The sequence below is a fragment of the Camelus dromedarius genome, chromosome 18 (genome assembly GCF_036321535.1).
Source record: "Camelus dromedarius isolate mCamDro1 chromosome 18, mCamDro1.pat, whole genome shotgun sequence".
Taxonomy (NCBI): Eukaryota; Metazoa; Chordata; class Mammalia; order Artiodactyla; family Camelidae; genus Camelus; species Camelus dromedarius.
The window spans coordinates 42,858,483-43,089,687 of NC_087453.1; the positions used below are offsets into that span (position 1 = coordinate 42,858,483).

General features: G+C 43.0%; 1 protein-coding gene across 1 annotated transcript; it reads left to right on the forward strand.

The window, feature by feature from the left end:
* Positions 1 to 8,359: 8,359 nt before the first annotated feature.
* On the forward strand, positions 8,360 to 226,636 carry PCSK2 (proprotein convertase subtilisin/kexin type 2). Its single transcript, XM_010986068.3, has 12 exons — positions 8,360 to 8,848; positions 36,799 to 36,903; positions 116,270 to 116,383; positions 118,314 to 118,422; positions 123,782 to 123,819; positions 163,432 to 163,508; positions 184,734 to 184,822; positions 191,664 to 191,839; positions 204,239 to 204,454; positions 206,503 to 206,603; positions 214,619 to 214,846; positions 225,933 to 226,636. The coding sequence occupies exons 1-12, from the start codon at positions 8,672 to 8,674 to the stop codon at positions 226,417 to 226,419; spliced, it is 1,917 nt and encodes a 638-aa protein (XP_010984370.1). The 5' UTR covers positions 8,360 to 8,671; the 3' UTR covers positions 226,420 to 226,636.
* Positions 226,637 to 231,205: the final 4,569 nt, after the last annotated feature.

Below are 231,205 nucleotides of genomic sequence, written 5' to 3' on the forward strand. Positions count from 1 at the left end.
TTCTATTAAAAAATCACTGGAGAAAAAGCTCCCTTTCCTCTGAGGTTAAGCCAACAAAGGATAACAGACCCTAACATGAAAATGGAGGAAGTTCCGGATTAAGCCATACCTGAATCTGCATCTACCTGTGGATTCTTCAAGGATGCAAAACAAGAAATTTCCTTCATTGTTTAAATGATCTAGTGTTGTAGTTTTATCACCTGTAACCAGAGGAAGAAGGAGGAACAGGAGAAAAAGGGAGAAGAAGAGAAATTATTCTGATTAATACAATCTGGAATGTGTTCAAAAGTCTAAGGTCACATAACTAGATTCCATTAACTTTTCTCAACTCTGGGCTTCATATATTGTATCATGGTTCAGTCTGAACTGATCTATTTTGAGGCAAGATCAAACTTACTTCTATTATCCTCAAACTGAACATGGAATTTTAAGGCAGATTTGGACCCTAGCAATGCCTCGCTTGGCTATTCTGAAGAAATGTCCAAAAGGACACCCACTCTGATTCTTGAGGCCTCTAAGAGGAGAGAGATTCATTCTTCTACACAGAAATTAAATTGTTAAAATGTTATTTCCCAACACTTTAGAACAATATATCCCAAATGTATAATAGATATTAATTCAAAAATCAACCCTTAAGGGGGAAGGTATAGCTCAAGTGGTAGAGCACATGCTTAGCATACACAAGGTCCTGGGTTCAATCCTCAGCACCTCCTCCAAAAATAAATAAATAAGTAAACCTAATTACCTCCCCCTCAAAAAAAATTAAAAATTTTTAAAAATAAAAATTAACCCTTTAAAATGACCCCTGAGTTAATCACGTAAATTCTCTTTTAAATTGGCTTGAGAGAATATGTTTTTCAATTAAAATGTCTATGGATTCTGGTCCTTACTTGGTGTTATAGTTTGGATTACTGTTCAGTAAATATCTTCTCCTCTCACTCTCCCACTAAGAACAGAGTTAAGCTTGGCCATATGACCTGCTTTGGCCAATTGAATATTTGTTGGCATGATACAATGACGGTCATGAGTATTATTCCATGGCATGGCTTAGGCTTTGACCTCCAGTGATAAGTCATAAGGTAATCATTGCCATTTCATCCTGGGCTTCAGGAAAAAATATATGTGGAGAAGATCTAAGCTAAACTCACAGGCTGGAGCCAGGCTGAGCCAACCTGCAGCTTTAAGTAAAACCACTCAGCCAAGCATAGCCTAGATCAGCCAAACCACAAGCAACTGAGCATAAGAATAAAACACCTGCTGTAAGTTACTGAGTTTAGAGTGGTTTGTTACATAGCATTATTGTGGACTGCTATAATTTGCATAACTTCACTGCCATGTTTCAGGTACCATAGCAAAGCTCATGCAGCCAGTAGACCTTAACAGATATGAGATACATGAGAGAAATAAGTGCTATAATATTTCTATAATATTATTGAAAATTAAACCTAAACAGAATCTTGACAAATCAATGTAAGCAAATACTACCCCCAATTTTTCATCGAAGCTCAGACGATGAAGCGAGCTACCTCAGGTCACGTGACTAAAATGACACAGAACCAGCATTGAACAAAGGAATTTTCACTTATAGCCTCACAATCCTGCCACAAAACCTCTCTACCCTCTTTCCAGTATTTATAGGCTAGTAATTTAGACTTAACTTCAACATCTCACTCTTCTCATATTGGCGACTCTGATTCTGTCTTCCCCTGGCATTTGGCTAAGGACTATCCTATAGCCGAATGTAGAATATTTAAAAAACTAAACATATTAGACATCTGCAAAGGTTTTCAGTATCTGAGAAGGGAGGAAATGCCAATTTGTCTGCTCTGTTTTATCCACTGTGGATAAAGAGTGCCTTTGGCCAAGACTGCTTCCATTTCCCTGAAAGTCTGTATTCTGGAAATCTGAGTCTAGTTTGTTAGGTTTTCTTTCATCCAAGATGCTAATTGTTTTAGTGGATACACTCATATTTCCATGTTATTTGAATATGTCCTATTAAAGACATTATAAATATCCCTCTAGCAAAAGTAATTGAGATCTCATAGGTTGTTTAAACCAGAAGTCACAAACTCAGATGGCTTTATGAGCCAGGTCAGGGATATAAAATATATGAGTCAGGTGGCTGGGTGAGGACTCCAGCAAACTGGACATCTCAGTCCCTATTATGTTTGGGAGAGGGGGAAATGGTAGCTACTAACTCTAGCTAATTGTGATCACATTGCGAAATCTTTGATTATTCTAAAAGAAGCCACTTTTTGGAATTTTTTATGTGGGAAATGATCCATTTTTTAAATAGAAATATAGTCACTTTACAATGTGTTAATTTCTGGTTTCAGTTGTACATATACATACATATATTCATTTTCAGATTCTTTTTTATTATAGGTTACTACAAGACATTAAATATAGTTCCTTGTGCTATACAGAAGAAATGTGTTGTTTATCTATTTCATATATACTGGTTAATATTTGCAAATCTCGAATTCGCAATCTATCCTTCCCACCCCTTTCCCCCTGGGTAACCATAAGATTGTTTATTATATCTATGAGTCTGTTTCTGTCTTGTAGATAAGTTCATTAGTGTCTTCTTTTTTCTTTTTTTAGAGTCCACATATGAATGATATTATATGGTATTTTTCTTTCTCTTTCTGGCTTATTTAACTTAGAATGACAATCTCCAGGTCCATCCATGTTGCTGCAAATGGCATTATTTTATTATTTTTTATGGCTGAGTAGTATTCTATTGTGTAAGTATACCACAGCTTCTTTATCCAGTCATCTGTTGATGGACATTTAAGTTGTTTCCATGTCTTGGCTATTGTAAATAGTGCTGCTATGAACATTGAGGTTCATGTGTCTTTTTGAATTAGAGTTCCCTCCAGATATATGCCCAGGAGTGGGATTGCTGGATCATATGGTAAGTCTATTTTTAGTTTTTTGAGGATTCTCCATACTGTTTTCCATAATGGCTACACCAAACTGCATTCCCATCAACAGTGTAGGAGGGTTCCATTTATCCACACCCTCTTTAGAAATTAGGAAATGATCCATTTTTAAAGGATGATGACTATTTTTAACACTGTAATCCACACAAAGCATGGTTATGACCTGGGTGCCACTAGTATAAGTTAATACATCATGGGCTATATTACTAGAAATTAAGGATACTGTGATTATGTCTTATGTGAATTATAATATCCTGATTGTAGAATTTTAAAAGAGAAAATAATTCTATAAAAGCCACTAAGTATTGTTTTCAGTAGCTAGTTCCAGAAATTGGTTTCTAAGATGTACTTTTTGGTTCACTCTCTTTAGTATCATAAGAAGAAAAAATGGATATTGTATGATGAAGTTTTCTAAAAATAAACCATGTGCCATGTTTCTAAAACCATGAAATGATAAAGTATTTTCAGAAGAAATAGAAAATAGGCTAACTGAAATCACAGTCATAAATTTATAACTGTTCTTCCAGCATGTTAAATAACATTATATATCAATTTCCCTACTTGGGTGAGGTCATCCAAACCGATACAAAAGAGTATGTAATTACCAAAAGAATTTAGGTCTAAGTAAAGACTTTCCTAGAATCATGTTTCTTGCAATGGCAGAATTAGCCTTAAAAAAAAAACTTGTACATGTATTTTAATGTTTTAACTTTGTTTTACACATAAAATTTTTATCTTTTTAAATTCTAGTTTATATTTGCTAACAAGCCATGCACTTTGTTCTCTCTGAATTATTTCTATGTTATAGGTAGTTTGAGGAGATCAAAAAAAATCTCCCTGTTAAAGATAATTTCCATAATCATTCAAAAAATGAATTGAGGAAGATTTGCTGTGTTTTTTTAAGACTGTGAAACAGAAAAGGAAATAACACAAGGTAGAGAATTCATGAATAGTTAATCACTTTCTACAGACAATAAGCAATGTTCCAATAAGACCTGAGAAATAACTAATTAATTTTCCAAGTGAGCACACACTATTCTGTAGTCCTGTAGACCTAAAGAGGGATCTAAAGATAGTGAATAGCAATGTGTTCTCAATTTTCAAAAGAAGATGAAAAGGGCCCTGGGTCCTCTTGTGTAGCTTCTTCAAATCCTAGCAAAATAATAGAACCTAAATTAGCATAAAAATTAATGTTGACTGTCCTGAAAAATAAAAAAGCAATGAGTAGCTTCTGTTTATGAAGAGTCGATTAGTTCGAATAAATCTGATGGCTTGTTGATGAAGTTAAAAAATGAATACAACTCAAAGTACTCTAGATTTAATGCCTTGATGATAATAAAACACTTGATAAAGCTTCATGAGTTCTCCCCACGGTATTAATTTAAGACAGCTTAGATAACAAAAGTCAGCTGAGATTTTGTAACTGAAGGAAAAGCAGAGATAGGTCATTTAAGAAAAAGGAATAAGTCGGTAAAAGTTACAGGAATGAGAGGTAAGACATTTGAATCCCACTGAATTAAAGGGAGTGAGTATACACCAAGGCACTAATTAAAATTTCCTGAATTTTAAATTACAGCAAATATAAGAAAGTAAATAAACACCACAGGAAAATGAAGTGAGATCTTGGAAAATAAGAATTGTCTGGAGAAAACTATAAAAACTTGGTCAATGTTGATTTCAAAATCTGACAGAAAGCTGTAAGATGATACAGTACTTTAGAAAGGCTGAACATGGAGCAGTGTCATTAAAGGAATCTACTTGAAAAGTTTAGTAATATACTATGATAGTAGAGAGTTGTGTACCCAGTGAAATTATTACTGCATTTAAAGTGCTCAAAATGAATGCAACAGAAATGGAAAAGCCCAACCTGATTTCTAACAAGGTTGTACTTTAAACTGTACCTTCTGTTGTTCCTATCTTATTCCCCTTCATCCCACCCAAGTTGATTACACCCCCATCCAACTGAACAGAAATGAATGGAAACGTAAGATCTTTTCCCCAATGGCCCAAAGAATATTCAAAGATCCAACAACCTCTTCTGGGGCTGCTTCTAGCTTTCTCTCTCCTCTGCAATGATGGGTTTCCCTTGACCAAAAGATCCCAAAATTCTCCCCAGAAATACATCTGCATAGGAAGACTCCCAATCATACCTTGGGTGGTTTGGGTTCTCTTAGTCTGTGTACATTTAGGTCTGTTGGTTTATAGTTATGAAGCCATAAAATGAGAATATTCTGGTCTCTTCAGGACCATGTCTTCAAAGAGCCTGTGGGGAGTATGTGTCATACCTGAACCAGAACCAAATACCCAAGTTTTCTCTGCATATACATATAACAGTACCTTAAATAGTAAGAATCTCGATACTGATGGTTTTCATGTTTGATACTGTCAGCCAGTTTGTACCAGTTGTTCTTTCTTCAAATCCATAAAATTAGTAAACACAAGACTCTTTGAGAGAGGTTACATAAAAATAAATCGGTCTATTGACCACCATACTGTTATTTTAAAAAAGCATGACTGTACTCAGCATTCCTTAAGCTACAGACGATGCTTTGTACATCATAGTCTGTACTTCAGCATCTCTTTGAAATTGTGGACTTTTGGACATGGAAAGTATGTAATTCAACTGTCTCCTTTTACAGATAAGGAGACAGAGAGGCTTTGAGAAATGCATTGGTTTGGTCCAAGTGGCACAGCCAGTGACAGCAGAGCCTACAAAAGAGTTCTTTTCAACTGGATTGCATTTCAGTCCTTGAAATATCTGTCTGCCTTTCTCTCTTCCGTTCACCTTCTTACACCAAAGTTGCTAACGGTAATCCAAAAATGAGCTAGAAATAGTTCTCTAAAACTCATAGGTGCACTTGGATGTGTATTTGTATTTCAAAAAATGTCAATACATTTCCTCCACTTGCTTACTGCATTGTTAAGCGTTAGAATTTAGCATTTGCATCACAAAAAAAATCTATTTTCATTTGCTATGCTGTTCTGACAATATTATGATGAGCTGTATTCTATGTAAACCACTAAAAATGGCTTATTTTAATCAGCCATCCAGGCTTTATTTAGCTTGTACCTAATTTTACATGGTTTTAATTATTTAAAATGCAGATACATAAGATTCAACATTTACTAGCATTTCATCTTTGGAATTTATTTAGGAAATGAAGTATTGCTCTGTGGTTTCAGAAAAAATTAATAAATACCTCTGAATAGATGGTAATTTCATGTTCATTTTCAGAAAGAGTTAGCTACATTAGCAGCACTATTTCCCAACACCCATAATCATCTAAATTGACTTATTTGATGCTCTTCAGATCTATTTTTCTAAAGACTTAGATTTTTATCTCTGTTGCTGCTTTTGAAATGTTTTGCATGATTGTGAATCCATCTAATGTAATTTTCACATTTGGTGCCATTTTTCTCAAGTGACAATACATGGCAGGAAGAACGACTTGGTATTTCTTCATGCCAGCCTAGTACTTTGACTCAAAATATAGACAAAATATAAGGAAGAGAGAGAAAGGAAGAGCTGAAGATCCCTGAGTAAGAGAACTTTATGTTAAAAATCAAACAGATAGACGATGAGAGGTAAGCTGTGGAGTAAGATAAGGTGATTTTTTTTTTTTTTAATCTTGGCAAAAATGAGCCTCTGACCAGTAAAGAACTGAGGAACTAGAGTAGCTCTCTTCCTTTTTATTAATATTTTCCTAGAAACCTTGTCTCTACTCTGGTCCTTTTCATCTTTATCTTGTGTCCTATCACCTCGTTAGCACCTCACTTAAATTTTCTTACAGGAATTCAAGCACACTACTGCAAATAATAATAATAACTGCACACAGATGTCTTATGCTTTAATCAAAGTCTTCAATAATACCTACATTTTTATTTGGCAATACTTGAATGTGTTTGGGGAGAGCCAATTTTGTCAACAATGAGATCTGTTTCAAGGACAGTGTGTCCCATGGCATTGTGCATATTTATTTCTACCATTAGTGTTTTTCTTGTGTAGAACCTAACTTAATGCTAAAATGAAAAGGGGGGACTATGAAATATATATGTGTGTATGTGTAATGTGTCAATATTATAGTCTCTCTCTCTCTTTCTCTCCCTACCTCCTTCTCAGACTTGGGTACGTTCAGTTGCATACACTTAAGACTCTAGGGGGAAAAAAATCTCCTACTTCTTATCCAAGTAAGGCAGGATTTGAACTTTGGAGCCACACAATCTAGATCAGTGTACATATTCTTTTAACTCAACGCTATTTGCGTTCCTTTAAAACAACCGCTCTCATTTTCTTGCAGACATCACTTCCCTGCTTCCTCTCACTAAGGCATGAAGAAGTCATGTAGATAAGTTGTTTGTAGAACGTGAGTGCACTTTTCTTAACTGGATAATTTAGTTGACCCCCTGCCACTTGGCCTGAATTCGCCCTAGTCAAGGACGCTCAACTGGAGTCTTGGCCCAGCGCCTGGGATCTCTGGCTGCGCCTTCCCAAAAGGCAGCACCCTCCCTCGCTGTCCTTGTGCAACCAAACGAAAGTACTCAAGTCTGAGAATGCACCTCCAGGCATGTCAACCCCAGCCGCGGCTTTCTTGAAGGCAGTCTCCGCAGAGCAGCCCAGACTCCTTGAGGAGTCCCATCTAGTCACACTTACTGGTGGGGGCGAGCCTTATCTCCTGCCAGGCTTCCCAGCTGTTTAGTTCCAGACCTGCCTGGAGCCTACATAAAAAAATCTAAAAACAGCTCGTTCCTGCACTCTCGCCCCCACGAGTCACCCCAGGAAGGCTACTTTTCCCACCCACCCCAGCCCCGCGCCAGGAAGGGAAGCAACCCTCCCCTGGGATTTGCCCAAAGTGGCGGGAGGAGGATTAATATTTGCTTTTTTATTGAGAGAAGGAGAAGCAAGTATGCCTTGAGCGCTTGATTCGTGTGTGTGTGTGTCTGTGTGTGTGTGAGAGAGAGAGAGAGAGAGAGAGAAAAAGAGAGAGAGTTGTTTTGCTGTAGAAAATAAGCAGGGAAGAGGAATAGGAAGAGGCCCGTGCCCCAGCTCCCCTCGGGGCCTCAGAGAGCGGCACACATCGTAATTCCCTTTCCAGAGCCCTACAGATTTCCACAATGACATCACTCCGGCGCCGCCACCAGATTACAGCTGGGGGTATTTTCCTGGGAGCGTGCGGGCCCGGGAGGAGAGATGGAGGAGCTCTCCGGGGTGCTGAAAGGGGCGGGGGCGGGGGCTCTCCGCGCGGCGCCCCCAGCCGGCGGAGGCGGACCGGCCATGCCGGGGGCGGGCAGGGGCGGGCCCGGGGCGGCCCAGGGCGGGGCCCGCCGCTTCCCCGGCCCTCATTGGCTGCTGGAGGGCGCACGTCACCCAGGCTTGTGCTTTCCTCCGGCCCCAGTGGAATTGGAGCTGAGGAGGAGCTGAAGATGCAGATTTAGCATCCAGCACAGATACACTCGCTCTTTCTCTGAGATACACACAGCTCCCCACATTAGCACCTCTGCGAGCTAGACGGGCTGCCTGACTACACGGCTTCCCTGCCAGCCAAATGCTAGAGAACACACACTGATTTGCTGCTTTCCAACCCATAACCAGTGTCTTTCTCTACACAAAGATTTTTTAAACAAGCAATTTAAAAACTATATATATATATTTTTTGCACCTTTCCTGCGGGACCACTGCTCCGCCAGCCTGCGCGCCTCCTAACACCACTTTTCACTCTCAAAGAAAGATGAAAGGTGGCTGTGTCTACCAGTGGAAGGCGGCCGCCGGGCTCCTCTTCTGTGTCATGGTTTTTGCATCTGCCGAGAGAAGGGTCTTCACGAATCATTTTCTTGTGGAGTTGCATAAAGGGGGAGAGGAAGAAGCTCGCCAAGTTGCAGCAGAGCACGGCTTTGGAGTCCGAAAGGTAAGATCTCCCTTGCATTTCGCATGTTGTTTCAAAACGGGGGCAGCCCTGCGCAATATCATTGCAGATTTGCAAGTTTTCTCTCTTTCTCGTGCGATGCAGATATTCTGCCAAGGGCTCTTTAACACGACATTGCCTCCGGTGATCTTTCACGGGTTATGTAATTAAAATGCCCTTCAAATTGTACTCATAAGGTCATAAAAACAATTTATTGCTCTTTGACTTGGCGAAAACAGAATAACACCTTTCAAACAATGCTGTGCGCCCGGGCTGCTGTCCGAGCTACCAAGTTCTCAAGGCTGCCTGGGGGTGGAGGTATGAAGTGCCGAACATCTGGGCTTGGCGTTGGCAGGCTCGTCTGGGATGCATCCCCCTCCCCCATCTCCCAGAGGAAGAGTAGTTTCCGACGGACAGAGCTGGGAGCTTGGACACTGCGATCCCACCCCCGTGCTTTTGGAGCCCCGCGCCTGGAGGACTTCCCTCCCTGACTTCGATCCCTGCTCTTCTCCAGAGACAACAGCTGCCTGGTTTCAGGAGAGTTGGAGACAGAACTGGTTTTTCTTTCAAAAATTTGGGCTGAATTTCCCGCCCTCGCCCCCACCCACGACTGCCCACCCCGAAGCGTATTCAGTTAGCTCTCCAGTTCTCAACTCGCAGCTGTAGACGCCGAAGAGGTAGATTTGGAGGGGAGTTTCCCACGGAGAAGTCGGGTGTCTCTCCTGGTATGTGGGCGGCCGGCTTGGCTTTCCCACAAGAAGGCGGGGATCCCCATAGAAGTTGTCAGAGTTCAACCGTTTGGGCAGCTGGATGAGGTTCCCAGCCTAGGATGCCTCGCGACTCCTTCGGAGACTCCAGGGTACCCAGTCTGGGAGGGCAAGGGAGCGGACAGCTCCAGGTGGGGGCCGTGGCTGCCCTACTTGCTCTTGCAGCGAAATATCTTGCCAAGGATCTCAAGTGTCCTTAGGGGACCTAGCGAGGGGTGGGGTGGAGTGAGGGTGCAAGGAAAAACCGGGGCGATTGGAACCTGGAGGATTTAGGGAGGTCTGTGGGATTCCGGGCCCCATTTCTACCCCCCTGGTCCCAGGAGAGAAGCTTGAGTTGTGCAGTTGGTGCTTTCGGTTGCTGCTTTTTCCTCTCAAGGGCAGCGCGAACTGGGAATCAGTCCCTTCTGTCCCGACTTCCCACGCCTCCCGCCTTCCCCCTAGCCGCCACGAAGCCTCCTTCACATGCTGGTGTTCTCCCGCCTCCGTAGGGCGTTGGTAACCGCGATTTCGACCCCAAAGTTTGACGACGGGTTTGACAGAGGTCTGGGAAGAGGCGCCGGGTCTGCCAGTGGCGCGCGGGCGGGTCTTGCAGAAGGAACTTGTTGCTCCGGGTAAGCGTGGGTGGAGCAGGGGAGAGGAGACGCCAGCTGAGGGAGCAGCCCGCTGCCGCTCTGGCCCAGGGCCTGGGGACTGTTTCCTGAGTGCCTCCAACGCAAAACAACAAGCAGACCCTCCTTTCCTCCCACCCACCTCCACCCCAAACTTGGTAATATCCAGGATCCAGGCGCCGTAAATATAGTAGTGATTGTTACTAACATTATAGGGCACCTTTATGTGATGGAGTCTACATGTACTCTTATTTAATACTCTCAACAATTCTGAGAAAGCTACTATTATTGTTGAGCTTATGGTTCTGATAAGGAAATTGGCTCAGATAAAGGCCCAAGATGAAAACAGCCAAGAATTTAAACCCAAATCTTTCAGAGATAAACTTATGGTCTTTACCCCCATAGTACATACCACCCCAAGCTAAGGGCTCTGCAGGGTATGTTGGCCTTTGGGGTATGCTGAAAGGGGACATGACATCGGGTTCTTTAAAAGAGCTCCTTAAAAAACAAATCAACTCTGTAAAAGGGCTGCAGTTGATGCAGAATTACCTGTTACTCTCTTTCCCTACCTTGTACCTTTCCATAGTGTAGACAGACATTGCTAACTCCTCCTTAATTCTCCTTTTGAAACTGTGCCCTTAGGATTTGACCTTAGAAACATAACCAGATCTAGGTATAGCTGAGACTGATAATAGCATAATGTATTAATTCTCCAAGAAGCTTACTTATTTTTTCCTTTTGGATAGAGGTGAACACTTAAGAAAGGATTTACAGTTTTGGTGATGGAATTTGAGCAAGAAGGTATAGAGACAATCTCATTGTAAATAAACTGAAATCTCAATATACTTACCTTAAAATCTCAAGGAACTCATACTTACTATGTTATCTCATCTAACTTCACAAATCTGTGAGGCAGAAATTACTGGCATCAGCTCTAATTCTCAGATGAAAACTTAAAGCTCCAGGAGGTTGAAAGTTACTACTCATATCTGGAAAGTGAGGGGTAAAAAAAACTCAGATTTAAATTTACTTTATGGAAAATAATTTTGTTTTTCTAGCATGCTGCCTCCAGGAAGTCTTCCCTGACTGCCAAAACTCTGCCTTTTGGGAACCATTTTGAAATTTGGATATTTTTCCCTTTCTTTCTTACTTTTTACTTTTTTAAAGAATGTCTGACACATTGATATTGACATATGAACCTATGTCATTAACTAATGCATATGAATATGTATGTCTTCAGATAGATTGTAAATCTTCCAAGAGGATATATATACTGTATATACTTTTTATAGCCTCTATATTTAACACAGTGGCCTAAATAAAAGGTACTCAATAAATATTTGTGGGTTGCTTTGCTTAACTCTTACTAGACCATGAGCAAACAATTGTATGTCTGCTCTAAAATACAATAAAAATACTTAAAACTTTACCCTCAGAAAGGTGTATTGAGACTAAAGTTTTCTGTTTTATCATGACCTGGCCCAAAGAGAAGATGCATATTTCCAGAAGAATGAGTAAGTTTACAATAATGACAAAGGCATTATTCTAAAGATTGCCTTAAAATTCTAATACACTACTAATTTTAAATCCTTTGAAAAAGAAAATGAAATTTTTTTTGTTAGTGTAATGTGTTAAGGATTGGCCAAAAATCAAGGGAGAGTTAAGATAAAAATCCAAACAGCTGACAATTAAAAGTTTTTGTTTTACTATGATATGTTTTATTTTTTATCCATGTAGGACTGAGGTTAGTATGATTATACAAGTAAAATCATGTGACCACTTTTATACATGTAATTTTTTTAATTTTAATCTAATAATAATTGTGTTGTTATGTAATGAAAGAATAAACTTCCATTTAATTTTATGGAAGTATAACATAATTTAAGAAAGAGCACAGCTTGATAAATTTTCATGACCTGGGCACACATATGGAACCAGCACTAAATCAAGAGATAAAACATTATCACAGTTTCCTAAGTCCCCCTTTTGCTCACTTGGGTTGTTTTTAGTTTTAGGATTTTGTAAATGTTGCTTCTGCAGGTGCTATTGTCTATGTATTCTGATGAACACGTTTATTCCTTTCTGTTGGAAATATGCCTACGAGTATCAGTTTTCCATTGCTGTGTAAAAAACCACTACAAACTTAGTGATCTAAAACCACACAAATTTGTTATTTCTTAGTTTTCATGAATAAGGAGTCTGGTCCACTTTAGTTGGGTATTCTGCTTTAGGCCTCACAAACTGACAAAGAGTTTTCCAAAGTAGTTATGCCAGTTTGCATTCCAGCCAGCAGTGTGTGAAGGAAGATTCTGATTGCTCCACATTCTCACCAACATTTGATATTTTATACCATTTTCCTGTTAGCTATTTTGATGGATATGTAGTGGTGTCTCATTGTGATTTTTACTTTACATTTCCCTGACGATCAGTTGAAGCCAAATGCCTCTTTATATGCTTATTGGTGATTTGGATATCTTTTTATACAGTGTTTGTTCAGATCTTTAGCCATGAAATTTTTTTTTCTTTTGAGTTATCTGTCTTAATTTTTGGTTTGTAGGAGTTCTTTACCTATTATTGATGGGAATCTTTTGTCAGATATATACATTTTGAAAATTTACTCTCACCCTTTTAATGATGTCTAAATGTCCCAACTATATTGAATCTAGATTATATAATTTTAGTCTCATTTCTGCACACAATCAATTGTCAGTCAGAAGAATTCTCTAGCTTTGTTCCCCTGTCCTCTTAGCATTGTTTGGCAGGGGGGCACCGGGGACAGAAATAACAGGAAATAGACTTGATGCTAAGTATTTCCAAAAGGATTGCAATCTGAGAAGCCCTCCTCCTGCTAACAGAGAAGAGCCCAGAACCTTATTTCCCCAGCATAGCTGCCATGAATTCCATTTGGACCCCAAATTAATACATTATGCCTTAGGTTAAGTCGAAGCTCGCCCTAAAAGCCTCCTCTAGTGGACCTAGACCAGAATATTCTCTATCTCTTTGAAACTTCCATTGCATAAAATCTGTTCCTTTCCCTTGGCATCTGTCACATCTGTCACAGCCCTCATCATGCCTAATGTCCCTCTTGTGGCTGAAAGAAACCAGAAACAGTAATGTTGAAAGGTAGAGATGATGAGATTTTATTTAAAATGGTTGATGAAATGTGAATGTTGAAAAAAATCAATAATATAGTGCATATAAGGTTCTGGACAAAGTCCTGACTGCACAAGATAAAAATCTTTAATCAGTAGTAGTAATAATAATAGGTGATTACCTAGCCACATTTATTTAACTCAAGAAAACGATTATAGGCTGTACTTTCTCAGGAATGACAGCTGACAGAGTGAGGAATAGACACTCGACCCAATGGCAACACATCCATGAATTAGCCATGGTCCATGAGACAGCTTGGCCCAAATAATTCAGCAAATTCAATTTATTATAGACCGGTAACTATCTCAACCAATCATAACAGCTGCCTTAGGAAATTTGACTCACTAGTTGCTATAAAATGGAGAATGGAGTCTAGTTGCCATGAGAGAACCCCTCCAGGCCACTAAGAGAGGCAAACATTTCATCTGAGTTTCTAATAACTTCCAGCTCAACTTCCCAGCAAAAGAACTCTGTGATAGAGGCTTAAAGCTGATTACCAAACTAATAACCTCTTCTACAGGAGCCACAGAAAGACCATGTTTCCCAGCCCATCTTGCAGGCAGGTGTGATCATGACAATTCCTGCCAACATACTGTGAGCAGAAGTGATGTATACTTCTTTCATGCTTGATACATAAAAACTCCCAATACGTTGATTTTCCACACTCTTTTCTCTTCTGAGGCTTAATGTGATTGAGAACAGTAGCTTAGGGAACAAATGCCAAAGATGGCAGAGTCACGAGATGAAAGAAGCTCAGGTCCCTGATTCCTCATTTAAAAGAACTTACATGAATCAGAAACTGAATTGCTATTATATTAAGGCACTGAGATTAGGGAGTTTATATTTAGAACAACCAGCATTACCCAAGCCAATATACTCTCAATAAATATTCCTCTTCTTAAGTTGTGGAAGTGACTCTCCAAACCTTATAACCAAACCAAGCCAAATCACAACAATAATCTCTTAAAGACTTATTGGAGTTCTTAGATTTTTATCTCATAATGTCAACCAACTTCAGGTCTTTGTTGTTTGTCTTCTCCAGCAAGAATATACTATCCATTCAACATCTCGTCCCTTCCACTGGCAACCAATATGCCCTACTCATAGTAGGTACTCATTATGTGCTTCTTAACTGATAAAGACACTTGAGTCTCAAGATGATAATTTAGCCATCAGCTCAGAGAGAAGGTAATTGAAGAATTAGCCTTTAAGAAACTACACCTATTGTATCCATTTATTTATAGATAGCAGCTTAGGAAAGAAATAGAAGTAGTTAACAACCAGCAAATCACTGACTGGCAGACTCTTGTGTTTCCCTAAAATTCCCAACTTAGGAACTATCAGAGTAGAATAGGTAAGTTCTTTGAGCAGGGAAAATGAAGCCTGCAGTTAAAACTTGATCAAAATACAAAAGAAGGGGAAAAACTACATCTCTTTTTCTTAAACGGATGAACATCTAAAAATCAATTTCTATTTCAAAAGTTCTGATTAGCTGTAGATAATAATGTTTCAGCACATCAGAGAGTTATGCTGATAATTAAGTTTGCAATAATCGTATATTCAGCTGTAACTGCTCAAAGAAGCCAAGCTTTAAAAATAAAACATGAAACCTAAAGTTCAAATGTTTTCCCTCCACTACAGCAGTGGTTTTATTTTACATTTGAGCTTAGATTACCAAAAAGAAACTTTGTACTAAATTTCTGGAATATATTATTTGAGATTCAAATAATCGCAGGGCAGTTGAAAAACGGGAGTTAGAGCTTGACATCCTCTACTAAGATGTGTTTGTTATAGCTAAAGACAATTAAGTGGCTAAAATTCACTAATGGTTAGGGAATCACAAAATTACATCTAAGTTAACACTTGTATCCTAAATGTAACTGTTGCATATTAATAAATGGCTTATATGTGAGGTATAAAGGAAAAGCAATAAACTCTCTCAACAAATTGGTTTTGCCCCTAAAGCTCATTTGACCATGACTTTTTGGATAATGTTGTGATATACTGAGATTCTCTGATAAAAATAATTGAAAATAATAAACTCTTAGGTTGAAAGTGAAACATTGACACAAATTCCTAATTTTCTGACATGGAGTGAAATATATTTAAAGCACATTGATATATTACAGCATGTTGATAGTTTCCCTGTTAAAAAGTTGTCAAGAACAGGAAGAAAACTAGAATCCTAGGGTGGCCCTTCAATTGTAACTTTAAATTTGGCAATGATTCCCCTAAACAACTAATTCTTCTCATAGTTCTTTCTAAGTAGATTCACTTAATGCTCACTTTGTGTCAAGCTAGAAAGATTTCAAAGAAATGTGAGACAAATAGGAAACTATTTGGGGATACTGAGAACATGAAGACAATGACTTCAGTTTAATATATTTGCAAAGTATTGTAACAGCTTTAGAGAAAATAGTTTTGACCTGGTATACTTCAGTTTCACTGTTTCAAAGTTTCAATATAAACAGAAGTTAACAACATTGTCAGTCTTGCTTTCTATGTAAACAGAATACCTGACTGAACTAAGCATTGTTGAATGAATGATCTGATTTATGTTTAGATTAGACAGTTTCTTAGACAGTTGAACATCTTTCTTCTTGGTATTTAAATGAATAAATAAACAAAATATGTAAATTATTTGATTTGGGGAATGGCAAACATCTCAATGTGAGGACAATATTCTTAAATACTGCAGCACTTGTGAATGCCTTGAATGGGAATAATCAAGTTAAATTACTTGAGATAAGTTAAGAATCCCTAATCACATGAAAAAAAATTAATAACTTTATTGTTTGGTCAATATTACATATTCTTATTTTTTTAAATACCCAGGAGTACAAAAAAAATACTCTTTTGTACTATTATTTTTTATTACCTCAAATCACATAATTCAAAACTAAACATTACCAGCATTAGGTCTAAATTTTATTGTAGATCTTTCTGCAAGACTACATAGAGAGAGAAAGGAGATAAGTTGATTTGTAGAACTGGGATCATATTAAACACACTTCAAAATTTTAATTATTTAATTTAATTATTATAGATTGAACAGAAAGAAAGGAAATTGTAAGAAAATAGAGGAAATTGTTAAACTCCAGATAAGTTGCTCACACAAAAGAGACATTATTTCCTAGGAGATCGCCTTAAAATTAAGAAAAAAATTATTTGTACAAAATTTAGGAGTTTGTGATTATTTTATATATAAACGGTAGATAGATAATATATGTTTAATTATTTAATTACAAATTTAAATAATAATTAATTTTTAAAAGCTTTAGTGAATCGCAGACTCTGTGCTCTGCAAATTGAGGAAATAAGCAATCTAACACAGCCTCTTACCTCCCCTATTTCCACATTCCAATATTTGTTCGGTACATACTTATTTTTGCATCATGTTGCATATAAATATTTAACCTTCTGCTTATAACCATAATTCACAGTATTGCTTCTATTAGTTCTATATTTAAATTGCTTCTGATTTCATCACAAGACTTTTTATCAGAATTTCTTCAATCCCAAATTGTTCATTTTCCTTCAACTCTTGGTTAGCTGGGTGTTATTGAAAAGTGAAGGGATTAGCCTGCACATGAAAAAGGAACTCTCCTCTCTCTGAGATAAAAGAGAGAAGAATGGGCAGACGAAGTTCAGTTTTTAGGTCACAGAGGAGGATATCGGGAGAATATCTACTTAGGAGTCACAGTTACTTCAAAGGTGTAGGAGGCAAGGTCAGCGTTTAGAGTGAGGGAACTGGTGCTGGGGTGGGGCTTCAAAAGAGATAAGACTTTGTACTCTGCTCATGGGAGTGGGAGAGGATGCCAACAAAGGACAAATAAGGACTTCTGGACAGTCCTGAGGGGCCAAGTGGGAAGGAATGGATTTATAGTAGCAGCAACTGAGTCATTTTCTTAAATAGCACTCAAATGGAGGTGGTGGAAATGAGGAGAGAGAGAAATGGAGTTTTTTAAAAATAGAATGGTCAAAAAGGAGAAGAGCAGGTAAATTGGAATTAGCAGTGAGAGAGCTGAAAGGGGGAAAGCTGTAGTTAGTGAGCGGGGTGTTGAAGCTCAGCACTCCGAGCACTTCCAGACAATGGTAAGGTCCATGGAGGTGAGTTACCAAAGACAAAAAGAGGTGAAGGAGGTCCAGGAGCTGAAAGTCAAATGCACAAGCATCCATCCACATGCTAAACAGCATTGCCAAGTAAGAGTTTTGAGAGAAAGTGAAGAGAAGAGGTTCTAGCTTAAAATCTTGGAGAACTTTGGGCAAGGAGGGAGAAAGGAGACAGAATTGGACTGTTCGAGGTATAGAAGGATAACCGAAAGAATGAAGAGCTGTGAAAGGAATGGAGAAGAGGATTAAGGAAGAAGGAATGGGGTGACAATGGCCACTGGTTTTAGAGGCGAGGTCACTGTTAACATTGGAGGAGCCACCTTAGTGCATGTGAAGAGGAGAAGTAAACCATTTTGGGTCCCCAGGAGCAGTCCCTGGAACAAGGATTAAATGCAAATTGTTTATTCAAGGAGTGATTCTAGGAAATACTGGTAAGGGGAATTGAGACAGGGAAGGGAAGGCAAGAATTAAGGATGCATGATAGAACAAGTTGTAACTATGAGTAACTGGGGCTCAATCCCAGTAGGAAACTCTGGGAGCTGGTTTAGAACACATGTCTCAGAGTTATCCCGCCTAAGGGGTGACGGAGCTTGGGTATTTATATGCCAATTGCAATAAACATTAATTCATGATTGATCATTACTCCTGGGTAGCATGGACTCTCCAGCATTTTGACCTGGCACAATGTTCAACCAGAGCAGAATTGGGCTGCCACAGAAAACTCTCAGACCAATAGATCCAGAGGCTTGCATGCACTAAATGCTAAGACCCAAAGGGATTTGAGCAGCAAAGTGAGAGTGTCTGCTGCAGGAAGGAAGCCAAATTGTGAAGGGTGCAGTCAGCATGATGAAGTAGAGGTATCAAGTGTAGACAATTCCTTCAAGAAGTGGAGTGGTGAAGGGAGGACAGAAGAAATGTATTATTATGGTAACTTAAATTTGTGTGGCTTTAATGATTTTTATGAATAATGGTTTCTAAACACTTGTCTGACCACTTGGAGACTGGTACCCTACCAAAATATTGTGACATACCTGGCTGATCACGCTACCTGGTTTATCCACAGTAATTTAAATTTTGACTAATAACAGCTGCAATTATGGAATTATAGCCTGTCAGACCAAAAAGGGATCTTGGAAAGGCACTAGTTTTAACCCTTAATTTTATGCATGAAGAAAAGGAGATCAAACATGATGTTTATGTTCCTAACTATTTGTAACAAGCATTTGAACCCTGCTGCTCCCTGGCTGTGGCTCAGACAATGTATCATCAGAACCATTGCACCAGCCTTTCACACTGGATGAGAGACAGAACCAGATTAAGTGAGATTTCTATGTGTGATTAGCCACAAAAACCAACTTGGCCTGACCACACCAGTTTATTTCAGGTCCTCCTGGTCTGCTTTTCACAATTTTAACCCCCTGCCCAAATTTTTATGAATTCCATTTTCCCAAACAAAACTGTTCATAGATTCAGAAATTCCACACCAACAACAACCAAGTGGATTTACACTTGGTAAAAAACAGAATATAAATTTTATTTTTCTTTGACTTCGCCTCTTAGTGACTAACACAGTGCTGTACATTTAGCAAGCATCCACTAAATATCAAAATAAAAGTTCAGAAAAATTTTAAAGGCTTAGCATTATCATCAGATGCTCAGTAAATGACAGGCAGATGTGTCATGAGATGCTGCAATCAGGAAAAACCAAGCATGTCAGGAAAGATTATAAGAATATACTAATTTGTACCTGTATTTAATGACTTCAATTAATTAATTACCATTAATAGCCTAAAATTTTGTGACTTAATGAGAATTTAAGAAGCCAGTGACAGAGGAGAATAAGGAGATCCACAAATTCTACTTTCCTTGCTGTTAGCTTATTCTCTACTTTGGTGAATGGGGAGAAATATCCCTTTCATCTGGAGGCTATCAATTCTCTTCAAAATGATGGACATTCAAACACAGGAAAGTAGTTCAGATACAAGGATCAATTCTAGTCAGTTCCTGTTGACTGCGTTTCTAGGGAGTGTCAACCAAGAATGGGAGACGAAGAAAGACCTTACAGAGCCTAAGATGTGGGGGAACGGTTGGGAAACAAGTCATTGTTGATCTCTCGAAGTCCAGGAGCAGCATCATGGGGTGAGGTTGCAGAATTAGGCTGAAGGGAGCCTTGGAGAATTGTGTCTTCAATGAGGCTTAGCATGAACCCAAATTTGGACCCAGCAACTGAAGCCTGAAACAAACCATCCTGGCCATTAACTTAGAAAAGAGGAAAATACCAAAGAAAAGTTATGGGAGTTTTTTTTTTAAATGGGCAAAGAAAGTAATAGGAGCCACAGTTACACAAGGGAAAGTATAGAAGCAGAGGAATATTCAGTTCATTTAACAAATGTGCTTAATACGTTCAGTAAGCAAGTATGATATCAGACACTGAGACATGGACTAGGGAACAAATAAGAAACAGGTATTCAATCCCTTTGGTCTAAGAAAGATTTCAAATATTGAGGAGAGCTCAAGCCCCAATGTGCAAACACTTTTTAAGTCTTTGATTTTATCACATTTACTAAATCCCATTGACCAAAACAAGCCATGTGGCCAAAATCAGAGTCAGTGTAGGAGGGAACTAATGAAAGGAAATGATGCAGAGAGACATAAACAAAATAAGGACCATTACTGCAACATTCTACTATTGGATCCTGTGGGAGTTACATCTCTGAGTTATCCCATCAAAGAATGAGGGACCCAAGAAACTTAGCCACCAGCTCTCATTCTTCCTTTGTTGAGGGTTACACCTCAGGGGCATCAAATCTCTTGGACTTCTACCTGCCCTAAGCCAATCAAGCATGCTTCCACAATCAGAACACCTCAGGAAGAGGGAAACATGAAGGCTTTGGCCCCTATAGGTACTGTCTACAGGTGACCTCCAGGGTAGGTAAAGGGAATCCAGGAAGGGCATCAAAACATCATCAGCCACATAGAAGGCATAAGTAGATAAAAACAGAGAAATCACAGACAAATAGGAGTGCTCTTTTTAAGCAACTGGAGTGCTGGCAATATGCTTCACTATAGATTTATGATACAGGGCGTGTGAGGCAATGACTGTCAACAGCAGGGAAGTCTTCACAAGGCAGACAATGTCAAGTTGAGGTGAATCTGCATTGAGGCTCATAATTCAACAAGTTGAAGTAAAAGGGTTTATAGAGGATGGCAGAACATACGCAACAAAGTGCACTGGGGTTTTAGAAGGATTACAATTAGTTTTACCCGACTAGATGCTAAGAGAGACAGGGAGATGGAGCCAGAAAAGTAGACTGAGGTCAGTTCATGAGGGGCCACCCACACTATGTTTGGATTTTGTGGGCAGGTATAAGGGGGCATGGAAGGATACTTGGAAAGTATGATAGAGTTGCTATATACAGGAAACCCTAGGATAACAAGCTGAGCTAAGAGTGAAGTGGAGGGGCCTTGATCCCCCAGCCTGTTCCTTTGTCCTAGGGAACTATCCATGTCCTGGAAGCAGATAGCACCATCCTTTTTAACTGATGATCCTAGGAGAGAATCAGGTTACATGTCTTGGATCCCATGGCCACTGTCTGATGATATCAGGGATGCTGATAGCTTAATTGTTGTCTTTGAAGCCACAATGGATGGCTGGTAGAAGCAGCCACTTTTATCCATCAAATTTATTCCAGCTAAGAATACAATGATTAAATGCATCCTACTTCATCCCCTGGCACACAAATACATAAATCTGAAACAAGCCCCCTAACTTAGAAGCCAAAAAGAAAAGCCAGGACAGTAGTGTTATCCCAGCTCTCCTGATAAGTAGCTTATTCGCTGATATTGCAAAAGAATAATGCATGTTCTTAAATTTTCACTTCTAAGATAATACGTGGAAATTTTGCCTTAGGCTAGGAAAGAACTATTTGTGAATAAGGCTGAGATTCACCTACTCTTCATCTGTCTTATTGCCTGGTTGTCATTTTAGACTTGATATGAATCAGTTGTGTAGTTCTTGGGAGTAAATTACAGTTTGAATCCACTGTCGATTAGTGGCTCATTTCTACAATAGGGGTCCACATCCATGGGTTGCGGACAACCCAAGCTGTTTCACATTTTCGTGTTCCTGGTCACAGGGAAGAGTGGCTCCTAGAGTCACAGAGGAGAGCTGAGTGTTGTCCATGGAGAACAAATGCTTAGGAGAAACTCAGAAAGGGGCAAGGTGGGCCTAGAGCCAAGTGTCCTGAGTGCCAAGTCAATGACTTCCCACTCTCCCCTCTAACTTCCCTTCACATAGGTAATTCCCTGCTTACAAATAACTAGTTCCAAAGGAACATCCACCCACACAGTCATATTTTATTGACAAGTCTTTATTGAGCCCTGCAGAGATAAAGCACATTGAAAGGGATTGGTTCTACAGGCAGAAAGGTGACATGTTCAGATTTACATGCAAAGAAAAGCATATTATAGTTGGCTAGCCCAGTTTATAAGACTTCACCTGATCTGCTCTCTCCACCTAGCTCTTACAAGTACCTGTTGTATGAGCTGGGATGTGGAAAACTCTGTTGAGCAACTGGTTTCTGGTTCTGTACACAAAGGACCTTCTCAGACCAGGCTAACCTTATAATATGCCCCGGTAAATTCAGGCTGAATAATATTCTCTGTCACATCTGGTTACTCTAAGAAATGATGTCCTCACTGCACAGGACTCCTCCTGTTGCAGAGGAGCTGAAGGCACATAGAAACAATTAGGCTTCTCTGCTGCATGAGTGGCATCTGTTCAAAGGAGCTGTCAAGACTTCCACTCCTCTAGTGAAATCATATTTACTTTATTCATCTAAATAATGTGGCTTGTTTGCCTTCTGTATGAAATTGTCTTGGTCTGTTTCTCGTTGATTGATTTTTATGAGATAGCATATCATTTTCTGTGCATCCATATGACACTCTGCTAAGAATGGAATGACTTCTTATTGAATAGTTCCAATTATCATATCTTTTTATAGTTTTAGAATCATTGGATTTATTCAAAATGCCCAGCTTCTCATCCCCATTTTATTCACTGCCCAACTATACTCCCTCCAAATTAAAAGAAGAATGATCAAAATAAATAAAAGTAATAAGTGAAAATTTAAAAATAAAAACCACATACTTTATATTCCATTCCCCACATGTTGCTCTCTGTTTGGGTAATTAAAGCCATTGGAACCCATTGAAATGTGCTATATATGTTTTTAATACTATTTTTAAAGCAATTTTAAGTTTACAACAAAATTGAGAGGACGGTATAAATATTTCTCATATAACCCCCAGCCCCAACACACATACTCCCCTTTTATCAACATCACTGACCGGAATGGTACACTTTTACCAAGGATGAACTTACACTGATGTATCGTAATCACCCCAAAATTCATAGTTTACCTTAGGGTTCACTCTTGGTATCAATTTTGTAGATTTGGACATAAGTATAATGACATATATCCATCATTATAAAATCATACAAAATATTTTGACTTCCTCCCAAATCCTCTGTGCTCTGCCTATTCCTCTCTCCCTCCGTCCTCCTTCCTTCCCTGGCAAATGCTGATATTTATTTATTTATTTATTTATTTATTTATTTATTTATTTATTTATTTATTTATTTTTGTCTGCACAGTTTTGCCTTTTTAAGGATATCAGGTAGCTGGAATCATACAGCATGAGCATGTAGACTTTTCAGACTGACTTCCTTCACTTTAACAGTATGTTTTTTCATGGTTTGATAGTTTATTTCTATTTTTTTAATTCTTATTTTTTACTGAAATGTAGCTGATTTACAATTTTAGTTTCAGGTGTACAGCAGCAAAGCAATTCAGTTATGCATGTACATATACATATATATATATTCAGATTCTTTTCCTTTACAGCTCATTGCAAGAAACTGAATACTGTGCTATACAGTAGGTCCTTGTTGTTTATCTATTCTGTATATACTAATGTGCATCTATTAATCCCAAAATTCTAATCTATCCTTCCCTCTACTCTCCCCCTGGGTAACCACAGTTTGTTTTCTATGTCTGTGAGTCTATTTCTGGTTTGTAAATAAAATGTGTTCCTTTCTTTTTTAGATTCCACATATAAGTGATATCATTTGATATTTGACTTTTTCTTTGTGACTTATTTCACTAAATATAATAATCTTTATGTCCATCCATGTTGCTGCAAATGACATTATTTCAATCTTTTTTTGGCTGAGTAATAGTCTATTGTGGGGTGTGTGTGTGTGTGTGTGTGTGTGTGTGTTTATACCACATTTTCTTTATCCATTCATCTGTCAATGGACATTTAGGTCATTTCTTTTTAGCACTGAATAATATTCCATTATCTAGCTGTACCACAGTTTATTTACCCATGCACCTACTGGAAGACATCTTGGTTGCTTTCAGTTATTACTAACACTGCTACAAGTATTTACATGCAGTATTTTGTGTGGACATGCATTTTCAACCCATCTGGGTAAATACTAAGAAGCGCAATTGCTGGATTATATGGTAAAAGTATTTTTAGCTTTCTAAGAAACTGCCAAACTGTCTTCCAGAGTGGCTGTACAATTTTGCAGTCTCACCAGCAATGTATGAGAGTTCCTGTAGCTCCACCTTCTCACCAGCATTCAGCGTTAACAGTGTTCCAGATTTTGGTCATTCTAATAGATGTGTAGTGATATGTTACTGTTGTTTTAAATTGCAATGCCTCATGGCATGTGATGTGAAGTATCTGTGCTCATTTGCCACTTGTATGTCTTCATTGGCAAGGCCTCTGTTATGGTCTTTGGTCCATTTGTAACTGGGTTCTTTGTTTTCTGATTGCTGAATTTAAGAGTTCTTTGTATATGTTGAATAGCAGTCCTTTATGTGTCTTTTGCAAATATTTTTTCCAAGTCTGTCACTTGTTTTCTGAATTCCCATGGTATTGTCTTTCATAGAATAGAAGTTTTTAATTTTAATGGAGTACAGCTTATCAATTACTTATTCCATGGATTAAGACAATTGGCAAAATATAGATAACATCTATAAAGTTTTAAATAACATTGTATCAACATTAGTTTTCTGATTGTGATGCTTGTATGAGCATTTAGGTGAATATTAGCTGAACATCCTTCTAAGTGGGAACCTTACTTGCACAGGCTGGTTTTTTTTGTTTTGTTTTGTTTTGTTTTTCAAAAACAATGTGTTGTAAAGATCTTTCTGTGGCCACAAGGAAAAATACAGCATCATTTTTACAACCATTCACTGTTGAAAATGCAATAAGCTTTCTTTCTTCTAAACCCCCCATCTTCCTTCACAACATTTATTGTGCTTTTGTGACTTTGTCCCAATGAGATTGACGTCAATGGTTCAATATTTAACTCATCCTTGGTAGCACTATTGTCAGATATACGAAGTTGGATATAATAAATACATATGCAAATAAATAAAGGTCAAAACATGAATCCTTTCCTCCAACCTTGTTACCTATGTGAAATTTAACATGATACCAATAACGTCCCATTAACAAATCACATTTGATATTGACTTAACTAAGTACAGCCTTCTTCTGGGTTATTCCAGGTTTTGAAGAACAATTTTCTTGTGAAGAACCAGCACATAATTTCACAATTTGGGCATTCACTTTTCACCTATTCCTCTCTTTTATCATTTAGAGATAACCTCAACCCCAGAGCTGATGTCAGATAGCGCTTAATCTCTCTTGTCTTCCACAGCTGCTCCAAAGAGCTTGGACCTAACTACAGACAAAAATAACAGATAGTCTAGCCATGTCTGCAATCAACTGGGTTTTTTCCCCTCTAATATCTGAGGGTATTTCTTCTACTCCCAGTTTACAGCTCCCAGTTGTGAGTTTCTTTGAGTTCAAACCTTCTTAAGATATGGCTTCTGCCAAGCACTTATTAGAGTCCTAGGCTGTTCAGAACTAGAAGATACAACCACTTGCATCACTTATTGGCTCACAAATTTTTTATTCAGCTAGCACTGTGCTTTCCATCTGTTTGTCCTAAGGAAAGGGAGAGATCCACCAGTTTACCACAAGCCCCCACCACTCCCTATTGCCTGATACCTGATTCACATACTTACAGTGCCTGCTTGACCACAAAGCATTAAACGTTTTATGAATACCCAAATATGCCATACCCAGAGAGATTTAGTTATCCACACGGAAGCACACAGCTACTTAGCAACTCCTGCCAGAATCTAGACCCACCTGGTTTTTTTTATTCATTCAACAATATTTATGAAGTATTTACTTCATACCAGATACTTGTGAGCAAAACAAACATTGTCCTCATGGAGCTTGCTGTTTACTTGTTCCCAGGTCTGTCTCCAGAGAAAGCATTCTTTTTAGCATACCAGGATTATTTTGAAGATGATGATTTAGGCAACGTGTCAGTAGCTCATATTTTTTTTGTTTAAGATTATTCTATTACTATGTACAAAGCCAGCCTTGTGTATGAATCTTCCCATAAAAAGGGAGTATTTCCTTACTACAAAGTGTGCATTGCTTCACTTGGCTATGGGTCGGAGTGACTCTGCTAGGAATATTCAGTTGGCTGGCTGACAATGAGAATAAGGCAAGACAGATGATCAGAGCCCATAGAGTAATTACTCACTACCAGCCTTTGATAGTAAATTAATAGCATAAAAATGAAAACTTAAAGGTCTCATCTGAGAAGTATAGACCAAGAGAGGTTCAGGGTCCCAGGTTTAAGAGTGGGCTAGTGATGCAGGACATTCTACAGAAAATGCCTGGATAAATGGCACATCCTGGCCACACTGTGGAAGCCGATTGGTTCCCACCCATGCAACGGAGGAGGTGTCATCCAAAGTGGACCTGAGTGTCCCCTCACCATGCTGGGCTGTCAATCAGACTATCCTCATCCATGCCCTGGAATGACAGCTGTGGCTTCATAGCTGATACACAGGTCTGCTCAGAAAAAAACGTTTTCTACTTCGTGATGGGAATATTTAATCTAAGTATCAGGTTAAACACTTTGTTGTTGGTAATTAAGAAATAAAATCATGCTAAAGATGTGCTTCTCCCTTCCTTTGCTCTAAAGTTGACATTCAGACCTGTCTGTATGTAAGCTTCAGAATTTTTGCTGAGATCAGCTTGCTTTGCACATAATCCAGGGAAACCAATGATAGTCCCTGGGTAAATGTCAGTAACGTACAGGGTTCATTGCTTGATTGACCTGGAAGGAGACAAATTCCATGTGGAAAAGAAATTTTAGAGAGAGTGAAAAATAGGAGAAAGATATGGGCTTCAAAGCCAGCTGGGTCTATATTGAAATGAACTTCTCTGAACCTCTGTGCTTAAAACGGAGATAGTAGAACCCACATCTGTAGAACGGCTATGATCAATACATGGTCTGATTTTTTGAAGAGCCTGGCATATTGTGGCAATGTTAATTTACAAATGGATCTCTCCTTTGAGCTGTTTTCTGCTAGGAACTGGCAATACCCTGGTTTGCAGCCTTACACAAAAGATGGCACGTCAGTTACACCATCTAGCATGTCTGAAAATGCTGGCATTGATGTCCTGCCTGCTGGTGGGGAAATGACAATTGAAAAGTTCCAAAGCAGCAGCCAGCACCTTTACACATGCTTATAGCTCATCTGTGGTGTATCTTCAGGGCGGGCCTCCTGGTATGCTCTGACTGCGTGTGGTAGTTTGATTTTATTGACGGCCCAATTACTGACCCTCTTGTTTTTTTCCTGGAACTTTGCCATCCTTCCTACTCTGACTCCGGGCTAGCCTCTGACATGCTTCGGCCAAAAGACTATAGCAGAAGAGCTGTCAGGCCAGTGCCACACTGGGGACTCAAGAGTCCTTGCACATTTCCACTTAGTCTCTTGTACTGTTGGCTGTACTTCTGGAATCCTGCCACATCCATGAAAACAAGCCTGAGTGAGGCTGCCGGAGGACAAGAGGCCATCTGGAGGAGAGCTGAGGTGCCCCAGCTAAAGGCCACTGCACTCTCAGAAGTGGAGCCAACGAGACAAACTGCAGCTGACTACAAATGCGTGAGGTAGCCCCATCAAAACCTGAACAACCACTCAGCAAGTTTAAATCGTTGACCCAGGAAATTGTGAGCTAAATAAACAGTTGCTGCTTGAAGCTACCAAGATTTTTGGTGGTTTGTAACTCACATTATCATGATGATACATGATTGAAACTCAAGTGACTTGAGAGGCTTTCTCCAATGCTAGAGATCACTAATGAGGACCCCTGCAGGGGGCCCTCTGCCATCAGAGCAGACTCCCTCCATGGGTTTGCCTGTCTCTCCAATGTTCAGCTGCTAATCATGTCCTCTGAGTGTCTTTATGAATCACCTGAGAGCCTGACAACAGGGGCAATTAATATTGGTCCTGTGGAGGCAGAAGACAAAGGAAGAGTCTCATGCAGGAGAGGAGGTGGTCTTTATCTGTTATTCTCCAGATCCACTTTTTGCCCATCTCTTTTTCCAAAGCAAGACAGGAAGAAGTGAGACTATTCAAATAGCTAAGATGTGTGATCCTAGGTCCAGGATTTAAGAAGGAAGAACTCTAGTTGGAGGAAAGATGCAAGTCAGTACAGGTGAGCACTGATAACCTGTAAACAAGAGATTGTTCAGGCTGAAGCATGGTTGGAATACAGGCAGGACTATACCTTTGGTACCCCCTCTCCTGCTTCTCTTAATTCTCCTCTCTTCCTTTCTGGCCCTAGAAGCCTCCATCCTATCCCATCAGCAAATCTCAGGGAGGCATTTAGTTAGCCATGGCTTAAGATGTTACCCCTTCCAGAGGTAACTGGACTCTCATGTAAGTATTCAATACACACACACACACACACACACACACACACACACACACACAAAATTTATGATGGGGCTGAGCAGGAAACTTTTGAGGCAAGGAGAGGCCTTTTAATGCTATCTAAGTCATACCAACTGACCCTGCCTCTCCCCAGAAAGTCCTCAGGCTACCCTTCCTCTGTCCTTCTCTCCTTTCCCTACCTTCCTCTGTCTAATTCATGATCTCCCTATTTGTATCCTTCTTTGTTTCTGTTATATTATATGTTCTGTAATTGCACAATGTGGTTTTCCTGTTTCCTCATTGGCCTGTAAGTATCAATCAGTAGGACAGACCACCCCATTTCCCTTTCTGTCTCATCCTTATTGCAAAGTGCAGTCCCCTACCCATAAGAGATTGCATGCATTCTGGGGAAATTAAGAATGGTCTGCGGAATGTCAGTAAAGTGAAGAGCCTAGCTCCCACTATAAAATTCAGAACACCCAAATAAAATTGACAAGCAGGCATCAGCTGAACCAGTTTTCAATCCTTGATGTATTGTTTTGTGTCCCAGTTTTTATTCCTTAAACCTCCTGACAGCAGCTCCTCTTGAAAATAAAACTATAAAAATTCTTTATACGTAGGATGAAGTCCAATGTTCTCCCAAATGAGTCTGACTGAGCATCATGAAAGTCAGCACAATGGACAGAGCTGCCAAAGGAAAAGTGATGGGTCTAAACCAGAGAGTCCTAACAATTTGGGGGTTCTGGACCCATCTGAGAATCTGTAAGAAGCAGTGGGAATTCCTGAAACAAGTAAATGCATAGGAGCACAAAATTTCATGTGGAAGCCACATCCACAGACCTTCTGGAGCACCCAGGGGTCACCTAAGGGGAAAGAACTCTGGCCCAGAGGGAAGCAGGCAGTGGGCTCCAAGAGGATTTAACACACCTTTTTATCTGTTCACCATCAGCTGCCAATTCCCTGGGGCTCCCTGTTGTTGAGGAAAGTGAATGTGTAGATTCAGAGAGGACTTTAGCTTGGAGCCATGCTTATCAGTGGGAAAAGGAGGCAAGAGAGAAGGAAGAGAGGCAATGAGAAGCGTTGCTGGGATCCATTAAATTTTGCGGCATAATGAGAATTTCTAAAAACTGCAAGTCTGAGTTAGCAACGTTATTATACTGTCACCCAGCCTGAACCTTCAAGCTGACAATTTGCTGTGAATTCTTCTCTCAGGCCTTTTTTCTCCTTCCTTCTGGAACCATGCATAGTTTGCCTTAAGAGACAAAGGTGATGGTGTGAAAGAAGGATGTGTGTGTGTTTAAATGAAGAAAACACGATAATACACTAAGTGCTGAAATACATGAGAGGTTTCTTACTGGGACACAGGTGAGGGATTGAGGACCTAAGATTGCTTTCAATAAGTCTCTTCTATGTGGAAGGTCAGTATTCTACTTAAGAAGTGGAGGGACGCACATGCATTACCACACTGATGTCTGTGTAGGCAGCAAATACCGTGCACTGCTGTAAGTTACACAGCATCTATCTTTCCCTGCCCGTGGTGGTCTCATGCTTTCACTATGATCTCCTCAGATAGCCCTTCTCAGAGGCTCAGAGGGCAGCGGATTTGGGGTCTACACTCCAAAGACAAGAGTCAAAAAGGGCAGAAAAGCAACCAATGCCTTCAGGTTAATCTTCTGTTAAGTTTGTGATCAGTCCATTTACCTGTTAGTATTGCCAGAGTTTCCAATTTCAGCTCCGTGAGACCGATTAACTTCATTTGCTTCAGAGCCAAGATGGTGCCCCCTCGTCGAAGAATCCCAGGTCCTGGGTCCCAAGGACACAGCAGCGGGGATGTCACTCACCAGCCTGGCTGTCCTTGAGCCAGACTCATCTTTGAATTCCAGCCTGCAGTCTCTTGGACTCATAGCTGTGGTTACCAAGGGGCATGGGACCTTGAGCGAGACTGCTGTGGAGCAGGATGGTGGGAAGGGCGCTAGACTCACAGTCAGGGGGTCGGGGGTTTCCGTTGAGAGGTCCCTCTCAACTGGGCAAGTCCTACCCCTCCCTGGGCTTGTTTCTTTCTATAACAAGCAATTAGACCAAGCCAGGGGTGTAATATAACCACGGGAAGTGACCTCAGTATATGACAATAGGAAGTGGTGGGACCTCTGTTTTGAAATTTGTAAACATATGATCCTCTAAAGGATATTCAAATTTAATTTTTAAAATATCTTCACACTTTTTTAAACTCTCAATTTGGGAATAATTTTAGACTTAAAAATGTGTTGAAAAATAGCACACAGGCACACCCATGTTCATAGAAACATTACTCACAATAGCCAAAAGGTGAAAGCAACCCAGTGTCCATCAACAGGTGAACAGATAAACAAAATATGATACATGCATACAATGGAATATTATTATTCAGCCTGAAGAGAGAAGGGAATTCTGACTGTGCTACACATGGGAGAATCTTGAAGATATTCAGCTGAGTAAAATGAGCCAGTCACAAAAAGACAAGTATTGTATGACTCCACTGTATGAGATTCGTAGAGTAGTAAAATCCATAGAGGCAGAAAGCAGAAGGGTGGCAGCCAGGGGCTAGGAGGAGGTGAGAATAGGAAGTTATCATTTAATGCACGTAAGTTTTAGTTTTGCAAGACAGAAAGAGTGCTAGATATGGTGACGGTTGCACAACAATGTGAATGTACTTAATGTCCCTAAACTGTGTACTTAAACCTGTTTAAAATGAAGAGTTTATATTAAATATATATATATATATTTCACTACAATAAAAAAGATGACTTTTTAAAAAATGACAGCAAAGTTCCCATATACTTTTTATCCAGCCTCCCCAAAGTTAACATCTGACAGAAACCATGCACAATCACCAAAGCCAGGGGAGACGCTGATACAACACAGTGAATCTACAGACGTTGTTCGCATTCTTCCAGTTGTCCCACTAATGTCCCTTTTTCTCATTCAGGAGCCAATCCAAGATTTAACTTACATTTCGTTGTCTTGCATCCTTAGTTTCCCCTAGTTTGGAAAATGTCTGTAATCCTTCTTTGTCTTTTATGAGCTGGATGATTTTAAAGAGTACTAGCCAGTTGTGGGTTTGTCCAATGTTTCCTCCAGATTGAATACAGATTTTTGGCAAGAAAATTATGTAAGTCTCCTTCTCAGGGCTTTGTATCTTGAGGCACTTGATTTTGATATGTTTCGTCCCTGGGGAGGTTAACTTAGATCACTTGGTTGAGGAGGTCTCTACCAGGCTCGTCCACTGTAAAGATATCACTTCTCTTTGTTTATCATTACATTTCACCCACGAACTTTCGCATCCTTTGATGATGCTTGCCAGTCACAATTATTTATGGTGTTTCCTGAATGGTGATATTCAATTTCCATTCATCACTTCTACTTCTGTTAATTGGAATTCCACTGTAAGAAAGAATTTTCCATTTGCCTCTATTCAAATTTAATTTAAAAAAAAATCAGTAAAACAGAGCCAGAATAATGTCCTTCCAAAGCTCACTGGTGCTTGATAACCCCAAATTTCCTTTCTTGTGTTAAAAATTCTCAGATTCTTCATGCCCTCCAGAATAGGAAGTAAACCTCTAAGTTCATACCACCGACAGCAGTCAGAGGCACAAGTCTTTGGAGAGCAAAGATCAGCACACTTACATTTTTTTCCTTCTCATCCCCACTTTTTGGATCAAATCTTAACATTACCCTGAGTACATCAGCAGGGTTAAGTAGAGAAAACTTGAGAAACACTAGAAAATGCACATGAAATATTTATGTTTAACTTGCCCTAAAGAATGTGGTTTTTAATGAACAGGCACTAAATCACAAAAGCTGCAGAGTTTTAAGAGATTTTCATTCGTACACCAGACCCCTAGCCAAACTTGTTGTGCCCTTGAAATTCATCCAGTATTTGCTTCTCTGGCCCCAGGCCCCCCCCCCTTCTGTGCCAGAAACGTCCCTTGAGGGCCCTTATCTGAGCTGCTCCAGGCCAGTGTCACCAACTGACAGAGCTAATATTATTGTAGTTTCAAGTTTGCACAGCCCTGAAAAAATGAAGGAATAAAACATTTTTTTCCAGCTAGCTCTTTGTTCCTGTTATCCATTGCTGAGTAATAAACTGACCTAAAATTTGTGAGTATAAAGCAGAAACCCTTTTATTAGGCTCATGGACTTGGGATCGGAGATCAGACCGGGCACAGAGGGGATGGCTTGCTACGGTCCACATGGGAACTCAGTTGGGAAGGCTCTGTGTCTGAAGGATGACTAGAATGACTGGAGTCTGGAATCATCTGAAGTTTCTTCATTTATACATTTAGCACCTGAAATGGGATGACTTGAAGCCTGGACTCAGCCAGGATTGTCAACCAGAGCACTGCACATACCCCTCAATGTGGCCTGGGCTTCCTCATTGCATGGCAGCCTGGGAGTAGTTGAACTTCCTAAATGGTAGGTCAGAACTTTAAGAGCAAGTGTTCTGGTGAACAAGGCAGAAGCTGCAGGCCCAGCAGAAGTCACACTGCATCACTGCCACCATGTTCTTCTCATCAAGGCAGTCATGTTCTCCAGATTCAAGAGTCGGGATCATAGACATTACTTCTCAATCGGTGGGAAAACGTGTCAAGAAACCAGTGCCTATGTTTTAAAAATAACCACATCCTTCAAAATTAAAACATTAGAAATATATGCATTTTAATTAAGATTTAAAATATTACCTTTGTCTGAATATTCTTTCCTTCCTCCAGAAATTTCATGAAACCTTCCCGAGGTATTACTCTGACTGAAATAGTCTCTCCTTTGGATCCCAATGGCCCCTTGTCCATAACTCATAACACATTACATCCTAACAACAAAACCATTTGTTCATGTTTACTGAGTGCAGGCAGTATTCCAAGCACTTCCCATGGACTACCTCATTTAATTCCCATGACAACAATGTGAAAAGGGGACATTTCCATTTTATAAGTGAATTAACAGAGGCCTAGAAGGGTTAAATAACTTTCTAAATATCACACAGCAATTAAGGAAAAGGTTCAAAATTTAAACCAAGGTGATATGAGTCCAGAACTCAGGCTCTTAAACCACTCCACCACTGAGTACCCTTAATATGCTGCTGTGTTCAAATCTGCCTTCCCTGGTGGATTCTCAGCTATCTGCAGGCTGAGATGCTGTTGTATTTATCTTTGTTTTTCTAGCATCAAATACAGTGCCTGGCTTATAACAAGGATTAGAAAAATTCATAAAAGACACAAACGGGCAGTTCAAAGTGAAAAAATTAAAATGTTCAATAAACACAGGAAAAGAAGCTCAAACTTTCAAAGTATTTAAAGAAATCCAAATAAGATGGCCTACTTTATCAAATAGGCAAAAATTGAAACATCAATCAATAAATGTCAATCCAGAGATGTTGAAAGTACAGGAAAATGGGTATTTTTGTTCAACTTACTTTTTGGTAGTTCTTATACAATTTTATAGGAAACCTTTTTGGTACTATTTATCAAAAAGCTAATGTTCATTATCTGTAACTGAGTGATCCAATTCCTAAGGTATATCCTACAGGAAAATTCTTATCTATGCATATCTTATCTATGCATATAGTGACATTTACAAGACTGTCCATCACAGCATCTTTAAAATAATAGCTTTGTTGAGCTATAATTCACAAACCATACAATGTACCTTTTCAAAATGTACAATACAATAATTATTAATATACTTTAAAAGTTGTGCAATCATTACCGTAATCTAATTTTAGAACATTTCCATCACCCCAAAAAAACCTTGAACCGTTACCAAGTACCCTCCACTTCTGCCTCCTCCCAGCCCCAGGCAACCACTAATCTACTTTCTGTTTCTATAGATTTTGCTGTTCTGGACATTTTATATAAAGGAAGTGACAACAATATGTAGGCTTTTTTGGTCTGTTTTTTTCACTTCGCACTAAGTTTTCAAGGTTCATTCATGTTGCAGCATGTATCAGTCCTTCACTCCTTTTCATTTCCAAGTAATAGTCCACTGTGTGTATATGTACCACATTTTTCATTTTGTTTTTCCATTCATCAGTTGATGGGAGTTTGGGTTGTTTTGGGGTGTCATGAATAACGCTGCTATAAAATTTGAGTACAAGTTTTTATGTAGACATATGTTTTTCATTTCTCTTGATCATATACCTATGAGTGGAATAGCTGGATCATATGGAAAGTCTGTATTTATCATTTTAAGTAACTGCCAAAGTGTTTCCCAGACTGGTTATCTGTCCCACAAGCAATGTGCAAATGTTCAGATTCCTCTGCACATCCTCACCAATGCTTGCTGATTTGTTTTTGTTTTTGTTGTTATCACTGGGTATGCAGGGATAGCCCGTTGTGGTCTTGATTTGTATTTTCCTAATGACGAAGGTGCTGAACATCTTTTCATGTGCTATTTGCTATACATATATCTTCTTTGGACAAATAACTGTTCATATTTCTGCCCATTTTTAATTGAGTTATTTGATTTTATTATTGAATTGTCCTTTGTACATTCTGGTATAAGTCCCATAACAAAGATATGGTTTGAAAATATTTTATCCCATGCTGTGGGTTGTCTTTTCATTTTCTTGATGATTTCTTTTGTAACACAAACATCCCTAAATTGAATAATGTCTAATTTGTGTATTTTTTTCTTTTGTCCTTTGTGCTTTTGGTGTCGTACCTAAGAAATCACTGCCTATCCTAAAGTCATTTTATTAACAGCTGTGTTTTATTCTAAGAGTTGTACAATTTTACCTCTTACATTTAGGGCTATAAATCATTTTGAGTTAAATTTTGCGCATGGTATGAGATACAGACCCAGATTTGTTCTCTTTCATATGGATATCAGTTGTTCATGCACAATTTATTGAAAAGGCTTTTCTTTCTTACTGAATTTTCTTGCACTCATGTTAAAATCAATTAACTATAAATTGACTACTATAAATTATTTCCAGACTCTTCATTTTATTTTATTGAACTCTATGTTGATCCTTATGCTAGTGCCACACTGTCTTGATTATTGCACCTTCGTAGTAAGTTTTGAAATGGGAAAATGTGAGTTCTCCAACTTTGTTCTTCTTTTTAAAAAAATTTCTGGCTATTCTGGGTCCTTTGCATTTTGTTGGGAATTTTAGGATCAGCAAAAAAATGGGGAGTGTTGCCGTCTTAAAAATCCACAAGCATAGATTTCTTTTCATCTTTCAGATTTTGTTTAATTTCTTTCAGTGATGTCTTATGCTTTTCAGCATACAAGTCATATACTTCTTTTTTTTACCATTTTTTATTGAGTTATAGTCATTTTACAGTGAAAAATATTTGTGATTATATGTATGTTCATGTATAATTGAAAAATTGTGCTCTACACTGGAATTTGACACAGCATTGTAAACTGACTATAACTCATATGCTGCTTTCATTCAATTTATTCTCAAGTGTTTTGTTTCTATGATGTTATCATAAATGGAATTATTTTCCTAAATCTATTCTTGGATTAATCATTGCTAACATATAGAAATATAATTAACTTTTATATGTTAATCTGTAATCATATTGAACTCATTTGTTAATTCTAATAGTTCATGGATTTCTCAGGAATTTCTACATACAAGATAACATTTTCTGCAAAGGAAGATAGTTTTTTCCTTTCTTTTCAATCTAGATGCCTTCAATTCTTTTTCTGGCCCAGCTGTCCTGGCTAAAGCCTCCAGTCCACCCTTGATTGTATGTGACAAGAGCAGACATCTTACTCTTGCTGTGATCTTAAGGGGAAACCATTCAGCCTCTCACCATTATATATGACATTAGCTATGGGTTTTCAGATACATTTATCAGATTGAATAAATTCCCTTTCAATCTAAGTTTTTTGGCGTTTTTTAATCATAAAAGAGTGTTGGATTTTCTCAAATGCTTTTTCTGCATTTATTGAGATATTGTATATTCTTTATTGATATAGACAGGTATCATATTAATTGATTTTCAGCTGTTAATAACAATCTGCATTATTGGGATAAATCTCACTTGGCCACAGGGCATAATCCTTTTTAGATGTAGCTGGATTCAGTATACTAGGAATTTGAAGAGTATTTTAGGGTTTATAATGTGTAGTGGCCTGTAGTTTTCTTGTGATATCTAAGAGAAGAAAATGGAGAACTTAGTGTGGGTATGAATATAAAGGGAAGGTTCCATGGAGAAGAGAAGATCAAAAAATGGGCAGAAACTAAAGTAATGGAAGAAAGCATAGATGGTCTGGGGGGAGGGGAGGTGAACAGGCAATACCTTGAAAAAGCAGGGAAATGGGAAGGAGTACAGTGAAGAGGAAAACAGAGGTCCAGGCCTGACAGGAGGCTGCCAGTGGTTTTCTCACACACCTCCCCACCCCAGGGAGCCCCAGCATGCACCCCAGCTCTGGTGTCCCTGTTCTGGGGCAACCCCAGATGCTAACCATGCCTGTGTCTGTTTGACTCTCCACAGCTCCCCTTCGCAGAAGGCCTCTACCATTTTTATCACAATGGGTTGGCAAAGGCCAAGAGAAGACGCAGCCTACCCCACAAGCAGCAGCTGGAGAGAGACCCCAGGGTGAGTTTTCCTGGAAGCCTGCCTTCTAACCTCTGCTGCCACAACAGAGCCTATTGAGGGAGGGCACAAGGGAACAGGCAGGGAATTTTGAAGTAAAGGAACTCGATGGTAATGCAGTAGGCCAAATGGATCCTTTGCAGGTGGTACTGGGGACCCTGCTCCTCTGTCTTAGGCATAATAATTAAACCCTTTCGAGGCTGGAGTCGGGGAAGTAAACAGGGACACCCCCCTTTTCTGACTGTCTTCTCCTGCATTATTGTGTGAGGACCTCTGTTTGCCTGGGAATATGTTTTAGCCTGTGATGGATGGGAAGACATCAAGCAGTTTAATGAGTCATTTTATGGAAGGTTTCAACTGGTGAATCCCCATGCTCCAAGGAGACTGCCATGCCCCATACTGAGAATGGGAAGGTGAGTGGGCCAGCAAGTGCTCAGCTCGCCACAGGCGGCAGGCTGCTCTGTGCATGACTGGAGCCCCAGGACCTTCTCAGCCCCTCTCCTCACCTGTACCTTCTCACGCTGATCTAATTTACACCACCATACCCACGTCTTCTTGGTGCTCGTGACCCCCACTTTTGCCTCCAATCTTTACCCTGCCCTTGGACTCCAGCTCTTATTTCCAACTCTCTCTCCCTCCAGGAGCCTAAATTCAACTTTTCTGCAACCAAATTTACCATCTTGGCCATGAAGCAGCTCCTTTTCTAATGTCCCCTCTCCCTGTTTTTTCAGAATAGGAATTTTGGTCCTCAATGAATCCTCTCTCCCCCAACCTCTTCTGCCCTCCCTGTACTCATTCAGTTGGGAGATTCTGATTTCTCTCATGCAGTTCACCAGGAGGGAAATTAATAGTCCAGGCAGTTTGCTCTCTGTACACTGGAGGCTTCATAACCTCTTCCCCAGGACTTGGGGGGAAGCAGATGTAAAGAGGGTCAGATGTTTGGAATTTACACACGAGACTCCTTTTGAGCTGAAGGAATCTAGAATCATTCTTGTGGGGCTTTTCACATGAACATGTGACTGGGTTTAATGTGGGCTTTAATTAGGAATGCTGATGAAACAGACTCCCCAGCAGATCACCGAGAGACTATAGGCAATTTTCCCTTAACTCCTCAACCCAGGGGATCCCACATTCCCTAGAGCAGAAATACAGCCCTGAGAAGTTGCTTGATCTTTGCTTTTGCAGTAAGATCTAAGCTGCCTGCCAGCCCATGCCAAGCATTCTTAAAGGGTCTGTTGCAGAAGCTGGCACTGTTATCTAAGGGAGATGCTCTCTTTTCTGTTGTAACAGCCTTGGCCCTGGCCCAGCACCGCACCCTTTACCCACCTCCCAACAGTTGTACTGATATCATCTGAACCATGTGACTCCTTCAGTGACGTCGACCTTTCCTATTGTGTTAATAGCTCAATTTTCTATCATAAAAAATGGAACCATAATGCCCACCCTGAAGGGGCAAGTAACTCCAAAAGGAGTGTGCAGCAAAGTTAAGCAGATTCCATGTCCTCCTCCTTTCCTCTGGCTTTCCCTCCCTGCCCTTCTCCACCTTACTTCCGCTCCTCAAAAATCCAGGAGCTGCAAACACACACTTTTAGAATGTGTGTCTCAGCTTCAAGGGGAATGTTGCTTTACAAAAATATGAACAATGCAAGCGAACACCTGTGCAGCAAAATCCACTAGGAAAGCATTGGGGCTTTTACCTCTCTATGCCCAGCCAGCCAGCTAATGACCTCCGCACATTAGTGAGGAGAAAGCAAAAGACACAGCCATTCAAGATCATGTTCCTGACATTTCTGCAGGAGCCAGACCACTGAGTCAGAAGAGACTAGAGGGAATAGCTCCAGGGCTTCCTCCGGGTTTAATTTGATAACGATTATAAAAAATAGTGTGTGTGTTGAATGCTGCTATCTTAGTTTGGCCTCCTGCAAAAGGCAAACCCTGAGACAGGGACTTGGAAGAGGGTCATTTATTTGGGATACTGATGCTCAGATGCACAAGAGAAAGAGTAAAATGAGTGAGGGAGGTGCGAAAAGCAAATAGAGGGTGAGACTTTTAGCAGGTTCGCGTTGTAGACACCTGCGGCTCAGTCCACTGGGGACGCTCTGAGAGCGTTTCTGTAGAATGCGATTCAGAGCTCTCCTATGAGGAAGGTGGTTGCTCTGTCTCTCATTTCTGAGCTGACCCAGGGTGTTAAATCCCCGGTACTTCTGGACTGCCTCGTGCACAGGCTGAAGAAGCCTTGGGTTTCTGGAGAAAGTCTTTAAGCAGAGAGGCAGAAATTGAGATGCTTGATGCAAGAAGCTGTCAGCAGTGGCAGGTGAACTCAGAGGAAGGCTGCGAGGATATGGGGCTGAGATCAACAACCACTGCTGCGAATCCTACCGTCCAACCCCTGCTAAACCATGTCACTGAACCTGAGACGTCTCCTGCAAGCTAAGTGCTGTACGACTCCCCGTTTACAGGCGCGGAAATAGCAGTTCAGGGCGGCTTGTGACTTCTGAACATCCCATAGTTTGTAAGGGGTCCTCACGCTGCACTGACTTAGATTTCATAAATTAATTTTCCCTGCTCCTTGCGCAAAGTGAATGGTAGAACAAAGGAAGCACTGATTCAGCTCTTTTCCTTGAAGCTTTAAAATATAATTTAACCATTGAGAGAAAAATAGACTCAGAGAGGGTAAGTGACTTCTCTGGGGTCACACAACCATCACTAATGGGGAAAAAAATAATGAAACTCAGGTCTCCTCTCAATACCAGTTCTGATTTAAATAAAAAGCTAAATGAGGGTTGATACTGCTTATAAATTTGTGATTCTTTAAAAAAAAATTCTCACTCATTAATAATTGGATTTCCTAAATCAAAAATAGAGTAGTGGGGAAAAATGAAGTTACATCATTAGTTTATGTAACTTACACGAATTCAACAAACTCAGCTATAAATGGAAATGTAAAAAAGGAGGAGGAAGTAATAAAAGGGTGGGCCTTTCTGCCCACCATTCGGCTCAGCCAGAGTGCCCTGCAGTGGTCGTGAATACATGGGAATGCAGCTGGCCTCTTTCCCTCCTGACTCACAGTGGGAGACTTTCGCCTCCCTGGGTGAGAGACTCTAGCATTTAAAGGTAATACTTTTGATGCAAAATATTTCCTAAGCACAAGCCAACTTGTTCGTCTGCTGTGTGAACAATGAGACGGGACCAGATTCCTTGCGGAAGGAAATTCCACATTCTTGTGGTGTATTGAGACATAGTATTTATCGATTTCTAACTTTCCTAAGAAATATTCAAAGTTAATTTTGATCATGCATAGTTTACACTTTACACACTTCAGAACTCTATCCTTAAGGGTGATTTCTCTAAAAAAAAGTAAACAAAGATGGTATCTTAGCTTGGATTTCCTGGAAACAGACTCTGAGACGGGGAGTTGCATGTATAAAAGATGCTTCTAGGAATGTGGTGTTAGTATCATCTCATGTGGCTCCCTCTGTCTCCAAGCCAACAACACACATCAAATCCTTCTCCTGCTTCACATCCCTCTGCTTCCTCCTCTGCGTAAGGGCTCCTGTGACTCTATTGGGCTCACCCAGATAGCCAGCATATTCTCCCTCTCTTGATCTTAATGGATTAGTTCCTTGATTACATCAACAAAGTCCCTTTCACCGTGTGATATATAACATAACCACGTAAGTAACACCAGGGTCTGTACACCATGGGAGTCAAAACGCTGCCCTGAGCCTGGACCTTTCTGGAGGAGTTGGCATGCCTCCTGGGACAGCAGCTTTCTCTAGGCAGCCCAGGTTCCCCTCACTGCCTCCTGCTGGGATTGCATTTGGCTCAGAAGGAAACGTGAATCCATAGGCTCACAGCCCAAAGCTGAGAAACCCACATGGAGCTGATTCTGACTTGGCTTCCCAGCTGGTGACCAAATTCATTTTCTAGATACCTCATTAAAAGGTGGGCTCAGCAGGTGTAAGTCTTCATGGGGCATACGTTTTTGAGAGTGACTTGACAGCATCTGGAGAAGGAGAAATGTGTCAGGGGAAGAAGCAGGGGAGAGATGTCTTCAGTGATGCTCCAACCTGTGAGAAAAGCTGATCTGCTCTAATCTGCTGGTTTTATTATGTAGCAGGGAGGACTTTCTGTATCTCCTCTGTGTGCTGCAGATGTGCCTGGCTTCCTACTTCAAAGAGCTACCACTAGTCCTATAATTAACTATTTGTGAGGAACAGGCGGGAAGTGTTTACTATGGATTCAGAAAAGTACAGAGAAAGCTGCTAAGGAGTAAGCCAGGTTTTTTTTCCTAGATGTTGTGAGCCCATTTTAAATGATTGCTTCTGATCACACTGCCAATGCATACCAGGAAAGATAAGGAGGTACTCTCTGGAAGACAGCATTCCAGCAAGCCCAGAGATCTCTAAGGAGTTTCAACTTCCTTTAATAGAATTCTAACAAGCCTCAGTGCAGAGAAAAGCAACACAGATAGAAGAAAGTGCTTCTGTGTCATCTTTATAGTTCAGATGGTGAGCTGGCAAACTTTAAGGACTTTCTGGCAAAATCCTCAGTGATTTTAAGGCAAATTTCTCCTGACTTGCCTTACCTCACTTCTTCCCCAGCCTTCCCAAGATACAAAAAGAAATGTCTTTATATATATAAAATGTCTCTATTATACCTTCTAAAAATGAGCATTTTGTGTTTGCTTATTAAACTCACAATACAACTCCATTATTTAGTTGCTTGCTAGCGAACCATTTATTCATCCAGCAAGTATTTACTGAGCTCACCTACATGCTGAGCACCGTTCTAAGCACTGGGACACAACAGGGAACAAAGCAAAGTACTCCTCCCATGAAGTTTATATAGTGGTGGGGAGGAAGGAGCGGACAAAATCCAGATGAATAAAGCAATTACATGACTGATTGTGAATGTGTTATGAAGATGAACAGAGCAAATTGTGAGGAAAAGGGAATGCCAGGGGAGATGTGCTACTATTTTATAAAAAGCATCCAGGGTTGGCTACCCTGGTAAGGTGACATTTAAATATACACCTGAAAGAGGTAAGGAAGGTATCCATGTGGCTATCTGGAGAAAGGCCATTCTCCTCAGCAAAGGAGCCGGCAAAGGTGAAGGCCTTGTGTCCAGGGCACACTTGATGTGTTCTATGAACAGCAAGAATGCCAGTAAGGCTAGGAAGATGTCAGCAGAAGAGAACAGGGAAAGAAAAGAAATGTGATCAGCAAGGAAGCAAGACCACAGAGGACATTATAGGTCAGGGTAAGGGCTTTGGATTGACTCTGAACAGGATGAGATTTCTCTGCTTTAGGGTAAGTTATAGACTATGGACAGGGCAGGGGGGCTGCACACTGGAAATCAGGAAGATCAGTGGAAGGTAACTGCAACATTTCAGAAGAGAAAGGGTGGTGGCTTAGACCAGGGTGGAAGTTGGTGGAGGTGATGAGAAACAAGTCTGATTTAGGGATATTTTGTGAAGATAGAGTCTTCAAATTTATTGATTCATTTGCTGATGGATTAGATAAGGAATGAGAGAGAAGGAGAGAAGGCAAAGTTAACTCCAAAGTTGTTGACCTGAGTCACTAGTGCGTGGAGGTAACATTTATGTAGATGCGCAGATGGGAGGGAAAGCAGGTAGATTGGAAGTGGGTAGGGAATAAAGAAATTAGTTTGAGCATGTTAACATTTGAGGGTTGCATTGAGTATACAAGTGGAGAAGTAAAATAAGCAAGTAGATTTTAAAGTTTAGGATAGAGGTTGGAGTTGAAGACAAATTGTGGGTCACTCACTTATTGGTAGCATTCAGTGCCATGAGACTAGTCGAAATTATCTAAGAAATGAGTCCAGATAGAGAAGACAAACTGTGTGGGACTAAACCCTAGGGCATTCTAAAATTTAGAAGTCTGTAAAATGATGAGGAACCAGCAAAGGAGACAGAGAAGTGACAAATATTATAGGAAGAGGATCAGAAGTCAGGCAAAGACTAATCTAGTCAATGTGTCCTATCTCACTCACATTTTACCAGAGTAACTTGACCATCCCTGTGATTATTTCTTACAAGAATCACTTAGAGATATCAATAGAATATCATTTTTCAGTTTTTCCCTCTCTAACCTGTTTTTTCTAAAGTAGTATTGAAATTCATGGTGCACACATGAGCTTATGAAATAAAAATGGTGGCATGAATTTTATCTTAACCAGGAACTGCTGGATCTGGGCTGGGTGGTGTGTTTTAGAGCATGGAGTCATATTTGATTCAGAATGGATTAAGAACCAAGCTCCTAAAACCTCAGGCCCAACTAGACAATATCTCAGAGTCAAGACCCAGTTCTGTGAGCTGCTAGGCAAAGTCACCAGGAAACAGCCTCTGTTCTTCATGGCAAGAGGAGAATCTGAGTTGGGCACTTCTTTTTAATTTTAAGGAACTATGAAAGCTGTGAGAAGGATCAAGTTTGACTGTAAACCCAAAGGAAAGAACCTTAATCTCCAATTAAGAAATATAAAAATCCAAGCTGTATTGATTCAGCCTTGATCACATTTTCTTGGATTTCAGAAAGATAGAATTCCTCAAATAATTTCCTGTTAAGCTTTAAAATATATCTAGAAAGTAATTTCTCACTCCTTAAACCACTGCTCCAAAATGAATCTCATTAAATGCTTAGCTGAAGGAGGCTATCAATGTTCCTTAACGAGCACATAAACAAATGGTTAAAATAGATATGTCTCTCCGGCTACTGATTTCCTACTGTTTTATGAGACAAAGTTATGTTTGGGTTGGATAAGCCTCAGAAAGATTAAAAAAAAAAAAATACTCCAGAATTCTCTTCGGGTATTTTTAAATTGGCTTAGTCATTTTCCTTTTATGATGTCCATTGACATGTTTGTGATCACATCTTCATCTATAAACAAGCTTTGTGCTCTTAAATCCAAGCCAAGGGAATTTTGAAAATGAGTGGAATTGAATTCTTACCATTTCCAGTAGTTTCAAACCCTTGTGGGTTGAGGAGAGGATACAACGGAAGCCAGGTCTAGAAAGGAGTAAAAGGCATCTGGACAAAAAAGATTCATGTCTGAATAACAGTCCAGTTGCTGGAGTTTATTTAATTGGTTTCCCATTATCTGTACTGAAAATGCTGTGTTTTCCATCTTCTCTGTGGCAAGCATGTCCCATTTAGCAATAAAGAACTAACTGCCTGAGAGAAAACAGGGAAGACAAAGCAACTTTCCATTTTCCATTCCCCTTGAGAAGGCAGAGCAGCCCACCCTATGTAAAGAATTGCTTGATTGATGTTAGTTTGTAAGGACACCTTTGAGAAATGACAGGCGAAAGCCCTCCCAGAGAACAGGAGAAGAAAACCAGAGTGATTCAGATCTATTGTGTGGAACACACTCAAGTTATTGCCTACTGGGGAGAACAGGAGCACAAAGGAGGGAGTGTGGCTTGAGGTCATTCTTGGGTCCTAACACCAGTTATGACACCAATTAGCCATGTTTCCCTGAACAAACCAATTTATCTCCCAGTCTTCAGTTTCCTTATCTATACAGTGAGGAGTGTAGACAAGTTAGTCTCCAAAATGTCCCTTAGGAGGCCTTGATATCTGAGATTCCAGAAGCAAGCCTGAAGTCCCTCCAACTGGCTAACGTGAAAACCAGAACTAAAATCCACATTTTCCACTATTTTGTGATCCTTCCTTTAAATATCTCTATTTTCATCTGAGCAATGGGGATTTTCTTTAAATCAATAAAGTGGAAGAACTACCATTTATGCTAGCATCTCCATCTTTTACAATAGAATTTCACATTGTGTCTTGTTTGAGTCAGTTCATCAGAGCCGTAAAATTCCACTTCTTGCCTCAAGGGAAACGCCAGGTGATAAGGTAGAGGGTTTTCATCCACTTCAGAGATAATAGGTTCTCTATACCGTTTTATAAGTTGGGATTTCATTTGGCAAGGTGGGTGTGAAAAAGAGGAGTTATTTCAACTAATAAAAAAAATTCGGAAAAACAGTGATTTCTAATTAAGTCCTGTTCTCCACCCAATCAGTGTGTCAGACCAGGATCACAAACAGAACTCTCAGAGACGCCAGGCAAATAAGTTACCAGCTGAGGTGGGTCGGGTGTAAGCAACACTGTAATTCAAGCAAGAGGACAAATGACAACATTTTCTTCTGCCTCGAGGTGGGGAATGCAAGAGGGAGTGGTAGGGACTCTGGAGAACCAGAGAAGACAACCTTGTCAAAAGGAGGAAGCAGAAATTCCTCCTCAAGTGACATGGTTGCCAGGTATCACAATTTTCCAAGAAAATACCAACCTTTGGACAAAATCTTTGTGCTCCTTAAAAATATTAGTGACTAAATCAAACAAAAATTCTTAACACCTTAGAAAACTGAAGAAAATACGTCTACAGAACAAATTTGTCCATGGGACGCCATTTTGCAATCCGTCCTCTTCAACTGCCCAAAACAGGACGACTCAGCACCTGGCAAGACACCTCTATGACTAGCCCCTGGCTTCACAGTTTGCAAAGGTGGTCCATATAAAAGGGCTACCTTAAGGCAACCCCAAAGCTACCGCCTTAAAATCTTGGAACACTATCCAGTTTCTGCTTTCCAGGGCCAAATGATTCTATCTGCCATGTGAGAACCCTTCACACATTTGAAGATAGTTATCATGCCACCTAGACCTTCTTCAGAGTAAACTTTCCTGGTTCTTTCAGGTATTTTAGTTGAATGTGGTGCTTATTTTAACTGCCGTCCTCATCACACCTCTCTGAACACTGTCTGAGAACCAAACGCATGATCCAGCTACATTCTGGTGATTTGAGTAGCACCAGAGTCTCACTTTTCAGGTCTTGAAAGTCATTCTTCTATGAACACACCATAGGGTCACTCTAGCTTGCTCTGGAGGTCATAGATCTTATTGTTGATTAATGATGACCCTAAAACTAGTCAAAAATTCTAGTTTCTTCCTAAATATGCTGCAAAACAATCCATCCTTGGAAGATTGGGAGATTGGTCCTAAAGCAAGGACTTGGGTTTAATTTTTGAACTTACTATCTTGCTAGAGTTTATTATGACCTGTCAAGATTTTGTTGGATCCTGATTCCATCTCCTTCTTAACTTCCTGTCATCACTGATTTTGATCAATATCAATATCCTGTACCAGTTCTTAATAAAAATGTTGAATAGAGAAAAAAAAAATGACAAAGCTCCAAACCCTTTGTCAAGGATGATATAAATCTATTAATATAGATTCTAAGGAGTATCTCACACTGACCCCAAATTGACAGGAAATTATAAAGTACCCAAAACCCCAAAAACATCATTCAGGTTAAATGAAGAACAGTGTCTCGCCAGGGAGGCTATTTGAAGACTGGGTTTATATAGCTTAACTCCGTCACTCTGAATCTAGTTGATTTGTTTGTGTACACTGCTGTCTGAGCAATCAGGTTTTTCTGCCATGGAGCAGTCTAATTCAGCCATTCACATGACCAAAATCACCAGACCAACCAGTTTTCAGTCTGGTCTTTAGAGGTAATTTGAATTCAGTTGATAATTTGTCCACACATCTGCAACTGGTTGATGTTTAATCATGAAAAATTTTAATCAAAGAACCAAAATCAATGAGTAATCATCAACACTAATCATGAGAGTACCAGGTGGCACTTAAGTGTGAACCAAATCAAGTTTTTCTGAAACTTAATAAGGTGATTCCTTTTTAATGAGTAAGTCATCTCAGAAATAGACTAATTCAGGTAAGGAATCCTCCATTCATATTCTCCATGGCTAAAATATATTATTTGGCTTCTCTCAGAGCACTCAAGAAAATTTCTCTACCATTTATTCACGTGACATGGGCAAGTCACTTAACCTTCACTAATTACCTCTATCTTACCATCAGTATCATTAAATAGCAATGGCAGTCCAAATGTCTGAAATAAATTACCTTAATTTTCATCTCTGTCATGGAATCACAATTTCTACAAATAATGCCTAAGATTTCAAGGTTGTAAGAGTGACTTCATTTTTGAAAGTACACATTAGTTTCACAAATACATTATAACTTTTGCCAGAGCAGAAAAGGTGACAGTATCATCTACTTCTTTTGCATTATCTCCCACTTAATTTTCTGCTTAATCTCTGTGCCTGCCTCTACTCCATGAAAACCCTTCTTGTGAATTAAAACAGTATTCTTCACACAGTATTACACTGAGGGTCCTTACATTTTCTACAAGAATTTTGTGAATAATAAAAATATCAATTAAGATAAGCTAGATTATGTTGCAATAATAAATTAACTCCCAAGTCCCATTGGTTTGATATACAAATGTGTACTGTTCACTCATGCTACATGACCAGCATGGGTCTGTGGGGGCTTTATTAACACAATCTTTCAGTAATCTTTCAACTGCTGTTGAATATTCCACCATCTTGAGATGCCACCATCCTGACATGGCTTCCAAGGCACTAGAAGAAAAGGGGAAAAGGAAACATGATAAGCTCAACTCACTCTTAAATGCCTTATTTTGAAAATAACACACATCACTTCTTCTCATCCATTGGCCAGAAAGATACAATGCATGACTCAATGTGAAGAAGCTGAGAAGTCTCGCACTCCCGTGTGCTCGGGAAGGAGAGACAAACTGGCTATGAGGAATAGCAGAAGGCCCTTATACAGTGTGTTTTTTATTCAATAATAAAAATATGAATAAAAGCACATTCTAATCTTATGGGTGATTCCTTGGGACTGAGAATTTTCTATAAGCTCAGCACTCATGTCTATAAGTGTATTGTTAGTAGTTACTGCTATGCAGTCTCTGCCTAATGAGAAAGGATGGGGCATTTGTGTCAAACTGGGGAACTTGAATTTTGCTAAGATGTCTGGAACAACATCTCCCGTGTCATGTGTGCTCTTCTGCAATGTGACCCGGCCCCTCCTCTATCGATAAGTAGAGTCTATTTCTCCGTCCCTTGAATCTGACCAGGCTTGTGACTTTTTGTGCAGTAGAATGTGGTGGGAGTGATGCTGTGCCAATTCTTGGTATATCCCTTAGCTGACCAGTAGCTTCCACTCTTAACTCTTGGAACCCAATGTAGAAAATGTGACTACCCTGAGAACACCTTGCTATTAGAAGGTCAGGCCTGTTGGAGAGGCCAATATGCCACGACGAGAGAGAGAAATGCCAAAGTGCACCCAGATACCAAACACGTGAATGAAGACGCCACCTTAGAAGTAGATCTTTCAGCCCCAGTAGCCACTCCACCGGCTGCTTCCTGGAGACAAACCACCCAGCCATGTCTCTTCTGAATTTCTGACCCACGAAATCTTGAGCCAAATAAAAATAGTTGATTCAAGGCACTAACTTTTAGAGTAGTTTATTGTGCAGCAATGGATTATCAATTTTCCCACCATTGAGATGGGGATGAGAGGTGGAGAACTGAGTCAGGAGAGGAGCATGCTGTAATGGACAGACAGGCTGATCAGTGAGACCCTACACCCTGGTCGCCTATAGCATATCTGCAAGGCCTTTTAGTCAGGGTTATTGCTTCAGATATTATTATATTTGTGATGCTGTCTATATTTAACTTGCAAACTTGTGTTAGTTTCATGTGTGTATTGGAGGTATAAGCATTAGGGGTTGCTACCAAATTTTATCTTGTGTGTATTTTAAGTACCATATCAAGATTGGGAAGCCAAAGGAAAATGATTTTCCTCATAAAAGAGTCCAGTCCTTGTTCAGGTTTATTCAAGTGTAAGAAATTAATGAATTTGAATAAGATCTGAAAGAGGTGGGTTTCTCCAAAGCATGAACTTTGGTGTGAGACAAAAGCAAAATGGCCCTTTCAGGGCAGAGATGTCAGTAGGTACCACATGAGAGGCCACACGAGAAGCTACACGCATGGTGGGAAGAGTGTTGAAGGAAGAATCAGGAGCAGTGAATTCTAATCACAGCTCCTGTCTTTCATGGTCGGTGTGGGTTACAGAAAACCACTTCACTTTTATGGTCCTCAGTCCCCCATCTGTGACATGATGAGTGACATTGACTCTGCTCATTTCATGGTGTTACTGTGGCAATCATATAAGATGATTGACAAAAGGTTTCTGAGAACTGTGAGGTGTTGTTATTGTTCACAGAGATTCAGGGCAGCATTTTAAGTTTCATGCCAAAAAATCTAAAAATAACCTGATAAAAAACGTGTAGGAAGTGAATTTAAAAGAACCTCAAAATTATTTTTTAAAATGCAAACCGTGCCTTATCAAGTAGCAAATTACATTGGATTTCAATTTTCTCTGAAGTACGAGGGAACTTGCCGTCTGCTAGGATGCTTGGTCTGGAAAAAGAGGATGAATCCTGAGCTCTCGCTACTCTCTGAGTTCCTGTAAACCTCCTAGTTTGGAGTGTAAACTTGTTTATGAGCTTTGATACATTCAGATTTTAATCTCATGTCCACCATTTAATTTTCCAAGTGCATAAATTTACATAAGTTATTTATCTTCTCGTAACCTCATCTATGAAATGTGATTAATATTAATAGCACCTATCCCAAGGGTTGATGGGAGCATTAAATGAGATAATGCTAAGGTCGGTGATCAAAAGAGGATAGCCGTGATTAGTAATATTTTATTCTGTAGTGTATAATTACAAAGTGACTGATACCGATTTCTGAAAATTACAGTGAAATTTTATTCACTGTTGTCCTTTAACAATGTTACACATACATCATGAACACATCACGTTTAGTTGAGTAGGTGATTTTATTTTCACTGCAATCTTGCCAAAATAATACCACTTTTAAAATTAAATTCAAGGTTTAACATTAAAAATGGCAATCTTTTGCCCCACCTCTTCCAAGTCCTAGCCTCTCAGAGGCATTATCCATCAATACTTTAACTGCTCCTCGGGTGAACTGCACATTTTAAAATAATATATGTATGCTGAAATGTGCTGGCTTTTTCATTTCAAATGTAGTCTACTGGCTTTTGTCTTTTAAATATATATATATATATAACTTTGTTGACATAAAATCAGTTTACAATGTTGTGTCAATTTCTCATGTACAGCACAATGCTTCGGTTGTACATGAACATACATATACTTGTTTTCATATTCTTTTTCACCACAAGTTACTACAAGATATTGAATATAGTTTCCTGTGCTATACAGTATAAACTTGTTGTTTATCTATTTTATATATAGTAGTGAGTATCTGCAAATCTCGAACTCCCAATTTATCCCTTCCTTCCTCCTTCCCCCCGCCCCGGTAACCGTAAGTTTGTTTTCTATGTCTGTGAGTCTGTTTCTGTTTTGTAAATGAGTTCTTTTGGCTTTTTTTTTTTTTTTTTTTTTAGATTCCACATATGAGTGATATCATACAGTATTTTTCTTTCTCTTTCTGACTTACTTCACTTAGAATGACAATCTCCAGGTCCATCCATATTGCTGCAAATGGCATTTTTCTTTTTTATGACTGAGTAGTATTCTGTTGTATAAATATACCATGGTTTCTTTATCCAGTCATCTGCTGATGGACATTAAAGTTGCCTCCACGTCTTGGCTATTGTATATAGTGCTGCTATGAACATTGGGGTGCATGTATCTTTTCAAATTAAGTTCCCTCTCGACATATACCCAGAAGTGGGATTGCTGGATCATATGATAAGTCTATTTTTAGACTTTTGAAGAATATCCATATTGTTTTCCATAATGGCTGCACCAAACTGCCTTCCCACTAGCAGCGCAGGAGGACTTCCTTTTCTCCACAGCCTCTCCAGCATTTATCATTTATGGACTTTTTAATGATGGCCATTCTGACTGGTGTGAGGTGTTGATACCTCATTGTAGTTTTGATTTGCATTTCTCTGATAATTAGTGATATTGAGCATTTTTTCATGTACCTATTGGCCATTTGCACCTCTTTATTGGAGAATTGCTTGTTTAGGTCTTCTGCCCATTTTTAGATTGGGTTGCTTGTTTTATTGTTATTAAGTTGTATGAGCTGTTTATATATTCTGGAAATTAAGCCTTTGTCAGTCACATCATTTGCAAATATTTTCTCCCATTCCATAGGTTGTCTTTTTGTTTTGCTTATGGTTTCCTTTGCTATGCAAAAGCTTGTAAGTTTTATCAGGTCCCATTTGTTTATTTTTGCTCTTTTTTCTATTGTCTATGTAGACTGCCTTGGAGAATATTCCTAAGATTTACTTCAGAGAGTGTTTTGCCTATGTTTTCTTCCAGGAGATTTATCATGTCTTCTCTTATATTTAAGTCTTTGATCCATTTTGAGTTTATTTTTGTGTATGGTCTGAGGGAGTGTTCTAGCTTCATTGATTTACATGCTGCTGTCCAGTTTTCCCAACACCACTTGCTGGAGAGACTATATTTTCTCCATTGTATATTCTTGCCTCCTTTGTCAAAGATTAATTGATCATAGGTCTCTGGGTTTATTTCTGGGCTCTCTATTCTCTTCCATTAAACCATATGTCTGTTTTTATGCTGATACCACATTGTTTTGATGACTGCTGCTCTGTAGTATTGTCTGAAGTCTGGGAGGGTTGTTCCTCCAGCTTCATTCTTTTTCTTTAATATTGCCATGGCAATTGTGGATCTTTTGTGATTCCATATAAATTTTAGTATTGTTTGTTCTAGTTCTGTGAAAAATGTCCTGGGTAATTTGATAGGGATTGCATTAAATCTGTTACATTTCTTTTCCTCAGTTTACTCTGTTATTCTGACAGAGACTGTCCCCCATAGGACATGATATGTTTAAGACTTTTATTCTACCTTCAACTTAGTTGATAGTTTGGCTGGTTATAAATTAAGTTGGAAATAAACATCTCTTCAAATTTTGGAAACGTTGCTCCATTATCTTTGCTTACAATAGTGCCATTGAAAGACCTGATGATTATTCTGATTCCTGCCCTTTTATTTCTCGCCCTCGCCCTCTCTCTCCCTCTCTCTTTCTCTCTCTCTCTCTCTTTCTCTCTCATATGGTCTTCTTCTTATTCCTGTGTTCTAAACTTTCACTGTTATATTCTCTACTGGAGGTTCTTCTCCACTCATTGTGGCTGACTCTTGGTGAGCCCCTTCAGTCTAGAGCTATGTGCCCTTCACTTCTGGGACATTTTCGTGTATTATTATTTTGATAACTTCTTTCCCTGTACTCTCTTTTCCAGAGACCTAACAATTAGCTGTTGGCCAAATTACAGGATTGATCTTCAAGTTTTCTTATTTTTCCTTGTTTGCTTTCCATGTTTTTTGTGTCTCCTTGTTCTACTTTTTGGAGGAGATTTGGAGAAATCTTTCTTTTTCTTGTTCCTTTATATAGCATCATGCTCATGTTTCATTGACGTAAATTCTGTCTTCTGCAGGGTGTTCCTCTTAGTTCATTTAAACTTTTGTTCTACTTCTTGCATTTTTTTCTTCCCTCTGAATTCACTATTTTATGGTTTTAGTTAGTATTTATTTGATTGCACTTTTATTTTAGAGTATTTTCTCAAATGCCTGATTATCCTTAGCTGTCCATTCATTTTTAAAAATTGATTTGAACCTAGATTTGACTGAATGAAGAAACAGCCCTTTTAGGGGAACCCCCAAATAACAGCAGGTCTTATCCAATGAGCATGTCAGTTTTCTAAAGAGGAATACACCCCCATCCAGCCTGGAGAGAAAAGTCTGGCTGCTTGCACTTTGGGATCTAATCATATAGTACAGTGGTGAGACCATTTTAATTAATCTCCACTTTTAATATAATAGCTATCCCCAGCCCTTTGTGTGTTTGTTGTCCCCACACACAGAGACTTCTGGTTCAGGTTCCCAAACAGTAACCTTAACTGCTCTTCATACCAGTTCTCTACCCCTTTCCTCACCTTCGATGTGGCTGGTGCCTTGATTTTTGAGTTTTTCTGGGATGCCACAGTTTAAGTCAGCTCACATCTCATCGGCTTCTCCCTTGATGTATACTTACATTCCAGCTTCCCAGTTCAGCTAAATCAGTTTTTTGTTGTTGTTGTTATGTGATAAATAACCCATTCCATGAAGTCCCCCATATCAACAAATTCTTTAGCATTCAGCACAGTGTTGTTAGCTATAAGCACATCTCTAGAACTTTTTCATCTTGCATGACTTAAACTCTTTACTCATTGAACAGCAACTTTCCACTTCTCCCTTCACCAAGTCCCTGACAACCATCATTATACTTTCTGCTTCTATGAGTTTGGCTTCTTTAGAAATCTCATATAAGTGGAGTCATGCAGTATTTTCCTTCTGTAACTGGTTTATTTTACTTAGCATAATGTCCTCACAGCTCATCTGTTCATCCATGTTGTAACATATGACAGGATTTCCTTCTTTATTAATTTAAGTTGTTTCAAACTTTTCACTACATAAATGACACTGCATGTCCCTTTGTGCACATGAGCAATTGCTCCTTTAGGACTGCCAACAGAAACGGAATTGATGGGTCAGAGCTGTGCTTTGACCCTGGACTGAAGGTTAGGCTTCATCCCAAAATGATGCTACATAGATACTGGACATGGGTTCTTCATGCTTCAGAAGGTGTGGCAGAGTCTTCCTCTTATCCTCAGAGTCACCCAGAGGAAGTTCACTGCTGCCATTATGAATTATGCCTTGTCCCCATTTAATTTTATCCCACTTTGGGATGGACTCACTTCCCAACTGTAGAGACATTTGATCTCCAATTTTCCAAGTATCAGTGGTCACCTATTACTGTAGACCAGCAGGTTCGGTGCCACATCTGCTGCTCCCTAGCACAGCATGCAATGGAACAGAATAACAAGTTATTAAAGTCATAGGGGACTATACCTCAATATCATGGGACATATTTAATAAGTAGGTGGCTTTGCTCCAGAATTCTTTGGCTAGGAAAATACTCCAGCATCTGTTAGATATATCTTAATAAATGGAAGATTCTCCTTTTATTTCTCCCTTCAGGAAGTGATAATGAGGTATACCTAGTGCCAGGTGTTTAAGATCAAAATATTGCCCAAGTGATTAATTTCCATTCCCCATATCTCATCAGGCTTTCTAGCTGTTCAAATAAGTATATTTGCAAGTAAAGTGTAGCAAATGATAAGCTCCCACGTCAATAGTTTGAGGACCCTATGTCTCCTGCAAAAATCAATTATTCTGGTTTGCTTTCCAGTAACCTCACTGGTTTATTCTCCTCTACGCAGTCCACTTTAACTTGATCAACAGCAAGCAAGTGATATAAATACAACTTGGAGTCAAATCTGATACTCTGTCATCTTTGCCTTCTCCCTCTTTTCCCTGGAGACTTCCTCTATATCTTTTTAAAAAATATTTTAGTTGAATGCAAAGTGGATCTGGTAAAGTTCACCATCAAGTCTCTCTATTTGGGTCAAACTGGGTGTGTAATGCTCCTTCTCAGTTGATTTACCACCCATGTTGACTACCCGTCTATTAGGCAGATATTGGAGGATCCTCTTTATCCTCCTAACTGAAATGGAATTAGAATTCTCCAGTACCTGCAAGGGCCCCTCACCTAGTTTCAACCCTCCTGAAGCTCCCTCCTTATCTGAACACTTCTCCTGTCCCTGATTAAGAGTGGAGGCCAGAAGGATAGCCAATGAACTTTGAAGTCAGGTGCTTCTGTCCTCTTGGGGGCAACCCTCAGTAAGGACAGGATCCCAAATTTGGGTGCTTTTCAAAACTAGTTCCAACCTTTGCTGTGATACCAGCATTCCCGAGATGATGCTGAGAATGTCTCAAAAGACCTCTCACCCAGTTTTTCTACCCAATCAGGGCGGTCAGTCTAGGCATGTAAGTGACCATATGCAATGGTTTTCCTTTATTCTAATTAATCTGCCCCCTTAGAGCTGGAATGTCTTGTTATCTTCGAACAGCCTCTTATCACATATTCATCTTTATATTGGCTGCTCCCTGTTGGTGGCTGTGAATCTCCATGCATGCAGTATCTGTTAGCCAAGCAACTGCAGCAAGCAGGATATTTAGGTATTTAAGGATATTTTTCTTGTAGGAATGAGCATGTCTCTGAACCCCTGGACACTGCCCTGCCTCTCTCACTTGACTCCCACGTGTACTGCTTCTGCATGTGAACAAAGGCTTTCTCTGGGAATTGCGGGGGAACGCTCTGTTATCCGACCTGGTTATTGTTACTATGATGCCCCAATAAACCACTTGACAACTGCCCTTGGATACCACCCTAATCTTATATCAATTTGCAGACTTTGAGCTTTCAAGGGCCATGTACACCGCCCATAACAGTACTCTCCTGCTTAATAATATTCTCTATTACTGTGACTTTGTCTTTCAGAAATTTCTCATGGTATATAGTCTACCAAGGGGACTCTGTCTTGTTTTCCAATGAAGTTAAGGGTTTTAAAAGATCTATCGATCTACCTATCATCCTGTAATATCCAAGGATTTGAAGGAGAGGGAGGCGGTCAGGAGTGGCTTTCCCTGTACTATTTGTGCCAATTCCTATGTAACTTTAAATATGGAACATCCGTTTCTTTTATTGGCTGTGCTTGCTTTTGACCCAAATATAATCTTTAGCTTATGGCAAGCTTACTCAAGGAAAATGAGAGGGAAGCGCACCATTGTTGTGCCAAATACAGGCAAGCTCATGCCAGTGTAATGCCTCATCCTCATCTTTTTCATGTAGCTCAAGATAAAAAGAAAATCTCCAAAGGAGGCCTAAAGAACAGCCACATTAATTAAAGGAAAGCTTTCTTTTTTGCTAAGAAGTGCCTAATAACTAATGGACAAGCAAAGGAGACTCATTAGTGGAAATAGTTTCTTTGAAAGTGCATACATGCTGTGAAAAAAGTGTTATGCCAGGCTCCTTTTTTTTTTTAATGAAGTAAGACCTTTTGTCTTTTTCCTATTTATCACACAGACTGGGGAGAATGAGCCTGAGTGAGTCTTGAAGATAAGCTGCCATGATTGGATGACTATTCAGATCTCAGGTTACTGATTTCTCCTTGTTCTTAGGGAAGATTTGTCCTCCCTGCACATGGCCTTACCTGAAGGATGGTTAGAACTGGGAGTCCCTTTAGGGAGTCAGACCTAAGTGTAGAAACTTAGACCCCAATAGCCCAGTTAACTGATCAACCATTTGCTAATAGCATCATCTATAATTCCTGCCCCACTGAGCAACTGGATAGGAACCTGATCCCTTCCCTCAGATGCTGCAGTCAAACAGGAAAGGACAAGGTGCTACAACAGTTAAATGGATGGATGGATGGATGGATGGATGGATGGATGGATAGATGATAGAGGTACATAGATAAAGAGACTAGAGAATAATTGAAGACTAAGCTCTGTAGACAGACCTATGATGGGAAAAATATTCACAGATAGTGGAGCTTAGGATGAGTGAATCCTCAAGGAGGTTTCATGGGGGTGTGGAGTAATGTCTAGTATTTGGATGATAAAGTGAGATCTCATTTGAATCTTACTTTGCCACCCCACTTCCATCATGATGGCTACACACAGAAACAGCCTTGGAACCTCCAGCAGAAACTGGCCAATTCAATGAGCACAATAACTCTGGACCACAAGGAGGGACGCTGATCCTGGACTTCCTCACATTCAGTGGCTATGTGTTAGACCAGGTCTACTGTCTACTTCTCTGTCAAGCCAGGGGATGCCTGCCATATGATTTCAAGGGTGAGCTTTTTTTGACAGGTACTTAAGGCTTCAGTTTCTTGTGCTGAAGAACTAAGTCAATAGCTATCTCATCATGCCAAGGAACAATGTAGAGAACAATTAGACTTGAGGTGCAAGCCCTTCAAGTTGTTTACTCCCATCTCAATCGAATTAGCAGCCACACCTAGACGAGGATCAGCAGGCAGAGAAATCACTAATCTACTTCGCTTTTACTCAAGCTTCTCTTTATAGGCATAGATGAACACAATGAACTTCAGAAATTTTGTGACTTTCCTGAGATGACGCAGTTGCCACTGCTGGTGCCATGGCTGGAACCCCCGTCTCCCATCTCCAAGGTGTAGGGCTCCACTGGTGGTCCTGGCTGATCTCTGGCACACATCCATGTAGCATCTAGGTAGCCCTGCCTCTCTTGGCCATCCCCCCACCATCACCATCTCAACGGAGCTGAGTATTTACAAAGCTCTTCATTCCCCCAACACTGTGTGAGATGGGCCAGAAGGTATCATTGTCCCCACTTTGGGAATATTGTTCCCACTAGACAGAGAGACTGAGGTTTGTGGAACTAACAAGTCAGAGTGAGGATAACACCCAGGTCTTCGGTGGTACCAATGTTGGCCTCTGACTACGTCTTAGCTAACAGGTCTCACCTAATCTCCTGAAACTGCCCCTTATGTTTGGCTAGCTGTAAGGTTCAGCATGCTGTTATTGGCAATGCCTTTCATCCTAATTATGAAAGCATTTCTTAGTTGTTCCTAAGCCATTTCCTAATTGCCACCATGGACATTTGGCTGTTCCTACCAGGAATTGTATCTGCTGCATTTTCCCTGTCGTTGCCTCATGCGAGAGAGCAGGCTCACACAGGTCGTGAGTCTCTCAATAGCCTTGAATTCTTGATAAGACTGTATTTTCAGTTCCTCCTTCAGACAACAGTGAACAGAGAGGCCTCATGAGAGTAGTAACCTTCAGACTGAGGCTTTGAGGAAATTCTGAAACATGGCACAACTCCTGGATCTGGTCTATCCTGCAAACATGACCCATCATTAAAGCTAAAGAATTAGAAGTGGAATTTTCCTTCCTCCAGACCATAACGTAGGCCATAGTCTACATCATCCAGGACCTAGCACATCACAGACTCACTCGTGGCTCAGCACTGTGGCCTCAGAGGACACTTGAAAAAAAGAAAAATCTTACTACCAGAATCCACAGAAACTGCTGCAAATAGTCCCATATAATAGTAACTGCAGATTTATTGTTAGTCTTTTCAGTTGAACTGTATTTTATATGAATTTTAATTGGGAAAAAAATATAATTTTCAAAGCCTGCAGAAAATGCATATATCGAAGGCAAAGATGGCCAAGACTTGCTTCCAAATAAAATCTCCACTCTATTGTCCTGTTTTCCCCACAGTGAGCAAGCTTTGCATAATGAGGGATCGGCTTTTCCTGGAGCCCTACTGCCAAAAATTAGCCATAAAAGAAGACCTTACTACCTGGCACATGTGGCTACTCGGGGAAATTATCTGAAATAAAAACAAGTCAGAATCAGCATAATAGTGCATAACAAAACCCAGATGTCTCTTGAATAAAAGGTTAACCAAATGCTAATGTTACATGAAAGAGTTTCAAAGGCAGGAGGAAGAACGTTGAGGATAAACGGGGAAATTAGGTGCAGCCTCCATGCGACTGAAGGAGCAAGCTTCCTGCGCGGAATCTTTCTTTAAAGGAAATTAGCCTTTTCTTTAACACCTAGAATGTGTTAGATGCTTCATAAGAAATGTACTAAATCCTGTTTGGGAGTTTAGGCTTAAAAAAAAAAAAGGCAAAATTACTATGATGCATTTGAAGGGAGAAAAATGTAGTGATGGCTGAAATGCTCTGACTACTTCCTTCAGCCCCATTTTGGTGGATATTTACATATAAATCCTGGTTTTGTCAAGAAGTCAATCAGCATTTGCAATGTTTTTAAGCCCACCTGCTTTGCTTCCTGGATTGCAGACCGGTCCTGGTCTCACTTCCCAACACCTTCACCCTTTGTCCCTACTCTGACAGAGGAGGTCATTTCACAGTCCGTAACAGTCAGAGTTCTCCAGAGAAGCAGAACTAACAGGATGTATGTATGGAGAGAGATTTATTTTAAGGAATTGGTTGGTGTGATTTTGGGGACTCCAAAGTCCTAAATCTGCAGGACAGGGTGGCAGCCTGGAAATTCCAACAAGAGTTAATGGTGCAGTCTTGAGTCTGAAGGCATCCTGCCAGCAGAATTCCCTCTTCCTCAGGGGAGCTCAGTCTGCTCTTAAAGCCTTCAACTGATTGGATGAGGCCCACTCACATTATGTAGAGTCACCTCCTTATTCAAAGGCTACTGATTTAAATCATAGTCACATCTAAAATATACCTTCACAGTAACATCTAGACTGGTGTTTTATCAAATATCTGGGCACCATAGTGCAGCCAAGCTGACATATAAAAGTAAAGTCATCACACAGTCCAATGGGCAAGGTCAACAAATCAAATAGCAATTGATGCACAGGGCTGTCAGGGAGGGCTGCAGAGAGAAGGTGATGAGTTGGAGAGTAAACCACAGCAAAAAAGCAAAGGGCATGGAGGCATTTCAAGGATCTTCATGTTTAGAATGTTTTTAAAGTAGAGGGCGCTGAGGGGGTGCAGGGTGGAGGGAAAGGAGGGTGATATAAATGCACCTGAAGTAGAAAGGCCAAGGAGGAAAACGATTATTCCTTTGTGATCAGTGTGATTTGCTCCTTGAGCATAGGAGCAAATGTGGGTGTATGTTTTTTAACTAGTGGCTTAGGGATCCCCACACCTTACTGGAAAGAGGTCCTCAATTCTCCAAGAACAGTGGACCCTCAGAGACTGCAGTGCCATTAGAAGCCATAGGTGGCACTCTTCTGGTCTAGCCAGGCACCAAACCCACAGCTCTTTTAGTTAGAATTCCCATTCCTGGCCACCTAGTGTTTCCCCTTGGAGGGTCTTTCCTTCTCTCCTATGATGCCCTGCCTTCCTTAAGCAAAGTGATCTTGCTGTACCCACAGGCCAGCTCTGCACTCTGGGTCAGGTACATGCTCTTCCCTCCTCCCAGCCTCCATGGGGCAGCTCTGCTCTTAGGCGAGCCCTTCTTGTGGAAGATGACATCAGCACCATGACAAGGATGTCCTTTAATGCGGCTTCCATCTAACCTCTGCTTTAGCAGGCACCCTGTTACCCCAAGGCAAATGAGAGTGCTCCCAATGGCAGCAGAAATCCAGGAAAGCCTTTCAGAAAGAGGAATGACAAGGGCTTTGCAAAATGGTCTGGCCCGGTTGGAGGGTGGCGCTGACAGAGAGCAACACCAGGGCGACAAATCAAGAGTACAGAAGAGAGACAGGAGAGCCCAAGAGAGGCAGCAGAGGATTCTCCACTCCCCGGCTCCACCATCCAGGCAGCAATGCCTGTGTTACAGGCTAGATCGTGTCCTGCCAAAACTCTAACATGGAAGTCCGAACCCCCAGTATGTCTCTATTTAGAGACAGGGTCTTTAAAGACCTAACTAAGTTAAAACGAGGTCATTGCGATGGGCCCTAGTGCAATATGACTAGGGTCCTTATAAATAGAGGCGATGAGAATGCAGACACACACAGAGGTGAGGCATATGTAGAAGACACAGAGAGAAGACAGCTGTCTACCAGCCAAGGGGAGAGACCACAGAAGAATCCAACCTGGCTGACACCTTGCCCTCAGACCTCTGGCTCCAGAACAGTGAGAAAATACATTTCTTTTATTAAGCCACCCAATCTGTGGTACTTTGTCACAGCCGCCCTAGCGAAAGAACACACCTGGCTTTACTCTAAATCAAATCATAGTTAGCAATTCTGAAAGGCTGCGGCGAGCTATCCTAAACGGCTACAGGAAATGAAAAGGCTGGGTCCTGGGCTGTGCTATCGGATCACAGGAGGAAATAAGGATGCAGATGTTGCTACAAACCACCTTGTGCCCAGAAGGAGACGTTTCATTTCACTCAACAGAGGAACAGCAGCAGGGTCCCAGATGATGCTGAGTAAACAGTGATAAAACCCCTCATCATTTTGAAGATAAATTTATGCAGTGCTGTCATCTCTCAACCTTGTTTGATCTTGTAAGCTCATTAGATTAATTCATATTTAGGTTGAAGAGCAAAATGTGTGGTAGAGTTGGTCTTTTTGAAGCCTTGGTTTATATATTTAAAATGGACCTAATTAGTTTTGCATACAAAACACCCACAAGAGGTAACAGATGCATATTGGGGGGTCAATACGACCCTCTCTTAAAAATGAACACACTGAGAATAACAAGTACTCCAGGTGATGCTGGATGTCAGTAGCGGGGAGACTGTGCACGCGCGGGGCAGGGGGCATAAGGGAACCCTCTGCACTCTCCACTCCACTTGTTGTGAACCTAAAGCTGCTCTAAAAAATACAGTTTATTAATTTAGAAAGAAAACTGACAATAGTAACAATTAAAAAACACTTACTGTTTAAAAAAGCAAACACATCCATTTGTCGATATCTGTATCTATAAATCAATGTAGATCAAGGTGCCAGCAGGTTGGGTTCTTGGTGAGAGCCCTTTTCCTGGCACTAATCTTATCACTGGGGCTCCATCCTCATGACCTAATCTAAACCGAATTACCTCCCAAAGACCTCACCTCCCAATACTATCACTTTGGGGGTTAGAGTTTCAACATTTATTTCAAAATCAAATCAACATTTGCTTGCATTTCCTTTCACTCTTTCAATTTTAATGCTAATTCATCTTAAATTTATTTTAGTATATAGTACTTTTTTCTTTAAGTGTTTTTTTCTTTTTTTTTAGAAAAAAAAGAGAAAGGTTTTAGAAAGATCTTCCCAATGCAATCCTTCAAAAAGAGAATAAGAAAAACTACTTTTATATTTTCCTGTATTTATACAGGATAAAATCATGAAAGTATCTGACACATTGATTAGCAATGTACTTTAACAAGGCTAATCTATTTGGAAATTATTTTCAAGGATGATGTGATATGGGGATTTCTTTTTCAGATAGCTAATTGACTCAACACCACTTGTTTTATTTATCCAGCCCTAATAATTTGACTTTGTTATATACAAAGTTTTATGATCAGATATTTGAACTGAGTCTCCATTAAGCTCATAGATAATGAGGAGAAGGCGAAATCGACACCCTGAAGGTATCGCGTCTTCCCCTTCGAGATCACGGTATGTCTCCCAGTTTATTTACATCTTCTTGTGGGTCCTTCAGTAAAATTTCATAGTTTTATTGATTTAGTTTTTACATATTTCCTATAGATTTGTTCCTAGGGCTTTTATCATTTGGATTGTTATTATGAATACTTTTCTTCTAAAAGACTATTGCCAGTGCATAGGGGAGCTATGAAATTCTTAAATGTTGATTTTCTCCAGCTTGCTGAATCTTATTAATTACGATAGCCTGTATACAATCCTCTTGAATTTTCTAGGAAAAACTCAGATGACATATAAATAATGATCATTTGACATATCTTTTATAATATTTATACCACATATATTTTTCTTGACATTTTGGTTACAACCTCCAGAAAAATGAACAAAAAGTTATCAGTGTGGGGCATCCCTGTGTGGTTCATGATTTTAATGTGAATGCCTCTGTTTTGTTTCTATGTCTTTTGGTTCCTAACAAATACTATTTATTATGTTTGAAAACATTTTTTATTTTTCTAATTTATAAAAAGTATTTATCAGAAATGACAACTTATCAAATAGACTTGATAGAGCTACATGATTGTATTGTTTGTTTCTCCATTAAATATTAATTTAATGAAGTACATTGATAGATTCCCTAATATAAAAGCGCCCCAAATTTACTAGATTAAATTTTACTTTGTCATGAGACATGATCTTTATTATATTCTGGGTTTAATTTATTGATATTTTACTAAGAATTTTTTAAATCTATACTTTTAAAAGATACTTGTCTGTAGTTTCCTTTTTTGACAATCTTTTTCTTAAGAATTAAGTCCATAAAACGAACAAGAAACTTTTTGTTTTCTGATGCTTCTTAGCAGTTCAGATACCAAAAGAACAACATGCTCCTTGAAGAGCAATGTAACTCACTTTAAAACTGGGCTATTCTGGTCCTTCTTTAGAAGGTGTGTCTTTGACAACTTTCAACTTCGTTTTGAGTGCATATTTCCTATTCAGGTTTTCTACCACCTCCTGAGCCCATTTTGGTAATTTATATATCCCTTGAAGGTACTTACTCATCTCAACTATCAAATTTGTTGCTGTAAACTTATGTACAGTATTTTATTATCATTTAAAAATACCTTCAGTATCTACACTTTTATGCTTGATTTCTACTCTACTGTATTTCTAGTTTCTCTTTTTCTCTATTTTTTAAAATTATACTTTTAAAAGGTTGCCTATTACCTCAGCCTTTTCAGAGAACCAAAACCTGGATTTATTCATCAATACTACTCTTAGAGGGGTGGATTTTGTTTCTGTTTTTATCTTAATAGTACCTTTCCCCTATCTCCTTTGAAACTATTGTTTTTGGTTTTTTGAGTTAATACTGTTATTTTATTTACAGTAAAAGCTATATATCTTTTATTTATAAATATACTTTCGTAAAATGTTTTCCTTTGGTTCAAGAGTTGAATTCATCTCACAGGCTTTGAAATGTGATCTTCCATGATTATTCCCTTCTCAATAGCCTAGGATTATTTTTGAGTGTTTGAAGAAAATGTGCAGTAACTCCTAGACCACTGCAGTTTTCTGCATAATAAAATAAAATATAACAATATAATAAAATCTGCTGTGTTCATTGAGCTACTGAGTCCTCTATATCCTTATGATTTTTGCTCTTCCTAGTCTGCCAGCTTTTGAAAGAAGTATTTAAAGTCTCCACTATAACTGATGTCCAGGTGATTTCTCCTTTTATTGCTAGGAGTTGTTGATTTGTGTATCCCAAAGTTATAATGAAAGAGTCAAGATCTGTGACTGTTGTAGCCCCCTGGTGGGGGCTCCTTCTAACAATATGAAATACTCTCTTTATTCCCTTTTAATACTTTTTACATAGTTTCCGTTTCTCCCAATATTAACTTTGCCAGCCCTGTTTGTGAGGTGGTGGTGGTTTTGCATTTGTTTGGCGGCACTTCCACCATCTATTTTCAACATTGCTCTTACGGGTGTGTCTCTTGGGGATAGTCTGTAACTCGCGTTTGCTTTGGTTTATTCAGTTGGATGATCCTTGTCTTTTGTTAGGTATCTGAATCATTCATATCCATTGTGATCACTGATTTACGTGTATCTTATGCCCCTCATTTTAAGTCTTCTGTATAGTATACTTTTCCAATATCTCCTTTCTTTCCCTTTCCAGTCTTGTGCTGGAATAATCAACTTTACGTTATTTCTTCCACCCTCACACACAAAGGTTAGACAGCTTCAAATTGAATCCAGGACCCACAATCCATTTTCCTTTGAACTCTGTGAACTTTATTCTGTTTTCTCCTAGCATTTAATATTTCTAATAAAAAAAACTCCAGTACCTAAGAACTCCAGTTTAAGTCTCCCTTTTTTGCAATTTTTTTGCCTTGTCTAAGAGTTTATAGAAGTTTACCTTTATCCTAGAACTTTAGAAAATTTCTCAAGATATGATTTCTTCCCAATAATCTATTCCGTCATTCAGTGAGGGTTACCAATCTGAAACAAAATCTCTGTAGATCAAAAAATTTTGCTCACTTACCTCCATCGCCCCTGTTTTCTCTTTCTCAAAGTGATATTATATAGATGTAAAATATTCTACACTTGCTTTCTTTCTTTCTTCCTTTCTTTCTCCCTCTGCTCTGTTCTCTGAGATAATTCCTTGAATTCATCTTTTTATTCATCAACTTGGCTTTTAGCAATGTCCATTTTATACCTAAATTGAATTTGGGGTAGCAATTGTTTTGAATTTCTTAAAAGGTTCTCTCTTTCCTGTTCATTCTCTTCTCGTAGCAAATTGTTCCTGCCGTATTGATAGAGGTATCCCACAAATTTCCCTCAGGTCGTGAATTCAGAACTGGGATACTCTCCCCTGCTTTTTCCGTTGTTTCAGTGAGGTCCACACTTATATCCAGGTAACATTTATTGAGAGTTCAGTGTGCTCCAGACATTGTTTGAAATGCTTTACATATGTTAACTCAATTAATCCCAAACAACCCTTGAGGTTATTATCACCAACATTTCGCACGCAAGGAGAATGGGGCAGAGCCTGGATGCCAACCCTGGCCATCTGGCTCCGGAGCCCTGAAAGCCCCACCAAGTTCAAGGCTGGCATTTGTTCTTGATGCTCAGGTGGTTTCTTCTTTCAGGCTGCTGCTTCTACAGATATAAGTCCATGGTTTTCCTGTTACCTGCCTTATTTTCATAAATTAAAATGTATCTATATTCATAACCAGTGTGACCTGCACCCCTGCCCCTCCCTTAGTGAGGTAAAATGATAGCAGGAGATCTGTGACGTGCTTGTTCTAAGGATGATGTCGCCTTGGGGCAAAAGCTGTGCAGCTTCTCAGGGTGCAGGGCTCCGAGCCCCAGGATCCGGTGTCTGTCCAAGTCACTGAGCCAGCCCCTGATGGCTGCCGGGCAGAGATGTAACTGTCAGTGTGAAGCAGCAAGGCTGCCTAAACAAAGCTAGCCAAGTCCCCCAGGGCCAGAGACACGGTGTGGCAAGGGTAAACGCCAGTGGCAAACGAGCAGGACATCAGCAGAGTCTGCTAGACATCTCACACCAAAAACCCCCAACATCCCAGAACGGGAGAGAGCTAGTCACCCACATAAATCGTGAAACCTAAATCATTGGTTCCCTTTTATCTAAAAGTGTTTTAAAAAATAAATAAATACTGATTTTTTTAAGAGAGAGAAGAAATTCAAAGAACCTACACATGACATTTTGTTGAATCCTTACCTTGGATGCAGCCAAACCATATGCGCCCCCGTCACCCTTCACCTGTACTCACCTTGACGCCATCTGTTTCCTGTCTTCTAGAAACTCTTCCAACCTGGCCTGTCAAGTCTGTCCTCCCGGGTTTTCAGCTCTGTTGAGTATTTTCTCTCACATTTACATTCCTTTGGTTGTTTGAATAGAATTTCTGTAGGGAGGGGAAAAGAACTACTGAGCTCAAATCATTGCTTGGAAAATGGGGCTCGTTGTATTTCTGGCAGATTTTCTGTTGCATATTTTTAAATTAATTATCATAATTTTTCTAATCAGAAGAAAGTGTAGGAAGGATTTCTTGATGGCAAAGTCACCTCAACTCTAAAAGTTTTAGTGAATTCACTTCTACTTTAAAAAGCAAGCAGCAGGCCCATTGGTGATAGCTCCTAACAATAAGTTAAAATGTATTTTAAAAAGCTCCATTCATTGACCCAAAGACACTACATGAAGAGAAAATAGCATACTTTGTTGCAGATCAGGGAGCAACATATCTAGAGAGCAAGCTAAGCTTGAATGACAGTCCAAGTGGCCCTTTTGCATCTATATATTTATTTTAAGGGTGTTTTAGAGGATCAATGTTTTCAAGACATTGGAATTTAATTACAATGGCATAAGCAACATTAATTAAGAGTTGACTTTTGAGTAGAGAATTTAGAAAGCAGGGTGTTGCAAAGTATATGCTGGGCATTGTACACAGTGGAGACAGCCAAGCTCAAAGTCAAAAAAGGATCTGTTACATTAGATAAATAGGAAGAGGCCAGCCTGGCAAGGGTAAAGAGAGCAGAGGGTGACAGGAGACAGAGTGTCAGGTAGACTTGGGGTCTTGGAAGTGATGGCAATGACCTTTGATTTACATTGGAGAAGGAAGTAAGAAGATATGGGATTTGGGAGACTAGTTTGGTGACTCCACTGAGACTTAAGAAGAGGGTAGAACTCAAGGGGATGACACCGGTGAGTGGCCAGCTGCTGCGGTTGACTTTTTCAGGCAGAGAGGATGGAGAGATTATTCAACATGGGAGCATCATCAGGCCAGTTGGGAACAGATTTGTCAGAGAGGGAGCCAGGCTCAGTGCCTCCATCTCTGAGCAGCACTGGCTGGCGGAAAGCCCGAGAGGTCAGCTGTGTGCTTCAGCCTGCAGGCCAGGCTCAAGTCTATTCCCAGGGTCTCTCTTTCCAGGACTAGTGGCTCCTGGAGCCTGCCCTTTTCATGGTGCTTTAGTCAACTCAGGCTGCTTTAACAAAAATACCATAGACTGGCTGCCTTAAACAATGGACATTTATTTCTCAGAGTTCTGGGGGCTGGCATTCTTGGTGTCAGCAGATCCAGAGTCTTTTGGGGGCCCACTTCCTCACTCATGGGTGGCCGTCTTCTGTGCCCTCCAGGGCAGAAGGGGTGAGGAACCTGTGGGTATGAATCCCACTCCTGAAGGCTCCACCCTCACGACTTAAGTACCTCCCAAAGGACGGGCCTCCAGATAACATCACACCACACTGAGGGTTAGGATTTCAGCATATGAATTTGGGGAGGGGAGGCATTTAGTCAATAGCACATGGCAAATGGCAAGGGTAGGTTATGTGTTTTGACATAATATTTGGTTCAGAGTCACAATTGTTATATCCTCATTGTGAACATAACTTCTTATCATAAAAAGTTGTTCATTTGATGCTTTTTGCCCTCAACTCTACTTTGTCCAATATTAATAGCACCACCCTTGCTCATAGTACTATATGAACCTGATTTGTCTTTGCTTATTTCTCTCTCTCTTTTTTTTTTTTTTTTTTTGCCTTCCTGGGTCAATTACTTTTTAAGGTAATTCTTTTAAATAACATATAACTGGATCGGGGGGTTTTAATCTCAACTAAAAGTATTTTTCTTTCAGTAAGCCACTCTAAGGCATTTTTATTTATTATCAAAACAAATACATTTGTCCTTATGACTTTAGGCTAGTTCCTCTTTTCTGACTTTTACTTTTTGGATTTTATTTGTATTGTTCTTTTCCTTCCTTTTGTGCTCTGAAATCTATAATCCATTTTTATTCCCCTCATGGTTACTGTAAAAATTAAAATATCATGAACACTTTTTTCTCTAATTATAAAATGTCAACTATCAAGCAAGATTTATTAAGCCACTCCCGAGGCAGATGCTAAATTTCAACATGCTGTTACTTCCTCTCACTTGGCTACTTTCCAATTTCAGCTGATATTGGAGGGGGGTTAGACTTAGCTAGAGCCCACTCTCCACCTCATCACGTACATTTTGTAATTTAGCTTTAGAGCAACGATTCTAACCAGGGAGAAGAGGGGTGATGTAGGCCTCCAGGGGACAGTCGGCAATGCCTGGAGACAGTTAAGATTGTCCCAGTTGCTCCTGGCATCCAGTGGCTAGAGACCAGAGATGTTGTTTAGTATTCTATGGTGCACAGGACTGAGCGTACGGCAGAGAACTATCTGGTTCCAAAACGCCAATAGTGTTGAGATTGAGAAACTGGGCTCTGGAAATTTTGTTACTGTGAAGGTTGCTATGTTAATGTTAACTTATCATGTTTACATTTAGGGCCAGTATTTTTATACCCTCCTTCTTAGTTTTTAATTGCTATTTATCCCTCGACTAGCTGGAAAATGTTTTTCAGTAATTTTTTTTCAAGTAGAGTCTAGAGAAGAGGAACTACATTCTCCAAAGCCCACAGTGCTGCAGCATTTCCCACAGACAAACTCCCTGGGAGGAGACGAGACTGTTTCATCAGCACCCACCTCCCTGGAGTTTGTTCACTGCCCGTCATTTTTTCGTCCATGTCTCTATCTCTGTTATCTCCTATGCAACTGTGTTCTCCATGATGTAGAGATTGGCCTGATGTCTAACACATGGACTACAAATATTTAATCTATAATATTTAAGAGATTATTGACATCTTAATCATATTTCAGATTTGTTATGCATAGAAAGTTTAACTTTTTGATATTTTAATTTACTTTGAAATTTACAACCTAAGGGTTCATCAACAGATAAATGGATAAAGGAGCTGTGGTATACACACACACACACACACACACACACACATACACACACAGGAATACCATTCAGCCATAAAAAAGAATCAAATTTTGCCATTTGTGGCAACATAGATGGACTCAGAGGACATTATGCTAAGTGAAATAAGTCAGAGAAAGGTAAATACTGCATGATATCACTTATATGTGGAATCTAGAAAATATGACAAACTAGTGAATATAACATAAAAGAAGCAGACTCACAGATATAGAGAACAAACTCGTGGTTACCAGCACAGCCCCGGGGCGGAGGGTGCAGGGAGGGCTGAGGAGGAGGAATTTATGGGTGGCGCTGTGGAATGTATAAACTATTGGGTGTAAGATTTGCTCAAGGATGTATTGTAAAACATGGGGAATATAGCCAATATTTTCTAATAACTGTAAATGGAAAGTAAACTGTAAATTGTATAAAAATTTTAAAATTAAATAAATTGGAAAAGATATACATCAAAAAAAAAACTATAAATGAAGTACATAAAAAATGTTTAAGTAAAATATACTTGCTGATCTCCTCCTTTACTTTTTTGCCAGAATGGACTTCTTTATCCTGAAGTCAGGTATTTTTCTAGGTGTCTTAAGTTATATTTCCACATGCAATCCTTTTAACCCAACAGGATTGATCTGGGTGTTGGTTATAGAATACTCCCCAACAGCTCAGCAGTGCTCACAGTATAGTTTAGTAACCGGTCCATCCTTGCCCCTCCAATCTGAAATGTCATGTTTATCACGTGCCAGACATAAGGGCCAGTTTCTGGAGTTTATGCTTTGTTTCATCAAACCTAACTTTTTTTGCATGAACCTCTCTGTTTTAATTATTTTAGCCATATAATATGTTTTCATACCCACCAAACTTCCTCCATTACAATTGCTGTTAACAACCACTTTTAGCTCTCAGCTAAAAATTATTCTTCCAGAAGAAGTTTTGTAATTTTATTCAATTTCAAAAAAAAAAATCCCCTTGGAACTTTTGATTGGAATTGCATTAAATTTCCAAATGCTTATGTGAAGGATTGACGTCTTTGCAATCCCAGATGTCCCTGATCCAGCTTCCACTTCTCTTTCCTTCCATCATTTTTATATCTTCATCATTTCCTCTGAGTTCTGGGAGAACTTTTCAAATTTACCTTCTCCCTCACTAATCCAATTTTCTACATTGTCTGCTCTTCTGCTGGCATAGCAGTGTTGAATTTAATAATCCTGTTCTGCTCTTTGTGCAATCTTTACTGATACCAAAGCAGTTCCTTTTGGGGACCATCAGCTCTCCTTCCATGACCCTGGTTGGGAATTAGAAATACCTCACTCTTTCTCCTATCCTTTGCCATGGATCTATTTTGATGGGCAGCGTCAGCTCTGTCTTTGGAATGAATGCTTGGGGTCTGGGGCAGCAGGTGTGTCTACCCTTGCTTGCTCACATCAGCTGGCTCACAGATAGACTTCCTTCCACATACTTCCAGCCCAGAGAAGGAAGGAGTGAAAAGCTGAGATTCACTCTGGCTTGGCCCCACCTGTTCAGAGACCCAGAGGAAGGTGCCCCAGCCGGCCCCCTGCCCTCTTGGCAGAGCCGCCAGGACTTAGCCCTAGGGGGGTGTCCACGGCTCCTGGTGGTGGCAGCTGCCCTCATCACAGGTCCACAACCCTGTCCTCCCAGCAGAGCCATCTGAGCCCGTCTGGCTCTGAGTCTGCGCTGCTGTGGGCGCCTGCTCCCTCCCTCCCGAGCGGCACTGATGTGATTAAAATGCATCTCCTGGTGCCTGGCCGGCCCGAGTCCTCCCAGCAGGTCCCTGCCCCGCCCATCCACACTCAATCTGCAAGAAATGCCTGGCAGCTCCTGGAACAGTCCCTCGTTTACAGCCCATGTGTAGGGTTCTCTTTTTACATCCCTTTTGGTGATTTCCTCAGGAGTTTTGGAGTGTGAGATTTTGATGTCTGTGTCCAGACCTCTCTCTGGACACTTAAGAAGTTCAGGGGCAGTCAGGAGAAAGTTGAGCTTTTATTTCTGTTTCAATGGTTACAAAATAAGAATATTCTTATTCTTCTCATTTCTTATTCTCATTGATTAACAATGAAAATAGAAAATTTTTCAATAATGTTCAAAATAATTCATAAAATATTGCATTTGTCCTAATGTGAGTTGGAATTTTTACCAAAATGACTTGTAAACAAGCCTTTTAAAATCAATTTAAAAAGCAAGACACTGAGTGGAGACTGTGACCTACAGGATAAATGAAAAGAGGAAAGCTGTTTGATGTTATACAAATAGGAATTGAGGACTTAGGATAAAAATTCCAGCGCTGGCCTCAAATGCGGATTCAAAAGTGCTGTATCTCAGATACTCGCAATGGAAGTGAAAATGTTAGAAGCCCTGCCCAGAGACTGTGTGATAACTCAAAAAGCAGCTGGAGGAGGAGGGGTCCTGACCTGATGTCCGAGGCACCTGCAAAGAGTATGGATTAAATAGTGTCACAAACTGTGAGAGAGAAAAAGGAATGGTTTTAAATCAATACTCCAGAGTTGTCATTTTAAATGTGAGTAAATAAATAACTTAATTACCATAAGGAGACATTTGACTGATTCATTTATATTCCAAAAAGCTTTTACAGTCACATTGTCCTTAAAACTTTTTTTTTTTTTTTTTTTGGATATTCTTCTTGGGAAAATGGGGCACCACTTTATATTTGAGGTCACCTTTTATTTGGACAGATTCAGGATAAACACTGTCAGAAAACCTAAAATATTGCAAGGCAAAAGTGGCCCTTTCACTTCGTTTTATAGCCCAGTTCTGCCTATGACCTTATAAAATACCAAGGTTATGAACAATATGTATTTGGCTCTGTTGTCCTCCTAGTGCTTGTTAGCAAGTCGCAATATGCTCACAATGGAGTGTCTTGATGATTTTAATTTCAGTTAAAGGAGTTTGAAAGATGATGCTTATTTGGTGCATTTCTCTGGTGCTGGCAAAAAATAAAATAAAAAATGCTTGTGGTGAAGCTGTTACGAATCCTCAAACTGAAACATCCCCTACATTTGCCAACAACCAGGATCCAAGAGATTAAAAATGAAACATGCAGACAGGTTTCTCCTCTTGCATTCTCTTACTTGGTACTGCAGCCTTGACCTTCACACTAAGTCAGGTGTATGAACCTAGAAATTGCCAGGTGTAGAAGGTAGACCAGCAAACAATTTACACATTTGTCTGACATCTCTCCATAGACCCTCCATGCTTAACCCAGAACTTCAGGCAACCTGAGGCTTTGAGGAAACCAAGAACTTTCTTTTTGGGTACCAATAGGGGTTCCCTGCTCATGTCTACACAGCCATCTGATACAAAATTGTCTTTGATCCTAGAGTTTCATGATCCAAAATCAACTGCACAATTCCCGTCCGACCCATGTCGGTTTCCGTCAAGTGTTTTCAACGCAAGGATGTTTAAATGTACCAACGTTTTCCACAGATTGTTTGTTCCTGTTGTCACTCCTGTTTCTTGTATTTCATCCTTCCTCCCCAGGCCTTTCTTTACTTCTTGTTTTAAGTCCTAATCTGCCACTTTTCAACCATTTGTTTTAAACTAGTTACTGTTTTCTCGTCTTTTTTTAAGAAACTGGAGTATAGTTGATTTACAATATTACATTACTTTCAGGGGTACAGCATATGATTCAATATTTTTATAGATTATACTCCATTTAGAGTTATAACATATTGGCTGTATTTCCTGTGCTGTAACAATATATCCTTATAGCTTATTTCTTTTACATAGCAGTTTGTACCTCAACCCCCTTCCACTATCTTGCCCCCTCCTTGCCTCACCCCACTGGTAACCACTGGTTTGTTCTCTGTATCTGTGAGTCTATTTCTTTTATGTTACATTCATTCATTTGTTTTATTTTTTAGATTCTACATATAAGTGAAATCACACAGTATTTGTTGTTCACTGTCTGACGTATTTCACCAAGCGTAATACCCTCCAGGTGCATACATGCTGTTGCAAATGGCTAAAGTTTATTCTTTTTATGGCTGAGTAGTAGTCCCTTGTATAAATATACCACATCTTCTTTATTCATTCATCTGTTATGGGCACTTAAGTTGCTTCCATATCTTGGCCATTGTAAACAGTGCTGTATGAACATTGGGATGCATGTATCTCTTCAAATTAATGTTTTTGTTTTTTCTGTATAGTACCCAGGAGTGGAATTGCTGGGTCATATGGTAGTTTCTGTTTGTTTGTTTGTTTGTTTTTGAGGAACCTCCACTATTTCCCTTAGTGGCTGCACCAATTTACATTGCCACCGGCAGTCTACTAGGGTTCCCTTTTCTCCACATCCTCACTAACATTTCTTATTTGTAGACTTTTTGATGATAGCCATTCTAGCAGATGTGAGGTGAGATCTCGTTGTGGTTTTGACTTGCATTTCTCTGATCATTAACAGTGTTGAGTATCTTTTCATGTGCCTGCTGGCCATCCATATATTTTTTGGAAAATATCTATTCAGGTCTTCTGCCCATTTTTTAGTCAGACTGTTTGGTTTTTTGATATTGAGTTGTTTGTGCTATTTATATATTTTGAATACTAACCCCTTATTGGTCATGTCCCTTGCAAATATTTTCCCCATTCAGTAGGTTGTCTTTTTGTTTCATTGATGGTTTCTTTTGCTGGGCAAAAACTTTTAAGTTTAGTTAGATTTCATTTGTTTATTTTTGTTTTTGTTTCCTTTGCTTTAGGAGACGGATCCAAAAAAATATTGCTACAATTTATGTCAAAGAGTGTTCTGCCTATGTTTTCTTCTAGGAGTTTTATGGTTTCCAGTCTTAGATTTAGGTCTTTAATCCATTTTGAATTTATTTTTGTATGAGATGTGGGGAAATGTTCTAATTTCATTCTTTTACGTGTAGCTGTCCAGTTTTCCCAGCACCACTTATTGAAGAGACTGTCTTTTTTTCCATTGTATATTCTTCCTTCCTTTTTCATAGAGTAATTGACCATAGGTGCATGGGCTTATTTCTGGGCTCCCTATTCTGTTCCCTTGATCTGTGTGTCTGTTTTTGTACAAGTACTATGCTATTTTGATTATTGTACATGTACAGTCTGGAATCAGGGAGTGTGATTATCTCCAGCTTTGTTCTTTTTCTCACTGGATATGTTACTAGATTCCTCAAGGAGTCATTATGAGAGCTTAATTAGAAAAATATGTAGCACACAGACTATAATATATGCATTCAGGACAACAAAGCTTAAAACATAAACACAGAAACTGCCTTATTTACCTTATTTATTCTTTGCATTTCTAGTACTTGACACAGTATCTATAAGAGTAGGCACCTATTAAATCATTGTTAAATAAATGAGCAAAAAATATTTATTCACTGAATGGGTAATTAACCAAAACTTTGCAAGTTTAGCAAGATGCCATATACACAAACACTAAAAAGATTATTACTATTGTCATTAAGTTGAACATGATGCATTTTATTACTGTTAGGTATTCCCACTATCAGTGCCACAGTGTTTTCTTAGCCAGACTTTTTTTGCAAAAGTGTTACTTCCAAAATGAGGGCAGAATTTGCATGAATAGTGTTTTAGTACTAAGCACTGGATTTATTAGGATGCACTATTTCCATAGGGCTTTCTAAAACATAATTGTATGGACACAAAGATGGACAATACAGTCTTATCTCCCTTTAGGTAAAGAGTACTGGCAATGACATTTGAGTAAAGTTTATGTGAACTTCAGTTGCACAGTTCTTTCTCGGTTTGTAGTTAAATTATTCACGTTAAGCAGACAATTTTTTTTCAACTTGGCATTGACACTAAATGAGTGAAGTATGCCAAACTAAATTAATTATTTAAAATAAGCCCTTTGGTGGGTGAGCCTGCATACTGACTGATTATAAAAAGTGGAAGCTTCCCAAACAGAACCATTTGAATCCTGAAACAGATGGTCCCAGGCAAGTGATGACTTAGTGTGTATATAGAGCATTTCGAAAGTAAAACTGCTTTTCTCTAAGTTCAAATGTGTATTGCATGGGAACAGTGTCTTCCTACCCCACTACTGTTTCTCATTAGCACTCCACTTATACATGGCCTGAGTAGACCATTGGGTTCACTAACAGAACTTTCAATGACTCCAGAATGCTTATGTCCTATGTAGAGTTCAGAGCAATATGTGATGAATGGCATGTAAACCCTTTCAGTCTTGTTACTTTATCTGAAATGGCTGTCAGAATAATTATACTCTGCTGTAAGTCTTAGAGGAAAGTCTCTCTTGGAACTATATTGATACTTAGAAAAAAACTTCGAAATCCAAACGTTATGTATCACTCACTTAGGTAGCTAATTTGGGAGGGAAAATATTCCAAACGTGATTCACTCATTCATTATACTAAAGCTGATGTGAAACGTTACTGTTTTAAATATTTTTATCCAGCTGGGTCAACCCTAGAAACAAATGTCAACCATGTTAGACTGTAAAATTATAATTCCTTAAACCATGCAGTGTTATTTCATAGACTGTATCTTGTTCAATTTGGCAAATACATATTTTTGGATAGTCTTCTTGGCAAGCACAGAGAATGCAAGTTGAATAAGTAATAGTTTATAACTTCAGTGAATTTTCAGGCTAATGGAGAAAACTATCATAGGAACATTTGTTATGAGCTCTAAAAATGTAGATAAAGGAGTAATTAATTCTCCTTGGTGACCAGAGGTGAATAAAGGAAGGAATTGAAAATTGAGCCAAGAGCCTTGAGGGATGAATGGCAGTGTGTCAAAGGCCATTCTGAAGTGAAGGCACAGTGGGAGGTAATGATCCATGAGGGCGTGTGACACACAGCCCTGTGTGGCCAGAGGATGTTGTTGGTGGTGTCGGGAGAGCCTGAGAGATGGCTAGGCCAGAGCAGGAACTATCTGAACTCCATTAGTACAGGTGGGTAACAACTACCTAGATTTTATATGTTGCTTCTGCTGAATTGTAGAAAGCTATAGCCTGCCTTCTCTTCCCTCACCAATGTTTTATTGAGTGCCCTACCATTTGCCAGCAGTATTCTAGGCCTTGGGGATACAACAAATTCCATGATTTCTTGGAGTTTACATTCTAATTAGGTAAGATAAATAATAACTAAAAGAGCAATAAATGAAAAAGAAAATATAAAGAAATGGTAAATACTGTGTAGAGTAAAGCAGGGTGGTATGATAGAAGATAATCAGGTGGTACAATTATAAAGTAAGGTCAGGGAAAGCCTCTCCAAAGAGGTTCCATTTAAGCTGATATCCTTATCCTTTTTTTTTTTTTTTTTTTTTTGCTTTTTTTATTGAATAATAGTCATTTTACAATGTTGTGTCAAATTCTAGGGTAGAGCACAATTTTTCAGTTCACATTTTTTTTTCACTATGAGCTACCACAAGTTCTTGTATATATTTCCCTGTGCTATACAGTATAATCGTGTTTATCTATTCTGTATTTTAAAATCCCAGTCTGTCCCTTCCCACCCAGTGCCACCTTGGCAACCACAAGTTTGTATTCTGTCTGTGAGTCTGTTTCTGTTTTGTATTTATGTTTTTTGTTTGTTTGTTTGTTTGTTTGTTTTTAAGATTCCTCATATGAGCGATCTCATATGGTATTTTTCTTTCTCTTTCTGGCTTACTTCACTTAGAATGACATTCTCCAGGAACATCCATGTTGCTGCAAATGGCATTATGTTGGTTTTTATGGCTGAATAGTATTCCATTGTATAAATATACCACTTCTTCTTTATCCAGTCTGCTGTTGATGGACATTTAGGCTGTTTCCATGTCTTGGCTATTGTAAACAGTGCTGCTATGAACATTGGGGTGCAGGTGTCATTTTGAAGTAAGGTTCCTTCTGGATATATGCCCAGGAGTGGGATTCCTGGGTCCTATGGTAAGTATATTCCTAGTCTTTTGAGGAATCTCCATACTAATTTCCACAGTGGCTTTCTTTGCTTCCCTCTCCCACTCTTAATGATTTAGATGTCTTCTTTTACAATTTTGTGTTTATTCTTTTTGTAATTCATGGCAGTTATCTCCCTTCCAGTTATGAGTTCCTCATTTTTGTAGCATCCTGCTTCTTTTCTATCTAGAGTAGACCTGTCAATATTTCTTTTAACATGGGTTTAGTGTTGCTAAACTCTTTTAGTTTTTGCTTGTCTGTGAAGTTCTTTATCTCCTTCTATTCTAAAGATAGTGTTGCTGGATAGAGTATCCTAGGCTGCATCTTTTTTTCATTCAGGACTTTGAATATATCTTGCCACTCCCTTCTGGCCTGTAGTGTTTGTGTAGAGAAATCAGCTGAGAGCCTTATGGGGGTTCCCTTGTAACTCATTCTTTGATTTTCTCTTGCTGCCTTTAGGATCATTTCTTTATCCTTGACTCTGGCCATCTTCGTGATGATATGTCTTGGTGTGCATCTGTTCGGGTTCTTCCTGTTTGGGACCCTCTGAGCCTCCTGTACTTGGATATCTGATTCCTTCTTTAGGTTTGGGAAATTTTCAGTCATGATTTCTTGAAATACCTTTTCAATCCCCTTTGTTCTTTCTTCCCCTTCTGGAACCCCTATTATGCATAGATTGGCATGCTTTATATTATCCCATAGGTCCCTTATATTGGTTTCATTGTTTTTTATTTGTTTTTCTCTCAGCTGTTCTGATTGGGTGCTTTCTGTTGTTCTGTCTTCTAGGTCACTTACTCGTTCCTCTGCATTATCTAGCCTGCTTTGTACAGCCTTTAGGTCAGCTCTCATCTCAGCAAATGAGTTTACCAATTCTACTTGGTTCTTCTTTACAGCTTCTATTTCATTTTTGACATATTTTATATCTCTAAACACTATTTCTTTTAGTTCCTTCAGTACTTTGATCAGTCCTTTTTTGAAATCTTGATCTAGTAGGCTATCAGTGCCTAATTCCTTGATTGTGCTTTCAGGGGATTTCTCTTGATCTTTTAATTGGGAGTGGTTCCTCTGCTTCTTCATATTGCTCATATCTCTCTGGCACTGTGGCTTAAGGAGTATCAGTTATCTAGTTCTCCTGGAGACGCTGGGCTCTTAATGATTTTGAGAGGTCTTTGTGTCTTTGCCCTGTTTTGCAAACTCAGCTTGCTGTTTCCAGAGGCCCTATATTGGCGCCCTCGTCTGTGCTGCTCCCAGTGGCTGTCAGCTAGCAGATCGCACCCCCTCCCGACACTGGGTCAGGTGCTGAGATCTTACCCGATGGGCAGGCGGGTCACTCCCCCCCCCCCCGATGCCACAGTCAGATGCTGTGCTCTGGTGAGGCAGGTGGGTGGATCACGCCCCCTCCCAAAACCATGGTCAGGTGCTGTGTTCCTGCCAGGAAGGCGGATGGCCACCTATCCTCTCCCGGCGCTGGTCACTCCGCTGCTCTGTGCAGCTGCCCGCTCTGCCTTAGGTCAGCCCTCCAAAGGCGGGCTCAGGGAAGACCATGGAACACCCCATCCCTGTTCCATGCCAAATATCAGCTCCTTGTTTGTCTTGGCTGTGTGAGTTCTCTGAGGTGCCAGGGCAGAAAGATCCTATCTGCTTCAGGCTGTAAACAAGTCTCAGTCCTGCCTAGGAGGTTGCGGAGACCCCAGGTGCGGATTCAGGTCTCAGCCCCACCCCCACCCGGGTGCTGAGCACAGGAGGAGATGGCGGCTGTGGCTGCGTCTGGCCTCTCTTCTTGCAAGAAGTGCCAGTAATGGCAGCACAGGTCTGAGGAGACAAAGGCTACAGCACCCCTCCCCCCAGGGCACACCAGCCTTGTTGCTTTGCTTTTTTCACAATTTATGGGGGACTGAGGTTGTTCTGCTCCATATCCCCTCCCAGCCACAGCATGCAGCACCCTGCAGTCCCCTGGGGCTGCCTCAGTGCAACAGCCCCAGTCCTCCGCCCAGCTCAAGCAGCCTGTCCTGGCCCCAGATGCCAGCTCGCATCTTGGGCTGGGTGTCACGGGGACCCTTTGTGCCCATTTAACTCAGTTCTGTCGGTCAAGGGAAGCTTGTGGTAGATCTGAGCCTCAGAGGCTCCCCCTCTGTCCCACTGGCCTTTCCGTTGGAGAGGGGAGACCCAGCGAATGAGTGCCAGTCCTCCTCTGCTGTTACCTCCCTGCAGGACCAGTCCCACAATTTTGCTTTTTCTTCTTTCTTTTTTCCTTTTCTCCTAGCAGATTTTTGGCATCTTTGTCTTTTGAAGAGGGCAATGTTCTATCGGAGTTCAGCAGGTGCTTTGGTTGGCTGAGTAGGTCTGCAGATGTGAGTTTTGGTGTATTTGTGGGAGAAGGTAAGCTACAAGCATCCTTCTACTCTGCAATCTTGCTTCTCTTAAGCTGATATCTTGATCACAAAAGGAAAGCCAAACATGCAAAGATCTGAGGGAAGAGCATCTGGGCAGAAATGCAAAGGTCCTATGGATAAAACAAATTCAATGTGTTTGAGGAATAGAAAGAATGCAGGCATGGCTGGGATGTAGGGAGTTCTCTGTTATGTATTAGGTAGCTATTGCTGCACAACAAACTATTCCTAAACATAATGGCTTAAAAATGGCACTGATTTATTTAGCTGACTATTCTCCCTGCATATCAATAGTTCAGGCTGAGCTCAGCTAGGTGACTCCCTCATACATATGTGGATACCTGTGGTTATATACGGAACTTTGCTGGTCTTAGCCAGGATCCCTAACACATCTGGGACATTGGTTGGGACATTTAAGCTGGCTCAATTCTGCTCCTGTGGTGTCTCATCTTCCCATAGGCTAACCCTGCTTCCTGACTTACAGGGCCCCATGGAAAGCAGAGGCCTGCCTCTTGAGACCTCAGAACCAGCCCACCATCACTTCTGCCAAATTCTGTTGCAGAATAAATATCAAAGCAAATCAAAAGGCCAGCCCACATTCAAGGAGAAGGGAATTAAGCTCTACCTCTTGATGAAAAGAGCCCAAAAAATCATATTGCAGAGAGAGTGAGGGAAGTGTACAGAAAGAAGTGAAGTGCTGTGGCCAGTTTTGTTCAATCTACCATAAAATTGAAGAGATTGGCCAGAGACAGATCACAAAGAGCTTAGCCACCTCTGCGGCTTAACTCATTACCAGAAGAGAAGCAAGTCAATGAAGGGAGAGTCTCTTCTTACACGATCATAAAGTAACAGGACTACAGTAGCAAGAATGAAATTAAAGCTGTAATGATGATCATTATATAGCTGGAAGAGGCTTTGTGGATCCAAATGCAATCATCTCATCCTTACTGAGTCCCAGAGAGTTAACAGTAGCACCGACATTTATAAGCAGGTCTCCTCATTTCCATCCAGGAGTCATTCCATCCACCATGCTGTCTGCTTGATTAAAGACATTCTGTGGCATTTGCTGCCCTTGATAGGCTGAAAAATGCAAAAGTTTGACTTTTTCCCCCTGGGCACTATGTCTGCAAGTTCGGTTGCTATCATAAGATGGAAAATATTGATAATAAACAAGCATGATAATGTTTCCTTCGTGTAGAAATAATATTATCTGATATCCTCACTCATTTGAAAGACCTAATGAAATAATAATATGATAATCATTAACACTAGTTGAGAACTTGCCTTGTTCATCTTTCTTTGACCTCTGAAATGCCAAAAAAAATGTTGCCAATCCACACAGGTGGGATTATTCAAACTGTATTTTCTTCTACAGAAACATAACTCTCAAAATTGGTCTGTACCCTCACCTCATAATAATTTCCTCGAAGTCAGGGTCTAGCCTCATTTGTCTCAATGTACCCAGCTGGTCAGATAGCCCCTTCCCCAAGTGGCTCATCAGAAAATGTTTGTGGAATAAATGAAGGAAGTCTTCCCCAAGAGTAAAGAAGATAAAAATCAAAAGCCCATCAGAAAGATTCAACAATCAGAGTAGTTTGAGGCCAGTAACTGCAGGGCAAATATCCCCTGCAAAACTCTGATTTCACCACTGTGAATGAATTAAGCAACTTCATGAAAATAATCTACCTTTAAGAAAAAGAGTTAATTTCTATTCTGTATTCTAATAGATTTTGGAAAGATTTCCCCTGAAAAATAACTACATTTATTTTACTCCTTTTAATGATAAGTAAGCTTCCATTCCCAGAAAACTCTCTTACATGGAATAATTTATTTCCTGATAAATAATACAAGAACACTTCATGTGTATATGGTTCTTAAAGAGCTTAAATGTAAATAACCTGATTGCTGTCCCAACAGGAGCAATGAAGGGCCAGGTGGTGTCAGCACCACTAAACGCATGTTGTAAGCTGCTGGTCTTCCAAGGTGACCCAGAAAGTAGATGACTGAATCGAAAAGTGGATGATTTATCATTTCATTCTAGAGGAATGAGAAGAAGTTCTTGGCTTTTAGGATGTTTCTTGGGCCATTAAAGTGCACGTTGACAATGATGGATGTGCCTTCGTCATGTGGATTATAATGAATAGATCAGGCCTGGGACAAGAACCCACATCTTCTGACTCTAGTAGAGTCTCTTTTCAGGAAGCACAACTCCCATAGACAACCCTGCAAGGAATCTGGACTGGTGTGAAATAGGAGGTTCTGAATTTTACAAGACACAAAACAATAGCTCCAAACCTGAGTTTATAGGTTTAGCGATATCCCTAGAGAATAATTCTCTCTCTCCCTGCTTCTGTGATTGGCATATACTCCAAATACCCTTAAAACCAGCTTGCTCAAAAGATCTGCGGGGATAGCATTTCCTCCTGTTCTTTATTCAGAATGTACCCAAGGCTAACTACACAGAGGGACCCAGCTAAATAAATAAAAGGTATTTCATTTGGGTAGTATAACCTGACCTCTTTACTCTGCAACATTTTTTATCAAGAATTATCTATTTTGGCTGCAAACACGTCATTTCATCAAAGCAGATGGTATTGAAAGACAGTCTCCTTTTTCCATTTTAGAGATTAGATTTTATGAACTCTGAAACTCAGACATCAGCTCTCCAATCTGGCCCAGTCCTCCAGCCAGGCCCAAATTCTGAAATCACGGTGGGAGCAGTCACAGAGTGACAACAACCTCAGAGGCAGGGAAGCAAGGGACCTCTGATTTCCTGTCATTTCTCAAGAAGTAAATCCTCTCTCTTCCTGGGCCATCACTCAATAAGAACCATTTAATATTTCCAAAATACTTCCAAACCCAGGAACTCCTTTGATCCAGGTATCAACCTTATGAAGAAAGCAGGACAAATATTAGCCCTTTTAGTAAATGGGAAAGTGAAACACAGAGTATTCAAGTGATTAACCCCAAATGAGCAGGAAGCCTGAGCATTACCAGGACAACAAAAATCGCCTGACCTCAGCCCTGACTGGGAAATTTTCCACTGATCTATGCACAGTTCCTCTTCAAGACTGTGAGGCAGGGTACAATTATAACAAGCAGTGGGCTAGTGTGGAGTGTTTCCAATAATATTTTAGCTGTGGCCACCAATCTGCTCTGAAGAATTGCCTTTAAACTGGGGAATGGAGCAGGTACAACTCTGTCCAGAGCTCTAACCCTGAAAGATTTGTTTCTATGTCCCAGACTCAAGTCGTCTTCCCCCTCCTTTCCGACTCTTCCCATAAGTACTAACTTTATTTCCTCAAAGGAGAATTTGGGTCATTGGCTCCACTCCAAGTGTCTTCCTCCCTGAATTCGCCGATCATGACAAACCCTATCCCTTAGAAATGTAAAGAGGGCCTCACGGGCCAGCTGAAACTTTCTAGCAGGCACAGTTTAAAAAGGAAGACAAAACCACGAAGGTGTCATTTTAATACTGGAGTCTATTTAACGCAGTGTATGCAAAGCGCAATCATTTCAACGTGCACTCAACACTGTCAGCTATGTTCATGAGGGATCGACATTCTTATTTTCAGCCTTAGTTTCCCTAAGCATGTATTTTACACTCGCAGCCACCTCAGTCCAGGCCACCGTATCTCGAGTGCCCCAGAGCCACAGGTGACATGGCCCGTGGTTGGCAGCACAGCTCCAAGGGCTCTCGTGAGCTCTTCCTCAGACTTTATAAAACGTCTCTTCAGGGGCCCACTTTGCCTCTACCACCCCTGCTGCTCCTGACACCATCACCAGGGGAGACCCCAAAAGTCCTTCATAATGTTGCCTCCAAGGAGGCTACTGGTGGCATTAAGGCCAGGGGGAAGCACGTGGTGTTGGACCTTCCAGTGGCTTCTTTGTGGGGAAACCAGAGAGGCTGACAAGCCAAGCAAATAGGAGTCGTTGTCCCTCCTACCCAACCTCACCCCCAGCCTGTTTTCATCCTGGAGAGGGGAGAGGTCTTCATAGCTGCTTTCTGGGTCACTGCTGGTTGATTCGTTCAACAATGGGCTAAAATTTATCAGCTTTCTCTCTGCAAGTCAAATACGGCTAATGGTGACATCAACGCTGATGCCAAGTGACTGGAAGATGAAAGGGTTCCTGTTTGTTCCGTGCGTCCATTGAGAAACCCAGACCCAAACCCATTAACAGAACATTTCCTAATAGATAAATGAGACAAAAATCATGTGTACCCGGTTATAAATGAATAGCTCGCATGCACAAGGTAAACTGAAAAGTCCATTTTTCAGCCAAGATAGAGACTAATGATTCACTTTTGTTTTTACCAAAGATTGAGTCCTTTTCTCCAGTGGGAAATAGACCCACCCCCACCCCAAAGAGGCTGCATTGCTCTGAGCATTAACATACGTTGCCAAACAAACATTTAAACTCTGTCTTAAAATAGCTTGTCTCTAGATAAATGGACCTCCCACTTAGCAATTTCCAGGACTTCAAATCTGCTTTAATTTCCTTTCTATATAGGTTTTTATTTTGTGTTTCATCTGGCACCAACTTTTCAGTACCAAGGGAAAACCCGAGTGATGTTTGAGAACAATGCGGGGACATTGAAATTCAAACCCGGAGCACAACTGGGCAATTTTCCAAATCTACAGGCAGTGAAATACTTCAGGTCAGGCAGTGTTTACCATCCGTGTAGAAACTGTGTTGGTTTGGCAGCTGTAGACTAAAAGGATATTACCCGAGGTACGCTCTGATCAACTTTCAGTTACTGCCTCGGTAGTGACTGAGTTGCGGAAGGGACAGATTTAGGTGCAGTGACCCAAAGTGAGGTGGTGCAGGATGGTTTCTGGCTGGTCTGCACAGGTGGGCTTGTTTTTGGTTTTGTTTTTTTTGTTTTTTTTTTTTTTTTTTTTTTATTCTTACTGCACAGGAAACCAAATGAACTCAAAGATTCAAAGATGCTGGGTTTTGCTTTTGAATGATTTTTAAAACAATATCTCTAGTAGAGGATATTGATTTATTCTATAGCTTTTTAAAAAAAAATCCTTTCTAATTCTCCAGTCTCTGCTGGTCATTGGTCTGAAGAATCAAATTTCCGTGTTGCCTTTGCCACCAACATTATCAGACATTTCTTTAGTGTTTATTAATCTAAATGTGGCTCCTTTCATGTTGGTTGTGTCTGATGTTCTTTTGTGTTAGCAAATTTGTTCTCTGGGGATGTGCTGATTTGTTAAATTGCAGTCACTGAGATTTAGAGTAGACATAAGGAAAGACTTCCGTACAACAAGATGTATTAAATGCTGAAAAAGCTTCTCAAATCCTTTCTGAACCAAGCCAGGGAAATAAGCAATGGGACCCCTCTATGGGGGCTTTCCTGAAAAGTCAGCAGGGCGTTCTCTATGGAAACTGACCCCCCCCACCGAGTCTGGAATGTCAGCCTGATACCTGAGGGTCCTCCAAGGGGTAGTTCCTAACATGAATTTTATATAACTACCTAACTCTCAAATTGTGGGATGGGTGGGTGGTGGTGGTGTGCGTCTGTGAATGTGTTGGTTGGGGTCAGGGGAAGTGGTTGGGGAAAGGAGATAAATAGGGAAGTGGAGGAAGGGAAATAAACTGGAAATTAGCTTTTTCAGAATCCAGAAAAACACAAGAAATGTTGGTCTTAGCAAAGTTATTTCTTGACGTGAACCGTGAACTCAGCTGGTAGCTGACCCTTTCTTTTTTTTTTTTTTTTTTTTGGATCCTTTTCTAAGCTGAGGGAGTCTCTACTGGACAGATCCCTTGTGGAGCAGCAAGCCCTTCCCTCCTCAGCATCAGGGTGCACTCCTAACACATCCCTAAGGCCAAAGCAGAGGGCCTGCAAGACCCTAGGCAATGCCAGCTGCCTTTTTCCTTACCCTTCCCCTGTGTCTGCAACCCTCCCTGCACCCTCCCACACACCAGAATGAGGACAGAGCCAGACACAGCTCCCTGGACGCCAAACAGGCTAGAGAATCAGGGCGGTGCTCACAGCCATGAACATGAACATGCCCATCCTCCCTCCCACAACAGGCCCAGGAGAGCTATTTGGCAAATAAATAAGAAAAAGAAAAGCCAAACGTTACAGAAAGCTGGAGCTGGTGAACAGAAATCGACATCAAGACTTCTTGTCGGGCCTCCTATTCCCCTACTGCCTCGTTGTCCTGCGGGTTCACCCCACGCCAAGTCCACCACTCCAGTGGGAATCCAAGTATGTATGGAGGAGGGCCGCAGCGGCAAGGTAGCCAGGGGTTCCCTGGACACGAAGGTCATGTCCATTTCCCAGCATCAGGATTAACCACAGGGCAGGCCTTTGCCCTCCTCTTCTATCAACAGCTCCATCATTCCTGCTGTCAGCACGGCTCTGTCTCTGGGCCTCCCCCTGCCCCCAGGCGCAGGTGCAGGGCAGGGGTCAGGGGCTCAACCTCTGAAGTCAGGCTGCCTGGGTTCCACTCCTAAATCCCATCTTCCTTATGGTTCACTCCTCCACTATCAGATGGGAATCCCTGCAACCCTGACCTCATAGGGTTAGTGCACCAAAAACCCCCAGCACCATGCACAGGCAAGCTGCTCTGCTCAATAAATATTAACTACCATCAGTTACATGGAATATAATGTAATTTGCAGAGGAACTGTAATAATTCTACCTAATAAAAGTGAAAAAGAAAAAAAAGTTCACATATAACTGAAAAATTGTGCACTGCAACTTGACACAACATTGTAAAATGACAACTCAATAAAAAAAGTTTAAAAAAAATTTAAAAAAGAAAAAAAAGGAAAAAAGGTACCATGCTCTCAAATGAAAAAAAACAATTAACTTCCATCCCCATAGTCCCTGGCCCTCTTTTTGCTGCCATCACACATTTCCACTCTTGCTTCCATCTCAGTTGTTACTGACCCAAAGTTAGGCTGATGATGTAAGAAAAAAACATCAGAAGTGCAGAGTAATTTACCCAAGTCATTCAAGAATTTTGAAGTTGTAGGGCATGTGTGCGTATGCATCTACACACATAAACATGTGTGTTGGTATGTCTGTATGGGTGGATATACGTATCAGCCTCTGTGTGTCTCAGTCGCCATGTAAGTGCATATATTGGTAAAATACTACTTCAGCGAGGTGTACAATTTCCCTTGGATGTCAGGCTGGAAAACACAAGCTCAGCTGGTTCCTTCCCTTCCCCATCTCCCTCCCTTACTTCCCTACAAGAGCTTTCTGACCACTTCCAAATAAGTGACTTGCTCTTGAATCCTATGTCAGGGTCTGATTCCAGAGGAATCTAGAGTGACAGCAACTTAGCATCCTTTCCCAGAACTCAGGATGATGGAAAACCTGTATCCTCACAGGAGAGTTAGAGTCATAAAACAGTATCAAATGGTGTTGACCATTAAGGGAACAATGGCCCCCTCTCTCCAAGTCTCCGTATTTCGGCTATTATGATGTGTGACGCTGTAGTTGTGATGTGTGATATTATGATGTGACAGCTAGGTTCTCAGAGTTGAACCCAGGAGATTTTCTGTTACATAAGGAACTCTCAGGCTCCACATACTCCAGTCTTGGCCAGTACTGCATTCCCCAGTCCAGCAGCCAAAGTAATTTAAATTCATTCTAGTCTTTCCCGACCTCTCGCAAAGAATGCTAATGGGAGTATTTCCCACATTCTGTTTTTCTCTCCTCTCTGCTTTTCTCCAACTTGTCAAGGGTGTGACACCCTCTCTCCTGGCTCTGACATCTCCCAGCACCCTGAACATCATGCTCAAAAGATTTTTGTTCTCTATCATCAAACTCCTTCTCCAGTCAGCTCTTAGGTGGATCACTTAACCTCTCTACATGCCTTGCATTTCTCTCAGCTTCCAAAATCACGGTAATAACAAACAGCTTAGGAGCCGACTCAACTATCCCCAGAAAAAGGAGGTGAGCATGAAAAAGGAGAAATGTTAATATTTATACTTTATAATTTTTGCCCCTGTTAAACTTTCCTCCCTGGAACATGCTTGTGGGTTCTGTACTTCGAGGTCCAGTATTCACTTGGGTTCCCCAGAAGCAGCTTCTGTTCCAGTCGACCCGTCTCTCTTTGACTTTTCTCACTAGAGTGAGCATCACTTCTTGCAATTTCCTGTTGTGGTGCCAGGCTGATTCTGGCTGGCCCATTAGTGCCCCTCTTGGCAAACTTGGATTGGGAAGATGGGCAACTAAATATGCATTTATTAGAGGTGTTTTTCTTTCACTAGCAGCTGCCATCTGTTCCTCTCCACAACATAACAGCCCCCTCCCTCCAATGTCCTCTCGAGACGTCTCCATTCACTGTTCTGTATTCATTCGTGCATTCAACTGTCAGCCAATTTTTGAAAGAAGGGAAATAAGAAGTAACTCAAAATAGAAATAATAATAAAATATTACTCCTAAATAAAAGAGACATGAGGTTTTTAAAAAAAAAAAGAACATATAAACAACACATGAAATATTGGGAAATAACAAAGAGTGAATTTAAAAAAAAAGATCTAGGTGCAGGAAGGACAATCAAGGTGTGATTGGAAAGAGGACCAATAACTAAATAGCTGGAGGACAGCCTGCAACAGAGATGAAGGGTATAAATCGGGGGAGGAAAAAATGTTTGCCTGATTCTGTTTTACAGACAGTCTCTTAAAGCATGCGTGATGTGTCATCCGAACTTGTTCTGATGTGCCAGACATCTCCAGTGTCCATCCTGGGCTTTGGATGCAACTTAGGGTGCATTTTAAGACCTGCCATCCAGGATACGTGCTGATTTACTTGCTTTCAATGAGTTACCGGCAGGAACGCAGTTCCAAATACCAAGAAAGAGGAGGAAAGAACACTTCCAGTTCAATCTCCATCCACAATGTGGAAAAAGTAAAAACACAATTCTCAGAGTTGCACTCCAGACTTGTTATTTGCCATTCAGAGTTTCTGCGGGGACATGGCTGCATGCCCGCCCTCTGCGCGAGACAAGGGATGTGCCTGGCTCCTGATGAATAGGCATTTGAGATCCAAAACATATTGAGGTTGACTCGTTTGTCATCGCATTTGTCATTTGCCCAGGTCCCATATAGATGGAAAACAACATTACCAGCCCCTGTTTCAAAGGCAAAATGCATTCTGCATTGTATATGAGCTGGGTAATGTCAAGTGGCTATGATTGCAGCGTGGGAGTTGTTTTGGTTTGTTTTGTCTTGATTTAAGTCAGGAAACAATGAATATGTCTGTCATTTTCTAAACATTCTGGCCCCAAACCACTTGGGGCTGGTGGTCCTTCATCTCCACGGGGCATTCCACTGAACAACCGCCGTCTGCTGGGGACGCCCACGAATGTCAGAGTTCTGCTGGGTTTCTCTGAAGCCCGCCTCTGCTTTCAGAGCTTTGAATAAGCTACAGGGCCACAATTTACTTCTATTGTCATTTCTTCAGAGAGACAGAGAGAAATACAGCTGCTACTTTAGACGAGAAGCCCCTGGGAAGAGCACACACACAGTAAAAAGGATCCTGGTGCAGGATCATCCAGTGCAGCTGTGAGCAAAGGAGGGAGGCCAATAAGACAGAAGAGCCCCGTCTCATTATTTCTGGCACCAGTGTTTGGGGAAGGAGCATGCTGCTCACTTTGGCAGAAAAACACATTTTCTTTTTCCATCAAGTAGGTTATGATCAACCAAGAATCAATCATTAGCAAGCTATTAAAGGGTCACTAAAGGGGGAGCACCAATTTCTGATGATAAAAATGACATGTTTATGCATGGGTTCCTGCATGCCCCATTGTAAATAACTACCAAGCCCTTGTAAAGAAGTCAGGATGGAGAATTAAAGACAAAGAAGTTGTATCAAATTAGCGTTTGCTGTGTAACCAGCCATCAAGGTGTAGTTGCTTACAAGGTTCTGTTAGCTCCTGATTCTCTGCGTCGGCAACTCAGGATAAGTTCAACTGGGCAGCTCTGCCTGCCTCGTCTAGGGTTACTCACGTGGGGGCCATCCAATGGTGGTGCGCCTGGGAGCTGACTGTTCTCTGATGGCCTCACTCGCATGTCCGGCGTTTAGCGCTGGCTGTTGGCTGTGGAGGTGGGGGTGGCTGGGGTCTGCATCTCCAAGCGGCTAGCTGAGTTTTTCACATGTTGGTGGTCACAGTGTTCCAAGTACAGCAAGACAGGGCCAGCCCCAGTGTACAAGCACATTTCAAGCCTGTGTTTGTGGCGTATTTGCTATAACCCATTGGCCAAAGCAAGTCACATAGCCAGGCCCACGGTCAGGGTGGGCAGGAAATACTCAAAGGTGTGCTTACAGAGAGAGATATGAATAAATTGGGACCATTACTCTGACAATCTACCCTGAAAGTATTCTTGGAAACATTTTTCTCTGTATCTATCAAACTGAAATGAGGGGACTTAGAATCATGCAGTCATGGTACAGAATGGATATTAGATGTCTTTAAGTCCAAATCCTCACTTTTATAGATGAAGCAACTTAAAACTCACATGGGTCACTTTTTTGTCCGGAATCACGACAAACTTGATAATATATTAGTGATAATGACATTGGAAAACACTTGGAATCACTGATATCCTAGTCTGGTTTGGTGTTTAGGATAGGCAAGACTATTTTTACCGAGGGAAGAAAATCCTATCAGAGCTGGACAGTCTGGAAAATAGTTTAGAAAAGAAAAGACCAAGCTCAGGTAGGCAGGCAGGTGAACATGTAGACGTAATGAGGGAAAACCAAGTGAATACTTACGGTATCCTATCTTCCTCGTAGTTTTTTAGATTCGTAAGGCAGTGCTTCTCAAATTTCATGCACAGGAACCTGGGATCTTGCTAAAATGCACATTCTGATTCAGGAGGAGGAGCCAGAGACTAAGACAAGCTACCAAGTGAAGCTGATGCCACAAGTCTAAGGACCACGGTGGTAAAGCTCTAAGAGTGGTCTTCTCTCTCCAGATCCTCATCCCTCATCTTTATTCAGCCTCCTCCCTGCATCACCACTCCCCACATCTCAGAAATCTGACTGTAGTGCCCATCCAAGGAGAGCTCTCCTGGTGAGAGTGGTCTATACCCAGTAAAAACTTAGTTCTCACCCACTATTCCTCAAAATAGCATCAGGTGCACAGGACATATCCTGAAATGTAGATTCCTCCCCCATCACACACCTCCGGGAGGCTCCTTCCCTCTGTCCTCAACATCTTCTTTTCAAAACTGCAGTTACCACCTACTGAGGCAGAAGAGGGCTGAGTTCTTATGTCCCCAGGCCACTTTATTTAAAGGGGTTTTGTACCCAGAGGAAAATCCTCAAGAAGCACCAGGAGGAGATGGGGAAGTGAGACAGGGAAGGGACCGACTCCAATAAAGTGTGTGCTGTCAAGCAAATTCCCACCATGGGCACAGGGGCTCAGCCTGTGGGGACCTCTGGGAGACTGTGCAGAACACACCCTAGAGTTACCCTACCCGGCGAGAGGGAGATGGGATATTTATACACCAAATTCCTGGCAGGCACTGGTCAGGGGTGCTCCCCATAGAGCTAATTCTCCAGCTCATTTGGCTCCTCGAGGCAGGGTACTAGCAAGAAACACCTTCAGGTAGAGAGTCACTGGAGCTTACAGAGGCAGCTCTCCATTTGCAGAGAATGCAGAAGGCACGTAGGTGAGCCTAGAGTCTTTCTGCCTTAGCCATCCTTGAAGAACTAACCAGAAAATAAGGAATAACATAAATATATAAAGGCTGGGACTGAAACCAAAGGAAGCACACAAGAAGCAAAACACCATTAAAATGAGCAAACTCTTATGACAACAAGCTTTTTGGTTATTTTTATTTTTTCTCCTCTTGAATTGACAGTTTGTTTGGTTTATTGTTGGTGGTGGTGGTGGTTTTATGCAAACTAATCATGCCTCTGCTGCCTTCAACACATGGTTGGCTTTCAACGTTACCTACCCTACTCACTCAACAGGAAAGCAAAATTTATTTTCATCCCTTTCCACTAGGACGCAATAGTGGATCTGGACTTCATTCTGTCCCTGTCATTTTTACCTCATCTGTGACCTTGGCCAAGTTGTCCTTTCCAGGCTTCGGTTTCCTCATCTATTAAAAGAGAAGCGCAGCTCGGACTGCACAGGACTGTGTGAGGACTGAATGAAAAGAAGTACGTTAAGCATCTCACCCAGCGAGATGCCCGCAAATGCCCTCCTCTTTCCTGACTCTCCTCATCACTAAAGACTAAATTCTAGCCTGTTCGATCAATTCATACTGAAGTCTTACTATGTGCAAAAAAATCCATCTTGGATTCCAAGGGGACTAATCTACAGAGCTAATAAAACATAACCCTTTCCTTCCAGTCACTTTCTGCTTTGGATAAAGGCAGACATATAAAGACGTATAAAGCGTGAACAAAATCAGGTAGCAGTAGGTTTTACTTTCAGTGTAGAGTGCTATGTTCTGATCTTACAGGGAGAAATTATTCTCTATTTTCCTGTAATTTACATAACAGTAGTTGTTCCAGAATTTACATTCAACTGCCAGAGTCTACAAAATTCCCAGGAACTACCATGCTCAACAGAATTGTATTACCCACATTAAAACCTTTGACTAAGCTCTAATTGATTCCAACGTTCTGAAGATTAAGAGAAAGAGTTGAAAATAATTTGGAAACTGCTGATTTGTATTAGGCATAGATTTACTGAAACAAAACAGGTGGACAAAGTTTTTGAAGTGAGATTATCTTGTCAATTGGGCATGACAAAAAGAATAAATTATTTTTCCAAGCTTTGAAAATCCTTTCTCTTGAGATTGGACTAGGAGAGAAAAAAAAAATAAAACCTAACATTTACTGAGCATCTCTAAGTGCCAGGTATCATGGTAGAGTCTCCATTTATCATTATATTTGATCCTGTCGACTCCCCAGAGACCCCCAGAGAAACCTGTTACTCAAGCAAAGCTACATTTAGTTGTTAGATGTACTGCAGTAAGGAAGAACACTGCCTTGATAGAGGATGGTTTTGGGGGCTGAGCTGGATGATTTTGAGGCCATTCTTGCAAGGCAAAGAACTTGTTGGAACTGGGCACCATTTATGACTCTACCATTGTTTACTTTAGGTTGGTGAGCACATTGAGGTGAGAACTTTGAAGGGAATCTTGATAAGCAGGCTCTTTAGCTGGTGTTACTGTGTCTCCTCAAAATTTGTCTGTTGAAGCCCTAATCCCCAACACATCAGGATGAGACTGTATTTGGAGATAGGGCCTTTGACGAGGTGGCCAAGTTCAGTGAGGTCATATGGGCCTTCACTGGATATGACTGGTGTCCTCACAAGAGGAGAATACCGGGACACAGACACACACAAAGGGAAGTCCATGTGAAGACAGAAGGAGAAAAAAGCCATTTTCAAGACAAGGACGGAAGCTTCAGAAGAAACCAACCTTGGCCAACACCTTGACCTTGGCCCTGCATCCTACAGAACTGTGAGAAAATAATTTCCTGCTGTTTAAGTCACCCAGGCTGCAATGCTTTGTTATGGCAGCCCTTGCAAACTCATGCAGTCCATTCAAAGTCCTCTCTTCCAGAATTAGGTCCTTCCAGGAGCAGGAGGTTATGTAACAGGCCCCAGATTTCAAGGCTATTAAGGTAGCCAGGATCCAACTTTAGTCCACTGGACCACAAAACCCAGCTCTCCTCTGGATGTTGAACTTTCCCCTGAAGCAGAAATGAATTATAAATAGGGACTAAATAGAAAGTGGCTGGGGCTTTGTCATACCTTTCATAAGACGGTCAGCTTTTCATGGGGCAGGGAGAGCACAGGACACCCACTGTAGTTTTTTTGAATCCAGCCTCCAGCCTAGGATAGCATTGTACAGATTACAAGATATAAGGACCAGACAGTGCTTTTCCCAGGTGAGAATATTCTCGTGTCTCCTTCCTGCACCCAGCACCCAGTATCCCTTCAGCACTGACCTTTTTGAGTGCAGAGATCCTGAGACTTCCACCTGCCAATACCTGCAAGCTTCACCTGAGTAGGTTCTCTGATCCCTGGAGCCCATTGGGCCCTTGTTCAGGGCAGACAGGAAGTTCTTGGCAGTGAATACCCTCTTTCCTGGAGCATCGGTCAACCAATGGCTCATGGGAGTTGGTGGATAAGTACCCCAGTTCCATCCTCTCTCAAGCAGGACAGCTCTGTTTCCACAGCTCCCCAGTCAGATGGACCCCCAGTAGCCCACAGTGGCAACTGGCTTCATGACACACTCTTTATGGCTGTCCTCCATCCCTAGTGAAGCACACTTGGATCACCTCCCAGATAAGATGTTTGCACTCTGCTCCTTGTCTTGGTTCCTCGTGTCAGTTGGAGACATGAGGCTATAACTCCTGGCTCCAACCTGACAGTCCCCTCTCCTGCCTTAAATACCTCTATGAACCTCCGGTTCTCTTAGGATGAAGGTCACGTTTCTCAGTATGACCTGCAACACCTGGCATGATCTGGTCCTTGTCAGAGTTCTTAGCTTTAGCAACAGAATAGAATCTGGGTACCTGAAGCAGAAAAGTAATTTGTTAGAAGAATGTCTTTCATAGAATCAGTTAGAAGGCTGGGAACCAGGTTGATTCAGAGGTAAGCAGCCAAGGCTCTGCAGGAAGAACCATTTGTGTAGGACATCCCTGGACACCTCCTCCTCTTGGTCCTGGTCTCTCTTCTGCTGCCAGATTCCACTGGCCAGACAACTCCCACCACTGAACTCTCAGCTACCAGCAGCCCCCACAGGAAACTCCCAAACCAGCATGTGCCAGGATGCGGGGAGAGGAGTCTTCTCCACTTCAGCATGCACAGTGGGAAGTGGGGACATCTCACTCACGGTGGGAAGTGTTCTCACACAGTGGGCAGTCAGGAGCCAGCCCCCTCCCGCCCCACAGGCCCCTTCTTGTCCAGAAGTCCAGCTTTCTTTGTGCAGCTCCATGAAGCTGCTGCAGAACGTGTGTTCTCTGTACAGAATGCTCCCCTCTTCCGCCCAGTCAGCTCCTCGTTGCTTCAGAATTCAGGTCAGCCTTCCTCCAGGGAGCTTTTCCTGAGACTGCAAACAGGTCAGATCCCCCACAAATGCATGCACAATAGCTTTCCTTTGAAAAACACACCCCCCTTGTAATTGCATTCTTACTCACAGCCCTCCCATGAAGTCAGCTCCCTCAAGGCCATGGCCAGGTCTCCTTTTGTTCACCCTATATGATCAGCACCTTGCTGAAGTCCCAGCATATGCTAGGCACCAAATAAAATAACTGTTGAAGGAATAGACGAGCACATCCTTAAACAGTTCAGTTTAGATTTTATCCAAATCACAGTTTTTCAATAGCTGAAGACTTTGTCCTTTGGGCTTAGAGGTGAGGCAGCTCAGATTTTCAGTGAGAGAACTGTCCTTTCCTGACAGACATTAAAATAACCCAATGAAGCATGTGGTCCTCTTGATTATACGTTCTTGAAGAAAAATTTCTTTAAAAACTAACTTTTTAAAAAGTTTTTTTTATATCTTAAGTGTATTCAATCTCAGGGCATGTATCAGTTAACTATTGCTGCATAACAAAAAATCTCCTCAAAGCTCAGAGGCTAAAAATGGCCATCTTTGAATGTTGTTCATTCATCTGTAAGTTGGGTGGGGTGAGTTGATCTAAGCCAGGCTCAGATGAGGGTGGCTCGTTTCCCACCAGCAATGGGTTAGCCCAAGCACGTTATTCTTGTGGCAATGACAAAAGCAGAGGAGGGCAAGTGAAATTACAGAGGTCCTCTAAATGCCTAGGCTCAGTTGTGATCCATTGTTACTTTTCTGTACTTACTGTTGGCTGACAAAACTTAGATGTGTCAAGCCAAGAGGTGTGGAAATACACTCAAGGGTGAAAAATCAAGGACCCCAATGCAATGCACTGCAAGATTAGAGGTCATGTAAACAATGAGATGCATTTAGAAAAACAAATGGCCAGGTGACAATCATATCCTCAGTCAGCATGTAAGTTCAAATTTCTCTGAGAAGCAGTACCCTTCAAAACTGTCAAAGTATCAAAAGTGAGAAAAGTCTGAAAATTGTCACAGCCAAGAAAAAATAAGGCGTCATGAAGAAAAAATGGAATGTGGAATGCTGATTGGGATAATGGGACAGAAAACAGTCATTAGATAAAAATCTAAGAAAATCAGAATAAAGTATGGGCTTAAGTTAGTAACAATATTTAGTTGTGAGAAAGGTACCACACTAATGTTAGATGTTAGTAACAGGGAAACTGACTGAAGTATGTGGGCACTCTCTGCACTTTCAACTTCTCTGTAAATCTAAAACTATTCTAGTTAAACAAAAAAGCAGTCACATATGGAACATGGTTTATGATCGCAAGAATAATTTGTTGTCCAGGCTCATCAAGCACTTAACCCTATTACTGTCTTACAAATGTCAGACTTGCTGCCTGGGCAGAGTGGTGCAGGCTGGAAGCCCTGTTTCTGAGACTCTAGGACCAGTGATTATATCCACCCAAGACAACTCCTCAGAGCAGGGCTGGACATATGTGGAGAGGACTTCTGGCAGAGGCACCTGTCAGCCAGGAGAGAACAGCTGGGATGTGAAGCTGCCTGACCCAGCCCCTAAGTGCCCTCCTTTTGGGTTCCTTCCAGCCCTGTTCCACTGCAGTCTCGTTCCTCTCCTTCTTTTGTTTCCTCAGCTGTACATAAAGTCAGACTGGATGAGTTCTAGACCCAACACCAAACTTTTAAGATTTTGGAATAACGCAGTGTAAATGGGGTCACTTAAAAATCCACCACTACAATGGCATCAGGGTAGCCCACTTCAATTTCATTTATTCCTCAGAATCTAATTTAAATTCCACCTCCTTCCTTGACTGCTACAGCCTTCGCCAATTGCCCTTTCTCTGGACACAGGAAGCCCTTACACCATATGTTAATAGGCCTTTTGTTAGGGCATCTCAGTCTAACTGTAAGCTCCTTGGAGGCAGGGACAAACTTGAATATATGCCTGTGTGCTCCAAAGATTTAAGGAAAAGCTGTATCACATGCCCCCACCTCCACCCGGCCCAACACCCAAGGAAGGGCCCATGCTCTGCGCCCCTTCCCTGGGGCAGAGCCGTCTGTCTGAGGCTGCAGGCAGCTCACTGGCATAGCTGCTGCTATGGCAACGTGGCATCCCTCAAGTAGACCACGCTCCATGGAGTCAGGGAGCAGCTGCTGCCGCTGGTCTCCACCAGTGCCATTTCTGCTTCCCTGAATTTGATATTGGCTGGGATAATAACACAAATTAAGGTATTTGCTGGTTTCTATTACCATTTTTTGGTAAATCACTTTTCCCATATTAATGCATGGGAAAAAGATTGTCAGCAAACATACCATTTATTTCGCTGAGAAAGAGCTTTAAATGCTCAGTCATGTTTTTCTAATACAATTCAGTGCTTCCAAATTTATTTACTGCCGCCTCAATAAATCCAAGTAAATCATGATTTTATATGCGCTCACTATGCCCATGTTGAGAAGAGATTTGTTAATCAGCTGTGTTTGTTGAGTCCTGAGTCTGACTATACGCCCAAAACAATTGTTATGAAATTCTGGGTGATAGTAGAGTGAATACTAGCAAAGGATTTTTGCTTTGTCTTTCCAGGAGCTCCTCTTCAGAGATGTTGGGGAAATGGAAAAACAAAGCAGGTTAAAGGCAACTTAAGCTCACCATCCATTCTCTAAAATTCAATCTCTCAACAGCAGTTATAAAGCATTTTTCAACTTAAGTTTTATTACATATTTGGAAACATAATTAGACAGTTTTTTTTTCTGATTTCTCCCAGAGAAATTGTTGGAGTCTGAGATTTTATGGGTATATATTCCAAGATAAAATTTCCTCCCCATGTATGTGGATTTATGTATATACATATGTATATTTAAATACAGTATAAATTATATATAATATATGCATCTACACATGATATAAAATATATAAAATATAATTTAAGTTAAAATTTTATATTTATTTATATTTATGTATATATAAATTTATATTGTTGAATATTTAATTAAAAATATATATTAAAATATAATGAAATGTAAAATGCTTAAAATAAAATAAATATACAATATTTTATACATGCACTTTTATATATAATTTAAATATGAATCTATAATTTAATATATAATATACATAATTTAATATATAGTACATATATAGTTTAATATACATAATGTAAATATCTTAGTAGTAGGGACATCTGTTTTGCAGATAATTCACTGTGGCTTTAAATGTCAGACAATGCACGTGTTTTACTGATTACAATGAACATCTGGAATTTGGAGAAAGACCATGATGCAGAAGGGAAAGGAAGAGAAGTGTAGGATAAGGCAAGTTCAAAGCCGGAAACGACTTTTGACATTATCTGTTTTCCTGGCCTGAGAGAAGAGGTCCAAAGGGAAGCATCGCACAGCCAGCCTAGGGCTGACCTGTGAGCAAAATGACTAAACAAGCAAAACTACCTGGATTTCTCCTTGAATTATGGAAAATCATAAAAGCACTTGCAGCCTCCACCACACACACACTTAACGTGAAGTATCAAAACTTTGCCGGAACCCAGCAAGCAGCAGAGCTAGGACACCCCGCCGGTTCCCCTTCCTCCCCACAGCCGGCCGGCGAATCGTCCTCCACTGGATTCCAGGATCCTGGCTGTGTTTTCTTCTCTAGCTCCAGGAGTGGGTTGAGAATCGTGAGCTGAATTTTTAATTAAAAATAATCATAATTAAAAGACTAAACACAGTGTTGACTAGAAACAAACCATTATTCTTCCTTAATCACTTGGGCCGAGCAATTTATCTCTGTATTTGGCAAACTCTCAAAAGGAATAAATCAATGTAAAATCTGAAATTCAATGACTCGGCAGTTTTTGGAGAAAAATAAACTTCCCAAGGCATTACAAAAAGGCATGAGCCAGGATGATTTCTACCAGGGAAAAGGGAGTTATCACCAATATTGCTAGTTATATATGAGCTAACCCAAAGCACCTTAACTTCTTTATGTCACCTTTTAAATTTTATGATGTCGAGCTCATAAAAATGACCCCAACTATTCAAAACCAAGCTCATTTTATATATATAATTCCCTAATAAAAATCAGATATATTCTGTCTCATTACTATAGACACTGTCTGAGTGTTTCTCTGTATGCGTTGCCTAATATTTAAAGTTGTAAAGATTTTAAATGCCTGGTGCCTATATTAAAGTGCATATAATATTCCAAACGAGGTGATTATCAGGTTTAAAAGCTGTATCCTTATGACTCTTGTGGGCATAATGTCACAATTGACAAGGCATGACTGCAAGGGTTAATTCGTTTTCATCTTGTCCTAAAGCTCACAGATGTAACCTACAAAAATGTGCTCATTATAGAAAACTCAAGAAATATATATAGAAAAAAAAAAAAAACCTTGAAATCAAGTTCCCTTTCGCTTCCACGCCCGAGAGGTGACCATTATCGTTAAGTTGGTAACTATCCTTCTAGAACAATGCTGTCCAATAGAATATAACATGAGCCGTAAATAAATATAAGATATTAAATAGCCACTTTTAAAAGTAAAAGTGAAATTAATAATTACATTTATATAATCTAGTATATCCCAAATATTATCATTTCAACATGCAATCAAATATAAAATTACAATGATACATTTTACGTTCTTCTCTTGTACTAGGAGTTCAAAATCCAGTGTGCCCTTTGCACTTCCAGCGTATCTCAGTTCAGACTGACCACATTTCAAGCGCTTACTAGCCACATGAGGCAGCGGCTATCGATTGTACCACGCAGCTCTAGATGTTTCCTTCTATGTATATGGAGTGTATGGTGTATGTGTGCAGGCGTGTGTGAAACAGAGACAGAGAGAGCTGTAGGATGGTACATCAGTTAAGAGTTCTTTTGCTGCCAGTAACAGAACTAATAATAGCTTAAATAATAAAAGCTCTAATTATCCCATGTAACAGAAAGCCTAGATTTACAAGGCTGGGCCAGCAACTAACAATCCAGGCTCCGGGTTGGTGTCTCTGCAATTCTCTCAACCTTCCCTGTGGTTGCAAGATGGTTGCTGCAGGTCCAGAGAGCACATCTTTGTCCACCAGCCTCCAAAGACAGGAAGTAGGATGGCTGGGAAAGTGAGAACAGGCTCTTCCTTTATTCATGGAGGGAAAGGCCTTCCCAGATGCCCCCATTATAGCTCATTGGCCAGAAAAGATCACATGCCTTTCCCTAGTCACAGGGAAGCTGCGTTAACAGACGTCTGGCTATTTTAATCCCTGCAGTAAGAAGCCAGAAACAGAACAGAATCAAGAATGGGTAACAGGTAGGCACCCAGAGATCCTGTGTAGCTCTGGGAGTGGGATTCCTGGCTCAAAGAGCATACTGACTTTAAAGTCAGATGGACTTTGAACATGCAGCCAGCGTGGGCTGTGTTGATTGACACTTCATCCAAAAAGGGATTTAAAATATATATACATCTCACATCAGCACACATCAGCAGTAGCATTGGCATGACTGGATTCTCAAATATCCTTGTACAGTTTATGCTTTTATGAGCATCACCTTCATTTTACCCAGAAGTTAAATGACTTCCCCAAGTCACAGCCAAGGAGAGACTAACCCATGAACAATCCCTTAAATCCAGATCTTCTGTTGAGAAACTGAGTCTGCTGACAAGTAAGGAATCATTTATGAAAACAATGCACAATTAAAGAATCTCAAACTTAACTTTATGACCAGATTGAAAATTCAGTGTAAGCTTCAATCCCTTCCTGGCATAATCTCTAGTATTTGTGAAAACCCCTGTGTACACAGTCCTTGTGTGAGCACCAGGCAAATGGATCCTGGGGCACTGAGTGATCTTTCTACTGTGATCTGCTCAGGATAACTTTAATTCTTGAAGAGAAGGTAAAAATTTCAAAGTGCTTTATGCTCATCATCTGATATGAATTGAAAAGGAGAAAAAAACCCTCTGAGGTTAGCAGAAGTGTCCAAAACTACTTAATTGTCAGTGAGACTTGGAGGAGTAAAGTTATTGGATCAAGATCAACTATGTGAACTAGCACCCAGGTCTTGGATTCCAGGGCATATAAGAAAGGACTTTGATTCTAGTGGTCAGGGGAGGATTCCATTTCTCCTGTTATCAACACTTTCCCAATGGTCCAGGCATAGGTGTAATAATGTATAATCATAGCTCACACCTACAGAACATTTATTATGTGCTCAACACTGCTCTGAGTCCTTTGCATTTGTTATCTTATTTAATATTCATAACAGTCTTATAAAGTTTTTGTATCAGTCAGCTAATTCTGCATAACAAACAAAATTTCAGGGATCTACAACAGACACTCAGTTCTCAACAATGCATAAATCATTTGGCTATGATTCAGCTGATTAGGGTAGGCTCAGCTAGGCAAGGCTCTAAGCCAAGGTCTGGGTTCAAGTTTGTTCCAGTTATCATTTAATGACCAGTGGGTTATCTGACAGAAGTCAAAAATTCCCAAAGGAAAAAACAAAAACACATGACTTCCTTAAGGCCTAGGCTTTCTATAACCCTCATACTTAAACTCACAATCTATTAGCTGAAGCAAGTTACATGACCAAACCCAAAATTAATGGGGAGGGAAGCATACTCCTCCCCTGGAGGTTGAAGGGGAGAGGATGACTTCCTGCTATACAATAATTTAATCTATCATGTGAATTTTATATATTATTCCTTTTTTAAATATGAGGAAACTAACATTAAGAGAGGCTAAGAAACATTCCCAAAGTTGCTCAGCTATAAAGCACTAGAATTGAAATGTAGTGATTGAGAGGTGAATAAGACTCACACTGTCTAAAACATGGTCCTCTCCCTTAACACTTGAATTCAAATGACACAACAACAACAAAAAAAATTTGGACGCTATCTCAGTTTCCAGCTTTGCTTAATGTTTTCAGATTACAGCCATGTCTTTCATCATTTCAGGGAATTTACAGAGATCAACCTACATTGTGTGTGTGTGTGTGTGTGTGTGTGTGTGTGTGTGTGTGTGTGTGTGTGTGTAATTAACATAAATAACATCTAGCCAGAAGGGTTCACATTCAGTGGAGCTCACACATAAATTGTATTTTCTCTGTGCTCTGAGTGGGAATCAGCGTCATTCCACTGTCTTGGTAGAAATGGGAGGCCTCCAACTAGAGAAATTCCCGTGTCCACTTCTATCACAGAATAGAATGGAATTGTGAATACAGCATTGGATTTGATAAGTAGATGGTCATTGATTAAGCCATCTTGCGAAATTCCTCGGTGAGGGCATCATCTGATATGGATTTCTTCAGAGCAACAGCTCTCAAATTGTGGTCAGCCCACCAGCGTTACTTGGGAACTTGATAGAAATACAGATTCTCAGGCCCCACTCCAGACCTACAGAATAAGAAACTCTGGGGGTGGGAACCAGCAATTTGTGTTTTAACAAGCTTTCAGAGGCTTCTGATGCTGCTTCTAAATTTAAGAACCACTGCTCTAAGGGATTCTGAGAACACAGAGAAACACAGCTGTGTGCAGCGTTCACCGTTACTGACCTGCTAAAAGGTTAACAGTTTTCTGCTTTCACACTCCTGGTTCTGTGAACTCTGCCTTTATTTTACTGTGTGTACAGTGGGTGGGTTTGTTTAGCCTTCCTCGAAGAGGACACCATTTCGTATTACCTTTGGTTTCGGTTTCTCTAGAGATGGAAAGTTGGCAATATATTCCCTTTTGAAAAATATGTAAGTCATCCTGGATTAGATCTGAATCATTTTTTCTTTTGCCATAAAGAACATTAGTGGGATAACTGATGAAACTTGAATAAGGTGTGGAGATTAAATAATAGTCAAATATCAATAATAATTTCTTGATTTTCACAATTGAAATGTGGTTTTGTCAGGGAATGTAATTGTTTTTAGGAAACACACTGACATTTAAACTTAAGGGGGCATACTATTTACAATTCACCCTCAAAAGGTTCAGAAAAAAAAGTGTGTGTGTGTGTGTGTGTGTGTGTGTGTATTTGGAGATAGAAAAAGAATGTTAAGCCAAATGTGATAAATGTTAGTATTTGGAAAATCTAAGTGAAGAATATGTGGGAATTCTATTACACCTTCCAAATTTTTGTATTATTTCAAAATAAAAATTTAAAAAGAAAAGTAAATAAGTAGAATAGTTTATGCACTGAACACATGCAAGTGATTCACAGAATCTCGTGTTATTACTGTCAACATATGTGCCTTCATTATAACTCACTTCGTATATTTATGGCTTCAAATCCAGGTAGTTGTGAGTCCATAGCATGTTCACAGCACGTTCACGTTCACCCGGTTCACTCTCTCGCTTACACCTGATGAAACGGACAAGGTCAAGTCACCCGCCCGAGGGAGCACAGCTCGTCAGCACTACTTACCAGCTCCGGCCATCTGTGCCTGAAATCGTCTCTGCCTGAACTCTCAAGGTGGAGAATTTGTGAGAGAGTGGTGTAAGGGCACTCTTTCATTTTCCAGAGAAGGTTTTTAGGTAGGAAACAGCTTCACCTTATGACACCAGGCACTGCTTGAAGTGGAAACCATATTTCTCACCAGAGTCATCAGAATTAGAAAGTGCCATGCAACACAGGAGCCCTGAACTGTAATTCATTTTTTTGATGTTTGGTATTTGAGGACAATGGGAAGGAGCACAGCACAATAAGAGTCAGAATACTGTGGGGTAACATTTACCAAATAACTTGAGGAAATCACTCAAATTTTTGAAGCCCCGATTTCTGCACCCACAAGACACAGGTAGCAGTACTGCTCTTGGTGTGGTGACAAACATCAAATGAAGCGACTCCTGGGGGTACATGTCAAGGTCCAGCTGGTAAGGGCCAATAGAAAGGGGCCAGTGAGGGGTGAAGTGCGACACCTGGGAAGGAGCACTGCACCTTGGAGGGAGCACTGCACCTGGGAGGGAGCACGACACCTGGGAGGGAACAGGACACCTGGGAGGGAGCATCCGCAGTTTCTGCCCTGAGAGACGTAGAATCATGTGACCAGGACTTTTCATTCACACACTTGTGGGCCTGGGATGAAGATCTTCATCATCAACTGCATCTTCCAAGAAGTATATAGAAGAGCGAGATTCCACTTTTCATTCACACATCCTCAGTCACGTTGGGGTTCCCCTTATTAGAAAGGCATTCTGGTATACAGCCAAGGGCATTGGTTTCAAACTAGAAAAACCAGGCACAAAAAAAAAAAAAAAGGCAACTTTGAAATTATGTGACTTTGGGCAAGTTCTTGAAGTTTTGTGATGCTCCGTTTTCTCACTTGTAAAATAGTTCCAGTTATATTGTTGTGTAATAAATTATCCCCAAACCTAGAGATATGAAACAGTCACAATTTTACTTGGCTCACTATTTTGTGGGTCAAGAATTTGGAAAGGGCTCAGCAGTTCCCACTTGGGGTCTCACATGGTTGCAGTTGGATGGGCCACTCACACGGCTACAGCCCAGGATGTTGACCCAGGACCCACACACAATCTTCCAGCATGGCGGCCTCAGGGTGGTCGCACTTCCTTACATGAAACTGGCTTCCCTAGATGAAAAGAACCAGGTGGCGACCCACTATTGGAAGTCAGAAAACATCTCTTCTACCACACTCTCCTGGTCCCTCCAGTCACAAACCCACTCAGAACACTGGGAGGGACACAGTTTCTACCTGGTGATGAGAGGACCATTGAAGAATTTACAGACATGTTTTAAAGCTGCCACGTTAATAATACCATGTTATAAGACTGCTGAAATGACTAAACATCTAATAATTGTATTTCGTATATAACATTATTGTTGAGATTTTTATAATTATTGACTTATAGCAGGATTACAGGGGTTGCTTCTCATTGGTCAGGAAATGCATAAGAGAGAAACACAGGTGGACGGTATCGTTTCTTCAAGCCACAGTTAACAAAACCTAGTTGCTTGAATCCAGACTAGCAACTAGTTGAATGCCCTTGACTGCTTAGATAAATTGACTGAATGCCTTCTCCAGGTCCCGAAAATGCATTGGTCTCCTGCTTTCCTCCCCAGCACTGTGTGAATGTCACTGAATGGTGAGAGGCTGTCTAAATGAGCAGAAGTATTGATTTTCTTTCCTACCTTTTTTGAAAGCTCTTTGCTTACCAGGTGTTGTGCAAACATCAGGCAAATGGCAGACCATGTAGAAATGGATCAGGAAAGGCAACAAAGGCATCTGTGGCTTTCTGAGCACAAAGCTGGTTAAGTTCAGGTGCCCCCCAACTCTGGTCTTAGATCAAAAAGTACACACCATTGTTCACACTTTATTATCTGCCAATTGGTAACACAGCTCACCCAGTTGGCACTTAGCAGCATCATAGGAAAGATTCCCCACCAATCTCCAGCCCTGTCTGCAGAGAGGTGGCTGAAGGCTGAAGGCTGAGGGGAACAGAGTTAATGACAGGTAGTGCTGTACATTTTAGAGGACGGTGTCTGCATCCTAGGTGTCAGGTGAAATTTGCTTATCACCTTGGAAATGATAAGGAAGGTCTGCCTTAGACTGTCTCAGTGGTAACAGATAAACCAGAGTTTCTTTAACATAGAAGACATTCAAGAAACTACCCACGGACACTATATTACCATTGACACTCAGGGAAACCGAGGTGTGGTTATCTCCACTCAGAAAAAAAAAAAGCCAGGGGTTCCCTCAGACAGTCAAAGGGAGGTAGATTGGAAGTCACCTGCAACTCACATTATCTCTTTACAATTGGTTTTGCTTTCCCCAAAGAATTACAGTTTAATGGCGAATATCATACCCAAAGTGCAGGAAACATCCAATGGTCTGGTGCGAAAGGACTATTTGAGTCCCGACTGTGTGGTTTAAATGATTTGTTTGCAAAGGAGTTACCAAAAATGTTGGCTGTTATCAGGAAGTGTATCAGATACTAAAGCATGGGGAGGGTATGGACAAAAAGTTTTGTGTGTCAATATTCTGACACAGGAACATTGAGATGTGAGTGAATATGCCCTGGGCTTGCAGCACATGAGGACACGTGAGGACTTTTAAGGAGACCAGCCTGGCTGGGTCACGGGGGAGGGAGTGTGGTGGGAACGTAGGCTGGGCAGATGGGGTGGCGATACTCTAGCTCTGTGAAGTCCAGACTAAAGCCTCGTTGCATACTATGGAAAGAAAAGGTGCTTGTGACTACAGAGAAGAGTCTAGAATGTAGACATTTGGCAGAGTGAAAGCAATTTTCCTATTTGTGCTGTCAAATTTTTTTTTATTGAAATAAGCCAATCAGTTGAACCTGTTAATATACTTTGGGGTGAAGATCCTTATCCACGGACTGGCCAATCCTCCTGAATTAGTATCAGGCATCAGCTGTTGGTAGAAACAGTCCAGTTTCCCCTCTATCATCTTTTCACTACTAGATAAGGACCCCTTCATCAGCACTTTGTCAATTGTGGTTCATCCAATAACATACCTGCTTTTCTTCTTTTCCTGGAGCATCCTGGGTGCTCTGTATCTCCATCAAACTTCCTTCACCCCTGTATAGATATCTTCAGTAGAATTAGTCAACACTCAGCCTCACTTCCACTACATGAATATCTGCTCCCTTCCTGCATGGTAGGAGGATAATGGTCCCCAAAGATGCCCACACTGTAAACTTTAGAGCCCAAGAATATATTGCGGTACATGGCGATGACTACTTAGTTTCCAATCAGCTGACTTCAAGATAGGGAGGTTATCTCCAGTTACACAGAGGCCCAGCTACCCTTATCAGATGAAGGCGGAAGAGGGCATCAGAGTGATACCACGTAAGAAGGATTTGATCTGCTGTTGCTTCCTTAGAAGCTGGAGGAAGGGGACCATGAACCATGGAATGCATTCAGCCTGTAGAAGGCAAAAAAGGCAAGAGCATGGAGCCTCTAGAGGGAATACAGCCCTGCTGGAGTCTTGACTTTAGACTCTGGTCTCCAGAACTGTAAGGGAATAAATCAATGTTGGTTTAAGCCACCGAGTTTTGGTAATGCATTACAGCAGCCACAGAAAACCAAGACACTGCAGAATGAAAAGCTGTTCTCTCCTGCCCTCTCAGAGGGCAGCTCTAAGCACATGGTTGTTTCTGTACCTTCCAGGAGCACGACTGCAAAGTCGATTCATTACTTTCTTCATTTGTTCTGCATCACCGTGCTGGGGCTCATTAATGCCCCATCCCTGGGTGCTCGGTGCGTAAGTAGAAGTGTGTTAAGAATCAGTCACTCTGACCTTTATTCCTTGTTGGTGTTTTGTCATTCGTGGGATGCCTGGCTTGACGTAGGATTACTCTCACGCTGCCTGGTGCGGGGGACGCATAGTAACCAAGTATGTCAGACGTATGCCAGTTGGAATTTCAACATACATTTTCTTTTCCACCCTGTCAACCTGGAGGTGTGCCGCTGGCAACTAATGAAATGCCAATAGGAGGAAAGAATTAACAAGGCATTACTGTTGACAAAGAGGCTAACCTTTGAGGAGGATGAAAAACAGATGCCCTTTAGGAAGAACCAACTGAGGAAGTGAATCTTCTCTCTTCCTTAACTCTTTAGTGTATTGTCCTAATCCAAAAATCAAACCTTCAGGGTGTGTGAGTTTGACAAAAGGAGGTTGTGAATTTTCAAGAATCCATTTGTATCCTCCAGCAGAGAGCTTTTTGGTTTGTTCCCCCACTGAAAATGTATGAAGACACAATACCAAATCAACAGTAAGCGTATCCTTCCATACTGAACACATGCCAGACATAAGGAATGTTCTAGAGAAGCAAACAACTCTGAGAGGGTTTTCACCATGCCCTCTCATCTCCTCTTCTTCATCCATCAAGGGGCACCAGGTTCCAGGCCTGGATCCTTTGTTGTTGCTTTCAGTAAGCACTTTTCTCTGGCTTGCAATTTCTGCCCAAGAATTTCAAAATTACCTCTACCCTCAACTCCCGTTTCTCCCTTGCACAAATCTCAACCAGCATCGTTGAGAAAAGCCGTCTAATTAATGAGTTCATGCACAAGTGTTGGTAAGTGATAGCACCTGGATGTTTTACCATTCCCAGAGGGCTTGTTTTCCAAATCTTTTCAAGTAGAGACATAATCAACGTAGGATAATGAAGGCTTAAAATTAAAGCTTAACTCTTCGTGGCTGGAATTCAGTCAGTGTGCCTGTGCTCAGGGGAGCTGATTTGGGTCACTGGAAGCTTTCTTTGTGCCCCTCAAATCACAGCATCTGCACCACTACTCAAAAGTGTACCCCTGCTTCCACCCTAAGAGTCCATAGACTTACTATTCTCTCTAATCATAACATTTATCGTAGATCTTACATTGCCCAACAAAGAAAGACTATTTTGTATAATCTTCACCATTAGCTTGTATGGTCAAGAATTCCACCATTTCCATGCTATACATCCAGGGTCCACAAACTTTCTGTAAAGGGCCAGAGAGCACATCCTTTAGGCTTTGTGGGCCATGTGGTCTTGGTTGCAACTGCTCAACTCTGCCATCTCAGCATGAAAGCAGCTGGAGGCAAGATGTAAACAAATGGGCACAGCTACATTCGACGAACTTTACTTATAAAAACATGCCCGCCCTAGATGAAGAAATCATGACTCAGAGACCTGGAGGGACTGACCTCGGAACACACACAAGTAAGAAGCAAGCCACCACACCAGAACTGAACCTCGTTTTTTCTGGTTCTAAGTCTAGTGCTTGCTCACTGCACCACAGTGTGTTTGGGACATGGTCTTTAGCACTTAGGTAGAGCCACGACTTTGGACCAAATCACCCACACTCCCTACCCATCCCCTTTCCCACACACACATTTGTGGGGCAGTAGCTGGGCTGGGGTACCATCAATTCCCTGCGATCATGGAAGCAAAGTGAAGGTAGCTAACCCACAGGACCAAGCCCTTCACACTGTAGCTCTGCCTAAGAGGCTTACTGGCAGGGGACAGTGTAACTAATGAGACTTGCCTTGCATATGCAGACAGAGTCACCCATTCTTTCCAGAAGCACATTATTAAACCCTCAGCCCAGCACTGGATGAGGATTAGGCATCCTGAGTACATCCTACCCAGTATCCTCTGTCTGGTCCACTCGCAGCATCACCACGGAGGCTTTGCAGGGGATGAGGCTTTTGGGAGCTAGTATTCCTATGCTCTGCTGCAGCCATTCACTCCCAGCTGGGTACCAGCAGCACCTTCTCTGTGGGCCCTGCTGGCATCTCTTCACCTCTATCCACCAGTGCCTTACCAGGAAGGTGGAGAACTGGGTGGGTTGGTCATGTGTGAGGACACTTGGAAGGCCACAGCTGGCGTGGACAGGACAGAACCTTCACCTCACTCCTCCCCTTCTCCCCCTTGTCCTCCTGCTCCTCCCATTTGTCCTCCCAGAAGCCTTACTGTGTTAGACTGAGGTCCTTCTGCCCACCTGCAATGGGAATCAGAGCTGTCCACGTGGCCAGGCAGGCTCTGAAGCAACACACAATGTGTGTGGCCAAAGCTACCAATATATTGAAGCAACTTAGCCTTGCTTTGCTTTTTCTCCACACTCATTTCTCAGGAGAACATTATTGAAAGGACCATATCATTGTGGGCAAGGACAGCACTTAGAGGTGCCTGGCATCCCTGGAAAATTGCCCTCTCAAGCGTACCCAAGTCTAACCATCCCTGCCTGAACATCTGGCGTAGTACCTACCGTCTTCTAATACCGAGCAAGAGGAAGATTGAGATCACCACGATACACACACAGTACAGCTGGAATTTTCCCTTCCAAAGGCATTCCCGTCAGGGGCCTTTGCGCTTCACTCTGCTAGAAACATCTTTCGATCCCTCCCTAATTACATTGACTTATCTCATAGTGTATCTTGTATACACAGCTTTAGATGATAGATAGCAATTTGTTAATATCTTGTCACTGAGACACAGTGACTGGAACTGTGGCCAGAGGCATGCAGCCATATCCTCTCTCAATTGATCGTCATCATTCTTGCAAGATGGGCAAACCTCTCTAAATAAGGATGATCAATACAGTGCATTCAGCCATAATTGTGGCTTAACTCCCTGTTCTTTGAAAAGTTAAGCCCTGTGATTTGCCTATAATTGGACTTTCCAAAAAGTCGTACCTGCCTGCTCAAGGAGGAAATTAAGCAGCCAGACTCTCTGTCTGCTCCCTCCATCCCAGCAATAGGTGTTCCTGGGTCAAGCCTTCCCTCCCCAAAACTCTCATCTCTCCATCTTGACAGCCAAGGCCAACGGCTGGTAGAAAGCACATGAACTAGTATGTCTGAGTTTAGCAGTGGCCTCTTTCCTCCATAATCTCCCACATCCCATCCTGCCCCCTCCCCCCACCAGCCATTGATGGCCTCTCTGGGTTTCTTGTTTGATGAGCTGTGTTCAGCTGCTCAGTTCAAGCACTGAGATAACACACTGCCTTGGAAAGGTGAAGTCAAAGAGATGGGCCTTCTGCAGTCAGGAACACATGGGATGGACTCCAGCTGGTTTCTCTTGCCATGTTGAATTTTATTTGTCTTCAAATAGCTGAGAGCAAGAAGAGTGAATCAAAGGCACTCCAGACTGGTTTGGAGAAAGGTAAACCTGGCTTAAGAGGGGATACAAAGAGGGAAGGCTCCATCCCACTATCTTTCCATGAGGCCTAAAATATGACAACACTGGCAATAATTACAGTAGCAATTGCTGGCATTTAGTGAGTTTCTCCTATGGGCCAGGTGTCTCTGCACTGTCTCATTTGATCCTCACCACAACCCAGATATGAGGTGGAAGCAAAGAAGCCACCTGGTGCAGCTGCGTGCAGACTGCAGAACCAGATTGCTGGGGTGACGTGGGACCCAGCACCAACGAGTGGGGAGCTTACACAACATACGTCCATGTCTCACAGTTCTGGAGTCTAGAAGTCCAAGATCCAGCTATTGGCAGGGTTGGTTTCTTCTGAAAGCCGTGAGGGAATGACTTACTCCAGGCCTTTCTCTTTGCCTTGAAGATGGCTATCTTCACCTCACGCCCTCATGTCTTTCCTTGTGTGTCCAAATTTCCTCTTCTTATAAAGGACACCGGTCACTCTAGATCAAGGCTCACCTTAATGACCTTTTTTAAATTTTATTACCTCTTTAAAGACACTATCTCCAAACACAAATACAGTCACTTTCTGGTGTACTGGGGATTAGAGCATTTTGTGAGCTTTTCAGGGGGACAGATGTGAATCATGGTTCCACCCTCGGCTACCTGTGTAACTTTTCCAGCCACTTACTTCTTCATGTCTTTATTCCTAACCTCCACTGAGGTTGTTGTGAAAAATAACTGAGATGACGTACATAAAGAATGCACTGCCCGGCCCATGGTCAGCCCTCAAAAAGTGCGAATTGGTATTAGATTTCATCCCCATTTTACAGGTGGGCAAACTGAGCCTTAAATAGCTTGGGTAGCTTGCTTGAGCTCTCACAGCCGTGAATAGTAGGTACATCAGGGCCTGTAACTCATGCCTGCCCATCCCAAAGACCAAACGAATGCTCGTCCACCATGCCACACAGCCTCCTCTTCCTGATTTTATACTAAATAGAAGTCAAGCTGTAGCATCCTTTCCATGAGATGAAGCCTAATCCAATCCATTTCAGTTCTCCCCAGAGTCTCAAAGCTCCAAAGGACAGCCCCCCAGCATGCCTCTGGCATCTCATGAGAGGAAGACAGATTCCCTCGCAGTTGGCCTCCTGACTCTGTAGGCACCAGAAAGGGCAGAGAGTAACACTGGGGAGGATGATTGGGCCAGGGACCAGAGGGCTGTACGACTCCAGCCTTAATCCTGCGTCCCATGTGGACTTATCTTCAAGCCCACCCACGGATGTTCTGGCTACTGGATGGGGGCATGATGTTTCTGGAACAGCTATTTTTGTTTTGTTTTAACCTATTAGGAGAAGAAAAGTCCTCGGCCCGTAATAAAGGCTAGGTAATTTGCTGCACAAATTAAGAGGGTTTTAATTTTTTAAAAAGAGCCATGTTCTTTGGAAAAGTTTCTATTCTTGATTCTCCTCCCCCTGCCCACTCCCCAGCCTGCCATCCCCCAACCGTCTCCCACCAACTAGCCCTAGATGAGTAAGAAGAGATGAATCTTTAGTGAGTAAATAGAATATATTTTCCTATGGCTTTGGGTTTGTCCTCTTCCGGAGAGAGCCTCTTGAAGCTGCTTAATGAAGTTGCCCTTTGTCCCTCGCTCTCATCCATAGTTCACCTTGATTTCAGTTCTCTGCCTGTGATGTGTCAGGATGGATGCAGCCAAGAGAGAAGAAGGAGGGTCTGACTGCATTCAGATGTGGCCTGGGTGTGGGGATTATTAAAGCTCCCAGGTAATTTGATGCATATCCAGTGGAGGACAGGTGACTAGAGGACTGACCAGAGCAACTGGCATCTGTGGGAACTGACCTGCCATGCGCCAGGCCCTGTTCTGGGCATGTCACAGAAGTTGACGTGAATCATTTCTCAAAACAACCCTCAAGTTTGGGATGAAAAGATACGTCCACTATATACAAAATAGATGAACAACAAGGACCGACTGTATAGCAGAGGGAACTATATTCAATTTCTTGTAATAACATATAATGGAAAAGAATTTGAAATATATATATTAAAAAAAAACCCTCAGAAGTAGTTATTGTTCCCATTTTAGAGATAAGGAGATTGAGGCTCAGAAAAGCCACTGTGATGCTCAAAGACACAGGGTCAGTTGGGGCAGGTGCATCAGGAGTGTTACAGAGCTCCTGATCCTGACCCAGATCTCCTCCCATGAAACTTCATTGCTTCCACAGATGACTGTCTCTCTGGGCCTCCAGCCCTGGGGTGAGGCAAACTGAGAGAAGTTCCACTTTATTAACTTCTTGAAAGTTTTCTATCAGAAAGTCTAAAAAAGCAAAAAAACTATCATTTACCATCCATTCCAAAAATGCATGCTTTTTTTGGTTTTTTGTTTTGTTTTGTTTTTTATTGAGTTATACTCAGTTTACAATATTGTGTCAATTTCTGGTGTACAGCACAATTTTTCACTCATACATGAATATACATATATTCATTTTCATATTCTTTTCACCATGAGCTACTACAAGATCTTGAATATATTTCCCTGTGCTCTACAGTATAAACTTGTTTATCTATTCTATATATACCTGTCAGTATCTACAAATCTCGAACTCCCAGTCTGTCCCTTCCCACCCGCCTCCCCCCGGCAACCACAAGTTTGTATTCTATGTCTGTGAGTCTGTTTCTGTTTTATATTTAAGTTCATCTTTTTTTTTTTTAGATTCTACATATGAGTGATATCATATGGTATTTTTCTTTCTCTTTCTGGCTTACTTCACTCAGAATGACATTCTCCAGGGACATTCACGTTGCTGCAAATGGCATTATGTTGTCATTCTTATGGCTGAATAGTATTCCATTGCATAAATATACCCCATCTTCTGTATCCAATCATCTGTCGATGGACATTTAGGTTGTTTCCATGTCTTGGCTATTGTAAATAGTGCTGCTATGAACATTGGGGTGCAGGTGACTTTTTGAATTGGAGTTCCTTCTGGATATATGTCCAGGAGTGGGATTACTGGGTCATATGGTAAGTCTATTTTTAGTCTTTTGAGGAATCTCCACACTGTTTTCCACAATGGCTACACCAAACTGCATTCCCACCAACAATGCAGGAGGGTTCCCTTTTCTCCACATCCTCTCCAGCATTTGTCATTTGTGGACTTTTAAATGATGGCCATTCTGACTGGTGTGAGGTAACACCTCATTGTAGTTTTGATTTGCATTTCTCTGATAATTAGTTCTACTGAGCACAAAAATGCATGCTTTTTGCACGCATCTTCCAATTGATGACAAGAGTGACAGAATTTCTGTTACCTGTGCTGGTTGCATCAAAACACATGGGCTAGGTGTGGACAGCTTAAAGGAAAATCCTGGAGACGACACTAGAGAGTTATTTCAAGAAATGCTGATCACCAATGCACTTGATGGCACAAAGAATGATGTCATGTGGGAAAACACGGACACAGACAACTCTGAGTTAGATGCCACATATGAAGGAGTTTAGGAATGTCTTAACCAATTTATTTTACTAACATTTTCCTTTTGTTTGTTTGTTTGCAAATGTGACAGATGGTAAAAAGAAATCTTTACCCAAATGAAACTGCAAGAGTGCTTTAAGTACAAAATCAAGCTTACAAATGAGAAGGAAGCTTTGTGACATACTTTAATTCTTAGTGGTTATAGTACAAACTGTGTGGCTTAACACGGCTCTCACGGTTCTGGCCAGAAGTCTACAAGAAAGGTGTTGGTGGGGCTGTGCTCCCCCTGAGGTCTCTAGCAGTGGCTCTTTCCTTGCCTTACCTGGCTTCTGATAGCCCCAGGGATGCCTTGGCTTGGCTTGTAGTAGCATAACTCCAACCTCTGCCTCCCCTCTCTTCAGGTGGCTTCACTCCGTGTGCTTGTGTGTGTGTGTGTGTGTGTGTCTTCCTGGAGAGTTCTCCTACTGCGTCTCTCTGTCCTCTTCTTTTGAGGACACCAGCCATATTGGATAACGGTCCATTCCAGGATGCCCTCACCTAAACTCATCACACCTGCAACCACCCTGTTCCCAAATAGGGTCACATTCGGAGGTACTGGAGGTTAGGACTTCAACAGACCTTTTAGGGGAACACAAGTCAACCCACAAAGGTGATAAATAAAATAGTTTTTAGTAATACAGAAAATAATGTGATGTAATCAGTGGCATCATAGATTCATAAACCAGTATTCTCAGCAACACGTCAGCTTTGTGTTCTATGGATTTTCCCTCGTGCTCACTTCCAGCCATGTTCTGCACACCCTTTGGAGGCAGGATTCCTAGATTGCCCCCCACTTTCTCTTGGCCCCTCCCTCGCCCAGAGCAATTGGTGCTAATTAGCAGCTGTTTAATTATCAGCCCAGCAGGGAAGTGATTCCAGCCTTGATCCTTAGAGAGGTATAAGCACAGTGAAGCTGTCCCAGATACTGGAAGGTTGACTGTGTTCAGTGCTCTAGGGAAAGGCTATGTGTTTCAGTGGAAAGTTCATGGCATTTAGAATTGATCAACCTGGGTGACTTTGCCGTGTTTTTTGTTGTTGGACAATGGTCTCTGAAGCTTTGTTTTCTCAACCGTACCCACCCACAGTTCTGTTGAGAAGATCAATGTAGTGAAAGGACCTTGTTAACATAACCTGTAAAATTGTATACAAATATGCAATGATAGTGTCTGCTTCATCTTAGTATCCTTTGTAACCAGCACACTATAGATGCACAAAGACGTTTGTCGAGTGAAAAATTCTTAATTGAGGAGAGACATTAGAAGAGGGAAGGACATGGGTGGAGCTGTTCAGGTAAAATTTGTGCTGTGCACATGTGTCAAATTAAGGTCTAAAATTTGAAACTGAATTGTAGAATATCCATCTGTTCATTTTTAATAAAATAAGACCCTGTAACAAACACACCTGTTTTCTTATATTTTTTATTTGTGTAAATGTTTACATCAATGGACCAACTTGGGGTTGCATTCTAAAAGTAAACACGGAAGAAAACATTGTATTTCTCTGAGAAGACGAGAAGCTATGGTTAAGTTGTATGCATGTCATTGGTACCACATCTAAGTGGTAATGAAAGGAATCGTCTGTGAAGAGTTACAGCCCAGAAGAGGAAGAAGAGAGAATAAAAGTGGCCTTTTAGTTATAATGTGAGGGAGGATTATAGACGCCAGAAGATTATTACTCTGACATCAAGGGCTTAATCGCATATAGAATTGCAACACTGAAATCTTCCCCAGAGGTCTTTAAAAGTAGTTTATAACCTCATCTCTCTGCTCATAGGAACTTCATTTATAATAGAAAGCAATCCAGATGACCAGTGAGAGAGAGCTCACTGGGTAAATTATGGCATATTACTCTATGGAATATTTAGGTAGCCATTAAGAATTAAAATAAGAGCTATGTAGCAACATATTAAAATTTCCATAGCTGGATACTTAATGAAGAAAGAATGTACAATTTACCTATAATATGATAAACGTATGTAAAAATTAGATTTAAATGCAAATTAGGATTGGACAAGAACCCCAAAAAAACTGAAAGCAATTGACAATAGTATATGGTATAATTATGGGGAGAAAAAACACTGTTCTCTAGATTTTTGTGTGTAACAAGTAACAATATATGTTTTAAAGCTGTTCAGCTCTCATGGAATTGTAACTGTGATCTTCAGGTGTGATTCAGAAAACCCTCTGCAGTCTTAGAATTCCTGGTTTTTAGTACCACAAAACGCAAAACCTCAGAACCCCCAGTCACACTTGGGGCTTCTGAGTTTGCATGGAGGGACGCCATCCAGGGAGCACAGCTTTCCAGAGTATCACTGGTTTCCATTAAAACCTAATTTGTGGAATTAAAAATTAATTTTATGAAAACGAATTTAAACAGTCTTTTCATTAGAATGCACTTGTTCTAATTGAGTTTGGAGCGGCATTGTCGTAGCCATTCCTCCACGTTAGTGGAAAAGACGGAGTCTGAGATGACTCTTCTTGTCCTTGCACTGCCAGGAAACTGTGCAGAAGAGGTTTCCAACGAGTGCACTTTCATGGGGCCTGTTTGGGGCAGAGCCCAGCTGTTGCCAGGAGCCTCCTTGAACTAATTCAGCTCCTAAGTTTCATTTCCATCCAAGGACTTGGGGTTGTGCCTGACTGTCCAAAATGTAGTGTCATCATTGCAAGGATAGCATCAGTTTATCTCTGAAGGTCCCTCACTTACCTCCTAGAGCTTTGCTGTGGACTTTCTGGCTTGCCAGGCAGGTTTTCTTTGTTTTTTGTTTGTTTGTTTGTTTTGATGTGTGTGTGTGTGTATTTGGTTTTTTTGGCTGATTCTCAAATGTGATAGCACAGGACTCTCAATGTGGATGTGCATTCTGGGATGCACTCTAGAAAAACAGTCTATGTCATTTCCACTCTCCTCCTGAGTCCACATCACTCTCCCTTCCTTAACAGAAGTGTTTCATTGTTTTATTTCACTTAATGCCCCCTACTATCTTGTCTCCCTTGAGAACACTTTTCTCCATTTATTTTCAAGAGACTTGCCTTGAGTTTCAAGGTCTCTTTGTTCAGTGAAAGCAGAAGTAAATGATCCTGGAACATAATCATAAAGTAAGAATGTGCATGAGATAAACTTGGCTTCCGCTGAGAAAAATACACCTTATATACAAATGGAATTTGAATTCATGGAAATGAATTCCAGAAGATGGGAGCTCAATTGATATTCAGGTAATATGCCAGCATTGTCTTTCCAGGTGAAGATGGCCTTGCAGCAGGAAGGATTCTACCGGAAAAAGCGAGGGTATAGAGACATCAATGAGATTGACATCAACATGAATGACCCTCTGTTTACAAAGCAATGGTATCTGGTAAGCATCCTGGTATTATTCCTGATGTTTCTCATCTTGGGACTTCAGATAAAAGATGCATTTCTATTTTCTCATTATTCTGTGGGATGTTAGCCAGCCCCCAACTCAGAGAACCTCTCTGTCCCCTCCGATAGGTATTGATTTTCCATCACCCTCCATGCATCTTGTTCTCTAATCTGCTTATTTTCTGGAACTGCTAAACAGCCATGACCTCCCAGGGCCAAAGCAACTACCAAGAGCTGGTCAGATTCTCCCAGACCAGTGTGTGAGTGAAGACTTGCAAAAATATGTAAGTCAAGTTAAAGTTCTGGGAGGAATAGCCTAGGGGTCTCAACAGGCAGAATAATGGGAAGACACAGTGAAATCACAGGCAAAAAAGAAAGAATCAGGTGACTTCACAATGGGCAAGCAAGAGAGCTCAGAGACTAAAGTAACGAAAGTAATATCCATTGAGTGCTTCCTAACAATGGCAGGAAATCAATTCCATGGCACTTAACTGATGCAGGATTCAAGGCATGGAGACCCAGTCTATCTGGTGAAGTGAATATTTGCTGACTCACCAATAGTCCTTCATGTTCCATTTGGGTGTTGGATTCTGTTTTAAAGACATTCAATGCCTCCAAACCAACTCAAACTGCAGGGCATATGGAGGGAGAAGGAGTGACTAATTATAAATGGGAGTGAAGCTTTACTTTATTTAAGATTAAAAGGTGATGAGCAAGAGAGAGAATTAAATTACAGCCCCATGGGCTGCTGCATTGTAAGAAAGCATCACGGCTGCCTTCTTGGGGCTTCAGAGCTTGACTGCACTTTATGCTTTGGGGCATGGAATTCTCCAGATCCAATCTGGGTAACTGAATGAGCATATGTCTGTGAGTCGGGATCGGCTAGGTTTCTTGCAATAACAAACACTCCCCAAATCACAGTGGATTAACAAAATCAAAGCTTGTTTCTCACTCATATCATACATCCCACACTACATAAGCCACCAGAGACCCAAGCTCCATCTCAGCTCCATCCCAGGCCCTGCTCTCATGAGCACCTCCATGAGGGGAAAATGCAAATCACACATGTGAGCTCACATTCCATTGGCCAAAACAAGTCACGTGGTTCTAACTTTCAAGGAGGTGGAGAGGTGTGATCTTCACGTGTGCCTACAAGAAGAGCAGTCATTTTTATAAAGAGCACTAATGACATTCACACACGGTTCTAGCAGCACCATAATAGACGACTCACCTCTATGGGCATCTATCCAGTACAAGCTCCCACATCTTTTTTTTTTTTTTTTATGATTTATCTTTGAGAAAGTCTGCACAGGTCAAAAATGAGAAAGTTGTAAACATATTTGCACGGAATTTTTCTTTGTTTTCCTTTCTTTTTTGATTTTCTTGGGGGGAAGTTTTTTTTTTTTTTTAATTTCTTGCATTAGAACATGCACTAACGGTGGGCCAGCCATCTTTAAATCAGTTTAACAAATATTTTTAAGCAAGATTTGGTGTGGTGGTACTGAAATGAAAGGTAAATAGGACATGCTTCGTCTTGCAAAGGATCTTGTTATCTAGTGAAGAAATTACATTCAAATAAGACTAAGCTAAGACAATATGCACTAAATTCTAAAAGTGAGGTATAAATAAAGAGCTACAAGAGTGAGTACTTAATTCTAAACTGGGGAGTTTAAAGCTAGTGATCTAGCATCATAAGAGATGGGGAGGTTGAAACTGTACATATTTCTGTAAAACAGAAAACATCAATTTGTCTATCAAAAAATGGAGAGGCAGATGCCAAAAGCACTGTCTCATGGAACATGTAGTCTTTGAGCTGGCCCTCGAATGCTGGGTGGCTGCAGAGTACGTCAAGCAAACATTTACACAGTTGCTTTACTGCATACACCAAACTAATAAGATTCTCTGCTTTGGAATTCCTGAATCAGATCAATACCGGGCAAGCTGACGGTACTCCTGGCCTTGACTTGAATGTGGCAGAAGCCTGGGAGCTGGGCTACACAGGGAAAGGTGTCACCATTGGAATTATGGACGATGGTGAGTATCTCAAGGCCCTTACATCATCTGGAACATTGAGTCCTTGTGTACCTTTGGAACATAGAAGATTCATTGTTTTGGAGATGCTAATCAGAGGCAGAATGGCCAGATGCTGGAGGGCTACCATCTGTATGGTAGCAGCATCCCTATATTCCTCCAAATCAGTGGTCCTCAAGTTTGAGGATGCCCTCCACAAATATTTACTGAATTGATAAGTTTAAAATTTTTTTAAATGAACAAATGAAAGTTGACCATCACTGAAATGTAATTTCTTGTTGGGCCACTGCTTATACATAACCCTAAGACACCTTCTAAACCTGTTTATATTTACCATCTATTTCTCTAGATCCACACTGTCCAATGTAGTGGCCACTAGCCATACATGGCTATTGACATTTAAGATTTAATTAGTGAAAGCTAATTACAATTAACAAGTCAATTTCTCAATCACATGGGCTTCATTTCAAGGTCTCACTAACCACACGGGGCTGGCGGCAATTTAATTCCACTCCGTTTCTGACATCACAGAAAGTTCCATTAGACAGTGTGGCTCTAGATCCATGAAATAGCTTTTCAGTAACAGGATCGGGGTTGGGAGAATTTTGATTTCATTGCTTCTTTCAGAATGAGTAGTTGTAAAGCAGGACTGATAACATTTATCATACACGCCCCTATAATGTTATTCTATCACACATTCCTTCCCGACAAAGATTTAGCAGAGATTTATTTTTTAGTTTGTGATATGAAAACCAATGTGTTTGAGGAACTGCTGTTTTTCTAACTACGCATGCCTTTGGCTCTGCCAAGATCCTGGAGAATCTGCCCTGCAGTCACCTCGCTGGGGATGTAGTCTCATCCGTCGTTAGTGTCTGGGTCCTCTGCAAAGTCTCCACTGTGCAGTATTGGTCCAATTACATATAAAGTCTATACAGAGATGAAACAATGAAGCCTTTCCCTCCTCAAGATCCTCAAAGAACACTATGTTCCCTAAAGCAAGCCTTTGAAGCAGAATTGATGAGAAAACAAGGAAAGGCAGCGTGCTTAGGCAGCGTGTGGGATGTTTTGAAGTGGATGTAAAAGCTGTCTCCAGTGGTCGAGGGCTTTCACAAGAAGGAAGGGGTCCTCACACATTGGGTTGTGTGTGTGCCAATGTCAGGAGCATTCCCGTTTCTTCCTTCCTGACGCTTTGGCTTAAAAGCCACAGAGGCTGAGGCCAGCTCACCTGGGAGAAAGACGCATAGAGCTTTGGGGGAAACTGTGCCGAAGATCTGTTCTAATCACTGTTTCATCACATAGCATCTGGGGAATCAGAGAAGCAGGCTAAAATTGGCACGCCAGTGCCACAGATAGGCGCGTTGCTCGTATAAAACCTCCCACAGCCCCCTGGGATGCCCATTTCAGGATTTTTTAATCACAGCCCCCCTTGACTGACTCCTCATCGTCCCTTCCAAAGAGAGCCAAGAAAGGGTAGTCGGGGAGGGTATTGCTCAGTGGTACAGCACATGCCTAGCATGCATGAGGTTCTGGTTTCAATCCCCAGTATTTCCATTAAAAAAATGAATAAATAAATAAACACGGTTATCTCCTTCCCAAAAAGACAACAGAGAGCCAAGGAGAAGACGACGCCTGACCCTGTCCCACACTTCCTGGCCTGAGAGGCCAAGCCCCTTACAAAGGCTCAGGAGAATTTCCCACTTGGCGTTACTTCTGCTGGTTTGTGGCCTTCGGGATCCAGAACAAGTGAACTCTCTGCCCCTCAATTAAAGCTCCTATCTTCTCCATTGTTCTGGTCATTAACTGCAGAACAAACCACCCCAAAACTGAGCAGCTTAAAACAACCACCATGGTGCTGTCTCTCACAATTCTGTGGGTTGACAGGCTCAGCTGGACAGTTCTGCTGGTGGTCTCTCTGGAGTCTCTCATGCAGCATGCAGTTGGGGTCAGAAGGCAGCTGCTCTGGTGTTATCTGGAGTCTCGATTGTGTGCTGGAGTGGCTCAGCCTCCCTCTCACTCCAGGAGTCCCAGGGCTCCTCCTCTCCACACGGTCTCCCCAGCAAAGCGGCTGGATTTCCTACAGATGGCTCGGGGCTCCCAAGGACGCTCGTAGGCATCCGAAGAGACAAGAAGCAGAAACTGCCAGTCCTCTTAAAGGCTGGACTCGGAATGGGCAAGCATTGCTTTGCCACTTCTACTGGGTAAACAGTCTCAGAACCAGACTCCAGGAGAGTAGAGGTAGGTCCTGCATCCTGGTGCGGAGAGAAACGAAGAATCCGTGGCTATCTTGAAATCAACACATACTTACTCAGTATGATAACTGAAGGGAAGAAGGGCCGCTAAGCCGTCCTCCAAGCTCACTGCTGAACGGCACAGCTGGGCGAAGAGCAGCCTCCCACACAAGGGCCGGCCCAGACGCACAGCCTTTCCCCGTGTGACAGGGCATCTCTGATGTTCCTCTACTGTCCTGTTGGCAGACGCAGCCCCAGCCCACTCGCATGAAAGCAGAGAGAACAGATGGACCACCAATGGGAGACTCACATTGTCACATTGTCACATTGTAGACGACCATATGGGATGGGAAATACTGATCCACCATCTTTCAAAAGTACAATCCATCTGTTGAGGCTACTCCCCATCGACCTATGTCAGTAGAGGGAGGTGCAAGGGCGAGCTCTCTTGGGACAATGGAAGGAACTGGGCTTAGGACCAGGGTCCAGAGATGTTACACATCTCAGACTCAACACTGTGACTAGGAATATGGACATGGAGCCCCTTGCTAATTCTTTGAGGTCTCCAGAACTGCCAGAGATCCCTGAGAATTTGAACTATTGTAGATTAGACTTTCAAACCAATGACAGGACACTAATGGTTTGCGACAAAAATATAACCAAGAATTTGTCATTGGGGCACCACATTGCACTATGATGGGCTGGTAATGAGTCAGTGCCCCCTGAAGATGGTGAGCCTTAGCTGGTGGTACAGCTCATGTTTTGTGTCTAAACTGTCTATTTTTCCAGGACCTACACAGCACCTGGCATGCATTGCTGAAAATAAACCAATGAGTGAAAATAAGAATGAGTACATTAGCAATACAAGAATTAAAAGATAAATAAGCTGATTCAGTACATTCTGCCTCAAAATATAATCAAATATACAAAAATATTGAAACACTATTTAATTACCAGGTTATTATATTCATGCTTTAGTTCATTATTTTTTTTCTGAATCATATCTGTCATCTTAGTCTACCTAGCAATGATCTTTCCTTCCTCAGACCAAAGTCTGTCTATTCTAACAGTCTTCCCCTTAATCTAATTAAAGATCCTTTATTTTAATTAGGCTGAATTTGTCTTGTTTTAATTCTAATTTCCTTCTGGTCTCCGATTATCTCTTTGCTTCAATATTTTTCCCTTCACAGAGAAGAGCCTTTTCTATCTCTTAGAAAATTCCTCTCCTGAATCACTTGCACTATCAGAACACGAAGCCATGTTTCAAAGATTGACTCCCTGTTAGAAAAAAATGTATTCCGTGTGTGCACATGTCTTTTCTTTTAAACTTACCTATATGTTACAAAATGTTTTGCCTAACAATGAGTTCACAAAATTTAACCAACTTCAACAAATATATACAAGTCAATTTCAACACAACATTCTAAAACCAAGTCGATTTTTCAAATGCTTCTGCTCTTCTGAGCTACCCACGTAAGTCCAGTGATGTGGTGGATGATGGTACTAATGATAAGAAATGTCACTTATTTACTACAAGGGAAACATTTCAGTGAATTGGCTCCAACCTTGAAAACTGCTTTGCGAGGTACATAATATTCCCATTTCAAAGATGAGGAAGTTGAGGCTCAGAGAATTATGTCACTTGGCCAAAGCCACACAAATATTACAGTGTCTGAGCCCAGAATGGAACTAGATCTGTTGGTCTCATGGCCTGTGCTCATCCCAGCTCCACCTCACAGCCTACATTGACCATCTCTGAATCAAGGGCCCAGAACAAGGGTCTGCAACTTTAAAAATATTAGCCTTTAAGTCTCCTGACCCCTGTCCTCCTGCAGTTCTAGGAAGGAGGTGGGAGGGGAAGGAGGAGGGTAGTGGGTGGGAGGTGACTGGCTATACTCTCCCAAGCCATAGAAAGTGGCCTGATGACAGCAGTTGCTTCGGATGCCAAAATATTAGCAAAATGGTGACTCCTAGGTCAGAAATTATGTCTGTAACCAGAAACAAAAAAGAAAATTTCTTTCTAGAAATATACATCCTGAAACAAGTTCTTTTTTGCAAGACAAAGCCCTAATGTGGTCTGGCCTTAGTGTGCACACAGTGAAGATGACACCTAAGAAGGACTTAATGACCCTTCTGGCTTTTAAATATTACAACTCAATAGAATCATTAATGCCACCAGAATAAGCAGACCACGCTGTTCCTGCCCTCACCAGTTTGAGAAGAAAGCAAACACAAAGAGGCCAAGCACCATGCCTGAAGTCGAACAGCCAGTTGGCAGTCAGATCTTTGACTCCAAAACGTACACGCATAACCATTACACTAAGAAGGGCAGGAATGCAGCTGATTTCTCAGAGGGCTGGATGCTCTGATGTCACTGCGGCCACGATTAGATGGCTCTGCAGACCTGGATGAGAGCTTTTCAACTTGCCTTTTGAAGTTCCATCCAGTGCTTTCTGAGGTCCACGTGCTGATGGAACCCAGCGGTGCTCGTGGACCATAATTCTGTTGCAACGATGTTTGGGCAACAAGACAGGCCACAGCCAGAAAGCGCGGGGCTCCTGCTGGGAAGCTCTCGGGCTCTGGCTCCCTGGAAAGCCTTCTTCAGGGACGAGCATCAGCCCGCACCGGAACACCTCGAGGGAAACCATCTGCCCTTTGCCTAATGGCTCTTCTCGCCGAGCCATGTTCCTCTTGTTAGTTCCATGCCAGGGAACGCTCCCCTAATCCACTGCTGTCTGGGCCTTGTTAAATAATAATCGCTTTTCCTCCCCAGGGCTGGTTTCATTTCAGAAGAAATGCCAGTTGATGCTTTAGAAATGTCAGGATTTCCACAAATCTCTTTAGATCACTGCTCTGATGCGCTGGCCGTCTTGGGGCCACTAAGCTGGCGTCTATGTCAGAAGTGTCATCCTGGGGCCCCAAACTCTAATTGGCTTTACTCCTCTGCTGCCTCTGGTGGCAGCTGGCTTTCCACATGGGCAGGGCAGCGCAGCACCCTCCCCTGGGGATGCAAACACCAGGCTGCGGACAGACGCTCACCTCCTCTCATAAGGAGGGCGCCTTTTTGAGCAGCTTTCCTGGGGACACAGTGGCAGGGATTAACCGTTCATTCCTGTGCTGTTGTCTTTTCACAGGGATTGACTATCTCCACCCAGACCTGGCCTCCAACTATGTAAGTACGAGCTGTGCTGTGGGGGCACACACATGTGTCTTAAGTGTTCTTGTGCCCCTTAGTGGGAACACACATGCACACACGTGCTTGGATGCATATAGGCCATGCACACAGGCCATGCACACGGGCATGCCTGCACACGCACACACCCCAGACTGCCCGTCTTATCAGAGTCACAGCTCAGGCCAAAGACAGACAGACAGATGGACAAGGGGTGGGGCCTGGCGGCAGCCAATGGTAAACGGCTTCACAAGGAGAAAAGAAGGAAACTTGAGGCCTGAAAGAACAAAGTGCCGAGAAAAAAGATGCAGGGGTCAGGGAGAGAGAGCTTTAGCAAGTTTTAAAATCAACTCCAGCTAAGGATATTGAATGGAGCGGGGAAATGAGCCATTTGGGTTCTTGCTGGACAAAACCAATGCCCAGAAGCCAAAAAGGGCAGCAACTCACCCTGCATCTGTAGCTTCATGTTTGTGCTTATGAGCACTGCATATGCACACGAGCTTTACTTTGTGCATATGAGCACCGACGCCCCCCGACCACGACCCTGAGTGCAGTGCTTAGTATCCCCTGACAAATGAGAAATATTAACAAGGAATCACATTCAATGCTGCTGGGCAAGAACCACGTGTTCTGACTTTCGACCCAGCAAGTCACTTGCTGACTTCCTAATAAAATCTGCAAACCCTGTAGACATAAGTGATTGCTTAATTTTAACCCCAGGGAGTATACTCTTCAAACATGGGTGCAGTCACTTAAAATTACCCAAATTCTTACTAAGCTGTATTTCTCCTGTAACTTCCAGATGTAAGTATTTTTAATGTTATTTTAATTTTGCTGAAAAGACTCCTGTTTAAGAGAATATGGACTTAAATAGAGGTTAACAAGCAGAAGTGTTTGGGGATCAACATTCTGGGCCATTCTTCCCAGAAACGATGAGTGTTCACACTGCAAAAAGAGAGTGGAGATTTTCCATGTGTTTGGTGGACTGGGACGCAGGAGACAAAGCAGAGATGTGCTCAGTTTCTATTTACTGGATGGGTCTGTAGATTAGCAGCTCCCTTCAAATCTGCATGTATCAGAACATACCTGAAGACTCTATGAGTTCTTTGAGTGTCGTGTTCTTTTTTCCCTTTTTTCCCCGTTGTTTCCTTCCAAAAAAACATTTTTTCTAATTAAAAAATAAATACATGTTCTCTATAGAAAATGTGGAAAAGCATAAAACAGATTAAAAACTAGCCATATCACCATTCTTTGTATTTTGACATATATTGAACTTTATTTCTATGTGTGTATTTTTAATAAAATTGGGCTCTCATTGCATACACAGTATCCCCTCTTCCACATAATATGTCATAAACATTTTTATGATATTAAATAACCTTCAAATAATGATTATAAGGGCTATATAGCATTGCCTTATGCTGTAATTTATTTAAACTTTCCAATCCCCAATTGTCGGGCAACTTGGTTGCTTCCAATGAGTGTCTCACTCTCAGAGGGAGAGTGACACAGTGACCAGGGTGGTGGAAGGACTCCAACCACAACCTGCTAAGGAAAGCAGAAAGAACTGGGGGAAACATAACTTAAGAAGCACATTAAATCTGTTTTCAAATATTTCATGTTCTCTATGATGGATGAGGGATTCAACTTGTTCAATAAAAATTTCAACCAGGAAGATTCCCACCAATGGGTGACAACTGCAGGAGAAAGATTTTAGTTCAGTTAAAGGAAGAACTGTCTAATTATTGAGGAATAAGTAAAAAGAATTAGCTTTCTCAGGAAATAATAAGCTCTCCTTCTCTGAAAATATTTATGAGGAGTTGGTGGCCATTTGGTGGGAATGTTGAGAAGATGACTTAAACTAGGTGACATTAAAGAACTGAACAGAAAATGTGTGTTCTGTACAAAACTGCACTTTTTCATAAACTTCCATGCAGAGGAAGGTCCCAGGCTTCAGCATTTATCAAAACCCTTGGAACCTTATAAAGAGATCCTATCTAATTATATATAGTTGTGGAAATGTCCTGTGTTTCTGTATAGGTGACAAATCTGAACATCCAAATATCTCGACCTTAATTCCTCAGCAGAGGACCTAAACCAGCTAGTTTTCACCAGTCACAGTGTCTCCCTCATTCCATGTAGAGTTGAGGGTGACAACTCTGAAGCTTCTAACCAAATGTGTCTTCTTTATTTTTAGTTAAAATATTTTACACTATAATTAATAGAATGAGGGTGGCAAGTGGAGTAGACCTGCCCAGAAGGGCAATGAAATCAGTGGATGGTGATAAACTCGAAAATTGTTTGAGGAAAGGATTGACAGGCAGCTTCCCACCTTGTTAGGTGACTTAATAGCTTGGATGTGATGAGCTAGCCCGGTGCCCTTCTACTGAAATGTCCTTTGGGGAGGTCCGTGTGTGGGTTCCCCCAGAAGCAGACCCCAAGACGAGGGTTTGAGGGATAGCAGTTTACTGGGGAGGTGATGTTAGGAAATGAAGTTAGAGGAAGGGAGAAGGAGACAGGGAAGGGAGGGCAGCCAGTTAGTGGTAGATTTCAAGAAAGTCGCCATGGTGAGTGGCTGGAACTTAATTCCACTGAGGCGTCTGGGCGATGGTATAGAAGATGTGCATCAGGGTTACCCCAGGATGAGATACAGGGAAGCTGGGGTACTTGTACAGCTGGTGGAGGGCTGGTCCCAGGGGATGTTAACACCCCAGCACCTCCCACTTTCCCACAGTCTGGGGGAAAGCCCTCAGCAAAGAGGAGCCTCAGGTAGAGGCAGCTGGAGCTCACCAGGGACATGGGGATGACAAGCAGGGGCGTAAGGACCAGGTCTTGGCAACACCTGCCACAGAGAAGATGACTTGGAAATGTTTTAAAAGTTAAAGTGAACAGAACTGTGCTCACTGAGAAGTGAAAACCCTATCGGAGGTTCTTAGACAAATGTGACAAAAATTTCTTTATAATCAAACCAAGCAAAATGTTTCCCAAAGCAGAATTATCTTCAAAGCTTGTTTATTCTGTATATTGAAAGAGAAGACTCAAAGCAGGCTGGTCATCCAGGTTCTTTCTATTGAAACTGAGAATTTAAATCCTCTGAAAATGGCAAATCAATATATAAATGTAACTCATTAGTGTTCATTTAATGCAACAAATCTACACTGAATCTGTTGAGTGTTCAGAGCAAAGATAACAATGGCCACTTTGATTGTTCTCTGGCCATCGATTGTTCTATGATTGAATTTAATCTGAGGGATCCAATCTCACTGTAAGATGCTCACTATTCCAAATAAATAAATTCTCCTTTCTTCGTCCCAGTGGTAGTAACATGAAATGAGTCTTGGCCAAGACACTATTATACACCAAGTCAGATCAGAGTTCCTTAACCCCATCCCCTCCAGGTAAAGGGTCTAGACATTTGCTCCAGTTCAATCAGATGGCCGTGCACTGGGCCGGCTGTGGGTCAGCCCCAGAGGAGAGGGAGGAACTAGACATAGGCGTTCTCCAGAGGAGCCTGAGGTCAGTCAGGACACAGGTGTGGGACGTGACTGACAGGTGCAGGGTGAGCAGGCAGGGAGGCTGTTGTCATTGTGCTATGTGCCCCCCACCCAGTGGGCCTGTGTTCACAGTACTGGTCCAAGCCCAGGGGTCCTTCCAGGCCAGCAGAATAGGAGGAGACTTCTCCAAAAACATGCAAGTGTGAGTCAGGTGGAAGCCCTCAGAGTGCAAGCTGTTGACTTGGGAGGAAATCACAGCAAGCGCCAGGCGGCTCTTCTGGCCTGGCCGTCACACACACAGGACAGGGTCAGCAGACAGGGGGGCCCAGGCAGAAGAGCAGTGCTGACAGTTCGAAAGCGGCCGGCACGCTCACGGGGCCCTGACGGTGCAGAAACTGAGTGACACCTGAGTGTGGCTCCGTCTCCCTAGCTCATAGCTGCACGACCTTTAACCTATGAAACCTCCTTGAACTTAATCTCCTTGTTCATGAAATGGGCAAAAAGAACATTGGGTGTGTGGGGAGGTATCACTGAGATACCGTGTATATAGCACCTGGCAGAGAACAGATGCTCCTTGTCAAAGGAGTTGAGATTAAAGCTGGGCAGGGAAGCAACCTGTCCCAGTGGAGAAGCAGGGATGTCCCTCCAGAAAGTGGTGCAATTTCTCCATGCACTCCCCATGAGCTTGGCATTATTAAAAGAGGAAAAAGGGCACCTCTAGTTTAAGTGTAAGAGGTTAGGAAAGCAGAGGGTGAAAGGTGGAGGTAATCAAAGTAAACTCAAAGATTTATGTGAAAAATAAAAGATTGATTTGAAAAAGAGCCTCCAAGGAAACAGAAGAAACAGAGAGAGAGGACCCGTGGCTCATGGCCAGGGATGGAGGGACAAAGGGGGCCCAGAGAATGTCCGGTCTGCTCTCCTCTGCCATAGATCTCTGAACTCAGAGGATACTCGTGGGTAGAGAGATGACCTCTTCTGAGGCTTAAGGGGGGTCCAGGCTTCTGCCCTGATGCAGGGAGTGCTGGTCACTCCCCACAAGCGGGCCTCCACCATTCAGCTTTGAAACTGTGGGCCACCCTCTGAGCAGCTCCAAGAGCCTGTGCTGAGAGTCTGTGCAGATTCATGTGCTCCTCCTGAAGTTTTTCCACAAATTCTGGAATGCAGCAAGTGCGGAAGATTGCATGGACTCCAACTCCTCATCCTTCTCGAGACTCGAGCTTCTGCTGCGGACGAGGCTTTGCAGAAGCCCTTCTAAAGGGTGAAGTGTGTTTCCCACCCTTTGACTTTGGGTCTGGCCTTGTGACTTTTTTAAAGCAATAGAACAGAAGTGTCAGCGTGCCAGCTTGGAAGCCTTAAGAGGCCTTGCGGGATCCCGCATGCCCTCCAACGCTCCTACCATCACTGTTAGAAGAGCATGCCTGGGCGAGGGCGCTGGACCCAGGAGGAGGATGAGAGACTTGGGGAGAAGTGCTACCCCAGCTGCCAAAGCCTGAAGCACAGCCACCCAAGCTGACCTACGGAATTTCAGCAAGAAGCAGAGATGCCCAGCCGAGCCCCGCCAAGATCGGCTGAACCCCAGCCAACGCCCAGAAGCAAGGAAGCCCAGCCAAGATCCGCAGAGCTGCCCACCTGCACGCGGTCTGGGTCATCTAACTCCCAGCAGAACTGCAGACTCGTAAGTGATGTAAACGCTTATTGTTACGTGCCGCTGAGATAGTATGACTGTTTTTATACAGCAACTGTTACAATATCCACCCTGGACCCTCTTCTGGGTCCTCTCAGAGTAATTGGTGCCCAACCCCATCAACGGAGAATATAGATTTCTCTGGCCCCACCCCAGACCTGCTGAAACAAAATCTGTAGGAATCAGCCTCATAAGATGTAGCGCTCTGAAAACATTCCCAGGTGTGGATGATTGACCTTGTCATTCATTCTGGCCCTTTCTCAATCATTCGTTCAAGCCTTCGTTAATTTATTCCTCTAAAATGTAGAACTTGATCACAAAGAGATGACAAGCTCTTTGTAGGGAAGGCGTCCTTTAAAACCTTTGTGTCCTCCGTAACATTTAGCACAGTGCTGAGCAGGCATTTCAGAAGCATTTGTTAAATTGCATTGAATATTAATTAATCATTTATACTTTTGCAAATGAAATCAGGAGTGAAATCCTATGATGAGCTTCTCTCAGTGATGATGGGAAACTCTAGCTTTCAGAATCCTGTGAGTCTTAGTTCTCAGCTACCGCACAGGTGTATGCCCCGACTCCGTTCCCCGCAATGAATGTCACTGGTGAGGAGAAGAAAGAACGCAAGGGCCGTGGAACTAAATGCGGTCCCCATGGCTGAAGGCCTGAAGGGAATATGACTCTTAGTGTGGAAAGTCCACCTACAGGTAACCAAGAGCTGTTTCTTTCCTGTAATGTCTAGAACTCCTCAGGTTGGTGGGGATGAAATTAAGCTCCCAGATGGGAGAAGATGAATTATGCTCTTTGGTTCAGTTCAAAATTTGGAACATTATTTATGCTCCAGGGTTGTTCTTTCACCAACAGAAGTTCTTGCAAAAGAAAAAGCCTACCCCCAAGGGCCCGCACTTTTCCATTCTCTTGATGGGTTCCTGACTGGTGGCTGGCTTTGAAGAGGGGCCTTTGGAGTGCTCTGAGGGCTGTCAGTGCAGAGCCTGAAGCCAGTGCCTTTGAGCTCAGCAGCCGTGTGCACCCAGCGGCCCACGTGGCAGGTGGCCGCCATGATGAAAGGGTGCCTGCTGGAGACGGGCCAGGCCTCAGCCCTGAGTGACTCAGCAATGCTATGAAGTATTGATTGCATGCATCGCTCCAGGCTTTTAGGCTGATTAATATTTAAATAAGCACATTAATATTGCATATGAAATTGAGGTTTAAACAGCCTTTGTGTCTTGTTGAAAGGAGGAGCTGGCTTTTTCTGATGTACTCATTAATGCTGGCCAGGTCACAGTGAGCACTTGATCACCGTGAGGCTGACTGAGTACTGGGGATAAGACCTTTTTTTCAATCATTTGGACAGACTGTCAGTCAAATGACTGTGATCTGACTCAATCCACGTACTAGAGGGATCTGTCCATTTCTACAGGGATGTACTTTGACACAGAAATGGGAGAAAACAGAATCTTGATTAACTGAGATGAAGCTACTTGTTTGGACCTAGACTTAGAACTACAGGGGAAAGTAAAGGCGAAACACTCTAGTTAATTGACTTTTCCACATTGCTCGATTGACTAGTTTTTGTTCCACTGAAACTAGTCAGTAGTTAAGAAAACCGTACTGAGTTTCTACTGTGTGCAAGATGCTGGGCTAGGGGCCTGGATTATCAGATGTGAAAAATCTCTGCTCTTGGGGAGTTCAGAGTTTAATGGGGGAGGCCCACAGATAAACATGTAATTACTTCATAACAGGCTCAGTGCTGCCCGGGAAGTAAACACCACCCACTGGGGAACACAGCAGCATGAACAAGCAAGCTGGCCTAAAAGCCAGGGACGGGGAGATGCTTAAATGCATTTAAAGAATGTTTTCTTGGACGATACAGCATAGGAACTCATCTAGAAGCTTGATCTGTATGATACTGAACAAAGGATCGTTGGATTGTCATTGGTTTTTCATCTGGAGATTTGCTTCTACCAAGAAGCCTACACTAAAAGTAACCCATTAAAATCACTTTCTTATCCTTAAATTCCCAAAAGGCCTGTGACAGAGTCTCATCTCTCCAACTAAATGTAAGTGACTTAAAGACCAAGATAATGTCTTCCAATTCCTTCGTTCCTAAGAGACTCAGCTGAAGGCTTCATTCCCCAAGGAGATCATTAATAGAAATTCTTCTATAAATAGATGACTGGATTGCAGATGGAGGGATGCTTGGATGGGTGCATGGATGGAAGGATGTTAATGAAACTATTAGGATTTTATTCTGCTATTTAAAAACATACCTATTCAGGAAAAGTATAGCAATATGATAAGCCACAAGAAAGTCATTTATGCAAATGTTAAAAAAACTTTCCCCACTGCCTTTGTTTCCTTCTTTCTCTCTTCCTCACTATCAGTATATGTTCACTGAATTCCCAGGATATCAACGGTTGCCTGGGTTTCCTACTTTGAGTTTTCACGTCAGAAAACCAAACACTCTTAGGAGACCAAGCCTTGCTTAGAGCAGACCTTACAAATAATTAATGTGTCAATAACTTTTTACTGCAGTTATGGAGTGACATCCATTTTTACTCACTCTCTCCCTTTCTTCATGTGCCTGTTTCCCAACTGTACTTCCATAAAGCCACAGTCCTGGCTGCCTGAGGTGGGCCTGCCAGGATTCCTGAACCCATATGCCCCATCCAGAAGGAAAGAATGAGGTTAGGCCACAGCAGAATGGGTGGTCTGCCACAACTGCCCAAGTCTTGTAAACAAGGCATGGAGCCCACATGATATTTCCAGCAGACCCTGGCCTACATGTGGTCATTGCCAGGGCAACTGTGGGTCAGATGAGACCAGAGGTCTGGCCTATCCTCCAGTCCCAGTTTTTCAAAGCAGCAAACCAAGAAACAATGTCCAGGCCTCAATTAAAGAAGATTGGACCCTGAGCCATGGATTTCTGTAATGTATGATACACTTTTGAAGTTGTGTCAAAGAATCATGAGGACCACATCTTTCATTTCAGTGAGACCCCATTCTTCCCTTTAAGATATCACAGTCATTTTTCCTTGAAGCTAAAGCCTTTGTGGAAGGTAGAATTCTAAAATGCCCCCGAGAGTCCCAACCCTCAGTGTAAGCATCCTGCCCAATCCCCTTCCCTCAAGTGTGGGCAGGACCTGTGAATATGATAGGATCTCACTCCCATGATTAGACTGCACTATCTGGCAAATTAAAGGGACAGTCACCTGTAATTAAGGTTCCTAATCAGTTGACTTTATGTAATTAAGGTTCTTATTCAGTTGACTTTAGTTAATTGAAGAGGAGAGGATCCTGGATGGGCCTGACCCAATCAGATTAGCCCCTCTAAAAAGATGATCTACAGGTCAGAAAAGGAAGAAGGAAGAGAGACTTTCACTTGTTGGATTTGCGATGTTGTAGAGAATACACGTGTTAGGGAATGGTGGGCCTCAGTCTTACAACCACAAGGAACTGAATTCTGCCAACAATCAATGAACTCAAAAGAGGACCCCCAGCCCTAGATGAGATTACAGCCCCCACTAACAGCTTGATTTTAACTAGATAATACTCTGAACAAAGGATTCAGGTAACCGATGACCAGAAACTCTGAGATAATAAATCTGTATCATTTTAAGTCACTAAGTTTATGGAAATTTGCTCAACAGCATTTGAAAACTAATACATAACTCTTGATTCTGCTACAACTGAGGAGCAGGAAATTTAGTGTGGGCCTTTTACTGTGGACTAGACTCCCTGAGTTCATCTCCCACCCCAACTACAGCTAACTGTGACCCTGAGCAAGTTCATCTCTCTGTGCCCCATCTGTACAATGGGTTAATAATAATACTGATCTTATTGGTGGTTGTGATAAGTAGTGTACACAGGGCCTTAGAACTGCCCCTGGCACAGAGGACACCCTTCGTCCAAGGGCACATGTTGCAAGTTAAGCAACTTTCCCCAGGCCAGGAGGCTAGAACTCAGCAGAGGGAAAGAGCAAACCCCAAACCAGGTGCCAACACCATAGTCAGACCCCAAAGTCCATGCTCTTAACCTCTTCCTCCCTTCCTGCCTCCAGGACACACAATGGACTCACAGAGAGCATTCTGAAAATGAACTTAGAAGGGGCAACTCGTGTGTTGGTCTAATCGTTCATGTTTTCCCTCCACTTTCCTGTTACTGCAAAGCATAACCAAGTGTTGATGAGGAACAGTCTCCTTTGCTTTGCTTTTTAACTCAGCTCTAAGCCAGGTCCCAGATATTGTGAAAGGCAACCCATCTACCCAACTGCCTGTTTGAGAGTCACATTAGCCCTGAAGGTCACCTTATAACTACATTCTGGTTAGCCGTTGGTGCTTAGACCTATGGAAAGCATGCCATTTGTGTTTCCTCACTGTTACAAAAAGAAAGTATGTATATATGTGTATGTATATAAACATACACATATACACAGACTATCAGAGAGAGATGGAGAAATCTGGTGCGGGGGATTATTGTTCTTATTACTAATGACCTGACGTTAGATCCCCTGAAAGCGACTGGGATGAGGTTGCCTAGGAAAGTGATTTCACTGGACGAACGTTCTCAGAAGGGGAGGGAGGGAAGCAGTACAGCAGAAGAAGTGGTCTGGCCTCAGCCTGATCCCCATGATCTAGCACGTGAGTCACATCACAGGGTAAGACCCTCCCGGAGGAAGAGAACCGGTGGTGTGTGCCCCGTGTCAGTTCTGTCACTGACTTCCAGAAGTCCCTGGAGCCTGTGAAACCTCTGTGGTGACTCCCATGTACCCAAGGGCAATTATCCAGAGAAGAAGACAGCTTTGGCCTTTTAGCAGCCAACACTCCCAGAGTTGGGGTCTGGATGTGCTGGCCCAGAGAAGGGAACCTGGGTGGGTACCAACACCGCAAGTCCCCGGGCACTGCATCATTGCGGTCTCCTGAGTGAGGAGAGGGCCCGTGCCTTGTTGCTCTCCACATCCTCAACGCTTAGCACATGACTTGCAATAAAACAAGTGACCAATGACTATTTGTTGGTTGAATGAATAATTGAACAAATGAAGTTGAGAAAGATGTGATTAAAGAGAAGGGTTCCATCTACACCAAGGCTAGAGTGGAAGGTGTGATGATGGAATGGCCATGTGGTCAGCAGAATAATGGCTCCCAAAATATCCTGAAATCTGTGAATATGTTAGGTTCCATGGCAAGATGGACTTAAGGCTTACTTAAAATTGAGAGATTCTCCAGCTGGGCCAAATGTCCTAAAAAAGACAAGAGGAAAGCAGGAGAGTTGGTCAGAAAGAGATGGGAAATTGGAAGAAGGGACATAAGAGAAGAACCCTCTCCTGAGAGAAAGAGACGAGAAGGACTCAGCCCATCATGGCTAGATTTAAAAACAGAGGAAGGGGGACTCAAGCCAAGGCATACGGCGGCCTGGAAGCTGGGCATGGCCCTCCACTCACAGCCAGCAAGGAAACAGGGAACTGAATTCTGACAGTAACCTGGATTAGCAAAGAAAAGGATTCTTTTGTAAAGCCCCCAGAAGAAACTGCACCCTGCTAACACGCTGATTCTAGCCCAGTGATACAGGTGTCAAACTTCCAGCCACAGAACTGTAATAAGCTAGAATACACTGGCGTTGTTTAACCAGGTCTACATTTGTAGTAACTTGTTAACAGCAGCAAGAAGACACAAGAAGACACAAAGACATCCTCTTTGAAAATGATGTTTTCCCTCCACCTGGAGGAGAACAGCACCCACAAATCTCCCAAGCAGTTAGGGTGGGGCATTACTCTGGGGCCACTAGCCCAGCACTGCAGGCTCAGTGGGGACCCTGGTAAACCAGCTTCCAGGCCACCAACAGTCCATGCGGAAGCCCAGGAAATCAGAGTATGGTGAGCAATGTATGTGGCCTTTAAGGTGCATTCAGGTGGCCAAAATCCATCCCCTGGGACCGCCCTCACCGGTGGTCCACTTCTCCGTCATGTGCTCCCTCAAAGCTGCCATGGCCTTCATCTAGGGGGATGTGAGGGCACTCACCAGTGTTTCCGTTTCTTTTTAATTCCTCCAAGTTAACATCCTTTATACCACTTGGGGGAGGATTACCCACCCAGGGTCCATGGAGGGATGGGCTTTGCTGTAACAACTAAAGGGATTCGAGAGGTGCTTGTGTCCGGCCCCTTCTCGCCGCACAGGAGGAAATCAAGGCCTGAGGGAATGTAAAGAACCAGAGGCCACACAGCAGGTTCGAGCAGACCTGGTCCTGCGCTCTGGTCCCCAGCGTCCCCCGGTTCAGAGGCTGGCTGCACCCGCCCACCTCACAATGCGTTCACACGCCAGGGTGGAGGCAGGCATCAGGTTAAGCCTGCCCCGGGGAGAAGCACCTGTGGGTCCTTCTGCAGGAGCTTCAAGCCCCTTGGCCCCTCTGAGCGCGAGCCTCCCGGCCAAGTCCTCCCAACCCACCCTCTGCCACTACAACCCCTGCATTCAGCCACCAAAGGGAGCCCTCGGGAGCAGCGTGGGCCCCTCTGACCCCTTTGAACCGACTTCCTTATGGCCCCTACCCTGGCGTCAGTCGGGTTTTTCCTCCAACTCCCAGCACGCGTTGCCCTTTCTGGAGGACTAGATCCTGCTCTGCCCCACATGCCTGGAGACCTGATGAGTCTAGGAGCCTCCGTCCCCTCTAGGCTCCCATGAATTTTTTGAGGGAGCACGAAAGCCTCGTCTCGCTCAGGCTGGGAAACTCTGGCGTCACTAACCCTCCAGTGCCCCCTGCAGGACTCGCCGGAAATCACACCCTGGCTTGGCTTCCTCCCGCGTTCGGTCCCGCGTCCCTCGCGCCGCTGTTTTCCCCTGGGAGCACATCTTTCCTCAATCACTGGCCCACAAGTCTTCTCCCAGAGTCTGCTCCGGGAATCCTGACCTTCTTCCATCGGAGCCGTCGGGAGCTTCGGGCAAAGCAGAATTTTCCATCCTGCGTGGCCAAGGCAGAGAGAAGTAAGATTAGCTTCTCAACCATGGTAACCCTGCTGGCTCCCAACCTACGGGAAATTATTTCTCACGAAGAACGAACCCTTAATTACTAACCGATAATTAAAACCTGAAGCCAAGTGCAGGAAGCCGGGGCTTGGCTCTGAGCAGCAATGCTTACCGACGTCCCTGGGGTTAAGGGGAGGTCTGCACTTTGAATGTCGCGCACACAGCCTCTCCACAGCCAGCGCTCTGCTAGGCAGAAGAATAAGATGTATTACTGTGTGTGGGAGATGTTTTCATTAAGCTATGGAAATAGAAGGCTTATGTTTTATAGCTCAAACGTTGCCAATTTTTTAAATAAGAGGTTTAGTGTACATCTAAGCTATTCAGGGAGCCCCAGCTTGAGGACTCCCACTGAGTTACTGTGAGCAAAAATGCATTGTCTGATCTTTATGGTCCTCAGTTTCCCCATCTGTAAAACAGGGATGCTCGTCCCCCCTGCTTCAGAGTCAAGGGAATATGACGATCCTCCATATGACGGATGTGAACAGTGGGTCTTTGTTGATCTATCAAAAAGTGCACGTTGAACTCCTCAGAATGCTAAAGGCATAGATAGAGTCCCTTCTGGTACTGATCCGGGGTTCCCTCTCCTCTCTTCTCCACCACACCCCCCACAAAAGTACACACAATGTCCTCTCTTGGGTTTGTAAGGAATGTTCCAGAAGACTCAGCAGGAAGGAGCCAGCCCCTGTGTGGGTGCCAGTGTGGTGGCCAGATCAGCACTGGGTCATTTGACACAGTCAGTGCCTTGCTGGGAGTCTTACCAGGCACCTCTCAAACAGCAAATGTGTTCTCTGTGAATGAGACCATAGCCAAAGCTCATTAACACTTCAAAACCTATCACTCCCAAGCAACTGAAGTTACCCTGTCCCACCTGATCCTTTGGTTTGGGAGTTTTCACTGTTGCTTGTTTGATCTTAGCTCACAAACCCATCTTCCTTCACACGGAGAGTTGATTGTGGGTTATCAGAGTGTAAGATCTTTGCCCTCCCACCTCTTCTCCCTGCCTTGGTCCTGATATTTTGGTCCCTGTTGTTTGGTCCCTTTGGTTTCCAGCAGCTTCTTCTGAACCACAGTGGTTCAAATACTCTACCCAGTATTTGCTACAATGTACTGTGTGCCTGGCCTCGTGTTTTGTATGGATTATTGCATTCAGTCTGCATGTTAAACCAATGAAATGGGCACTTTCTTATCCACTTCTCAGAGATAGGAAGCCAGAAGTCAGAGAGGGTAGTGATATGCTCTAGTTCACACAGCCAGCGAGGAGTGAAACATGAAGTCCACCATGTGTCACGCAGCTTTGTTCAGCCTGGCCCCCCTCCAGACACCCGCAACTCTACAAATGGCACCACCATGGATGCAGTGACTAACGTCCTGTACCTGAGAGTGTCCCTGACTCCTGCCTCCCCCTCTCCTCTCTGCCTCCGGATCTCCTAGTCCTAGGTCCACTCGGCAACAATCCGCTTCTCTGTTTCCACCACTGGCATCCTGAAACAAACCAAAATCACCTCCTTCCTGGACCCATGAAAGCCCCAGCTTCCTGCTGCCACTTTAGTCCCCTGAAATGCTTGTCCCCAGAATAACCAGAGAGTCACTGCAGAGGTGAAAAGGACAGGAGACCGTCTCACTTCCCCAATTAAACCCATCCAGGGTCTACCTGGAGTCACACCCCTTCTTCCCTGTGGGGCTCCACGTGTCCTGGCTCAGGCCCCCTTTCAACCAATCTCCTGCTCTCTCACTATGTAGCAAGCTCCACAGGATTTGTCCCAATTCAAGACTTAAAACGCTGGCTCTCCCCACAGTTGAGTCTGTTTCAACCTCGGGCCACTCCTGGTTTAGTCTCTTTCTAGCTCTTAAAACAATCTGCAATTAAATATTTGGGTTTGGGTTTTGGTGCCTTCTCTTTGGAGTGTCATCTCCGGAGGATGGAGGTCTTATCCACGTCGCTCACCCCTTCATCCTCAGCAAAGCGCAGTGGTCTTGACCAATGTGGGTTGGAGATCGCGCTGACAAAGCAAGGCTTTCTTTTTCTTTTTCTTTAGTCTCCACCCCCCTAATTTCTTCTGGTCATGCTTTCTCCTCTTATAAACCCCTCACCTTGGCTTTGTTATGTTCCCCCTTTTGTTCTGCTACTAGTAGAAATTTATGTATGAAAACCTCCATAAACACTGTGAAAGAGTTTCTGGTCAGTGCTGCCATGAGAATCTTCTCCGCAGGAAATGAACACACTTGTCAACACTTGCTGGCTTCTGGGGAGAACTGGTCTACTTCTTCATAGCCACAACCCAAGGAACAGGAAACCCTTCTATCCAGGCTGACTTGTGCTCCTCCAAAGAGGAGCTAGAGAAGTCAACAGCCATGGTTGCCTTGATGCTTTTAATTCACTCACTGGTTACACACAATTAACACTAGCCACTCGATTTCTCCAAGCATGCGTTTTCAAGCTAAAAAATTAATCGGGTTTTTTTTTAATACTCTGTTAGGTATCTAAAAGGTTTTTAAATTGAAAACTAAAAAAGTTGTACATGGACATGTTCTTAGCTAATAATCTCTGCTCATCCACTGTTCTACCAGGAGAAGGGAATTCCCAAAATACCAGCGCTCTACTTACAGGACTCTCAAGAAACATGCGGCATTACATGTCCTCATTATTAATATTAAATCCAATGCACCATACATACAAATCCTTCCAAAGGAAAACAAACCTGCCCTGGAAACAAAGCTTATAATTATAATCACAGAAGCTATTTGTTCTTCGCAGGGAATGCTTTAAATATCAATTTAAATGCAAATGAATCTTATCATTCCAAATTATGCTCATTCCATTGTGTTGAAATTAATATAGAAAATAATTTTGAGCACTAAATTATGAGTAATTAATATTGACACTGTGAAAAAAATACACTCTTATTTCGATATTCTGGGGAGGGAGGTCTTGTCTGTGTGGGGGCTGTGTATGTGTGCTCTAAGTAGTAACTAGAACGCAGTGGCCCAGTTCCTGGCAGGCCTAATTTGCAGGATTAACACGACAGAAATAAGGGGCTGGAGACACAAGGCAACAGTACATCTTAGGACCAAGTCAGCTAGTCTTTGGGTCTAAGGAAGGCACACTTACAAGATTTTTAAGAATAAATTATTCCACAAATACTAAAGAGCTGTAAGGAGAGCCTGAAAAATTAAAACCTTTCTCTTAAACATTGAAACAAAAAGAACCTCTGTCTCCTCTATAGTCTCATCTAGGGGTTGACAAATTATGATCCACAGGCCAGCCGCCTCTTTTTGTAAGTAAACTTTTGTCGGAACCCAGCCATGTCCATTTGTTGACTAGTTGTCTGTGACTGCTTTCACGGTACAATGGCCAAGTGGAGTGGTGTGACAGAGACCATCAGACCCGCAAAGCCTAAAACTTTCACTGTTTGACTCTGTAAAAGAAAGAGTCTGCTGAAATCCCCTGATGTAACCAGCTATGAATCAAGATGTAGTAAAATGGCTTCTTTAGAAGCAAGAGTCCAGAGAGTTGCAACGCAGGTCCAGTCACGGCTGTACCGCTTTCTAGCTGTGGGCATCTGGTAAGATGCTTTCAGAGTTGGGGGCATAGCATCCTCATTTGTTAGCTGAGAAAATTGGACTCTTGTCTGCTGCAACTCTAAAATCTTGTGAAACACTCCTCCCTTCCAATAAAATCACCGATTAAGAAACAAAAGCTGAATTGGTTTTCTGGGGAAATGAAATTGTCAAGTAGTTTGAATCTACTTGAGCTTCTGAGAATGACAGCCATAAAGTCAAAGTTAGGCTCCTTTTCCATGCATAATGCTCTCGACATTAACCACTGTGGCTGAGTGATTTCATAGGGTTTTGCATTCATTCATTGTCTTAGTTTGGATTCCTCCAGAAGCCAACCCTGAGGCTTGGATAGTTTATTTGAGAGATGGTCCCAGGAAGCAAGGGCAGGGAATGGAGTCAGGACAGGGCATGTATCAAGTTAGTTACTAGCACGGAGCTCAGGTTTCCTGGGAAACCCTGGGTTACGCTTTAGAATTAGGTTAGGGAGGTTAATACACCAGCTCCCATCAGTCACTGATCGAAGGCTGCTACCAGGATGAAGGGAGAGTGATCCCCTCTTCCTCTGGGCTGCCACAGTCATGGCAGATTGGGCTCCAGTGGTAAAGAGATGGAAATCTGACTGAGGAAAGTTGAGTCAATATGCACTGAAATGCTAAAACAAGAGGTCATGAACCAGTTACCCAGCAGCATCTGCTGATTAGAAAATCACGTGTCTCCAAACATTTTAATCACACATCTCCATCTATAAAAATGTACAGCAGGCTCTCCAGATAGATGCATAGTTATTTATTCACACACTGTATGTATGTACTACACCATAATGATGGACTATGTACATTTTAAAACATATTCAAGAAGGACAATTTTAAAGGATAAAATAAAAAATAAATATTTTAAAAGTTGTAATGTGCACTCACGTTCATAGCAGCATTAGTTGCAAGAGCCGAAAGGTGGAAGCAACACAACTGCCCATCAAAAAAGGAATGGAGAGACAAGATGTGGAGCGCACATGCAGCGGAGTATCATTCAGCCTACTGCTTGCAACAACATTACGCAAAGTGAAATAAGATGATTCCACCTACATGAGGCACCTAGAAGAGTCACATTCGTAAAGACAGAAAGTATAATGGGGGTTGCCAGCAGCGGAGGGGTTTGGGGGGCGGGGCGTTACCGTTTGCGAGGCAGAGCATCTCCACCTCAGAAGATGAAAAAGTTCTGGAGATTGGCTGCACAGCAATGTGAATGTGCTTAACCTATTAAACCGTACATTTGGTAAGGGTGAAGACGATTCATTTTATGTTATGCCTTTTTAACCACAGCTAAAAATAAGTATCTAATTTTTTAGTCAAAAGCGGAAAAAAAGAAGTTATAATATTTTCTCCCCACGCCCCATTGCATCATCTTGCAAGTCCCTGGGCGCGGGCATCCCACTTTGAAGACCTGTCCACCGTGTGCAACCCTGTCCACCGTGCAATCAGTACAAGGTTGAATAAAAACCCCTTTGGTCAGCCAGATGTGACTATTTCTCTCTTCAAGGAAGACAAGTCAGTACAACAGAATGTCACTAAGGAGGTCTCCACAGCAGGTTGGTCTGGGCCCAGTTCTGCCTTTACTATTTAGTTACTGTGATCTGAGGCAAGTTTAATCAAATTCTCTGGGTTTGTACACTCCTCAAGTGTAAAAGAAAGGTAGAAATACGTTTTCATTTATTCATTCAACAACTGTTTATTGAGTGCTGTACTATCACAAGATCTATGGTATGTTAGTTACCTAATATAATATTTGCTGCATAAAAAATTACCCCCAAAACTTGGATATACAGTGTCTGCAAGTCAGGAATTCTGGAACAGTTTTGCCTGGATTGTTCTGCTTCAGGGTCTCTCTCTTTTTTTTTTTTTTAATTAAGTTATAATCATTTTACAATGTTGTGTCAAATTCCAGTGTAGAGCACAATTTTTCAGTTATACGTGAACATACATATATTCATTGTCACATTTTTTTCTCTGTGAGCTACCATAAGATCTTGTATCTATTTCCCTGTGCTACACAGTACAATCTTGTTTATCTATTCTACATTTTGAAATCCCAGTCTGTCCCTTCCCACCCTCCACCCCCTTGGAAACCACAAGTTTGTATTCTATGTCTATGAGTCTTTTTCTGTTTTGTATTTATGTTTCTTTTAATTATTATTAGATTCCACATATGAGCGATCTCATATGGTATTTTTCTTTCTCTTTCTGGCTTACTTCACTTAGAATGACATTCTCCAGGAGCATCTATGTTGCTGCAAATGGCGTTATGTTGTCAGTTTTTATGGCTGAATAGTATTCCCGGGGTCTCTCTTGAGGTTGCAGTCAGATGCTAGCTAGGGCTGCAGTCATCTGAAGATTTGACTGAAGCTGGAGGTTCTGCTTCCAAGATGGATAACATGGTGGGTAGCTGTTGCAGGAGGCCTTAGCTCCCCTGACCCATGTGGGTCTTTGTGAATTGTTTGAGTATCCTCATGACAGAGCAGCTGACTTCCTCCAGAGCAGGCAATCCAAGATGGAAGCCACAATGCCTCTCATGATCTAGCCTCAAGTGTCACCCACTGCCATCTTGCAATATCCTCTTGGTTATATGGGTCAGTCTTGTTCACTGTGGGAGACTCTATGCAAGGTCCTGAATTCCAGGAGGCAAGAATCACTGGGGCCAGGTTGGACACATTGATGAATAGAGTGGACATGGTCACTACCCTCAAAGACTTTATTGTCTAGAGGGCTCTCCAAATAGATTCCAAACAAATAACTACAGAAATAATTGTTTGTTGACAACTGTGGTGGTTTGTTATAATGGAAGAGTTCTGGAACTTGATCTGGTTTGCTGGGTGGGAGTGAAGATTTCCTTGGAGAAGAGACACTTGGCTGATCTTTAAGAATATGGAGGAGTTAGCCCAGTATCTGGCAGCAGAGGGAACAGTTTGTGCAAAGGTCCTGAGGCAGAAATATGCTCAGCCCTTTCAAGGATCTGAAGAAAGATGGTGTGTGTGTTGAGGGGGGAAGAGGGGAAGGCAGGAATCAATCCAGGGAGAAAACAGGCTGAGTAACACTGGAGAAGCAGAAAAAGACCTGGAAATGTGAACTTTGTGAGACATGAGGATTTTCGACTTCATCTGAAAGGAAAATGAAACTTTTTCTTTGAGTTTTGAGGGTGGGGGAGAGTATAACATAAAATGATACGTGTGGATTTGGTATATTTCAAAGATCTGTCTGCTGTGGAGATGGATTGGGGGTGAGAAGGAATGGAAGCAGGGAGACCCTATAGGGGGACTTTTGTAGAAATTATTTGCAAAAAAGATGTTGTGTTTTTAAAAAGAAAGAGAGAGAGAGCAGAAGAAGATGTAACATACCCTGAATTTAGGAGACACTCACTAAATATTACTTCCCTCAATATTACTTCCCTCTTCCTCTTAAAAAAAAAAAAAAAATAGCTCCGGAACATTTAAAATAAGGTGATAGCCATAAACAGATATCTCTAAATAGTAAACAAAAATGCTATCAAATAGTGCAGGCCTCTCTAGGTACCTTGTAAACTCAGGCTTGAAGGAGCCTTGTCTTGGAAACACGGAAGAGGATTCAATAGCAATCTTAACGCCTTGCTCCGCCATCAGCAGGAACCTGGACCAGCCCACAGAGAGCTCTGAATAGCATTTATGATCCTTAATCAGCAAGCATGCAGCGTTGATCTGGAAATTAATTGGATGCTCGGGTTTTTCACACACCGTGGAGAGTTAGAAATTACAAAGATTTTGACAGGAATATATTTAGTAACAGCATCACTGATGTTCTGTCGCAAGCAGAGACCCATATCCACTTCGGGGCTCATTATATCCTGAATGACAGTGGGTGCTTAGCAAATCCCTTTTGATTATGATGATTAACCACATTACTCAGTGTCTTTAATAGCTAGTGAGGAATCGGACCAGAGCTGAGGTTTTCTAAACATGACCCTCTGTGTTCTTATTTATTTAACCACCTTTACTTAATTGGCTTACTATTTTAACTTAATAGATTGTTTTTAAGGGTAACTATATGTTACCACCATAATGGAAAACCTCACTTGCTGTGCAAATAGGACAATTATTAAAAGTGGATACAGTCCACCCCAATCCCCTGTGCATGGCCCATGGTGAGTGCATCGCACCCAAGAAATGCTAGACTGGGATGTGCTTGTGGCAAAGGGTGTCGGAACGAATAGCCGGGGTCATGGGTTCCCACAGCTGTGAGGCTGCAGCACACACAGGTGATGTAGGGAAAGGATGGAGGAGGAAAGAGGTCGGTCTTTTGGGTGAGCAGCAGTGAGTATCTACTGCACGAACCCAGAGAAGCAAAGACTTTGGTACATGGAGAGGATGCAGAAGTATGCTCAGTTCTGGAGACTTCTTAGGTGTTGCGGCTCCAGGGACCACCAGCTAAAATCCAGAGAGAGACTCATCTTCTAGAGTCACCTCCTGGGCCAGGGACCAGGACTCAGTTATCTGTGGGTCTGTAATCTGGGGAGGGGCAGTGACCAAAAAGGGTGAGAGCTCAGTACAGTGTTTATGGTGGCTGAAAGGTTCCTTTAGCTTTTACTCTATTTTAAAAAATATTCACAGATGCACCTAAAGGTAGGTGTTTTCAGGGCAAACTCTACCTACAACCTCACACATTGCTAGAGGGAACATCAAATGGGTCACTCCCTTTGGAAGAAGGCTTGAAGGTGTCTTACAAAATTAAATACACACTTAGCAATCCCACCCCTAAGGATTTACCCAAGAGAAAATGAAAACATATGTTCATTAAAAGACATACAAGAACGTTCATAGCAGCTTTATTCATATTTGCCAAAACTGGAAATAATGTCAATGCCCATTAACACGTGAAGGGAGAAAATTGTGTCGTGTTCATATAAGGGAATGCTGTTCCACAAGCAAAGGAACGAGCTACTATGCAAACAGCAAAGGAGGTAAATCTCAAAAATATCATGTTAGCTAAAGAAGGCAAATACAAAAATTACGTACTTTCTGGTTCCATTTACCTCAAGCTCTAAAACAGGAGAATTAAGTTGCAGTGGTAGAAATCTCAAGAGGGACTGACCGAGGTGGGTGGAGATGAATCTAGGAGGCATGAGAGAACTTCCTAAGGAGATAAACCTGCTCCATAGCCTGACTCCCATGATGGTTACGCGGGGGTTTATGTTGCCAAAGCTCATAGGGCTACACACTTAGCATCACATATTTTGCTATTGATAAAATATACCTCAATTTTTTTAAAGAAAAATACAATTTTAAAAAATAATCTATCAGCAAAACAGCCAATGTAGAAAACAGTTCCTACCAAAAATCCCCTGTGGACGAGAGTGGGAAGCTGCCCATTTCCTGGGAGACAAGCTTGCTCACTGCCCTCCCAGGAGATGATCGATGCCCACCCTCCTCTCTGGGTCATCTCAAGGAGAGAAGAAGATAATAGGTGGCAAGACACCTGGAAACACTCTGATCACTGTATGGGCTGAAAGGGATATTGTTTAATGATTACTAAATTCTTAGAACTTCATCACTCTATATACAATAGAATACTTCTCAGCTTTTTTTAAAAAAAATGAAATTTTGCCATTTTCTGCAGTATGGATGGACTTGGAGGGGATTGTGTTAAGTGAAATACGTCAGACAGAAAAACAAATGCTGTATGATCTCACTTACATGTGGGATCTAAAAAAATACAACAAAGTAGTGAATAAAACAAGAAAGAGGCAGACTCACAGATATAGAGGACAAACTAGCCATTACCAGTTGAAAGAGGGAAAGGGGGAGGGGCCATATAAAGGTCAGAAGAGCAGGAAGTACAAATTCCTGGGTGTGAGACAGGCTCAGGGATGTGTTGTACAACACGGGGAACACAGCCAATATTTTATAACAACTGGAAATGGAAAGTAACCTTTAAAAATGCATACAATTGTTTTAATTTTAAAAAAGAACCGAATCACTCTTGCTTTTTTTCCATATTTGCATTTTAATATAGAAAAAGGCTTGTTCATCATAAAAAAAAAAATTCAGACATAACAGAAATGTTGATAAAATAAAAACTACAGCTTCTCTTTTCTCCTTCCTCCTGCCCCTTCTCTACGAAGTCCACTCACTTCTCAGTTTTGGTGATGCAGCTGTTTTGTGGATCCTTCCAGATTTTTTTCCCCAAAACTGGAATCATTCAGTAGATCCTATTGTGCAATCCGCTTTTAGGTACCAGCTTTTCTCCCGTAGAATGGATACACCATACTTTATTTAATCACGCCCCTAAGAACTGACTTTTTGACTCTCTTCCAATGCTTTGCTACTATAAACTATGGAATGAATGTATTTCCTCGAGCATAGATCTCTGCACTCTTGTGTGAATATCGCTGTAGAATAAATTCCTAGAAGTGAAATTTCTGGGTCAAGGAGTACATGCAATTTTGATTTTAATAAAGCTTATCAAATTATTCTCTGAAAAGACTGAATTAATTTACAGTCCTCCCGTGAGTATCACTTCTTGTTTTGATCTCAAAAAGAGGGAAAATAAAGTGGAGAGAATATCGCAATACTCCAGGACCCTCCAGTGCCCTTGGAAAACAGAGGTGACGCAGAGGCCAGCCTGTCCCTGTTTTCACTGTTGACTTGAAATTTCCATAATGAGGAGATAAAACACACAATTTAAAAAAAAAAAAAAAACTCTTAAACTATGAGATTAATGAGAGTTGAGAGCTATAACTTGAACATTTGCTGGTTAATAGATTTAAGGATAGAAACACTGTTACGTCAATTACAGTAATTAACCAGAGATGAAGATGAATTGAAGGGACCCTCCCTCGCCAGCCAAGCCTCAACCTAAACGCTGAGTAACGAGCTGCTGGTGGGGACGGAGCAGTGAGAGCCGGGCTAGACTGAGAAAAGGATGCCGCTCATTCTCCAAAGTGTGTGCTGTGTTCTCAGAAACAGGGAGCACCCGCCTGCCTCAGCATCCCAAAGAACCCCCGTCTCCTCCACTTGCACTTCAAGAAACAGGACACTTGCCAACAGACACATTTTAGCTGTATCCCAGAGTATTTTTCCTCCTTAAATGGAGTTAAACTCTTTCTGAACCTGAAAGTATCTGACCGCGAAGGATCCTGAGCCTGTCCTGTGATGAAATGCATAAACAGAGAAACACCAAGGGTGGTGCTTCAGCATCTTACTGACCAGGTCAGAGAGAATTCATGACCCACCCGGTACTCAGCTGTGTTAGAAAAATTTCTTTAGGATAGGAAAAATAAAAAAAGATTTGAGAGTAAAAGTGGCACATTCCAAAGCTATGGCTAGAAATCATTTACTCCACCAGGATAAGAACACATCACTTGTTAGCACATAAAATCACTCTAGTCAAGAAGCCAATTTTTTTTTTAATTCTTTTTTATTTACAGAAAGTAAAAATTGTTCTTTTTGGTGCACCATTCTGTGAATTTTGACAAGTGCATAAAATCATGCAACCATCACCACAATCAAGAGAGAGAACACCCTCATCACCCCCAAAAAAATCCCCTTATTCTTCCCCTTTATGGTCAATCCCACCACAGCCCCCATCCTCAGTCCCTGACAACCACAGATCTATTTTCTGTCCCTATAGTTTTGCCTTCTCTAGAGAATGTCATATACATGGAATCTTACCATTTAAAAAAAAAAAAGTAAAAGTTTTTGGGTCTGGCTTTTTTCATGCATTTGTGATCTATCCGTGTAGTTGTGTATACCAACAGTCATTCCTTTTTACCGCTGCGTAGTATTCCTTCATGTGGATGTACCACCATTTGTTTATCCATTTTCCACTTTGGGGGCATTTGGATGATTCCAGTTTGGGCAATTATAAATTATCGCCATATTCATTCACACACAGGTTTTTGTGTGAAATTGAGATGTCCTTTATCTTGGGATTGCTGTGTTATATGCTAATGCAATTTGTCTTTAATCTCTAGAAAATATAACTGTCCTCAGAGTGCAAGGAGCCTGGAAATAGTTCCGTTGCCCCTGAGGTGAGAAAGCCCTTCTACAGGAGTACTGTTTTCACACAGCATGGGTCTGGGGTGAACGTCCATTCCAGCTGCATTTGGCTGGGATAAGGAACTCAGGGTGTGAACTCTGATGCCTTCAATCCAATGAGTTCAGAAAATCACTCGCCCATTATTGTTTTAGATCCTCAGTCAAGCTAAACCAAGACACTTCATCTCCTTTCTTTTTCCCATCAACTTTTGTATCTGAAAAGTTTTGTTAAGATTTTCACGCAAATGGGTATTGGGATTTTTAACTGAATTAAATAAATTTAAGTGGACATCTGATCATTTTTCCACTTGAAATTTTTTAAATACATGCAGTCCCCAAAGTTGAACGTTAAATGTGAATTTATGTGATTACATTCCCAGACAGCCAAAAAAAAAAAAACTAAATCATCATAAGTATACAATCCCTATTATATCTCAACTCTTAAACATATATTTTTGATGATTTGTCTTAAAAAAGATAAATATTTTAAAATGTTTTCCCACAGCAATTGAACACAGCTGAGCGAAAGCCTATAACTATTCAACTGAGGCTAAAGGCTTGCTATTTGCAGCAAACCTAATGATTTCTATCTTGCTTCAGTTGAATTAACTTTATGAGGCCTCTTTTTATCTCTAGTGCCAGCTTATTTTATTTTTCCATTTTCCACTTGTTTTTCTAAAATAATATGGGCAAAATGCAATTAAAATATGCAAATAATGCTGCTGACAACATCACAACAGCTAAATGTTGTATAAATAAAGTAGTGTGACGCTGGTGCATATAAAAAGAGGTCTGGGGATATCAATATTTAATGTACAAAAGTGCAAGTAATGAAAAGGTGACTACTTAAAGGTTCAGAAACCCTTGGGAGCATACTTGTGCTGTTCTGCCCAATTCCAGAAATAAACAATCTTATTTTAATAATTGTGTTAATGCACGGAAAATGAGCACAGGCCACCTGATTAGTCCCTTAACGTCAAATGGTACTGGAGTCAACAAAATAATTTAGACAGTTCTTGTATTCGTTCATTCGTTCCCTCAACGTGCACTGAGAGTCTGCTACGTGCACAGTGGCATCGAAAGACACAATCCCCATCCTTGAACCACCTGCAGTGAACTGGAGGGGATGGAAGAGTGAGGCAGGCATCATGGAGGGACATCTCCCAACAGCAGAGCGGCACGTGGGGAGGGGTCTCCCTAAATGAGGTTGTGTCTGGGCTGACTCGAGGGGGCCAGGTTTAGGGAGGAGAGGATGCCAGACAGATGAAGTGGCCTGGAGGACAGGCACCGATGGAGTGGCAAGCGGTGAGTGGAAAAGAGAACGCTGAGCGATGTGTTCACTCCTGGGGCTCCTGTAATGAATCACCACAAACTGGGAGGCTTAAAAACGACAGAAACTTGTTCTCTCGCAGTTCTGGAGGCTCGAAGTCCAAAATCAAGGTAGCAGCAGGGCTGGTCCTTCTGGAGACTCTGATTGAATCTGTTCCAGACCTCTCTCCTAACTTCTCCCACAACCCTTGGCTTCTAGACCCGTCACTCCAATCTCTGCGTCTGTCTCTGCCTGGCATTCTCCTCCACGCGTGTCTCTGTGTCTCTCAGTCTCTTCACATGACCTTCTCATCAGGACACCAGTCGCTGGATTTAGGGACCACCCTAATCTAGCAAGACCTCATTTAACATGTTTACATCTGCAAAGACCCTATTTCCAAATAAAGTCACATTCACGTGGTGGGTGGGAAGGTGAGGTCTTCCACACCTGAGGCATGATTTCAACATACCTTTTGGGGAGACACGCTTCAGCTCACAACAAGCTGAGTTCCGCAAACCACAGTCCACTCACCACATTTTTGCTTCTGTTGTTTGTAAATGTTTTGGGGGGACACAGTCATGTCCACCTTTTTACATGTCACAGAGGGTTGCTCTTCCATTTCAAAGGCAGAGGTGAGTCCTTGGGACAGAGATCGTATGCCCCACCAGGTGCAAAACATTTACATCTGGCCCTTCCAGAAAAAGGTTGGTGACCCCTGAACTAGAGAGAAACTGGTAGTAGGCTGACCATGCCCCGGGGCTGAAGAGGAGAGAGAACTAAACCCGGAAAACTGGGGGATGCAATCCGGTGTTGATAGGAAGTGTGCAAAATGGGGTGGAGAAGTAGCAAGGAGAAAGCAGAAGGGGTGAGGGGTTTATGGGCCCCGATGAGCTGTCCTGGAGATTCCAGGAAAGATAGGGGCAAACAGGCGTGGGGGGTGGAGAAGGAAATGGGGCTTTTGTGATTTCAAGAATCTCTGTCCTGGGTTATGGTGAAGGAAGATGCCAGATGGAATCGAAAGGGGAGTAATTGGAGTTGGGGGGAGAAGGCCGTGGAATGGGAAGGCGAGGGGGCCAGATGCGCGTTCTCGTGGTTCTTAGAAATGCCTGGAATGACCACAGTGGCAGGGGTGGCCAGGAATGCCAGGAGTCAAGGGCATGTCACCCCCAAAAGGTCTAGAACAGAGTATTTTCCTTCCTGAGGGACCAGTGCCCATAATTCAACGGCTGCAACCCCCGCGCACAAAGTGATTGTGTGATTAATGTGGACTCTGCTGCTCCATCTCCTTGTAGCAACTTAATAAGGTCTGTGCACGGCCTCCGAATGAAGGCTGTGATTACTTTTCCATAGTTGATGAATTATGAAGTTGGATTCTCACCGCAAATGCTGTCAAAGTTTTTTGGCTTCAAAACCAATTGAAATGATTAATAGCTGTGCAAGGGACCAGAAGTACATTGACTCTTCCTCCAGAACAGCTGGGGGGCAGCCCTTTCTGTGTCACCTTCCACATGAGCTGGGAGCATAAAGTCAGTCTCATTCAAAGGTGGGATTTAAAACCTTCTTCATGGAAGGGAACTGATCCACTTCGGGGTTTGTTTTTTTTTTTTTGGCTATAAACACCAAGATATTTCCAGTATGACCAGCCTCCCGTTTTGCTTATCTCTCAAGGTCATAACACTCTGTTTCCACCTCCTCCTTTTAACAAGGTTGTCCTAAAAGGAATCACCAAAGCAGAGATTCACTGTTCAAAGCAAAAAGATACAAGCGAGAAGATTGCTGACAAGCTTTTGAGTTTGATAATTACGGATTCAGAAGTGGGTAACAATGCAAAGCCTTGAGTTCCTCGCCCCCATCTCTCTGCCATTTAATAGATCTTAGGTCTTAATGCTCCCCTTTGGTTCTAAGGGTGCTCAGTCTCAAAATTTTTTACTTTTTCACTTTTTATCATGGGAAAGGGCTGTAGATGCCACGCACTGCAGAGGGAGGTGAATGAACCCGAGTCGGAAGGTCTCATTTCTGATATTAACCCAACCCCTTCTAGCGGAAAGCCGTGAGCCTTTATAGGACACAAGCTCACTGAGCCTGGGTTTCCTTCTCTGTAAAACGGAGGTTACAACTCAATTCTCAAAGCTGTTGTGAGGCTCAGCTGCATTCAACTGGTGGCGAATTATTCACACACGTCATTTATACATAAAACGTCTGTATGTGTGTGTGAAATAGCACTAGACTTCTGTGTGACATAGTTACTATTCACATCGCTGTGCTTTTGACAGAAGGAACAATATTGTGTAAATGTGTTTAAGACAAAGTCTCCAGTAAATGATATTTGGACAGAACACCTCCTTCGAAGAGGTGACTCAGCTGTCAGTGAACTCATCTTTGCTATTTTTAGGGCTGGAAAAGGAGAGGCAGGTGGTGCTGAAGATGTGTAATCAGTCGCACGGGGGGGGTACTCAAAGGTCATGGCCTTGACCTCAGCGGCCCTTCAAAGGCAAGCGGGACACTCACAGAGGAGGCAGAGGAGACTTGATCATCCCTGTAGCAATGTAGAGCCCCAGTCAAAGGAGAGGGAAACGCAAACTGACTTGTGCCTCGTCCCCTTGACAGCGCGAATTTAGACCCCGGCTGCTGCACTGTCTTCTGATTCCTTTTCCAGAACCGTGTTCGCGCTTGTCGTGCTGATTTACGAGATTGCTGTCGCCAGTCCTTGACAGCACATTCAGTCTGCCTGGAACTCTGAGAATCAGGCTTGAACTGACTTTGAGCCAGTCGCTCCTGACCCCTTCCATCTCCCACCCAGGGAAGGTCCGTAAGAGCAGCTACCATCTGCCCATCTGTTGGCTGGTCTACTTCTGTCCCAGGGCCTGGAGTGTTCCCCTGCGGTCACCCTGTGTGATCGCGCTCCTTACCCTCTTGTTAGGGTTAGGGTTAGGGAACTCATGACATCATCAAGGCTAAATTCGGCTGCCCTTCTTAATCCCGCATCTTTTCTTTTCCTTCCACCTGAAATTAGCCGTTGTTTCTGTGTCCCCCTCTCCCTGAACCGACGAAGTCTCCCAGCACTGCTGAGAGCTGCCTTTGCATAACGCGCTCAAGATCAGCTTTGTCGTTGTGGGGACACAGAGCGACCTCGCGGGAAAGGCTGTGGAGGAGCCAAACAGGGCCTGCCCAAAGCTGGGAGGACTGGCGTGTTCCAGGGCGCCCGCCTGAGTGAAGTCGGTCAGCAGCTTGGACTGCCTTCCAGCTGCATCTGTGCTCAGATTCAGACTGTGAGGCCAAGCAGTGACTGAGCACAGCATCTCAGCACCCTTGTGGCTACCTCTGTATACTCTCATTTTCACGACATCCAAATTAGATCTTGCTGTACTGTTCACTTTAGTTTGTCTGTAACATTTGTTAGAAATCAGGAAACGTATCATTTCCTTTCAGGAGTAGAGGCGGGATATAAAAACAGGCATGCATGGAAATATAAACACTTTTTTAATTCTTTAACTCCTATTGTTTGTAAAAGCAGCTTGGCATTTAGTTTGTCTGTAACTGGATGTATTTTTAAAGTTTTAACGGAAAATTTTTTAAGCAGCAGGAGGCAAAAATAATTCAAACTCTAATACTCATCAAAATTCATTTAACGGCAGGAGACCCTTCACTCTGAACTTTTCTTTCTTGCAGAATCAACCACCCCCCCCCCCACCAAGAGCCCTCACCTGCCAGAAGCACAAAGAATCCAATATTGTGCATAATAGCCACTCATTTTATCTTGCTTTCTTTTGTTTTCTTCGGTTCATCAGACCTCCCCGTCAGACACAAAGGAATCCGTTGTGACAATTCTGTTCTCAGGACTGACTTTCTCTGTAGAAAGACCTTCAGTCTGGGAGATGCCCAGGAGTTCTTGATGCTTCCAAAATGCTACCTTTCAATCTCTCCTATTAGAGATTGAGTACTTAGCTTTTTCCAATGTCCATTCTCTTCTGTTAAAGCAAATAAAATTGGGAAGGGCAACATACTGAACTTACCCATGCTAAAACGTGATGGATTACCAAATTCAATTTCTTTCTATTGTAGTTTAGGGAGAAGAGGGAGGAGGGAAGGTAGAAGATGATAGAAAAGAGACCATGGGTGTGTCAGGGGGAGTGAATGGACCAAAGGCAAATATGGCCCTAGGCACTCATTTTACAAGTAAAAGAATCAATGTGCACAAATGAATTCCCCATATCCCGCTGAAATGCAGGTTCAGATTCTGCCAGTCTGGGGTGCAGCCAGAAATCCCGCAATGCTAACAAGCTCTCCATTGACATCAGTACTACTGGGCCGCACTTTACGAAGCAAAGGGGCCGGAACTTGAGCGATGAACAAAGGTGTCAGCTCAGTGGTTCTTGACTGACTACTCAGAATCACCTGAAGAGTTTTCTTACTTAAAAAAAAAAAAAACTGAAAAAAAAATGACGGGGAGGGTATAGCTCAGTGGTAGAGTGCATGTCTAGCATGCACAAGGTCCTGGGTTCAATCCCCAGTACCTTCATCATAAAACCAAATAAATAAATAAACCTCATTACCTACCCCCTGAAAAAAAAAACAAAAAAAAACAAAAAAAAACTGCTGATGTCCAAGCCCTGCCCCAGATCAGCAAATCAGAATCTAGGTGTTGCTCAATTATTCATAGTTCTAAAAGCTCCCCAGCTATTCTATTGTGCAGCCTGAGGTGAGGACCACTGTTAGCTGATAATGTCATTGGAACCTGGGGTGTCAGTGCATAGCTAACGTACTAGCCCATGAGGGCTAAAGGCAAGGTACCCCAACTTCCTCTCGAAGGGGAACCCGCCTGGCAAATAGCTGGTACTCAATGAAGATGTGTTCCATGAAAAAATAAATGATCAGCTGAAGGCATGAATGACTGAAGACCTTTGAAGGCCACTAGTCTACAGATTGTAAAGGATTGAATTCATAATGTTGAAATGACATGTGACAGGACTGAGATTTGAGGACAGAAAGGTTTTTTTCCATTATGCCTTCAAATCCCTAGAATAAGACACTCAATTCTCAGGCCACTGTTAAGGGTGACTCTGCTGATAACAGGAGAATTCAAAACCATAAATGTGACCATTGCTTTATTCTAGTGTTTCCCAAACATCCACCAGTCCTAATACAGTTTCACGATTTTTGCTATCGGTGCTGTAATTTACCTAGCATGTTTCCTTAAATTGACTCCCTTTTTTAACATAAATAGATGCATTTTAAAGGGAAACTATACATCGCTGTTTCAAATAGAAAAGCAACTACTATCCCTCGACAGAAATAGAAGTGCCTGTCAAAATAAATACAATGCCAGCAGCTCAAGCTGGACGTTGCTGCCTGCCAGTGCTTGCCCCTGTCAGATAAGAAGACGGATTAGCGAGAAATAGGAGGTATTGAAGACACGGACGCACTTAATGGAGACGTGTCGTCGGCATAATAAGAAGGATCGGAGGGGTGCTTTGAAAGGAGTCACAGTCAGGTTCTGCAAAGCCATGTGACTGAAGGCACCTCAGGGGACACCACTCCCAGCCAGCAATGATCCAGTTGTACCCACAAACCCTAGGGCCACCAAACGGTGTTGACAAGGCTCTGGGGGAAAAAAGAAAAAAAAGGAAAAAAGGAAGTATTTCCAGCTTTCCATTTCTGGGGAATCCCGTCATCAATGTTATTTGCCTCGCGTCTACTTCTAAGACGGACAACACAATCAACGGAGAAAAACAGGGCAGGTTGAAGCTTGCTGCTGGCAGCAGGGGGATTCGCTGTCTCTTTGGGGGCGCGTTTGCTGATTTAAGGCTTGGATAAGAAAATTCGCCAAGTAAAACCATGCCGTTCTGAAATGAATGCATCATACAAAGGAAGACAAGTGCTTCCCAGTTCTTTAATGAGGTGTGTCCCAGGGTACGGGGTAAATTTTTATCTCAGTTTATGTACTTGGACTTGGACAGAATGACCCAGTGACATTTTAGGGAATAAATTCACTAAATTATTCTTTTTTATTTGCCAGGTGTTTTTCTTTTAAACAATGCATGCAACATGTGATGGCTATGATTCTAAGGAAGGCAGAGAGACAAGACTGGAATTAGACTGCCGGGTCTAAGCCCCCGCTCTGCCCCCTTTTCAGCTGTTGACTTTGGGTGAATTAGTCAATCTCTCTGTGCCTCAGTCTCCTTGCTCATAGAATGAGAATGAGAATAAGAGGACTGCCACATAAGGCAGCCAAGGAGGAGCTCATGCCGAGAAAGCATCTAAAAGGGTCCCTTGCACAAAATAAGCACTCAGTATGTGTTACTTATTATTACGGCAAAAACACACAAAACAGAAGGTAATGCAATGAGATCTGTCTTCTTTCCACCCCAGACCCTATACCCCTCCCTAGACACAAAGCACTATAAAAAGGCTCTGTGTGGCTTTCCGGAAATACTCTATGCATTTACCATCGAGTCTAGCCTTCTATTCTATGCAGGTGGGAGCTCACCGTGCACTGTGCTCTACACATTGCCTTTTTCACTAAATATGTCTTGGGAAGAAATACTCACTGCAAGCGGCGTACCTCGTTCTTTGTCGGGACCACAGCTTTGCATCATCCAGCTACACCACCATGTATTTAAATCATCCCCTGTATGGGACACGAGCCATTTCCAGCCTTTCACTTTTACAATCATGCTGCCATGAATACATTTAAACACAAATCTTTCATATACATACGAGTATATATTTAAGATAGATTCTTACAGTGGGATCACATGATCAAAAAGTCGGAGCCTCTTTCATTCTGGATAGACATCACCAAATTTCTCCTCAAAGAGATTGCACCAGTTTGCACGCCAGCCACCTGGGTACACAAGTGCCTCTGTCTCCTTATTTTCAGAGTACTATTTTCAATGCATAAAACAAAACACAGAGGATAACCAAGGAAAAGCAATTACATTGAAACAGTTATCAAAAGATTGAAAATACACATTTGTGAATATGTACTATTTAGCCTGCTTTATATGTGCGATAACAAAATAACAAAATCTAGTGGCAGGTAGGAGTGAGTAGAAAAGATATTTCAGCGTATCTGTGACAATTACAAAGTTGTAGGAAAGTGCATACTGGGGACAAGCTCACAGGAACTGCTACTAATATTGTGACTTGTCTACATTCATAATTGAAGGAAATGCTAAATTTGAGTTGGCAGTTAGTGGGGGGAAAAAAAGATGCACATTTTTTTCCAGACGTGTTACGGACCCTGTCTTAGGGCCAGCTCTTGGAGATTGATTACAGTGAGTAACCCCAGGAATTCACGCTTTCAGGGCAGCTATTAAAACTCCCACATGGGCACTGGCTTCAATCTAGCCTAATACGGGCTGCTGTGGCCTTCTGAATAGTAAGACATGCCAAGAAGACGTGAGCAGGCAGAAGGAACTGTGAGGAAGCCACCCAGAGGGGCTGCCTTGACCGTGTCTTAGCAACAAGAGCAGCCCCACTTCTGCCTACAATACATCTGCTCTCCTAACCCAACATGGTTTGAGAGAACATTAAATAAGAGAACTTAAACTCCTTTGAAAACCTGAAAGGCACTCTATTAATTTAGGGCACTGTGTTAGCCATTAGGAGTTAATGTTATTAATTCCTCTTATGTTTAGTGCTTAGAACCTCCCTCAGGTCTGCTGCTAAGAGTGACATGAGGGCCATAGGGAGGAGCCGCGCCTTGGAAACGGAAAAGCACAGGAGTCCAGCACGGAGCTTGGGCGTGGTGATACTTGCCTGGCCTGGCTATGACATTCCTCTTATCCCGAGAGGGCTCCTGTGACTAGAGAAGTTGCTGGAATTTCCAGGAGCAAGAAAGAAATAATGGTAGGAAGTGTCAAATCCACACCCAGAGAACACCCTGTCACTGGGGAAAAAACAATACACGACTCTGGAAATCTTAGGAGTACAGAAGAAAGGTTTCAAGCAATTTTCTGACTATGTATCTTTTTTTTTTTTTTTTTTTTGAGTGCTCTTGAAATGTTAGATTTCATTAAGTTTTACAGCCGGACTTAATATAGACATAAATCCCTTTAATGTTGGTTTCAGTCAAAAGTGAGCTGAACATTGTCGTTAAACCAGGGCATGTGGGAGAATTATTTGAGGAAAATCAGAGCAGGACTAGTTGGGAAAACTCAGGCACGACCATATTAGAAGCAAGTGGGCCCAAAGCAAAGCTCTTTAGGCTCTCGTGGACAGGGCCGTTCTGCTGCTCGTTTTCCATGCGGGTGAGCTTTGTTCTGGGGCAACGTGGCTGCAGTCTGAGGGTCTGCCTGGGGAAGCTAAGTTCTCTTCATTAGCTCACGAGCACAGGGCGACTTCAGCTAATGCTGCGACACAGCTCCTAGCTGGGTTATTTGGTTCAATGCCTTTAGGGAAAGTAGCAAGCTACAGTAAAGGAATGAATGTGATGTACTTTCTTGTTCTGAGTTCCTATAGCTGTGGAATTACATTGGCAACTAATCATAAATCATGCTGTACTCATAGTCACAAACCCACATAGTTTGAGATATTATTTAAGTCTGGTATTACTTGATGTCTCACAGGGGACATCTCGTCTCTCTGGTACAATGTCTCTGTGGTCTGAGCTTATACATGACTATAACTAGAGAGATTATTTCTTGCCATGGCTCATAGACAAGCTAGTACTTACATACATGCGTTTGTGTGAAATTGAAAAAAGTGCCCCCTACTGGTGGGTGAGTTGCAAAACAGCACCTCCCTCCAGGCAAACAAATTAGAAAATGTTCCCCCTCTGGGCAGACAAATGAGAAAAGGGTGGCTCCTCTGGGCTGACCAATTATTTTTTAAAGCCCCACCCCATGGCACACGGCTTGGCGAGTCCAGAACAGCCTCTAATTGCTCCCTGGGGTGTGCACCGGTATGAAGGCGTGACCAGCACAACTGTACGTGGCAGCCCTTATTGAAGATACCACTTGCCTAATTTTGTAGTCAGACCACAGAGTTTGCTCCTCGGTGCTCTAAAAAACTCAATCACGCCACAGACCTTATATTATATATTATTATATTATACTGGCCTATTATGAGAGCTTGGTATTGTCAGAATGCCCAAGCAGCACCACATTTAAAAATGAAAGATAGGTGAGCCCTTGTGTAGCAGACACTCTATGTACCCATCTCACCTGGGCAATTAGCTTCACGTGCTGGAGGGCTGTTGACTACAAACACCCGCCACTCTCTGCCAAGGTGATGCTCTGACCGTGGGTGGATGGGACACCTGTGGATGGAAAGTCAGAAGAACCTGAGGGTTGGTGCCCATGGAAGCAGCCTTCAACCCATGATGGGCACGGGGTGGTGGGGAAAATGCTGGGGCTGCCTTGCCATCCCAGGAGGATGCTGTCAACTGCCCAGCCCCAGTTTCTGCCAAAGTAAAACCTGATAACCCGCTTTTGATTGATGGGAGACCCAGAATAGGTAACTTCAAACTCTCAGCAACGTAGTGAGGGAAGCTACTTTATATCAGATTCCTTTTCAGCAACTACATCTCATCTAGAGGGAACGAGCCATGGACAGAGTGTCTCAGGGCAAGGGGGCTCCTGGGAAAGACAGGACTGGGAGAGATGCTGGAGCTTAAGCCTCAGGCTGTCGGAGGGCAGCCGGGGATGCCCTGGATGCCAGTCAAGGGTTGACAAACTCTTTCTAGAAATGGTAACAAATATTTTAAGATCTGTGGGCTTCTGCCACAACTACTTGTCTGCTGTTGGTGTGTGAAAGCAGCCGTAGGCAATCTGTAACCATACAGACATGACTGTGTTCCAATAAAACTTTATTTACAAAAACAGGTGGTGGGCCGGATTTGGCCCATGGGCCATACTCTGTGACCCTTGCCATAGATGATCAAAGAAATGGAAGGACCCAAAAGGAGAAGTAAGAGGAGAGAGAACGTCTGTGGTGGGTTTGCCAGCTTACAGTATTTCCCTCATTTTACCCTCGGAGCAGCCAAGCAGTTACCCTTTTATCATCTGCATTTTAAAGATGAGGAAAACCTCAGTTTCTAGAAAACATAGAAATTGCCAAGACCAAACAGCCTGGGTTCCAAACCAGGTCAATCTGACTTGAATGCTTCTCTTCCTTCCCCTGCTCCAAGCTGTCGCCTGCAGACACATCTGTCTTGCACAACCCAGCAAGGAAAGTCCACTGGTCCCAGAGGCAGGACGCTCCAGATTTGGGGGTAAGAGTGGCAGGACCAGAGCTGGGTTCAGTCTCAAGGGTATCAGAAGCTTCCCTGAGAAGGTTAAAGCGACGGGCATGGTCACCGCTGGGTCCACCACCAGCTTTCACGGTGAGACCACCCCTGCATCTGACGTGTACCATTCGTGGCTGCACAAAGGCAACACCTCAGATATAACAGAGTCAGAAGATTTGGTGAAAATAAGCAAGTCCGTTGTCCTTACTTAGCTTCGCGTGCAGGCAGCCCATCTGATGGGAAGGTGAACAGTGCAAACAAGGGCCAAATCTGTAATTATGAAAATTCTTTGCTAAGAGCTCATCTGGCTTTGCTTTCTGGCTATGCATTCAAGTATTCAGAAATTAAGCCTTAGAAATATTAACTACTAGAGGAATTTTTCCCCTGCACTCAACTTTTGAAGAGAAGATGAGCCATGATCAGAAGTTTCTTCCAGAAATAACTTCCAGGGACGCCCTGAGGTCAGTTTAGATGCAATCCGATCTTACTTTCTCCACGACAGTACAATGATAATTCAAGTTCTTAATAATGACTCTGAATCATCCTGATCCTGAATCATCGATGATTAAATTATGTTCACTAAACAGCTAGTATTTTCTAAAAGAAGAAAACGAACCAATGCATTTTAGGAAGAGGTTATAGAATTCAAACCAAAACAAGCCTCTGGCGTAGCCTAGAATGACCAGAGCATTAAATTTACAGAGATTCCACTTACTCCCAAATGTCCATGTTAATGGATATTTTAGAAGATTCCAGAATAATCCAAGTCCAGTTTAATTTATTCCTGTACACAATTTCTTTTATGGATGACAACATTGTAATCTAAATCAATAAGTGATTTCGTTTGTGCTATAAAAGTATAAACAGAACCCTCGCAAACAAATTGCACACTCTTCTTTCTTGTTTTAACTATTTGATTTTTTAGGCAGAAAACATACAGCCAAACAAGAATAACTGTTTGCCTTCCTTAACACTCCATGTAGACTGTTACACAAGGAATTAAGCATTAGCCATCAAATTAATTGTAAAAACAACACAATAGAGCTCCTAAGTCCTCATCCATTTCAACTTTCAGAGTTGAATCTGACCACAGACAACACATGACCTATCTTCTTGTTAGAAAAGTGGTCTCAGAGCTCCGTGGATTCTCAGCTACAAGTTCTGCTGTCAGAACTCTTCAGGTCCTCCCTCTCGCCCCCACCCACTTCACGGCAAGTCATTTTCTCCAGAACCAGGAATTAGAGATAAAAGAACTCAACCCAGACCACAGGTGATAATTGTGAGCAAGAAAGGTGAGCCATGGTGGAAAGTTCGTGAAATGGGTCAGTTGCTCAAGCAGCAAACACAAAGGTGCAGAAAATTCTGATTTTATTCTTCTCTAGTGGAATTTGATTTCTATTTGCCAGCCTGCGCTGATGGGAGAAATACAGCCTTGGCCAGTTCAGGCTTTGCCCCCATCCTCCTGTCTCCAGAATTGCCCTCAAGCTTCAAAGGGCTAGCACAGAATTAAGAGGGAATCAGCCTCCTACAGCGTTGGGGGGAATGTAATTTGGTGCAGCCACTATGGAAAACAGTATGGAGATTCCTTAAAAAACTAAAAATAGACTTACCACATGACCCAGAAATCCCACTCCCGAGTATATATCTGGAGAAAACTCTAATTCAAAAAGATATGTGCACCCCAGTGTTCATAGCAGCACTATTTACAATAGCCAAGACATGGAAACAACCTAAGTGTCCCTCAGCAAATGACTAGATAAAGAAGCTGTGGTATATTTATACAATAGAATACTATTCAGCCACTTTAAAAAAATGGAATAATATCATTTGCAGCAACATGGATGGACCTAGAGATCATACTAAATGAAATAAGTCAGACAAAGACAAATATCATATGATATTGCTTACATGTGGAATCTAAAAAATGATACAAATGAACTTATTTACAAATCAGAAACAGACTCACAGACATAGAAAACAACTTTATGGTTACCAAAGAGGAAAGGTTCAGGAGGAGGGATAAATTATAAGTTTGGGATTAGCAGGTGCAAACTACTATACATAAAATAGATAAACAATAAGGTCTTACTGTACAGCACAGGGAACTAATTCCAATAGCTTCTAATAACTTATAATGAAAAAGAATATGCATATATATGTATAACTGATTCACTATGCTGTATACCAGAAATCTACACAACACTGTAAATCATATGTACTTCAACAAAAATTATTTTAAAAATACTATCCCTCTAAAGAACTGCTATCTAAATAGCTCAAGAAAGTCAAGAAAAAAATATATCAAGTTAGTGAAGTTCCCCCAGAGACAGGGATTGTAAAACCGGATAAAGAATTAAACTTTTCCAGATGAATGAAAGTAGTTTGGGATCTAAATGAAGGAGGAGCAGGACTGGGTACTTGCCAATAATTTTGGCCCAGTGGAGACAGGAAGACATCCTCTCTACAGACCAGGTGCTGAAGGAAGACCTAGATTCTAGAACACAAGAGGACTATGATCAGTGCCCAAGGCACAATGACTGGTCCGAATTTTGAATAGAGGAAGGGGGAAATGAGGAACTGTTTTTCAGTGGATTTGAAGTTTCCATTACACAAATAATTTGTTCTAGAGCTCTGCTGTGCAACAGTCAACAATGTGCTATTACACAGTGTAAAATATGTTAAAATGACAGAGCTCATATTAAACCTTCATGTTAAAAATTCTTACCAAAAAAAAAAAAAAGAACATGGACACAAAAGAACACAAGGGAATTTTTGGAGGTGATGGATATGTGTAGTACCTTGGTCGTGGTGATGGCATCGTGAGTGTGTGCATAGGCCCAAACTCATCAAGGTGTAGACAGTAAAAGTGTGGAGTTTTTTGTGTATCAATATAGCTAGAAAGCTTTAAATTTTTAAAAATGTAAATGAATTTCAAGGTAACTTCTGCCCCAAGCACGTTTATTTAAATCAATTAATATTACAATTCTGATCATCACAACTGCTGATGGCTAGTGGTTCTTTGCCATCCAACAAAGGGAAACACAAACTCACAGAATTAGTCAGTTTGCCCTTAAGATAGTATGTCACTGATACATAAGGTTTACAAACTAAAGTGGTTTACCTCATAAAAGAGCACAATTCCTGAAAATATCTCAGGACCCGTGGAATTGAGAAATGCTTGAACTGGAATCTGCGTCTCACCTGATGTCTCCCAGCCAAGTGTATGCTGTGGACCAGGAAACCATCTGGGATCTTGGTTGCAGAACTCAAAAGCGAAGGAGAGGAGATGGGATGAGGAGAGTGGAGCTTCACAGAGCTCAATGTCCCTGGGCAAACAGAGGAGGTGGGGAATGAAGAGATTAGCCACCAAATAGTAGGGGGGTCATCACCCTTCATGGGGCAAAATAAAAGGCGGACCAACTGAAGACCTTAATGGAAAAAAAATTAAAACATGAAATCACTTAAAGACAATTTAAGTGAATATGTAATTGATTTCTGTGGGGAAGGACTGTGGGGAAAAAGGAGGTGTTGGACTGCATAGAATTTAAACGTCTCATTGTACCCTATATTAAGAGGACTCCTAGTTTGCAATTGTATATTTATTTGTTTGATTGACATCTGTGCCCCCAACTAGGCTGTAAGTTTAATAAGAACAGAAATGTCACCATTGTATTCCCATGCTTAGAAAAGTCTCTGGCATATATTAGACTTAATGATGTTTGTTGAGTGAATAACTGAGATTGGTGTTATGGCCAGTGTTAGGGGCTTGGGGAAGGGTTTAACAGACATAAATGTAAAAGTGACAAGTCTCTGTCAGCCGGGAGCAGGGATCTGGGAGTGAGCCTTCTGCATAAAGCAAGAAAAGAGTCTGCCTCATTTGTGACATGAGAGCTAGAACGTTCCAGCCATCAGTCCAAGGAAGCTTAACATGAGTCCTGGGTTCTGGGTGAACCCCACTTCCCCACTTGGAGTAACTCAACTTAAAATGGAAACAGTCCTAGGGAGCGCAGGACTCAAATTTGCCAGTCCTCTGGGGGCCTGGAACAGGATGGGATGAGGAAGTCTGGGAAGGAGGTAACAGGAGGAGAGAGCACTCCAGGGACCCACTTCTGCTCTGTCACCATTTGCACGGGCTGGTCCGGAGAGGATACGAGCTCAGCCCTGCACAGGGTGATCGTCGGCCTGAGACAGTCGTGTGTCGGGGCATCCTCTCAGCCTGTGCCTCTGGCTTTCTGGACCTAACCTCATGCCTTGTGTTTTTCAGAACGCAGAAGCAAGCTACGATTTCAGCAGCAACGACCCCTACCCTTACCCTCGCTACACAGATGACTGGTTTAACAGGTAAACTGGGCCTCCTGGGGTGTCTTTGACTTCAGGTTTGGGGTTTTATTTCTGCCCTGTTTTCTTTTGAAGACTTGACTCTCACCAGTAAAGTAATCTCAATGCTACACTAAATTATACTGTGATTTTTTTTTCTTTTCCATGGCTGCATTCCCAAAATTCTTGAAATTTTTTTAATATGGCGATGCTCCTCTGGAATTATCTTTCACTGTTTTGTTGTGTTGAACTAGGGATTATTTGCCAACTTATTAAAGCTACAAGAAAAGAGGAATAATAAGAAAGCATTTCTCAACCCGCCGCAAGGTGCTTTTAAACAGGCGGATCTGATTTGATCCACTGAAGCTGTTGCAGAGAACTTTTTTGCCCCATGAGTCTGTGTCTGTCTGTTTTGGAAAAGTGTTTTTGCTGTACCCTGTTGCCAGCTCATGTAGTCCCTTTCAACAAAACAGTAAGTGTAACTGGCTGAGGTTTGAAGTGTTTTTTTTAATTGACGTATGATTAGCTGCATCTCGTATGTAGCACAATGATTCACTATTTGTATACATTGCAAAACGATCACCACTATTTAGTCTGGTTAACATCCAACACCACACAGTCACATTAAAGAAATTTTTTTGCTTGTGATGAGAACTTTTGAGATCCGCTCTCCCAGCAACTTTCGATTACACAATACAGTATTATTGACTATATGTTTTCAAGTATTACTTGGCATCTTACCATGCAAAACTACCCAATGGTTCAGCCAAAAATGTGACTTTTCTTCAGCCCGTTTTTCTACTAAACATGTAAATCCAGTCTCTTTTTCCTCCAAGTAAAATTCTTGCCTAAATGGTTGATTGCATGCAAGAAATGTCAAGAAATTAACACGTGTGGCTTGCTCAATCAAAATCGACTAAATTTTAAACCTGGTACTTCCCAATTATTGATGGTCTTGGGTGAAGTCGATGAGAATGTATGAATTTCAGTTACCGGCATAAAAATACATTATGTGTACAGCACTTTACTCATTTCTTCTACTTCTCCCGACAGACTGGTGGTAGATTAGAAAAACGCTGTCATTCTCTGTCTAGTGATAAAGGAACAGGTTCAGAAATGTTCCCTGACTCCCCTGGTCAAACAATCAGAAAATATCAAAGCCAGCACTTAAAACCAAGCTCCATAAATGTTTCTAAATCCAAATTGCACCATTCTTTTATTTTTTTTTTGAAGGGGGGAGGTACTTAAGTTTATTTATTCATTTACTTCCTTTTTTAATGGAGGTACTAAGGATTGAACCCAGGACCTCTTTCATGCTAAGCACACACTCTACCACTGAGCTATACCCTCCCCACAAAATTGCACCATTCTTTTATAAGTATCATTTTTATTATAAAGGACAGAAGGCATGATAATAAGTGGCCAGGGACAAGTGACCAGTGAACCAAATAGCTTAGACTCTGTTCCTACAATTAGCAAATAGACCAGAGAATGTCTAGGGCACAGACTGAGCACACAGGGCCTGGCAGTTACAGAAAATGCAGGAAAGAAGAAAGATGAAAACACAATTCAAACCTGTAACATTATTAAAAGTGCATGGCTAATATCCAATAGCTCAGTTCAGTCTCCATCAGCTTCATCTGCAGCTTTCAAATCATCATGCAGGGTTTGGAAGTGTGTGTTCCGGGGGTAAAGATATATTTTTTACACATTCGCCTTGTTTAGGTGTGAGAAATTTTGACTTGACATGTCTCTTCCCCACTGTGACTTACAACCCTAGGTCCTAGCATCCCCTTAGCTAATAAACCATTTTCAGACACAGGGATGTGAAGTCACCAATTAGAAGTCACTGAGCCAGGGTGGGACTTTGTTAACAGCCGCCTGGAACCCTGTGTTGAGAAGGACCTCGTGCCTGGCATCAACACGGTTGGTGACTGGCTGTCCACATAATATCAGGAAGGGCAGTAGCAACAAGTGTGCCAGCTCCTGCCTTCTCTCTGCAGCTACTGGGTACTAAATTCATCTTTGATGGATTGATCCAGCACAACAATATAACCAACAGAATGATTCCCCTGCTACCCCATTTTCTGAACCCAAACACAACCTCCCCTAGTAGGTCTTCCTACATGATGGCTATAGGAATATTCTATAAAGTAAAACAAGAGCAAAAACTGGGATGTCCTCTATCTTAAATATTTTCATTGGCAAACTTGTTCTTGAAAGTTGAATTTTAAACAGGCTAAAATCCTCTAGGACTAATTAATGCTTAGTGCAATAAAATTCTTCATTGCCACTGGCAGAATTCCCAAGTGTCCAATTGGCTGAGACACAGTCACAGTGAGTCAGGCAAGTATGATTTTTGCCTCTTCGGGAACCAATGACTCAAGACACAGTGTCCACTCTGACCGATAATGAAGTGGGGATTTTCCCAATTAGCAAGTCATTTTCAGAGATCCTTACCCACCACAGCTTGTTATTACACAGACTGGATGGTACCACAGTTTAAACCATGGCCTCTCAAAACTTAACTACTATTGTAAATGATTATGGGAGGAAGTGGGGTCAAAGTTCAGGTCCTCAGCACCAGGAGGATCTGTGGTCTGAAAAGTGGGGTCTGTCCTGGAGATGATTCCCATTTGGCACGAGGAGCATTTGAATGTAGCATCCTTCACATGAGTGCAGGATATGTTTATTAAAAGTTCCCTCTTGGATGAAACATTATACTAGTATTTCCTTCAGTATAACTAAGGGCTTGTGGAAGGAGGGAGGAGAGCAGTGGAGGGTTTAGAGGAAATAAAATTGATCATGAGTTAGTCGTTGTTAAAGCCGGGTGTTGGTTACATGAGATTTCAGTCTACCTTTGTTTATGTCTGATATTTTCTAGAACAAGAAGTAATTTGTAAAAGCACAGGGCATAAAAAGAGGTGATAAAGAAATGGGACTTTACAGTTTTGTAAAATGGGACTAACAGTTTTGATAGGTAAGCTTCTGAGGAGTTTGCAATATCCCATGAGGAGGTGACCTCAAATCACCTAAGTGCTGAACGGAGCCAGGACCAAAATAACACAACAAGGAACGCTAACACCTATTAAGCACTTACTATGTTTAAGGCACTGTTCTAAATGCTTTGCACGTATTAATTCTCATCATAACTCTCTGAAATAGGTATAAACATTATTATCCCATTTTGGAACCTAAGGCACAGAAAGGTTAAGTAACGTGCTCAAGGTCACACAGCTCCTAAGTGTCAGAGACAGGATTTGACACCAGCGAGGGGGAGCCACAAGCATGGCCTCCTAGTAAAGATGCTTTGGAACATGGAGAAATGCAAAATTATCCTCGGCACGGCTTCCTTGAAGAGGTGGCTTTTGGTCCAGGATTTGAAATGAAGGCAAATACAGAGTTGGGAGGGAGGGAGGGTGAATGTATTCTGGGGTGAAGGTACAATTTAGGCAAAGAAGGGAAGGCAGGAGATACAGACATGCTCAAGAGGTAGCGTGGATAACTGAGCTGGAAGTTAGAGGCTTATGCAGGAGGGTTGCAATCCAAGAAGGCTGCACGGAGGAGGTGAGCATGAGGGGTTTGGACAGGTTGCTAGGGGGAAAGAGGAGAGATCTTGCGGTTGGGTTGGAAACTGGGCATGGGGCATAGATGAGGGCCATTCTCCCCGGCACTCAAGGAATGCTGCTACCCAGAGGCTCCAGAAGCCTTGAGCACGCACTTGCCTTTGGCTGGAGCAGGGTTTACTGCCTACACAGCACGAGCCTCTGACCAGCTGTGCAGCTCGAGGCATGATGCACTTTCTTCCCTTATTCTCTTCCGGACATGGGCACCAAATCCAACACCCCATCTTTGCTCAGAAGTCTTGGGGCTCTTGGATAAGCTTGTTTCAGTATCAAAACTCCAATGAAGGGCTGGCAGAGGCTGAGCAGCTGCTGCTGGGCCAGCCACCCTGCCTGCCACATGGTGTGAGAACTCAGAAGGAGCTGCTGCACAGCAAAGGCAGCGGCTCTCCATCACGGGCTTTGCACGGCTGTGGGGAGTAGAAAATCAAATGCACCACCCGGGGCACTCACACGAAGGAGCAAGGAAAACATTCCCCTTGGATGGGAAACTGAGTTTAATAGCAGCATGTGTCTCCTGGGCTGTCCTCAGGCTTTAAACCACCGTATCTCCCCTCTGTGCTTATTGCAAAAATTGTTTTCCATCAACTGTGCATTTCTTTAAGATCACACTCAAAAGTCTAAGCCAAGGACTCTTTATGAAGGCAAACTTCATACAAATGTAGGGCTGATTTTAGGGGATGTGTATATTAGAATTCCTTGCTCTGTGCTTAATTTGATTCTGTAGGATGATTCCTTTTGAAGCAGAGCAAGTGTGTTTATTCTACTGTGAGCCATTTAATAATTACATGCATTATCTTTGCTCCGGGGATGTATTTGAAACACAGTAGAGAAATTTGCAATAGGAGTATCATTTCCTCCTAGCTTGCAATCAGAGAAATACAGATGGCCAAGTGAAATAATAATAATAACAACAGCAGCAGCAGCAGTCGCAACAGTAACAATAACCCGAATTGCAAAAAGGTAAAAAATAAAACACATATAATGAGCATCAATTATATATATTGCAGAACAGATATAACCGACTTGCTGTGAGGCGTCAGGATCGAACATCACATTTTTTTTCTTGCTGACATTCAGTAAGTATTGATTGGCTGGCTGATGGGTGTGTGGCATACATCTCAGCCACACCAAGATGTTGAGTGGTCTTGACATTGGTCCATTTTAGAGCTGCCTGCTTCTCCCAAGGTTTGCAGCCCATGCTGTCAATAATCTTCCAGCCTGTCTCGGTTTTAGATCAATGTTTGGTGATGCATTGCAGAGCCTTATTCCATTCCGGAGCTGCTGTCCATAAAAATCTCTCTTGCATAGCATTTCTGTGACAGGCATGCACCACTGAAATGTCATCGCCGCCATCAGCAATATTCATGGAGCATCACTGGGGGCAGCACACTCTTGTCTATTACACCCTAAACAGTAAGAGATTCTGGATTCAATGTAAGTCCTGGCCACAAAAATTTTACCATAAATTCAGGAAGAGAGAAGACATTTATTATTCAAGCAACCAAGATGAAGGGAAGGAAGGATAGATGGATACCAAGAAATATCTATCTCTCTGTGAGCTCGTCTGATTGATCGCATTAGTTAAACTTTCAAGTAAGATTTTCAGTGATGAACTTTTCTTTAATTAAGTCATATTTCATTTTGAAGAATCCAATGCGACAAGCCAATGCAGAACATGGGAGAAAAATGTCCTCTCTGGTTGGCTATTAGCACAGTGATGGAAGCCGATACTTCACCCTGGTGACACTTAATGGTTTAGAAATAGACGAACATCTTTCCCTTCTGTCTTTATGGAATAATTCTGAAATCATGTCCTGGATAATAAAATTCAAACTGCCTTCAAAGACCTAATCTAAGTTTTTCTTTCCTGTGAGCTTTGAGACTGCCTCATAAGCCGATATTAGCTCAAAGGTTGCTGTTTGCAATTAACCCTCTCTCTGTCCAGACAGAGCGTGGTGAGCTCCAACAAAGTTTAATTCTGTAAGCTCTTCTGAGCCATTGGAGAAATATCACAAAGTGGGTTTTTTTAAAATTTCTAGTCTTCTGCCTGGACTATACAAGTTTTCATCATTTAAATTTTCCCCTTCAGCTAAAATAAGTAGACTTAACACAGATTTGGAGGTTTTGGGGAGAATTCTATAGATTGCAAAAGAAACTTCCGTATGTTGGTATAATCATTTCTACTTTGGAAACTAATGTTGTGCATACCATATAGGGGATTTTATGGTCCACAGGTGGCAATTATTTTTTTCCTTAAGACAGAAAAATTCAGTAGATTATAATGGACAAATGCAGTTGTATGTTAACTGCTTGGTATGGAATAAATGCTCCCTGAATCAGTTTTCCCCATCTGTAAGATGGGACTAAAAGTCCACGTTGAAGGCTTGCATGAGGGATTAGAGATATGTACACAGAGCCCTTGGTACTGAGCACAGCACATGGTAGGCACTTTCTAAATGGCAGCAAATGTAATTGTGAAATTCAGTGAAGCAGTTTCTACAGCATCTAAATTGAAGGTCCTCCAACTAGACAGAAAATTTATGCCAAAAGAGTAAATGGATGGTCCCACTATTCATTCTCAGACATCCATTCTCTCATCTGAGATTTTGACAGAAACTAGATAATAGCTCAAGCTTGAACTTTCTGGTGCCTGTGTTTCTGCATTGCTGATTGAAAGAGGAGTTATATCCAAAGATAGCTTGTATGCATGAGACAAGTTTGATCTATCAGGAAAATTGAATAGCCTGCATCTAGCTTCAGGAAGATGGAGAGCCTCTTCACTTCTCCAGAAAGCACTGAATGCTTGCCAGCAGACCCTGGTGGGGTTTTCCCCAGAAGCAGCTACACATTCTCACCTGTCTAAACCTTTGGGCTCTTGAGACGCCCAAAGCCTTACCCTGTGGAGCACACTAGACATTAGCCAGCAAACATGATTGATGCCAGATTAGCTAGCTAATCTCTACATTTCAGCTCCAATATATCTAACATTGAAGCATCTCTCTCCAAAGACATGGCTGAAAAGACTGTAGCTGGTCGCTATGGAAATGTGGTTATCTAAGAATCTGTACACCTAGGTAGTTTAGAGACTAGAGGACAAAGACAACCTCATGCCCATGAACCTGGCCAAGTTGTCCACCGGCTTGCTGAGTGAATCCGCCTTATCCCCAATATCTCTGTGAATCCAGAGCCCTAAAACACCAATATAAGGCCTGGATGTGGGATATAGAACGAAGATGTCGATTGAAACAACCATAGAACCAATGGCCAGGAAAGGAGCCTAAAAGGAAGAGAGAGAGAAAGAAGGTGGGGGGGGGGGGAATCTCCAGGTCAAAAATAGCCTACAATCCAAAATTTCAAATTATCTGGAAAGTAAAAATACACCCCATAAAATGAAAAACTCAGGGTATAAATTTATACCAGGTGAAATTAACTTCATGGAGAGTCTTGAAAAAGACTAAAATAGGTTATGTTCAGTTTGCCCAGAGCAATAATTCATGGATGACATCCATTTAAAAAGAAAAATTAATGATGTGAGGAACACAAGCAAAAATCAACACAAATATGAAAGGGAACCAGTTACAAGTTTTTTAAAATGTAGCCTCTAGATTGAAATCTCAATACATGGGATAAAATCTAACCTGGATGCCGCTGAAGAGGTAACTACTGAATTGAAGAGAATACTGTTTGCAAACATTAATTTTTTTACATTTTTTGTATTGAGTTATAGTTATTTTGAAATGTGTCAATTTACAGTGTAGAGCACAATTTTTCAGTTATACATTAACATACATATACTCATTGTCACATTCTTTTTCACTGTGAGCTACCACAAGATCTTGTATGTATTTCCCTGTGCGATACAGTATAACATTATTTATCTATTCTACATATGCCTGTCAGTATCTACAAATTTCGAACTCCCAGACTGTCCCTTCCCACCCCCTCCCCCTTGGCAACCACAAGTTTGTATCTATGTCTATGAGTCTGTTTCTGTTTTGTATTTATGTTCTCTTTTTTTTTTTTTTAGATTCCACATATGAGTTACCTCATATGGTATTTTTCTTTCTCTTTCTGGCTTACTTCACTTAGAATGACATTCTCCAGGGACATCCACATTGCTGCAAATGGCATTATGTTGTCATTTTTATGGCTTTATAGTATCCCATTGTATAAATATACCACCGAGTCTCTATCTAGCCATCTGTCGATGGACATTTAGGTTGTTTCCATGTCTTGGCTATTGTAAATAGTGCTGCTATGAACAGTGGGGTGAAGGTGTCTTTTTGAAGTAGGGTTCCTTCTGGATATACGCCCAGGAGTGGGATTCCTGGGTCATGTGGTAAATCTATTCCTAGTCTTTCGAGGAATCTCCGTACTGTTTTCCACAGTGGCTGCACCAAACTGCATTTCCACCAACAGTGTAGGAGGGTTTCCTTTTCTCCACAGCTTCTCCAGCATTTGTCATTTGTGGACTTTTGAATGATGGCCATTGACAGGTGTGATGTAATATCTCATTGTAGTTTTGATTTGCATTTCTCTGATAATTAGTGATATGGAGCATTTTTTCATGTGCCTATTGATCATTTGTATTTCTTCCTTGGAGAGTTGCTTGTTTAGGTCTTCTGCCCATTTTTGGATTGGGTTGTTTGTTTCTTTCTTACTAAGTCGTATGAACTGTTTATATATTCTGGACATTAAGCCTTTGTTGGTTTCATCTTTTGCAAAAATTTTCTCCCATTCCGTAGGTTGTCATTTTGTTTTGCTTATGTTTTCCTTTGCTGTGCAGAAGCTTCTAAGATTAATTTGGTCCCATTTGTTTATTCTTGCTTTTATTTCTATTGCTTGGGTAGACTGGCCTAGGAGAACAGTTTTGAGATATGTGAGATAATGTTTTGCCTGTATTTTCTTCTAGGAGGTTTATTGTATCTTGTCTTATGTTTAAGTCTTCGATCAATTTTGAGTTTGTTTTTGTGTATGGTGTAAGGAAGTGTTCTAGCTTCACTGATTGACATGCTGCTGTCCAGTTTTCCCAACACCATTTGCTGAAGAGACTGTCTTTATTCCAGTGTATATTCTTGCCTCCTTTGTCAAAGATTAGTTGACCAAAAGTTTGTGGGTTCATTTCTGGGCTCTCTATTCTGTTCCATTGGTCCATATGTCTGTTTTTGTACCAATACCATGCTGTCTTGATGACTGTAGCTCTGTAGTAATGTCTGAAGTCTGGGAGAGTTTTCCTCCAGCCTATTTCTTTTTCTTCAGTAATGCTTTGGCAATTCTAGGTCTTTTGTGGTTCCATATAAATTTTATTATGATTTGTTCTAGTTCTGTGAAATATGTCCTGGGTAATTTGATAAGGATTGCATTGAATCTGTAGATTGCTTTGGAAAGTATGATCATTTTAACAATATTGATTCTTCTGATCCAGGAGCATAGGATATCTTTCCATTTTTTTAAGTTTTCTTTAATTTCCTTAATCAGTGTTTTATAGTTTTCCATGTATAAGTCTTTCACCTCCTTTGGTTAGATTTATTCCTAGGTATTTTATTCCTTTGGGTGCTATTTTAAAGGGGATTGTTTCTTTATTTTCTTTTTCTGTTGATTTATCATTAGCATAAAGAAATGCAACTGATTTTTGAATGTTAACTTTGTAACCTGCTACCTTGCTGAATTCTTCGATTATTTCTAGTGGTTTTTGTGTGGAGCTTTTAGGGTTTTCTATATATAGTATCATGTCATGTGCATATAGTGACAATTTTACTTCTTCTTTTCCAATTTGGATCCCTTTTATTTCTATCTCTTGCCTGACTGCTGTAGCTAGGACTTCCGAGACTATGTTGAATAGGAGTGGTGATAGCAGGTCATCTTGTCTTGTCCCAGATTTTAGTTGGAAGCTTTTGAGTTTTTCACCATTGAGTACTATGCTGGCTGTAGGTTTGTCATCTATAGCTTTTATTATGTTGAGATATGATCCCTCTATACCCACTTTGGTGACAGTTTTTATCATAAATGGGTGTTGAATTTTATCAAAAGCTTTTTCTGCATCTATTGAGGTGATCATGTGGTTTTTGTCCTTTCTCTTGTTGATTTGCATATGTTGAACCACCCTTGTGTTCCTGGGATGAACCCCACTTTATCATGATGTATAATCTTTTTTATGTGCTGTTGGATTCTATTTGCTAATATTTTGGTAAGGATATTTGTATCTATGTTCATCAGTGATATTGGTCTGTAATTCTCTTTTTTGGTGGTGTCTTTGCCTAATTTTAGTATCAAGGTGACAGTGGCTTCATAGAATGAGTTTGGGAGTACCCCCTCCTTTTCAGTCTTCTGGAAGAGTTTGAGAAGGACTGGTATGAGTTCTTCTTTGTATGTTTGGTAGAATTCCCCAGTGAAGCCATCTGGTCCTGGACTTTCATTTGTAGGGAGGTTTTTTACTGGTAATTCAACTTCATTTCTAGTGATCGGTTTGTTCAAGTGGTCAGTTTCTTCTTGATTCAGTCTTGGTAGATTGTATGTTTCCAGAAACTTGTCCATCTCCTCTAGGTTATCTGTTTTGCTTCCATATAGTTGTTCATAATATTCTCATGTGATATTCTGTATTTCTATGTTATTTGTTGTAATTTCTGCATTTTCCTTTCTTATTTTGCTTATTTGTGCTCTCTCTTTTTTCTTCTTTGTGAGTTTGGCCAGAGGTTTGTCGATTTTATTTACTTTTTTAAAAAATCATCTTTTGGTTTGACTGATTTCTTCTATTGTTTTTTTAATCTCTATTTTATTTATTTCCTCCCTGATCTTTATTATTTCCTTCCTTCTGCTGACTTTGGGTTATTTTGCTCTTCTTTTTCTAATTCTTTTAGCTGGTAGGTTAGATTGTTTATTTGAGATTATTGTTCTTTTTTGAGGAAGGCCTGTATCACTATAAACTTCCCTCTTAGCACTGCCTTTGCTGCCTACCATAAATTATGTGTGGTCATGTTTTCATTTTCATTTGTCTCAAGGTGTTTTTTTATTTCAACTTTGATTTCATCATTGACCCATTGGTTTTTTGATGCTTTCTTTTTTTTTTCTCCTTTGATTTTCTGTAGTTGACTTCTAGTTTCATGACAATGTGGTAAGTAAAGATGCTTGAGATAATTTCTATCTTCTTAAAATTGTTGAGGCTTCTTTTGTGCCCACGTACATGATCAATCCTAGAAAATGTTCCATGAGCACTTGAAAAGAATGTATATCCTATTTTTGGGGTGTGTAATGCTCTGAAAATATCTACAAAATCTAATTTTACTATTGTATCATTTAGTTTCTCTGTTGTCTTATTCTGTCTGGAAGATCTGTCTGGTGATGTTAACATGGTGTTAAAATCTCCTAAAATGATTGTATTCCCATCAATTTCCCCCTTTATCTCTGTTCGTAATTGTTTTATGTACTTAGGTGCTCCTATATTGGGTGCATATATATTAATGAATGTAATATCCTCATCTTGTATTACTCCTTTAATCATTATAAAATGTCATTCTTTATCTTTCTTTATGGCCTTTGTTTTAAAGTCTATTTTGTCTGAAATCAGTATTGTTACACCTGCTTTTTTGGCTTTCCATTTGCATGGAATATCCTTTTCCACCTTTTCATTCTCGATCTATATGTGTCCTTCTCCCTAAAGTGGGTCTCTTGTATGCAGCATATTGAAGGTTCTTGTTTTATTATCCAGTCTGCCACTCTATGTCTTTTTATTGGAGCATTTGGTCCACTAACATTTACAGTAATTAATGATAGGTGTGTGTTTATTGCCATTTTGAACTTATTTTTGCAGTTGATTTGGTATTTCCTCTTTGTTCCTTTCTTCTTCCTTTAGTGGTTTGATATTTTTCTTTGTATTATCTTGGAATTTATTTAGTTTTTGTGACTCACTTGTAAGTTTTTGGTTGTGGTTACCCTTTTTTGTAAGTCTATTAACCCATTACTATAACTATTTGTATTAAACAGATAGTAATATAAGCTCAAACCCATCCTACTGAGAACAAAAAATTTTCAAAAGGAAAAAAAAAACTCTGTATTTTCTTGCTTCCCTCTCCCACTCTTAATGATTTAGATGTCTTCTTTTACAATTTCATGTTTACTCTATTTGTAATTCATGTTTACTCTATTTGTATTTATCACCTTTCTAGTTATGAGTTTCTCATTTTTGTAGCATCCAGCTTCTTTTCTATTTAGAGTAGAACTTTCAATATTTCTTTTAGCATGGGTTTAGTGTTGCTAAACTCTTCTAGTTTTTGCTTGTTTGTGACGTTCTTTATCTCTCCTTCTATTCTAAAGGATAACTTTGCTGGATAAAGTATCCTAGGCTGCATCTTTTTTTCATTCAGGACTTTGAATATATCTTGCCACTCCCTTCTGGCATGTAGCGTTTGTGTAGAGAAATCAGCTGAGAGCCTTATGGGGGTTCCCTTGTAACTCACTCTTTGTTTTTCTCTTGCTGCCTTTAGGATCATTTTTTTATCCTCGACTCTGGCCATCTTGACTATAATATGTCTTGGTGTGAGTCTGTTTGGGTTCTTCTTGTTTGGGACCCTCTGAACTTCCTGTACTTGGATATCTGATTCCTTCTTTAGGTTTGGGAAGTTTTCAGTCATGATTTCTTCAAATACCTTTTCAATCCACTTTGTTCTTTCTTCCCCTTCTGGAACCCCTATTATATGTAGATTGGTATGTCTTATATTATCCCATAGGTCCCTTATATTGTTTTCATTAGTTTTTATTTGTTCTTCTCTCAGCTGTTCTGATTGGGTTCTTTCTGTTGTCCTGTCTTCTAGGTCACTTATTTGTTCTTCTGCATTATCTAGCCTGCTTTGTACAGCCTTTAGATCAGCTTTCATCTCAGCAAATGAGTTTTCCAATTTTACTTGGCTTTTCTTTACAGCTTCAATTTCATTTTTGACATATTTTACATCTCTAAACACTGTTTCTTTTAGTTCCTTCAGTACTTTGATCACTCCTTTTTTGAAATCTTGATCTAGTAGGCCATCAATGTCTGTTTCATTGATCATTCTTTCAGGGGATTTCTCTTGTTCTTTTAATTGGGAGTGGTTCCTCTTCTTCTTCATCTTGCTCATATCTCTCTGGCACTGTGGCTTATGGAGTGTCAGTTACCTATTGTGGTTCTTAAAGAGTTTATTTATTTATCTATCTAAAGCCTATGCAGGAATAAAACTTCAAAAAAAAGAGAATTTTTAAGAAAGGGAGGGGGAAAAAGGCTTAAAAACAGTGTATAATCAATAACAGAACAAGTTGAAGCAGAATAACAATCGAGTTGAGATGTCTTTTAAAAACCTTAAAAAAAGGAGAAAAGAATAAAAAAAAATTGAAACCTGTGTATATAATCAGTAACAGGAGATCAAAACCAAGAGAAATAAAAATGAAATGAGGTGGATTTTAAAAAATAATAATAAAAATATTTTAAAAGAAAAATTCAAAAAGGATTAAAACTGGAGATATATACAATTGTTTAAACAGTAAAAATTAAAAAGGTAATAGAAAATAGAACAGATTAAAAAAAGATAAAAGAAAAAGGGGGGTGTGTTCTCGTGGAGACTGTGCACTCTTAATGATTTTATCGAGAGGTCTTTCTGTCTTCACCTTGCTTCACGAACTCAGCTCATGCTTCCAGAGGCCCTCCATTGGCGCCCTTGATCTGTGCTGCTCCTGATGCCCCCTCCCAACACTACAGTCAGGTGGGCAGGCAGGTCACACCCCCTCCCAACAGCAAGGCCGTCGGCAGGTCACACCCCCTCCCAATGCTGTGGTCAGATGCTGTGTTCGTGCAAGGTAGGCAGGCAGGTTGCAACCCTTCTTAGCACTGTGGTCAGGTGTCATGGTCCTGCTAGGAAGGCAGGTGCCCACCTGCCCTCTCCCAGCACCAGTCACTGCCCTGCTCGGTGCAGCTGCCCATTCTGCCTCGGGTCAGCACTTGGTAGCCAGTCTGGGGGAGACAGCAGAATAGCCCTGCCCTGCTCTGTGCCAAAACTCAGCTCCTTGTTTGTCTTGATGGCACAAGTTCTCAGAGGTACCAGGGCAGTATGATCCTATCTTCCTCAGGGTGTAAACAAGTCTCCATCTGGCCTTTGAGGCTGCTAAGCCCTTAAGTATGGATTCAGGTTTTGACCCCACACCCGCCTGGGTCCTAAGCGCCAGGGGATATGGTGGCTGTGGCTGAGCCCTGCCTCTCTTCTCCTGAAAACCTTCCACGGGTTTTCAGAGATAGGAGATATGGCACCCTTCCCCCCAGGGCACATCAGCTGTGTTGTTTTATGGAGGGCCCAGGTTGTTTTGCCCTGTGTACCCACTCATCCATGGTGTGCAGTACCCTGCAGTCCCCCAGGGATGCCTCAGTGCAGCTGTCCCAGTCCTTCACCCAGCCCAGGCAGCCTGTCCCATCCCCCACCTGCCTCTTTGCCTCTAGGGCTGGGGGTTGTGGAGACCCTCCGTGCCCATTTAATTTAGTTCTGTCAGTCAAGGGCTGCTCCATACAGATCTGAGCCTCGGAAGTTCCCCCTCCGTCCCACTGACTTCTCCACTGGAAAGGGGGAGACCCAGTGAACAAATGCTATTCCTCCTTTGCTGCTCCCTCCCCGTGGGAACAGTCCCACACTGTTTTGCTTTTTCTTCTTTCTTTTTTTCTTTTCTCCTACCAGATTTGTGGTGTCTGCCTTTTGAAGAGGGCGATTTCCTGTCAGAGTTCAGCAGGTGCTCTGGTTGGCTGGGTGGGTCCATGGATGTGAATTTTGGTGTATTTGTGGGAGAGGGTGAGCTAAGAGCATCCTTCTACTCTGCCATCTTGGCCTATCTGATCAGCAAACATTATTTTTAATGCTGAAACTTTGATAGCATTCTCTTTAATGCTGGGACAGAATAAAGATGCTGCCTGTCATCTCTTATTTGACACTATGCCATGCCTCATAGTCAATGAAATAAGTATAAATCTAAGAAAAGATAAATGAGAACATTAATGAGAAAATTATAAAACTTAGAAAAGACATAGAAAATGTCCTGAATGAATGGAGTGATATACTAAGTTCATGGATAGGAAAATGGAATAATATAAAGATGTCAAGTTAACCTACTGATTCAATGAAATTTCAATGAAAGTCTCAATGGAAGTTTTCTATGAAACTATACAAAATGGCCCTAAAGTTGATATGGAAAAGCAAAGGGCCAAGTATACAATAGGAAAACAAGGAAGGAAAAGGAAGAGGAGAATGAATATGAAAAAAATAAATAAAAGAGAAGAGAAGGAGCATTAACAACAGCAAGGTGGAGCCATCGAAACACAATAAAACTGTAGTAATTTTGAGAGCAAGGTTAGCATAGAGAGAGAAAAAAGATCAGAGAAACAGAATAGAGATCCCAGAAACACACCCTTAGATAGAGAGAGGCTTAATATATGACCAAGATGGCAATAAAAACAGTAAGGAAAGGATGGTGTGATGACAGTCAATAAATGATGTTAGCTGTTTGTAGGGGGAAATAGGCATCCACCTTGCATACTGAGCATAAATAAATTCCAGGGGAATTAAAACCCAAATGGATAGAAACCTTTGAGAATCAAAGTGTAAGAGAACATATTTATGATCCTGGAATAGAGGTGGATTTTTTTAAAAAACAAGATACTAAATGGCAAAGAAGAGGAAAAGATTGATACACCTGGCCACCCTAAAGTTACTTTCGTCCAAAAAGTCACAACAAACCAAGCAGAAAACAAGCCACTGGCCAGGAGCAGATATGTGCAATAAGTATTATGGAAAAAAAATGAATTAGTATCCACAATATAGAAAGAACAGCCACAAACCAATGAAAAACAGATAACTCACAAGAAAATAAAAGTGTATGCACAGATGATTAAGAGAAAACGTGAGATAATCCACATATGAAAAGATATTCAATCTTCCTAGTAATAAGGAAGATGCAAAATAAAATAACGAGATACCATTTCACAGCAGCTGGGTTAGCAAAAATGGTAACGTTTGACGATCCTAGATGTTGGCAAGGATGTCAAGCAACAGGAGCTCTCCCACTCTGCTGGAGGTAGTATGCATATTCCATGCAGCCTGTTTTCACCCAGACAGACATAACCCAGAGAAACTGCTGCACGTGTGCAAGGAAATAATGCACAAAAACATTTCTTTTCAAATTATTTGTAATAGCAAGCAAATTACAAGCAACCTAAGCGCCTATCACTAGGCGTATGAATAAGTAAATTGCGGCATGTTTGTAAACGAAATACAGCAGAGCACGGAAAATGAATGCACCAGAATTTGTGAAAAAGTCTCAGAAATGTGAGTTTAAAAGGCAAATTTAAATAGCTCATATGCTACGAAACACTTGTACAGAGTTTGAAAACATGCAAACAGTGGTCTCCATGAGTATGCATATCTGACTGTAAGGCATTCACATAAAAGCATGCACAGGCATTTCAATCATCAGACTTAGTATATTGGTCACCTCTGAGGAACCAAAGAGGGGAATGCGCTCAGGGAGGGCCTCGATTGTATCTATAAAGATTTATTTCTTTAAAAAAGACCTATGCCAGTGTAAAACACACGGGTGTGCCCTTGTAGTTGCAGACACCTTTGGTCACGAGGATATCCTACATACCCTGACTGGTCATGCACAGAACTACATGCTTGGCTTTGCTCAGGAAGGCGGGGATTGGCCTGGAGACCATAATGTTACTGCATACTTGCTCTGCTTTTTAATGTGCTCTTGTGACCAAAGTCTCCGTGACAAATAAGCAAATGTTCTTTATTCTCCCTGTCCTGTTCCCTCAAGGGTTCATTTTCCTCAAGGCATATGCTTTAGAATTGAAAACCATAAGGAGTATAATAGGATGAAAGGAGGTACGTGATCAAAAGAGATTTCGTTTACCTTCCCAGGTAAATGGGAGTTGTCTTAAAAAAACACAATAGAAATGCTCAGCATACACCAGGTCTTGCTGAATAGTACACTCCCTTCCCTAACTGTCCTTTGAATCAACTTCCCATTTTCTCTACACACTGTCACTGCCTTAGTTTTCATCCTTCTCACCACAGCAATGGCTTTCTCTTCTTTTCTCTATTTCTTTTTTTAATTAAAGTATAGTCAGTTACAATGTGTCAATTTCTAGTGTACAGCACAATGTCCCAGTCATACATATACACACATAAATTTGTTTTCACATTCTTTTTCATTAAATGCTATAGCAAGATATTGAATATAGTTCTTTGTGCTATACAGAAGAAATTTGTTTTTTTATCTATTTTTATATATAGTGGCTAGCATTTGCAAATCTCCAACTCCCAAATTCATCCCTTCCCATCCCCTTTCCAAGATAACCATGAAATTGTTTACCATGTTTGGAAATCTGCTTCTGTTTTGTAGATGAGGTTATTAGTGGCCTCTTTTTTCTTTTTTTTTAGATCCACATGAGTGATATCATATGGCATTTTCTTTCTCTTTCTGGCTTACTTCGCTTAGAATGATGATCTCCAGTTCCATCCATGTAGCTCAAATGGCATTAATTTATTCTTTTTATGGCTGAGTAGTATTCCATTGTATAAATATACCACAGTTTCTTTATCCAGTCATCTGTTGATGGGCATTTAGGTTGTCTCCATGTCTTGGATATTGTAAATAGCGCTGCTATAAACATTGGGGAGCATGTGTCTTTATGAATTAGAGTTCCCTCTGGATATATGTCCAGGAGTGGGATTGCTGGATCATGTGATAACTCTACTTTTAGTTTTTTAAGGAACCTCCATACTGTCCTCCATAGTGGCTGCAGCGAACTGCATTCCCACCAGCAGTGTAGGAGGGTTCCCTTTCCTCCACACCCTCTCCAGCATTTATTGTTTGTGGACTTTTGAATGATGGCCATTCTGACTGGTGTAAGGTGATACCTTGTTGTAGTTTTGATTTGCACTTCTCTGATAATTAGTGATATTGTGCATGGCTTTCTCTTCTTGCTTTCCCTGTAAACCAACCACCATCTTGTTAATTAAGTGTGATAATGGTATTATTGTTATTTAGGATATTATCATTTTTAAAGATATATACTAAAACAATTTCAGGAAAAAATAACATTTATATTTTTCTTTAAACTCAGTCACCAAAAAAAAAGATGAACAAATATGGCAAAATATTGATTGTCCGTGTATCCATAAGGCTATTCATTTGATTAACTAAAGAATAAAAATGACCAAATGTCTTCTATTAATAGAGATCTGACTGAGTAACCTATAGTAGATCCCACCCAATAAAAACAGTCTGACGTATGGAAAACATTCAACTCTGACAGACGTGGGTGGTGGCCGTCGGAGGCCTGTTGTGTTACTCACTGAATCGGTCTGTACTTCTGGATTAGGGCTGTTCTGGCCACATGACACCCCAACTCCTGTCACTTGCCTCCAATGACCTTTGTTAGAAGGAGGCCAAACAAGCCGCCGACATTTGTCCCTCATCCCCCACAGCTCTTTCTGCTTCTGACGGAAGTGACCCATGTTTTATTCCAGAGACAAGAGGGAGCTCCCGAATGTTCTTGAGGAAGCCAAGGGACCAGATGAAAATGGACTTGGAAAGACTTTCCTGACATTCAGGGGAGCGAGCACGTTCACCCGAGATGATCAGGAAAACAGGACGGAAGGGGAGGCATGCGAGGCCGTGGGAACGGAGCTGACAGGGGCCCAGGGGTGTGAGAGGGCCTGGTGTCACGGACAGCTACAGGGAGCCTCCACTCGCTTACAGATAACTCGTGATGCTGAATTTCATGATGAAGTGTTTCTTCCCACACATTCCTCAGGAGAGCCCATGACATCCATCGCCCTTCTTCAAGGCCAAAATTAAGGCTATGAAAGCCCTCAGTGTCTCTAATTTGCTCAAGCCAGTTCACACACCTCAGGCCCCCAGATTTCAGTGAGCAGTTTGGGGCAGGAGGGTAGTGGGCTGGTCTATAACCGAGCGTTGGTCTCGGGCCCAGCGTCTCTGAGACTCAACCTTGACATCTGTGAAATGGAGCAGCACCGACGCACCCCCTCCTGAGGGGAGGAAAGGGGTGAGGCAGGAGACGCTCTGGGGCCGCACCTGGGGAGGAGCAGCTGCCCCATAAACGGCAGGTGGCGGAGCAGGGCTCCCGCTGCCCCAGCACGTCTGTGGCCCCAGATGTCGGTCAGAGCAGTGACTGCTCCAGGCAAGGCCTGACTGCACATTTCAGGCCTTGGAAAGGAGAGCTTGACAGGGCCAATGATTAAATAATAAGGAAATTAGTGCTCAGTCAAATTAGCCTTGGCATTGATTTTTAAAACTTTTATTCAAATATTTATTTGTTCAGCACGACCCAAACAGCAAGCAGACCAGCCAAATTTAATCAGGATCCATTCAAGTTCTGTTTTTAAAATATATAAGTGCATATAATATGAAGTATATACCGGTACTTTTACTATGGTTTTATTTTACATATTTAAATATGTAACGTAGATTATATATAATGTATAAGTGTTCATACCTATAAATACATAAATAAATCATTATAAATATATATAATTTATTTTATATATTTTGCATATAAAATATACAAGTACAACTTGTTTTATATATACAAGTAGATATAAGTACAACTATATACTTAAATATGTACATTTAACATGTACACAGGAATCATTATAAAGTGTGTGTGTGTGTGTATATGTGTGTGTGTATATATATATATATATTTCACTTTATACATATACATATGTGTGGACTTCCATGGTGTTTTTCAGAACTATATTTATCATTTTCTTCAGCACTAGGAATAAGACAGGGGCTATGAAAGCCACGCCCATGATAGTTTCTCCCAACAAGTTAAGCCCTAACTAAGCACCTTCTACAAAAGTCCCAGCTGAGGTTTACTGAAGTCTTACAGACAAGCAGACAGGGGTGGACCCAGTCAGCACGTGGGGTTTCCACAGAGCTTCCACCGCAGGGCCGACCTCTGCAGTAACTATGAGGTTTCCTTGTATGCAACATACAGGTTTCTTCCTTGTTCCAAAGGGAATTTGGAGCCCGTGAGATATGCAGCCTCTGAAGAGGCAGGATTTACTTTTGCTCATATGGAGAAGAAAATACATGTGAATATTTTGTTCAATCCTCGGATGTGATTTTTTTTTAAGGGTGGATGTTTGCCCCCGAAGAATGTCACCAACAGCACTCTCTGGTCCGCACTGCGGGAATCAGGACTTCCCGGGCTCCCCAGCCAATCAGCCTCTTCCCCACAGCCCCTTGCTGTACCGGCCGTGGTGTAGAGTGAGCAGGAAGCCAGCCCTGACCCCCGCCGTCCTCACCACAGGCCATGAAGGCGTGAGGCCAGCCACCCTGGTAACCCTTCAGCTGCTTCTCGGACCATTAAGATGGACTTTCAGGGTTGCGGCTGGTAGTGTCCAGTGATGTGTGCCTTGGCCTCCTCCACATCTTGAAGGCTGTTTGGGTCAAAACACGGCACTCTGATTGACTTAGTGTTTATGCTTGGTTCAGTTCCCCATTGCTGTTTAACAAACGGTCCCAAAACTTTGGCTTAAAAAACAAACATTTACTTGCTCAGAATCCTGTCATGTAAGCGGGGACACATGTTTCTCTCCAAGTGCTGCTGACGGGATGATCTGCCCGGGTCTGCAGGAGGAAGACCTCCAGGGGCCTCACCTGGGATGTTGGAGCAATAGGGGTGGCTGGGCTGCTCTCCCCACACAGCTCCACCCGTAGGCACCTGCGCCAGCAGGCAGAAGGCATCTTTGCACTGCATCTCATGGTCCAGGCACTCCACCAGGCCAGCCCAACTCAAGGGGAGGGGCAGCACACACGGTGGGGAGAACTGTTTGGATTCCTTTGGTGTAACAGAGAAGAGAGCAAAAGGGAGAAAGTTAATGAAATGATGTGTCTATTGCAGAGAACGTTCTAGAACGTGAGACTTGAGAAGGCGTTGCTCAGAACTGTTAAGGCCAACAACCTTCAGAAAGATTCTCTAACGGATGCCCAGGGTTCTTAATCTGGTCAGCCTCAAGCTTCTGTAGACACCCTGAAACTGAGTGCCAAGTGTTGCCTGTGTGGGCTTTTATGTCCCTGGAGGGAGGTGGGGGAACTGTAACCTTCAATCCAACCCCAAAGGAAGCTATAATCCAAAAAAAGGTAAATAACCATTACCCTGTAACTGACAGGCAGCATCACCCGACGGTGGACAGAAGCAGCCTTGAAAATAACCACCAGCCCACAGTTCAAAAAAAAAAAAAATTGCAGCTATTCATCGAGCATCAACCCTAGATTGTTTCCTTTTCACAGAAAGCCTATAACTGTCTTCTGCAGGAAGACACTTCAAATTTTAAAGATCACCTTTCAAGACTGAAAATGTTCTGAGAAGCTTCTTTCCAGTAGAAAGAAGCCAATGGCAGGAAGGGCAGCTGGGAGGTGTGAGGGGAGGGAAGACAATAAACAGATGGAAAATCCAGAGGCCTGGGCTGGCTCTGGGCTAATGCAACCATTGGAAAGAAATTGCTTCAACAGACAGAATTTAAGGCACCTTCTCCAGAGTCGTTTGACCCTGTGTCTAATTTGGCTTTATTTTTCTCTGCAGCCACGGGACCCGATGCGCCGGGGAAGTGTCTGCCGCCGCCAACAACAACATCTGTGGGGTTGGAGTGGCTTACAGCTCCAAGGTGGCAGGTAAGCTGTCCCTGCCAAAGGGCCCGAGAAGGCATCACACTCTGGTCCCCAGCCTGGCTGGAGCCGGGGAAAAATTCCCAGCAGAGCAGGCTAGCCAAGACTGGTAGATTTAGCACGAATGAAAAGAAAAATTTTTTTAATTTAACCTATATGGCAATATCAATAAAATTTAAAATTGTTTAAGGTCCACAGATCATGAACACAGAGAACAATGAAGTCTTACCAGTGGTTTCACCCATGTAACCATCAAGAAACCACACCCCGAAGCCTTCCACCCCAGTCACTGCCCATACACACTGCCCCTACACACTGCCCCCGATTTCTGGCAGCAAATATTGGTTACCCGCAGGTTCTAAACTTTATATAGCTGAAATTGTGCTGTCTGGACTCTTTTTGTATCTGTATCCACAACATTTTCAAATAAAGACAGTAGAATCTAAGGAGGTAAACACAAATTATTGTAAATGTACTGAGATCTCTTCAAAATGTTTTTGGGTTTTGGCTTTGGGGTTTTGTTTGGTTTTGTTTCTGCATAATGCATCTCATCTTTAAAGAAGTCTATCCTACCTAGAATGTTTGTATTAAATTCCATGGGAGGGAATTTAACAAGTTCCTCTTTATGGGGCCTTTAGAAGTGAGGGTGACAGGTCACCAGAAATTTGGAAAACAACATCACCAACCACCCTCCAAAAAAAGAGGGAGAGAATGAGAAAGAATGAGGGAGAGAGGTTCATAAACTTTCAACAAGATGCAGGAGGATGGAGTGGCTCCTGGCTCATTCCAAGTTTTGCATCAAATTTGGTTCTTAATTTATTCAGGCTGAGTCACCCAACCTTGTTATTCTTTTTTTTAACAACGGTCTTGGTATTTTTTTTCCTGGTGATTTAATGGAACCATAAACATACTCTGTGCTGACACTTGCATTTTCAAGGACCTAAACCAAGCGAGAGCAACCTGTGCCACCCCACCATTAACCTCTTTCGACACTGTTTGCTAAGAGGCTCCCCTGAGCTGGGTGCTGGATTTCACAGAACAGCACCTCTACCTCTGGGGCGTTCTGAAATGCAGCCAGGGAGGATTTGCCCCTCGGCTTTCAGCTCACTGTACTCTGCGTGCCTCCAAAACACTGGCACTCAAATGTCAGAAAGCACCATGAACTCAGGGGAAAGGACATCACCTAGTTAATATTTTACAAGCCAGGCTCACACTTTGGGTGTGAGGAGGTGGGTTCCCTATTCACAGCACAGACTGGAGGCAACTGAAAACTTCAAGCCTGGATTTCTCGTTCACAATGATGGTCTTCAAAAGAGTTTTGAAGTTGTTACATGCCCAGAGTAACTTTTTGAAGAAGGGAGTCTTAGAACTACTGCCTGCAAAAATGAAGACTTGGGATTAGCGCACGGCATTCGGGGGTCCACTGGGGTCCTCTTCTCCCTCTGCTTCTTCTATCTTTTTCTCTCTTATCACATGCACCTTGAAAACATCTGAGTTGCTCATCAAGTGTACCGAATTCTCCTGCTCTCTTGGTTTGAATTCCCTAAAAGCAAAGCTGAGGCAGGGATTTGGGTACAAGGCATTTCTTTGGGAAGTGACTCCTGGAAGCCAGAGTGAGGGAAAGAGAAAGGAATATGGTGAAGTGAGGGACCAGCAAAGGGTGTGGAGATGAGCTGGTGGCTCCCACGGACAGCTGGGGCTCTGAGGGACTATGGGGACACCCTTCAGAATTGTCCCCCAAGGTGAGGAGGCTGGGGAGTTTACCTACCAACTCCCATTCCCTCATTGAGGTGGGGGGTCTCCTGGGCCACGAGCAACTGGCCTGTCCAGCTTGACGTTCACAAGGGTTGAGCACAACCCCCAAGACAGAGAACGCACCCCAGGCAAAGACCTTCAGATGGGACCAGTGGGTCCAGGCAGAGTGTGACAGCCTCTGACTCACCCCTGATCCCAAAGGTGAGTGACGCAGCCTGCCCTCAGAGACATGTCTTGACCCGTGTTTGTGAACCCCGAGAGCTCCCAGGTCTCACACAGTGCTCTGAGGATCCAGAAACTGAGCCCAGAGCCGGTGGGAGGCATGCCCAGCCACACCAAGATTCCCGTCCGTTAACCCCAGCTTTGCTGCCCTGTAACCACACACACGGTCCTAAGTGCTCAAGGGCGGGGGAGCTCCAGCCCCAAACTGTGCCCACCGGAAGCGTAAGAATTCTTCACGAGGAAGCCCTGGAGAGTTACTCAAGGATCGCAACAACAGCAGAATTTGATCTTACAGACTTCAGGGGAACATTTTGTTCATTTTGGCTGGCAATTCCCAAAGTTGGCTGGTTTTCATTCTTCTGAATAAGCCATACCCGCCAAAGAATCTGGCCTTCTGAGCGAGGGAGGACTAGAGCGCCACCTGGTGGCAAAATGAGATCATTGCGTTCCCCGGCCGTCAGTGCCGAGGTGTTCAGTCACAGGTTAGGAGTCGCCGGGGGCAATGTCCCAAGTCCCTCCAGAGTCCCAGGTCTCTCTTCACTGTCTTCAAAAAAGGGCTAAAGTTGAGGTGCTGTCAGATCTCAGTCCATAAAAAGAAAAGAAAGTGGAGATGAGATTCGAAAACAAGTCCTCTGAATGGAAACAAGGAGAAAATCACTGAGCGTCGCTGCGTCTGCCCATCAGCCTGTTGGCTTCTCTTCCGCTCACAACTTGGCTCGTTTTTCCATGGAGATTCCTGTCTTTTCTTGTTAATTTGCATGTATTCTCAGATACTAGCCCCTGATCAGTGTTAGTCAGCACAAGTACCTTCTCCAGCACTTTCACACGAGGCCCTCAGTCCACCTGCATTCCATCTTCACATGTTGTGCTAGCTGGAAATCCAGTTTTATTTTTCTCCACATAGTAAGCCAGCGTTCCCAGTACTATCTATTCAAGAGTCTGTCCTGTCCCTCTGAATTGGTGCCACCCTCACTGTGTATTAAGGTCCCATACATAAGTGGTGAGTCTCTGTGTAAATCTAATCTAGACGAAACTTCCTTGCCAGCCTAAGTCAGGAAGGGTAGCCCTTCTCCTTTTACCACTGGGCCTTTGAATGTGCTCTGCCCTCTGCCAGAATGCCTCCCCCTACGCTCAACTTGGCCACCTCCTCTTCATCCTTCAGCAGTCAGGTCCCCTGTGGCGTCCTCCAGCATCACCACCCAGGCCAGTCCCTCATTTGCACTTGATAAAGCATGCTGAGTCTTTCCTGCCCTGCACCGACTACCTTCAGCTATTGTATGTTCTTGTGCATGGTTATCTGATCAATATCTCACTCCCCTGGCAGACAAAGACAGGAGCCAAGTCTGTTTGCTCTCAGCCCTGCACCTACGACAGGGTCTGGCACACAGTGGATGCCCAGACCTCGTCTGCTGAGTGACAGGAAGCAAGGAAGGAATAAAGAGGAAGGGTCAGTGGATAAACCCATGATGAGCAGTAGAGATTAGCCATTGCAGAAAAGAATTGGTGGTTGAATGGAGTTGAGGGATTCAGGGCATAAGGACCCAAAGCTGATGGAATTTCCACCAGGACGCAGAAGTATCGCCTCTTCCACCAGCACCATCTCCCCTTTGTACTTTATCCCAATCAAATTCATTCCAAGAAGACCTGGGCATTCTCATCACCCCCTTCCCTCCCCAGCAAGGCACCGTGGGAATGTCCACCAGCAGGAGCTGCCCCAGGGCCCAGCCATGAAGACAGGGAGGGGATCCCTTTGCATGAACACCCGAGGCTGCTCCAGGCTAACGAGCACCACACTATTGACTGTTATCAAAGCACCCTGACATTTCTTGACCAGCAATGAATTGCTTCCACATAGTTGCCAAAAAAACTCACAATATTTCAATGAATTTAAGTAGATTTTATCTGACTTTTAAATAAAGCAGTAAAAAAAAAAAAATCTCCTGTTAGCACAATGATTAACATGTTTTCAGATCCTTAAGACCTAGACCAGCATGAATTTGCTCCTTAGCCTGTCAAGGAATATTCGTGAGCACAAAAGGTGGCCACTGGGACACTGGGGTGTGGGGGCAGACGGAGCGTTTCCTGGTGTCTCGTACAAGCTCACCTTTTGTAACAGCAGGAAAGGCAGAGGACTTAGCTTAAATCCCTGGGCCGGGCAGCCCCCAGAGCCCAGGGAACCTCCAACTCTAAAAGGGTCACGAATTCAGTGCTCAGGCCGGGGAGGGCAGGCAATAGAAATGCTTGATGTGCGCTCTTTCCTCGCCATCAAATCGCATTAGCCAATGGAGCGTTTTGCAAAAGTGAAGTCACTGAGTTCTGGCTCCCTGGGCTTCCCTCTCTCCCTCTGCCTCTCACTCTCACTCTCTTGCCTGCATCTGTTCTCTTTCTCTCTCTCTTTCTCTCTCTCTCTCTCTCTGTCTCTGTCTCTCTCTGTCTCTTCCTCTCTCTCTCTTCCCTGTAGCTCTTAGAGCATCCAGGGACAGAGAAGAGTCTCTCGCTAAAAACCCTTGGGTCACCCTGAGTCTCGGTCTTGGCTGCACATGGTACAATTGCTTGCAAAAATTAATACTGTATCACATTCAATTAATGCATGCCTCATTCCTCCCGAGCTTAACGAGATTAAAAGAGTCGGGCGCCTGGCCCCTGAATATCAATCAGAGTCTTGCTCCCAGTCTATAGCCACCCCAGCCTCCCTTGATGCTAAAACAGTCAGAAGATTAATTCACACCAGCTCCGATGCTCTGGGCAGCACAGAGGGAGCCAGGGAGGGGATGAAGAGGGAAGCAGGCAGAGGGACAAGGGCTGCAGGGGAGAGAGCAAAGGGCGCAGCTGGAAGCACCACGCGCCAGCTGCAGAACAAAATCCAGCGTCGCCATTGTTTGGCACCTGGGACTGTCCAGGCTCGCTTTGGCCGGAGTTGAACTTCTCTCACTTTCTGGCTGAGGCAGGCTGTTCGGTGCTGGTCGTCCGGGCACTGGATGCATTCAAGACCACCCGAGTTTTCTCCTTGCAGACAAGTGAGCACCAGCCTCTCTGTGATGTTTCTCCGCCCACAAAGTGGACACAGTTTGCAAGAACAAGAAGAAGCTGTGTTATCTAGTTTATCTGTAAGCTGTTGGCCACCTTTGTTGAATAGATTCTTTTCAATACGAAAAATACAGATGGGCCAAAAGCAAAACATAGAGTTTTAGATTTCCTATCCTTTATAAAATGAACCATACAATTTAGCTTCCAGAAAGTTCGACCCAAAGACTATGCTTATTCTGCAAGGTGTTCCAGGAGAAAGGATCCTGACTAACAATTAGATGCTTGTTGGCAAAAACAGTGACCTGGCTTATGGGCAGAGGATGGAAAGTCTGGATCTAACTTCTGTTACGAAGAAAATCAGCTAAATAAGTTAATAATACCATGCACTTATTTATCAACTATTTATCATGCTTAAGATAAATTCCAAGTGCTATGCGGATGCCCAAGGACACAGAAAAACACAAAATAGGCACGTGCTCAGTACGCAAAGACCTTGCTGCCTGGTGCTGAATGAAACATACGAATGAACAATTGTAATGGAAGGCTGACAGTCAGTGCTAACCGAGGACCCAGAGAGCTGGACCTGCAAAGACTTCCAGGGAAATACCTACCCAACACATAGGTTGGTCAGGAGGAGGGGAGGCCCTGGGGGAAATTGCAATGCAAGCGCAGGGGATGGGCTATGAGACACTGAGGAGGAAAGAGAACCTTAAGAGAAAAGACAATTTCATGTCAGTTTCACAAGCCCTGCAAGAAGATCATCTTCCTTCTTTAAAGTGACGTGCCTACTACATTAGAGGGTGGTGCTTATGTAAGAGTGTCCTTTGACCACTGGAACCAAGTAAAAAGTGTCAGAAGCCAGGCTTTTATTACATACAGCCTAGTCTTTTGTTTCAAAATTCCCACGGAAGGAAAGACAGGTCAGCTTCACAGACACTAAGAGCTCCTTGCCACGAAACAGTGTGTCAAGCAGAGAATAATACTGTCCCCAAACAGTGATGTTTCGAGGGTAGTGATGGAGGGACAATGCCCTTCCCATTGGCTGCTGCTGAATTAACCCTGGAAAGGCTCTTTATCAACAGCCAGAGGGTGATGTGAACTGTGGGTGTCCACAGGAAGGGGCAGAGTGCCCCCTCTTCCTGGGTCCCTGTACACACCATCACACAGAGAAAAGGGCTCTGCTCCTTCTCAAGTTCCCAGCAAGAAGTCACTCCTACGAGGCACCAGAGAGCAGCACAAACTTTACAAAGGTAACATAGGAGAGAAAGAAGAGGGGGGTATCCTGCACCCCATTACTAATATATTTTAGAATTACCCCATCAACATTTCTGTCCTCCCCACAAAGCTCCTTCTCAGCTACGATGCGAGAGTTCCTCTTTCCTGCCCCTCCCTCTGTCCCTGCTGTCTGCTCTCTGCACTCTGGAATTTCACCTTAAATATCTAGTATCAATCACCTCCCTGAGCTGTCAAGCACTGAAGCTTCATTTCTCCTCTGATACTTGGCCCCAGTCAACCTCCCCGTACCTGGAGGCCAAGCTTCCACTTAGAAAGCTTATCAAGGAACATCTCCCTATTAGGAATTCTAGTAACCTTTGCTAGGGGAATAAAATTTTCTTCCAATAATCACACAAAGAAAGGTGTGGGTGGTCTGTGCATCCTTCCTGATCCTCTGAAGGTGTAACCTGCACAGCATGAGGCTGGACTCAGGATCGCCCTGCAAATCCCGGGCTCCGAGATGGCAGACCCTCCAACCACAACCAGGACCAGAGCCCCCTTCCCCACCTTGTCTCCTGTGAACTTGGGACCCACACCCAGTGCTTTCCCTGCCCTGGCATGCCCACAGGTATCAGGATGTTGGACCAGCCTTTTATGACGGACATCATCGAGGCATCCTCCATCAGCCACATGCCTCAGCTGATAGACATCTACAGCGCCAGCTGGGGCCCCACCGACAACGGGAAGACGGTGGATGGGCCCCGGGAGCTCACGCTTCAGGCGATGGCCGACGGCGTGAATAAGGTAAGGTCATTCCTGCCGCCACCAGGCCCCGGGGGCAGCGCCGGGGGTGGGAGGTGTCCAGAGAGGAGGTGACCAGTGGAGCGAGGGGCAGGGCAGGGACAGAGGTGGGGCTGTTACCCTATGCATTAGCTCAGGTCCTGTGAAAAATGGACCCCCAAAACAGGGTTCCCAATGCAGACTTACTGAGGGGGCCACCTGTGAAGGATATAGGGGAGGGGTCTTTGAGGGGTGTGGTGAGGCAGGGGCCCTTCAGAAGGCAATGTGGTCCTGAGAAGGAGGGGAGGAAGGAGGGTTGCACAGGGGGTCTGTGCGAGCACCCCGACCCTGCGCAGGCGTGGCTGGGAGCGGCCCCAGCAGTGGGATCTCCACACAAACCGGGTGGATTCAGGGCGCAGCAGTGGAGGCTGTAAGCCCAGGTGCTCCCAGGGCAGGAGTCTAAGCCGTGTGTGCTCGTGGCCGCCCATCCCTGAGATTAGCCAGGAATGGACAGCGCCAAGGAGAAGGAACCAAGGCCGCGCCTCAAAGGGAGCCGCCGGGTCACTGCACGGGTCAGCGGCCGGTGGCGAGCGGAAGGAGGTGGCCTCTGTGATCTCAGGGCAGGGTCCACTCCAGACAAGACACAGCCAGGCTCCAGGGTCAGAGTCTCCCTGGGTTCAAGTCCCAAACCCTCTGCTCAGTGTCTGAGACTATCCCTAGTGACCTGACCTCGCTGCGCCTCAGTGTTCTTGTCTGTAAAATGGTGATAACCGTGCGTTTCTCCCTGGGTCATTGTGAGGTGTAAGTGAGATGGATAAGCACCTGGGAGGTGCCCGCAAATGATCGGTGTTCATCTGGGTCATTGTGGACCCTTAACCAACTGCCCTAAAACTTTGAGGCATAAGGCATAGTGTTTCAGTAGATTTGTGGATTCTGTGAGTCAAGAATTCAGACGGGAACGGTGGGACAGTTCATCCCTGCTCCATTCCTGGGCCTCAGCTGCAAGACTGGGGACGTGAGTCACCAGACTGTCGTGTGTTTGCGTGTCCTTGCAAGGTTCTGAATTACTCGCCGTTGGTGCCACCTCGCCCCCTATCCGGGGCACTTAGTCGTTTTGTCTAAGTCTTTTGTCAGGTTTGGACTTGCCGTCAGGTTAACGAGACGCTCTCTCCTGCTCTCAGTTTGCTTGGGAGTCACACCCCAGAGATTTCAGCAATGGTGTGCTCAGTAAACTCAGGTCCTAAGGGAGGGGGAGACCAGTGTATGAGGTTTAGAACATGGATTTGGGGAAATCCATTTAAAAAAATTTTTTTTTAACTTTGCTTCCTGGATTTCGACAAATTTCAAATAGATGAACAAGCTGTAGCCATATTTGGATATATAAACTAGCACTATTACTGATATACTGTAAAATACATCTGTCAACATATATGTTTAAGCTATTTACAGTCTGTGCATGGAAAATGCATAAATCCATTACCTGGACATTTATAACCCTAAAATAGGTATATGTGTGAAACACTGTATATTTAACAGCAGCCTAGAAAGGAAAAATATTGAAAAACTAAGAGTGAACAACTGAAAGCTACTTTATTTTTTGGAAGAGTTACAATCTGCCAAGCATTGAGACATTTTGTTTTTTTATTTTTTAATTATAGTCACCAGGCTGCCTATGAGGCCCCCAGAACTTACTTCTCCTCTAACTGCAACTTTTCACCCTCTGTCCAACATCGCCCTGTTCCTTTCCATGTCGGCCCTGGTCACCACCGTTCTACTCTCTGTTTCTGTGAGGTTGGTTTTGTAGCTCCCACGTGTAAGTGATACCATGTGGTATTTGTTTTTCTGTCTGGCTTATTTTACTTAGCACAATACTCTCAAGTTCCGTCCATGTTGTCGCAGATGGAAGGATTTCCTTCCTTCTATGGCCGAACAGTATTCCATGATATACATGTGTGTGCGTGTGTATATGTATATGCACCACCCTTCTTTATCCATTCATGTGTCAATGGACACAAATCATCTCCATATCTTGGCTATTGTGAGCAAAGCAGCAATGAACATGGGATGGGGTTGGGGGTGGGGGTGCAGATGTCATTTCGAGTTAGTGTTCCGTTTTCTTCCTTTTAATGCCCAGAAGTAGGATTGCTGGATCATTCTCTAGCTTTACTGTTAACTTTTTGAGGAAACACCATAGCGTTTTCCATAGTGGCTGCACCAGTTTACATTCCCACCAACAGTGCACAAGTGTTCCCTTTTCTCCACATCCTTGCCAACCCTTGTTATCTCTGGTCTTTTTGATAATAGCAAGGGCTACTTTTCTGTATGTTTCCTGAGGACAGAGAACACTTGTTTTCCACTCCATGTATCCTCAGGAATAGCCTAGGACTTGAATGCATGGCAGACCAGCTGTTCAATAAATAGACAGGGCATTGACATATGAAATTTAATGGCTGACAGATTACAAGTCATATAGAAACCTGTAACTGTAATGGATGCCACTGGTGCCCCCCCTCAAGCTGCTGTGAGTGTTTGCTGCTAATGACTCACAGTTGCCCCCTCCCTGGAGAACTGCCCTGGCTGCTGGGAGTCTTCTCATCCAGAGGTTATACCCACACACACCCCCAGGGGGCAGCCCACAGCCAATGACTGACAGATTCCGGGCAGGAAAGGCCAGCCTGCGTGCCCCCAGCAGGACCACTCAACAGTGTAATTTATCCTCCAGGGCCCCAGGGAATCAGGCCAAGGCTAGACCTTACCTGAGACCACACTGTTCGGGTTTTCTTCTCCTGTCTGTCCTTTTTCACTCCCTCATTCACAAGTTTCTCCTGAGAACTCTCCCTCTATTCATCTGGTGCACCTGAGTCCCTGATTTTAGGGAACTGATCCTACAATATTAACCCATTAGGGCTCTTCCCTTTGGCTGCCAGGAAGCTCAGGAGGCTCAGAACTAAGTTTGTGCCTCACAGTGTAGGGATTTTTTCAGACTAGGTTTTCCGCTACCCCCATTTCTCCCTTCTCTTCAACCATGGCCTCCAGAATCATTCCTTAGCTTTTGTTCCTGTATCTTCTTTTGTATTCCTATTCAGTCTAAGCCTCTGAACTAAGCAGTGTAAAATTCATGAAAAAATATTGATGAAATGAGCTTAATTGGATTAGATTAAATTCAGGTGTGAAAAATCTAACTTCAGAGCCTCACATTGTTGGTTGCTTACACACATTCCTAGTCTTAATGGACTAAAGCATCTCACTGGACCAGAAATCTACAGCATCTGGGCCCAAAACTATAGTAAACGGTAAAGTCAAACAAAGTACAAGGCCTCAGAGCGAGGGCTAATCAACCTTGGCCCACAGGCCAAACCTGGCCCTCAGCTGTCTTTGCAAATAGCGTTCTGCTGGAACCCAGCCAGGCCCATCAAGGCCTTTGTATCTTCCCAGCCACGGTTTCTTTTCCGCCTGCAGCTGTCACAGGCTCCGCGTGGAAGGAAGCACGTAGGGCACTAAGTGAATGGTCCTTACTCAGAGTCCCCGGCTTTCCTGCTAGACTGTCCAAATCTCCACCTGCACCAGAGAGCCCGTGTTACATGGAAGGAGATCTGCTTCTTCTGTCGCAAGGATTTGCTTTTAAGGATTAGCATCAACAAGTGGAGAACTGAACTTGGGAGTTGGGGTCCTGAGTCCTGACCTCCATCCTGGCCCTCATTGGCTTCCCCATCCCTCTCTTTCTTTCCCTTTTCTTGGCTGGAGAAAGAAGGTTGCACAACCAAGCCTAGGACCAGGTGACAGCAGGTACCCAGGGGAACACTTGCCAGATGTCCCCCTTCCCCATCAGACACGGATTTACACTGAGAAGCAGTTTTTGACACACAAAGCCGAAAGAGAGTCAGAGAGTAGATGGCATCTGGCTTCAGTCGGCATTTACAATGCAGACAGGCTCAACGCGGCACAGCCCCACGGGGCTCCTGTCACTTTCCACAAACTCCTGAACTGCCGCGCCATCTCTCAAGTCAGAGCGGTTCTCCCCCTCCCTCTGCAGTGTCCCTGCCACAACTAAAAAGCTCTTCGAAGTGTGATTGCTCTGCAAAGCACGCCAAGTCTGCCAAAAATTGTTATGACTTATCCTCAGATGACAGCATGTAAATATTTTAGAAAGCGAAATGAGTATGATGAAAAATACACAACTTTTCATCTGACTTTTCCCCAAGCTGTGGGAATGATTCTTTCCTTGTTTCAAGGTGACATTTTAGGACAGTATTACAGAATTGTGTGAATGATGGGGTATTATACATAAGCAAAGATTTCCTCCCAGTTATTTCAGTTACTGTCTGGTCTAGTCTAAAGGAAAATCAACCCCTGAAAGGTGATCTCCACCTAAACAAAGGAGTCAGATAATTGCCTATTACACTAAGGCAGTTCTTATGCTTGTCTTTGAATTTTAGCATCTTGCAGATAGATTTTGTTTGACCAATATCGTAAAGATAAAAAGGAAGAGGGAAAGAACTTTGGGGGGACATACTGTTTGCCACAGACCCCATCATTCCCAATTGTCTGACATCTGCTTCTGACATAAACATCACCTACCTGGCTCTTTAGGGAGTTGAGTTTGCATCTCCTAAGTTTGCTCAATAAATATTTAAAGGAGGCAGCCAGGAGCTGGCGTGAAGGAAGAGAAGAAGGAAACTGCTTCCCCCTCTGTTTATCTCAATTTTTTGGTCTTGAATTTTATAGTCTACATGTTGAATTTACTGTTAAAGCATTATATGTGGGCATAGGTGACAGTCAGAGAACCCCAAAATATGATCTATCCAATAACTGACTTCTTAGTTCAGGACTCCCCAGAAGCAAACCCTGAAACAAGGGTTGAGTTCAAGTAGTTGATTTATGAAGTAAAGGGAACACCCGGGGTGAGTGGGGAGGTGTGACAGTGAAGAAAGGGGCCAATAAAGGAGGTGTGATCAAGGCAGCTACCACCAGGAGCCCCTGGGGCTTAATCCTATCAGGAAACTGGGAAACCGTGCAGAACACACCCTGAGGTTATCCCACCCAGCAGCAAGGGATAAAAGTCGTCGGTTGAGGTCGTTCCCTTGGGCATAAATTATCCCAGCACTTCCAGCCCTGCAGTGAGTGTGCAGGGCAGCCTGCAGCCTCCTGGGGGAAGTCCTGTACATGAAGAGATGCCTGCACTGACGTTGGGAAACCCCCAGTGCACAAGTAGCCATAAGGTCTAACGACTATGGGGCTACCATTTATTACAATCTCCAGAGTGCAGTTTGAGCAAGACCTAATCTGAACCTGGAGTCATCCCACTCTGGGTAATAAAGGACCAGTACCGTGATGTGTTTGCTGATTAGAAAAGAATGTAGCCCTTGCAAAAGAGACTGATGCAGAAGGAAGCCCAGCCGGGGTGGGAGTGGCGTCTGACTTTGTCTGACAACCAGAAGACGAATTCAGGGAACACTAAAGGGTCTTGAAAGTGACAGTTGATTCATGAACTTCCTTCTACATCTTAAGGAAATGCACCCCGGGGAACCCTGGCACGTCCTTGGCTGGCTCTGATGACTACACCCCAGCCTCTTATTAATCACACCTCGGGGTTGTTACTGGAGGGAACATCTTAGAAATAAAGACAAGGTGACAGAAAATCCTGAGGCACAGATGAAACAGAGCATTGATTGTTTATTTCCGGGGAAGGGGAGTGGTGTGCAAAGGGCACGAGCACAGATCCCAGATCCTTGAGCTGGGATGTTCTAGGGGTCACTTGCAAGACTGTGGCTTGAAAGCCACCATCCAGGAAGGAGAGGAGGGGAGTGGACGGCTGCCCAGGGAGACAGTGATTAATCACAATGGGGAAGGAGAGCCCTGGTGACCCCTGCTGAAATTTAATCACAGCAGTAGGTCTGACACAGTGGCAGCTCTCGGGATGCCTCCATGAGCCCTGATTGATGCTCTGAAACCAAAAGAAGGTTCCCAACTGAGCAGGGGCTGCGGCTCAGGTCAGCCTCTGAGACGGTGGTTGCGGCTGTAGTCCCTTGTTCCATTTCTGATAAAGAGAAATGTGAGGAAAAGCTGGTGGGTTTCTGGTGATCCTTCATAAGTGCTGGTCAGCCTTAGGTTCGGGTGGCCAACCACCTTGGTTGTGCAGGACTTTCCTGGTTTTAGCACTGAAAGCCTGCTTCCCAGGAACTCCTCAACCCCGGGCAAACTGAGGTGACTGTCACTCACCTTTAAGCCTTCTTGACGGTGGTGACCCATCATGCCCAGTGAGAAACACAACCGCCGGGTTAAGGGATTGATGCGGATGTAAGCCTTCAACAACCCCCATGACACCAGAAAGGTTAATCACGGTGTTTGGATCCTGCTAGAAAGAGGCAGGATTGCTCTCGGGTCTTAACTCCAAGGTGGATAAACGCGAGACAAGTCATAATTAGAGGCAATTACAGGTATCCTGAAACACAGGCTCGAGTGAAGGATTTAATCAGAGGCTACAGGACCATCTTCTCTTTGGTTTTCCCGGGGATCTGACGCCCCCAGCCCCGTCTCCTGCTGAACTCCGCGAAGGGGGCGCGAGGCAGACGCTGCCCTGGCCCAGCTGCGGCCTCCTGCGCACCACCGGGCAGCCTCTCTCGGCGCCTCCAGCGCTGTCCTGGGGGCAGCTCCACGGGCGTCTCAAGAGGCTGGCAGGGACGGCTGGGGGAGGGGGTACCTGCTCACCAGCTCACGTATAGTTGGTACTTCTCCCTCCCCTTTCCCACACCCCCGCCCTGGTCGCTCACTTGTGCTTCCTGAGATGCCTCTCCCCAAGTTAACTATCTGCTCCCAAGTCCTGGTCCCAGCATCTGTTTTTAGAAGGGGACGTAAGTTGGGACCAACCCCCCCTCCCTGGAAGTGAGCCCTGCTGGCAGGAGAGGTCCACTCACCCATCGCCTTTGTTCAAGGCACCGTGTGACTTTATTGCCACCTCCAAACCTCCAAGTACAGAAAAGAAGTGAGCAAAGAAGGAAAATAGAAAACAGCTACATGGAAATATAATTCAATCACTGATATTGTGCCAGAGAGGGATTTTCTAAATATAAAAGCCAAGGGGAAATATTTACCCCCCAAAAAAAAATGTGTAATAAATGTTACTCATAAAACCTTTCAAAATTTCTGCCAGTCTGGTCATTGTTAAAGCTGGGATACGTGGGGATTCATTATACTATTCACTCTTTGTGATGCTTAACATTTTTTTCAAATTAAAAGGTTTTCATTCACACTAAAAAAATAAAGTTTAGTACGTGGTTAAGTTGTCAGAAGTAATATACATCTAGGGGGAAAAGAAAACAGCAACTCTTGTAATATTGCACAAATGGCTGCTTACGGCTTAGAATAAAATTGTCAGGGATTACCCAGAGTGTTTTTATTTTGTCTTGTTTTGTTTTGATATTTTATTTATTTAATTTATTTGGGGGGGGAGGTAATTAGGTTTATTTGTTTATGTATTTGTGTATTTAAATGGAGGTACTGGGAATTGAACCCAGGACCTTGTGAAGGCTAAGCATGCGCTCTAACCACTGAGCTACACCCTCCCCCAACAGTTTTGTTTGTTTTTTTAATATTGTGTCTGACATAAACTAAGTGGAACTGGACACAATGAACTGTATTGGTCAGGAGAGTCTACATTATGCTGTGGTAACAAACAGCCCCAAAAGCTCAGAGGCTTCAAAGCACAAAGGTTTATTTCTCAATCAGCTGCTCATCCATCATTGTCAGTAGGGGGGTCTGCTTGTCACAATCTCTTAGGGGATTAGGGCTGACATCTGGAGCATTCTTAGTCACTGTGTAGAAGGAAAGAAACAACTCTACATATCTGGTACTGACCAGTAAATGGCTGAGCCAAGAAGTAGCACCAGTATCCATCACTCCCACTCACAATTCTGATTAGAATGGCTTACCAGACCCCACCCAGCCACAAGGGGGCATTATCATGAGCCCAGACAGTGGACAGCTGGAAATATTTGGCAGTTGGCACCAGCACCTTCTACAGTGAGACCAGAAAAATTATTGTGACCCAAGAGATAAACAGTGATCTTCTGAGGACAAACACACAAATGTCAAAGATGTTTGTGAATAGTTTGAATAAACTTGTTCTATGAACTGTGAGTGCAGAAAAGCAATATTTGCACATCAATACATTGTTTTATACAGTATTTAAATATCTATATGTAAAAAATAATAGATTTAAGTAATATAGTGAAAATTTTTCTGCAAGTCAAATGCAAAATACAAAAGAAAACATTGTGGGTAAACATACATATGCCATATAGATGACAAAAATTTGGTTAAGGTTTTAATATAGGAAGAGCTCTAACAAATCAATTTTTTTTTAAAAAAAAAGGGGATATCATGAAAGAAAAAATAGGCACAGAACATTACCGTCAGGGGCTTGGCGCTTTGCTAAGGTATTTTTAAAGCAAGAATACAAATGAGCAGTAAAGGTATAAAAAGATAAAGTCAACTGATAGTGAAAAAAACATAGAACTCAAAACAAGGAGGTACCATTTTTGCCCACTAAGTTGGCAAAACTTTTTTTTGACTCTAAATCTTGACCCAGATGGGCTGAATGTGGAGTCCTTGTGCACTACTGGCACATATATAAATTATTTAACAGGCCTTAAAAAGAGCAATAGCATGGCACTCTGGACTGAGAATCTTTAAACATTCATTTCTTTTCACTCAAAATTTCCTATTTTAAAAACTCTGCTTGAGGAAATAAAAAGAGATAAAAGATAAACATAAAATGTTCATTTCAGCCCTTTAAAATCTAAAAATAGCCTTCCATATATGTCTAAGAAAAAGAGTAAATAAATTATGGAATGGCTATTTAACAGAACTAATAAAAACTTACGGTGTAGAATAATAATCATGTGAGAAAATGTTAATAATATAATGGTCAATGAGAAACACATTTTAAGCAGGGTTATAAAAGTGGACATATTTTATGATGCCAATTTCACTCTTAAACCTGTTCTTACACTTTGCATTTATGTTTATATAACTGGCAGGAATCCACAAAATAGCACCAGTGGTTTTTCTATTCATGGACGATTATATAGATATTGTATTTTCTTCAGTCTAGATTTTAATTGTTCTACAATGAATATAATTTTCATAATAAAAAATACAGTAACTTTTTTAAAGTATGTCAGTATTGTATTAAGATGTCAAGATGACTGGAAAATAAAAAAGTAATATAAACGAGTGTTTAGGAAAAGGCAAGCTGTATCTGGCTGGCCTCACCAGCACCTGCAAGCAGACACCAGCACTGGGTCAGGGCCCGGGGAGGGGTGGAGACCCCCAGCAGGCAGCCCACCCTCCCGCAGCACAGGCTCCTGGGCCATCTCCCCCCTACTCTCTGGGTGACCCCCCACACCCCATGTGAGTTTTTGGTTCTTCTTTACTTGTTCCCTGGATTAAATTCGCTCTGTTGAACTGCCCAGTGTGGCAGTGCCTGTCTGCCTGAATCTATTTATTGGGATCACGTTAAATTTGTAAGTCAACTTGGGGGAAATTGACATCTTTGTGATGCTGTCTTTCTATCCAAGAACATGATCTGTTGGTGTGTCTTTCTGTTGGCTCGTATCTTCATCTGTGTCCCTCCATAGAATTTCAAAGTCTTTAGTATTTAGCTCTTTTTTTTTTTTTTTTTTTTTTTTTTTGGCTTGTTGAGTTTCTTCCCAAGTATTTTATCTTTTGTGTGACTAGTCTAAATGGTGCTGCTGCACAGGACTGCTGTGGGGGTTCAGGGAGTTAATACATAAAGTGCTCAGAGCAGTCCCTGGCACACAGAAGAGCTTGCTGTGATTATCATCCTACTTTCTTCCACTGTATCCCCCAGCTGGTTATTGTTTGCATGTGGGTCACAGCTGTTCTGTCTTGCGTTCAGCCCAGCTCCTGTTCAGGTGAAACTGGGGGACAGAATTGGATCCTGGGGTGTCATTTTAACAGGAAAGTGCAATGTGCTGATAACAGACCCATCCCAAAATCAGCTCTCAGTCCTCTTACAGATGCCCCTTTCCCACCCATCTGCCCCCAGAACTAGGGTTTACTCCATAAGGGTCCATCTTCTCCAGAAGCCAGGGACTATTTGGTGCTGATATGCAATCACTGGAAGCTAGGATGTAATTATTGTTGCCTCATGTACACACACACACACACACACACACACACACCTTGTTTAGGAAAACAAAGTTTAACATTCCTAGCAATCAAAGTATTCTCATGGGCAAGTCTTTCAGTTCAAAACAAAACGAATGTTTACTTTTTACTTTTCAGAAACACACTGACAGTTCCTCCCTGTGTATCAGTAAGCAAAGCCAAGTAACAAACTTCCCCAAAACTCAGTAAATTAAAATAACAACCATTTAAGTCCACTCATTGGTATACAGGTCAGTTGGGTTGTTCTGCCAATCTGGGCCATCCTTGGCTAATCTCAGGTGGCCTCGCTCATGCAGCTGTGGTCAGTTGGAGGGTGAGCAACAGTCTGGGATGGCCTCCCATGTCTGATGGCTGTTGGCTGTGGCAGTGAATCTGGAGGGGCTATGCCTGTCATCAACCAGCAGGCTAACTTGGGTTTGTTTCAGTGATGCAACAGAGTTCTGAGGGAGAGCAGAAGTGTAAGGGCTTCTTGAGACCAGTGCTTGGAACTGACTCAGCACTGCTTCCCACCCCATCCTGTTGGTCAAAGCAAGAGAGGGGGCCAGCCCAGACTCAAGTGGAGGGAAACAGAACCCTCCCCTTGATGGGCAGGGCTGCAAACCGTACTGCGAAGGGGTCACGAATACAGAGAAGTCTGACAACTTAGAGTCACAGTCAATCTCCCTATGCCAAGGCGAGAACGCTTTGAGCACTGATTTCCTTTTAGCAAAGGCTGCTTTGTCTCACTGGCAGCCCACCTGAGGGCTGTTCAGGGGAAAGTTCCACAGGTGGCCCCCCATTTACCCTGACTGACATCCATTTCACTTTCCTAGGGTGCCATTTCTTAACGTTGAGCCCAAATCTGAGTCTGTTTGAGAGTGAGATCCCCTGCACCGGCTGTCAGGATGATTGGTTTCCCTCTCTGTCCTGGCGTCTGAGAGCAGTTGCCTGTTTGGGTGGTTTTCCAGCGTAGATTTTCCAAGAGGCTGAGGACAGTTCGCAGCTGGTGGCTGAGCCAGTCTTTGCTGATGTATCGACTCAGTCACAGGCTAATTAACTCCGACTCTGTTTAGAAGCAATCAAAGTGTCACTTCTCATTGTTAGGAGGCAGACAGCTTGGAGGTAACCCAGTCTTCCCCTTCCCTCTGGCACCACCGCTCTTACAGCACTGAGTCAGGACCGTGGACAGGGACACACTATCTCTGCGTGGCTTCTGTGTCTCCTCGCCCTAGAGGGTGGGTGACCCAGCACCCTGGGCAGGACTGGACCTCCCACACTGGCTGCCCTCCTCCCCTCAGCCCAGCCCCAGGGGAAAGCAGAGTAACCCCAGGCCTACTCCCCTGCGGTCAGAAGGTAGGAAACCAGAAGCAATAGCCGCTCCTGGATTGTGGAGATGAGAGAATACTTTTAGAAGACAGAGAACAGGGGGAGAAAAACCTAGGCACTAAAAACGTGGTTTGAACAGAAGAGCCATGCAAACTGTAGGCATCTGTATAACTAAACTTGTGGGTTGTAGCCAATTAGCATATGGTGGTAATCATTGTACATATCATTATGTTTACAGTTATTTCTGTTGTGTGTTTTACCTGATCGTATTAGACTTTCTTCTTATATTTGGTGTTCCCTTACACAGGTAAAATGCATAATATTGTGTTTAAAAGAATTCTAATATGATCCAATTGTATATTATATATATACACCAACATATATACTTACATAATCTGTAAGTAAACGTGTTATTTTATACTTACTGTATCTACATACATGTAAATTTATGTAAAATATATATAACTATATATAAAATCGAAGCTACATATAAATACTTTTATATCTTATATCGCTAAGTATAAATTTATAGGTACACTTGCACTTTTGCTTAAAAGAATACATAATAGGATAATAATGATTACATCTAGGGGTTTTGTTTTTTCATTTTTTCCCCCTATACTTTGACTTTTTTCATGAGGATGTACTGCCTTTAAAAGCAGTTCATTTGGAAATTATAAGATTCTTCCAGCTTTTCTCGCCTTGCTATCCCCAGCTTAAATTGTAAATTCAGGTGACTTTTTATGTTGCATCCTCCCGGAAAAGGAAAATTCTTGCAGCGCCTAACCAGAAGGACAGTGGTTTTCAAAGGCAGATAGAACGAATCTGGTCCTGTGGTTCAGCTGCTGCAGAAGCCCAAGTCCCGACTCCCAGGCCTGGACCCCTGCAGCCCGTGGCGTCTCTCCTTTCCCCCCTCCCTACCCCCAGGGCCGAGGGGGCAAAGGCAGCATCTACGTGTGGGCCTCCGGGGACGGCGGCAGCTACGACGACTGCAACTGCGACGGCTACGCCTCCAGCATGTGGACCATCTCCATCAACTCGGCCATCAACGACGGCCGGACCGCCCTGTACGACGAGAGCTGCTCCTCCACCTTGGCCTCCACCTTCAGCAACGGGAGGAAGAAGAACCCCGAGGCCGGCGTGGTGAGTGCGGCGCCCGCCCCGCGCGAGGCTGGGGATGCACGCCGACGCTGTGTGACGTCAGGCGCACGCTGTGACGTCACGGGAGGAGGCGCTCGCCCGCCTTCCCTCAGAGGGTCGGCGCCGGTTCTGAGGGGCGATCTGTCCCCTCCCGGGCTGATGATGCTTTGTCATCAAGGTAGAGACGTACGATAAGGAAGAACGTGATGACCTCTGCCCGCTCGTTTTCCATACGTTTTCTTGCTCATTGTTTTGCCGCACAAACAGTGATGCACTCCGGTTTACCGAAAAGCCCCAGCACAGAGCTTAGAAGGAGAACTGCTGTTAAGAACCGGGGCATCACACCAGCACCATTCTGAGCCAAGAACCCATCCATTTATTGCAGTAATTTAAGAATAGCATCCGTGGATGGACTGTCCTGGGTCCATGAGTCTCCCCACATTGGGCTTACGTGTATTTTCTCAAAGGAAGAGCAGTGTAGCTCATCACATTTTAAAACAGGTCCGTGAGTGAGAAAGCAAAAAGGTTCAGAATCACAGGCTTAGATTATTTATTACAGTTTTCTGAGCAGCTCTTCCTTCCTGGGCAACTAGGTCTAATGGTGAATTTTCCAAGCCCCTCAGAAATACACACCTGGAGAACATAAGGCGTGTTTTTGAATCTCTTCCTCTCTGGGCATTTCACTGGCATAGCAGCCTTTCCTCGGACCTCCACGCCAGAAATTTAGTGGGCAGTTCAACAGTCATGCTGAGTTCCATCCTGACAGCCCTTGCCTCCACCCTAGCTGGGAGGAGGCAGGAACCAGGACACAGTCATTATCAGCTAGCACTTTGGTCCCAGGGCCTGACGAGCTGGCCAGGCCCTCAGGTGAGCAGGAGAAGCCCTTCCCCGACAAGAGACACATACCTTAGCCCGGCTCCCTCCGTGAGTCCCCTGGCTCCCCCAGCCTTGGGAAGGACGGAGACTCTGCCAGTTCCTCCCAAGCAGAAGGACCTGCCCCCTCTCTCATCCCACGAGCTCCGTGGGCAGGAAGGGAGAAGAGCAGAGCAGGAAAGAACAAGTGAGGGCCCCCCACCATGTTCTGTTTGTAGTGCTTCCCCCCAAAGCCCCACTCCCTGCCCCAAGGGTCTCCCAATGGTGTCACTTTGTCCTCAACTCCTGTCTAGGACTCGGTCTACTACAGCTGGGGAAGGGCCTTAAGTTCTCCTTGAATGTTGTCATTCTCCCTCAGGAGATGCCTTGAAACCTCCCTGATGCTTTGTTCCTCCAGATAACAGGTCCCCTGGAGGAGCCTACAGACAAACAGGAGGAAGGAATACTCCTGTGATTTATATATGAGCTTAATGAATACCCTGGTTCTCACAAACATCACAAATGAGGGTTTTCTCTTTGTGGAAGTCTTTTAAAACTCAGCTGGTCAGTCTTCCCCCTTAAGAGCAGTTGTGGAGGTGATCACTCGTGTAGGGTCATCTTGCTGAACACGTATCAGAATCTCTCTGTGACTTTTAGATGCAGAGAACACAACATTTTCTCCTTCATGGCCTGTCCCTCTAGCAAACTTTAGCTGAGCATGTTTAGTCTTTCCTCTTTTGGAATGCCACCCTTTTTCCTGAGGGAAAATAAATGCTGATGAAATGGCCCTTGAGTTTTTGGAGCCAATCCTAATGCAACAAAACTCACCATTGCATTGACTATGGTGGTGATGTTGACTTGTCTCTCTCCAACTATGTTTCCCTTTAGGATCCAGAAAATAAATGTCTCTCTTGTTTCTAGAACAGCTGCAGATATGCTTCTCTGAACAATTGACTAGCTTTTATCTTGAGGACACTGTAAATATAACTGAGTGGTTTTTTTGCATGGGCTACTAGGACTCTCAGATAAAATGTATGGCAAAGTAGATACATGAGTACTGAGCTTATCCTTGCCTTCATCTTAATCTTCTTCAGAACAAAGTAGAGTTTAAGTAAGAGATAGAAAATCCTCTACTCATGTTGTTTGGGGTTCAAAATAGTGTGAATTATTCACTCATTACTCAACCTCTTCCCTTCCAGGCAACCACAGATCTGTACGGCAACTGCACTCTGAGGCATTCCGGGACATCTGCAGCTGCTCCTGAGGCAGCAGGAGTGTTCGCACTGGCTTTAGAGGCTAAGTATGTTTCCAGCTCGGGACCAAGGGCCGGCTCTGCAGGGAGGACTAACTCGTGTCTCTTTACCCAACACCAGGTGTCTATGGCGGCTAAAGTGGGTGTGAGAGTCTGTGAATGGCCAGGGCGAGGAGCTCTGGTGGGCATTTCTAAATGGTACACACACACACACCACAAAACTACATCCCTGGGAGAGCCCAGGAGCCCAGCACCCAACCACACACAGGGGCATGTAGATGCTTTCTTTATGAAAACTTCCCTTCATCTTCTGTGGGTCCCTGGGCTACTTCACTCTAATAATATTCCCAGATGAGGGAAAACCACTGCTCAGCTGGGTACCCAGCAAAGTATTCAGAACACGTGGCAAACAGGACACTCTCACCCCAGGTTTGTTCATTTATAAAGTGAACTCACTGAGACAAGGTGGGTGAAGTTACACAGTGTAGACCAAGAAATGGGCTTTGCTGAGAAGCCTTCCAGCCACCAGTGAGAGGAGCCCCATCCCCTCTGGTCCTACTCCCCGCAGAGAGGCCACACAGCGTGGCTGCTGCTGGGCACACCTGGGTTTGAGAATCAGTGGAGGTCCCTGCCCACCTGGCCCTCTGTCTTCTCTTAGTGCAAACCAGAGGCTGGCCTTGTGTTTGAGCGGTGAGCATGTGGCGGCAGGCACCACCCATGTGGTGTAAGTGCAGATGCCCACTATGTAGGGAGTTATCCAAGAATAGAAAACCAGCAACTTGTAAAAAGTTGGATTCAGGCTCCTGGGGAAGGGGAGTTCCCATCCCTGTCAGCCGTTGCTAGGCAACCAGAACTTCTAGCATCAATCTCCAGGCAACTCTGCTTGGCTCTCCATATATGCAGTGCATTTTCTGACTCACAAAGAAGGTAAGAGCTGATTCCTAGAATAGGAAAGGACTTCAAAAGATTATCCAGTCCAACCGTCTGCCTTCGAGCACAAAAGGCATAATTATCCTCCTTTTATGGATAAGGCCTCAAATTGGGATTGACTCCTTTCTTTGAATGAGCCCAGACTTCGATTCTTCTAACAAAAGTCAGGTGGAAAATTTAGGAAAGTGAGAGATGGACACTGGTCAAAGCCTTCCTATTAAGCACAGGGGCCAAAACTTACACATGATGTGCATTTTCTGAAGGTGAAACTGTTCATCTCAGGGCCTGTTGGGTCCTGGAGTCTGAACTGGCCTTGCTCACTCCAGCCGGAAACAGACAGACAGAGGGAGCCTGCTGCTTGCTGCTGCGCCTTAAAGAGACCCAGGAGCAGGAGTGCTCCAAAAACGAGAAGGGATTTCTGGTCCCCCTTTCAATCTAAAAGGGCAGAAAATTCTCCTTGAATTCTGAAAAGCAAAAAGTCACTTGCTTAGGCCTCTATGCACACAAAGGGATAACCTACATAAATCAAAGTAATGGAGCAAGGCTGCTGGGACTTTAAACAGATTCACGGGCTCTGTACCAAGTATTCACCACTCTTTAGCACCCTTGCAGATATCCTTACAGAAGAGAACGCAGTCACCACTAAGGCACCCTTTGCTTTGGAGCGATGGTCATGAATTGAATGCTCTCTCTTTCCATAAGGAGGGGAAAGGTGATCTGTGACAGCAGGCGGTTCAAGCCCGTCATGGGAGCCAGCCCTAAAATTCCTCAGGACACCAGCTGCCGGAGTTGGAAGCACACCCTGAGATGAGAGTTTGGAGCAAGTGATTTACTGAGAGGGCTCCCAGGAAGCAGGCTAGGGCTGGGGAGAGTCCAAGCAGGGATGCTGTTTCAGAAGTCCTGACCCGTGGGGGGCTCTGGAGTGTAAATTGTGCCTCAGAGTTTGTTCCATACCCAGGCAAGGGGGCTGGGCTGCCAGATTCTTTAGTTGGTCCATCGTTGGCTAAGAGCCCCACCTGGAGAAGTAAACTCCAAGGCTTCTCTGTCTTTCTGCACCTGTGGGAAAAGGGGCTCTAGGAGCCATGAGTTAGAACTGCTGGTTGGCATGAAATAGCCCCAGGAGAAAGCCCAGAGGGAGCAGAAGGGAATTGTGCTCCAAGAACAATTCCTACAGCTCATCTCTCTTTGTCTTCAGACAAGGCAACTGGGCTTCCTTGGTGACACATGTGTCAGCAGTTGAAAGCTGGTTCCCCCCCTGGAGGCCCAATGAGAAAGCTTTTCCAAACCAATGTGAATGCAATAAACAAATTATCCTGCCTAAATGTATGCCCATTGGGACCATGGCAGAGAGAGAATGACACCTTCATGGCTCCAGGGGACAAAGGGAAGCCATTCCTCTGTCCTGACCAGTCACCACCTTCCTGTTTCATTTCATAAAATGTTTTTCTGCCAAATGCTTGAAAATGCCTTCTTGAGTCACAGGAAATATTGCTCACATTTCCCAGTGTGACCAATATTCGAGAAATTTCAAAGAATTTCTTTAGTGGGGGTGGGGATTATTGCCACCTTCAAATATTTCGAGTTCCCTCCATGACCCTGAGTTTCTGGGTGGTTCTAGAGGGCTGAGCTAGGTTTGCAGGGTAAATGTCATAAGGAGGCAAATTTGTAGCCGAGGAGAACCATCCATAATAAAGCAACCCACATATTGGACTAGAGCACCGTTTCCAAAACCGCCCTTGCAGGGGTTGGATTTTCCCATGTGGGTGCTATCAAAGTATAACAGACACACAGAAAAATGCACAAATATTAGGTGCAGCTCAAAGGCTTCTTACAACGCGAACAGATCCAGGTCAACAGCACACAAATCGAGAAACAGACCATCACCGAGACCGCTACCAGTAGGCCCTGTTTTGTCCAACATTATGTTTAGAGACTCCTCCGTGCTGTTGTTCACACTCACTGAGTACCACTCCGTTGTGTAAATGGGTATTTGGGCTGTTTCCACGTTGGGGCTGCTATGAGTAACACTGCTGTGAGCGTTCTGCTGCTGTCTCTTGGTGAAGATGTGGACGCACTGCTGTTTGGTGTGATGAGGGCTCAAAGAGCTGAGTCATGGGGTGCACGTATGCACAGGGCTAGTAGTTTTCCAGAGCTGGTGTCGTCCCTGACACCCCCTCCAGCAGTATGAGAGCTACAGGTGTTCCACATCCTTGCCAGCATCTGGTAAGCCTTCTGCACTTCAGTGCTCCTGTGGGTATTCATGCGAACTGCACCCAAGTTTTCCTTTACATTTCCCTGGTCGCAAGTGAAGCTGAGCGCCGGGGGAGGTTTGAGAATGATAGATTCCCATGGCTCTGCCAAGAGTCAGTGAAGACAAATCCATAGGGATGAACAGCCCAGGAATCTGTCTCTTCAATGCCTTGTTCAGGGACTGCTAGAGCAGCCAGCCCGTTGCTGGGCTGCAGTCAGGGGTGCGTGGCCTCCAGGAATAAGGCAATGGCTCTGTGAGCCTCTGAACCAGGGTTCTGTTGTGCAGAGTGTGAACATCAGACTCTTTGCCTCTGACTGGGTGCCCGTATTAGATCAAGATTGAAAACAAGAAATCTAAAAACAGTAGATAAACCAAGACAGGGGTTTATTTTTCTGTTATGTGAAAGATAATACAGAAGTAAGGAGCCCGGGGTGAGGGTACTGGCGTTGCCACTGCGAATTAGGGAATTTGTCTCTTTCTAGATTTCTGCTCCTCGACCTTCATGTGATCTGGGTGCTGCTGGAATGCCAGCCATCATGTGCACACTGCAGGCCAGGAAAGGGGAAGAGCAAAGGGAAAAAAGAAATCCATCAGCTGAATTGGCACTTTTTAAAAGTTTTTCCAAAAAGTCACCGAGTGACTTATTTCTCATTAGCCAGAACTGTCACATGACCACCCCCACCTGCAAGGGAGGCTGGGAAATGTAGTTTTGTAACTGTTCTCTCCTTAAATCCCCTTTGCTGTCTTGATTATTAGGAGGAACATGTGAATTGGGCTTCAGAGAATTTGATACCTAAATAGAAGAACTCTGAAAGACAATGGTCTTTCAGGGGTAATCCTCACAAATTAGGGAAATTTAAAAAAAAAAAAAGTCAGTATTTTGTACCAGTGGGAAGTGAGTAAGCCAACTGCAGGTTCTGGCGAGTGCAGGGTTCTGTAGGCGATACAGTGCCACCAGTTCTTCATGGGCAAAAATTCACTTGCCAGGACCAGCTTTAAGTGGCTTAGGGAACAGCCCTTCCCGAGGTCTCCCTGATGCAAGATTCCTCTTCCAGCTACGTGAGGCCAGTCTCTCCCTGAGCTTCCCACCTGTTGTTCCAAGGTCCCCACCCTCCCCCAACCCAGGGTTTTCTCCACACTGTCCTGCATGACCTCTCTCTTTGGAGCCTTGGTGTGTCCCCACGTCTTGCCCTTGGCTTTGACCTCAGGGGATGGGCTCTCTGAGTGGAGAGCCAGCTGGTCCACCCTGAGTAGCTTAGGCCCAGTGTGCTGACAACTGAACGTTTACCCGAGAACATCACAGGGTCCTATGAGCACTTGGATCCAACCAGTGAGTTCCTTGCCAGCTGCACAAGTGTCACCACTACTGATCATTCACCTGGGGCTTACTCACACATGACCTTGTGGCAGCTCCCAGCTTTGCTCCTCATGGTCGCACCTGCAGCAGCCTCTGACCAGTGTGGTCCTGCCTTCCAGTCCCAAATGCCTCGATTCCATTTTCCCAGGTGATGGTCTTAGAGATCAGATCATGTGTCTCTCTGCCCTTACGGTCTGTCACTGAGACAAAGTCCTGGTGTCCTAATGTGTCCTCCTCTCCTGCCTCGCAGCTGCCAGCTCCACATCCCTGACACGCACGGGGCTCCTGCCCTCCCGCGCTCTCGTAGGCTTGTCACCCGCATGACACTTGCCTTCTCCCGCCTCTACATCCTTCCTTCCAGGACCTTCTCTCCCCTAGGAATCCCCTCCCCCTTCCTTGTGTTTCTATTCAGTCATTCCTACTCACCCCTTTGACTTTGGCTTAAAACACCACTTTCTGAGAGATCCTTGCTGACCCCCTGGACCAGAGTTTCTCAAATTCACTGACGATCAGAATCCTTAGAGTACTTGTAAAGAATAGATGCCCTGGGCCACACCAGGTCCACAGACTCAGAATCTCCAGGAGCTGCAGTTTGAACGAGCATCCTTGGTGCCATCAGGAAATTAGAAGCACCCCCACCCCAAGACCAGGTTTGCTCAAGCCTTTCGCAGGTGCTTGGACAAGCCTGTGGAATTACTGTCGCTGGATCCTGTCTGATATCATCATTTTTTTCGTGTTTGGTTCACATATGCAGCCAGGGTTGTGAACTGCCATCTCAGACCAATGTTCTCAAACATCCCATGTGCAGAAAAATCATCTGAGGGGCTGTTTTAAGTGCAAATCCTCAGGCCCCCAGCCTCCAGGATGCTGACTCAGGACAGCTGGTGTTGAGGCCAGGAATCTGCATTTACCACTAGTCCCCACGCGATTCTGATCACCACGGTCTGTGAGACCCCCTGGCTGGGATAACTCGGGGCTACACTGCTGACTCCCCCAGAATGACAGCCCTCCCTGTTTAAATAGTGAGTTTCTGTCTGTCCCCTGGGCTGTAGGCTCCAAGAGGGCAGAGACCTTCCTATGACAAGCCCAGAATTAGTGTAGAGCCAGGACGTGGTACTCACTCAACAGATGCTCATGGAGTCTCTTCATTGTGCAATACCTTTCTGTATATCGGTGTCTTATTTTCCCAACTATTACATAAAATATTTGAGAACATGTCATGTTCCTTGTCCTATAACACAGTGACTTTTATAGTGTAGATATTCTGTCAATTTATTTTCTATGATGTACTGGGTGTCACCTGCAGTTCTCAAGCTGCTATGGGAGCACTGAAGCTCAAAGCAGGCTGGTGAGATACCTGTTCTACATGGCGTTCTGTCAATTCAGAAACTGCTCAGAAGGGAGGAAACAGGAGAGACCCAATTTTACTTTTCAGACATAAGCAAATGGTTGTCCAAACAGTGCCAGCAGCTCAGTCACATTGGAATATGGACTGTGCTCTGGTTTCTCTCAGAAGTGAGAGCATCCTTGTTCTGACACATTCTTGCCCCATGGGGATAAATCCATGGAGAAATGTCTAGCAGGGTCCTTCTCCAAGCGTTGGGAAGCATAGCATGTTTGTGACAGAACTCCCAGCAAAGATGAGAGCCAGCCAGCCCTCAGATCCCCTGGAGGTCACCAGGTCCTCATTCATCGACACTTCTAAGTTAAATAAACTCAGAATCCTGTTCCAGGAAAACACTGAGCTTTTAATCATAATTGACTTCAGGAAATTTCACACCATTCACCTGGCCCATATGTCCAGGCAAACTCACGTCCATGATACATTCTTAAACTTCTCAAATAAGCAGTGACCTCCCTTGAAACTGTCTCTTTCAAAGCTGAAGGTCTGCACATCAAGAGCATATGAAGCACCAGCACCTTCTGGCTCTGATTCAAAGCTCTGAACCAATGACTGTGGAGTGTGTTGCAGTTTTATCAAGGAGTGATGGTGTTCCTCGTCCTTTGAATCATTGGACTCTAAGGAGAAACATAGTGCAGGGGTTTTCCAACTTTTTTGACCATGAGTCTCGGTGAGAAATTTTGCAATGCAACCCAACACACACCTCAGCACACACACACACTCACACACATACCACACCCCACACACACACAACTGACACACACACACCCCACACCACACACATACATACACACCACACACACCACACACGCACCACAGACACACACACACAGTTTCTCATGTTACATGCTGGCTATTACCCTTTCTGTTCTATTTCATTCATGGATCATCCCATCCATTAAACCACTGGTTCGCAACCTTAGCTGTCTACTGGAATGACCTGAGAAGTGTTAACAATTTCCAAAGCCTGGGTCCTAGTCCCAGAGATTCTGATTTAATTTTAAATTCTGAGGTGTGACCTGGGCAGTAGGATTTTAAATGTCCGCACTGGAAGATTTAATTGTGCAGCCCAGGTACATAACCTGTACATCAGTTGGTTTCCTAGCCCATAAATGGGTCACAACTTGCAGTCTGAAAAACACAAGCATTGAATAACATTAGACAGCAATTTTCAAAGACAAATCTGCAAGCAAACTTCTTTATTCGCTCAACGAGCAGCGTGCAAAGGGCTGTCCTGGGCGCTGGGGATGCAAATAAGCTGCAGCTATTGTCTCTGCCCTTGAAGAACTGACTGCTCATTTCCCAAATGGAACACTCCAGTGTAGCCAACACCCAGATCAAGAAACAGAGCTCTGCCAGCACCCAGAAGCCCCCTGTGTCCCTTCCAGGCACACCCACCCCACGACTAACCATTAACCTGACTTCTAACAGCATAGATTCGTTTTGCCAGTTTTTATACTTTACACAAATGGAGTCATCCGGTATGTTGTCCTCTGTGGTGTCTTTAGGTCAGCATTCTAATTGTGAGAGTCACCCCCATTATTCCAAGTAGCTAGAGTTTTCCCATGATCATTGAAGTACAATGTTCCACAGCCTATAAATACCCCTCGGTTGGTCGTTTTACTGTGGATGGGCATTTGGGGGCTTCACAGTTTGCACCTTTGAACATCCCAGTACATATGCCTGGTGAATATAGATGCCCTTTTTCGTTGGAGACCTGCTTAGACATGGAACTTTCGGGCCATAGCTTAAGCACATGGACAACATTAGGAGTCAGAGCCAAACTGTTTCCCGACGTGTTTGCAGTAATTCACACTCCCATCAGCAAAGTGCCCACCTGTCCCACATCTTTTCCAGCACTTCGTATTGTCAGTCTGATTCATTTTAGCCATTTCAGTCTGTGTTAGAGCTCACATTTGCAATATGCTTAGTAAGAAAGGGAAGATTTTTTAATTGACACATATGTATATCAATATTCTAAATCGTGCATGGAAATCTTCCCTTGACTTGGGGGTTCATGGATGTTTCAGGGGTCTAGGCGCTATCTTAGTCATCGGGTCTCTCCCCTTCTCTCCCACCCCACTTGCCCTTGTTCTCAAACTCTCTCTGCCTCCGGGACCCAGCCTGGATCTGACCTGGAGAGACGTTCAGCATCTGACTGTGCTCACCTCCAAACGGAACCAGCTTCACGACGAGGTGCATCAGTGGCGGAGAAACGGCGTCGGCCTGGAGTTTAACCACCTCTTTGGCTACGGGGTCCTTGATGCAGGCGCCATGGTGAAAATGGCTAAAGACTGGAAAACCGTGCCTGAGAGATTCCACTGCGTGGGAGGCTCCGTGCAGGACCCTGAGTAAGTGGGGGCAGCAGTCCTGCTGCTGCGGGTGGAAAGTACCCCAGAGGTGGCACCCCTCCACTGGGGACAATAGCAGATTCCCCCTCTGTGTCATCCCGAGATGCACTAGACTGGTTCAGGGACAGCCAGCTTCCAGGCAGAGCTGTAGTGTCACACACCTCCAGGGACGCCGTTTACATAGGACCAACTGGGTGACTCAGAACCCCTGCTCTAGGTGTGACGCTTTTCTGTTTCGGTGGTTTATGCTGTCATTTTTAAGTGCACAGATCAACCAGCGTAACCAGCTCCCAGATCAGTAAACACCATGACCAGTGTCCCAGAAGGTCCCCGTGTCCCTTTCCATCATCATATCCCCAGGAGTCAAACCCATCCCTCTAAGTCCATAGATTATTTTGCTTATTTTATGCTTCATATAAATGGAATCGTACGTCATATTGTCCCTTGTAGCTAGGTTATTTTACTCAGGGTGACTTGACCGTGTTTAGTGTGTATTTGTAGTGCATTTACTCTCATTGCTGAACAGTGTTCTGTCCTGGGACTGTAACACTATGTATTCATTCTACTTGTGGGGCGGTATAAGGACCTGGTTTGATTCTGAGTGAGGTGGAGAGCCCTTTGGAGGGAGCTGAGTGCAGGGTTCCCCACACAGGAGCCACTGGGCCCGTCATGTGTACCTACTTCCCTTCCAACTTCCATCATGGCAAGAAAATTGGACAATAAGGAACCCTCTTTATTTCTCTCCTCACTGGTCCATCAGTAAGATGAAATAACAGTTCTCATCATTATTATTTTTAATTACATACAGTGACATGCACAGAGCTTAAGCGTATTATTTGAATTTTGATAAATGTATACAACTGAGTAACCACCCCTGATCGACTGACAGAACATGCCATCACCCTCAAAAGACCCCTCGTGCCCTCTTCCAGTTAACCCCCACATGCCGTGGACAACCATTGTCTTCATTCCTGTTCCTGTAAGTTAACTTTGCCACTTCTTGGACTTTAACTAGAGTCACGTGCAGTGGGTGTTTCTATGTCCAGTTTCTCTTATCCAACATTATTTTCATGAGATCTGTCCCATTGTTGGGCGGAGTGACAGCTCGTTCATTCTCACTGCAGGGTAGTATTCCACTGAGAGACTGCACCGTGATGTATGTCATGTAAATAGTCGTGAAATCTGTCTCTTTAACTACCCCGACCCAGCCTTATTTCTATTGATCACCTGAGCTTGGCCAGAACCAGACCCTGTCGCGGTACCTCCTCCCTACCGCTCCCTTTGGTCCCGGATTCTCTGCAGCTTTTGCAGTCAGTCACCCTGAGCTGGAGTCAGGTCCTGATTTCACCAGGCTGGACAATACTTCCGACCTCCCTGAACCTCTGCTTTAGTCATTCTCAGTGTTCGTGCCCTGAGCCCTTTGGGCAGGATAGTGAAGTCTGTGGACTGCATCTCAGGATAATGCTTTTAACTACATTAAGATAAAACATATAGGACTACAAAGGAAGTCAATGAATGCTGAAAATCAGTTACAAAAATTTGTTTTAAAAATTTGAGAATGAAGTAATTTGTGTCCTTCTTTTAGCAACACATTAAGTAAAAAGCTCATGGTGGCAAGTCTAATGGCCACGATAATTTCAGAGCAGTGATAAGGACTGAAATGCTGCTTTAAGACGCCTTCAGTGATTGTGATGGGATATGAAAACCTCTGGGCCATTTGATGACAAACTCTGAGGAAGTGCCACATACTCCTCGGGCATGTGGCCTGTGTTCATAATCAAAAAAGAAGCTACATTCCTCTGAGAAGTTAATGAAAATTGATACATACGGTTTTTTCCACCTAAATTTTTACCACCCCGAAACAATAGCCTTTTCATTCTCTCCTCCCCAGTGAAGTGGAGCTGGTATCTCTTTCCTCCCCAGGCTGCTGGGAGGTTTACTGGGACAACAAGCTCTCACAAAGCTGGCTACAGCACATGTAACCCTGCCTTTCCCCTCCTCCATGCCTTTAAACACTCCAGTGTCACACCTGTGGATAATAATCCCCTAGAATTACACAATAATAATCTCCTAGAATTTTGGATACAGTAATTGCCTGACCCTTGCATGAATTCAAAATTGTGTATCCTTGCAACCTACAGCATCCTCCCACGGGCCAGTGTCCTCACTGTCCTCTCGCTGAGCTCCCAGGAAGTGGTACCGAGTGGCTACGGCAGAGCCGTGTGTATCTTCCCACGGACCAGTCCATGATCTCATAAAGGCAGCTCCCAGCGGCACAATGTGGGAAAACAAAGCTTTAGCCCAATGTAATCACTTCTTTTAAAACAGAGCTGCACAAAATATAAAATATTTTAAAATACAGAACAATAGCTGCTCTGCAGAGTTCCTACCGGTTTTCCGGAAGCTGCCGTGCACACACATCATTTCTGTTCGTCCTGGTACCCTCTGCTTGGGAAGACAGGCTTCCCAGGGACCCAAACAGGTTGGCTGACTTGATCCAGGTCCCTGAGGCTGTAAGTGTAAGCGAAGGAAGGGACTGACTTTTGTGGGGAGCCTGCTCTATGTTGTACACTTTACATACACATCAGTGTCACAGCCACCCTTGGTGTCGAGGGTGTGCCTCACCTCAACAGTCAGGATGTCAATACTTTGCAGTTTTAACGACAAATTACCCATGTTATGTCTCAGGGAGAAGCGCCTACTATGTGCCTGGCCTGAGGCCTTTTACATACACCTTCTGTATTGAATCCTCATCAGCGCGGGAGGTACGTGCGATCATGACTTTTTACAGAGGAGGACGCTGAGCCGCAGAAAGAAATGTGCTCAAGGTCACAAAGGGCAGGTCAGGACCTGAGACAAGGCCCATCTGAATCCAAACCCTGGGCTTTTCATTACATGACATTGAGCTCGGTGGTCCCCGCTGTGTGTCAGGCTCTGCATTAGAGCAGCCCCGCTGTGAGCTGGGAGGTGTCCCTGCAGGTGCGAAAAGGCTCAGGGGGGAGAAGGGCAGCCTGAGGTCACCCGGCTACTCGGCGCCCAAACTAGGATTTGAATCCAGGCCCTCTGACCCCAGAACTCCCCCTGCGAGGGGCCTCTCAGTGCGCCTCAGTGATTCTCTGCTGGAGGAGGTGAGGCTCAGCGCACATCGGGTCTGGAGGGCTTCTTTCAATAACAAGTCCCCCTGGGGACTCTGAAACACCCACCTGGGGGCGGTCCCCCTCCCCACACTCCCTACCTGCTCTTCCAGTGACCCCGTCCAGGCCAGGGTCTGCAGACAGAGCCAAGCTAGGGAACCACCGTCCAAACGGGGAGCTGAGTGATGAATCCTACGTTACCCGCAGTCAACATGCAACGGCGGTTGACAGCTGCGTTCCCCTTGCTAGAGTTCACAATAATTCTCAGAGTGATTCAGAAGCATCAGGAGACTTTCTGCAGCGGTGGAATGCTCTGTATCTGAGAGTTCGATACAATAGCCTGTGGCTGTGGAGCGCTCAAAGTGTGAATGAGGGTGACCAGGGAACCAAAGCTTCTGCTTGACTTAAGCTCAGCTCCTTTAAGTTGAAAGAGCCCCGTGCGGCTCGTGGGCTCCCGTCTTGGACAGCTCAGCTCTAAGGCGCAGCCGACAGAGACACCGTGGCAGGAGGGCTGGACCCGGTGCGGGCAGAACGGAGAGTGCGGGTTTCATACATCAGCCCCGGGAAGGGGCGGGTCGCTGTGGAGCCGGCGAGGAAGCCTGGCCAGGGCCTGGCTTGTTCCACCCCCTGCTCAGCCCCATGCCCAGACCACAGGACATGCCGGCAGCCCAGACAGCTGTCTGCCTACGGGCGGCCCTGGGAGAAGGCGGGCACAGAGCTGCCACCTGCTCACAACGGCTCCGGGACAGTCCCTGGGCCGGCACCTTCTTCTACTGTCTGACTTAATCACAGGAGACTGGGTGAGAGAACAGGCTCAGAAAGATAAAGCAAAAGGCCCTGGTTCACAGAGCCGGCAACTCCGTCTGCAAAGCCCTGGGTGCTGGAACTTCTTTCTCTCACTGCGAAGAGGGAGAGACTTACAAAGAGGGACTCGCCAAGGGAAAGCCGGCGTTCGTGCCTTTGCAGACACTGGGCCAGCAGCAGGCGGGGGCCAGAACGTTCTCGCGGGCAGTGCGCAGTGTGACCAGAGCAGGATCGACAGCTGGTTGTGCATCGGCTACGTCCACAGTTAACAAAAGCTGCCATGGCTGCGGTGTTTAGGGGAAAAAGCCCTGGGGCCCTGTCGGTCAAGGCACATGTTGATATCAGACCTTATTCTCCAAGACTGCCCTGGACAAACAGGTCCGCACAGATCCTCACACTCTGTGCATCTGGGAGGGCGACGTGGAAACGTGAGCCTGTTACCAAACGCGAGTGCCCAAGGCACAGTGAGGCCAAACAAGAGGAAATGTCAGAGTTCGGAGCAGGAACAGGTTTATTGCAGGATCAACCAACAAGAACGAGGGGCTCATGACCCCCCCAAAAAAAGCGCCAAACTCCCTAAAGGGTTTCAGCTGAGCCTTTTTAAAGGTGAGCTGAGGGCGGGGAGTCCCGGGGTATGTGATCAGCTGTGCACAGTTCTGACTGGTTGATGGTGATGAATCCTCAGGTGCCAGAAGGCCTGGGGCCACATGCTCATGATCATCAAGGAGTACCTTTCTTCCATTTGGTCATGGTTTTTGGTGTCTGAAAAACTCAGGAATTTTTTTTTAGTGGAGGCACTGCAGATTGAACCCAGGACTTCAAGCATGCCAAGCACATGCTCTGCCACTGAGCTATATCCCACCCCGAAACTCAGGAAATATGCATGAGATGCTGTTATCTGGGTACTTTGGAGAGGAGCTACAGCAGAGGATGTGGGGGAGGAGTCTGTCCCGGGAAGGCCCCACAAGGTCCTGCTCGGATACGGGCCGCGATGAGCGACCACTTCTTTCTCGCTCCAAGAACACTGAACACTCTGTCATCATCCATATACGTGTTGAATTTGGAGCCAGAGGCAACACTGGAAATAGGCTGTCTGACTCCATCATTTTACAGTTAAGGAATCTGAGGCCCTGAGATGAGACCTTCCCAACAGCTCACAACTGGCCAGGAACTCATCCAGAATCAGCAGCACTGATTTTAATGAAAGGAACCTCGACAGCTGCTCCAACACTAACTCACCTCGGGCTCCACGAGGAAGGGGCCTCATGCGTCTTGTTCACTGGTGTGTCCCCAGTGCCTAGAACAACACTTTGCACTTAGCAGTCACTTGACTGGTATTGTTGGAATGACTGAATATTCAGCTGGCATCACCTGGGCACAAGCAAGATGTCTAAACAGTGGCCATAGGACCTCCAGAAGAGGCAGAGAAATTCCAGGGGGTGGCCCCGCTTTGCAGGAAGGGCTCTGCAGCCCCTCTGTGCCCCCTGCTCCTCCATCCACCCCTCACCTGGATTTGTTCTCAGATGCAGCTGAGTGCGGTCTGGGGCGGGCGTGCTTGTCGGGGAACTCAGGCACTGGACCAGGAGGTCCTGAGTGCAACGCCCAGGCTGGCTGTGCCTCTGGCAGAAGAAGCTTTTTATCACCTGGAATAGAACTTCTCAGGGACGAGGATGGAGGGGTCCACAGCCCTGGCAGCTGGCACTTTCTCTGATGTGTGGGGCTGCCCAGAAACAGCCGCTGAGCCGCTGAGCGGCAACTGTCAGGTTTATGAGTTTCCTTGGTGTTAATCTTCCCAGAGAGGCAGTCAATTTGAAAAGCAATTTTCTAAAGAGGCTTTATCAGGAGAGTCAGTGAAGGGTGCTTGACTGAAATAAAAGGGAAAATAGAACTGGCTGGGAGCATCTGCACTGGACCAGCCAAGTGCAGTGAGCGCAGCAAACTCAGGCCCCGCCGGCAGAGGCCACATGTCCCCAGAGCACACTATCCTGTGCCGGCCGCCCCCACCCTCCCTGGTTCACTCAGCTCCTTGAAGGGTGTGGCAAACTCTGGATTTTAAATGAATGTGGAAATCAGTTTTCAAACCTGGTGTGACTGCCAGAAGCAGCCTGGGAGAGAGAGAAGAGGGCGTGCTCGGCTGCGTGGATGTGCACGGGTCAATTCTGAGCCGCAGTGTCTCCTGTGTGAGTTAACGCCCCCCCCCCCCGACAACGTGATGTGGGAAAGAGAGAACATCACAGTGACCGCTGTTGTTCTTAAGTGACTGCCACGTAGCAGATGTCCCAGGCACTTGGGGAAGCACAGCTCTCATTATTCCAGTCACTATTCTAGCAACACAACTACAGCTTCGTAACGACTTGCTTTTATCACACAGCTGAGGATTGAGAGCCCACAGAGCAGTCCGCAGGCCCCCGGAAAGCAATGCCCATTTCTAGGCACAAAGCCACTGAGCCCTCGTTTGCCGCACTATGCAATAAAATGAAGCTGGTAAGATACACCTGGGCCCCCCAGTTTGCCCTTATAGGACTTGGGCACCAGGCTTTTGTACATATTCTCTGAAAGTTCAGAGGGTGGCTCATCCCTTCCAGTGGGTGCCTCATTTTCTGCAGTGAATGTGTTCCAGGACATGGCCTCTGGGGCTAGCTGAGGGTCTCTGCAGAGTTGCCTTCGGTTTCACAAACCACCATCTCCTATTTCAATCTTCTTATAAACTGACTTTTCCTGAGCACCTGTCCCCTGTTCCCTTAAAATAAGAATGAATCGTACTCCTTTTCTTCCTATAAAAGCTACACACGGTCGTGGAAGGAAAGTCAGAACACACAAGGCAGCAAGAAGAGGGTGAGAAACACCCACGAGGACTGCTCCCAGGCCCCTGATGCCAGCGCACCTGTGAGAGGGGTGTTGTTTCTTTCCTACCAACCTTGCTGCCGCTTGGCTTCACACCAGACTTTCCATTTCAAGTCAATTTCAAAGTGACTTAACATTCCAAGGAGAGTCCAGTGGGATGCCACCTCCCAGGGGCCCCATGCGGGCAGTGAGCAGCTCACCTGGCCGGTCAAGATGGGGCGTTTGGGGAGCAGGCAGTTCCTCCAGGTGCTAAAAGAAGCCAGTCTCCCCAGGGGCCCAGGTGTCCTTGGAAGGACTTCTGGCCCCTAAGGCTTCTGGGATAATTTGTGAGTCCTAACCAGCCGTTCCCGCTCCAGCCTGTCCTTCTGCCTCTCCAGGTGCATGGTGAAATTCCAATCATTCTCTCAGCCTCCCCTCACCTTCCCAGCTCTCAAGCAAGACCCTGAGATCTGGCAATGGGCAGCCTTTGTTCCACTTCCCCCATGTCACCCTTGCCATCCTCTCTCTCCTTGTCCCTGTTGCTAATGCCTGCCCCGTGACCCCCGGGGCTCCTGGGAGAAGCACAGCCAGCCTGGGACATGCCCGCCTCCCTCCTTCTGCTGTCAGGGCTGCTTCAAGGCCTAGAATCCCGGGCACCCCTGCGATGTGCTATGTGACAGGGCTGTCCCCAGCCCAGGTCTGTCCCTACAGCAGCTTCTCAAGGGGCTTTTTTATTTAACTCGGCTTTCTAAAGAAAGCAAAAGAAGTAAGTGGGAGTGGCTGACCCCACATGGTGGAAGAGAGACACATTTGTAGGGTTAATGTGCCATGAACAGCCAACAGGCCTCCACGGCAGAGCAGAGGGATATGGTTATTTCCTTCCCAATCTGCTCTCTAGGAACAGATAACACCGGTCTTGGGTGGGGTGGCCTGGAAGCAGATTTTTGAGGATGAGTTCATGTGTATGCGATGTATTGAGGGGGGGCTTTCCAGGAAGAACCATAAGGGAGTGGGAGGCTCAGGATGGGCAGAAGGCAGCTGAGCCAGATGTGGCATCAGGTAACATGTAGGTGTGGCCTGATCTACCGGGGGCTCTGGAGCATCAATAGGACCACAAAATTGCCCCACTTGGAGGCAAGGGCGCTGGCCTTATACATCCCCGTATCAGCCAGGCACCAGCATGGGCAGAACATATGACCTCCCAGACAAGGCAGCTCCCAGGGCCTGAGGGCGATTCTGCAGAGAAAGGGGCAGCTGAGAGCCTTTAGCAGCCAAAGCTCACACAGCTGTAGAGGGAACCCGGCCATCAGCCAGGGAAGCCCCCTGCGCCAGGGTGTGCTTGAAGGCTCTCAGGTTTAGCCCAATCCAGATCTCCTATTGTAAGAGGTCATCCCAGCCCTGGGATAACTTCTTTCTTGAGTGAGGGACCTTGTTCATTTACAGAAACTGCCAGCTTCCAATTTCCAGCTACAGTGGCCATTCCCATCTCTGATTCTTAGCCAGTCAAAGAAATCTTTTCAGATTTTCCCCAGGAAAGCAATGTCACTTCTCTGCCAGAGTTAATACAAATTGACTTATAAAGAGGCTGTCACTGTGTGAACTCTAGTCCGTCAGTGACCTGGGTGCAAAAGGGACAGAAATGAACTTTTTTAGAATCTAGCTTGTGTTTTGAATCCCGATGACAACAGTGACTACAGCACGTGACAAATGATTGGTAATGCTTTAAATTACCCAGGATGGCTGTCCTGCAGGGTAACAGCCTCTGGCCGTTGGCTTGTGAATTTCCTTCTTGAATTTTTCAAGGCGGGCTGTCCTGCAAGACACGAAAGGGACTCAGATGCAACACAGGACTCAGCCAAGGCCTCTCTCCCTGCTCTGGGCATCACTGTCAGCTTCTGTTGTCTCCAGGTGTACGTCTCAGGGACTTCCAAAGCCCCTGAAGCTCAACTCTAGAAGGAAAGCCTCCTTTCTGGAACTGCCTGCTTGTTTTTGTAGAAACCCAGTCATAAAATGTGGCATTTCACTCACAGCTAAGGTTCAGGACATTCCAGAAGCCTCCTGCAAGGTAGTTGGAAAACCTGCATAACAGGATCCAGTTTTCCCAAGTGCTTTTCCTAGAGCCTGTGAGCCAGGGCACAAACAGACTGTGCTCGAAACAGAAGCCTGAGAGAGGTTCTGGGTGGTGGTGGCGTCTTGATCAGGTTCAGATTGAACAAACTCAAATGATTAGCTCTCTGCTATCCAGTACGGAAGCTACCAACCACATGCGGCTAGTTAATAAAATTAAATAAATTTAAATTCATTAAAAGTTCAGCTCCTCACACATACTTGTCAATTCCAAGCGCCCGAGAGCCACAATTGGCCAGTGGCTACCGTATTAGCACAGATACAGAACATTTCCAGCATTGCAGAAAGTTCTGTTGGTGAGCGCCGGTCTAGACATTTGTAAATGTACAATGCATATGAATGTGTGTACATATTTTATCTTCACAGCCACTCTTCAAGGTAGGAAGTCATATTCCCGGTGTACAGGTAAGGAAAATGAACTCAGACAGTTCAGACGCCTTGCCCACAACTGGACCTTTAGTCTCCCCCACATGGCTTTCTGCCTGCATGCAGGCTGAAGCCCGCACGATCCTTAAGCATTCATCAGCTCACCTGTTAAGGTTCTGATCCTGTTCTGAGTAAGTAGCATCTTCTTTGAGAGGTCCAGCTAGTGGCTCGCCATCCTCACATCTCCAAAGCTGGCCTAATGCCTGCTCTCCACCAAACTGGATGATTTCCCCAGAACCTCGTGCTTGGGACCCCACCTCCACCACCATCCCTGGATCGCCATGGCCAGTGGATGCATCCTTCAGCGTCAGAGTCCTGCAGAGCACACACAGCAGGATTCCGTGAAGCTGTTTATGTATATATTTTTAAGTTCCTCACCTTCATCAGTGAGCTGCTGGGCATCTCCAGCCAGCCTCCCAGGTTTGTCACCTTGGTTCCAAGGGCAGCAGAGAACCAAGGCTTGGCTCTGAGCTGGGTGTATGGCTAGCATCTTTTTGTAGATGTGCTTTACAAGATATGTGTTTAAAAATATGCACCGATTTATTCTCCAAAATAAAAGCCATGTTCGGGGGGGATACTAACATGGGCAAAGGGCCAGGGGAGGGGAGTGGGACCGTGCTCCAGGCACTGGGCTCGGTGCTTTCCCATGTGGCCTTTTTCATTCTCACCAGACCCACCCACAGTGACATGAGACTTCAAGGATTTAAATAATTTGCCCAAGCTCTCCTGACCAGTAAGCATAGAAGCAGAATTCTAACCCAAATAGATTTATTTCTGAAGTCTGGAGTGTTTCCTCTACACCATGTAATCCTCAAATGTAGCTTCCTTTACTACATTTCTGGTGCAAGAACCTTCACACATCTCACCTTCAAAGGAGGCCATCTCCAGAAAGGAGATCAGGTGTATGGAAAGACAGCTGACCCTCCATGGGGCTCCAGCTCTACGATTAACGAGACTCCCAAATTCCCCTGATCACTCGGCGGTCTGTTCTTCATCAGGATTAATCAATCCAACTTCAGCTTTTGTTTTAATGATAGTAATAACAATCACATTAGCAATAATCTCTCTTTATCAAGGTACTTAGTACTTTAAAAGAAAAGCATACACGCTCTTGTCTCGGTCTGGGTTGCCCCAAAAATAGACCCTGAAGGTACTTGGGTGCTGACCGTTTTTTGAGAGATGATCTCATGGAAAACAAGTGTGGTAGAGATGTCAACAGGGAGGAGGAAGCAATCCAATGAAGAATGTATTGATGATGCATTGACAGGCACGTTGCCACCAAGGGCAACTAGGCTCAATCCCACTGGGGACGTTGAGTTGTCCCTACTGGGAACCGGGAAGCCAGGGTATATTTTACTCACCACCTTCTGTCAGTCATCGGTAGAGGGTTTTCCCTACAAGATTATATCCCTGAGGCTTTGGGGCCAGCCTGCACACAGGCGGAGGAAGCTCCCACAGTGCAGGGAAGAGCTCCAGGACAGAAGGTGGGAGATGCTGATACCTGAGGTGGGATGCAGTCAGCGGCCACAGGAGCCGCGGCTGCAGGTGAACCCAGAAGTGACTTAGGAGAACTGGGAATGGTGTCAACAGCATCGCTACATCCCCCTTGGACCCAGAAGCTTCAGAGAGTGTAGGTGATGGGCTCAGGTCACACAGCTGCTGTAAGAATGACCCCAAAGCCTCTGCTCTTTCCCGCCCCCTAAGCTGTCTTCAGAAGCCCTGGGATGGTGTGCCCCTCCCCTGACCACATCTCCCCATCACTTTGCCCTCAGGAAAATACCATCCACTGGCAAACTGGTGCTGACACTCACAACCGACGCATGTGAAGGGAAGGAAAACTTCGTCCGCTACCTGGAGCACGTCCAAGCTGTCATCACGGTCAACGCGACCAGGAGAGGAGACCTGAACATCAACATGACGTCGCCCATGGGCACCAAGTCCATCCTGCTGAGCCGGCGCCCGAGGGACGACGACTCCAAGGTGGGCTTCGACAAGTGGCCCTTCATGACCACCCACACCTGGGGGGAGGACGCCCGAGGAACCTGGACCCTGGAGCTGGGCTTTGTGGGGAGCGCGCCCCAGAAGGGGGTGCTGAAGGAGTGGACACTGATGCTACACGGCACGCAGAGCGCGCCTTACATCGACCAGGTGGTGAGGGATTACCAGTCCAAGCTGGCCATGTCCAAGAAGGAGGAGCTGGAGGAGGAGCTGGACGAAGCTGTGGAGAGAAGCCTGAAGAGCATCCTGGGTAAGAACTAGTGCCGCCGCCTGGCCGCCACCGCCGCCGCACCTCCTGCCCGCGTTTCCGCCTCTCGGTCCTCGCTCCACACCCTGCCAGGCACCCCGCGATGACTGTCCCCCCAACACAAGCGATTCCAACTTCTTGATCTGAAGCTTTGCTCACTGTCAATGATTTTCATTACGATGGAAGCAATCTTTTCTATTCTATGCCCCAAATACAGTGTTCCTACCAACACCTATTTCCTATTTGTGACTCGAAGTTGTTTATTTGTGTCATTCAGGTAGGTGACATCCTGCAAACAGCCCTGGGACAGCTTTCCCCTCCATTTTCTTTCATAGAAGAGAAGAGAATGCATCTAAAATTGCACACACGGTGACTCCGAGGACATTTATTCATGGTCTCAACTGAGGATCCGTTACTTACAGAGAGAATCCAAGATTATGACAGAGGGTGAGATCTGGGTCTCTGATGTAAAGCACAGAGGCTGTACATCCTTTGGGGAAAGACGTTTTGACTTAGCAAGATTTTTCAGTGATGTAGATGAAGGTGGCATGATTCAAAAGATGCCATCTCTGAGAGCCCTAATTACCAGACGGGGAAGAGAGAGTCAGAAAGCAGGGGCGTTGGAAACCTTACCACCAATGCCGACATCGTAGCTCATCCTACTCACCAGCGTGACAAATGTAAAGTCTAAGTAGCTTGGCTGTCCTTTGTCCAGCTGCTGCTCTGAGTTATGGTAAAAACTGCCAGAGGTGCCCAGTGTACTCTCAGTACGTGTAGATTTCATCCTAGCCCCAATTTTCTGGGGTTCCTCCCATAGCTCCCCAAAAGGGAAAAAAGGCAAGGCTGGACTGGCAACCTGGCTGGGAAAGTATAGCTTGGTCGTTTTTAACACAAGAATATTCCTCTTCCTAAGTCACTCTGGGGCTTCTTAATCTGATGGAAGCAACGGGCAAGGTGAGTATTTTTGACAGCTTCCCACACACCTGCTCGGGCTTTGATCTCCAAAATACGTGACTGGTGGGAAATGCCATACTTCCTCATGCTGTGGTTTCTTTGATGAGTCCAAGAAGTGGCCAATGTTCCATAAGAGGTGTGTGGAGGGCGAGGGGGTGTGTTTGAAGAGGGCTGGGGCCGTCTCCACCTAGGCCCCTGTTTGTACAGAGCCTCTTCTGCTGAAGGAGGGACAAGCCAGCTCAGCCCCCAGTGACTTGAGGCTTGACGGAAGCAAGAGGAGACCTCTGTAGGGGGAGCACTGAGTCACCATCTCGGCAGCTGAGCAGTCCAGGAGGGGGTTTACCATGCAACCCACAGGTGGCACTTTCCCTCGCCCCCACCGTCAACTCCAAATAGAAGTTTCCTACCCAAGGATTGGCCCCTCCTCCCCAATCCCAAATGCCCACCCGTTCCCAGGAAACAACTTTGTTTGTTTGATTTGATTCCCAAGAACCAATCAACCTCTTCCATCTCCACTTCTCCCCTCCCGTGGGGAGCCTGGTGTCCCTTTACTCAAAGCCAGCAGCACAGGAGCCTGAGGGTCCGTTCTCTGAAGGCGGCACCTCTGAGAGAGAAGCCTGGAAAACTCCTTTTCTTTCATTCTACCCCCCACATTGGCATGAATTTCTGTCTTCTCTAGCACCATGTGACCTTCTCTATAAAATGCTTTACAATGTAATATTTATGATTTTTAAAAGAAATTTATTACATGTCATGAAGGTCTTTTTAAACCAGTTTAGATTTAAAGAAAAAAAAATAAATGGATGCCATCAAAATTTCATTTTACATTAACAGTCTGAAAATAAACCAAAGGACATTGTGTGTGTATAAGTACACACAGAAATATGTATACCAATGCAGACTATATACACGTGTGTATATATGTGTATATATCTTTGTATACGCTTGTATAACTGTATATGCACACATATACCTAAAATGTGTGTATGCGTATTTATTGAAGAAACAGACACCATATTCATCTCTAAAAGAATATTCAGAGGGTATCAAGATGACTCTGGCTGAACAAAAAAGCCAGAGGAAATTCAGGTGAAATGTTCCTCGATTCCCATTCATCCACCTCTCTGTAATTTTGCGCCTCCCTGTATAAACATTGTGTCTTATATAGCAGCACAGATAAGAAATAGTTGTCCATATTTTCACAGTTATGGTATAATTTATGAAATTAGAGAGTAACTTATCAGCTTCTTAATAGAAATGGCAAGTTTTGATATGAGTATACAGTACATAAAAATATATATAGTGCTATTTAAAAATATTTGGTCTCTATTTCATTTTTTGCACCAGTATTAACACTAAAATATGTCTTGCTAGTGAGGTTTTTATGCTCCTAATGCAAGAGACAGCTATTTATAGTCATTTATTTTAAAAATGAAAATAAGTGAATAATGATTAATCAAGTTAACGTTGTTATTCTCTGTGACAAAATTTTATAAGCAAATTTAAAAATACATGATGTAAATTAGGAGATTCAACAATAAAACATTACCTTCCAGAAATTACGTGGGATGTGGTATGTATTACAGAAAAACACTTCCATCCATTCTGGGAGCAGATAATAAAAAGTCGCCGAAGAGAGATCCAGAAAGCTTGCTTTCATAAATATGTATGAAAGATTTATGATTAGCAAATAAGTCATACACAAATTATGACCTGTAGCAGCATTTTTCAAACTCAAGTTACAACCATTAGCTGTTGTAACATAAATTTAGGGAGTCAAAACCAGCATTTTGGAATAGAATAGAGTAGATCATGAATATTAATGATAAATATTGCTTCCTGAGATATCTTTTTTCAGGAATGTGTGTGTGTGTCTGAGTGTGTGTATTGGCTCACCGTGTAAAATGAATTTTTTATTGTAAGTCGTGCTCAAAGGTCTTTTAGAAACACTATTCTGGGCTATAGTCTCTGGGCTAGACTAAGTTATACTGTAGTAACGAACAGTCCCTAAATCTCAGTAGTTTAACACACAGAGGTTCAGTTATCCTTTACACAAATTTCGCTGAGGAACTGGATGACTCCTCAAGGACACAGACCTCCATGCAGTGACTCAGGGATTCAGGCTGCTTCAGCCGTCAGTCTTCGGGTTTGTAATCACAACGCGAGGCTGCTACAGTCAGCAGGCAGGAAAAGAGAGCCCGTGGAGCCTCCTCCACTGTTCTGTGCTCAGCATGAAGGAGGCACACATGTCATTTGACCTGCTGTGTTTTGGCCAGTCCTGGTCAGTGACCCCACCTAAATGGGAAGCAACTGAGAGGCGTAGGACAGCTCATGGCATAGCTGGAGAGGACCAGGGTCTCTACCACAGAAAGCGTGATGTTTCTATAAAGCATATGCTTAGGTACTGATTACATGGATGATACCATGAACAATATTACAAACTAGCTATAGCCCATGTGACCATGTGCTATTCTAGCCAATTTCATTATTAAAAAATATTAATATATTAATAATAGTTCATTGTCAAAACAATTTTCGGTTTTGTCCTAGGATGTAATACTCCTCAAACCCAGTTAGTAAAATCTCAAGACAGCCTATGGTTGGAAACAGATACTGAAGGGTGTAAGGTCCAGTATGATTTTGTGACAGATGGAAACACTGCTTTTCATCACTTAATTTCAAAGGCTTACTTCCCAAAGATGAAGTTAAAAAACTGATCATTCTTATAGGGTTACTGAGAACGGGATTCAGCCGCTGCTCCAGGAAGGAACTGCCACTGCCTGGGTGAAGTAGCCCTGCTGGGCGATGAGGACAAAGGAGGAGCAAGGCCCTTCTCCCTCCTCCAGCGTGTCCTTCTCCTACCGAGGAGATGCTGGCAATGCAGAAAGGAGGTCCCAGGTTCCAGCTCTGGCACCAGAGGGCAGAAAGGCAGGCTTAGAGCTAAGAGACTGGCACTTACAAATGGCACCCTGAGTTCCTGTGGTCACCACTCTGATAAACCACCTGCACCCAAGATCTTATCAGGGGTCTGTCTTGGGAGACACCCAACTTAATTCAAACCTCCATAAGTTGCCTGTTGATATTGAACCTCATTCATTAGCAGTTTTCTTTGGGATCCCTGGGGTGGCAAGCAACAGAAACCAGCTCTAACTAATGAAAACAAGTAAGCAGCATGTCCAAAGCATGCAGGGTAGCTCTCAGAGCTGAAGAAAAGCCTGAAGAGCCAGCCTAAATCAGCCTAGAAAAGGGACAGAGATTGAAGCAAACTTGGGGATGGGGATGCACAGTGGGAACCGGTGGTGGCGGAACCGCCCTCCCCGTCACTGGGTCAGGCCAGGCACTTTCAGTCTTGGTCTCGCTGGACCCACACCTCCTATTCCAACAAGGGCTATAGTTTGGGGCACTTGCACACCCACGGGCAGAGGAAGGCAGGATGTCATGAAGGTCAGATCAGGGCTGTAACCTGTGTGGGAGAAGCAGCTCCTTGATACAGGATCAGGGCTGCCACCTGAGGAATGGGAAGGGCTGCTAGGCAGACCCTGAGGCTGGGCCTGAGGTTGGGTCCTCCCAGAAGCCGACTCTGAGACAAGGAGTCAAGGTCAAGTCATTTATTTGAAAGGAGGCATGTTCATGTAGGGGAGCAGGAACGTGGGACAGGGAGAGGAGTCCCACTCAGGGCACGTGGGTGAGGGGGGTTTCTCCGTGAGCATCTGGGGCTGAGGCCCAGCAGGGAATGTGTAGAACGTGCCTCGGAGTTACCCCATCGGGGGGGTGGTGGTGAGAGAGCTGGGGTGTTTGTGCACCTGGCCTCTCCACCCTGGCTGGGGGCTGCTCCTGGGGTCATGA

What these genes read in the sequence shown, in the direction of transcription:
- PCSK2 (XM_010986068.3), top strand. Translation starts at nt 8,672, where the DNA reads ATGAAAGGTGGCTGTGTCTACCAGTGGAAGGCGGCCGCCGGGCTCCTC. An exon ending in TTACAAAGCAATGGTATCTG is followed by an intron (nt 116,384 to 118,313) that starts GTAAGCATCCTG and finishes TTCCTGAATCAG; the next exon opens with ATCAATACCGGGCAAGCTGA. An exon ending in GCACTGGCTTTAGAGGCTAA is followed by an intron (nt 206,604 to 214,618) that starts GTATGTTTCCAG and finishes TCCGGGACCCAG; the next exon opens with CCTGGATCTGACCTGGAGAG.